Source organism: Rissa tridactyla, chromosome 8 (genome assembly GCF_028500815.1).
Source record: "Rissa tridactyla isolate bRisTri1 chromosome 8, bRisTri1.patW.cur.20221130, whole genome shotgun sequence".
Classification (NCBI taxonomy): Eukaryota; Metazoa; Chordata; class Aves; order Charadriiformes; family Laridae; genus Rissa; species Rissa tridactyla.
The window spans coordinates 27,324,724-27,568,119 of NC_071473.1; the positions used below are offsets into that span (position 1 = coordinate 27,324,724).

The window sequence follows — 243,396 nt, forward strand, 5'->3', positions numbered from 1 at the left end:
TTGTCTTCAACGAGGCTTGGGTAGAGGCGACAGCAACTTAGAGGTCAGCAACCTGCAAGGTTACGTTGGACCCCAGATCAAAAGTAATTAATAATCATCCACTCATTCAGTAATTTTTGTCGCTTTCTTGGAATCTGCCTACACTTAGCTGGAATGAATTATTTCTCTTGTAAACTGGGAACGGTGATAAATCACTTTTCAGGGCTGGGCGTTAGGGGGGCGGCGGTGCCCGGGGGTGTGAGCCCTGGTGTATTTCATGGGCTTGCCAGGTTCAAAGGACAGGATATGAAACACTTTGTACCATGCTTATAACTTTTGTAAAAACGCTTGTCGTGGAAATAAAAGCAGCTCTTCCCTTCCATGGCTGGGAAGCTGGGTTTTTGTGTCTGTGTGTGTGTGGGGGGGTTGTATTAAAACAGCGCGCTCCAGGCGGCTGCCGGAGGGTGCGCGGAGACACTGGCCTGGCGCTCTCCCCGGCCCCGGGCTGCCTTCAGGGGTCCCTTGGCCGCTGGGCTGCCGGCAGCCGCCGTTCCACCGCCCCTCTCCTTAGGGAGGGCGAACTACAGGCCCGGGCGTGCGCGGGAAGGGGCGGTGGGCGGCGCCCGGTGCATGCCGGGAGCTGTAGTCCGGCGGCGCCGCGCCTGCGCGCCGCGCCCCGCCCCGCCCCTCCTTTTGTCCACGTCGCCCTCTGGCCCGGCGTGCCGCCGGCGTCACGTGGCCCGCGCGCCCCGCCCGCCGCCCCCGCCTCGTTCCTATTGGCCCGGCGGGGCGGCGCGTGCGGGGGGACCCGGAAGTGGCGGTGCGAGGCGGTTTCCTTGGCTACGCCACAGGAAAGCGGAGGGCCGGTCCCTTCCGCCTGCGCGTCGGCGCTAGGAGCCGCGGCCGCCGCGCTGCGAGGGGCGGGCAGCGGGCGGGATGGGCCGGAGCCGGGCCTAGCGGCAGCGGGCAGGCGGCCGCGGCCATGAGCGGAGCTGCGGGCTGCCAGGGGGGCGGCGGCGACCGGGGGCCCCGCTGGAGGAGGCCGTGGAAGCTCCTGGCCCTTGGCCTGCTCTCCGCCTCCTCTGTGCTAGCGGCCGCCCCGGGCGCTGGGGCCATGAGCAAGGAGGAAAAGCGCCGGTTGGGGTGAGCGCCGCCGCGGCGGGACGGGCCGGGAGTGTGGGGGGAGGGAAACGGCGGCGGCGTCGGGTCGCCCTCGGGGCCGCCGGAGCTCTGTGGGGCCGGGGCGGAGGCTGGCGGGGCCCGCGCCGAGCCCACCACCCGCGGTGACTTCGCGGTGTGCCCGGCGTTCCCTCGCCGTGCTGAGGCGGGGGGATCTGCGCTGCTCCCAGGGCTTGGGTTGGGTTTGACGGATGCGGGTGCGCCCCTCGCCCGGCAGCGCTCCGGGAACGTCTTCCCTGTCCCTCCTTCCGCCCCCCACCCCGAGGCTGTAGGAGATGCGTGGCATCGGTTTCCCATCAGCGTTCGAGGCGTGTATGCCAGAGCCGGGCTGGTATTTGGGGTCGGGTCGCCACGGCTGTTTGGGGCAAGGCAGCCCCTCGTCGCCTCTGCTGTGTGTGGGGTCAAACCCTTTTGCCATATGCTTGGGAACTCCAGTCTTGACGATTGCAGCCAGTGGTTGTATGTCATTATGGGTAAAAGTGATCAAAGCTAAATCTAAATCCGTAGTCGGGCTAATTATGGCTATGCCTCTGGAACACGTGAGTTTTTAGGAGTCGTAAAAAAGGTAAACGTTTACGTGTTTTCTTGCCTAGTTCCTGTGTGTAAGGTAAAATACTTAGATCCCCCATGCATGTACTTCTAAGAAGCTGATTCTCTTTTAATATGGTTTTGAGTTGAAGGATAAAAATTACAATATAGGTGGTAATGTGTTGCACTGCACGGAGTAGGATTTTTTAGACAAACAGGTAAACGAGTGTATCATGATCTTAGTGTATTGCTGGGGCAGTTGCATCATCATCCTCTTCCCATCTACTGGTCAGCTCCACGGAATAGCGATGCAAAAAGTCTGCTGGAGAAACACCATAGAGACTTTTACAGTTATTAACCATTAGATATAAGTTGATATTTATCTCTCATGTTTGTGGTTACTGGGTTCTTTTGTCTTGGGTTCCCAGGGTACTTGCAGTATATAATGTTTTATATGTTTTCTTCATGTAACTACCTAAGGAGTTTAACCTTCATTCAGTGATGGCTTTAAAATTTTTGCATTCATAACCTGCACTCAGTGTATCATCTGATGCCCCAGGTTTGTATCTGGGGGCTCTGAGCTGGGTCATTTCTGAATAACGGCAGGTAATCTGTGTATTAATGACAAGATTGTGTCAGTTGCAGAAAATCTTTCAGGAAATGCACTGAAATGTAAGTTGCGTATGGAGAAATAAAAGTTTTAAGAAGCTTTCTGTATGCTACAGCATTGTACGCTTAGTTCAGCTGGACCTGGCACTTGTGTGCCGGACCCTGGGGTTCTGTCTGCTGCAACAAATCCCAGAACTGCAAACTGGATGTAGCCTGTGAAGTACCCGAAAAAAGCATCATACTCCGCTCCTTTGATGACTTAGTGCATTTGATGAGTTAAAACGACTTCTTAAATATTCAAGTCATTGAACTAAATCAGATATTTAGAGTATAATTGTGGTGTTCTCGTCTCTTTTATGTTCAGTCTTAGCAGAGATTGTGAATTATGTTGGTGGTAGCTTAGAAATTAGCATGCTTTTTTGCTTTGCAGGGCTCCTTGGTGGAATAAGTAAGAAACAATTGGAAATAGTGCTGTCTCTCTCTCTCAAAAAAAAAAAAAAGTACTATTTTATCTAGTAGCATTTTTCACCTTGACTGCTTTTCAAACATGTAAACTAATTGTAGGGTTTTCTGTAGTATTTGCTTGCTAAGACTTCTAATGCAAGGAGGAGGTGTACCTTGTAACTTACGGTCCTTTTCTGAATCATGGACAGGAATTTGTGCCGTGTCAGTTGGTTTTAATAGTGGTGATTACAAGCAGAACATAATTCTATTTGCTGGTTTTTGCTGAGCAAGGAATGTGTCCCATCTCTAGATGTTGGTGACATCTACAGCTATTTAAGAGGAAACACAGGAGGTTGAAAGAGATCCCCCAAATACTTAATTTTATGTTAGGTGATGGAATGGTCTTTCCTTTCTGCAGTGAACGAAAGTAGCCAAATTAGGAAAAATTATTGTGCTATATTTCGTTTACTTGAGTACGTTAGTAGAGGACCTGTTACTGGTATTTGGGTATTAAAGTATAATACGTCTTACTGGTCTAACGTAGTGTGTTAAAGGCCATTGTGAGGCAGACCACTAACGCTTTTTCTTTTTTTCTTTTTTAGAAACCAAGTGCTAGAAATGTTTGATCATGCATATAGCAATTACATGGTAAGTAAAATAGCTCTTTGTTTAATTTTTTCAGAATTGTTATTGCTGACCTGGGAGAGAAAGCAACCTACAGTACATGACATTCTAGAGAAATAGCAGGGAGATAGGGGCAAAAGCAAAGCTAAAATAAATAAGAACACTTGTATAGACTTTAAAAAGAAATTAATAAATCTTACTTTCAGGAAGAGCACTGTCAAGAGGGTTACTAATTTCAGAACAGTAGCTAGGAACTGCTAGCAGTAACTCCGTTAATCTGTGCCTGAGCTTTCCTCAAATCAAGCTATGAGCAGTTTTCATCTTTGGTAAACTATTTGGTTTGAAAATCCTGACTCCTAAAAATACTAGGAGAAGGAAGCTCAAGAAGAGCGGTCTGTGGTCATCAGATTCTGGAGAATACAACTTGATCTTATTTATTTTGTGAGTAAAAATTATGTGAAATGTCTCTTCTGCGGTAGGATACGTTAGATGCAGTTTGGTAGCTCTTTTACAAACAAGCAGTGTTCGTAGAACAAAGTCAAACGAAAAGGGGATCTGGTGTCATATCTACGCATCATAGCCTCTTCTAGCTATGTGACTGTCATATGACAGTGAGCCACGCTTGCTATGCTTTATTTTAATGTGACTTGTGATTTTCTGTGCAGGTGTCTTCATGGCTGGATATGTGAGCCATTCTGCACTCTCATCAACCTTGAAATAAGCTAGCTTAGTTTAGATATGTTTAAGAATAAAAAATTACTTAGAGTGGACTGACTTGCCTCAAGTAACAATTACTTTCAAATATACTCTAAGTAATACACTTCTGAGGAGAAACTGTAAATGTTAATAAGACAATGTTACAAATGATGTATTCTTCCTGAGTTTATGTTAACAATCTTGTTGTACATTCTTTGTGGCTGTTGCAGAAACCTTTTTCTTTAAGTTGCACCAGTTCCTGCAGGACAAACCACTGTCTCTTAACAGTATCTTGCCACATGTCCCAGTTTCTGTATTATGGTTTAACGCTTTAATATGTCATACAAGATTAAAAGCTTGTGAGTTACAAGTTTATACAGTACATGAGAGTTATAGAATTAATGGACAGAAAGGCAAGCAAGAGTATTTTCAAAATGGGTGTAGTCTTTCTTTTTAACATTAGTTCTTGCTATTGACATGACAAACATCGGGCTCTTTGGTGATAATTCGTAACTAGTTACTTGGGACCATGAAAAACACTTGGCTTGGGTTTCCCATGGCATTCTGAAGTAAAAACTGTTACATATTTGGCATAGTGGGATAAAAAGTTACATGCCAGTAGAAAGGATCTGTGCTCCTGCTATTCGCTGTGATGAATTTGAAACTGGTAGGTGTCTTGCTACGTCTGAAGCAAAAAAATTCTGGATGAAGGAGGAGAATGACTTCAGCTATCCTAGAAACTTTGAAGCCAAAAGGATATTTACTTGCCACGTATGCTGGAACACTAAACAAACAGAGAAATATGACTTGTTTGTTTAAAGTTGAAGAAAAGATTTGGATATCAGACTTGACTCTGACAGCAAGAGAAATAAGTATTTTTGCAGCTGCTTTTGAAACAGCCAGCTGAAAAGTTTTGATTTTCTGTTTCTATTAATACGCGTTTTAGACTTGCGTAGCTAGAAGACTGAAAATTCATGTTTGCTTGCAAGGGGGGAAACTCCCTTGTCTTTTTTTTTTTTTTTTTTTCCAGTTACTAACAGGAGCTTTGAGTAAAAAGCTGCTGATTTTTTTCAGTCCTTCAACAATATTTGTAATAATCAGGATTTTTTTTCTTCTTGACTGTCAGAAAGAATATGTGAAAATGTCAGTCACTTGAGGCTAGTAGGTATTTCCTGGTTTAAGCACTAGTAGCAATGCGTCTTATTTTTATTATTCAAGTACTGCCCTGGCCTGAATTTACAGTCCTGACATTAGGCAATATGATCATCTGTTTGGTCAGAATGTGTAGAAATTCCAGAATATCTGTTGAGTTTCACTTGTCTAATGTTTTCCAGAAGTATGTTTATTGTAACATTTGTGCCGTGTTTTATATTTAATGGCTCTTGCTACCTTCCTTTTTAGGTTACTTGAAAGGGGAGAACTTACAAGTTGGGAAATCACTCGAGACAGTAGTCTTTACTGCTCTAGACAGAGAATAAGTGAACTTTTATTTTTCAAAATGCTTCTAGTTCCTATTGATTTTGCAAGACTGAAAGTCCATTTTCTCCAGAATTTTTATCACCTTTTTTTTCCTCCATGATTTAAGCCAGAGATCTTGGTTTTGACATTGCTTTTTGTCATGTACTACTTTAGTCTGTTTTTCTGAATGCTTTGCACATATATTCAGAACCATCTGAGCCATATTAAAATGATCTAGATTCTGGCTTTTGTAATTGAACTTGAGGAGAACAAAGAGTCGTGCAAAGACCAAAATACTTGGGAGGGCGGTAGACAGGGAAACAAACCATCAGTTTCAAAAGAAGTTGCTGTAAGAGCTGTTTATTTATAGAAGAATGTTCCTTCTTTTCCTGTCTATTTCACATTTGAATGTAGATTATTTTTTGTACCATATATTTGGAGAGACTTTGAATGTGTTTACTTGCAGTTTCACGCAGTAATTGAACTTTTTCATCCTGCCATGTTAGTTCTCCACTAAAAGCACAATTGCAGAGCACAGTGCAGCAGACAGTTTCCTGATGAAATCAAGAGAGAGAAACTCCATCCCAAATCACTTGTACTGGGCAGTACTGGAGAGGCAATTTTATGCATGTTTGATGAAATTAAATATATTTAAAATTAATCTTTCTTAATGTCAGTGGCCACTATGAAAATTTTTCAGTAAACCTATCCTATTGCACATTGATGAATTTCAAATTTGCATCTATTTCATTTGATATCCCATTTTGGTGGTAGTTTAAACCTAAAAAACTTGCATTGACTTTAGAGGGAATAGGAACAGGCATTTTATTCAGTGTGCTTGACTTAGGCAATGGTGGCACTCCTGTTATTTCTGCCTGACTGGCGAGAAATAGAATTACAATACAGCTTGCTTTGCAGAGTGTTTTTTCTAGAAATATGGAAAATAACCATTGCTTTTCCAAAAAAAATCTTGTGATGTCTCTCTCTTTACAAATATAACCTTTATTTTTTTTAAAAAAAGGCTCAGTCTTGGTAAGCTTTTTTGTGAATGTTATCTTTTGTTATGCCTTGTGTAGTGATTTACTGGTTTATTATTTTACCTTCTAAGAGTTCTCTTATGTCAGTGATTGTGCCCCTGAGTCACTTATGTTCAGTTGGAAATGTTTCCAAGGTGACTTTGAAGTCTAATTCCCACTAATTTCTCCATAAGATATCAGCCACTTGATAATGCCTGCATTAGTTTTAGGTTTTAAACTCATCTTTGAGATGATAACTTCTGCCTAGGAAACATTATAGGAAGTGTCGTGTGCACCTTGTTGCAGAAAGCACACAATTAACCATTCAAGTTGACTGGTGGGGTTTTTTTTCAGCTGTGCTGTTAGTTGTTCCAGACTTCTCTGGGAGGTTAGAGAGTGAGTGGGAAGGAGAAAGAGGTCCTGTTGCTCTGTTCACAGCTTAATTGTTTCTAGCCACCCACCTGTAAAGCAGCTTTGCAGAAAAGGACCTGGGGGTCCTGGTGGACACCAAGTTGACAAGCCAGCAACGTGCCCTTGCGGCAGAGGTGGCTAATAGTATCCTGGGCTGCATTAGGCAAAACATTGCCAGCAGGTCCAGGGAGGTGACCCTTCCCCTCTATTCGTCACTGGTGAGGTCACACACCTGGAGTACTGTGTCCAGTGCTGGCCTCCCCAGTACAAGAGAGGCACAGATGTACCGGACAGAGCCCAACGAAGGGCCACAAAGATTGACAAAGAGACTGGAGCATCTTTCCTATGGGGAAAGACTGAGAGAGCTGGGGCTGTTCAGCCTAGAGAAGAGACGGCTCAGGGAGATCTTATCAATGTGGATAAATACCTGAAGAAAGGCTGTAAAGAAGACGGAGCCGGGCTCTTCTCAGTGGTACCCAGTGGCAGGACCAGAGGCAACAGGCACAAACTGAGATACGGGAGGTTACCCCTGAACATCAAGGAACACTTTTTTTTACTGTGAAGGTGGCTGAGCACTGGCACAGGCTGTCCAGAGAAGTTGTGGAGTCTCCTTCCTTGGAGATATTCAAAAGTTGTATGGACATGGTCCTGGGCGACTGGGTCTACGTGGCCCTGCTTGAGTAGAGGTGTTGGACAAGTTGACCTCTAAAGATCTCTCACCTCAAAGATTCTGTAATTCTGTGGTTGTCATGCAATTCTTCTGAAGTACAGGGTAATTGGGCTTCCTTTTAATGGGCTCTGAGGATTTGCAGAAATGGCTGTAATGGTTATAATTGCTCCCTTGTTTTGTTTCCCTACAGGAGCATGCGTATCCAGCTGATGAACTCATGCCTTTAACTTGTCGTGGACGAGTACGGGGTCAGGAACCAAGTCGAGGGGATGTGGATGATGCCTTGGGAAAGTTAGTGTTTGAAATGGTTACTATCTCGTGTAAACATCTGGGAATCTAAGTGCAATTTGCAGCCCATAAAACTGTTTCTTCAGTTGACATATCCAGAAACTTACATTTGTTGAAAAAGAGACTATGAGTGGAGACAAATCCATAATTTGTTTCATAAGTTCTCTTATGGGAGTGGAGGAGAAGCTACTGGAAAGAAAGCTCTAATTGTGAACTTCTTGCAAGTTGGGCAGAAATAGTTGCTTTTATTATTTCTTCCCATGACGTTAACTGATGTGAAATTGTACCTTAATCAGAAAAAGGGAATTGACCAGTGAGTGAGATCCAAAGACAGGGTTGTTTTTTTTTTTTTAAATCATTCTCCAAGTATTTTTCATAGGAAAGCCTTCCAAATGTGAGTTTTGTTTATGGTATTAGTAAATTTGACTACTAAGTAGGATTTATAAGGGTTAATTATCAGCTGCACAGACAGTAAACTCTTACCCATTATGCTGGCCTTAAGTGATATTTAAAATGCCTTTTTTTTTTTATTTAGTAGAAAGCTCTCTGAAAACATAATTAGTCAAATGATTATCATGTGTGTGGTAGCCAGAGGCCTTTACCAAAGTATAAAACATTATATCAGACATGGAAATTCTTTGTATTTTTTCCTTGTAGGATAGCTTATAATACAAAATACTGATCCTTTGGCCAGCAAAATGTAGATTTAAGGACTGTTTTTCTCTATCTTAAATCAAACAATCTAAGACAAAATTGAATTACTCTAAATGTGTTTATAATTTATATTTTTTTTCACAAGGAAAGTTGTCTGTATGTGGCTGTTTATGTTTATAGAGCAAATACTTAATAACAAATTGCTGATGCTTTTTTTTTTTAAATTGGTATCACTGCTTAGTATCCCTAAGCAGAATAGTGTTAATCAAAGCTGAAGTCCATGTCCTAAAGTGTATCAAACGTTGGGCACGCACTTAAATTCTTGATAGTTGTTCTTCAATGGGCAGTTGTAACTGTTTCCAAAGTTTTCAATTTTAATACCATCATATTCCGTAAATTTTATTATATGCTCGGTGTCTGTTTCTTAACGTATGAGCAATTTTGTCATGTTAGGCTAAAGGTCCTCTCAGCTTGGTATGCACTAGAACAGGCCTAGAGAAGAGCATACGAACAAGGCCAGCCTTACGATATTCCTGTTTCAAACAGTATGGATCTGACTTGGTGTTCACTTTTTACGGAATATGTAGTTATTTATTTTAAGCCTGCCACTTGTTAGTGCTGGATGGAATCAGGTGAAACTTACTGTGAGAAACAGTGAATAGAAGATTCTCATTCACTTTCTTCATGCCATATGCAATTTTAAAACCTTCATATAATGACACTTAAGCTTTTGCAGGCTGAAGAGCACTAGCCTGTTTGCTTATTCCTAGTGCAGAAGCTGCTACGTACCTTCAACCCAACCTTGCTGTCCTTTATTGTACCTTCTTCTCTTCTGTTGTAACCTACATAGAAGTTTCATAACAGAATAACAGCATTTCCTTTAGTCTTTCACCGCTGATTTTAACACCAGGTTTGATTGCAACAAATTGCAGCTTTTTCTGAAGTAGGTATTTGGAACAGTTCCTGGTAGGAGAAACTTATGTTGGACTGGTTTTTGATCTTCCTAAATCTTTTTGTTATTACACTTAAGTCAACATTCTTAATATTTTTAAAAAGAGAGAAAGAAAAAAAGAGGTTGGAAAAAGACACTGAACCGTTCTACTGGGTTTTTTAGTAGATTTGATTGGAGAATAGGAATAAAAATATAATTTGCTTACAAGAGGTTTGAAAGCTTTGCAGTAAACAAAGGTATCTTTATAATAATAGCTTGTTTCGGTCAGCTCCTAATCTGGTCACTAACAAAGCGAAGAAACTTGGTAGGGTGTTTTGATACTAAACATATTGTGTACAACTAATTCTTTTAGCAGCTAGTGGTCTGTGAGAACTTAGTTTTTAATGGTACTGGTTACTGTTGAAAGTATTTAATTTCTACACATACAGGTTTGTAGTAAATCTGTTTTAAAATTTGTTTCATAGGTTTTCGCTGACCTTGATTGATACCTTGGACACTCTTGTGGTAAGTTTAATCTATTGATAAACTTTGATAAAACAGAAGTCATCTGATGTTCAGACTTGGGTTTAGATTTCGATTTTGTTAATTTATATATAAAAAATACTAGTCTTTCTTTACCTTTGATCTCTAGCCACCTGTCTGAAGTGGCTGTTGCTTGCAAGAACTTCAAAGTCCTGCACTGATGGTGTTTGGATTGTGTTACAAAAAGAACGCTATAAAGTTCCTTCACATTTCATTGATGATTTCTTGTCTTGCTTTTCTTGGGCTCTAACTTAGCAAAAAATATGTGAGTTTGCTTCTCGTTATGTCTGAAACAACATGCTGACTTATGGGTGAACATCTCTTAATGCTTACTGAATTACTTTTGTTTTTAAATTCTGTGTACACATTTCATGAATGAATTTATATGCCCTTAAATATATTTTTAAAAAAAGCAATCAGGAATGTTGCCAAACGTGTGTTCCATCTCTTATTAAAAGACTCCCATCATTAATAAACTAATTGTTGTTAGATTTCAATCCCTTTGATGTATTTTTGTCATTATAAATTACAGTTTGGAAATTAGGAATTTTTGGCCATTCACATCTCCAGGTAAACAAATCTAAAAAGCTTTGAAAATCCTTACTGCGCTGATTTGGTGTGTGGATCATGTAATGCTACTTCTCCGACAGCCGCTCCCTTTTTGTGGTGTGCTGTGAGGTGACCCTTGGCTCTTTTGAACTGGGACCAGAAATGTTGAAAATGTGGAGTCTGGAACTCCCAGTCTCTATCAGACACTCCAGTGGATTATTGTGGTTCAGTTATTGTTTTCTAGTCTTAGAGCAGGATTAACACTTGTGAATGTAAAGGCACTTATGATAACGAATTGCATAAGTCACAAAGATTCTTAAAAGTTGATTGAACTAAAAGAGAGTCAGTGTGAAAGAAAATCTGTAGGATATGCCCAAGCTGTTCTTCAGACACAAGGAGAAAACTGTTGGCAGGAGGAAGGCTGCTAGGAATTCACCGAATTTAAGATGTGGCTCCTTAGTCTGTGGATAGGAGGCTTCTGTGAAATTGGAGGCACGAGAGCGGGCCAGTCTTTGCCCGCAGCCCACTGAGTCCTGTGGCACTGCAGTCATGGCGTGGGAGTGGGGGAAGGACCAAACATACATCCCTGGCTAATAGCTTAGGTATATTCCCAACATACATCCCTGGCTAATACTGTAGGTATATTCTCAGTGACCTTGTTCCTTGTGTACGGCTCTTATTCTTTTTCATCTGTCTCATGAGAAAAACAATAATCCTCACATCTTTTCGCACTGTATCAGAGTATGCCCCTGTGGGACCAGAATGTCAATTTAAGGCATGTTAAATGTTTTCTGTTTTAATTCATTGCACTTGTTCTTGCACACCTGAGGGTGACTGTGTTAGCTATGTTGGAACCTAAACACCTGGTTACATTTGTATTCCAGGTGTTAAATAAAACCAAAGAGTTTGAAGAGGCTGTAAAAAAAGTAATAAAGGATGTTAATTTAGATAACGACATAGTTGTATCAGTCTTTGAAACCAACATAAGAGTCCTTGGGTGAGTAACTTTAATGTTTTCAAAGCTCTTAAAAGCGTGGGTTTTAGCTAAATGTCCTTAAGGCATGCCTTTCTGTGCTATTTCACCTCATTTAAAACAGTTGTGCCTTTGTCAGTTAGTGTAGCTCAACATTTGCCCTAAGAAAGGTTTTAAAATGTTAGGCAGGAATTGATGCAGTGGTACTGAATCAAATTGGCCCCCATCTAACTGCTGCAGGTGTAGCTTTTTTGATTTAAAAAAAACTGTGCATGCTGAGGTAGGAGTGGTTTTTTTTGTAATCGAAGCCATCTTACAGATTACACTGTTCAACACGTGATTTAACAGATAGAATATTTCAATACTTCGGGTAATAGATTATTTCAGGTTGGAAGTGGCCTCTGGAGGTCTGTAGTCCAACTTGCTGCTCAAAGCAGGTTCAGAGCAGGTTAGTTTTTAAGCTATTGTATGCATATTATAACTATACTGATGAATCAGAGGTTCAACTATAGGTTAGGACTCAATCCTGAGCAATGAGAACCGCTTCCAAACTACTGACAGCTCACTTTGATTGTAATTGGAGTTGCTCAGCATTTCTGAAAATTAGGGCTGTGTGAACGTAGCACAGTTACTTACATAGTCATCTAAATCATAGAAATTGCCGCATTGCTGTTGAGATTAATGTACCCATTGAGATGTGGATAACTTTTCTTGTGTTTAGAGGTCTCCTAGGTGGGCATTCAGTGGCGATTATGCTGAAAGAAAAAGGTGAATATATGCAGTGGTACAACGGTGAACTTCTGCAGATGGCAAAGGAACTAGGCTACAAGCTTTTACCTGCTTTTAACACCACTAGTGGTCTCCCTTATCCAAGAGTAAGTTCTCTGGTGTCTGCAATTCAGAATGACTTCTGTAAGCAAAATTTTTGGTTTTATCTCTGTTTCTAAAATCACTTGTGTATTTATTAAGTGTACAGAAAATCTAAAGCTGATAAACCGCTCATTTATAATACATGCTACCTAGTATTTTAAAATACAGTTTTAGGCTCTCTGAATCCTTACATTTCCAGCTCTGAAAATTCTAGTATTGTTGTAGATAAATAGAAGCTGCAGAAATCTTGTCTAATCACTGTCTACTGGTTTCTTGCTCCCTGCTACTATGCCTTTGGCAAAAGCATAGATTATGTAGTTGCCCTACAGACCTATCATAGGAGTGTGAAGTCTTTCAGCTAGTAAAATGAAGATAATAATCTCTACATTTATCTAGGTTAACTTAAAATTTGGTGTAAGACATCCAGAAGCACGAACAGGAACAGAGACTGATACCTGTACAGCTTGTGCAGGTACCTTGATCCTTGAGTTTGCAGCTTTAAGCCGATTCACGGGAACATCTATATTTGAGGTTTGCTTTCCATGTTATCTTATTTTTTGGGATTTGGTATTCGTTAGTGTTCTGCTACATTTTGTAATTTTGGAAAAATAATTTTGAGTTTGTCAAATGGGTGCATACCTTAGCTGTTCTGCACAAAAAGTTTGCATGTGTTCAGATTTGTTGTGTTTGTGGGCTTTTTTCCTGGAAGTGTTGGCTGTTTAAAAACACAGGAAATAATTTTGTTTGAAAGTAGTTACAGTAAGACACAAGTAAACAAGATACATGTACTGAAGTCTAGCTAAAGCATAATACTTGCATAGTTTTTGGGTGCATAGTTTTTGGGTACATAGTTTTGGGGTCAGGACTAGAAAGAAGAAAAGTTAGATACTTGTTCCTTAAAGTGCAATTTAAAAAAAAAAAAAAAAGGCAAAAGAAAAAAAAAAAACCCCATATAGTTCCACTGAAGTTGTGCAAGACCTGTCTAAGCATATATTGCCAGCAGGAAGCTAAATGAAAACGTTTGCGAGTTTTTCTTTGATGTGATACCAAAACCAAAAGCACGCTTTTTCAGATTAGAATTTTTTTGAAATCTTTCAGCTTGGGCCTAGTATTTCATTGAGTTTCATGGAACCCGGTGGAAGCATAGCTGGGCCTGTCTTGAGTGTTTTGGTAAAACTTGCCCCCCTAAATTCCCATGTGTGTGTTTGGCAATTTAGAGCCATTTTTGTTGGGTAGGTTGCTACCTTCAAGTTACTTTTTCTGTATATAAAGCATATATATAACTTGTATACATAGTTAACAGAGGCTGCTGCTCCACATTGACATGTCTGAAAAGATGCAGCGATTTTGATTCTAAGGCTGTTAATTTCATGAGGTTTTTTTAATTAGATTACACTATCCTTTCTGTATGCACAATTTTTAGAGTAGGAAACTTGTGCAGAAGGATGCTTGACTTGCTTCAGACCATACAGCTTATTGGCAAATAGTTGTGTAGACAAGCACCATTCTTTCTAATCAGCAACAGAAAGACTATTTATATAAAACGTGGACTGAACGTCCTACTATTTAAGCATATGTAATATAATACTGAGTTTTATAATTGTTAGATATGAAACATCTTATTACTTCATAGCATCTTAATTTCAGTAGACAAAAGAATAACATTCTCTAGTGTCTGTGTTTCTCTATAATGTCCTTTACTGAGTGTTTTTTGTTGTTGCAGGAATATGCACGGAAAGCGCTTGATTTTATTTGGGAAAAGAGACAGCGCAGCAGCAATTTAGTGGGCGTTACTATCAACATTCACACTGGAGACTGGGTCCGCAAAGGTGCGTGGTATTCTGACTCGCAATCAGTGACCACAAGTGGTTTTGGGCAAGAAAAAAACCTTGACACCCCCCCCCCCCCAACACATTTATGTAGACTGTTTAAAAATGTTAATGGGATAGGCACGAGGAGTTTGTTGTTTTAATGCTGGAGAAACCCGCTGCAATGAAGCCTGGCTTTGCTCCGAAAGGGTGTTTTGGTAGAGAAACCAGTTCTATTCATTGCAAAGAAAGTGTTCTCTGATTCACTTTAATACTGAGAGGGGAATGCCCGGGATAAACTTTCCAAGATTCTACTATAAATACACAGGAAAAATATAAATAGGACTGCGGTTCTATACGGCAGCCAGTAGAAATATTTTCATGTGAGAAAAGTGAAACTGGCTTCAATGCTTGTCTGTTCATATTACTGTGTGCATTGATGCTGCGAAACCTTTAGCGTAGACATACAGTATTGTGTCTGTGCCTTAATGCCAGTGGTAGGAGGCTTTTCCCTCTACTGAAAGAGCCCTTAAAATCAAAATAAAACCATGTGAAAATATCTACATAGCTACTTAAAGTAAAACCACCTTTTCATTTTCTGCTGTTTCTAGACAGTGGAGTTGGAGCAGGAATAGATTCGTATTATGAATATTTATTAAAAGCCTATGTCTTGCTGGGAGATGACAGTTTCCTGGAAAGATTTAACACAGTAAGTTAACACCTTGCTCAGGTTTGTGACTTCTGTAAGACAAATTTACGACTAATTGTATTGTCACTCAGCTGTTAGCCTGAGAAGCCTATGAAAAGATCTTCAGTACAAATCCTGTGACTTTTGATGTGTCTAGTGCCAGCTCTTTTTAATAATGATTTTTTGCTAAGCTTGGGTGAACTGTTACCTGAGCAGCTATTTTAACCCCATTCAATGAAAATCTGAATCTTCAGGACCCTTTTCCGTGTTTCCGGTACCGGCGAAGCTGTATTTCAGGATCACCTTGGAGAGTGTAATACTGCAAATGTTTCTGTAAAACAATATAAGAGCCTCTTGTTACAAGCTATGGTACAATTTCTTTCTGTCCTGGAGCAGCAAAAAAGATCTGAAAATCAAAGTCTGGATCCTGCATTGCACTGCAGATCCTAAAGCCCAGTATACGTTTAAATATAAGCTGAAAAACAGACTTAGATTACTAAATTCATAAGATTGCTAGGCATTGTCAGCATCATTATTCCTTCATAAGAGCATTCTTTTGAAAATAGCAATGTCCAATAAAAACATTTTATATCATAAAATTATTTTATGTCATATAGAATGACTTTATATCCTAAGCAATATTAAAATGGTAATAAATCAGCAGCTAAAGGCCTGTTGCTTACACTTTAAGTGTAATGATTATTTCATATTCCTAACCTGCAGGCACCAGTATTATATTTTGCCTCAGTTATGTCTGTTAACTGTTTCCTATTGATTTGGCTCATGTGCTCGTGATTGTACCTTCTGTGCTTCAGAAAACAAGAAAGGCTGCTGTCTTAGGGACTATAGAATTGGGAGTCAGCAAGTTGACAAGCGAGCTGGTGGGTTTTAAAGTTGTTCTGAGCCATCAAGTCCAGATGCTTTGTTAGGGTTTTTTTTTTTATACCTCCTTTCCTTTCTTTATACCTCCTTTCTCCTGCTCTCCCCGAGATGTGTTTGCTTTAGAATTCTGTCATTCAGAGAAAGCAATTTCAGCCTTGTTTAGCACGTGCCTAAAGATTCAGCCGTAACAAATGTGCCTTAATTGTGATGGTTACTTGTTTATCACATGGCTGCCGAATGTACGTTTGTGTATGTGTGTTACTTGAAAGTGTGTGGCATGTGTAATACTATGGAGCTTTTCAGTAATTACTGCGCTGCTTTTTAGTTTGTAACACTAGAAACCACTGTGCATTGCCAAATGCAGTAATAACTGGGAACGTAGTACTGGTTCTTCCATTGAAATAAAATGCCGTAGTCTGGTGATCTGTATCTGTTTTAGAAAATGTATTGATAATATAAACTCATGATTTTTCTGATGTTTGTCAGCACTACGATGCCATAATGAGATACATTAGCCAACCGCCTCTTCTTCTTGATGTTCATATTCATAAACCAATGCTAAATGCTAGGACCTGGATGGATTCTTTGCTAGCTTTCTTCCCTGGATTGCAGGTAAGGTTTAAAACCTACGTGCACCTGATTTTAATAACAAGTAAATGATTAAATAGGCTGGATATATAATTGACAAGTCAAGCTTAGTAATTTGATTTTTCAAAAATACTGAATGAGGATTTCTGTACTCACTCCTCCTGTCACTTCAGTGCAAGCTAAGGCGTGTTTCTGGCCATCTTGAGTAATGAGAAAAGTATGTCCCTATGATTTATTCCCTTCGCTCCTAGTCGTGGAAACACGCAAATGAGGCTGCTCTTCTAGCAGTCTAGTGACAAATTTTCTGGTTTGTGTGCCATTTGCATTTTTAAGACAAACTAAATTTCCACGACAGTTCTCTGTAAATGATAAAGATCTTTTTTCTGCATAAGCGTTAGCCTTAATGAGCTCGCTGATTTTAAAAAAACTCTTATGGAATATCTATGACTTACACTGAAAGGGGGTAATATTTGCAGTATGTATCTGTTGGAAATACAGAAATTGGGCTGTAGTTTTACATGAACACAGTGAGTGTGCCTAACTTTTGAATATTATTCCTATGCATGGTGAATAGTGTTAATTTTATTATTGAATTTCAGGTGTTGAAGGGCGATATTAGACCTGCTATTGAAACCCATGAGATGTTGTATCAGGTTATAAAGAAGCATAACTTTCTTCCAGAGGTAAGGTGGTAATTTTTTGATCGTGTAGACTGATTCTTACCTCAATTTGAGCAGTCTCAGCTATCCATTCGAAAAAATAGTAGGTATATGTGTCATTAAAGCCAAAGGCTCATTTCCACAGCATTCTTGTGTGATTTACAGTTCTGCATGTATGACAGCTGTCTTTTGGATATGAAATATTTTTCCTTCAGTTATGCTGTAATTAACACAATAATAGGAGGCTGCTGCTATTAACAATTGCTTAGACTTCATATTTCAGCCTTTCAAAATTGACCTTGACTCGTTTCAGTATGCAAAACTTGTATAAGCACATGTAGTGGTAGCTGCTTAGTAATGTAATAATATTAATGCTAAAGATCACACTCATCTTTATCAACCCTTTATTAACATCTTTATTAACCCAAGGAGGGAAACAAAAGACTGAATTGTTCTGAGAGGAAGTTATGAAATATTGCATAATGTCCTTGAAAGCAGGTACACAAACTTCTCTGTAGTTATTGCAAGTGCAGTCTTTGAGCAAATTAATACTGCACAGAAAAGCTTTTTTACCTGCTGAAGTGCGAGTCTTTATTCTGTGATGACCCAGAATATATCAGATAGCTTCGGACTTCATTTGTAATTTTCACTTTCCTCTGGTGTAAGCTTATTTCTGCTAGTGAGCACTTTAATTAACATTACATTCACCTAATGTGGAAATTAGGACCAAAGAATGCTCTCTAAGCACTGGAATGTTTTTTTTGAGAGCTTTTAAAATGGTATGGTTTGGCTCCTTAAGAGGTTTTTTTTGTGTTATTTTTTCAGTGCTTTGTACTTACAAAGGAAACTTTGAAAGATCAGTTAGTTGTATTTAAGCCGATATGCCATCCCCTTTAGCAAAGATTTAGTTTAAACCCTGGTATGAACGAGATGTAAGGCTGCCACAGACGTGGCTTTGCCAGTGCGATTAAGAGTGAATACAAAGACCAGGAAATTTTTAGATAAGTGACTTCCAGTCTGTGGTGTTTCTTATGTTAGAAACAGCTGCTTGCAGTCTGTCAGCCTGAAATGACAGTTCAATGCACTGGTGGTGTCAGGTGGTAGGTAAGTTTGCAAAAATGGTATTTGTCGAAGCTGAGGTGGTCTGTGTGTGGCGGCCCTCCGGCAGCCGGCTTTGGCTGGATTGTGGCAGAGGCGCGCGCTGGTGCTGGTGGCAGCACCTGAAGGCTGCATGCTGCCGCCAGGGCCCGGAGCACAAGTTCCCATCCGGCACCTTTGCCAGAACTCCACTTGGTGGACACTCGTCAAGAGGCTGGGTGGTGTCCGTGCTCCTGCACAAACACAAGCGTACATCTCCCTCGCACTAAGTGGGCTCGAGCACTGGGTGAGGTTTTGGCCTCAAATGTACCAGCTGGACAGAGGTTCTTGTAGCCTGCCCAGGCTGATGTTGGGCCTTCAGTCCTCCACTGCTTCGTACTTCAGCTGTTGTAATAAAGTTAACGTAGGATTCAAAATAAACCTCTGTTTGGTTTTTATTCTTGCATTTATTTTTGTCTCTTCTATTTCTTCCTCAGGCATTCACAACAGACTTTAGAGTTCACTGGGCTCAGCATCCTTTAAGGCCTGAATTTGCGGAAAGCACTTACTTCTTGTATAAGGTGACTTTCATTCCTCTGACTTTTGGTCACTTCATCTAACACCTGGAATTTTATTGGTGTCTTATTTCAATATAGAATGAGTAGCCTATCTCCAGCTTATTTTATCTACTGGAGCCAGTTCTGTTTATGAACAAGATGAAAGTATCGGTTATCAAAAATTGTTCTAGGAATTTTGTTTTATACGGCTAGAATTAGAAAGAAAACTGTGAAGTGGCAAAGGCCTATATTTTTAAAGATATTCAGATGTTGCTGATCTCTCTTTAAGAGAGCTTAGAGACTAAGAGCAAAAGCCACTTGTACCGTGCAGAGAAGAGCTGTGCCTGAACGTCTTGCGTTTCTGTAGGCATTTCCATCTGCTTATCTGCATATCCTTAAAAGATAATGCAGTAGCGTCTCAGAAGTCTCTCTTGAGACTGTTTAGCACTACCAATAGGTTAGATTTTACTGGTGTCTGAGAAGGTATGGAATCAATAAATTAGCATTAGGAAAATGACAGCTGCTAATGGTACAGTAAGTCTAAGTGCACCTAGACGTTTGGGTTTCACACGTTTGTTTTTCTTTTACAGGCTACTGGGGACCCTTACTATCTAGAAGTAGGAAAAACACTCATTGAAAACTTGAACAAGTATGCAAGAGTACCTTGTGGGTTTGCCGCAATGAAGGATGTTCGTACAGGAAGTCATGAAGACAGGTAAAGGATTTTGCAGTGATTTTTTTCATAAAAAGATTATGGGGAAAAAAAAACAACTAGTTAGCCTGTTTATATAATTGAGTGAATTGACTTTTGAGTAGCTGTCTGCCTTCAGCTTGATAACCAGGTCTTAAATTATCCGTTTGTCATGGTCTATAAACTATTTCAAGAGTTTTATAGTTTGTTACGTGAGAATATCTTTAGTTAATAACGATTCATTTGTCTGAGCAATAGACAAATTGCATTCAAACAAAATATATTTCAAATCTAGAAGTTTGTAAAGAGGTTTATTTGTTTTTTCTATAATGCTGTTTTGTACTGAACATGCTGAATCATTTCCCTCCAAACATAGTTTCTTCCAAGTGGAAGGAATACTAATGGAAACAAGTTCAACAATAATAGTCATGAAGTCTTCAGAGAGAGATGGAGCAATATGAGTATTCGTTTTACTGATGTTTTAGAAAAATAGAGGGGATCTTCCTAAAGGACATAGATTTTTTTAATTTTTTTTTAAAATTTTATTTTTCTTTTTTTTTCCCTGTAGGATGGACTCTTTCTTTCTGGCCGAGATGTTTAAATATCTTTACCTGCTGTTTGCTGATAAGGAAGACATGATTTTTGACATTGAAGATTATATCTTCACTACAGAAGCTCATCTGTTACCACTCTGGCTTTCCACTACAAACCAAACCGTCTCTAAAAAAAATACAGTAAGTAACAGCTCACATTTAAATCAATTTTAGTGGCGCTTTGAAGCAGTTCCTTTTTTTTTTATGAGAGGAAATAGAAGAAAAATCAGGAAAAATCACAGTTTGAAGAAGCACACCAGAGTTAAAACACTTTGTTTAATATGAACTATTTCATCATATTAATGGTCACATGAGTATGAATAACGTTTCCATGACTGGATTCTGCACCACTGAATCTTGAGAAAAGAGCTGTGGAATACTAGCAATATTTAAAAAGAAAATTATTCCCCATCATTGTATAAATTTGAAAATAACACGCTATGGTATTTTTATGTTCATCTTTATTGTCTATTATTTTTTCTAATACATTTGCAACAACATGCCAAAGTTGTTGTTGCTTATTTTACTACACAAACAGTTGGCAAATTTTGAAAGGTTTTTTGAGACCGCTACAAAGTTAGTTTGACAAGATACAGCTGTAGCTTTTGGGATATTTAATTGTTTTAGAGGGAAATGCTGATGTTGTGTGTCAAGCCGTCGGTCCTGGAGAAATCATATAATTGAGCATAAAGGCCTGTGCTTTATGGACTCGAGCATTACAGAGTGGACAGTTTTTAGTTACTTGCTCTTAATGTCCGACTTTGGTAATACATTTAATGGGGGGTTGTTTTTTCGTGTTCCTTGATGGTGGGGATCCTGCACCCTCTCTGCGTGTTCTTTCCTTGAGCATTTACCATCTTTTATCTTTGAGTTTTGGAAACGGAGACTATGCTTTTTAAACTGTGCAAGAAGTTCCCTTCCCTCTGAAGGGTCTGAAGGAGCATTTTATGTAACTTTTGTTCCCAACGTGAGAAGTTGGTACTTCTGAGGCAGAGAGGATTCCCACAGCCGATGCTGTGTGAAGTGCTGGCCTGACACATGTACTTCTCTTGAGAACAGCAAAAGTTAATAAAAGGCCAGTAAAGAAGATAGAGTAAATTGTTCAAATGTAGTTTTCTTAAACTCTTTAAGTCAAAGCTGCTAATGTGCATAATACAAGTAAGAAAGATCCACTGGAAATGGTGTCAACAAAATGCATTAAACAGCTAAAAGGCTGTGAAGATGTGTTACTCTTTTATGGAATTTATCTGGTGGAGGAAAATATTGTTAAGAATAAATGGAATGTGTAAATTCTTTTTAATATACACAGCGTTAGTAAGCCGAAATGTCTGTGAAATAGTTGGTAGTAGCAACCCAACATCCTGTTTGTATTTATTCTTATAAACAGGAAAGGTCGTGTCCTACCACGCTGATGCTCGCACTAGTGCTTGCAAGACCCTATTTCTTGAGTGACGTGGCTAATATTTGTCACACTAAGAGCATAGGTACTTTAAAGTGTTTATTCCAGTAAACTAATAGCCTTTTAGGTCTTAGGTTTTAGGGAGCCTTTAAATATTTGATTTTTAATTAGCTAATACGTTGCAAACAGGCTTTTTTGCAAGTAGATAATTTTCTCACCTATAAAAAATTAATGTATTTAACTTGCCAGTTATCCAGCCAGTTATTTGCAAAACTAAAACCAGACTAAATATGGCTCCAAATCACTGTACATGTTCCACCTGGTTTCACGTGTTACAAAACGGCAATTTGTGTAAATGTTAACTCTGTCATCCTTTCTGAAAATAGAGGTTGTTTGAATTATATGTGGATTCATCCTTGCCCATTCAGACTTGCAAGTCTGTATGGCTCCTGAGGAGGGGAATCTTTTGTTTGTATCACAAGATGTGACATTCTTAGTAATACGAAGCAAGAATTGTCTAAGGCCTGCAGCTGGTCTGCTCAGCACAAAGGCAGTATCAAGTGAAATTGTGTCTACCTCCTTTACTCGTCCAGCACGTGAAAGTGCAGGGGCACCAGCTATGTCATGAGTGGGCTTGAGAAGTGCTGTTTGCCAGTAGAGGATTAGCTGTCTTTGCAAAAAAATTCTAGAAACTGTGGATGCAAGTTTGGTAAGTTACAAATTCGAGCTGGTATTGAATTTAGCTATTCCTAGAAAGGGGTTTGCCCTTTATTATTACAAGGTGCAGCATGGAAGAGTGATGTATTCTTTGTTCCCAGAACGTGTGTGCCTGTAGGACACTTATTGCATTCAACTGCTCTGTGTCCTGAGTACACAAATTACTTAAGGGTCGGTCTATTTGTTGATTTTCTTTGTATAAAAATGTAACCTGCATTTTTAATAGGTGACGTGTGTCTTTCATTTTAGACTACAGAATACACAGAGCTGGATGACAGCAACTTTGACTGGACTTGTCCGAACACCCAGATTCTTTTCCCAAATGACCCTATGTTTGCTCAGAGTATTCGTGAGCCTTTGAAAAACGTGGTGGATAAGAGCTGTCCTAGGGGAATTTCCAGAGCGTAAGATGAAATTTTTTTTGTCTTTTGTCAGCGTAGGAGTGAGCCGAATAGAGCCTGTTACACGTGGAAGGAGAAATATGAGGTGTTATTGGAGTTTGCTCTGCTTGAGTTGGGAGCCCTTTTGAAACGGGTAGCCTAGCTACAGGAAAAATCAGTTATGTTTTCTCTGGCATCACCAGCAAGACTTAGTTCATTTCCAGCAGGAATTAGTGCGTCTTTCAAAGCAAAAGGAGCTTAATGAGCCACAGGTTCAGAGTGGGAATTGTAGCCCAGGTATTACAGGGAATATGTCTCTTTGATTTGCAAAATTAATTTCTGTAGTCTCTTGAACAGTTCTGCAACTCTTCTTTGTAGTAAGCGAATCGTGGTACCATACATAACTTCACCTGTTTTGAAGAATTTAGGATGGTCTGTTAAAGCTGAGGAACTTTATCCTTCGAAATGCCTCTTTGGTATTTATACTTAATGAGTAAAATGGAGTAGCAGCTGTATGAGGAAGACTGGTTTTAGTCACTCTTACAATAATGCAGACTGTTTAGAAATGAGAGATAGCATATGGTAGTCTTGTTATCAACATGGTGCGTGCTTTTTTGCACTACAAAATTATTGATAATAGCGACAACTTTTAAAAAAGATAGTTTGACTGAGAAGTTGCATTCTAGTGAAATTTGTACTCAACATTATTCCAAAGAATTCTAATCTCGTGGTGGTAGGAATAATGCAAGAGTAATGTTTTTAGAATAATCTGTTTATTAAAGCTTTGATCTCTAATATCTTTTTGGCAGAGAAGAGAGTTTGGGAAGTGGACCAAAGCCACCACTGAGAGCCAGAGATTTCATGGCCAGTAATCCTGAACACTTGGAGATACTGAAGAAGATGGGAGTCAGTTTGATTCATCTGAAAGATGGAAGAGTACAATTAGTACAGCACGCAGTGCAAGTAAGACCTGACGGTACTTTTTCTGAAAACTTCTAGTAAAATCCTGCTGGCAATGGTACTTGACACTTAGAGGCTCAGGAGGGACGGCCGGTCTGTGGAAGGGGGCACATGAGCTGAATGTGCAACTATATTTAGCAAGTTGATGCTTGTTAATGTTTTGCCCCAGCAACGCTTTTAACCAATCTTCCATTAAATTAGATGGAGACTGTTCTTGTCGAAGTGATGCATTAATAGCATCTTATCTGCAAGTATGTGTTTTCAGTGTGAGATACTCCTGTTTGTTTAGGAGATCTCTATGGTTATATATTTTTAGCCTACAGTGTGGTGGAGACACTAAAAAGTTAAATTCCTCATTTGAAATGATGAATGAGTGCCAGTGAGCAACCACTCTGTATTTTAAAATCTTTGTAGCAGTGATCCAAGCAAACCTAACTTCAGTTTTTTGGGGTTTTTTTCGAAGTTTCTCAAACATTTAAGAGGAAACTGTTTATTGTTTCTTTACTACTCAGGCAGCAAGTTCCCTTGATGCTGAAGATGGCTTACGGTTCATGCAGGAAATGATTGAACTCTCCAGTCAGCAACAGAAAGAGCAACAGCTGCCTCCTCGTGCTGTTCAAATTGTTTCCCACCCGTTCTTTGGCAGGGTGGTCTTGACTGCCGGACCAGCACAATTTGGGATGGATTTATCCAAACACAAAGCAGGGGTATGTGAGATGTGTATGTCATGTGTTCCTAGCTTTCTGTTACTTGCCTTATTGTCTCAATTTTACAGCACTGGTACTATTTCAGGATGGCTGACTAGAGAGCGATCAATTAATTACAGTGGTTAACATGACAGAGCGCAGCGATGACAGAATGACAGCAATGACAGTCTTGATAAGCCAATGAGTGGCTTATCGGTCTGTGGCCCGTGCTCTGCTCCCGACTCATCAGTCATGATTTAGGATTTACATTGCATACATAGTATGATTTTTTTGAAACAAATGTATATAATCTGCAGTGCATCTCCTAAGAGATGTTAATCTAAGGGAAGTTTTTCCTACCATGTCAGCCATGAATTTGCAGAAGCCCTTTTAGTGTTAAAGTAGGCTGTTCTTACACAAGCTTTTATAAAAAGCTGTATCTTGATGGAAGAAGAAAATATCCCAGAGGCAATGGTTCCTATTGGAAGCAATAGGAAAACCCGATGACTTGGATTGGGCAAGATGCAGCTCGAAAGAGGAGTTCCAGACTAGCAGTTGACAGAAGAAATTTTTCCAGAGACAACAGTTCACAGGTACAGACAAAATATGCTGAATGTGAGAGTTTGGTTCTCACTTGGTCATTCTTGGCTTCTTAGAACTCCAGCTTCAGGGTAAAGATTGCCTGCGCTGACAGAAGACTAACTGAAGAAATGAAAATGCTTAGGAATCCTTTGCAAGTTTGAGCCTAGTGCTGTAATTCTCTCTTTCTGTTTGTTTTTGTTTTTCCAAACAGACAAGAGGATTTGTTGCAACCATTAAGCCATATAACGGATGCTCAGAGATCACTAATCCTGAGGCAGTGAAAGAGAAAATTGCTCTGATGCAGAGAGGCCAGTGTATGTTTGCTGAAAAGGCACGGAACATTCAAAAAGCTGGAGCGATAGGTGGCATTGTTATTGGTAAATAAAATCTTAAGTCCTTGAAATCTTAAGTTTGTGTAGATGTAACCTATATTTTACAGATTTGAAGATACTGGAAGCTGACAAGCAGCTGTTAAGCTCTCTGATGTGACAGTACTCCAACAAGGAAATTGCGATTTTTTGGAAGATGAAGAAATGTTTTGCTTTTGTTTAGTTCTGCACAGAAAGTACAGCTAAAGAAATTGGGATGGGTGATTGTCACTGCTTTCGCAGATGAAAAGTTGTTATTTTAAGGATCACTGAGTGTCGAAATAGTGCTGTCTGCTAGCTGCTGAAGGACACTTGAGATACAAATGACAAACGATAAGGAAAACAAGTACACAGTTGGATTTTTGCTTTTTACAACTGACGTACTATTTTCTGTCCGAGATCCTCTTAGGTGACTGGGCAGTAGAAAGCTGCTCAAAAACTCGGCTGAAGTTCGGAGTTGTAGGCCATTTATCTAACGGGAGGTTTCCTCCTTTTCCTTTTGTGTGCATCTGGCTAGATGACAACGAGGGAAGCAGTAGTGACACAGCTCCTCTCTTCCAAATGGCTGGTGATGGAAAGAATACAGATGATATCACGATTCCCATGCTCTTCCTCTTCAACAAGGAAGGAAACATCATACTGGATGCAATCCGGGAGTATGAGGCTGTGGAGGTGCTCCTTTCTGATAAAGCGAAAGACAGAGGTAAGATTAGAGGATATTTATACAAATTCGGCTTCCGTCTGTGCCACAGCGCAATGTGAAATGTACAGCAGTGATTTCTGTTGCCACCCAAAGGTGCAGATGCGTTATTTGGTAGCGGTAGTTCTGTTTGACACTGGTAATGGCTTTCTTAGGAAATAACTCATATCCGAGATGTGTCATTATCTGCCACCCCCCCAAGTTAACATTAACATCCAGAAATGCCGTTCGTAAGTTAAATGTCACTTTGACTAATGAGAAAATACATCCTTTTTGGATTCCTTTTGAACCCTTTTTGTCATAATCCGCTTTGAAGTGGTGTCAGGAATAGCATAAGCGTTTTCAGTGCCCTACATTGTAAATGCCTCTCTCTTATCAAGCTCCCCAGTGACGCGCTTCGTACCCAAAAGGAGAGACACAACTGTTACAACCATTTTGCTTATTTAAGAAGTTGTTACCATGAGAAATAAGGCTGCTGACCTCAGATGTTTTGCAGTTTTTCGTGTGTAATACAAAAAAATTGCAAGCTAATACATTTCCAGTTAAAATGTTTGCATACAGTAGAAAATTCTAGCCTTCTGTGGAGCACTGCTTTGTCCAAGCAGAGTATGTAAGAACAAGTATCTCTAGTAAACCATGACAGCCTTTATTTTGTGCACGTTTGCAAAGGTGATATGCTGAAAGCTACAGTGTTGTTTCTTCATAGCTGCTTACAGATTCCTCCTCTTTTATAACTATGGTTCAGCTGCTCTAGCAAAATACTAAACAGATAGCTCTGCATTTGAGAATTTGTAATGCCTGTCTGCTTCTTCCCCCCTCCTTCTGCTTCCGTTTGGAATCCCAGCAACAATCTTTAAAGGTAAAATGATTCCAAACTACATTATTGATAGCAGTAAGTATCCTGTGTTAAACATGGCATATTCAGTTAAATTCCCTAGAAGTTTTGAAATATTAGTGTCCTGTATACTAGGTGTAAAGATCTAACTCCAACTCTAACTGCATGGCTAAATTGGACAGCAGTTGTAGAGTTATGGGCTAAACTACTACTTGAAATATGTGTGTGAGTTGCTTTGAGTGGGGATGTGACGAGGGAGGCTTTGGCTTTGGCTCTCTTTAATTCCCAGTTCAGTAAAATTAAGAAACTCTGTCTTCCATTTGCTTAGAAGTGGGATCCTGGTGGGTCTGGGGGTGCTTTACAATCCAGCATTAACGTTCAGTGCAGGCAGTGGGTATTTGCTTAAGACTGAAGGATGGCCACTAGCACTGACCCAGAAGCCACTATTCCAGTTTGAGGAACCAATCTCACCATATTGGTTGCCCTTGTTTAAACGTCTTCCCTCACCTTCCTCTGTGAAATATGTTCCTTGATAACATTAAGTTTTCATATCAGTGGGAAGTCTAGGAATAAGGTCAAGGGAAGTGACCTTGCTTATGAAATAAATAAATAACAACATGCTGCCTTCCTAGGTGGGGTTGGTTTTTTTCAAAGCCTTTTTTTTTTTTTCCTCTCCCCTCTCAAAGACTTGGAAATGGAGAGTATGGACCAGAAATTATCTGAAAACGATTCACATAAACAGAATTCAGAAGAAGCTACTTCGGCATCTCAGGATGTTGGTGCAGTCAGTGAGGAGTCTGAAGAAGGAGAAAGCTCTGATGTTACTGACCCTGAGTCCTTATCTCCTGCTGACGCAGACAGTGACAGTATTTCCATTTCAAATCAGGATTCCTCTGTCCCTGGAACCAACGAGGCCAGTGCCCCGGAGCCAGCATGTACGCAAGGGGATCACCAGCCTCAGGAACAAAAGACCGAGACAGAGTCAAATTCCAAAGTTAACTGGGATAATAAAGTCCAACCCATGGAATCCATATTAGCAGACTGGAATGAAGATATAGAAGCATTTGAAATGATGGAAAAGGATGAGCTATGACTTGTAATAATAACTTATTTGTTAATAAACAAGTGGAGAACTCTTTGGGTAAAAGTGAGGCCCTGATACCTGAGAACTAGGAAACATATTCAGTATTGTGATGAGCAACCAGGTTTCACCTGGAAATTACCACAGAAATCCAGCACGGGCTCTTTGTATTGTTTTAATTTTTCCTGTTTAAAGATGGGAACGTGCAATCGAAGCATTTGTCTGGCTCCGCCGCATGGTGCTGTAACCCAGGAGTCTCCTTCAGGGAACCAGCCTGACTTCTGCCTTCCAGACTCCAAGAGGTCTCGCTCCTTTGGCCTCTGGAAGGCACAAGTTGAACACGGTGGGGTTAACGTGCCGGGTAACGGTTATCGGTGAGGGCACCGGAAGGCAGTAGGTAAGCCACTCCTCTGGCTCGAGCGAAGGTGCGGTTTCACTTATCATTACTGAGTTGAAAGGCTTCACTGATAGCAGCGGGTGAAATTACGTTTCCAGCTGTCTTGTCTTTAAGACACAGCTAGAAGCGGTTTGATTTCGTCCTGACACATCATGCCGAGACGTAGTAGTGTTGCTCATCACTCCTTCCATCTGTTACCATGAAGAACGACCATGAGGACATGCGAGTTCTCCCTTCTGCTCCACTTTCAACTGGAGAAACTGTATAAACCAAAGGCGATGTGTGCTTTGTAAACAGGTTCCATCAGGGAAGCTAAGGCAGCCTTGCTCGTTTGGGGTCTACCAGATACAGCTTCACGGTGCGTTGTGAACATTATGCTTGAGGTTAAGGTAAAGTGGACAAGGTAGATGTTTCTCTTGGCCTTCCAGGTTGAAAAACCGACCCTGAGATAAGGAATTTAAACTGGCAATATTCTCTGCAAGGACACTAAACAGAACTAGATCAGCATATAACAAAAAAAATCTTCCTTTTTCTACAAATTTGATTTCTAACAGCTTGACTGTGCTGTCATTCTTTTTATACGCAACTCCTATCTGTGTGATACTTCGGCAGCGAGGCCAGTACTAGTAGTGAGGCGCAAGTTTTGGCTTGTTGGGTCCATAGTTGGAAGTCCAGCGGCATGAGCTGCCAGGCTGACTGGTGTTGCTCGGGGTTCCAGGAGTTTGTTACAGGTAAGTGTGAGTCCTCGTTTGTTATCCCTATTACGAAAAACATTATTTAAATAAAAATGGGGATGTTTAAACAACCGAGAGACATTTTGACTGTGTCCAAAGAAACTGCCAAAAACTAATTAACTTGATTTATATAAACTGCTTTTAGTGAATTGTGGTTCAAAGAATTGTTTTATATTAAAGAGTAAATGAACACTGCCTATATGCTGCACCAGGCTAGAAATGGAGGTTTATATTCATCTTCACAGTGGAATAGAAAAAAGCCCCAATCTGAATTGCACCTTTCATTTAGCTGGTGAAGTTATGCGTGCTAAATATGCAACTGTTAATTAGTCCAGCCCTACTGTATGTATTTCTGTCTACTCCTGCACAGTACGAATGCCAGGCAGACGCTGCAGACGTGAACTCAATGCCACTTGCTGTCAAGAGTATCCAAATGCACGGGCACCTTTTGAGAGCACGACAGTCAATCAGACTATGATCCAGAAACTGATAACTTTAAATCACTAGAGTAGGAGGTAATTTTGAGGAGGAAGTGAAGTGTTAGTGGAATAGCGAATAAGTGTCCTTTTAAATAAATCAGCTTTTAAATGTAGTTATAATTCCTTTGCACAAATAACCGTATGGAGGTTTGGACTGAATGAGGGGGCTTGAAGCAGCCAGGGCTTTTCAGTTGAGATTTTTTTTTTTATTTATGTTTTTTTGTTATGTGAGTTTCTTCACGTAAGGAATTTGATCGTGGGAGCCTTTTAAGTGTCCTTTGTTACTTGGAGCACCGGTGCGTCCCCGGGGGATGCTGCGCTCCCCTGGCAGCACCCGGACTCGAAGCAGCGTGGCCAAGTGCGGTCAGCTGCAGCAGCAGGGCCGTGGGGTCAGCTCCCGGGGCCTCACTGGCAACTCGTTTCATCTGCCGGTGCGTGGTGCCACAAAAGGAGCATTTTTGTTCCCGTGCTCTTCAATATGGGCTACAGCTTCATCCCCCTTAGCTCTTTTGGTGGAAATAGGATTATTTTTATAGTTATAGAGGCCCTCTGGTCATTATGTTAAGACTGTCAATATTGCAACTAAAGGTTTTCTTTTTTTTTTTTTTTTCTTGCAGAAAATTTATGTGTAGATGCAAAATTTTATTAAAAGGTTAACTTTCCTTGCCACCACCAGCTCATTTTTAGTTAATTGCTTTTCCACATCTCTTGATAAAGCAGCAGACATTAGCTCTCCTTTTAAGGGATTTGCGAACGATCCCAGAACTCTGTACGGATTTGAAGCATCGTTTTGGTGGTGGCCTACCTCAGAGATGTAACTCTTGCCTCCTTCCTTTTGGGTAGGGCTTTGGGTTTGGGGTTTTTTTTGTTTGTTTCAGTTTGTTCTACTTTACCTTTGAAACTGTCACGAGAGCCATAGCTTTGTTTACAGAACTGAATGGGGTAGGGTTGACCTTTTGGGAGAGAGGACTAAATTGGGGGGGGCAGTTTTATTCAGGTTATTTTCAGTTTGTATTTCCTTATGAGGAAATAGGCATTAGTTTAACCTTTTCATATCATTCTGAAAAGAATTCCATTTTCTGTCACTGTCATCTTAAAAAGCAAGAAGAATGTATTAAAAAAAAAACAACAAACCCCTAACTTTTGGAGAGGGGAGTAAGGCTTCCCAAAATGTTAGAAGTCTGCTCCCTCCGTGTGGAGTATCGCCTGCACGTCATTCATCAGTCGTCTCCTCTTCCTTTGTACGGGGTATTTTACGGTTACTTATATGGTATTGAACACTGAAGAATTCAGGAATCGCAGCTGGAGCTAGCACTTATCCCATGCCATGTAATTCAGATCAGCCAATTAAGTTCTTATTTGATTTTACAGGAATATTCTCAATTGTTTACATTTATTGTATCTTAATGAAGTTTCAAAATGAGCCCAGCTTTGGTTCTTCTCCTGCTGCCAGCGCACCTGAAGGCACAGCGGTAGGCGTAAGTGTATGTTGAGAGGTTCAAAACGGGACATCTTATGCAAAAGGCATCAGTCAGAACATAGAAAAAAACAAAACAAAACATTCTGTGAATGAAATATTGTATGTTCAGATTTTATAAGATTTTTTTTTTTAGCCAGCCCAATTTACAGCCGTATATTTTCTTATGAAAGATGTCTAATAACAGGTGCTGTAACACTAATGTTGGGTTTTACTGTCTGGTGATAAGTGTATACAATATTTCTAAGGGCAACTATGTACTGTGATATAAAAGTCTGGGCTAAAATGTATATAATCTGTGTACATAATTGTGTACTTGATTATAATTGCTGATTGTAAAGATTTAATAAAATGTAAATATTCTGGTCAAGCTGTGCTAAATTGACATCAGTTTCTGAGTTGCCCTCCGAGCTGTGTTTGCCTTGATTTTTAGCAAGGCCTTTGGTAGTCACACGGGTGCTGTTCTGTGTCTTTATTAGCAACCTTAACGAGGGGACAGAGCAGACTCTCGGCGAGTTCCCAGCTGCCAGCCTCGGGGAAACCAGAGCCCCAGACTGGGCCCAGGAGGGTTCCAGCTGCTGCCCCTCCTGCTGCGGGGGGCTGTTGGACAGGGGCTCGGGAGGTGGCAGCAGAGCCACCAGCAGAAGCAAAGTTGTCTCTCTCCTCTCTGCTGGGGTAACTGGAGAGACCCTGGAGCAAAACCTCAGCAAAGTGCATTACTTTTTTTTTTTTTTTTTATTTCTTTTTAAATATAAAGAACTCTCTTAGAGAAACCAACATTCTCTCTTAGCAACACTCTCCCCCAGTCCTTGGAGCATCTGGGATTATCGTTGCATGTTCAACTCCACCACTTTGCCAGCTGCAATGCCCAGATCCCCTTTGAAATAACAAGGAGTGTCTCTCCCATTGCAGGTGGCCCAGGGGGGGCCCCATCCCTGCCCTTATTTATATTTCTTCTCTAACAAGAAATCAGGAATATTTAGTTCATTATTTCCCATCTGAACACATGCCCAATACCTCCGGTCCCCAGGAACAGTCAGCGCAGAGATGCGGGAAGGGCGAGGGTGGCATGATGGCACCAGTACATCACACCTCCTACTAAAACTATCCTTAATTACTTGCCATTGCTCAGTTTTCCCATTTCCACTTTCTAGTCAGGTCACCTGAAGCTGGAGGACTTCAGTGGCTCTGATAAAAATTCACCCTCAGCTGCTGCTTGTTCCAAGGCCCATCATTCACGTCAGCCCGGAGCTGCTGGTGGCAGGAGTCCAATTTTCTTCCTATGTGCTACATAAAAAGATAATGTTAATAAATGTTTCCAGCTGGGATGGTCTCTATAAACCACTGTTTGCCTGGGAAAGTTCACCCAAGCTATTAAACCCTGGCGTGGGCGAATTCATCTTTATTAATCCTTTGGCGGAGGGCACAGCGTGACGACATGCCACCAGGGCTGGTCCCACGGTGGAGGCATTTAATCCAAAATGGCTCAAAAAAAAAAAAAAGAGCGTGCAGGTATTGTGTAGTAGTGCACCTGCTTTCAGGGAGCACCGGGACCGCCTGTGATCACTCGGGCTTGCTGCCGGCTGCGACACCAGGACAGCCCTCATGGCAGCAGTGCAGGGCAGAGAATGAGAAGAAACACAGAAAACCAGCTTCACCCTGCCTTAAAATGCTCAACGCCGACCATTTCTCTGCCTTCATGCCCTTGGCCACCGCGACACTCCAGGCTGCCAGCACCGGGATGGGCAGGAGTCACTGGGTTTTGGGCAGGAGCCGAGGAGGATGCTTGGAGGTTTGCAGAGGGAAATATGGAGCCAGCGGAGCGGCAACATGGGCGAGAAGACATGGTGTGCAATTCAGAGCTGGATGTACTGAATTTGGCACGTTTTAGGTTTGTCTGTGGACCTCTTCTCGCAGGCGGCGGGGTGGTAATAGAGTTAAATGCTGATGGTTAGAAACAAGCGTGATCCTCCCCTCCACTTCCCCATCCCTCTGGCCTGATGCTCCTCACACTCTGCTTTAAGAAAATTAGAAAAGAAGGCTTAGAAAGGCCCAAGGGAAAAAAAAGGAAAAAGATGTGCAGGAAAGGGCATTTCCGCCACAGGCTGCTCTCACGGCTGTTTTATGTAACTGAGCACGTGGCTTTCCACGTTTATTTTAGGGCTTGACACGGGTTATCCGATTGCCAGGCAGGGAGCATCTCTGCTAAATGATGTCAATCTTCGCCGGACTGGCATTACAGCATCATAAAAAATTACATAGCTGCTATTTTGGGTAGCAGCACTCTCCGACTCAGTGAATAAATGCATCTCCATATGACTCACTCCGGGGGATTATTAATAGACACAAAAGCAGAATGCCAAAAACCTGAGAATATCACTCAGTTCCCACACGTAGCTTTCTAGTTTCTTGCAGCAATGGCACTCGAGAACTTTTTGTCTCAAAATTTAATTTTTTAAAGAAATATATATTATATACAGGAGGAACAAATTTTATATTCAACTCACACCTTGAAGCCTTGGAAGGAGGGGAAGGAAAGTCTGCAGCTGTGGAGGATGCTTGTTGCTCCAGGGTACCACGCTCGGGCCCTGCATCCCACGCATCCCATGCTAACACCCATTCAGGGCAACGCCTCCCGCCAATAGAGCCATTAAGGGGAGGCTGCCGCTATTAATTAGCAGAGCTTGAAATACAAGCTCAGGTCTCCTGATTTAAACAGAAACCATCCGGGATGGCAGAGCAGCAAGGAGGAAGCAAGTCGGTCCGATAGAGAAGAAATCACTCGCTTCTGTGTGTGACAGCTGGCGGATAAATCAGCGATCGGCAGCAACCATCGGATAAAGGTACGGACTCGAGCCTGGATCACCCCCCGCCCCAGGGCTGGCGTCTTCATTCAATCAGCTTTTCAGTAATCAGAGTGGAAGTCACTGGTGGGGTCCTCTGCACCGTCCTGGCCCCTGGCTGCCACATGAAACTGCTGCACTCCAATAGTGTCAGCTTTCATAATGTGGGCAACACTTTAAAAAAAGGACAATTTTTTTCCCTAAAACATTCCATTGGTGCTCACAACGCTGCCAAGATGTTGTTGTGGGCACAGGGAGTAGATGTCCACGAGGATGGTGTTATAGTTGGCTTTTATGAAGCAGGTTCATGGTCTCACACATCATGATGATGATGATGATGATGATGATGAGGGAGGAGATGATGGTGAAGGTGATGATGATGACTGTGCCATCTTCCAGCTCAAAGACAGCATTTATCTGGATGTCAAAGACAGACATGAACTCTTTTGAATTCCACCAACTTTCACATTTTGCAGTTCCCCGGAGTTGGGATTTGTTTCCCTTTGCCAAACACGACATCCACAACGGCACAAGAACTGAAATACAAATTTTTCACCCAGGGCTTACCCAACTTTTTGGATGTTCGGCGTCAGGGCTTCCTCCCCAACAGTAAAGCAAACAACCTGCCCCTCCAAACCCACCCCTGCATTCCTTGTCTCCTCTTCCCCAAACATCTCCAGGATGAAACTAAATAGAGACACATCTCAGCCTGGAAAAGGAGAACTTCCCAACGGTAGCAGGACCCAAAAGGCAGCAAGTCTCCATCCTGCTTGCCACTGGGTGGGGGTGTGTGTCTTGCTGGACACACGGTTGCATTCACTAAGCTTTACAGACGGTGCTGGCTTTGGAAAATGTTCTTTAACTTTTGTAGGGTTAGAAATTTAAGCTTACAGAGGTGATTATGCCGGTATGTGGAGCCTGATGCTCTTCACTGGTGGCAGGGAATGGGGGGGACGAGCTGTGCTGCTGCTCCCCGCAGGCTGAGGTGACGTGGAGGGGAGGGAGGTTCTCCCTTTGCTGCGGGGGGGTGTGTGCGTGTGTGAAGGCACCCGATGGGCCATCAGAGCTCGAGTTTGCCAGCTCTCAGTTTAGAAAACAAAGGGGAAATGGCCAAAGTGGCAAGACGTGTTGTAAAATGCGGCTATAAAACCTGCATCTTGGACATGAAGCTTATGTGGCACCATGGACTGTCACCTGTGAAGCAGCACTGCTAACCAAAGCTGTTAGTGGGACAGAAATGCCAGCAGCGATGGCAAATCACCCCCTTTTGTTTAAAGCTTGTGTTAAATTTGTTCCTCGTTATATGCAGACATTACCCAGCTGGAAGCCTCTCCTCTCCTGAAGGTCTGGTGTGTCAGCCGAGCCGAGCCGAGCCGGAGTTGAGTCATCACCAACTCCAAAATCGAAGTGACAGGTAATTATTGTTTTATAGACTTGATAAAACTGAAATAGCTGAGAACTGAATATTTATCTTCACTCTTAATTTTCATATGATGATGGCAATGTCTTTGGAGCTTAAACATGTCTCTCTGGTGCTTCATTTACCTATTCACTCTTGTATCCTAATTCAGATTTTTTAAAGTACTTGTGCTTCATGGGCAGGGCTCTCAGCCATGAAAAGGCACGCTGCAAAAAAATCATGCGATATTGTCGATCGCGGCCTCCTTTCTCCAACAGCAGTGTCTTGTGGCTCATGTCTGTGCCTTGTGGCAGCACCATGCACAACTCCTCCGGGTATTGAGAAGGTCAGAGCCTGCCCAAGTACGCGTGAGACGATGGGATGAGGGCGGTCGTGGGCTGAGGATTTTGCCTGTGCAGTCAGGATTCAGAAAGCATTGCTATTCCTGCTGTGCACAGAGGGACGGAGGGGTGCAGTAAGTCAACCTGGGGCCTGCATGGCTTGTCCACGGCCACAAAGGACTTGTGGCAGGGGAGGATGCAAAGCTGGGTCTTCTGGGTCCCAGGAGAGACACTTAATCCAAAACAAACCCCAGCTGTGACTGAAAGCAAAGGAAGAAATTAATGTGACGTTTTGGATGGTATAGTTTTGGGGCTGAAGTCCAGCATCAGAGAAAGCTTCATGGGAGTCGGGAAACCGCGGTATTAGTCAGGTAATTAACCAGCTGCTTTGATGATCCTCTTCAAGGGCATTTTGGCCAGGGTCTGCGGGCTGGTTTCTCTGCTATATCTACTTGCACATCCATCCTCGCCGTCTGTCCATGGACTTCCAGGCTGCTCATCCCCCGTGACACCACAAGGTCTATGTGCTGCCCAACGGCATGAGGCAGAGCACATACCTCCAACCATGAGACCTCCATGGGGAGCCACAGCAGGTCCTGCATCAACCAGCCCAGGTGTATTTTTAAAAGGTAAGTCCAAACAGAGATTAGGAGGAACAACCACAGGAAAAGGCTGAATATTGCCAGTGAGTCCAAGACAGCTTCCTAAAAGCCACCAGCAAAAGCCCAGAGAGCTTCTAATACCCTGCCCAGTTCTTCATGATAAAGTGCGAATCGCCACAAAATTCGAGAGAAGCCCAGAGTTTGCCAAGGTACGCTCTCTACCGGTTCCTACGGAGCCTAATTTATATGAATAACACGGAAAATCCTGCAGTAGGTCAGCAAGTCCATCTGACCATGCGAAGCCTTGCTCCCAAATGGGATGGACTGGAGCTTTGCTCAAGTCCTTCAGCGGTTCCTCAAAGTCCCAGGGCTGGAGGAAACCACCCCAGTCCCTTGTATCACATGCAGAGACTTGGCCCAGAAATGTCCCATCAGGAGTCCCAAGGGAAAAAAATACAGGTGTCAGCATTCGAATGATGTGAAATAATCCGCAGCCTTCCGAGAAGAAAAAAGTACCGATATGGTTTTGGGTTTCTTTAATCTAATTTAGGTGCAGCCTCCTGTGACTCAAGCCATGCTGTGTGTCAAATGCTGCTCTTGGTTCAAGGGTGATGATTTTGAGGCAAAGCACCACCTTGGTGTCAAGGGCTGGTGCTGGCTCCAGGAGCAGGATTTCCTTCACCCCTGAAAAAGCTCAGGAATACCAAATGCCAGCCTTCGAAATCGAGTAAGATGCAAGTGTCACGCAGAAGAGCCAGCTCCTCCTTGGTGCGGCATTAGAAAACCCATGAGTTAACCGAGTCTAACACACACAACCACATTTCAGGTAGGAGAGCAAAGCTCTTCCTGACTACCATGACTGGAGCTGCCTCCTTGGGAGCAGTGGAAGGGGTTGGGAGGGCGCATAGGTTAAGACACTCACAATTATTATATATTTAAAAAAAAAAAAAAAGAGGCATCATCTTTTTAGGTCAAAGCATATATGCTGCAATAGATACAATACGGAGACGGGAAGTGACTGAAGGAAGGCATTGCCAAAACCTCATGAAACTAGAATGAAGGCAAAATCATGGAATCACAGAATGGTTAGAGCTGGAGGGGACTTTAAAGATCATCTAGTTCCAAGCCCCTGCCCTGGGCAGGGACACAAAATGTGTCCCTATCCCTGGTTACTAGTGATGCAGTCAAAAATAACTGTCAAATAGCCAGTCTACAAACAGATTTTCTTTTCCAGGTGGCATTCTCCAGGTCAAACACATACTGTGAGCACCACATCAAACTGCGCCCAAATTGCCCCCAGAGCAGCAACGTTCAGCCTTCACAGCCCCCGTCTCGTTAGGTGAATGACGATGGTGACGCAGTGTGACTGTGCAGCTCTGGTGTGACAGCCTCCTAAAAAGAAGCTTGGCCTCAAATAGTTTTCTTGGCATTTCTTTTAAAAGAAACTTTGAAAAAAAACATTTACAGCTAAGCACAGCGTATCAGATAGAAGCCGTTTTCCTTCTCCTCCCATCCTCCTCTTTTTCACCCTGCTTGAATACATTAAGTGCAGAGGAAAGATGGGAATTGCTTTTCCTTGCTCACAAAGCTTCCACCAAAGCCCATGACTCTGGTGTCTTTGTCATCGGCAAGGAAAAAAGAAAAGAAAAAAAAATATATTACAACTAATAGGTGGCTGAAAGAAACTCCATGCAAAAGGAGGCTTGTGTTTTGATAGACCGTGCCGTGTAACATGGGATTTGTATGGGGAAATTTATACATGAGACGTTCGGCCTCTAGAAAACACGCCACGTTTCAAAAGGACGGACCCAATTCCATCACTCTTGTACTACTTGCAAAAGCTTTATAAAGCACTTGTGAGAGAAGGATTTGCGGGATCAAGCCCCGGGACTCTTTATTAATTGAAGTGTTTAAATAATTGAAATGTGCAGGCTCTTGACACTCCTTAGCATGGCTACCTGCTCGAGAGCTGACATAAATTATGGAAAAAATCATATGCACAAAGACAGCATTATCACCTTGAAGAACTGAGCAGATCAAATGCCTCCGTAGCACTGAGCGATGCCAATGGCCCTAAGAAGGACGATGTGCTGGGAGGAAGGCGGTGAAACCTCATCTCCAGGGAGGCTGGGATGCGACAACGCTAAAGGGCTTCGGGCTCAGTGCCCCACTCAAGTGTTGGCCACATCAGCAAACGATGCTATTAATGCAGTCTCATGGTCACACACATCAGCAATGAAATCAATACAATACAGAAATCTATGTCTTGACGAAGTTCCTCCATGGAATGCAATGCAAACCTGGCCCTCGAATGGTGTCAAAGCAAGAAGAAATGTTGGCACAGGTAACAATCTCTTTGAAAGAATAAATACAGAAGGTGTATTTTTTTCCTTTTTCTTTTGTTATTTTTTTTTTTTACTTATGACAGCATTTGTTAAAAATATTACATCTGCTTTTGAGAAGGCAATATCCTCTCCATAAAACATGGAAAAATAAACTCTACAGGACACGCAACAGATACCCCCAGTTGGCACAGCGCTGCTTCAAGAGATTAGACCTGGAGAGTCATCAACACGGAGGCCTGGCTTTGCCTTCCTTGTCCCCAGACTCTTAAAACATTGTGTTGTAGGAATGGTAAAAGACAAGAATACATAAAAACAGTAAAATGTTTATTTTCTTAGAAAAAAAGAGATTCAAAATGATTGTGATCACACTCCCATTCGTGCTCAGCAAAGCCAATACTGCAAGCTTAGTCCTTGATTAAGATACCTATTAAATGAAACTCTTTTTCCTCTTAAAATACAAATTCCTGCTCCTGCATCACTTCCAGTATTTCAGTGATAACATGCTTTTAATGGATCATAGTTTCTCAGCTTCTTCTCAGCAGAGAAACAAGGCCTGCCATGGCAAAAACACCCCATCTCCAAAGCTTGAAATCACCAGCACTAATAAGCACTCCAGCCCGACCGCGGACTGACAGACAGCTTAAGGGTGTTTCTTAGATGCTTGAATGTTCACTTATGGAAGCTTTGTATAACACTACCTCATCTGATAGAAAACAGGCCAGAAGCCTCAATAAAATCAACAACGTCTTTTGGATTAACTTTAAGGATTTGCTGCGTATCTGGACACAGAAAAAAGTGAGAAGTTGCAACAAGTTTTAACTAGCAGCAACAAAAAGAGTTCCTTACGAGTTCTTAGCAATATTCCTCATCTGTTCATTAAGAAACACTGTAACTGAATGGAGCATATAATGTGGAAATTATCTTCTTCTGTTATGTAGTGCTGTTCGCTCTAGAAGACTTCCAAAAGGTCTCGACTGGGTTGTAATCTATTTACACAGTAGTACTCCTGGTGTGAGTGGCAGAATTGGCACTATGTGACATCCTCCTCTTCTGAACAATAATCACGACCCTGCAAGGAAAAAAGCCGGACAGTTCGTAAATGACTATTTTAAGAGAGGAATACCATAAATCGAGTATGTACTATTGATATATTTCGTTTCTCTAAACTTAGGAGATTTAAGTTCAGAAACCTGAAAAATAGGGAATGGAGTCTGCACAACTGCTCCAACCACTTCTGGGAGATTTGCGTGAAATCAGTACAGGAGACCCTTCCCTTTCTGCCACTGTTAATCTCATCATTTTCATCCCCTATATCGAGTTCTGTGGGGAATCCAATAAACTGATTTACAAAACTGTTTTATGTACAGATACACCCTGATGGACACAACGCTATAGGTTCGTTGCGAAAACGTAATCTCTGAGGCAAAAGCAGCGAAGCACGTAATCCTATGAGCAAGGCAAGTCAGCTGCTGGGAAGAAGAATACTTCATCTGATAACCTCAGCAAGACTTTACCCTAAGGGCAAAAGATACCATTCATATTGAAATCGCACTTGCACAATGGGGGAAAACAGGCCGAGCTTCACAAAACACAGACCGGTTGTGTTATGCTTTCCATCTCATCCCAAACGCAAGACTTGCAGAACATCTATCTGTGTATTAACCTCGGGAAGGTCTGGAGAAGATACGTCCTGTCCCTCGCTGGCTGTTTCTTGCAAAGAGGACCTGACGGGACCCACTCTCCTCGTTTCTCTACGCAGAAACAGCCGCAGCTGAGCTCTTCAATACACAAGCCACCCGAGGTACAGTGCAAAAAACAAGCACCTCAAATGTCGTGTCAAATATCTGAACCTCGGGACTATTTCCCATGTGCTGGGTGGGTCACCTGGGTGCTTGCACGGAAAATCCCAGCGGCTGAGAAAAGGGCTGGCGAAGAAGAAGGAAAGGAAAAAAACACAATAGTCTCAGACCTGTAATAAAGTGTAAAAGCTCGACAACACCCTGTAAGCAGAGGAGACCAGTACTGCAGTGGTTAAATAGGTGAAACTTAACCAAAGGGGTACCCAGTTGCCCCACAAATCAAAACATGCCACTGTCGTGCCTGGGAAGAGGAGGGTGAAAGAAAAAAGTGAGGAAAGAAAAGGGAGAGATGATTCTTGATGCAGTGATCAGTTTATTTGGGATGCACAGCTGCGGTACATGTTGGGAACAAAGACTCCAAAATGCCTCTGACACACAAAATGTCCCACTGATGATGCTGGGACCGCAGAGCTCGCTTTGCTGGAGGGTCCACACCCAGGAATGTGCAGCGCTTTAGGAGCTCTCCATGGCCCAATACTATTAGTAAAAGGGCTTTCCTAGCCCGTTAAAAAAAAGCCCAAGAGATCACTCAGCCCTAATTTCAATTCAGTAATCACTGACCCAGAAAGAAAGAAAAAAATACATTTTTTGAAGTAAAAGATTTGACTCGGAAAGAAGGAATGCCGAAGTACTTTGCAGCAAAGCCCAAATCCGCTGGTTTGTACTTTTGGACAAAACCATGAGAGTAAGCCAGTGGCGACAAAGGCTTTGTCAAACATGCTTCAGAGCTGTGCAAGCCACCAGTAGTGACTGATCACTGAGGCTCAGAGCACTTCAGGAGATTCATTCACCTGGTGCCCAGCCTCCTGTTCAAGAGGGGCCCTGTGGCCCATCACTCTCCACCACGCTCTGCACCAGGGGCCATCAGTGCTATTAAAGGCTCAAACGGACCCAAAACACTGAAGAAAGCTGTCTTGCATTTTTTTCCCTCCCATTCCTCCTGCCGTTCTTCTGCTTCTGGATTTGCTCTGTGGCAACCAAGCACCTTGCCTCTCAAAGGGATGCTAAGAAACTGCTTAAAAAGTAATGTGCTGAAGAAGGCCTTCCCACAGTGTGCAAATACCACCTCTCAGCCACCGCCTGAAGGCCGCTGAGAGCCAGGTGCTTTATTTCCCTCTTTATGGAGACGTGTCCGTGCCTTGGAGGTGGCCTTCAAGGTTGTGGCCCTTGGTCCCCAGTGGGCAGGGAGCGGCCGCCATCCCAAGCTTCCCACTAGCCTGGTCCTTCCCCCACTGCACGTGGGCAGCAGCAGCACAGCCAAGAGGAGGAGGAGGGTGAGAACTGCCTGAAACGCCAGAAACACCTCCCACGCCTTCCTGCAGCGTGACAGGCAGCTCTTCCACCCACCGAGCCCGGCACACACCCGCAACCCCGACCCAACCAGCTCGTTTGACACCCAAATTGCGGTAACACCCAACGGCAAGATGAGGAGCCCCGCTGCAGCCCAAGGGTGCTGTATTTTTTGCAGGGAAATCCTTCAGAGCTGGGTTCCCAGCTGATGGGAAGGGTGAGGACACAGCAAGGGAGCTGAGGGGGACCAAAAAAGGCTCCCGCAGCCACTCGATGGCTGGCTGAAGTCTTCACCACTGCTGTCCCTCTCTGCAGGAGCACGCTGTGACGCAGGGCAAGGGACCCGTTCGTTACACGCCAAGAATAATGTCAGAACGACGGCACGGCAGGCTGGCAGCTTGCATGCAAAATCAGGGATTTTGCTTTCACTCGGGTTTTATAGCAAGCGAAGAGGATGCTGCTTTTCTTTCTTCAGGAGAAGGAAGGGCCATGTTTACCCTCCCAGTGGTGGGCTGCGATACAATCGGTGGGACCACCCTGCTCTGTCAGGAGCAGCTGATTTTGTGGAAGGGGGGGATCGGCTGTGACAGCAAACACCTTTTCCATGTTCTCCTGCACCCACCCTGGTATGCAAAGAAGTCCCACACCAACACATGCCCAGCCTTTAATTCCAGCATCAACACGAAGCATGAGGGGCTCAGCTCGGCAAGGTCTGAAGCGCCCTGGCACAGCTCAGCAGGGTTAAGCACACACTAGCCTTTAAGCACAAGGGAAACAGCATTTCAGCCCTGGAGTAGCTCATGAGCAGAAAGTTAAGCAGATGCTTTAGCATCTTCTTGAAGGAGGGCATGTGGTAAGTGAGGTCTTACTCAGCAATGGGTATTTAGTGTCTTAAAAAGAGCAGGAAGGGGAGAAACCATGCTACAAGGAAGCCAAAAAAATTACAACTCTTTTTTTTTTTTTTTTGACAAAAGCTTTTGTCTAAAGCTTATTCCCTAATTGAAATTTTATCAGTAATAACAAGGTCACTGTTCCTCAGGAAGATCAGAGAACGAATAAAGCTGCCTTCCCCGCTGCTTGTAAATCCAACAAGCAGGGGTTTCTCCTCCGTGGTCCTCGGGCAGAAAGGCAGGAGAGGTCTCCACCTCCTCGCCGGCAGAGGGGGAAGGCTGCTTTGGTCCTGGTAAGCACCACAGCCCCAGTCCAGCAAAATACTTTAAAATGTCAATTTTTGTCCCCCGTGGTTGTTTCAGAAGATCTTTGACAGATGCTGGAGGAGATGATAGCTGCAATCAGTGAGAGGCCTGCTGTGCTTGAGATGGGGAATCATACTGGTGGGGCTGGGCAAGACCCCACTTGAAACGGTGAGCTAACAGCTTGCACTGCTGCTAAGGTTTTCTGAAGAAAACACACCGAAATACCGACCCCGTGACGCGGCAGTCAGCAGATGAGCAGCACAACGTGAGCAGAGGAGCTGTGGTAGTATCCAAGTGCAGACCAAAGTGATGGTGAGGGTTTTTTTGGAAGCAGATGTGTGTCAGGAAGGAAAAGAAGAAAGCAGAGAAGGCGAACACCCTCCAAAATAGAGCAACGTCATGGCTGGAAAATGAGGGTGCAGGATTGCTGGCCAAACCCTGTCCTCTGCTGCCCAGGGGAGCAGGCTCCCATGTCCAGACAAGCCATAAGAACAGAGCAACAACTGGAACATATGGGCCATCCTTTAATAGCCCATAATAGCTTGGGCTATTAAGTTAAGTTTTAATGATTGAGAGTGTAAATGAACTACACTGATGAAGATGGAAGGGGAACATGTGCACCCAAGTCTAGGTAATTCCCAAGAAACCCCGTCTTCCTCCCCTGCAGTTTCAAAATCCTACTTTCAACTTCTGTAGATGCCCACAGAAACACCTTAACACAAGAGTGTGAATTTAAGGTAATCAAAAAAAAAAAAAAAAAGCCTCATGCTCCTCTCCTGCTGCTTGTACCCAGACCAGAAGGGCTCATTCCCCTGCTCTCTCCCCTCGTTGCATCTAGAAAGGGCATCTTGATGCCCCTATCAGGGCACGCATCACAGCTGGTGATATCCTTTTAGAGCAAAAAAAAATGAAAAAAAAAGAAAAAAAATCACAGGAAAAGCCCTTTCCCCCATTGTTGCGGGTGACAGGCCAATAAACAAGCCCCCACGCTGACCGAATGCAGAAGCCTTCCCGGCTCAATAGGCTTTTGTGGGGCCGGCGGCCTTGCCAAGGGAGAGGAGGCAGCTCAGGAGATGCTTCTTCCGCCCCAGCGCTGCAGCCTGGCACCGCGTCCTCTCGGTGTAGCCCTGGCCAGCAGAGGAGGAAGAGGAGGCCAGGCAGGCCAGGAGAGGGAAATGAGCTGCACCAAGCAGTCCTTTCTTCTGCCGCTGCTGAAAGGGCTCGCAGGACACAGGGGCCCCTTTCAGAGGAGACGGTGGGCGCTGGGAAACGTTAGCCTGGCTCTGCGGTGGGAACGCTTTTCATCAATCTGGTTTTGTTTACGGCACTCGCAGAAAGGACGGGAAGAAAATGCTGGGAGGCAGCACTAAATAATTGTATACTGTGCTAATTTTTGTCCATTTCTTATTTTGTTAGAGAAAAATCAATAGAGTCATTAAGAGCAATCAACTTTGCTAATGAGTTTTAGCCTAATAATTCTGCCCTTGCATACGTTTCGGTTAGCAACCCCCCCAATCTCTAACAGCACTCTTTAAATACGACACAAGAGGCTGCATTGTGCCTTCCCCCGACGTTTCATGCCCAGTATACTAACGAGGGGATGGAGCGAGTTGCCACTGGGCATCACTCCCATGGCATCCAACAGCAGAACAGTAGTCTCCAGCCTGGCTCCCTGCACCCAGGCGTGTGGATCAGTGGAGAAACCCCTGCAAACCCACCCTGACACCAGCGGTGAAGACACAGTTATCTTTTGACCCAAAGTGACATGCCCTGGGGCAGCAGAAACACGATGCCCCGGGCTCGGGGTATCCACTGGCCCCATGAGAGTTCACAGCAAGACATTTTCATGTGCCACGACATGTTTTAACCTCTTTTTTTTTGCCATGAGCATATTTGCATTGTCGTTATTTTTTATAAGCCACTGCTACATGTAGCCATGTAGGAAACAACTTACGATGACGGGACGGGTGATGATTTCCTCTGGAACAGCTTACCTGGATTGGCTGAGGGGTTTTTTGTTTGGTTTGCTTTTTTTTTTTTTTTTTAAAACCATAAAGCCAGAGATGCTTCTCTTCTCGGGGTACAATCCCCACATGTAATCCTAGAAACTGCTTGTCAACCGCTCAATTGTACCTCAGCCTTGGTATTTTTTCCTACAGTAAGACAGCTGCCTACACACTGTGCCACGGCCTGCAGTAATAATATATACTTAAAAGAGATAATTTCTGATGATCATTCTACTGCTCTGTCTGTGGGATTCAGATAAAGCAGTCATTTTTCAGACCATTTTCTGTGATAGCCATCATCAAGACATTTTCGCTAGCAGGTGCTAAATGGGGTAAATTTTCCACGTTCAACATTTTATACGTCACAGCTTTTGATTTTGCTTTTATTTCATATTTTCATGCAAGCCTGAAAGCCTGGTGGGACAGAGCTCCCTCAATTCTATGGACTTAAGCCTGCAAAGACTGTGCCCAGGATTAACTCTCTGCTCTGAGCTGTCCTGTTCAATTAATGGGGTTTCGTTTTAGGGGGTAAGGAAGTTTGCGTGTGGTCCTGCGCAATCAGGGTTCAAATGAGATGTAGGAAGAAAAAAATCCAAATCCAAAGGCTGGAGAATTTCACCCTTTGTGAGTCCATATACAGTATCTGACTAAATTAGCCTTTGCACTATTGGATTAGTGAGAACCCAGGTAACCAATTTATTTGCCTGAATATCAATACAAACGGCCTAGTTTTGTGACAGTTTCTCACTGCAGCCAGCAGAAGACAGCAGGTGTCACGCAGACAGGGATGCTGTTACCAGCACACATTTCTATCTTCTTAATCACAGATGGTATTTCAAAACCAGATTTATCACACCGTGATGAGTGCAGCGACTTTCCCCGTCCCAGCTTGGCTGGTGGGGCCCATTTCTCCTCTTGTAGGCACCAGAGAGCAGATCTCGGATTTATCCAGTGGCTGCTGCCTTCATTTTAGGATGGATGTGTCAGTCGCTCTCCGCTTCCTTCTTGGGTTTCCAAAGTCATATTTCTGCTTTGATTTCTCAGCTCAAGCAAATCACTCACACCTCTGACCCACATCTTTCTGATTTACTCTGTGGGGGGGTCTCTCCTCAAGCTTAATTGCTGCTATTACCTGTTGCTCATCCTCGGCTGAAATATATTTATATGGCTTCAGGCAAGCTCAATTTTCAAAAAAAGATGATAACGCTGTCACCAGGCGAGCTGCCTGTCTCTGCTCCATTTTCTTCCCAAACTCTTTGTATGTGTGTGCCTGTTTGCCTCCAAAAGTAAAGCCCATGACTCTACTCACAGTAACTTGTGGGAAGCCCCAAGAGGACTGGCTGCAGGGGCTGGCAGATGTCGGGAGCATTTCTGAGACAGGTTTTGCCACAGCTCTCGGGCCTCGTGCTGCTCACAGGTGACTTGGGCTTTCTTTTCCCTTTTCTCTCCCGGTGCAGTGCACATCCAGCCTTGGTGTAGTGCCGAAGCTGTGCTCACCCTCTGCCAGTACAGCAGCATCCCACCAGCTGAGGACCATCCTACAGCTGCACCGAGATCTGTTCAACCTTTTAATCGCCTGGTTCCTATCTGTCTGGATGCATGTTGCTATGCCATGGAAACACCATCACGAGAAGCACTCTGTGGTCTGTCATATATATGTATATGACATCTAGGTATGACATATAACTACTGTTTCTTGTGCTGTTGACTGCTTAACTCTACCCAGCTACTCCCAGCCTCCTACATAACTTTCTAACTCTGGCTTCTCATCAGGTTTTGGGGTTTTTTAAGCTCAAATTCTGGTGCCTCTGAAATGACTGGCTTGTCTCCAGCGGAACAAACATCTAACCCTACGTGCGGGGCTGACTTCTACACTCTCAGTGCTACCTCAGCATTCAGTGCTGAGCCTTCATTTCAGTATTTCTTCCTTCCAACAAACCCTCTGAATTGCATTACCATAATCACAGGCAGTGTCATACATGCAAGTTCAGCTCTAGCTCTGTGAGCAGGGACAGCCACTCACGCAGAGATCCGAACAGATGTCTCCCTCTGAATGCCTCACAGTGTTTTGACACTGAATTTTGGTAGACAGAAGCTCCATGCGTTGCGGCTGGCATTCTGGTTTTTACCTTTGGGTGGCATTTGCAGAACACAGTTCAGCCGCACTGTGCCCGCACAGGCAGCCAGCAGCGCGTGCTGGGTACTGACAGGAGGGAGACTTCTAGAGAAATTCTCCAGACCACTTCATTATGTCTTTTTTTTGATCTCCAGGATTCATAAATACTTCATATTTTCAGTTGCTAAAACATCAGCCAGTGTTCTTTCCATTTCACACTTTGATTGCACAAATGTTATTTTAGCTGACCTTCCTGTCCATTTAATCGTTTTCCTGAGTCCAAAATGCACATTTAATTTTCCTCTCTAATTCGCAGCACACACGTTAGAGCTGTTGTTACTCATTTGTATTAGATGACCCAACACCCCTTGGGATTTCAACACAAGTTGAGGGATGTTTTGCTTCTGACTGTAGACACAGCCCAGGGAGTCAGTGATGGACAAATCCAATGCTACTCACAGTCACCAAGTGACCATTCCAACATGTTTTGGGACCTCAACAACAATAGGCAATGTCCCACACTTCTGCAGGCTATTTCAAGCTGTGACTGGTGAGCTGCTCGGTGATGTAATTCTTTTAATTGTTCGACTGCTGTCCTTCATTTTCCTGGAGAAGGGACTCAAAATGCTATTTAGGGATCAAACAAAACCCCTCATATCTTCCGATCTTTTTGGCACTTGTGGCAGATAAACTTGTGGCGGAAAACCAACGTATTGTGGGCAAAGATTAATTAAAAACCCCAAAACTTCTCTTAGGAAGACTGTTTCCTCAGGCATAGGAGGTCCCCAGAGAAAGCAAATCCCATGCTCAGCTGCGCATTAACCCCTGCTAATCTCATCAACTGTCAGCAGCTTGAAATGCACGGGAGCTGTCTTTCTCTCTTTGACAGATAAAACTGTGTATTTCCTCTAAATAGGCAATCTCCTGATCTAGAAGATAAATTAGTACAAGAGCCGGGGAGAACACATGCAAGCATCTGAGAGCATGGTCCAAACAGTGAGGAGACACGGTCAACTGCATCTCAGTGTGGCAGCTGGTGAATGAGCGGTATTACTGTCCTGAAAACAGATCTCGAAAACAAAAACTAACCTCAATTCATAATTAGATACAGCCATCAGATGGTCTGCTCTGTAGATAAAATAGACCTTTGGAAAATCCATTTCACTGGAGATTCTGTGTTTGACATTACAGAAGGTGATGATGTCCAGAAAAGCATCTAAATATTTACAGAGTGAATGCATTTATTCAAAGGACGTGTAGATGTATTACGGATATGTAGAAATTCTACTTTTAAATGCATAGAGGTTAAGTAAAACCTTAACTGTCACCTGTGAAACGGTGGTATAGAAATACTCTTCTCAAGAATCTGCAAACTCCTGCTCACTTCTACTCTTCCGCTTTATCTAACGTTTTGCTTTCACCAAATGTTTTTTTGTTTGTTTTGTTGGGTTTTTTTAAGAGCAGTGTAGTAAATTTGTTGCTTAGGACAAATAAGAGATTAACCCACTGCAGCACTCCAACTCCTAAGACCAAGAGCGCTGGCAAAAATGGCAAATGTTCAGTCATCCACATAAAAATTTCCCTCCTAACTCTGCAACCCAAAACTACAACTTGGGAATACAAATTACTTTATTCCAATTGGGAAATCAAATAGTTAATACCAAGTATTAAATAAGATACCCCACTTCAAAATATGAAGTGTAAAGAGTACACTGGTGAGTGTAAGCAAAAGCTGAGATCTTGCTTTGGGCTTATGTTCTAGACTTGATCCAAAGCCACTTAATTCCTCAAGTCGCAGAATCCCATCTATGTTGTGGTACAATTATTCACTACTATCTCATAGAATCACAGAATGGTTAGAGTTGGAAGGGATCTTAAAGATCATCTAGTTTTAAGCCCCCTGCCATGGGCAGGGACACCTCCTGCTAGACCAGGTTGCTCAAAGCTGGGATTCTCATTTAAAAGACTTGTGAAACACTTGAAAGCTGCTATGAAGACAATGAGATATGCAATGAACCATTCACCCACTTCCTCTCCAGCATCATTATTTTACTCAGCGTAGGTCCTGAGGCAGGGTTATCCCTACATACAGCTACACAACCCATAACCTTTGGAGCTGGGAGCTATTTTGAAGAGATTCAGCAAGAAATAAGCAGGGTATCCCAGATACTACTGGCATTAAGATTCCTGTTGTCTCTCACCAAGATTAAATGAAAGATCAAATCACTAAGGGCAAAAATCCCCACTTTGCTCTTCTCCTTTATCCAACAGTCCATGTATATCCTGAACATTTGTGTTGAGTTAATTTGCCATTTATCCTAGACCGGTGATATTTCCACAAAACAAAGGTTTCTTTCCAATAACTCCTGCAACCTCTTTACCTTTCTGGTCACCTTTACGCTTGAACTATCTAACCCACAAGCGGTAAGGGGTACCTGGGACCAGAGTCTCTCCAAGTACTGGAGAATGTGGAGTGCTGCAACAGACAGGGTCCAGTTGTCCTCCCCAGGGAGCCCAGAAACCTGTGTGTCCAACCCCTGAGTGAAAACGTGTGTTTGCTGTATTGTTTCTTACCTTTTCAATTTTTTCATCAAGCATTCTGAAGAATTCTTGTTGGCTTTCAGAGATGTGCATGCTGAAAGGCAAAGGAAGAGTATCAGTACCGACAGGATTTCTTCCATTTTAAATACCAATACTGCAGTTCAGAGTCGCTGAGGGACCCAGCTGTAAGTTTTTACCACTGTGAAAAATAAATCACTTCATACAATGACTACAATGATAATTTTTTTAATAATTTTTTTTCTTTTTCTGTTTTGCCTACAGAAAAATTATTGCATTTGGTTCTGCATATGCATGCTACACTTGGGATGGTACCTAGGACCCACGTGCATCCAGAGGAGACTATTCCCTTTTCCAGGCAGGCTGCAGAAACTGAATAGCCTGCTACCTTTCCTTGGTACAGCGAGGGACCCAACAACACCCAGGCACGTCTACAAGCTCAGGCTGGTCCTTCCCCTCCCAGCCGGGTGGTCCTTACTGCTCCCTGAATGGATCCAGCAGACTATTCACTTCAGTTAACTCTGCAGCCCCAAGAGGCAGAGGAGTTAGTGATACGATTTTGCATTAGTGAAGAGGGCTGGAAAAGACTCTTACTTGTTGTCTGTAAGACGCTGATGGTGGCACAACATGCCCTTCCCCAAGGGGGATCTGCAAACTAAAAATCCAGGAAGGTGGGACACAAAGGAGAGGATGAGGAGACAAAGAGGAGGATGCATGGCAGACGGTACTTGGGGTGTGTCTGCTTTAGTTATGTCAGGGGGTGGTAAGAGCCTCCTTCCTGAAATAGTGATATCCCTCAGGGGAGGTAGAACTGGAGCATCCTCTGGACCCACAGCAGGAAGGAGTGCCTGGGCCCACTGGGGCTGGAGAAATGTGCCAGAAACTCAAAGCGGGACAAAAAAGGATGCGAAAAAGGAAGGATGGGAGACTGGTGCCAGCGTTAACAGCAATGCCAAACAGTTAGAAGGACACACAGCTCTTGGAGATTTTCTCCAACACTAAAAGCTGGTTCAGCTTGCTGAATTCCCACCCCAGGCTCCTCTTCCGCGCTGTGATCCCTTCAGCTGTAATGAGTTAATACTTTGCCCAAGTGTCCAACAACACACTGCACTTTCCTACAAAGCTTAGCATTCATACTTCACTTGCTATCAGGATGAACGTATACAATGATTTGCTTATGCTGGACATAAATGAAGGCTCAGTTCAGAAGAGAAGGTCTCAGAAATGCCATTAAAACCTAAAGCTGGTAAGTCAGGAAAGGGAACAATTCACCTTTCAGTGACTGTGGGTGTTTTTGTCCCCAGCTGTCTGCCTGTCCCTCAGGTTCCCACTTCCACCTGAGATGGAGAAAAAAAATGCTTCTTTGGGTCAGCGGACCCTGTCACATGCATATTCAGGTCTCTCGGGGTGGGGCTTTAAGGCAGTACAGCCCTTTCTGAGTAGAGAAGCACTAGAAACTTATTCTTGCCTTTGCAACATCATAGGTCCAGTTTCTAAATCCTCCTACAAAAGAGAAGCGCCCTCAATCTTACTTTTACAGCTGACATTTTAAAGCTCCCTTCAATGTACATGAACTTATAACTTGGAACATGGTCCATGTTTTGTTTTGAAGTAACACTTCTACAGGAACGGTCCTACAAGATGTGTCTAATGATTTATCTATTAATTTCTGCTCTTTTAGCCGAGTTGCCCTTTTCCACATAATGCCAACACCCCCTGCCTTGCAGTCAGAATTAGCAAGGTTTTCAGATGATAAACTTAAAAAAAAATTGCACATGGTAACAGATATGTGCTGACTTGGTGATTAGCAACTCAAACACATGCAGCCAATTCATAAACAGAAATCCAATGCTATGTTGGGTAAAGAGCAAGGGCTTGGGCAAACAGCAGAGGTTTCACCCAACAACCCAATGTTAGGTTCCTAACTCTCTGAAAATTTTCCTTATTTTTGCAGGACTGACAGAAACCTCTGCCAATGCAATGTCTTTAGGCTTTTTGGTGAATGAAGGTCAGTTCTGATTTCTGTGGGGACTTTTAAAATCAGAGTTTGATGAAAGAATGGACAGCCCAACCCCACGCACCAGAACAGATGAACACACTACAAGAGATGATCCGTCAAAAGAAATGACCCTTTTTTAGCCCAGGCTGATTAGCCTCCTGTTAGAGCATCTTAAATACATATCTGACCCGGCTGGGAAGGACCAAGCCATAATAATGAAGTACAGCTTTCCTGAAGGGTGATTTTAACCTCCACCTCCCTACTGTGAACTTTTTTGCAATTACATCTGAAGCACTCGATTTTTCCTTTTGAAAGGAGGATAAATTATACTGTCAGCTCATTAGGAAATTACTGAAGTTTCTAGGCTGGAAACTGTGTACGATGCACTTGGTATGCAGCAAGTTTAAGTTAATAAGTGCCCTGAAGTCACAGCATAAAGAACAGCAGGTCCACTATTGTTCAAAATCCAATAGCAAAGCTTTATCACTTTGTTACGAACCCAATATATAGCTCCATGTAATCTGTTATTTTCAATCTAATTAGTGATTAAAATATAACAGTGATTTAGGTAAGAAACGAGTTACTAATATCAATAACCAGCTCTGTCACAGGAGTGACGTATTTCATGGCCTATGTAACGCTGACTGATGTCAGCCAGGGCACAGCACAGAACTGCGAGCCAAGGATGGAGAAACTCTCAGCTACACGAAACCCTCGTTTTAAGAAACAAATTGACTGTTTTAAACGGACAAAGTTTACCATTCCTAATCTCAGGCAGTACAGCTGCTAAACTAAATCAAGAGCTAGCAAAAACCTTCCTGGGAACTTAACTAATAGCACTTAAGAACACTAGTGCATATCCAATGTTGTTTACGTGTAAATTGTATGGAAAGCTGAGAAATAACGCAGTGTGGTACTCCTATAAGGCACGGGAAGATACATCTCACACATTTTTAAGTCCTGCATTTTAGCTGTGCAAAGGACAGCATGCTGCAGGGATGCCAGCACAAGTGCTGCCCAGCTGTGTCACTGGTACCAGGACACAGGTGACCTTACCTATTTTATTTAAATTGGGTACTGTTTTAGGGTTGCTGGAAACACCAACTGGTTTTCTCTAGGCCATAATTGGGAATCTCACAGATACTGCTTAATCCTGTGTTTATTTTTATTACTATTAAAAAAAAATAATAAATTGAACTTACTTTGCTCTGGGTTGATGTACTAATCCTGGGATCTCTTTATTAGATTTAAGTCTTACATTTGAACTGGCACTTTTTTCCTGAAACACACAAAAAACACACAAAAGAGAGACCATCAGTATATATGAAACACACAAAGCGCGACAAGCATTTGTCATCATGGTGTCACACTCTGATGGCTTCAGGCTCTTCTACCTGCACAACCGAATGAGAAAAGTTCATCAAAAATGAAATTAAAGGCAACACAATTGATGCAATGACCCTGGGTGGGTATTCTTAAATGCCACGGACTCGGTGGCCTGGGGGATTGTCTCCAGGCCACTGGGTGAAATCCAGCCCTGGACGTGTAGTGATCAAACACCACACTGACTAGTAACTCTCAAGTGGTCCATGGAAAACGAGGTGTGCAGCTGCGGCTGGGCTCCTCAGAGTCCTATTGATGATAACATTAATTGGCACCTGTAACAAAGCAAGGCAAAGCACTGGGAAGGCAGAGCCCCAGAGTCACTCCAGACCTGTAGGCTTGCTCAGAACAGAGGTGAGCAACTTGAGCAACGTGAGCATCATGTTGAAAATTGTATGTGGGAGAAAGCATACATTAAACACACCAGTGTTTAATGGCAGACTTGACCTGCTCAGCCAGAAAATTGGACGCAAGGGGCCCAAAGAAGCAAACCCAGCTATGTTCACAGACAAGAACACAACCATGTCCTCCACAGAGGACCAGAGCCATTAAAAACATCTTAAAAAAGGCATGGGGAGGGAAATTGAGTTTAGTTGAGAGCCAGCACTTCAAGGTAACATCTTCTCCTCATGCCAAAAGTTTCCGTAAAGCAAAGCTTAGTGCACACATGTATCTATTGCCCACAAAAACCTGGAGAAGGATACGGCCCCTTCCAGATCCTCCCAGCGCTGCGTGTTGGAGAAAGCTGTTGGTGCAGATGGGAGAGAGCTGAGTCAAATCTTACAGCTCACCCACTCCACAAATCCATCTGAATTTCTTAGGCACGTCATGCCCGTGGCAATTTAAGAAATGTAAACCCAAGAATTAGTGCTTTTGTGGGTAATTTTGGTAGCTTTGTTTTGTCTTATTTAGCCTCTGAATGTCTGAATCACACAACATGATTTTTAAGAGGGCTAATAAATCATTGAATTTAAAAAAAAATAGGCTGTCTAGCAGTTAATATTTTAATGAATAATTCTACAAGGGCTGTAAACATCAACTGCCTCAGCATATTTAACACTGCTTAATGCGTATCTTCTAAGCCTTCTAAACAGAAAACTGTGTCTTGCATGAAAATAACCGTGAGAGAGAAACAAGCCTTTCTTCCAAGCCTTAAGAAACATCTCGGTATGTTTGTTACATCACACCAGCCGCTGCCTGCCCATGATGTCAAGCCAAAGCAGCAGCAGATGGAACCACTTGCTTTCAAAGCATCTTCTCATTTTAACAGTGTTAACTGGGGATGACTATGTACATGCATGTTGCGTGTGTGGTGAACATGCATGTACATAGTCATACAACTCCTATGAGCTGATGTACGACTCACACAACTGTCCAGCAAAATAAAAAGAGAGGGATAGGTCTCATGGAGAAGACACCCAAACCAGAAATCAGCTAAATCCCAACCTCATGCACCAGGTGAGCCTTTATCCTCAATCTGCTCTGCCAGTTTGTTTGCCAAAACACAGAGGCAGAAACAGGGAATGATCCCCACTACACATCTGGGATGGCACATCTGGATGGTCCAGCAGCAGGTACATTCTGCAGCGCAGCACCTCCTGCCCACCTACTGCAACACAAGGTGAATTTCAGGCTATCTTCTGTCTCTGCATACTGTCAACCCTGGAGGCACAGACCTTTCCCCACCAAAAGCCCTGCTGTGAATCCACTGCCTCAATTACAAGAGGAGGGGAGCTCTGATGTACAGCTCCTGCGTCGGAAGCTGTGATAAATCACAGCAGCACAAACCCAGCTTTCCACACCTCCACTTGTGGTTTGGCATCAGTGCAGCTCTATCAGTGGCTGGAATCAGCACAAACCCCAGCCTAAAGAAACTTCTGTCACTTAGGAACAAACAGAAACACACAAGGGAAATATCTGTTGCCTTCTCTCTGAGGGTCCCACAGCAATATTAGAATATTAACTGACTCACACAGGAAGACGGAAATAAAATTCCAGTTTACTTAACTTCAAGATCACAAAATTTACTCTTTCCCCTCCTATTGCTTCTGATAATTAACACACCTCAATTACCTATTACTTACAATTCTTCTATTTAATCAGAGTGTGCCACCTTCTCCATCTGTTGCTCAGCAGGAACAAACAGAAAAATTGGAGTTAAGAGAAAAATAAAACCCAACCAGGCCTTGAATTGGCTCGTTGCTCTGTTTATAGCTATTATTTTCAGCAGTGATATTTCATTACATTGACCAAAATACTGGCTTTGATAAAAATAGATATTAAAAGATAATTCTTCCAAATACAAATAGAATATTTGTCCCCCATCATTTTGAAGACAAACCGATTTATCAGAAATTAACAGTTTGGATCCTAACGTTGAGCTTACGAAGAAACCCGCGATGCTTTAGCACAGTCAGATTGCTCTTCCAGACTGGCTAGACTTTGGCCGAAGGGTCACTTCTGTCAGGCTAACCTCATTTGCTCCTTTATTTAACATTAAATAAGTTACCACGTCTCAAGAGAACTGCAACTGGTTTTAGTGTACTAATCTGTTGCAAACAGAAATTAAGATGCCAAAGTTGGGTTTTGGTCTAGCTCTGCTTATAAGGATTATTTAACAGAGATGCACTAAACGATGTCTCACTCCACATGCTTAAAAGCAAACCCTCTGGGATGCCGTACCTGGAGAGCGGCATTAGCTTGTCTATAGTAAAAAGGAGAACGGCGGACATTTTACTCCCCATTATTTTGCAGTTAATCATTATCAAGGTAAAACTGTCATCCAATCAAGGTGATTTCATTTGATAGACTCGTTAATTATTGTTAATTCCTCCATAAAGGATGCACTGTATCTGAGTTTCAGGGCACTAACAGATGGCGGTGACTCTGCTGCCAGATGCTATTAACACAGCAACAGCCACTACTGCCATTATAATTAAATATCTGTCAACATTTCCCTTGATGCTTCTCCTCTTACAAACCCTTTTCTAGAGACATATGAACTTAATTTGAAGTATTTTGCTTCTTTGTAAGATGGCCACAGATGGACTCAGGTACGTTGCTAATAGCGCTTCTTCTCAACTCTCTCAACACTCACGGCTTACTAGAGAAGGGATGATTTTTAAGAGCTGCTTCCCTAACTGCTAACTTACTTTATAAAAAGACTATACATTATTTTATGCATTTTTTAAAAAATTGATTAAATTGGCCAGGAAGAAATCAATTAAAAGATGATAGCAGCATTTTTTCTACCTAATCTAATGGCTAATTTTCATTAACTTACAGTCACATTTTGACCTTTAATTGTTTTTCCACTAAAGTTACAATCATTAAACAAATGCACAACCAAATGGGGACACACCCCCCCCAAGACAGTAAAAACTAGTGTGAGTAAAATGGGGTTCTTAGTTTAAAGGCTGTTTTTTGTTTAATTTGGAAAAGGCTGAAGTATCCAACTTGCAACAGTATCTTGGCGCCACCGATGTTTGAAAAGTGGCACATTCCCCCAAATTGGTATCATTTACAAGATTGTGGCTCTAGATTTGGTACTAAAATATATTTAAGTTGATAGAAACCATCAATGGTCTCTCCAGACAGTGATCACATTTTACTCAATATTGGTAGTTTATAGCTATTCAAACATTTATAAAATAATATTCCTGATTTATATCAAGATGACACTTTTCTTCAAAGGAGCCCACAGCGCCTTTCAAACTGCTTTCTGGAGCCACGTAATTGATCATTAAAATCATTTAGGGGAAAAATGAAGTACTTATTTTCTTTTTTATACCATAAACTACTCTTTAAAAAAATCATATTTGAAAGAAGGAAACCAAATGCATCAGCTCAAAATGGCATGAAAGATGAGATGTAAAATTCCAATATGCCAGCTCAGCACTCTTTACCTCCCCCAGTAATGGGGACCAGCCTCAGGTAGTAATATTTCTACATGGACTGTTTTGATGCATCAGGGTGAACAAGGGAGAAGTACTGACCTATGAGATTTTACTCAAGTTTCCTTGCTTTATACATACATGAGCATTTATTTTTTTGAATTATTATTTGGCAGGAAGAGAGCCTCTTTCTTCTTTCTCTAGCTACCTGGAAGCAAAACCACCTTAACTACCACCTAAACTACCTTATTTAGGGTAACTTTATAATGAAGGGGCAAATGGAGCATTGAAAAATCTCAGATGCTGGTCAAAGAAAACGAGTCTTGGATCCAGTTTCATCAGAAGAATCACGCTATCCCTGCCATAATGCGTATATGGGGTCTAGGGCACACTTGGTGATGAGGCAGGGCATGGTACGGAGTGTGAGCATTGGACAGTGGTAACACACAGAGCCCACCCTCCTCCTCCTCCTCCTCCTCTTGGGATCCTGTGCATGAGGCATGATGAAAATCACGGACTCATCTGATGGTGGAGGTGGGTGCCTGTGCGGGCTTGGGTTGCACACACCAATCACTGGACAGAGTGCTCTAGATGCACATCCGTGCCAAAATATACACCAGACCCTAAAGCCAGGGCTTAGTAATGACTTTAACCTTCATGGCATACATGCAAAGAGAGACAAAGAAATAGATGCTCATGGTAAGAAGACACCAAAGAAAGACGTTACCATCACAGTCATGAGAAGGACCTTCTACCTTTCCAAAATAAGTCATACATACATGCACGCATACACTATGCATCTTGCTCAGCAAGATCTGGCCTAAAGTCAGTAAGGGTCTTTCAACTGAGTACAAGGTAGCTTTGAGCCAGGCATTCAAAACACAAAAGAGAAATGCTTGTTGTGCCTGTACAGAGTAAATCCAACCATGGAGATCCTTCACCAGGCTTAGATAATCCACCAAAGAAGCCAACATAGAAATTCAGGGCAAGTGCGAGTGAGAATAACAAAATGATGCTACAGAAGAGTATGGATTACAAGGAACTGGATGAATTTGGAGACTGAGGAAAAAGAAAACAGGTACTAGCTGAGAACATGCTACAAACTCTAGAGCAGTTTAAATGGACCCTAATTTACCCCTCCAAGGGAGTAAGCAAACCACATCCTTGCAGTGTGGGGCACTGGCTGGAGCCAGGGGAACAAACTTGCCCTGTGCGTAGGTTTGGCCCCATTTCAGTTCTTGCCCCGCTGGCTCTCTGATATTGAGCTCCCCCTCCAAGGACATCTAATCTGAGGTCACCTGCTTCCTCCTATTCAGGTTGCCACTTGGCCTGCTTCTTTTTCTTGGATCAGCTGTTTGCATATTTGGCTGAAAGAAAGATGAACTGGTGCAATTACTGATTTCTAGTTGCTTTTTTAAATGCCTTTGAGATGTTAAAAACTGAGGGGGAGGCAGGGGAAGGATTATTAGAAGAACACCTAACGTGCCCACTACACTCAACTCAAGCTGTAGGATCTCAAAATATCTGAAAAATCTGAAAAAAATCCAACAGAAGCGTAAAGTTGGGGAAAAAAGAAACTAAAAAAAAAAAAAAAAAGGAAGAAGAAGGAAAAAGCTCCCTCTGGAGAGAGCCGCAGGACCTCTCTTGCAGTATCTAAATATAGTTCGCCCTCAGCCAAAGTCTTTGAGCTTCGATGAAGAATGCCATTAAAGAGCAGGGGAAAAAAAAAAAAAAAAAAAAAAGAGGGGAAATTCCCACCACTACCGCTAAAGGGTTTTCAAAGGGCATTAATATTTACTATATCTAGTATCTACAATTTTTTTTAACTTCCGCATCAGCTTTTCAGCTCCTTCTCCCTCCCAGTGAATATTAGAAAGTCTAGACTAATTGGTGACGGTAATTCCAATTAATTCTGTCAAGTAACCAAATACCAGGAAAGCTGTAGATGAACTGAAATCTAGACATCGGAGCAGCTGGCACAAAGATGGGATATTAAGGCAGGTAAACAGATGAAATTACAAACAAGGAACATAAATGATACATAAGTACAACCAATAAAACCTCTAGCGATAGAGGTCACCTGCACCTTGCTCACAGTTCTGCCGTTTTATCACCCCTCCACAGGGATCAGACATTTGAATCCTCTCCTCTCTATACACCTTGTCACACCAAGGTCCAGAAAAATGTTTATTTCTATCTCAAAGTTCTTTGTTGCAGATAGACTGCTAAACTTCAGGGTGTCCACTACAGAAAACAAGAAGTGGGATCCCTTGAAAAACGCCTCCATTCTGAAATACAAGGTTTATACTGCCCTAAACATCAGGGTTTTCCGGTTCCTTCAGCCTCTGTGGTACTCCAAAAGGTCAGCCAGGATAAGAAAATGAACATCACAGACGTAAATAAAGCCAAAACAACCGGCGCTGAACAAAATTTCACATTTGAAATGCAACTATCTTGCTCCTTCAGCAAAAGTCTTACTTATCCATGCAATGAAACCCTCTGCTTCCCATCCTGCTCGCGATCCCATTCCCTGTGAAACGCAGGGTTTGCAAGGTTTCCAGCAGGAAGTAATTTGCAAAATGAAGTCAAGGAACATCCTCTGTAAAAACAACTCTGCAAGAGGCTGAAAACTGTCCCTTACAGTCATATACACCAGAAACTAAGGTGACCTCGGATTGCTTGAGGGCATGAAGAATACTTGCTTACATTGAAAGATACCCAGAAATACTGCAAATAAAATGCCGTGGGCAGAAAGGAGACCTTCTCCCCAACTCTCATTAATATACCAGATCTTTAATGGCTTTGGTACATCAGAGTGGTTGAAAGTTTTACTGGCAAATAAAAAATAGATGGGTAGAAGTTAAAAACTGCATTATTGATAACTTACATGACTAGACTGACTCTTAAGACTCTTAAGTCAGAGGTTTTAGGGCACTTGGCAATAAAAAGCACAACAAACCTTTATCTTTTGCAGGTGTATCGCTCTCCTGGATTGTACAGCACCCTGGATAACAAAACCTGTCTCAAAAATTAACTTTCTTCTTAATAAAGCCTGTGTCATCAATTACTCACTCTCCACCAGGCTTTTACTGAAATATAATTATTTATAGTAAATGTATATATTACTCATGCTCTCAAGTTTTTCATGCGTGTCTCCTGAAGGCCGTTTTCCACCAAGTGTAATAACATGGAAAGTGCTGGCATTAAGCGTGAAACAACAGCACTGCATGAAGTCTGTAAAACATTTATAGCCAGGAATAAAGGGTGTAGACAGTCTGAAGAGTAACGTGGAGCATTACGCAGCCTGTGTGCAGCATGGCATGCATCCATTAGTTTTTGCTTCAAGACGGTACTTTGCTGGAACGGTGAGCATGTTATTTGCTACTACAGTTTCTGCAGAGCTTTTTCTTTGGATAGTTTTGAAGAGCTTTATGCCCTTCCGACATATACGAGAGAACACACCTAGAGAACGAGACGTGCCCTGTTTTGTGGCTTTTTAAATAGCTGGTCTTAAAATTTCAGCAAGTGTAGTGATTTTTGGAATGCTGGTTTTCTAAAGGTAAAACTGAACTTTTTCAGCTGGTTTGTGGAACGTGCTCTACACCTGTCCTTTGGAAAATCAGTTCCCCAAGAGATGCCTCCATATCAGGCACATGCAAGCAAAGCCTGAGATCTTCCTGCACCATCAAAACCAAGCAAGACTGATGACCAACACAGATCTGAATGTCCCCATGTGCACCGGCGCTACCTCAATGCCTTCATACTAAAATCCGGGTTACATTTTAGACTGGGACCATTAAAAAGATGGTGACCATCAAACAGCCGCTTGCAGGAGGTGATAAAAATAACACCTGGTTCCCTCCATCTGCAAAACAAGAGCACATTGATGGTGTCTCCTCTTGTAGAGTCTGCAGTTATACTGGTCGCTGGCTTTTATCTGCAAATTGCAAGTTTGAGTAGTCTATGTCTATTACACATTTCTTATTACAACCAAGCCGTTCCATAAAGTACACTGAGGTCCTCCCAGGTGTCAAGACAATGAGAGTGTCCCAATAACCCAGCCGTAACAGGGGATTTTGCAGGATACACACAAGATACTTTTTCCCTCTTGTTTGAACCTGAGATTTACAAAGGATGGAACAACAAATGAAAGCAGTGAAAGAAAAAGTCCTTCTGAGTTTGTTGTTTACAATTAAGAGAAGAGAAAAAACTGAAGTAATTAGAAAATATGGTGTAAATGAAAAGACACAGTTGAGCCAAATATAAGCAGAATAAAACGGTAGCAAGAAATTCTGAAGGAGGGAATCCTAAAAAGTGAGATGAGAGAAAACTGAGAGTGGCGCTACTCATCAATACAAGTGTATTTGCAATGGGAAGGTTTTGGGCATTAACAGCCTATAGGGATGAGTCTCACGTACAAAGCAACGGCGTAAATACAACTATCTCCTTGTGTCCCGCTCACAGACAGGCATTCTCACACCCGTTATTCCCACAATATGCCTCCAGTCCCCACAGGCTGCCATCATGGGGCACATCTCCAAGCGCGGGGAACGTCACAGGCCGCACATGGTGTGCTCGTGCAGAGGGACACCCCTGGCTAACTGCACTTCCCACTTGCGGAGCTGCACGGCTGATAAGGGAAAAAGCATACTAATGCATGCTCCAAACCAGCAAGAATTACTTACAATCAGCCCTCATTCTCCCAGAACTGTCCAAGGCTCAAATTTTTAGATTTTTGGTAGATTGCAATTATGTAAATGCCACTGCTGGAAGATATTTTCAATGTCTGTATTCTGCTTCTCTCAATGTCTGTTTTATTTGCATTAATTCTCAAATTTGCAGAAGGCGTAAGATTTAAGACCTGAGAGTATGAAGTTATAGTTCTTGCTACACGGCAAATTTCAGCGAGCGTGCGTAAAATGTACGTTTTAAAGAATATAATAGTTTGAATATTATTAAATATGATGTAAGTACTATAACACACATGAGAAAATTTATGGCTGCAGGAGGAACCTTGAATCTGATTTATGTATTTCATACTGTCTTTTCATTGTTTTGGTTAGCTGTTATTTTTGAATACTAGAAAAAATAACTATTGTTTCACAAAGAATACAGCAGCGTGCTCATTTACTGAGTTTCCAGTCCTCAGATATACAAGAATGGATTTTGTCTGGATTCTTCAAACAAATTTATTTGAGAGCAATACTGAGAATAGATATGATATACATCAGAATGAAAGACAATCATAAATGGTTTAAAAATTTCATGAGCCATTTAAATCAGTAATGGAAGGTAGGTTAAGTGTTTATCTCCTCTAAGTTTCCTTGGAAAAAGAGCAGAGAAATAAGCATGTCTCCTCAGTGATGGCAAAAAGGGGCACCAATAAGTAAATATATTCCATCAAGGATGTATAAAAATAGCTTTGGATGCTCAAGATGCTGCAGATTAGAGGGAGATATTCAAGCCAATACTGAGTGAAGAACTAGCTTAAAATCCAATCACAGGCTGGACATACTGCTGTCCGACATTTAAAATGTCCATATTTAAGAGTCCCAAAATGACTGTGTGCCTTATATGCCTTTTACTGTGTGCTCTGATTTTAATGCGGCCGTCATGTCACCTTCTACACCACCTCTTCCCCAAACCACCCCTCATAGGTGGAGAAGAGCTGGAAAAGACTCAAAAAGCGCTCTGCCTTCCTTTACCAGAAAACAGGAAACCTACAGGCAAATGCCAGCCCTGGCAGTGGCACGGCCATGAGACAGGCCACCATCGGGGTACGGCGTGTGCTCCCCTGGGAGGGACTGGCAGCAGGAGAGGAGGTCTCCTATGCTGTGGAAGATGAAGCCAGCCAGGGATGGATCCTTCACTCACCCACAAAATTTCAATGGCTCCTTGATCAGAATGTGAAATAGCACCGTGAAACCCTACAAGATTAGCCTTGGAAAGCATCACATGGTATCAACAGCCACTAAAGGAAGATATTTCAAAATATCACCTAATTGCATCACCTGAGGGCACGTATCCAAACCACTTCAACAGATTTCTGTCCAACCTGTTCTCCAAACTCCCACCCTGCAGGTTTTCTCAACAGCCTGTCTTTCATTTTGCCACTTCGCTAAAAGTTCAAACGTTTATCCTACTACCTGGCTTAAATTCTTGCCTGATGTCTTCTTGCATCTCTCAGTGGTCATGGAGAAAAACCGATTGTCATGCCTTTTAAAGTAACCTTTTATATAGTGGGTGACTTGCATTTCCTTCTGTATTTTTAGGCTAAACAAATCAATTCCTTCCATCTTCCATTACAGCTTACGTTTGCTAAACCTCCTATTCTTGTCACTCCCCTCTGGGCTCTTTCCCATCTGCCTACATCTTTCCTACAGAGCATGCTTCCAATTTTGGTTACAGTATTTAAAGCCTCGCTGAAGTCAGGATGTATCACATGAATTGCCATATTTAAGAGCAAAAGAAGCTCCTGTTTTTAATGTGGTACCTCAAACCAGCGAGATTAACCTACTGTACTCGTAGATGGCATCCCTCTGCCTGCAGCAGCCCTATCTGAGGCTGGCAAGCAAACAGACGCAGGCTGCATGGGGCTCTATCAAGTATTTTTACTCTTGAGGTTTCCCTAAAAAAAAAGGAAAGCACATTTATTTTGAAAAGCAGGTTAGATCACGTATTTGGGGATGAGAGCACCCAGCTCCTCCAAAACCAGAGGCAGCTCCATTTCAAATCTCTCTGAATGTACTCATTTTGTTACTGTAAATCACCGTTGGCCACTGAAATACCTTCATGTCTTATTAGCACATATACAGGGGACATCTGTACCCTGTGCATTCACACTTCAAAAAACCTGAGGCAAATAAATGCTGAAGGAGAAATAAGCTGAGCTCACCTTCTCTAATGGGCACATCAAATTTGTGGTACTACACTCAAAATCTCTCTCAAGCCAAAAAGCTGGTGGGGATGATCTCTCTTCCTGCCTCAGATCTTCGATTATTTAATAAAATAATTATTTGGTGCTAAGAGAATTATCAGAAAGTAAATTATACGCATGTTACATGACTCACAGTCCAACAAGTCTTCCTAAATTAATAAAAATCACATGCAACAAGCAAAACAGGCATTCTTAAGTCATTTCAATTTTGCCATTTCTAATCAAAACCAGCTTTCAAGTGTGCAAAATCATTTCCAGCCATTTGCAGATGCCAAGTTTTAACACACGCTCTATTTTCTTTTCAAGTCAGGTGAGTGCAAAGATAAGAAAAGCACCTCTAAAATTGAATAGGGTTGTCCCATTGTAGGAATGTTCAGAAGGCGACGGACCAGCATATAACTACCAAGAGATGAAGCATCGCCAACCACAAAAGCTTTCTGCCTGAGTCAGAAGCATACTCTGGTGCACGTTCATGGCATGGTACTTATGATGAGGAGAAAACTGGAGGTTAATATGGAAATACTGCCTCATTTTTCACTGCAATGTTACAATATTAGCATTCAATTACTTCCCTACATTTAATTAACTCCTTGTTTAATCTTAATGTGATAATGAGAACTTTAATTCAAACCATATACCACATCAATGATCCTAACAGCAAAAATAGATTTTACTAAAGTCACCAAAGCCCCATAATCCCTCTGCCTTTTTATAACACTATGAGCCACATAAAAGCACAGCAGCTGCAACGGGCCAATAATCTTCCCTGATTGCTACTGAGAACATTAACAAATAAAATCTATTCTGAAATAAAAATCAGAAAGCTGTGATTCATATTTCTCACTTGTTCAACTCTCTAGCAAAAGGAAGAGCAGCAGAGACATGGCGATCAGGGCTCTCTGCAGATCCTATACCTATGTTCAACCAAAGACCAGGTTAGGGCTTTTGTTCTGTCAAAACTTTCAACTTTTGAACAGCCCATAGCAGAGACCCATGATATCTGTTCCTTCCTTGGCCTGTCTCTAGCCTACATTTTGGAAGAACAGACTAAAGACCTAGCAAGACCCAAAACATCAAGACCTAGCAAGGAGCACACTTGACCTTCAAGCAGGCTTACCAGCTCTACCAGGAACACCAACAAATAGACTGTGTAACTTCTACAAAGACAACTGGAAAGACCGCTTGGTGCTTAGCAGACAAATCTGACAATGTTTACCCAAAACTTCTCAACCTGAAGGATTGTAAAAGCAGTCTTGAAACAAATTGAGGCATGAACCACATGTCAGGACCACTTTTTTCGCTGCCAGTGAAATGCAGAACTGCTCTTGTTCCCTGACTTTTCATGGAAAGCACAACCTCCCACATCACCGAGGCTACAGGATGGGACGTGATGTGCTTAAATTCATTGTTAACAGTTTTCCTGATGTAAACTTCAGCCAGGGCACACTTTGTTCCTGGATCTGTAAAGCACTTAAGGGCTCATTTCATCTCACAGAGGCCTAAATACCCCTTAGGTCAATGGTGCACATCCCCGTAACGCTGCGCTCCTGAATCATGGTCTGCACAACTCTTCCAGCAGACCATGCGTGCTGAAGACTAATTTTGCAGCTATTAAACATCATGATGACAACGAAAGACTTCATGCTGGAAGGACTCTTTGCAATACTGCTGTGTACGTTTTTAACAGCTGGGTAAGGCATGCAGGGAAAGAAAGCCGATGGAGAAGAAGGGCAAGCAACCAGCCACTGGAACAGCATGGAAGTAAAATCAAGAAGCCTGTGCCACATACAGGTAGAATGATAAAATAACCTCTACTGGAGAAAGGAAGGGCAAACAGCAGATGCGGAAAACATGGAACACCTCTCCTATGAGGACAGGCTGAGACAGTTGGGAGTTGTTTGGCCTGGAGAAGGCTCCGGGGAGATCTCACTGAGGCCTTTCAGTAAAGGGGGCTTGTAAGGAACACAGTGACAAATGTTTTAGCAAGGCCTGTTGTGACAGGACAAGGGATAATGGTTTTAAACAAAAAGATGGTAGATTCAGACTAGATAGAAGGAAGAAATTTTTTACAGTGAGGGTGGTGAGACACTGGCCCAGGTTGCCCACAGAGGTGGTAGATGCCCCATCCCTGGAAACATTCAAGGTCAGGCTGGATGCGGCTCTGAGCTACCTGGTCTAGTTGAAGATGTCCCAGCTCATTGCAGGGGGGGATTGGACTAGCTGACCTTTAAAGGTCCCTTCCAACCCAAACTATTCTATGATTCTATGATTTTATTATGTTTAAACCTCTCTTAAACCAGCAAACCAGCAGCGATCAACAGAGTGAAATGAGCAGAAGGAAATACACTCTTTACAGCCACGACTCCTCTACTCGTTTCTTCCAAACAGAACACAGGCAGTCACACATCGCCCTAAACTTGCAGCTATAAATACGCAGGTAGTAATGCTGCACCATCCTACTAATGCTCTAGGACCATTAAAGCCTTTCTGCTACTATGTATGGGGCTTGCTCCTTTGCCTCCGCAAACGCAACGGCCTGGCCGTGCACTGCTTACAGGTACCTGCATGAGACCTGTGCGCTCCTGCGCCCATGGTCTCTCTTCTCCAGCCCATCCACGTACTTTCCTGCTGCTCATACAGTGCCAAGTGAGCCACCTGTGAGTACACCAACCTCGGACCAGCTATCTGCCCTGCCTGCTCACTTCTGAAATGGCACATTAAGCAACTCGTTAACTGGCCAGCAGGCACAGAGAACACTCGGGATGTTACCAAGGCTTATGGGGGAAAGACAAACACTTCGATGATTAGGTAGGTGGTCTCCTCCTGATCCTCAAAATTCGGAGTTAAATATAAGCCCCAAATTCCTGGAGCTTAAAATCAGTTTCAATTAATATTAGCCACGCTGTTGCAAGCTTGCTGGGAGGGCGGCTTCTGGTCTCTCAGATCCCCCAAGGGACGCAGAGGAGCTGCACAGCCACCTTCATAGATATTCAGCACATGCTGTCCTGGTCTGATCAGAAACTCTGGTCAACTTTAATAACTCAATATATGTTCAGAGAATATTTGAAAGGTATTTATTTACCTCTTGGTAGGTCCCTCTCTCATTAAGAATGCAGTTTCACAGTCAATTTATGGGCCGTTTGTCTGAGGTCGGCCACTAAAACTGGCAGAGATCATTTGACTGAGGTCCTAGCCATACACTTTTGATATGCTCCCTCTGCCAGGACTAGGACTTGTCTGGCGCTGACAGGAGTCCTGTTAACTCACTGATCTGTCTGAAAATAAAACTTTAAGTCTTTTTTGCAAGGTCCATTAGCACCAATTGATTCAAATGGCTGTGCAGCCTGCCGAGTGCCAAAGCCAAAGCACCAGGGAGAAAACTTTCCCCCTCTCTTGGTTTCCACCTCAAAGCTCGCCTCTTTGGAAAGCTGTGCACCATGAGCTGTCCCCCTCTGTTCCTACTCTTCCCTTGTCAGACTTTATCTACTTACATACAAATGCTACAGCAAGCAGGAACAAAGATGTCTCTACTATAGTGGATTCACGGCTTTGCATTCACATGATAGCCTTCTCCTTGCCTTTTCTCCTACCCATGAGGTACCTTTGCAAAGACTTCAAACTATGCAACTTGTGTCTTTGTGTGATTATAGTGTCCATTGACATGGCTGCAAAGAAGATTCCAGGGGAGAAACCACAGATGAGTAAGTCCTACCTCCCAAATGTTCAATAAACTGGACTTCCCAAATGAATTATGAAAGAAAATTTCACAGCGTAATTATCTTGATGAAAGAGAAAAGGATCTTTCAGATGTTTTGTTTAAAATTATTTAACATCTAAGTATTGATTATAACATTTTAGAATGGCTCTTTATCACAAAATGCAGAATATAGTGAATAATTTCAAGACAAGAAAAATAATATAATAACAAGTAACATTTAATTCTACGCGCTGTACTTTGCCTCTTGTTATATTTGGTGTAAGCTCTCAGCCTACTGTAAAAGCCAGCCAAGAATTCTTCAAGCCCTGCCAGAGCTAGAAATACTGGCCAGAAATATTTGTCGTATCACAGCTCAGTTTCAAAAAAGTAAGATGCTGGACTTCCACAGCCAGGAAAATACAAGGTGCAAAGGACAATGAAAAATGGACTTATTTAATATTGTTGGAATGCACCAGATCAAATGAATCCAAGTGCTCTTAAGCCTGTAGGACTGCAGCATGACAAACACACTTCATTTAGATACTCAGTCTCCATGAGTCAAATCAGTCTGGAATATTCAGCCACACAACTGCTGGATGATATTCAATTAGCATGAGGCAATGATTTCCAGTCCTCAGCAACCGAGGCAGCCTTCTCCTTCAGGGTGCCAGACAGTTTTACCTTGGATTAAGTTTATCGATTTTTCCACTGTGTATAAATAACTGTGTCATCAGGCAACTTCAGATGAGTTCACCGACCACAGTATTAATGGATTTTGCTAATTTTTTCAAAGCACTCATAAAATACAAAACAATGGTGTCTTATAATTAGGTGTAACTGCAGAGGCAGCTTCTCCAATACATATATCTCCAAGAAAAGTGTGTTGACACAGGCATGCCCTTAAGACGTTTGGGCTTTATATTTACTTACTGTAGGGTACAATATCTTCAGCCACAGCTGGTCCTATTCATTCCAGCAAGCTTACCTGTTGCGGTAAGCCCTGCTCCCAGCAGAAGGTACCAGCAAGAATAAGTCTCTCTCAAAGAAACCATACCTCTTTGCTGTTTTAGTGAGGGCTCAGAGTTTCACTAGATCTAGTCAAGATAAGATCCCATGTACAAACTTAAGAAACTAGGAAAAAATTTGCAATAAACTCTACTCTTCATCTTGGATCAGTTGCAGGTGTGCAGGTGCCCAGACTCAAATCCAGGATAGCTGCCGTAAGATCCATGTTTTTCACCCACCTTACTTTCAAGAAGCAGCAATGCTCACCCATTCAAATAGAATATTTACCTATTTACAGTGAAAACAAGCCCTGAAAACTGTTTTTGATTGGAATCAGGAAGGTTCTTCAGGTGAGTTTAAGTGTAAATATATTGGAGGTACTGATTCTGAAAGAAATGAAAAGCGGCATTTTGTATTATTTTAAAGAAGATGAGGAGACCCTTTTTCAAGCTCATTTTGAAATCATATAAAGTTCACTACTGACCTGTCTGTGCTAATTGACCAGACTGACTGAATCTGAGCTCTGACTAATACTGAAGCATTGTATAACGAAGGCATTCAATGCTCTTCATTCTGCAGCAATAAAACTTGCTCCCAAAATTCACCTTTGGGCTTTAATTCAACCTATGCTTCAATTCAATTATGTTTAAATATCTAAGCTTGTCTTTTAAAGCAAATATCCATTCAGTAGTAAAAGTGTTTTTAGGGAAAATCTTTACATGGAAAAAATGTTGCAAACTAACAGTACTTACAGTTTATTTGTTAAAATGCAGGAACGTATCAAGTAAGATTTTGTTGGTATCTGTCCTGGAGCTGGATTTTCGTTAGGGACCGGGACGATGAGTAATACTGAATTGGAGACTACAACTGCTTTCCAAAACCCCAGAGAGCATCAAGCCAGAAAACACTGTACTTTGCGGGATTCAAAGTTATCCTGACAACTTGGAGAGATGGACTGAAAAAGAGAAATTATTCAAACAGGGCCCAAGTGCTGGCCATTACATTTAGGCCGGATATCAACTGGATATAGACAAAAATGATGTATGTAAAAGGTGTAACCATGATGACGCACACATCAACCATCACCGTGGAAGTCTGAATGACAATAATGTTAACTATTGCACTGCCAAACACTCTGATGGTGGTACTCAACTGAAGTCTTCGTTTTGCAATCCACATACACCTTCCCTTTCCTGACAGCTATTGATCCTGTTCCTAGTCCACTCCCATGACTTTGTTCTCAGGCAACTTCTTTATTCACATGAGGCAATGAGCTTGAAGCAAGAGCAGAATAATGATTTGGTATCTCCCACCCCAGTGTTAAGTTCCTCTAAACTCAATTAATCATGAAGAACCTCTGGCAGCTCACAATTTGCCAGCAAGATACACCAAAGTAATAAGCGATTTCACATTCTGCTTTTGAAGGCAAGCTATTAAATTCACATACTGTACTACTTTAATCAAGAATAGTTAATTAAGCTGTTCCCTTGATACGAATTTTTATCATTCTGCACCAGCCATACATCACTTTTACAGGACTCAGACTATGGCCATGATGCATGTTTGTAATCTGTCTTTCCAAATTAATCTGTCACCATTTGTAAACGCAAAATGGATCCAATACGTTCTGTCTCGCCGGCAACTGGGCCAAGTTTGGGGGCACTGAGGACTGGAGGGTGGGGTGAGTGATGCTGGAGCATCGCTTCCCAAAAGGGTTTCAGCAGAAAGCCGAATTACAAATCCCTTTGCGGTTTGCCACCCAACGTGACACAAAAGACTTTGTTACTATTTTAGTGCTTTGTGTTTGCATCGCTTTTATTTCCTTAAGTGAACTCAGCTTCATGCTCTATGCCACTGTCATAAAATCAATTCAATAACTTACATTCGCAAGTAATCCTCAGAATACATAATGCAGGAGTCATAAGTATAGACCATAAAACTAGGGAGATCTGTAGTGTCAGATTATTAAAAAAATTAACATATGATAAGAATCTAAGTCTAAATTTATTACAAGCAAAAATCCCCAACAATTTTCTATGACGTTACCTGCACTCAAGGACAGGCTATTGCAACACTTTTCTAGCAAAAAACCTTCAAACACAGCAGTCACAGGAACTAGATTTTAATCTCTTCTGTTTTAAAGCACTCACAGAAGTATGATGCAAAATAAAAATGACATCTTTATTTGGCTATGTGACTTAACAGTAAGAGAAGAGCTTTACAAAGTAAAAAAGTGAACAAAATGAAAACTTGGCCAAATTTTCCAAACTGGTGCAGGGATTCTTAACTGGGAACGCTCTCATATTATGCTGTGAGAATCTGCTAAAACTTACCCCCAGGAAACTAAGCAGAACAGAAAACAGAGAAGATGGAGAGAAGACATGACATCGCATCTAGCCTTTTGTGAATCTATACCATCAAGTCAAACCAAGCTTTCCATATACCCATTTGACCATTTTTACTTAGGTTCACCTTTTAGAAGTCTTGATGTGAACTGCCTGTTTTCACGCTCATCCAATTTTATTGAAACCAGCTCCACTTCCTTCTATTGTCTAAGGAAACGGAACCAAATCCAGATTCCCTTACCAGCTGTCCCAAAGCCCTGACATCTCTTTTGATTGCCCTTGGACTGTGCGTTGTGGATTCATTGCCACGCACACAGAAGAGCAGCAGTGGGTAGTAGTCTGAGGACCATACCAGGCTGGGAAGTTTCTTGTGATGTCCTGAACCCAGCCCCCAGGCAGGCAGCAGACTTCCCTAAGAGAAGGGTCTGGCCGGCATATCGGACCCTCTGTTCCCCTCAGAAGGGAGTCATCTACAACTATAACCTGTCTTTTCTTCCTCATGGAGGTGGTTGTGATACAAGGGGTAGGCATTTTTGACCTTGGCAGCACCTCTGGTGAAGACGGACTGTCATCCACATCATCATCCACTGTCTGTCATTTCACATCCAGAGCCTCCTACCTCTTGTACAGAGGCACCTGGGAAGGTGGTGGCATGGCATCAAAAATATTCAGATTTAGTAAGCACGCACCTCAAAGCTCAGGCTACGGGCTCAGAGGTGAGAGCCTGCCACAACAAACCATGCGGTGGTTTAACACGGGACCACTGGACCCCCATCTCCAGTAAGATGCCACAGAGCTGCCCTGAAAAAGCCCCTGGGTACAGAGACAAAAGGAGAAGTGTATAAGGGCACTTCATTAAGTCACTTATTTTTTAAATGAAAATAGGAAAATAATCCATGGTGAGTTTTTATTTAAGTGAAAAATCAAGCCCAGCCAGAAGAACAGCTTCCAAAACACAACCAAGCCCACAAGGAGTATGCAAGTCCACTCGATGAGCCCTTGAATTGGCTGGCAGCACTTGGGCTTTTCATGTGCTTTTTCCATTTAAGAGTTAGATTTGTTTAGATAAACTCATAAATATGTTTATTTACATAGCAAGATAGAATGGTGTATTTAGGGATTTTAAGCAGAAGAAAATTCTTTCATGCTAATCGTAAAATGAAAGCATGCCAAACTTTAACTAAAGAAACATGTTCTAACACCGAGAAACTTTTATAATTAATCCTTGCCTTAGATCATCTCAGAAAGAGTTATGAGTCTAATTAACATCAGTTGAGAAATTGCTCATGTTTCTGAAATCGCTGAAACTAGACACTGGGTAACTGACAATCTGTATCCTTTCTATCCCATGACCAATTTATGGCTAAGCCCTGACTCACCACATTAAGTGCGAAAATATTTCTCAGCATTAGTGATAGCTCATTGCAGGCAGAGGCAAAACAACGGGCACTCTCATGGGGGGGAAATTCCCTCCAAACTCCACCTCTTTACAACAGGGACGAAGACAATGCTTTGCTAAAAGCTTTTTTTTTTTTCTTTTTTTTTTGGAGGGCTTTTTTAAAAGAGCACCGGGGCTATTCTTAGAGTAGTTACATGGTGTGCAGGCTGCGGCTAGCAAAGGCTTGGCCAGTGGCCAGCCCCAGCTGGCTTTGCTGCAAGGCTGAGCAATGCCTTTAGCTTAGTAAAAGACTGATGCTTGCTTTTTTGTTGTTGGTTTTTTCTTTCTTTTTTTTTTTTTTTTTTTTAAAAAAAAAGAGGATGAAGAAAATTCAATACACAACCCGCTAAGAACAAGCTGTACTCTGGAAAGACACACCACCGTCTCCTCACATCTGCCGTCACCACTTCCACAGCACTGCTGAAGCCCTGTTTCACTGTTGAATGTTTTCCCTAGGAAGGAAATGAGTGTAAACATTGCTCCAGAAACAGCGTTCCCATACGGATGTTAATCTTTGGAAAAGCTGGGCAGGGCTGAGTGACTTAGAGAGCCGGGAGATCTCCAGAAGCAACAAATCGCACAAATATACAAGCTGCTAAACTCGTGCATCCAGCCAAGCCCTTATAAAAAAATAAAGCACGTTTTGACCTTGACTTACTCTCAGAGACTATGAAGCAACTTGAAGCTAGTTATTTCAGAGCCCCACCAGTCGTCACCTGAAAATGCTGAGGATTTCCTATGTTTAGATCAGGTTTGCTTGCTAAGGCAACGGTTCCCTACATGCTCTCCAAGTCTAAAAAGAGAGGGCGACCTAGCAAACCTGCAGCGTTTCACCAGCAGAACTACGACGTTACCAGCATCTCCCCAACCCTGAAAGCATCCCCTGGTTTCCACCACATCTGACAGTCGAACCTGTCCCTCCTTTCCCTCTCACAGCAGCTTCATTTCTCTGAATGGCTAAAGAAAAGAAGAAAAATGCTTGATGGCATGCTCCTTCCCACTCCCAGCCAAATCACCCCCTCACGCCGCGGAGTCCGACATCCAAACATTGGGAGAAGAGAACGACAGTACATCACGTTCTGCTGTGTACCATCCCTTTACCCTCTCCAGCATTTGCCTTTCATTGTAGACCTTGGGGTTTGGAAACTTAATCCCAGGTTGCTCCCCTGGAAATACATGGATTTTGGAATAAAAGTGCTGCTTTGTATGAAATTTATGGGAAGAATTGGTAATATACGAGCCCCTTTTTGCTGCGTCCACAGGCAGCTTCTCATTCCCAACTACTGCCTTCAGGTGCTGCTCTATATACAAACTACATTTACATATATATACACACACACCCCAATATAATATTAGTACTTTATTAAAAAGCATTGGTTTTGTGTTCCCATGCATAGACTACCCAGCAGCTTGTTTATTTTATTTAAACTGCCTGTCTTTGATGCTGTCCCACGGAAAGATTACACATTAGATAAAGAGGCAAGCAGAAGTACCCAGCCAGCACAGTTCGCGCAGATCGAGTGTGGGAGATGAAAGCGGAGCACCGGAGAGCTGCGTTTGAACTCAAGGTGTTTTTCTTGCGGGAGCAAGGAGCGAACAATTTAAAGCCAAAAAAAAAAAAAAAAGGTTTTCTTCCCAGGGAAAACAAATATGAGACTGTTCAGTAAGCTGCATATTATCTTAGTTGAGTGTTACTTTGCTATCTGTGTAAACTAGTGCTTCACATTAAAAATATTCATGTATACACGGATTGATTTTATAACATACCTACATGTAATTCCAAACTTCATCGTCCCCTGAATGCACAAGAGCCTCAACTATCTGCCCAGCTTTTACGAACATAAATTTATTTTCGCAGTTTTTTTCCCCTCCCTGACTTTTTTTTTCTTTTTACTTTAAAAGAAACGCCGAACCCTTGAGGGTTATAAACTTATATTGATTCCCCTTCTCCCAACCCAATTTTCTCCTCCTCTTTCCACCAGTTGAAATGCAGAAATCTCTTCCAACACACAGACTGGAGTCTCTCAGCTGCCTGCAGAGCAGCTGGTCTCGGCTATCCACAAAAGCGAAGAGGAGCAACTGAACCCGAAAAGTGAAATTGTAGTGAAAAAATAAATAAATAAAAAAAAATCAAGCTGAGTCCCTTTGAGACGAGGTTTAAGCACACATAGTACAGATGGAGAGATACACTCCTTGTTTTATCTTTAGAAGTAGCTGAAGCATTCGTAGTTCAGCTGGAGGCAGATATCTGATATAGGGAATTTCACATGGACTAGCCGGAGCTAGCGGCGACGCCAAAAGCATCAGGAGAGCACCACTGCTTGCTGGAAAGGGAGTTCACTGCTGCAGAGCTGATGCAGACCCCGAACGTTCACACAATCCCAGCTCCGGTCTCCAGCCCTCTATTTAAAATAGGAGTGTAAGCTGCCACCTTCAACTTTGTAAGATTAAAAATTAAAAAAAATTGTAAGATTAAAAATTAAAAAGATTGCTGACTTTATTTGGCAAGTGCCTAACTGATGCTCCAGGCATCTTATATAAATAAATAAATAATTGAAAATGCTTATCATTTAGAAAAAAATACCCTCCAATTTCACTTAATATCCAAATATATTTCAATATCCTGAAAACATTGCATTTAAATCCCTCCCCTTCCCCTTCAGAAGTCTATCACGCTTCTAGTTTCTTTTTTTGAGGAGGTTTGTATAGGGCACCAACAACATCTCAAGACCACCAGGAAGGTCGTTGGTCTCCCCTATCCACCTGCGTGGGTTACATGACCCTGCTTTTATCCACCACCAGGAATAAATCCCCTCCTCTTGGTTCACTCACCTCCTCCCTGCAATCACCCCACGGCTTCACACTGCTCGGGAGACTTCCGCAGCGGCGACCCCAACATCAGCAAACCCCCTTGGCAGGTGGACCAACGTAGGCTAAGGATTGTAGTCACCTTCCCAATGGTCCTGAAACGTGCAGCAGCAGGACAGCAAATAGGGGAGCATCTTTTAAGTTCACGCCAGGTCTTGGGAAGACCTGGATTTGCCAAGCCTGTCACCCTAAGCAAACAGTAATTAAGGCTAAAGAGCTCAACAAGCCCCTTAATACAGCTAATGACTTCCCCAACAGCCACCTCCAGTTGTCTTTCACTTTCTCTAGAGAAGAAAGACATCATTAAATCAGGATGTCTCCTGCCCACGTGTGGCCTTCACTGCAGCGCTGTCCCAGCAAGACTAAGCTGATAGAACGCCTGGGTAGCCCAGCCCCTGCAGAGACCCCTAATTTTCCTAAAAGTAGTTTAAAAAAATACCAAAAAAAATCCACTTAAAAATATCCCCTACAGTTTCAAATAGTTTCATGCAAAATACCATCATTTTCTCTACGGCACATTTTAAATATTTACCAACTTCATTCACATATTGTGATGAAACACAATCAAAATATCAAGCAAGAAAACTCCAAACAACTGCTGCAGCAGTAAAAGCATTCCTGCCCAATAACAATGTGAGCATACAATTGCTTAACAGGTGGAAAACCTAACACAAGCAGTGACTACTGAAACAGGAAAATAATATTTCATGCTCACTAGTACAACAGATATTCCCTTTTTGAAAATTAATTAAATAATCAGTGCTCTCCTGCTACAGCTTTTATTCCTGCAAGTGCGCCTTGCTCTGGGATCTTCTACTGTATGTTGCTTCTAAAAGTTTGGGGTTTTTTTGACTTTTCTTACTAAATAATCAAGAAGGGGGGAAAAAAACACACTAAAAATAATTTAGGTGGTGAAGAAAGTCTCATGGACTGGACAGTGTAAAAGCATTGCAGAGCTTAAGCGAAACAGGAAAAAATGCAAGCATTTCAAAACAATAATGGTGCAAAACGGATTGGGAGCTTCTGGTTTTCCAATCCTGTAACACAGGAGCAACAGGGTTTTTAACAGAAAATCAGCCAATTCAAGACTGAAAATGTTTTGAAAAAATAAGTTCACACCCTCTGTTTTTCAAAGAATGACAAATCTAGATTATGCAATGTGCTGCTTTCACCTGCTGTTAATGGCAAAAGTGCAGACCTGCCTGTTGAAAGGCTCCCCACCAGTCTGGCCAGTAAGACCATCCATAGGTACAGTGTGAGACACAGGACGTGACCCATCTCCTACAGGACAACGCTGTGTGTGACCACTGCAATCCCTGTGGGATTAAACTGAGATACAACATAAAAATCACCCAACCCCTCACAAAACACCTGGAAAGAAACCCCAAGAGTAAGCTCTCTACACCAGAAAGGCCCTCCCAAAATTGGGTTTACAGCTGAGGAGTGCCCTCAGCTACCACGATGTGGACTTAACTCTGAGTAAAAGGTTGGCTGGTGGTACGTTACCTTTGTTGAAGGAAACCTGGGTGTCTTCCTACGTGTCAGTAATGAGGTGTGTGCCTCATTAAGGTAGCCCACAGGGTGCCCCACCACTTAGGGGAAGGATGCCTCTCCTCAACTAAGGCAAGCTGAGAAGTTCAGGGTTGCAGACAGCCCTCACCTCTCCTTGCAGTGTTTCTGCACATTTCCCCCTTTTCTGCCCAGCTTTCGTGTTTTTCCTTTCCTCCTTTACCCCTCCAACCTCTTCCCACGATGGTCATTTAACTCCGTTTGCTTTCAGCAACCGTTAACGCAGATTCCTCTTTGGGGCTTTGGACTGTACTCACCCGAGCAGCTCTGCTGGCCACAGAAGATATCACCTTTCTTGCCTGTCACTCAAGAAGATACATTAAATTCCACCTGAGACAGACATCTAGTACAGATGTTAAGATCTGCTTTATAGAATCATAGAACTGCCTAGGTTGGAAGTGACCTTTCAGATCATGGAGTCCAACCATCAACCTAACACCAACAAAAACCATCACTAAGCTATATCTCTAAGCACTATGTCTACCCATCTTTTAAACACCTCCAGGGATGGTGCCTCAACCACATCCCTAGAGAGCTGTCAAGTGTCACCTGTTTCGCCGTGTTTGAGTTCAAACCACGTGTCACCAACCTCAGAAGACAGCAGAAGCAATCTCTTCCCTAAAAACATGAACAAATTCCATCCTTTCATAACGGTCAGTCCACGCCTTTAAATTTGATCCCTGAAGCCACTGTAATTCAGCATGAGCGAGCTGAGCTCCCAGATACTTGAAACCACTTTAAAGATGCCTTTCTCTATAAACAGACCACAGGATCAAAGTGTTGGTCAAAGAAACACAGGATAAAGGTAAAAGGAGGAAAAAAAAGAGAGAAGGAAGCATCTGTCACCGGACCCAGCCCCTGCAGCGCATTAAATCCCAAGAAGTGGGTGCTGGAGATCTTTCACATACAGCAGACAACAGTTCATTTGATCAACTTCAAGTTCACCTCTTTTAACTGGTCTTTTAAGGCATTAGTTAGGGAAGTTCAAGAAAGAAAACACTTTTTCCACTGAAAAAAACAAATAGGCACAGTATAAACAAGTTACAGCAAAAACGTACTGACTGTAAGAAGGATAGCCTGAAACCAACCCTGACTGTCCCACCCCTCTAAGGGCACCACCTCGGCTTCAGTACATCAAAATTAATAAATTCAGTATTGGTTTGGGATCTAAAACGGTACATCCCATCTCTCAGTACCTTGAAACTTTTTTCCAGGTGCAATATCTTATTCAAACTAAAACTGCGAGATCATTAAGGCTACACGGTTAAATATCTAATGAAATATCTTTGGATAAATTTGCTTGTTACGTCTGTGTACTTAAATAGTCTGAAAGTAGCACCTCACCAGATATCTAAATCCTGGGCCCTATGTTTTCTTCACAACTGTCTCAATTGAAGGAGTCCCATGCCTGAAAAGAAAGCTTGAGCAAACCCATATAATATTGTCTGTAATTAAATGTGAACAGATGGAAGGATGAACTTCTACGTCGCCGTTGTGAAAAGGAGGCAGGAGGAGAGGAGGCCACAGCTCACCAGTGCTCAGCGGTACTCCCACCCCAGGGCTCTGGGGCTAGCAGTCAGCACAGCTGCCTGGATTTGCCAGCTTTATTCTCCCACAGAGACTTTTGATGATTTTAGGCATTTCTGCATGTTCATTTTTGCCTGTATCTTGTCTTCTCCTCTGTTCCAAAACACCAGAATTAATAATTAACACCTACCAGGCAATCGCTGAAAAGCAAGTACCAAAACAGAGGATGCAGAGAGTTTCTACTGCTGACAGCTTTCAAAATTGTATTGCTCATCTTTCTTAAAGCTTCAGTTCCTCAAGTTTTGAGATAATAAGAGATAATAAAAAGAATAAGAAAGAATCTTAGCTCTAAAAAAAAAAAAAAAATTAATAAAAAGGGCTGGGAAGAACAGGTTCCCAGTCCTCACAATCATGGAAGAAACACTTAAATCAAAAGCTTCCAGAGCTTTACGTATAATGCTTTTAAATAACAAGTTTTATATATAATCTATATATTTTGATCAGCTGACTCATTTTCACGTGCCTGATGTTGGCAGCACTGCAGTGCAGGCTGGTTTACCGCAAAGTGCACAATAAATGGTTATAGGGAATGGTGTATGTTTCTGTACCTCCTCCTGGAGAGCTGCACTGAAACATGCCTGTCCAGAACATACACACAATGCCCGTGGCCTTGATAACTTCAAGGACGATGATAATGAGAGGATTTGAGGAATACCCACAAGCTCAAGGTTACTGGTGGGACACTTGGGTCTACAGGGAAATGTCAGCGTGCCCATTCGCCTGCCACTGCCAGAGCTCACGACAGCAGCATCCAGCTGGGGCTTCAGATGCTGGCACTTATAAACCCTTGGCTGATATTGTCTGGAGAAGTCCGACACCTTTCAGCCAACGAGCCGCGATGCTTTATGCTTTGCAGAGGACGATTTCAAAGCCAGCAGCATCGTTCACTCCCAACAAGCAACCTTGTCGTCCCTGCTGACGCCTGTTTCACCAACAGCTCCATGTCCCTCCTCCTTCTCAACAGCATCCGCCTCCCAGAGAGGGGAAAAAAAAAGCCCTGAGCAGAAACCCACCCATTAAACTGATACAGGCATGGAAAAACCACAACCCATACGGAAAATGAGCTGCTTCTACAAATGAGGTGAACATCTCCGCAGGTTTTGCCAGAACCCTTTACACCACCAACGCAGCTGGTCCTGGAAACTTGCTCCTGATGCCTGCCCAAGGCTCTTGGGCATTAGACAGACTTTCACTACTACTTTTTTTCCCTAGCAAACATTAGCAATACTGCAATTACATGTTGCTTCTGGACACTGTTATTCTAATACACTTAGAAAGAAATATCATTACATTTTTTTTAAGCTTTCCACTTTAAAATCACATCCATCAACAGCCTGATAAATGGTACAATTCTACCTCTCAATACAGTACTATGAAGATTTAACTCAACAGAGGGTGAACACAGACACAAGGTCTGGTCTGAAGAAATACACCTGGACACAATTACTTCTTATGTTATTTTCTGACTTGCTAAAAAAATCTGTTAATAGTATCCGCTTATTTTCTAGATTTTTAAAAATTAAATACTAGAGGAAAAATTAATACTTCTTCCACAAAACCCATTTTTAATGGAATCCAGAAGAAAAAGAATATTAATACCCAGGGCAATCATTTACTTTGATGTCTATATAATATGCAGTGACCCGTAAGTGGAATGAGCTAAAACTGTCATAAATTCATTATGAGAAACCACTCTTTGAAGAATATCACTGCAAGTTTGAAACGGAATGGGCAATATGGAAATAAGCTAATTGCATGGCATTTAAAATAACTGGCTCTAGTAAAAATATCCTTTCCATGCACTTCTATTTCAGCTTCAAATGCATTTCTTCCAAAAACACACTGGAGGGGACGGCTTATGGAAACTGAAATGTTGTAATTACTTAGTAGTGATAGCGATAGGGCAGAATTCATTTAGGATAGCAGACTTTGGAAAAAAAAAAAACAACACAACAAAAAACCCCAAAGATGATTTTATAATTTTTATTTCCTTGGGAATGGGAACCTGGGAGTAAGCGCAGCATAAAATATACCGATCCAGACCCGACTGATGAAGACTGGAGGAAAATACATCCAATAAAAGCCTACCTACTCCCAGGGGAATTTCTTAGGTATCATCTAATACAAGAAAGAAGCAAAACTCTTCAGCGAAGGGGGCATGTCGTTCACTTGGGGCGGTCTGTGGTGGCGCTCCTGAGCGTGGCTCTGCCCGGGGCAGGGAGGCTCCAGGCACCAGCCTGCCCAGAGATGCTGCCTCCTTCATCCCAACAAGAACCCTGCCACCTCCGGCAGAACGGAGATTAATATTAAACACTCATCACACTCCTGCATTTAGTTACTTTTAAATTTTAATCCCTATCTTCCATTTACTTATTCTGTTGCTGCATTTTGTTCTGTGGTTTATTGTTTTGAACTGGAGAGAGGAGCATCTCTGCGCTGCCCTGTGACGAGCCTGTGGGACCTGTTTGCGCAGACCTCCCCGGGGGCCCAGGCTTTGGCTGAGGCAGCATCTAGGCAAAGCGGATGCCTCTCCTTGTGGGAAAACATGCGGGGGAGTAGCCTTGCTCTGTAGCCCTCAACACCTCTGCTCTCTTTTCCAGCTCTCGGGACTACAGGAGATGCAGTGAGAGCAGGGCGCAGCCATCCCTGCACATTATGAAGTCTCTGTGCACAGCTGGCGACACTCACTTTGTCCTTTTATTATTCTCATGCCACAGGAACCAAAGAAAAAGGGCGCCTCACTTTCCCCTCCTTCCCCAAAATGACCCAAGCTGTATTTTTCAGTGTGTTTTTTTTTTGCTTTTCTCCCTGCCTGGATTCCAACACAAGAGCCAACAGCATCTTCAAGCATTTTGTTGAGCTGAGGCTTTATATGTGAAAACAGGAGAAGGGAAAATAGGGTGGCAAGAGGCAGAGAAATTAATAGCCTCTCCTTTCTATATATAAAGATATCTAGATATCCATCCTTGACTGTGGATAACGAACCAACATAATGCAATTGTCCCACCAACGCTCGTATTGGGAGACGACATGGTGCATCGGTGGGACAGGGTCTCCTGGATGATGCTGCATACAGCACCGAAAGCAAGCGAGGGGGCCAGCACACGATTTAACACCAAAACTCTTCAGGGTAGACAAACCCCAAGAAAACCTCTCCTTTCTAAGGGTCTGAGGGCTGTTGGTCTTGGGCATTCCTGATTTTTTTCCCCCCGCTTAATAAGCGGAGCACAAGCAAGTTCTACCTTGAATTGTGTGTTTTGAAACAAGCTACTGTTGCAAAATGGTTTAAAATAAATAATTAGGAACCGAGAGCCTGAAACATTAGTACTGTAGTATACACTAATAAGACACTAATTTTAATTTTACAAAGCTCATCACCAATGTACTACAACAGTGCTGTGATAAATATATAGCTACACATTTAAGAAACAGCATTTCAAAGCTTACCTAGCAATAGTAAGCAGCAGTGGCTTCAAACACTTTAAAGTACCAAATCAATTGTATTGCCATGCTTAAAATTTACACTGGTGGTATTTTGCATATGTAGAAAGGAAAACACCCTCTCCACCCCGCGCAGTTTAACCCCAGCGAGGGGTGGCTAGCTTATTTTCTTTTAGCTAGCTTATTTCTTCTGATTTCTTTTAGCACTTAGATTGGGCAACTTGGCAACAGAATTAAAAAGATATTTTCCAAAATCGATCTGGAATTCAGACATATGCCAATATTTGCATTACACATCACAAAATGTTTATGATTGATGGATCTATAGTACATATTTTGATACTTATTTAAATATTTATATTCTACACAGTATCTTCCCTTTCACAGATTACGTATTATATAGTTATTACAGTTGTTTCATTCCTCATTTTCTGCCAGGCTTTTAATTTCATACACTTAATCTATCAGATACTACTGTCTACTTTTAACATATCACTGCAGAAAATGGTAACTGTTGTTGAATACAGAACTACGGATACTGAGGTTTTGCAATACTAAGTATTAATGGAGCTGGAGCTGAATGATAAATGGAGAACAGCGGCTGGGCTGAGAAGCTCAAGACACACTTAGGAAATAACAGCACATGGAAGGCTGACAAAAATCACATTTGTAGGTAAGTGGAGTGGAAATTTATACTTATTGGAAAAAAAAAAAACCCCACCGAACCACAAAACATTGTTCATATTATTAAAGGTGGAGTGTGAGATAGCAAGAGCAACGGAGAGAGGCAATTTTCTTCCAACTCCAGCAGGAGTTCATCTCCAGCTCTAACGTGCCATTTCACTACGGAGCCTCATGACAAAACTGAGGATTATGCCCAGTTGTTTTAAGGGCTTGGGTAACAAGGCATAAAAAGCCCAATAAATGGCCTTTTGTGCCAATGCAGACCAGAAAAAGATTTCTATTAGGAAAAGTTACAAAAACATCCAAAAACAGAACTGCAATAAATATCGAGTTAACTACCTAACACACCAAAATGTAGCTTTAGGTATTTGATATTTTCAGAGGTACCTGTACTATTACAAACCACCTAAGGAAAACTAATACAGCTATTAAAGTTCGCCAAAACAACACTAAGCTGCACAAATACACCACACCTTCTCACTTTACCTTTTCTGGCAATAAAATTTTACAGTGGAAAGCCATTAGTGCTGCAAGAGTATGGAAATGAGGACAATTAAATTCAAGGAGGCCTTTGATTCTGCCAGAAGATGTCTTCGCATGGAGCATCTTCTGTTTCAGCTGGCATGCAGCCCCAGCACAGCCATTCCCGTTGTCAATACATCTTAGAGGAGTATTTCTGCTTTACCATGTCAGCCCCGCTCAAGTTTTGAGCCCTGCTTAAGCTTTGGGTTGAAGCTGGGAAGATGGTGATTCCCTGACACAGCCTCACCTCTCCCAGGACCACCCAAAATGACAATTTGCCTGCTGTCTGCCATGTCCTCCTATTCTCTTTTATCTCCTTGCATGACCTTTTTTTTTCCCCAACTCAGAAATGCTGCAACACCAAAGGCAGAGATGGCACCACATCAAAGAGCCAAAGTTGTAAGGGAAGCGGTTTTATTTTCACTTGAGATTTTTTTTTTTTTCAGCAAGACTTCAAAATACCTTAAAAAAGTAACAGTGATGATAATGGGACTGAAAAATTCCATGGCATCTGAATAACATAATTCAGGCACAGGTATCACAGGGTAAGACAACCCACGGCACAGCAGTTCCCAGGGAACCGACTCTAATGACATTCAGGTTATACATCTCATCTGGGCTGCATTTCTGAAGAAGATGAGAATTAGCAGCCCTGTGACAATAAAGAAACGTGGGATTAAGAAACGAAAGAGGAGGGTAAAGGGCCGGTCGGTTCTCCCACCGCCTTTTCTTGTTTCTAAGATTTCTGTTGCCTGGAAATGGCTGATGAGAAGACAGGATTCTGTAAGTGCTTGCCAACTTCTCTCACATTAGGAAAACTAAAGCCTGACTGATGGGTAGCTTAACCCATCTTCTAAGCAGTGAACTAAAACATGTTTACTAAGGAGAAGTCGAACAGTGAAACCCCTTTAAAAAAAAATCCAGGAGTGATGAGGACTTGACAATTCCCAGGATTAAAAAGCCGCATATATTACAGACAACATAATCTCCTTATAGTAAGATGAGGAAAAGGAAAATAAAGCCTTTTTGGTGTGCAAGATGGTTTTTGTTTTAAACTGTACATCTGGTCTGATTGAAGACTTCCTTGCGTTATTGGTTTGTTTGTTTGTTTTCTCCCTCTCCCAATAGCTAGGACAGAGAAGAGAGCTGTACCAGCCCTCCAACTCCATAGTAAGTTATATTTTCCAACAAACTCCCCGCTCCCATCAAACATGACCCATCGATAATAAAATAAGCAGCACCGTGCTGTAGAAATGTCTCTTCCTAAATTTAGTCTGGCTAACACTTAGGTGTTACAAGAAAGCCGGCACTAACTTAAGCACAAAATCTCTCTATCCAGTTTTGAATACAACTGCAGCGACTGTGTCACCTCAGCAGCCCTAAGCTTTCCTGAACTCTTCCTCGTTGTCATTCAAGTGGCATGTTGCCTTCTGCAAATAATCTGATCTAAATACAGCTGAAGGCTAGTTTAAAATTTAACCTTTTGCATTTTTTGTCAAAAAAACTGAGGACTATCCTCATTTTTCCTTTTTCTCTGTTTACCAACAAAGCACTGGGTTCTCTAAAATGAGTGAAAAATTCTTGCAGTCGTACTTCTTCCAGTTCAAACCAAACATCTTACACCGGCAATGATGCTGAATGAACTGCGGATGCTGCCAGAAAAGGTGAGATTCTCAGCAATGTTTCCGAAGTGCTAAAAAAAGCCCCAAAATTCCTGCTGCAAGCTGAAACTGCACCATCCACTGCAGCATCAACAATGCAAAACTGCAGGCGGCAAATACCCAATGTGGAGACCAAAGCAGAAATTGTGTGCGTGCTGCTCAACCACTCCTCGAGCAATGAGGTTAGAACAGTAGAATAAACTCCGCTATTTGCTACAGGAATTCACATGTAGTTGTGTAATGCAAACATGGGTGTCTAGGAGAGGGAAATACAGTATCCAGGTTGCCTGGAGCTCACTTACATCTTCATCAAGGACAAATTCCCAGGCAGTGGATTTTTGTCCAGCTGCCCAATGATGGCAAAAGGCAAATCCTCAGCTGGCGATAAAGGTTATGGTTCCACTGAAATCTGATGATGATGTTCCCCCTCTTTGGTCTTACTGATGGAGGGAAAAAAACCCAACCGATCCTACATGAAGAAAAGCTACAATGAATAAGTGAAATTTTGACGTGAAATTTTGCACCCAGCTATTATAATTGTGGGATGCCTTCAAAAATTTAAACCGGGCAAAGCCCCAGTCAGCCAATTACAACATCTACATTCCTTCAGCTTTAGAAGAGAAGAAACAACTTCTCAGAAATGCCAGAAGTGATTCAACTGTGATTTTTAAGCCACTTCAACAGTATCCTTGTTATTTAGAGTAGTACTAAGAGTTTACCTGTAATTTCCTTCCCCTAAGTGGAACTACAAGCCAGCAAGGTGCTCAAATCAGGGGAAAAAAACACACAAAATTATTCTTGTGACTGCAATATTATGAATATATTGCTTTTTCTATTCCAAACTGCCTTCCCTGTGACTTTTAAAACATGTAAAACCAGGAAGCATAGAGCAAATAATATCTACATAAGCAGGTCATTTCCTTAACAGCAGTGCACTGCTGTTTTACTACCAACTTGTTTGCAATATAGACACATACATTTCAAAGCACGTATATTCGGATCCGCAAAGGAGGTGAGCGAGTATAATCGTGGAAGCACTCACTCCAAGATGAAGCAGAGCCTAATTCAGAAAGACAAGCAGGAAAAAGTCATATTTTGCACCTTCTACGAGAGCTTTGCAGAGAGTTATGACATTTTCGAGAAAATCCTCTTGCCGTGTGTAAGCTGTAGTTTGCATGTGCTGCACGTTGCACATTTCATTACAAAAGCAGAGCCACGTTATGTCATTAGATAAGCGATAAGTTCAATCCTTACCAAGTTTTCTTGGTTCCTGGCTGCTATTTTCTGATCATCTTCTCCCCCATTTTTCATGTATTTGACCTCTTCCACTGGTTTGATCCTATACTCATCTGAGCACCAAGGGAAAACAAAAAAAAAAAGAAAAAAAAATTTGAACCAGTGTAGTTCAGCAGCTGGGAAAAAAAAACAAACTAAAACCAAAACAGCTGACTAGGAAAGACCCTAATTAGGCAAAGCAACTAAAAGTTACATGTATATAGTTTCAAAGGCTTAAATGTGACTGATATGAAGGAAGTTTTTCCTGACTGAAGCTTCAGTAAGAATTTCCAGTTCTGACTCCCAGAAATTGTACAGTAGCTCTCAGGTCTAGTATAGCCATGGCACCATGAGGAGGGGATACCTGGTGTGCACTCTCCCCAAACTCCTTAGTTTTCTGTACAATATGTTCAATACAAACAAGTTCTTTCCTCCTGCATACTCCCTGGATATTTATTATCAGTGGGCAAACAAGCGAGGTACAGTAGTTACTACACAGAGGAATCTGCTTATGGATGTTCCTTGCATTGAGAAAAGCTGTTCTGAAAAGGTAATGCTGATGGAGGCTATTTAAAATTTAAGTTAAAAGCTGAAAAAAGAAACCCCACACCAAAAACCACTGTAATTTTTTTTTTAAATTATCTTTTTCCCCTGCATTGTTTTAACTGAGCTAAAGCAAAAGTATACAATGCACAGTCACATAATGATCTCTGAAGCAAAGGCCCCTTGCTGACTATCTTCCTCTCCCCATTCCCCGCCCACCACCATTTTTCCTGCACAGGAACGCTACCCAGATAGAAACCCAGCATGAAAATAACTAACTTGAAAAGTAAGATTCCTTGTTTGCCATTAACATTTATCAGCTAGGTGTTTCAGCTCATCAAATAATAAATTCCCAGCTCCTGCGCCAGTATTGAAATATTATCTAATATAAATGTGCTATCCCACAGTAAACAGCCTCACCAAAACATGAATAAAGTTGTTTGGGTTTTTTTTTTCCCTTTGGTAGGAGAAGAAGGGATTTGGTGATTCTTTCTAGCCTGGGAGCACAGCGTATGCAGTATCGACACTGCCTTTTCCCAGCCCCTGTTCCAGCTTTTTGTTCTGGTCATCTTTGCAGCATGTGAGTCTATTGGAAAAACACCCAGAGTTTGCACCCACACTCCTCCGGCCAGGACACATAATGCAGGAGAGCAACTTTCCCCCATGGAAGTTGAAAATGTTAATATAAAATTAAATGAGGCACTGGGAAATAAAAGGCAAAACCTGGGCAAATTAAAAGAAACCGCTCAAACGTCATTCTTTTTCTTTGGGTTTTCAAGCAATTTATCATACTTGCTAAGGGAAAAACAAAACACAAATGGATTATTCTGGGTTACTGCATTGTTAAAAAAAAAATAATCAAAATTATTTATAAGGAAGCTTGTTTTTGGGAAACCGTTAACCACGGAGTGTGTAAGTTAAACAACCCTAACTTTGAAAAACAATCTTTTAAAAAAAAAAAACCAACATGATTTTGCATTTGGACTAGTCCATATGTATGTGGGTTTTTTCTTATAGAGCTAAATAAAACTGAATTTATTAAATAGCAGCATCTCAGATGCAGAGTCTCAAAACATATGGTAGAATTTAAGACAATGTTATTATTAGATTGGTAAATGTGAACAAGTTCTCTAAATTTTTTTCCCTTTTTAAATGGAATTTAGGTAGTCTGAAGGTGACAATTCATAAAACCAAAAAGGCTGAACACAATAAAGCTTGAGAATTAGAAGTATTTGATTGACTGCATTATCTAACTTACATTTTCCTTGCTCCTTCAATGATCTCTGTTGTGATTAGCAATAAAACCCACATGCAGAAAAGCATAAAACTCCCACAGTGGTATGTACAGATTTGAATAGGAAACCAGATGAGAAAGAGAAAATAGCACAAAGGAAGCTTGCACGACCCGCAGCTGGTCCACATTAACTAGAAGAGAGGCATGTTCAACCCAGCCTTGTAAAGAATGAATAAGGTACGGAGGTCCTGATGTTCAGTGGCAAAAATAACCTCTGAAACGTGTCCCCTGCTTATCCAAGAGATTAATTGTGATCGGACATTGGGCACAGCCTCGCGCAGCAGAACATCCCGTGCAGACCGCGTGTATGGGATGCTTCCTTGGCAGACATCATCTCTTGTAGCAAGTGGACCAGGGCAGTAATAGATTGATTAGCAGTATAATCAGATTTATATATGAATGTTTGATACAGTTTGATAGGATGGAGGCAAGACAGGAAAGGAAGGTTTCTGTTGGAAACTTAATTCTGTATTTCTTCTCTAACTGATTGTAAGAGTGCTGCCAGGCATCACGGTTCAGCTATCTGAGCTGAGGACTTGCTGCTACCTGGCTTCCTAATATTCTTCATCACCATCATGACAACACTCTTGTAATTATTGCAGCATTACTAACAAATTTGTGCTGCCTTTACAGGGTGAACAGAACAGAGTATTTCAGTTGGAAGGGACCTACAACCATCATCTAGTCCCACTACCTCACCACTTCAGGGCTGACCAGAAGTTAAAAAATGTTGCTAAGGGCATTGTCCAAATGCCTCTTAAGCACTGACAGGCTTGGGGCATCGACCATCTCACCAGGAAGCCTGTTCCAGTGTTTGACCACCCTCTGGGTAAAATAATGCGTCCTAATGTCCAGTCTAAACCTTCCCTGGCACAGCTTTGAACCATTCCCGGGTGTCTTATCACTGATCCCAGGGAGAAGAGCTCAGCACCTCCCTCTCCATGTGCCCTCCTTGGAAAGCTGTAGAGAGCAATGAGCTTGCCTCTCAGCCTCTTTTTCTCCAAACTAGACAAGGCCAAAGTTCTCAGCTGCTCCTCACAGGACGTGATTTCCAGCCCCGTCACCAGCTTTGTTGCCCTCCTCTGGATGCATTCAAGTACCTTCACATTCTTCTTAAATGGTGGGGCCCAGAACTGCACCCAGTGCCCAATGCTGAACATACTGGGATAATCCCCTCTCTTGACGGGCTGGTCACGCTGTGTTTGATGCACCCCAGGATGCGGTTTGCCTTCTCGGGGGGGCCCACTCAGCAGGGCCCACTGCTGGCTCCTATTGAGCCTGCTGTCGACCAGCACCTCCAGACCCTTTTCTGCAGGGCTGATCTCCAGCCACTCCTCTCCCAATTTATACTTGTGCCCAGCATTACCATCCTACGTGCAGAATGCAGCATATCAACTCATTAAATTTCATCCCATTAATCATAGCCCAGTGCTCCAATCTAGCTCAATCCCTCTGGAAGGCCTCTTGTCCATCATAAGAGTCAACAGTACCTCCCAGTCTGGTATCATCAGCAAACTTGCTAATGGCGTATTCAACTCCTTCATCCTGCGTCCAACTCTGGAGCTCTCAGCACAAGGAAAGACATCGACGTGTTGGAGAGGGTCCAGAGGAGGCCACAAAAATGACCAGAAGGCTGGAGCACGTCTCCTATGAGGACAGGCTGAGATAGTTGGGGTTGTTCAACCTGGGGAAGAGAAAGCTCCCAGGAGACCTTATAGCACGCTTCCAGTACTTAAAGGGGGCCCTTCTCCTGTGATTTCCTCAGATATTTACAACAGGGTTAGTAAATATGCTTTCCCCTGGACCTTACTTATGAATACAGTACTGTTCAATTATCTGTACAGCATAGCACCGTTGGCATTACTCTTCCCTCCATCCTACCAACTGCAGAAGAAGTGCAGATGCCTGGACAATTCACGCCTGAGACATGCAGCAGCAAGAAAGTTTCCAAAAATAAAACAGTCATTTTTCATTACATTTTCAGGACAAGTTGAATGCACCATGCCAACTAGAAAGTCTTACTTCAGAGAAATCTACCATCTCCTTAGGAGAATACAGATGAAAGAAATTCAGGAAGTCAAAGTAGAAGACACCTGCTTCTGTAGATGTTATTAGAGTTACTCTTTTAATAGAAACTGTCTTACAAAATTAATATTAATGTCATGGATCTATTATATGGTATGTGTTTGAGCATGAGAAATCTCAACTTGTATTTCAAAAAGCAATGTAAATTTGACACAATCTAAAGCTGAGGATCTGCTTGAAAGGCTAAGAGACTACCTCTTGGGTATGAGGCACATTAAGGAAGAAGTAGGCTGACTGGCCAACACTCTGGCTTCAGTGCCTAAATAAAAGATTAACAGACAGTAGTGCCAAGCAGCTAGCAACTCCATCAAACACACGTGTTTTGTGCAAGCGGAGCACATACCAGTATCAGACAAATACAGGCAAATACAGCACTGACCTGCGGAAAGCGAGCAAACAACCTAATTTGGTTAACGGGAGCAGAAGAAAGGACTAAGCCATGAATAACTGTTGTATCAAATACAGAGATGAAGGAAACTGATCAGCAATGTTAAGTTTGAAGCAATATTATTACTCATACACTCTCATAATTTCCTATCACAGGCAAAATATTTTCCTTAAAATAGAGAGCACAAATACAATACATTGTCAACATTAGCTCATATGGAGTAGTCACTTGCTGGAGGTAAGCATAAATAGATATGATTCCACTTTCAAAGGGCAGGGGGGGAAGCTAAGTAATTATACTGCCACAGAAAGAAAAAGGAGTATCCAGCTGACTACAAGCTCTAAAGCTTCCCAGGTACGACAAGGCATACCTGGAAATATCCACTTTCTGAACTAGCCAATGCACTGAGGAAAAACCCCACCTCTAACTAATTTCAGTAAGCATTGAACTAGTCTGCTTAAATTCGAGCAACTACCTGAATCATAGCTGAAATGTTGATATTTATACCTACAACCTTCCTGCTACCTGAGGAGAAACACTGAATTTTGCTCACAGGTCTCCCTCTGCCATTTATGGTACTCAATGACACAAATTTCACCCTTCACATTCATGTTGAACTCCCATTTTTTTTGCCCCTGGATCAAGCTAAGCTGTAAAATATCTTCATTTTTATGGGCCCGTCACAAGCCTGTTCAAGTAGAGACCTGACATGAGAAATGCAGAACCATTCCTGAAAGCAATGGGACGAAATCAATATTTAGCACATTCCCAGCCAAGACTCTTGACTGAAACAAGCAGTCAAGCAAAAGGGTAACCAAAGGGTGCAAAGGAGAAGGTGGTAGCCAGCAGCTTCTCTAGGGAAGACACTGCTAGTTGGTGCAGCGGAGAAGTGAGTCTGATGCACAACACCTTGCTCTTCACAGACAAGACAACATTCATGATTTCAAACACACTAAATATAGCAATTAAATTCAAATAAGTATTTAGAGAAGACAAGTCTTGCACTATTTTTTTTATTATTGGGAGGACACAACTACATATAGACTTTTTTGACTAGATGAAGATAAATGTTATCTTCTATAGCTAAAATATATATAAGATGAGGTGTTCAGAAACCATAACTTCTGAGCTATTTATGAGATTATTCTTGTTCTAAAGTTATTGTCAGGATGAAAGCACTGCAAATGCAAAAGAATGGATGTTTAAGCAACAGACATACCTTGAAGTGTGTCACAAGGTGCATGGTCATTAATGGCTTTAAACGAATACGAAAATTAGCTTAAAGACTGTTTGGAGGAATGAGCCTTTGATGCCTTCCCCAAAGGTAACACCTTCAGGTATTTGCAAAAACTGCTAACCAGGTTTTGCTTGATAAGGTAAGAGTGAAGCTGGAATTCAAGAAGTAAAGGATGCTAAATTGACCTTTTGATTTCTACTGAAGTAAACAGCATTTTGAGATATTTTGGTCTGAGTGATTAGAAACAAACCCAGAGAAATCCTGAAATGTTAATTAGGTCCTACTTGAGCTCAATCAAGCCTGCCAGTCAACAAGACCTATAAAATAAGCTCAGGATAAAGGGAACTATACAAAGTTCTATGCGTATTTACCTTGCTTTGTCTTGCTAAAGAGTAATGCCTTTTCTCTTTTTCCTAAATACAGTTTCACATCAAAACCAAACACAAGTGAAAGATCTTTATGCCTCTTTCATATGCAAAACCAAAAATTGCGTAGCGAATACGATAAAAATCTTAGGATGTTATCACTTAGATCGTGGTATATCATATATAAAGAGAAATATATCTTCATGCTTCTTTCATGGGTAGAAGTAAAAATCAAGCACTGTCTTTTGTTGTGTGGTATATTATATAAAAAGAGAAGACTTCCAATGACCCAAATGAGTGAGGATTGGGTTTATAGGATTGCCACAGCAAATACGGAGTTGAAGAAAAGCAGCCCAATTAAACTGAAAGAAAAACAACAGAAATGAACCACAAATAAAAGACAGAAATATTGTCGAGCATAACACCCACCACAAAATCCATCACAGGATATAAACCAGAAAGCGGTTAACGTCTCTAGCATGAAACTCTGGAAGGGCAATGGAGGAAGAATTTTTAAGTTGAATATGTTGCAAAAATTCTCAGTAGGCAAATCTTATGAATGAAGATCTCCATCTGGAAACAGATAATTCTACTCAAACATGTCACCCGGTTGCCATGGCAATGTGACAAAGAAAAACAGCACTCATTAATAACGATTTCAGTGATAAATGAGCATATCAACTTATAATATCGAAACAATTGTGTGGGGGGGGAACAACTGTGGTTGTCCCTATGAGGAAAATTTCTTCAGCACTTCCAGACATCGCTGTAAGTGCCATTACCACAGCAACGTCAGTAATGATGCTATTTCTCCCTCGGTTAAAAAGGAACAAACAAACGCCACAAAAAAGCATAACTCCTTCAAATATATCTGGACTCAGTGTGATTTTTGGAGAAATCTTTTGCTAAATATTAAGTACTAAAAAAAAAAAATAATAAAAAAGCTAATTTACATTGCATTCCCATTCCAGACACCTAAGGACAAACAGATTTGGCTCTGCTGTCGCCAGGGACAATGAGTGAGCCTCTCTTTTCTATTTTTAGTGATGTATCAAGTATCAAACAGGAGGTAAGTAGTATTTCGCTCACACCACTGAGAAGAAAAGTTTCTAACCACACCTTCATTTTCCTGTGCTTCAAATTTGTTCTTCAGTATCTCTTGCCTTTGTATTGAAGGACATGCCAAGATTTATCCTTCATCCGTAATAAAACACGCGTCTATTCTGTAAAATGGAAGCTTTGTGTCTAACAGATTTCTTGGTACCATACTTTTTTCTGCCAGGTGCAGAAACTACTCCTAGTGCTGTGATCATGAGAAATGCCAAGGATCAAAGATTCACGCACTCTCCCCTCTCAAAGACTTGAAAGCTAAAAGCTATATTTAGATAAAGGACTGAATTGCTCTTTCTAAAAATATTTGTTAAAAATCATAAGAGATTTTGATGCTACTTAACTGAACCATATAACAGCAGGCAAGCTACTTAGACGCTAAACACAAAACATCATCTACAGTACACTGAGCTCCACATCTACACTGGTAGGACATGAGCAGCGGTGGGCTTAACTCTAGAAACAGCCAGGCTAGACATCAGAAAAAAAAAAAAAAAAAATCATTAACTGCAAGGACAGTCAAGGAATAGAATTAGATTGCTTGGGTGGTTGTAGTTTCCATCATCAGAAGTCTTTAAAAAGTCGTCAGTCTTGAGTGCTGCAGGTTGAAGTCCATCCTGTTCTGGAGCCAAGAAGGATGAGATGAGCTCTTTAGACTATTCCATCTGTGTTACTATATGTGGGTATCAATTGCCTGGATACCAGCAGAAGCAATGACAAATATCCAAAAAAACGTCCACAGTTAGAGAAAGAAGTTGCAAAAATCCCATACATCAATGTTTCTCGAAATAACTACAGGTAATGGAGGGTATCTAAGTTATCTTCTTAGCTCCAGCTTCAAGCACTCTAAGAAAGCAGCATCTACATGGTTGTTTTCATTCAACAAGGTTATTTTGATTCTGACTTAATTGTTGAGATTCACAGCTGCGGGGGTGGATTTCTGATCCATGTGGATGTGGGCTGAGAGTGAAATTTCATTGGAGATCAACCAGCACTAGGTGAGGAGCCTGTCGTCTTCCTCTGTCGTCAACTCTCAGAGTTACCAGCTCCCAGGCAATTCTCGATCTTAGTGATCACATTGTTTTTACTAATATGAACTAAATAGAAAAAATATCTTAGGAAATAAGCCAACCTATTTTTCTCAAAGGACTATCTGAAAACATTCATTCAGACTTGACAAATGAAGTTGCCTCTACCTTAACCCGATGTAAAATACAGCCCCTGCTGGAAGCTGAGGCAGTGGACACCACCAGATATTAAGCCAAGTGTAGGTGCACAAACAACACAGCAATTCTGCTAGCAAAATAGAAATCATCCGACAGAAAAACTGTTTAAAAATCTGAATGTACTACACAGATTGCTGTGCATCTGTAAAGATCACCCTCAAGTATTTTTTATTGTTCCGACACAAGCCTAGCACATGTTAACTAGGAATGCTAACTACTGCTTCTGCACAAGGCAGATGTGACTGTTAGGGTTGGGGTTTCAGGGGAAAAAGGGAGACCGAGACATTCAATATAACAAACCCCAGACTCTACATGGAGGACTTCTGCAGTGTTGGAAGGGCATTTGCCCTAAAGCTAGGCAAGATAAGGGTAGCTCTTTTCTAAGCGGTTGAGCGGTTCCTACTACAGCCCCAGGTCACACCCAGTGCTTTACGAAAGCATTAACTCCCTCCAAGGGCGATACCTACTTGAAACTAAACTGGAAAAATTTAGCAAATTCCCTTCTGCAATACCAGGCTACCCCTTTCCAGGCCCAAATCATGGCAGCTTTCAACAGCACTCCTCAGAGACCGACAGATTTGACAGGAGCACAGCTCTACTAACTTTAATAGATGTCATCTTGATCTTTGTTGCTGCAGAAGCACATTTCATAAAGTTTCATATTGCCGTATTAACCCATCCTTCATAAATGCTGTCAGGCATTTCCAGTGCTGCAAACGGCTTGCAGCTCTTGATCCTTTGGGTATCTCTGTCCTCTCACACAAAAGGTCCAGCCTGACTTCTGCCTGAGGGACAAGGCACCGTTCCAATGCCTGCGATGACTGCTCATCACATGCCTTAGCTTATGTGTCTTGGATTTTCTGATTTTTTCCCCTGATCTAATGTAGTGGCAGATGATGGTGAAGCAGTGATTTAGCTCCCTTGTTTCTATAGGTTTAATTTTTGAATTTGGTACACAACTCGCAGGACACGAGTAGCTGAATCAAGGAAGTCATTACTTGGTTTCTTCTACCGCTTGGTGTCTTCTTGGCCAAAAAGTTCCTAAGGCTACTCTACATTTGGACTATCATACAGTCTAAGTACTGTGAAAACTATGGTTGTATGTATAATTTTCTGTAACATTATGTATAAAGGATCATGTTAACTAACCTTGCACCAGGGGCAGAGGCCCACTGCAGTGTACCTGCTAGGTCTACCTTTGTGGTAGGTAGGTCAGAGGAGTACTTTGGCAGGGGGAAAGAATACATACATATTGGTGTGCAACCAATAGAGTTGTTTTGTGGGAAGTGACATTTCCGTGAAGATTTCTGCTTCGTATGCAATCTTGTTATTAACATCATGGGGGGGGGGGGGGGGGGGGGCGGGGGAAGACAACTCACCACAGTTTGCACAAGTGGCTTCCTTGCATGCAGGTCTTCCACCCCCAGGTCTACAGACTAAGGGGAGAGGACAGTTCACCGGCCATGGTGTGACCTAAAGCTTTTCCTGCTCTAGCTCAGACTTCCTCCGTGCTCCTCGGGGTTAATTCTCTTTACAGGAAGAGAAGTATGGGAAAATGCATGAACAAGCAGAAGACAGCGAGTACTCAAAATGACCTGAAAAACAATCCTTAGAATCCTTAGGGAGAAGGGGCTCGGGCATGTGCATGCAGTGGCAGAGGGAGGATCAGAAATGCGAAGCCTCCCTGGAACCCGTGAAGGAAGACAATGCTCTGCTGCTGCTCTGCTCCATCATGGCTCCCTGACAAGAAGGTCAGGGACCCTCTGGCCAACTCCACCAACAAATCCCTCTGGTCAGATACCTGCTGCTAGCAGCTGGCTCAAGCATGGGTAAATGTACCACAACCTCATTGCATTACCTCAGAAAGCTTCTTAAAAATACCTCAATATCCCAAAATCCAGTTATTGCTAAAGACACAATTTCCACCTGGTACTGTCTTCAATTACACAATCTCCAGATATTTTAAACTCCTATTTGTATTTAAGATCTGAGGAAACTCCATATATAAGATGGCATTCAAAAAACTGCCACATGATCATAAAATAAAAAAGACTTTTCTGCACTCGTCTGTAATTAAGAAGCCAAAAAGGAGTGCTGGTGGTGTGCACTCAGATAACTGTCTTGCACCTACCCATATTTTTGCTTCCAAAACTATATAACTCATATATGTGTGTATATATACATATACACACACTCTTACTTTTTTCTTTTTCCCTTTTTTTTTTTCCCATTTAATTAACAAGTAACTTTGAGCCAGACACCAGGTTGTTCAAAGGAAACCATTTCTCAGGTGGAGGAGATTACAGCCATGGTGCTCGGCAGGAAGGATACTCAGTAAACACAATTATCTAGCCCACTAAAGAGATCAAATTGAGAAATGAAAGCAGGAGAGGAAACAAGCAGCAGAGAGATTAATTAAAGCAACAGACAGGAGGAAAACAAAGGGTCTGTGCCTTGAAAATACTGCTGTTCATATGAAACCACCAGGTAGGTTTTGGGATGGAAGTAGCCCCATCCTGCCCCAGCATCCCCACACCAGGGGAGCAGCTCAGGATCGACCCTGCAACAACCTTGCAGCAGCTCCAAGGAGTTGGAAGTTCAGCATTTCCAATTACTTGCTAAATTTAAACACCACAAATTTATTTTTAAACAAAATTGTGCGAGACTGCCCTGAAGAAAACACTCTGTGCTGCTCAGGAACTGCAAAACCCAAGCTTTAAAAATTGGCTTCATGGCATAGACCTTTTTGTTGTGGGAGAGAGAGACAAAAGAGAAGAGGAATGGCTGGGGAGCAAACCTGCAAATGTAACTGACTGCAACACAAGAAGGGCTAAAACTTCTCCTACAATCCAACAAAGTGGCAAAAACCTAGCAAGCTTGCAGGCAGTGGTGGTAGGACCTCCTCAGCTGTGGAGGAGAGGCGGGTGGCATCCTCTCGCCTCTCCATGCCGCACCCTGGAAGCTACCATGATACCAACCCAAAAATTGCTCCTTGAGCCACTCTAGATAGCACACTACAGCCAGGTCGGAAAGGCTACTTCAACTTCTTTTTACTGCTCCTTTTTTAAAATTCTCCCTTAGAAAGAAAAAAAAAAAAACAAAACCCACCACTAAGCACTAAATATTTAATTCTTTTCAGATTTTTCAACATCATTAACAAAACTCCCAGTATCTGCTGACTCTCCCCCAGCTTGCACCTGTTTACGTACTCCATTGCAAAAGATCCATCATTTTAGCACAGAACCTGTCAGGGACTATTCAGATTCCAGAAAAAAAAATAAATGGACCAAAAAGAAAAAAAATAAGAGAATTTGACCATTATTGTGAGCATCCCTTGAATAACAATGGAGGTGCTGCTCCTTACAGCCCCACTAACGTATTGACCAATTGCTCTAGTGTTCCCTGGAAAAACGAGTCATTACCACTCCACACCCCCAAAATTACACATTTCCTATTATTGCAAATACACGACGAGGTGTCTTCAGTATCCTTGTCAACAAAAAAGCCGACTCCTCTTTACTTAACAAGTAATGCCATTCTCAGTCAGTCAACTATTAAATGAGATTGTTGCCCCGCAACGTATGACTTGAAATGGATTTTCACATCCTTTCTGGCATAGTAGCTTTCTTCTGTTAGTATTAGTCTATCAAATTTTCACTGCCCATACACCTCAAAGAATATTTGTACATCAACAGCTATTTCATTTTTATTAATTGCATTATGAAAGGGACAGAACAATTATTCAGGAACAGTAACCTACTGGAGATTCATGGCCAGCACAAATGTCTCTTCATTGCTAGTATTTCCATAAATCAAGAGAGGAGGGGCGACTAATGAAAACTTAATTTATAAAATACAGCACACGTTTCCAGATGCAAAAGATACAAAAGTTAATTACATTACTTTATTTGCAGGCCAACCAAAGAGCTATAATATTAACCTATCGGAAAGATTACCATTTTACTCTGGTTACCATGTTCAGAGTTAATTTGTTCCCCCAGCAGCATCCATGTTGCAAAAGCTTTATCTAAAGCCCCGAAAGCAAACACCTACCACCCACATGGCTCCTACAGAGGTATATAGTTCAAGCCATCAACGGTAACGATGGGAACACCCTATGAAATTCCTGGAATCAGTGTGACACCCGGCAGCGAGGGGCTGCCTGGTCCTAAACCCCATCCAGACACAGGAGATGTCTGGTTTGACATCGCCATCTCACCAAGCCATTTGGCATTTGTATGCCAAGCCACAAATTAACTCCCAATCCTCTGCAGCATGTAGTCAGTGCTCTTCCATGCCGTCTCGTACCATTGACGATCTCCTCCCTTGTTCCTACTGTCATCCCGAACATAACCTCTCCATGTGACTAGAAGTACTCGTCCCCATTCTGTCCCTGCTGCCTTACAACCGCATGGAAGCCACTTTGTGCAAATAATACATGAACACGAATATTTAGGATCCGCTGGAAGTGTAAAGATGACTAGGTGGAAAAGAAAATAAAATTAAAAAAAACCTAGTGGTTTTCCACGTCTCCTCCCTTTTGGGCAACACTTCTTCAAAGAAAGCAAAATACCTATAGGTAAGAAAAGGCAGTTTTTAACAATAGCTTAAAGAAAAAAATCAAAATAAGAAATTTGTGCTTAGAGCACTTACATGAGATGCACACTTTCAGCCCACAAAGATCTTAAGATGCACCCAGTTCCTACAGTTAGAAATTTAATATATACTTGATGACAAAATACAGGAGGTAAAACGTATGTAATTTTAATACATATAATCATTAATACTATTTAGGAGACTTCCATGAAGTACACCTATGCCCCCTTCTTCCCCTTTGAATAGACCGAGACCATTCCTGAAAGCCTAAATCCTGAAACAAAGGTGACTTCATGCTGTTTCCCAGTGTTGCAGAACATGAAGTGCTTTGCACCTCTGTCGCCTGAACAGCCCCTTGCAGCACTCCCGCTACAAGAGCGGAAAGAAAATATATAATTTAAGAGCACCCTAAACGTGATGCTTTTTGCTAGAGCACACCCTCATACAGATAAGAAGAAAAGGCATGTGGCAGGGCACAATTACACCCACACAGCAGAACCCAGGCTTTGTTTTTTATAAGCCCATGAAGCAGCAATCTTAACTTTTCCAAATTTTCCGTTTTTTTTCCTTTTTTTTTTTTGGTGCAAGCTGAAGACAGAACACTGTAACTCTTTGGCCTTGGACCAAGACAACATGTGACCACTGAGTGATAGGATTTATTTAAAATACTCACAATGTCTGAGTATTTTTGAGAAGTACCTAAAGGAAAAATGCCTTCTATGTTAGCAAACAGATGTTTCGCTGCAGTCTGAGCACACAGGGCAATGAAGCATTTTGGCAGCTTTTTAGAAACCAAAGTTTCCCAGCAACTAACCTGTAATGGCATTTTTGGCTGTGTATGCAAGGGTACACAAATACTTACTGGGCAGGTATCTTTTCCTTGTCTTTAATAGGCATTTCTACCAGTAGATATTCCTACTACCAAATTACAGCCTTGTGTTGCTGAAATGAATACACACTCTTGCAGCTTCACAAGGCTTACCTGGGGAATTATCCCTCAGATGGAGGTTTTCCTGGACAAATTTCAGTCTTTGGGTTTTTTGTTGGGTTTGGCTTTGGTTTTTTTTTTGGTTGGTTGGGGTTTTTTTGTTTGTTTTTTTTTAAACTTTGTGGCCAAGTAATATAACACTTGGAAGATGACAAAAGGAACATTGCAGTAATTGAAAGTACATGGCATTTTTACCATTATTTTCCTTTGTTTGCACCTACAGGTGGGCAATGAATGCCAAGGATTCTGTCTTTAAAAGATCAAGTGAAAAAATAAGCTTGTCTGTACCATAAAATAAATGGATTTCTTCCAGCACCAAGGCTGCCAGAAAACACATCCTGGCTTCTTTCTAGCAAATACCCAAGGTGGATGGATGCCCCTATTTATAGTACACTAATGCAATTTTGAAATGCATACCCAGTGCACTTCAGTTGTATTCAACTTTGACTATACTCTTCACGGAGCTAAACAGCTTGTGGAAAGGGTCATTCCCAAGAATAAAACTACATTAACTCTCTCCGCTTATCACCTGCTTGCAGAGACTCGGAGGTGCCCTCAGAGCCCCCCATGCTCTGGTACCTCTCCTTTGTGTGCTGCAACACCCACAGGCAGATTGCGAAAGGCAAAAGCTTACAGTAAACTCAGAAGCTACAACCCGATTAATTTCTCCCTCCAAAATGGGGATAACAACAGTTTCTCCACCTTGGTTCACCTTCTCTCTTTATACTCGAAATCCCCACTAACGGTGCTGAGCCTGCTGGTGTGCGTATTGCGCCAAACCCAGGAGACACCAGAAACTGCAGACTGAAACCCAGACTGCACCAGTGGCTGTACCAGAGAAGGTGCATTTACACTAAGTAGAATGACATGGCAGAATAATTCCCTCATCAAACACCACAACAAGGGGTTGTAAACATTGCAAGACAATTAACTGCCAGAAGAAGGTAACTATAGACTCTGAAGGCTATCTAGTTAATTTATGGACACGCTGCTTTAAGTCCAACTCTTATTAAGGTGTCAAGCAATTTCAAAGTCACTCCTGTGCAAGAGAAAAATTTAGAAAATTATGTTTTCACAAAAAATAAAGTAGGAGTCACCCCCTCTTTTTTCAGTTTTCCTATTGCAAAATTATCCACACACATTTTCAACCATTCCAAAGCTAAGTTAAATGCTTAAGTTAAATGTTTGATGTCAAACCATATACTAAGCTTAAAGGGCTGCAAAGAGGAAGGATACTTAGTATCTTCTGGCTAGATAGCAAACATGGTCTATACTGCAGGGATTATTTTTTTAAACTAAGGGCCATACACTACTACATCAACTCAGTCATCTGATACAATAATCTCAAAAATCAGCAACAAAAATAAGAACTTGTTTTGTTAAATTTAGTCAATTGTTCTCTGCTTACAGGTAGGAAAAAATCAACATTTATATGGCAGAGATCTGCTATCCATTTGTGAAAGCAATCTCATTTAGGGTCTTTCTGATTTTTTTTCCGAAGGAAAGAACTGAAATAACAGGAGACAAAACTCCATATAAGCACCATTTTTCTTTATTGCTCGTTTTTTGCCTCCTGCCAGGAGAAGTCATGACTAAGAACAGGAAGGCTTTATCTGGTAAATCAGGCGCTGGGTTGATATAAATGCAGTGCCTCCCCAAAGCAGCGCTGCAACGCGGCTGAGGGCACAGCAATACAAAACCTCACCCTGCCAATGACTAAGAACACTCCTCCAGCACTTAAAAACACGCTATTTGTTTCTGTGCGTCTGCTCAGTCAGTCTGCTCCCTAGCACGGGCTTTCTCACCGGTGGTGGATGGGATCAGCTTCCGAGGGTCAGTGTTTTCTTTTGCTTTCTCTGTACTTTGACTTAAAATGAACAAAAAGCTTCTGTAGCTTTAAGGTCAATGGCGTGAAAGAGGTGGCAACTGCTGCATGAGATATGAAGATAGCAACAGGGAAGTATGACATGTTTTATCCACGTTCAGACAATTGCTAGCTCGGTCATGCCCAGTCCTGATAGAGTCCGAAGTGCTACTAAAACAGAAGTTATTCATCATAATGTATACAGGAGAGATGCTGAGCTGTTAAACCTTCTACAAAAGGCTCTTTTTATATTCTTTATACATCTGTCTATGTATTTACTTGCTGGAGCGGGATGAAGAGCTTGTTTTGGTACTGATCTCTGGGCAAACCCAGAGCCCAGAACAGCTTCTTGCTCATACTGCAAAAGCAGCACCTTCTCCAAGAGAGCTTTAAAGATGAGCCACTTCTGTTCACAAAAGGTGAAAATGCAGAGTTTTAATTCCTGTGGAAAACACTTCCTTTGCACACACTGATCACAAATACATGACTAGACAAAACCTGAGGGTTTGTTTTGGGTTTGTTTTTTTTGTTTGGTTGGGTTTTTTTATTGGTTTTTTTTTTGGTTGTGGTTTTTTTGTTTGTTTGGTTTTGTGTTTTTTTTTTTTTTTTTTTTTAAAAAAACCTGTTGCTCCTTTATGGGAATAAAATGGTAAATTATTGACTTACCAGGGGTGTTTTCAGAGTTACACAAATACATCATAAACCTAGATAACAAATGCAATTTTATTACACTTCCCACATGAACATAACACAAAGTGGTTTTTCGATCTATTCTTTTCTCTTACTTCCTGAAACATGTGTTTAGGACTGACCCATGTTTACTTAGACACGAAGCAGGCTATCACCAAATTGTGTTAGAACAGAGTGCATAAAAACAAAGATGTTGAACCGAAAAAAAATATCATTTCAACTGAATGAAAAAAAAAGTGAGGGAAAACAGAGTCCAGTATAATTCTGGAAGGGGCTCATGCACTGCAGCCCTACCTTGCAATGCACTCACCTGCTTTTCTTTAGCTTTCAAGCCCTGAAGCAAGATCTACTTTATAGCACGAGCTGCTGAAATCACAAAGAACGTGAAAGCTACCCTGTCAGGATCTCAGCTGGAATGTGAATTTAAGCAAAGAAAAAAATCCTTCTTCGAAACTCACTGTGATATTTAAAATTTTGCAGCCCTGAGACCAGGTTTTCAGAGAGTGGGTGCCTATGTGTCACTCACTTCCATGGAGTTCAGATTAAGCACTGCATGGAACGAGTGCCTGCGGTCGTACCAGAGCTGTTTGTTCATGTTTGAAAATGTCTTTAAAAAAGGCTGTTGTCTCAAAATATCCAGTATGGTACTAGGACACTGCATGGTGCTGCTCCCCTTATGCATAATCACTGCTGTCCCTAAAATGAGTAAGATCTGACATTGCAGAAGCATGTCAGGACAGTCAAATGAGCTGGAGCAATTACTGTTTGAGCGCTAACCAGCTGACCGACAGAATCAATAAAATAAACGCTGTCAGGCAAAGTGAGCTGTGTGTCTGTGGGAAGCCTAGTGCAGCAAGGCCTTCTGATCATGGCACGTGTTCATCGTCAACATGACAGAAGTTCTATTCCTTATGCTACAGGTTTCCAGAGAGTTTCCGTTCAGTGAGGGTGACCATGCTGTCTTTCAGAAGAATTTCTTGTTCTAAGTTTTAATGTTTTTTTTCTGACAGTTGAGGGAAAAGTAGAGGTAACAGGAAGGTGTTATTCACTGAAAAGGCTTCTAATATATTTTTCCCACTTTGAATTTTACCTGAGAACTTCCCAATTTCAGAACTTCAAATGGCCAGAAGATGATCTGCACGTTTTTGTGCATGGGAACAATGCAGGTTTAGGAAGTTATTTCATATTAATTAAGGACATCTGAACAGTCCTGCCAGGCCCATAAGTATTTTGAAGTGTCCTGAGCAACAACCCAAGACCAAAGTTTTAAATAAGATGATAGTTCTAGGCCTGCCTATTAAGGCAAGAGCCTTCAAAACAAACTAATCTCTACAAAGCTTTGGGCACAGTATTTTTGGAGATGACGATGCATATTTAGGAAAGGTAAGTCACAGCCACAAATTCCCCTGCTGTTCTCTTCCTCTATAGATTGGGCATGTTTTAAAAGTTTCAATTATTTTAGCATCTTTTGGCACTTACTTCAAATGCACACGGCATAGATCAAAATAAGTCAGCACTCTGCTGTCTTGGGCAACGGACTGAGATACCCACATGGATGAGACACAGCAGACACAAGGAAGGAGATAGTTGACTGTCAGAAGGCAGGGATTACCAGAAGTGAGACAAACCCATAAAATGCATACGAAGAAAGAAAACACCAACATGAGAAAACACATGACAAGTTGCTAAAGATTTTGTGTTTCAAATGGCAGTATTGGTGGACAAGAAGCCAAGTAAAGCTACCTTCCTTCCAGTTCAGCTACAGACACTACAGAGTGGTGTATTTGTTTTGGGTGCCTGAGCTGAACTCTTCGATTTGGTGAGAAAAAGGAGTCCTCCCTGTGAGACTGGTTGTTGCTTTCCCGACACCGCAGATTGACTGCCACCATGCAGGACAGGTCAATACTCGCCATAATTAAATACTCTAACTTTCCTGCTTGCATTTTGAACTATGGTAACTTCAAAAGATTTGCGGAAAAGTATGAACACAGGAGAAAATTGTTGAAAAAAAAAAAAAACAAGTGAGGAAGAGCAGAGCAGAGATAAGGGCAGGCACGTCTGCAAGTGATGTGATATCAGGTCCTCACATATCCGCTCCATGCTGTCCATCTCTAAAACAAAGGTGGGTCTTTGTGAAGTGGTGAAGATGAATATGCTACAGCTTGTGGAGCAATCAGATACTATGTGCATCAGTCAGGTTTCCAATCTCATTACAATACCTCGATGCTAAAGATTTCCTTTTCTAGCATTCTTCCAGCTGCTCTGAGACAAATTGGTTTACAAACTATTGTGCTCTGCACTCAGCTTTATTTAGACTGGTTTAGCAATTGGAGCTGCAGTGAATAACAAAAATCCCATCCGGCAATTGCAGCATGGATATACCCAATTTGCCAGAAGATTCTTACCTGCCATGTTTACTCTCACTTTCGCAAAGCACTCAAGAGCTCCATATAAACATCTGGATTAGCCTCTCAGATTAATAAACAGATTTTAAAAGTGGGTTTTTTTCCCCCACAACAAATCACATTACCAGTTATTTTCTTACACAAAAAATTACGTCAATAACCTCGTCCCCAAATGAACATGCCATGATTTTTTAAGAAGGCACAAGTAAAATCAGCATACAAGAGATGCTGCGTTATTAAAACATACACTGAAATCAACAACCCTCAAGGCTCTATCATGGCATTTTGTTCTTCATTGGTATTTACGTTATTATAGTTCTTATGTATTGCCCTGGAAATCAGCTTTGAAGTGGAATGATGAATAAATGAAGATTTATTATTACTATCCTTATTAGAGGGATTTTAAAGTCATTAGAGACCAACAAGACATAATAATCGTATTATATTCAATCTTCTCTAGAACATCTCCTTTGATAGGCCTACTAACTCAATTATTTAAATATATATTACAGCAAAAGGCAGCATGCCTTCTACAGTTTGGGATAAGATGGAAATTTTTATGTTTTGTTTTTAGTTAACCAGAATTTGTTCTTACAGAATTCATGGGCTTTTATGGTGGGTTTTTCAGTCTTAAACACTGGAGTTTCAAATTTACGGTGAATACCTGGCTCAATGTGTCTGTTCAATTGAAGAAAAGGTTAAAAGCTGGGGAGGAAATAAGGCACTGGAGTACAATCTTAACCTGCAGTGACTTTTAAAAGTAAAAAAAAAAAAAAAAAAAAAAAGAGCGATGATCTCTCAAATAGTCAATGGGCTTGGCTTCAACCAACCCCACCAAGGAAAGTAGTACTTCTCTTATAGACTGCCTTGTAGGGCCCTTTCCATTACGTTCTTGGTCCTCATGAACCATCCGATTTCCCTGCCACTCACCTTGATCTTGCTCTGCCTAGTCATTCTGCAGTTCATTTTCAGTCCCTGCAGGCTGCAGAGATACTCTGGCCACTGGCTGCATGAGACATTTCTGTCCCTTCCCAGAAATAAGGAAGGAAACAGTCAGCAGCTCTTGGCACCTGGAACTGGACAGGCAAACGCATGATGGAATTCCTGCAGTGCTCTTTAACCTGTGTTGACTCTGTGGATCCTCCTCTGTCTCTGGGAACTTATTCGGCTAAGATTTATCATCTTAGCTGATATCCTCTGTTCAAACCTAGCGTGACTACACCCTCTCCTTGCAGGGAGCTGATAATGACACCCTCTGATACAGCACTGACTTCCTCCTTCATGACTTAAGGAATAACTCTGCAGAATGTGTTACACAGAATTAATTTGGGACTAACGACATGAAAGTTTAATAGAAAATGGAAGTGGGCAGAATACTCTGAGCTTTCAGACCTAACTCTTAACAAACAATGCAATTGCCACTACAATTTCCAATATGGAAGGACGAGGAGCAGGAATAGTATTCAGGCGCCTATGAAAGAGCTCTAGACATTAGCAAGTCCAGGAGATTATTAAAGACAATAAATATGATGCTAAGGTGTAATTTTTTTTGCCTCTCTTTTTTATATTAAAAAATTGTGTTCAGGAACTATGCAAGGCACTAAGCACGTGGCTTCCTGCTTCTAGGCATCTAAGCATCCTGTTGATCATTTATGGGTCCCAAAAGGACAGCAGTAAAGCCAGATACACTCCAGCTCATCCTTTTCATACACCCAGTTCCTGATCTAGAGACTGTCCCTCAGCAGCAAGGGAAAAATGTGTCTTCTGTGCTCATTTTGGCTACCATTCAACAAGTCACAGACTCCAACTCTTTGGTAAAAAAGGATCAGTCGTGGAACTGGATCTTTAGCAAGAACAAACTGTGTACCTAAACTAAAGTATGTGCCAGAAAATGAGTAACAACAGGTAGTATTTCTGACATCGATAGGATTAACAGCCCCCAAATGGATCCTATAATAGCTAAATGATACCGTTGACAACAGTCCAGCTCTATAAAGTGGAAGCCCTTTAAAGTACCTTTGGTCGTCTTGATCCTCTGCCTGCCGAAGTTACTTTAGGCTTCTTGTCATTAAAGTTATAATCTTTGGCCCACAGCACGCAGTTAAAAAAAAAAGAAAAAAGAAAAAAACCACAAACAACAAAATGCTGAGGCACACATATTGCCAAAATTGCGCCCTCACTAAATACCAGCTAAAATATAAACTCAAATTCCTTTGAGAAACTAATAGAGCTTTTTGTTCATGAAAGCACTTAAAGCCTGTTTTAAGTAGACTGAACTCACAATTCCAAACCCAGCATCTCTCGGGTTAGGGAAGGAACACACACAGGAAAACCACCCCTCATCTACTCCTGAAGTCTGCTGAACAACTACTTTCTCTTCAGATTTCGCCTCTAGGTATTCTAACTTTGGGATCCACTGTGAAAGTAAGCCAGTCCTCAGCAAGGCAGAAAAAGGGAAATATCATTTTGAAGTAAAGGGAGATACTTTTTCTGCTAGATGTGTCACCCCCACTACTACACAAACAACTGCTACGAAAACCACCAGAGAAGAGAAATTTGGCATACTCGGTAGCAGTGCACCTATTTTAAGAATAACAGTACCAAGTTAGCCAAGTTATACTTCACAGCTGACTTAACTTTCAGATAGATATCTAAGCAGATCCAGAAATTTCATTTCTGAACTGTCTTCCAGATATTTCCTAACATTTTAAAAACTGAATTATGATTTAGATCATTATCTAAAAAACACTTAGCATATACTAACAGAGTAGGGGGTGGGGGGGACGGGAACGACATAATCATGAAGCTGACTATGAATTCTATCTCACCTCACCTTTCCTGACGCACACGTGTGTCTGTCAAGATCTGGATCATAGGCCAGTCTTCCCATACAGTGAAGCAGAATTTCTCCTCCCACATTCAGAGCTTCCCAGTACCACTGAATCCCTCACAAGTTATTTCTAGTTTCATTGTACCTTCAAACCATGATTGCTATAGGATTTCAGAACTAATGTTTTACAGGACAACAGTATTGAGGAATTATTTTTCTTACTAAATAGATTTTGAGGAAATGAGTCCATTATTTTGGTACCTAGTGACAAATATGTAACAGAGACACGCATATAAATATGAGGGGGTTGTGTAACTCGTTGATTTTGAACTATTCGAGGATGCACGGAGTTAAAAGACAATGCAGTACTTAGAATGTTAATTTTCCACTAAGGTAATGCACTCTGACCTCTGTTTCAGCTGTTATGGTACTGTTCTTTGGAGGGGCCAACTGCACTATCATCATGACTTATTTTAACATGCATTTTCCTTTTATTTTGTGAAAGGTTAAGGCTTCCAAACGTACTTTCCATGATGTTGGAGAAAGATGAAATCCTGTAACACTTACCACCAAACACATCTCCGTTCTGATAGTTTTTCCCCTTCTGAGTTTCCTCTTCGTTTTGAACAGTAGAAACATGCTTGGCGGAGGCACAGCCCATAGCTTCATTCAGACAGCTCCAGCTGGACCGAACCACAGATCATGTCTAGAGACGCACGCTCATTGTTTGAAAAATAATCCACCTTCCCTCCTGGCTGTCAAGACGCTTTCACCTAAAGATGGCAAAAGAGAGAGAAAAATATTGACAAAAGGTAACCTCTAAATTTAGAGCTTCAAGAAGATAAATAATAGGGTTTGTGAAGAGAAGTACAAGAGCACAGGCTGTCTCCATCACCTTAGCCTGTTAAAACCATATTCAATAAACATCTGATATAGGTAGATCATGATACAGGTAGACCAATCCTGCCCTGGGACAGGAACTCAAAGTCTCCTCCAGCCCTATTCTTAAATCCGTGGCTTGAAGAAAGCAACACTCACACAGATATGTTTCCCACCCACCCAACTGTTCCCACAGAACACAGGGGTTTTTTGGAAAGAAGATAAGAATCCAGCAGTATCTACTTCTCCTGTTCCTTTCTCCAATCTACCCATCAAGTCAGACTTCTTACAAAGCGTTTTAGTCATTAAGAGCTGCTAATTGCAACTGTTCAGACAAAATACGCCCCGTAATCAATTAAAGATCTTATGTTAATAGATGTGAAAGCTGATATCCAGCTGTATTATATTTTTTTCTACGTGATCATTACTCTACTGGATCCATAAAACCGCCACTGCTCAAAAAGGCAACTATCCCCATTTTAAGATGGAATAACACTCCCTGAACAATTCAGATGTCACATAAAACAAAAGGGGGAAGAAAAAGCTAATTTGTAGCTACAATATTTTATATTTTTAAAAAAACAGTTAAAACCACGAACTGTTTAATGACCACATCGTTCCACACTCAAACAAAACCAACTTCAAAGTTGGATGAGATGACCTGGCTTGCCTTTCCACCAGCCAAACCTTTGGGAAGTAGAGAAAGACCTAGAGGAAAATGAGAACCACCCCTTTTTGCTGAGTTGTTTAGTTCAGCTGTAGCAGAAGACCATACGCACAATTTCTTAACTCATTACTTCTGCGTATTTACTTAAAAGGATGTGGCTCATCTTACTCCATGCTGACTACAAGAACTTTATCTGTAACAGTAGATGGGCGCGCTTACCTAGGATATAGCAGCATTCATCCCATCAGAAATGTATAACCCCAAAGAAAGTCTTTGGGGTTTTATTTCCCTGTGTGCTCAGGACGAACAGCATGCCTGCCCCTGCCCAGGCAGCACTGTGACGCATCAGGACACCATTATGTGGCTCTGCAGCTGCCCTCGGAGGGATTTCCCTGCTCATCCCCAAAGTCACAGAAACGAGGATGCGGCCAGCCGGGCCAAGAGTGTTTCTACTTCTGGCAATGCAGCCACAGGTCCCCTGACAGGCAGCTTTTACCATGCAAGGGGAAGGACTCTGGATGCAACACCACCTCTCACATCTACTCACAGACCAACTTCCACCTTCCATCTTGCTCTGCACAGAGAAATGCTCTTCTCCACTAAATGAGCACATTCTGCTCAAAGCATACAACGTATATATGCTCAATGCCTGTTCTAAGCAGCCAACCCTCTCTCTCACACCTGTACGCACATTTTTCTTTATATTCAGTATATTCCCAACATAATTTCTCCTTTTTTCCTTCCTCCTGTATACACACACTTGAGCATAAATTTCAAATCACCCCATCCTTCTCTTCTTCCTTAGCCACAGCCAGCTACCCATCCGAAAATGCAGGAATTGAAACCAGGCATTCACACTGTTAGTGGCAGGGAGCGAGAAGATCCCCCTTGAAATATTTTTTTAACCCTATGTGGTTACATAAATTCATTTGCTTTTTTTAAGAAAACCTAGGTTTTGTAGCAAAAGTCAGTATTAAGCGAGGGAAGCTTTCTGCGTCCTCAAGCAATCATCAAGGCTATTCTTCAAACCGTTTCAATCCGTCTGCTTGTCAGATGTATAAACAAAGCTATAGCCCTGCTGAGAAACAAATCGCTCTCCAGATTCCTCCGTGCACATCCAAGCAGTCAGTGTCCAAAGCAGGCCATCCTAATTACACTGCCACGCACCGTAAATACCCATACACTCATTTTTTGTAAACTATATTAGTTGTTCTTAAGTTTTCACAATGCAGTGAAGGTCAAAGCTGACAATTCATCTTCATGTGAGTCCAAAGAGCGTGACATCTGGCACTTGGGTAACAGGTCTTCATCTCACTGTTGGGGTGGGAAATGAGGACCCATAAGGATTTCAAGCACCTGGTAGGCTGTGCTTGCTCAGGAGGTAGGCCAAGACACACAGAGGTGTGGGAGATCGAGGAGAAACAGCAGCTCCCCTTTCCAGTCTGCTAACTGGACTGGAAATTAAATGTGGACTAATTTTCTTAAAGGATGCAAACTTCCTTTAATACAATAGCTTTTAATAGACCAGCTTAAACAAACGAAGGAGTAAAAATGATCAAGATTTTCACCACAGAGTCCCTGTTTCAGATTTCAGATAAAAGCAGGAGCCCGGAGGTAAGTAGAGTCTGAAAACAGTAACTTTGATTTCTGATTTAAAATATAACTAGTTCTGTTATGCCAGGGAAAAGGATGTGGCCAGCTGTAGGGCACAGAGCACAGGAGACAGGATGGAAGCCCAGAGAAGAGGAGGAGGTGTGTAGGTAGGACAGCACACAGGCTGCACGCACACTGCAAACCCAGCATCTCTGTCACAGAACAGCCAAACTGCACTCACAGAAACACCTGGCAAATGAATTATGCCTTTGCCATATTCAACTATTTTTCCTCTTTCTTTTTCTGTCTCTCAGCAGGGACCATTTACAAAAGGGAAACAGATGCTTAGCGATAAAAAACAAACGTATTTTGTAACGTAGCAGTGGGTTGGGTTTTTGGGAGATGATTTTTTGTGAAGCCTTATACGTAACCAACATGCAGCAAAACAAATCGCAAAATACTTAATTGTAGATTAGCACCCAAGATGGTGATAGCCCTGTCACCCAGGACCAGTGTGCTGCAGAAGCAGTCAGGAGCAACGAGATGCACAACACGAATGCAGAAGGATAAAGCTTTGGGGAAGGAAGGGAAAAAATATCCACAGTCAAATCTCTCCCCACAGTACCTTGTTAGCACACACCAACCTTACTAAAAATATGGTCACGTTCGAAGACACACCGTGATTAAAGGCAACAAATGGGAATACAAGAACTGGAAGTTTTACCTTTTACATTAAAGAACAGTAATCACAGCAGTATCTGAAAAAATCTACACAACTAATACTTGGAATATGGAGGCAATTTCTCCTGGTGCCAATAAATCAGGCTGAGAAAGCTCCTCCAAAATGACCTCCAAGGTTAAGTCCAACACACATTTCCAGGCACATTTCTTGGACTACTGTAAACATAATGCAGTGAGACTGACAACACTGTGACATGGATAACTAACACAACCCAGAATTAGCAGAGAATTAAAAAAAAAAAAACACCATAAAAAACATGAGAGAGAAAAGCAGCATTAATTTTACAAGAGACGAAATCTGAGCTACACGACACTGTGATGCTCTCCAGCCTTACGCTGCCCCCAGCCTCGGGGAATCCTCTCCTGCCTGAGTACCAAAGCCCACAGTGAGGAGGTCTGGGTATCACTGAGAAGCGAGGTGCTGGTCCTCATTCACTGGGATGCCTGCAGAGGGTTTTCAGGATGTGAAACGCAGTACTTCAAATGGCAGCAGAATAAAGCATCCGCTCTGCACTTTTCCACAAATATAATTTTCCCTTTTGTCTTCCTGAGCATTTTGGGGGCATACAGATTTTTAGACGCCAAAGATAAAAAGAATAAGAAAACCTGAAACCATTTGCAGTTCATGTTCACCACCCACCACCATTAATTATCAAGATTTGAGAGGCAATTTACAAGCTCCCATCTGCAAAACGCTAGTGAGAAAAATCTCTCAGGCAGATCAAAAGTGTCTACACCACCCCCAAATTAAAATGCAGCAGGTTTAAGATTAACATCTTATGTGCAGGTCAGGAGAAGAATACAGACACCCTCAGATGCTGTACTTTGTACCCCAAGTTTCTTCTGAGCTAAAAAAAGGGGAGGTCAATTCTTAGAACAGAAGATTGATATTAGAAACCTTAAGCAATTCCTTTTTTTTTTTTTAATTGTTTTGAGGCATGCCTATATTGTGCTTTTTCTTTACCAGCTCTTTCAGCACTTCATTAATCCACTCGTCATCCCCTCACCTCTTATTTCTGATGGTCATGTACAAGGCTGCATCCTTGACAGAACACATTTTGCTTCCACAGCTGAAAACCAAACACTGAATAGGGAACGGAGGATCTCCAGTGTTTTACCACAAATGTATGTTAATTCTTCCACTACCACAGGTGTATTTGTTTTCATCTTTATTGCACTGAGATAACCAATCTTTCATCTTCTTCAACCTGCAGATACATCTAAAAGTTTTCTTCTGTGCTCACCACACACGAAATCAGGTTAAAATCTCACAAATCTCAAGAGATTAAAGCAATGAGCTTTGTGGAACCATGAAAAAACCCTAAACTACAAAGAAAAAATCATTCTGGCTTTACCTATAATACAACCTAGCCCAGGCAGAACCCAAGGATCTACCTTACTGATATTCATTACACTTATTTCCTATAAGAAATAGGCCTGTTTGATTTCCATTTGATTATTTTTTGCCCAAAAGAAGAAAGCAGCAATGTCTTCTGAATTTACCCTCCATGAGGATCACTGGAAGTTGGCACCTGGGAGCCCCCAACTGTGATATCCCTCTTCCTTAGCTACCCTCCTCCACCTCTGCCAGCAAAGATTGCTTTCACAGAATCGCAGAATCACTTAATACCAGGTCAGAAGGGACCTCAAGGATCATCTGGTCCAACCTTTCTTGGCAAAAGCCCAGTCTAGACAAGATGGCCCAGCACTCTGTCCAGCTGAATCTTTGAAGTGTCCAATGTTGGAGAATTCACCACTTCCCTGGGGAGATTATTCCAGTGGCTGATTCTTCCCATTGTGAAAAAATGTCCTCCTGTGTCCCCTGGAGTAACTTGTACCCATTAGTCCTCGTCTTTTCCATGTGACTCCTTGTAAAAAGGGAGTCTCCATCTTCTTCATAGCCACCCATTTAATACTGGCACGTGGTGATAAGGTCTCCCCTGAGCCTTGTTTTCTCAAGTCTGAACAAACCCGATTCTCTCAGCCTTTCCTCACATTGTAGGCTTCCCTGTCCTTGGATCATCTTGGTCCCTTCTCTGGACCCTCTCCAGCCTGTTCACATCTTTTTTTTGTAGAGCGCGATAATGATGGACCTACAATTTCCGGGATCCTCCTTTAAGCCCTTCTTGTAGATGGGGGTGACATTACACTTCTTCCAGTCTTCTGGGACATCCCCTGCTCTTCATGACTTCTCAAAGATTATGGAGATGGCCTTGCAATGGCATCAGCCAGCTCTCTTAACACCCTTGGGTGGATAGCATCAGGACCCATCAATTTGTAGGGCTCAAGCTCCTGTAATAGTTCGCATACCACCAACTCTTCCTTCACTACCAACTACTCCTTCACTTCCATCAAGCTGTTGGGTTTGGTTTTTTGGTTTTGGTTTTTTCAACTGCCAAAAGGCATTTTTGAGCCAAAAAGAGATAACTTTCACCTTTGAGGTGCAACAATGGCCTAAGGGAGGGGAGGGGAAAAAAAGATTTAAAAAAAAAAATATACATATTCTGTATCACATAGGCTTTCCTTCTCCTTCAAATTATTCAAACCAGCATAGCTGGTGAACAGCACAGTTATACTGAAAATTAGCCCACTGACTTGCTAAATGAAAAGGCCAAGACTACAGCAAGCAGGATGGGAATTACAAACACTCTGGAGTAACACCTTGTGGTGGCAGAAGGGGAAAAAGAAAAGTCAAAGTGAGTGGTGATGCTCTGTTCCTTTGAACCCATAGGCAGAACACGCTCCCCTCCGCCTGTTGATAGTAACAGCCATGAAATTAAGCATTTTCTCTCCTTCTATGAATTGTTTGTCTCCGTGATGCAAAATTTCTGTGTTTATTACCACATTTCAGCATGCTATTGGAAACACGCTGTTCCGGCCAGCTGGGTGAATGCAGCAGTAATCTCGGTGAAAGGGAAAAAGAATGAGTGCAGTGCTATAAAATCAATAACGCACAAGGAAACACAGAGAAAGTGCACCACGGTTTTACAGCATTTTACTCAAGCTGACTAAAAATACCTCCGACAAATTAAACTAGTGCAGTTACCCAGTCGGACAGTGGAACTGCCATTTGCATCAGCAGAAAGCATATTTTAAGCACTCACTTTTCGAAGAGCAAACAAGAATACTGCAATTTGACAGCTAAAGAGAGCTGACAGAAAAACCACAGAAGCTCATACACCTAGTTTTTCCCAGCAGGGAGGGCCCGGTTTGAATTAATATACAGTAATTCATATCATCAGGTCATTTGTTCTACTACAGGACAGACTTTGCCCCGCTGAGGCTTATCTTACCTTTTCTGCCAGCAAAATTAGCCTCTTCTTTTCTTTTGTTTGCAAGCTGCATTTCTGCTGATTCAATACATGTTTTTGATGTATTAAAGCAACAAGTGATTTCCAACAGAATAGCTCTCAACAGCAACACGATACTCCTAGGGAGCATTGTGTCCTTACTTGGTCTCAAAAGGAGAAACACCACCAGTGAGTCCCTGGGAAGAGATTTCACACGTCGCACAGTAAAACACAAATGGGGAAGTGAAGGGGAATCGCACTGCAATCTTCCTCTTCATTCGCACAGGGTGAAATTAAAGTAACCCTAGTGTGAAAGGCCCAGCAACCCAGGAGCACGATAGTTCAGTCACAGGACCTAACATTTTCGCTGTTTCGAAAGAAAGTTAACTAAATTCTGTGCTGTGGTGTTTTGGTTTTTTGGGGTTTTTTTTTTTGGGTTTTTTTTTTTTTTTTTTTCCCAAACTTCATCTACTTTAGGGGTAGGGATAGGAAGATTACCACCACCATTACAGAATGCAGTTCTAGCACCCAATTATTTTTTTTTCCCTATTTCTAGGAGAATGAGTAGACAAAACATTGAAAGCAGATGAGATTTTACAAGACTATGGGCTGGCAGTACTATAGGTTGTTTTTTGTCTTGCACACAGAGGAAAAACGCACTAGAGATGGTATATTTCTGGTGAGAAAGCAAAATTTTCATACAACACGTTTCACCTGCACAGCCTCTTTCAAACCAGTACTGGTGCCACGGTGGTACTACTCAACCAGAATATTCAACGAATCAGGACATTTATCCTATGTACTTTCCCATTGCACAAAACCCAATACTTTTCATTAAAAATAATATTACACAATAATAAGCTGAGACCACCTTAAATATTTCCTGCTTCTATATAGGGGGTCGTTATAGCTGTTACAAGGAACAAGGACATTAGAGAATTGCAGTAGAGATTTCCACAACACACACAAAATGTTCGGATGTGTGTTTGCTCTCAAATGCTTTTCAGAGCTGGTGGGTCACTACAGCATCTCAGTTTGTTGCCCAGTACTTCTCTTTTGGGTCACAGTTAGCACTAGATGATTGAAAAGCCAACAGAAACCAGCACAAGGGATCTGATTAACGGCAACAAGACCCTTTCCACTGACTTTAGGCAGCTTGAGGTCACTTCCTAAAACTCAGATTTCATGGAAGAAAGATTGTTTTATGATTTATTTCCAAAGGGATTTGGAAATGTAGTGCTGGCGATCACAGCTGGGCCAGGCACGCTGACGTGATGGGAGATACTATGCAGGACTACAGAAAAGCCAGGTTCAGTTCTCCTTAGTACATGACTTTCCTGTATATCTAAGCATAATCTCCAGCACTTACCGTAATGGGTACGGTGCCCGAGTACCTCTAAAGTATACAGAAAACCAACAATAAGCTCTCCTACTTAATTTTATTTCTGTCTTCATGGTTGAAGAGCAAGATATGGTTTACTGAGCAAGATACAGTAAAAGGCCCTGAGGTACAGGAACAGTGATTTATACAATGTTTTGTACACGTCTAAGTACGGCTCTGAGCATCAACTCCGTTTTGAGAACTCACTTCCCCTTGCTTTGCCTTCCTAAAAATAATTTAAAGATGCAACCATTATACCTAGCTGCCCAACCCCATCATGTAGAATTAGACTAAGATAAAATTACGTAGTAGCTGTAGCTGCGCCATCAACAAAACCTTTTGCTTTGTAGGAAAACCTTGAGAGATAATTACCACACTGTGAAAAAGCAGCTTCATCCTCCTAAATTCCTCCTGCCCTCCTCCCACCAGTGAAGAGGAATGCACCTCCAGATGTAAACATTGACTTTTGCCTAGAGCTGAACTCTTTATGACGGCCCCTCTCCCAAAAAAGCAGCAGCTCAACAAGTCTCTCCTAGGATGTGAAGCACGTACATCTTTATTTCAATAGTAAAAGCATCAAGTATCTAATACCACACATGGGTGGTATTAGATTTGGACTTTTTAGACTCGGAGGTCCAATTTTTATTCTTTGTTCTTCCACACTTTTATTTCCTTCACAAACTACTTCTTAGTCTTTCTCATGTGCCACCATGATGGTGAAAATAATCACACAGAGATGGGTCTGCTAGATGCCTCCAGCTGTGCGAGATGCAACCTCTCTACTCCATGTAGCGATGATTAGCATCTTTCAAAACTTAGTAAGAGCACCTTTTGCATCATCGTATCATCAATCTGGCACAGCTATGGTCCCCAGGAAAGGGACCTGTAGACTCCCTGAGAGCCAGGGTGCACGCAGGAGTCTCTGTCCCAGCTCTTCAGCCCATCCAACCTCGGTGCCATGCACCCCAGGTGATGGTGGCAGTGCAAAGTGATGCTGGAAGAGCAGAGATGAATTCTTCCTCTCCGACACCGGGGTACAGCATCTCCTGTTACAGCAAAACTCCTTTGAGACCTATAACTGAAAGCTCACTGAAAGCATCAGTGGCACACCACCTGGCTCCACTGGGCAGGAGAGAGGAAGAGAAGCATTGCTGACCTACCACCCGCTGCTGCAGTGAGGAGGCAGCAAAACGGCCCCATTGCAGGGAGGATTGGGGCAGGATGTACTGCAACAAGACTGGTCCATACAAGATGAAATGGTGGCACTGAGAGAGATGATTTAGTCTCCTATGACCAAGAACATTTAACCCCCACATGTATTTCCACTGTACCCCATACCTACAAATAACTGGGGCACCTATGGCCAAAACAACCCAAAGCTAAATGAAAATTCCAATCCAACTTGCACAACCCGAAAGTAACCATCTGACCGCCGATGTTTGTTTTGGGTGTCATGGAACATGCAGGGTCTCCTAGACACTGATATTTGGAAATGTCTCAATATGTTACCCAGTCAGCGAGACAAGTGATGCTGGATGGAAGCACTTATTATTGAATACGTGAGGTGCACAGCAACACGCAGGTGGCATGAAGGCCTTCCAAACAAGCTGGGCAAATGTCCATCAGTGCTGGAGCACCCTCTCAAATACATCATCAAACACATCTTGCCATTAATGGAAAATGGCAACTTTGATACTTCTATGCAGTCTTGTTTCAGACAAAGTGAAAAAATAGTTCCTGTGGACGTGTGTGAAGGTGTTTGTTTTGTTTGGTTTTTTTTTGTTGTTTTTTCTTTTTGTTTTGTTTTCTTTAAGCACAAGGATTCTTAATGCAATTATCTGTAATTGCACGTTTTCAGGGTCTCAGCCCCCTTTAGACCCACTGATCTATCCTAACAGCTCTACAATAAAAAGCCTCCCAATCAATTGACTGGGTGTTTCCTAGAAAATCCTTAAAAACGTACAAAAATGAGATCACAGAATCCATCATCTCCCCCCATCTCCAGCTGCATCAATGAATGATGACCACAAATCCAGCAACAATTAATCTATGATCGCCTCCAAACATACAGCACGGGATTATCCCACCTCACCTTGGGAAACTACTTTCAGTCCCTCTAGCCTGCCTCAAACATATGCTTTCCAGTTACGCTGTATGCTTCCAGGAGACCTTTCCTGGACACCTCTCCTTGCTGCCCGGTAAACCTGGCCAAGCATCAGGTTTGGCGAAATTCATCACAGCAGAGGAAGAAGGGAACAGCTGCAAGCAGCAAGGGGGCTGCTGGATGTCTGTGCAGCAATAGAGAGCCCAGGATCTGCCCCCCGGGTTGCTTCCAAGACATTTTTCATCCAAAGAGCTGTGGCAGGAGCTACTTCGCGAGCCACTTAGGTTGAAATTAAAACAAAACAACTCGGCTATGCAGAAGCCAAGGGGGTGAGATGCTGGGGACCTGCTGCTAATGTGTCAGCAAGGAGCATTTGCCATATGCACCTCTGCTGTTTCTGTGCAATTAAAGCACGAAACAATTTAAAGGGGCCTCCTTTTTTTAGGGACAAGCTAGAGAAAGAAGAAATCGTTCTTCACTAACCCAGTAATGCTTAAAATGACAGAATAAAGGCTGAGATGCTGCTCAAAACTTCAGGAGGTGGCCCATCCAGGCCGGTGAGGAGTAACCCCAGCACAGGCACCCATTCCCATGCACAGCTGCCTCCTCTATGGCTGAAACAACAGCTACAATCTAGCTAAAAATCACCAGTTTAAAATCAATGATAAAAGATAACAAAGGGGCTCATTTCAGTCTTAGCTTTTCTGAACAATTGTACAGGGTTCAGAATTTCTACTGGGGATTTCTTCCACGCAGTCAGGACATTTCCCAGCCGTAGTCCTACGTAGATGGCACAAATAGGAATGAAAGGGATGCACACTGCTACCTGCCTTCCCAAAATTTCACTACTGACTGCTCCATTCTGCTTAGCAGGGTTACTCCTCAGGATCAAGGAGAAAACAAGATTTTTTTGTTGCTGAAGGCCACAGTACCCAAACATTTGATTGGTATATTTTGATGCGACAGCCCTACGTAATCTCCTATGGAACAGGTGATCCCCCGAAAACCAGAGCTGGGAGGGCAGCTGAGGAAGCAGGCTCTGCTCAAGGCAGGAGAGCTTCAGAAACTGCTGGCCAAGAACAGGCAGCTGAAAAAACACAGGCAAGAGAAGAGCTGGTCTATGAGGAGGAAAAGCAATGTGTCACCGCTTCTGTAATACCTGTTGTGATCCATCCCCTTCTTTGATCCATCTCCCCATCCAGCGCTTCAGCACAGGCACTTCTGGACATCACCATCGCTGACCCACCATCAGAGCATCTGTTACCTGCTTCAACGCAAAGGTCAGCCAGCTGAGCAAGAGCTCCCACTCCTGGTCCATGTCTGCAGAGGTTAATGCTCCCACCTGCCTGTGTTGTCCCCTCTTTAAGGGACACTTGCTCCCAGTACAGTGAGAGAACTTCTGCCACTCCAGCCAGGACATCAAGGTCATGTCAGTCTGTGTCCTCTTTGCAAGTGGCTGAATCCAAAGCTATTTGCAGTTGATTCAAACAAGACTGAAGAGCGACTGACCCAGCTGCTGTCCCAAAATGCAGCCATGCAGATGGGTGCATTTGGATTCACCCGGTTCATCCAAAGCTGGTTTGAAAGCACGTTTGCAGACCAAGTGTTGCAGCTCTCCAGGGCAGCAGATCTTTAGTGCAGCGCCAATGCATGCAGATGCCATGCCAGTGACTCTTGCACGCACAGCGTGCACTCTGTGGTTGCAGAAAGCATTAAAAAATATTAAGTTGTGTTTGCAAAGTGTGTATGTGCCTTCATGTCTCTTGAGGAACAGTGGAGATTATAAACTGATCAGTGCTGCTCACCACCAAAAACTCAAACTGGAACTGACTCGAGGATCAGGAACCATTCAAAAATATTCCAAGTACTGCTCTCAACTCCCTCCATGCAGCACATGGAACATAACTCATCCAGGGAAAATCAAGGGGGCATACACCAGTCTAGCTGCTGGATCATAAAGTTTCTAAAGTCAGGGAGATGAATTGCTGGCTTGAGGTCCTGCAGTTATGAAACGTGTATAACTGAGCCCGAACAAGCTGGAGGAAGTAACCCTGAAAGAAAACAGCACATGAAGTGTTCTCCCACGCCCCCTCACAGCCGCCTGGCCACACGCTTGAGCTCTCACTGTGATTTTTCTGCCAAACCTATACGTGAATAGAAGAACCAACTGAAAACATTACAGCCTCACAGGAGTCAAAGCAAAGAGAGAAACCCATACAGAGCAGGGGAAAAAAAAGTAAAAATAATCCTGACATCCTGCTCAACTGCAGGAGCAGAGATGAAATGTGTAATAAATAATGGAAAAACAGTTCCAAATACCACTGAATACCATAAATAGGAACTGAAACATAATAGAAACTTTTTTAAGAATTGTGCCGCCAGAACAATACAAATGGCTACAGGATTGTAAGCCTTGTGGATAACCCATGACAAAATATGCCAGCGCAGACATCCAAAAATGCTAAAGCTCTGCAGATGCTCAGCCAGGAAGAGAGAACTGATGGGAAGAAAACTTAATGCAACACTGTTCGATTTGCAAGAGTGGAACAAAGTAATTTGGGTCCCCTGAAGAAAAGAGAAATATGGATTACAAAAGATTGAGAAGACTTATAAATGCAAGAAGGACACGAGTATATATGCTGTTTGGCTGGCTTTGAGGGGGGGCTGAGCAGGTAATGGCTCTGACGATGTGAATGCATCACCCAGGCTGGCTCTCCGCTGGTCGACACTGGGCCTCTCATTCATATCCAAGGGCAGAGGACAACATTCACAGACGTGGAAATTTCACCCACTGCACGATTTTCATCAATCATCTTGAGACCAGAAGGATAAACCTGATTGAAGAGTATTTTCCAATTTCTTCTGCTACACTCCGAGCGGGTCTCCTTTCTCACGGGGGTGAATTGAGCTGGCCCTCCAGGAGCTATTTTTGTAGAATCATAGAATGGTTTGGGTTGGAAGGGACCTTAAAGAAAATTTTTAAGTAACACACACAAGTCCCATCCAGCTCAATAATCTTGGCTTTCCCTTTTGCAATGCTAAAAAAATAAGCAAAATAAAAGCTTTTTTTTTTTTTTTGTTAAACAATGTGATCGCACCATAGGGCAGTGCAGCTGTCTGGTCCCAAGTATAAGGCAGTGCCGTAGAAGGTGTGCACAGATTGTGCACCTCCCTCTCAAGCCCATGAATGTGGATGGTGAAGGCTGAGCAAGGAGCCTGTAACTGGAAGTTGGTTCCATGTTATTTGTACGAAAAAACGTATAACCAAGCGCAGTTCCCTAGAACAGCATTTAACTCAAAACAGCGTAACTGTAAATGCTGGCTTCATTTACAGTACCTGTAAATCACACATTGCCAGACAACTGATAAACAGTCTCAGGAAAGTCAGCTTCCAGAGCCACATGCACCAAAACACTATAAATCCTTCAGGCAGTATTACTGTATTTTTCCATCCCCATGTTATATGCAAATTCTGCGCAACTGAATTACGATACTGTAGCTGAGCACTTACGAATTATATTTTAAACAGACTATTTAAAGGTGCCTACATCCCACTGCAAAAAACGTCATTAGGATAGAGAGTGTGGAAAAGCATTAACCTCAGAAGCTAAGAACAGGATTCATCTTCTTTTTACCTTGTTTCTCTTTGATCACTTTTTTTATAATTAAAAAAAATTACATGACAAATAGCCACTGTTTTGTCATTTACAGTGAATCATTTAATACATATGTCAGTGCTCGTAAATAAACTGTACTGCATCGAGGTGAAGTTTGGATCTTCAAAACTCTGAAGACTAAATCCAGAACACCAATGTGAGAGCCTGAAGCTAAAAAAGAGCAAGGACAGAGACAGTATTTCTAGTTTGTCAAGGCTTTGTGTGGAACAACATGGAGAGAAGAGCCATTCTGCGTGAAAGGCATCACCAGCTGCAGCATGATAAAGTACCAGCACCAACATGGAGAATCCTCTTAGTGACCCACAGCTGTTCAGAAGAGCGACAAGTTTTAAAATGTGCTGAAATAAAAACTAAAAATTGCCAGGTTTTCTTTTTTTTTTCTTCCCCTCCTCTTGCTAAAAGTCTAAGTGCTTATATTTCAAAATATGCTGTAAAGCGTAAAACCAAAACATATTAAAAAATAATAATAATTTTAAAAAATCAGGATATTCTGCCTGGAAATCATTTCCCTTTCCTTTCTGGTAAATAGCTTGCCACAACATAACCCTCCCTCATCATGTTATTTTGCTGTGCCATAAAACCTGAGCGTTCCCTATTGATGACACTGCCGTGGAAGTGTCATAAATAGGAAGACAGCCCTGGAAGATGTTTTTCGATACACCGGGTCCCCGCAGTGCTGCGGTGCAGGGACCAAAACCAAACACACTTTAACTGCAGCTGGAGAGGAAAGCATGGTTTGAAACCTGCTTGGTTTGAAGCCTGACGTACAAGCTCACAAGGAGAGCAGACAGCCCAAGCGGCGATTTTGATAAGGAACTAGGGGAAATCAGCTTTGTGTTACCAATTCCATCCTGCCTCCTCGCAGCAGTATTATGGGAATTGTCGACTGCTTGCAGGGATGGAAGAGCCCCTCTCAAGTCCCCAAAAACACCAGGGAAGGAAAGAAATGGCTTGGCAATAAGGGGAGAAGGGAAGAAGTTGCTTAGCAGCGCTCATTCTGACAGGCCAGTTGGGTGAAAGAAATTAAAAGTATAAGGGTGAAGGAAACAAGCAGTGAAACTGTGTTTTCTACAAGGTCCTCAGCTAATGTGAATCACATCGCCCGGATGACTTTTGTAGGGCTAAGTCAGCCTGTGACAGCTGTGGATGTAGGGCAAAAATAACAGGTATCAACAGCTACCCAACAAAGAAATAAAGAAGCAAAAAAACCTCCATCACCTTCAGGCTCTATACTGAAGGCATACAAAGCAGCCACTTGCATTTCATCACCCAAATGCCAACAACTTCCCCCAAGCATCCCAAAAAGAGAGTTTCTGAGAAAGCACCAGAGACCAAACTTTAAATACAGCAAAATCAGATGCAAAAGCAGGAAGAGCAATTCCTCAGGCACTTGCCAGCCAGCACGCACAGACGGTACAAGCTGGAATGGAAGCTATAACCCTTTCAGCTTGCTTTCTCCTCTCTTTTTCAACAATAAAAAGATCTTATACAGTGCTCTGAATTCGAAGGACAAATGATAAGGTTAAGCTAAAATGTGAACACTCACACAGATTGGGGTTTAAAGCTGGGCTTACCAATGGCTTCACTCTGGCCAATGCACTGCCCTGATGCGCACAGAGCCCCAAAGACAGACTCAATAAAACAAGGTACTGACTTGAAGCGTTTTTGTAGACATACTGGTTTTAGAAAAAAAATAAAATCAGTTTTTGCTATTATTTGACACAGAAGATCAATCTGCACGTAACCAGTGCATTTCAGCCTATAACGTAACTGATAAATGTGTAATGGAACTTTAATCTTCATTTAAGGCTGCTTAAGTGCCTTATTAGGAAAAAAGAAAAAAAAAAGATCTGATTTTATGGGATCTGATTTTATGTAAGCTAAAGTACAGACTCAGAGGAGGACATTAATGGTCTCTTATTTGTGTATAACAACCAGGCCTGGTATTCCAGAGCACAGCAGACTTTCTCAGAAGGAGGGGAGCAGGTAATCTGATTTTTACATTATAAAATCCACTGCTTTTGTATTTTCAACGTGGCACTCAGCTTTCCTCAGTATTTGGCAATCTCCTCCCGCCACCAAACCCCAAGGATTTCCCCCCTGCAAGTGGCCAGGCACCCTGGCAGAATACCAATGACATGGGACGGCACAGCTGGGAACCAAAAAAGTGGCTCCAAAGCAGCCCAGCAGATTGCATACAAGAACCTCACTTTCATCAGGAACAAATTCTGTTTATTTTAGCAAATCGAATGGAATACATAAACACACTGCCCCGATCGCTCTTCACCCACTGCACAGCTGGTAGCTAACAGGTATATTACAGGCAGTGCTTGAGGTGTGTAGCATGCCCATGACATTTTCCCTACTCCCTCGTTTGCAAGAACACCAAATGTTTGATTTACTCAAAACATTCCATTTTTCCATCCAAGCCTACTAGAGGGAGGAGTGAGAAATGCTCTGGAATGATCTTGAAAATTACAGATTGATCGGTTTTGCAAGTTGTTTGAAATCAGAATTAACGATAGTGTTCTTAAAAACAACTAGAGAAACACGTTAAATCAAAAAATTTTAACCTGGCTTCGGTCACAGAAGTCAGCGTGCTCGCTTTCTTTGGATAAAGAAAATGTCACTGTCCTTTGAATGTTCAAAGGCCAGTGATGGCATCTTGGAGGGACTTTACTGCAGAACCCTGATAAGCGGTTAGAAACTTAGAAAGAACCTTAGAAAGTCCCCTGCTCTGCCACAGAGAGAAGAAGAGGGAATGGAAGAAGAAGGGGACCTTCCCAAGGGCAAGTTTACCCGCAAAAGGCTTCCCCGAATGTCAGCACAAGGAAACAACTCCTCCAGGATCACTCCAGAGCAAGAGCCCAACTCAGGAGAGCTGAGTGGTCCTAAGCCTGCCTGCCTTCACTTAGTCCTCATTAATTCCCCTCCAGTCATGTAGTAACAAACTTCAATACTGAAAAAAAGCCCCAAAACAAGAAACTAAACCCCCACATCAGCATTCTTCATTAAAAACAGAAATGGGCTAAACCACCTCTCCAGAAAAGAGTGGCCAGGGAAGAGCTATACATGATGGGCGGCACTAAATTGTGCAAATTAATCAAGACCAGTGAAAACTGCAGAATCCCAAAGGGCCAGAGAAAAGCCAGACAATTAAGCTGCCTGAGAGCGGAATAAACTTATCTTGACAAGCACAAGGTAACACAGATTAGAAGGAATAATGTACAACTGTGATGTGGGCTTTACTGTAGACGGCTCAAATGACAACGTATCGTTAGGATTCTGAAACCACTGTGAAAACATGACAGAAAATAACACGTAAAGGTACGTCAGCACCATACTGTTTTATTTCTTACCTTCATTTCATTATTTACCATAGGAAGTTCTGCATACTGAATTAAACAAACAAACATACATTAAATCAAAACAACAAAAAAATCCATTTGCATTGATTTATATAGCAAGATGAGATATAACAGATACTCAATTTTTCTTTTGGTAGGATTGTATCTCACAATCATCCTCACACACACTTTGTTTATACATGTGAACAGTCAACTGGCCTCACTACCAGAAGGCTTCACCCTGATACACTGTAATTCCGTAGATCTCTCTCAATTTTTAAAAAACCCTCTTGAAGGCATAGCACCATTTCATAGCAAGTCTTAGTCAGTGGAAAACACTTGGCCAAGCTGTCATTATGTGGCATAATAATATGCAAGACAGTTCTCGCATATGATGCCTGTCTCTCATACAATCTCTGATGAAAAACCCATGAGCGCCGTGCTGCTGCACGCTCTGAGTAGACCCTTGAGCTGCAACTCCTCTTCCCCAATTTCTACAGACCAGGGTATCTTGCTTACCGAGATTAATCTTTTATGCTTAGCATGAGAGACTCCATATGCACATTCAGACGTAAGAGGAAAGAATTTGTATTCTTCAACAACAATGCAGTCAGTGTATGCTACCAGACAGCTCCTTGCTAACACCCCTTCATTAAGTCTTCAACTCAACGCTAAGTTTCCCATTCCACGAGTTGCCCTGTCGATAGACATTTCCCCTGTAAATAGGCATCATATTTTGGATGAGGAAGCTCAATCGAAATAACAGAGCAAGACAAACTGAAAAACAATCCCGACTCTTATGCGTTTACTCCCATTTCCCTAGACTGAAGCCAACATACTCTTCCTGCCTTGGATTACCTTTGGTTGCTCCCACACACCTAGCCCACACATTTTCACTTATCTCACGGTAAGAGTTAATTGAATTTCCTATTTTCAAGGAGTATTTTGGACTGGCTTTTTAGCCTAGAAAAACTCTGGAGCAAAACTCTAGACCAGCTTCCTTCCCCCCCACCTTAGGCATTTTATGAAAGTTCACTTGATAAGTTTCCTAAGAAGTACTGGCTGCTAGAGGTAACAGCACAGCCACCTTCAGCTTCCCTAGACACCTCCATGCTTGGTTCAGAGAGAAAAATTTCTATCTTCCAACTCCCCAGGGAAAACTAGGGAAATGCCGTACAAGCTACGGAGGAGCGACTGAGCAGAAGCTGTGCTAGAGACTACCACCCTCCACAGCACGAGCTGCAACACCACGGCTCCTGCGCTGTCTTGTCAGGCATCTCTGAATACCTGTGTGTGTCCTCCTCTATACCCTTCCCTTCGACATGAAAATGTTACAAAAGTGTGTGTGTGCATGTATGTATGTGTGTATATATTATATGTATTATATACGCGTGTACAGACACACACATGTATCCATCTCCTATAGAACCAAACAAAATATTTAGAAGGCACAAATACATAAATCTTTGTATTTCAAAAACAAGACTCCTAAAAACGCCCATCCTTACCTCATTTCCTCCTTCTGTGGTGCCAGACTCTCTCAGCTCAAACAGATTTAACAACACTGTGCCACAGCTTCTGCTGGCTGGTTTCGAGGACAGAAACCATCTCTCATCCTCTTGAACACCGAAATTGCTTTCCAGAGTTGTTGTAACGCAAGCTTTAAAACCATTTTTCTGTTAATTATCCTAACACTGTTTTTTAAAATAATTTTCAAAATTGTTGCAAATACTATGATTATAAAAGCTACATTTATTTATTGCCTGTAACTTAAATCTCCAGTGACCTTGATTAATATTAATCCAAATGAGAGCTCCCTCCCTAAATAATAATATTGTATGGCACTTCTAAATTAGAATAAGTAGGATATTCTGTTATTCTGCAGCTTGCTTCCAAGCAGACATGAAGAAATGCTTGCAGGATAGGAGAGACAGGGAGGGGTGAAGAGCCCATCACCCTTGCAACATGTGCATGTCAAGCTCCCCAAGCCAGGGGACTTGCAACAACTTGAGATGAATTTTCAGTAAACCTGGGAAACTTCATTTTCGACAGAAACAACCCAAGCCTTCAGATTTATGTAATTCCTTGTTGATGCCAAGCAACAGCCAGCAGCCTCTGCCCAGTTTTGTTCTGATGTTTCCCATTAAGAAAAAGCCATGAAATCACAGCAAAATTCCAGATACACTGTGCCAAACAAAGAAATAGTTCCACCCTATTAGGGTGTTTGCCGTGCTGTTTTCAAACACCAGATTAAAAATATAAAGTATCGTTAATGTATTTAATGGACTGGCTGAGCATCAGATTCAAGTGTCAAGACATGTCTTGCAACAGAGCAAATATCTCTGGTTGCAACTAATAATATGGGTTTTAATAAAAGCCAAAGTTATCCAGGAGCATCAGTTTGGTATTTGCTATGAAGAGGGCTACTTCTAGTACTCTACCGATTGGAAGGTGTTTGTTTGGGTTTTTTTAACAACTAAGCATTTGTTACACACTGACAATATCCTTATTATGCAAAGCAAAACTCTTCACGCTGTACACTACCAAAGATTTTAAAGCAGCAGACAAACACGAAGTACCCACGCTGAGAAACCTACAGTTAAGAACTATTTTACAGAGAGTTTCAGATACTACTACTATCCTTACCTAGTAGTAGGCTTCCACTGTTAGACCTTCACATTACACCAGATGGAAAAAAACATAAATGAAAAAATAAAATAAATTTTAATAACTGCTTATGCCATCGTAAATACCATCTATCCTATTCCTTGCAGAAAATAACAGCAAAACAACAACCTCTAGCAAAACGGTGGGAGACTAGTTCAACTTGAAATCATAAAAAAGGTATTACAGATTTTGTTTTGTTTGCATTTTTTACCACCGCTTTAAGTTTTGCTCTCATTTGCTGAGCAGAATCTTGTTTTCTTGCTTTAGATAACAAAAGAACACATGGAGTTTGATGGAAGTTCTCGCACGACTTCCCTCTGCCCCTTAAGATACTTGTCTCCGAGCGCACATATTTTACAATCTTGAATTTTGTTGCTTTAGTCCCTACCAACAGCCCTTCCGAAAGATGAAGAAATATTCACCAAGGACCTCCTCGATTCTTACCTGCAGATGGAGAGCTGCAGCTGCTCTGACTGTAATGGCCTATTGGAAGTAGATTTATTTACACAATTGGGTTTTAACAGCCACAAATATCAAAGTAGCTAGTCTCATTTCATTGGGTGCAGTCCCGATGAATTTCTAACAAAGGATGCTGCTGTGGGGACATACAATAAAGACAAAGAGCAACCGTAACACTGACTGAGATCCACTTGAAACACTGCCCTCCCGCACTAAGATAATCTACCCCGGCTCGTGTCCCACACGGTCGCCTGAGGACAACAGAGGCCAGGCTGGGACGACAGCTCTGCGCCAGCCCATCGCATCCATGCTGCTTCTGAAGCTCTTGAAGGATACATGAAAACAGCCAGTTGACATTTTTGTTAATCCTTTGAGACAGTTCCTACTCTTTATTTGAGCATTTCTTTTGCCTGATGCTATTTTATCATTTGGGTTTAAAGTTAAAATAACCGTGGCCTGAAAGAAAGCTTCTCCAAATGCCACAGCTCACTGGACAGACAAACCCCAACTCTGTTCAACATGATTCTTGCATTGCTCAAGATCATCACCAGAAGAGATGCTACAAGCACGTTATGGTATTTATACTGTAAACACCAATTTGAGTTGTGTAAACGGCTGATACAAATCCGTCCTCTTACATACAGATGTTGTTGGCTTACAAAACATCTCTCTTCCACTCTTCTAAATACCACTAATGTCATATCTCTTCTTATTTCACATTTTATTTTTCTCCTTGCACCTGAAAATCCCCTTCCTGGATGTCTCTGCAGCCTATTCTCACTGTAACTTTCACGACGATCAAACCATCCTCCTAGAAGCATCCTCACAGGTATGTGACGAGAGACCAACCACACTTATCACAACGTGGATTATAACATGGTAGACTTTCTGTAAATGTTTGTGTACCTTATAAAAATTGCCCTCTTCTAACACAACATTGGCAAGAGAATAATTCCACTAGGACTTAGGGATTCCCCTTGCAGCCAATTGTATTATATTACCTAAAAATATCTTAAATGTGCACTGAAGGTGAAGAAAAACCTTGCCTTCATCAGAGAGCCTCTGAGCCAACCCTGTGACATGAGATACAGTCCCTTGCGATGCCACCTGAATGTGTTTGACTATCACTGACCCCTATCAACGGCTGCATAGTAAATCCTTGGCGTTAATAAAGTTGCTTCAACACTTCACTGGATTTGCAGGTGACAGCCTGGCTCTTCAAATAGGTGGACTTTTATCTTCTTGAGCAATGAAGCAACGCAAGGGTTCTCCTCTGAGCTGGAGAGCAATGTTCAAACCCATTGAAAACGGCCTGTACAAACCAGTGGGGAGGACCGCACATGCGGAGCAGGACTGGGAGCAATACTGCTCCTACATCACACTTCTCCCATGAAAACACGCTTCCTCTGTGCATCCTTAACAGCCCAAAAATTTGCCATGCAAAAGTGGAAATCTCTGCTAATCCCTTGGATCAAAGAGAAGCTTAAAGCTTTAGGGATTTGGCTATCCTAGGGAAGATGTTCTTACAGAATTGGATACATTTTAGACCCGTTCACTTATGAGGTTTTTTTTAAATGGTGGTTTTAAAAAAAACAGTACACTAGGTTTTATCCTTTAAAATGGCAATATGCTGCATTTGAAGTCTGATGTTTTTATACAAATTATATAATTAGTACTTAGACAAAGAGATCAAGAAAAACACGTAGCTTTTTCATTGTATAAGTGCAGATATAATTTTTAAGAAAAAGCTGGATTTCTGCCAAGAAAAAAAAGCTTGTATTAAAAATTATTTGGGGGAAAAGTATCACGTCCTGCTCAGGTTGTAAAATCCCAAGTGTTCATAAAGGTGAACGAAGAGCTGTGGAGCATCCATTAAACGTGTCAATCCTATTACAATGCAAACAGTAAACCATAATAAAAGTAAATATTAGCAGACTAAGTAAAACTTATTTTAACATAGTACCTTAAAAAATGGTATCTACCAGTTATCATGATAGCACGGCTTATTCATTATGCTTTATAAACAATCTCTCACGAGCCAAAAAGTATGACATTATACAGTCAACAATTACCAAGAATACAATGACCAAGTCGGTTACCACTGCTGACATGTAAGGGGCATGACCTTTTAATGCAATAAGAAAGCACTTCTACTGGAAATAACAATGATTTCCGAGCTGATATAGTAAGCTGTGATTCTGCAGAGATCACTAGTCTGCCCTATATACAGATAATGGCATATGAGATATACAAGAATTTTTCAGCACATTATCCACTTTGTACAATAATTTGTATTTCAGAAAAAAAGCCGAAATGAAGACAACAAAAGCAACTCCCCTCCCTCACAGAACAGCCATATCTTCAACTGCGGAGCCAGAGGCACTTCAGTTGTGAAAAGTAAACATGTAGCAGGAAGGCAGACCAGAGAATAAAAGCTCCGCACAGACAATGATAAATTGAAATTGCAAATTAAAAGCCTTCTCAAATTCCTGAAGCTACCTCAAAAGCTGGGATACCAGCCCATTCAGGAACTGCGATGGTGGCATTTGGATTCTAGGCACAAGCAAGAAGGGTTTGCTGCCAGCAGTAATGGGGTTTGGTGAACAAAAGGAGGAGGAGGAAAATACTACTAATTTTCTAACTTTAAAAAGAAAGCAAGCAACCAACAAACATTAGGGGGTTCCATATTTCCTTTAGAAGCACAAGCCTCAGGTTCAGCTGCCTTGAAGTACCCAAGGTTATCAAATTCAGAAAACAGGATAGTAATACAGCATATTAATCTATTTAATAGCTTCTTAAATGCTTATTTGGCAAAGGAAACAGTAAGAAATACACAGAATTACCTTCAATTTTCACAAACTTCAAAGAAAAAAAAAAAAGAGTATGGTCTAGACTACATAAATACCCATTACTGTATTTTTATTCACCTGATTAAGGATCATCTTAGTTTTCTGCCTCATCCAAAACCTTACTATTACAGCAAATCCATATCCAAAAAATTCAAATACTCACACACACTTTTCAACATCCCCGCTCGACATGACATCCTATAGAGCTTCCTTTCCCATCGCCCTGTTTTCATTCTTACGAGTCATCCAGTCTGCTCACTGAAGTGGCCCTCCCTCAGGAAAACATTCAAATGAGCTCTTCTATTAAATTAAAAAAAAAAAAAATATATCTGCCTGTAGTTGTTTAACATGCACTTGAGTTTCTTTTACAACAGGTCAATCCTTCAGTATTTAGAGGGAGCATGTTCCCATACCGCTCAATTATTTTCTTGCTAGAGAAGTTAACAGACCTCTGAAATGAAGGTTAACTATTTTTGACATACCAAATCAGTGTCTGAAAATATTTAGGACATCACTTCTATCATTAATTACAACATTGCATTTATACACATTCTACAAGTGTGGAATTTTGTGAAGAAAAATGACTTTGGGCTGAAACAGCATGTTTAAAAATGGATAGTATTATAATTCAGCAACATTAAAATTCAAGTGAGGAGAAAACCCCACCAACCTTAGCACTATGATCTGCCTTTTACGAACTTAAAAACTACAAAAGCATTTTATTGCAGGGTACTACTGTTAAAAAGGACGATCTGGAACAGAGGAAGGTTTGTGCAACCTTCGCAGGACTCACAAGCCCATGCTGGTTCTCCCTTTTCCTCTAGAAACAGTTTTGGCCAAGACTTTTCAAAGCCTATGAGGATGCCAGCACTGGAGAGAGGTGGGGAGATCTCCTCTTAGATCCCTTACCACTTCCTCAGCCCCTTATGTATATTTTTTTAAACCAAAGAGTTTAGTTTTGTGAGCTGTGACTCCAGATGAAGATGCCCAGAGATGTGCTTCCAGGTCACGACAACACATTTATCAGCCTACACTGGGAAATCCTAATACCAGGCTAGTCGGGATCATGGATTTATGCTCCGAGCATCATGTCCCTCTTACAACCAAGAATGGTTACCATGACCTAGCTGTACCACACAGCTGGAATTGGGACCATCAAAAACACAGTATAGCAGCACCAAGGAATAAGAGATCAGGAAAAATGCTTCCAAGGCTGTGACAGAAACAGGTAGCAAAGGACAGGGAAAACACCCAGCGACAGAGAAACCTGCTCTTCCATGGGTCGGGAAGAGAAAGGCAGTGCAATTGTCACAGAGCACAATCTGAACACAATCACAGAAAAGAAAAAAAAAGAAAAAATATTGTTTCTAATCAGAGGGGAAAAAAAAGTCAATAAAGCCAATTATCACTGCTTTGGTAGGCTTCCAGTCCGAAAAAGCAAATAAAATCTTCCCCTTTCATGTGCATGTGTTTTGTTTATAAGTAAAGGAAGGAAGATACATCCTTCAAAAACACCAACCAAACAAAAATATGTAAGTTCTTACTGTCAGCCTTACTCTCAGCCACTCATGAAAAGCAGCATCTTGTGCAATTCAAATGCCCTGGCAATAAGAGATTTCATTTCAATACTGCAGCTGGCAGCCTGAAAAGCATCGCCAGGCGGGTCAACGATATCTGAAATTCAACAAGCCCCTACACAAGCCTCTACGCGGATGTGCAGGACAGCCCGCTACCTTTCGCAGTGCTCTGGCGCAGAAGGACAGACATTTGTGCAATTATTAAGAAACCGATTAAGAACTGTGTGTCGCTGTTCAGCGTTTGAATGCTGGGGAGGCCACGTTCACAAACGGCGGCAGAAACAAGATCTCCAGTGTTTGCTTAATTCTTGTACTTGAAAGGAAGAGTTTCAGATGACAGCAGAAGAAAAGGGACCGATAATGCAAAGCAAGAATTTGTTGGTGAATAATTAAAATGTGAAACTGATAATTAAATATGCAAAGTACTTCCAGAAGCAGCGACGGATAGACAAAACCCAAATGTTGCATCTTCTGTAAACAAGTGTGAACACACAGAATAAATACATCCACCTTCCAAACCGGGATTTGACTTTCTAATCTCTTGTCTACAGATTTTGGATTCGCCTCTTTCTTAAACACACGTTCTGTGAAGGGTGCCTCTGCAAGATTAAGACAAGAAGTAAATATTTCAGCATTTAAAAAAAGAATAGAGGAAAACTTTTTGTTGCCCAAGTTTTCTTGAAGTCCTCAGAACACAGAAAACAGCTTCTGCTCCTGTTTAATATAGAGGATTTACCGGTTTGTAAGTAAACAGTGTTTCTTGTTACTAAACAGACAGCAGAGAGCTCTGACAAGCTCAAAACAATTCTAGGCACAATTTGTAGGGTTTCAGATAAAACAGGTGAAAGCAGGATTTGAATGGTTTAAAGCAGTTTGTGTGGGAGAGGAGAGAGCACTGCACACAATTTCATTATTACTTAAATATCTGTAGTACATAGGAGTAGCATGGGAAAGAATCCCATTGTGCTGGCCACTGTGTAAACAAGGAGCAAGAGCAATCTCCTCCAAAAAGCCCATCATTAAAGTATAAAATAGAAGATAAACAAATACTAGCACAAGGTCAAACAGAAGACAATTTACAATACCTATCAAAACTAATTTTACTTCTGTTGAACCCACCAGAAAACTCAAACCAAAGGTTTAAAGATAAACACTATAACTACTATCTTCCAGTCCTTATAAAACGCTGCTTGCTTCAGGCATCAGGAGTGGTTTTCAGAAGATGGAGGGTACCATAATCCCCATTTTTCCATACAGGCAAACAGACAACTAAACATAATTGCAGCAGGTTCCAGATTAAAATAGATCAGCCTTCAGCCCCTCAACACAATGAATCACCCTCAGCTTGAAAGATGGTTTTATAAAAGCAGACCCAGGCGGCTGGGGTCTATGCAGCAAGTCTATAGCATCGGCAAAATGCAGCGTGCTCACAGAGAAGACAAGTCCTCAGACACAGCAGGGCTCCTGGCACCTTTTGGGGGAGTTTTAGGGGAAAGAGGGAGACACAGACAGATCAGGATGAATCTTATATATACAAACTGACAAGGAGAGACACGCTGTGATTGATGCTGTATGTAATAAACACAATTGGTAAGAGTCTAGACAGGCTTTCAGTGCGTAAATATCAAATTATACGAAACATGCTGGAGGGGACTTACAGTAACCTCTAATTTTAAGATTCTACCTGAAGTTTAAAAGAAAGACAGTGATACCCTCCCTGGCTCATTCCCCAAACAGATTCTGCTGATTTGCCTAACCAGACAAATCAGATAAACCCTGCGGTTTATAAATACCTTTCAAGTTTATTCTCAATAAGTGAACTGAGAAAAGCCATGGGTTTGGGGTTTTCCTCCCCACCCCCCCCCGCCCCCCTACCCCCCCACCCCCACACCGAGGAAAAAGTGGGTGAGGGAGGAGAGGGTCCCTTTCCCCATGTAACCGTATTCATCCTTCTTACTCATAGCAAGCTACGAAACCGAGTCGTGCCCAGCACCGTCACTGTGCTGCCCTGTGGATGGCTGTTTTCTCCCTTGAGAACAACATAAAAATAGCTTCCCACTGCATTGTTCCCAAACATTTTTGCCTAAACAATTAAAACACAAAGTTAACTGCCCCAGCCACAATGCTCTGTAAACTCAGAGCCCCAGGTTAGGACCCTAACCTGGCCTCTGTATGCCCCAGCTCTGTAAACTCTTCACAAAAAGCGCATCTGAAACATCAATCCTTTATCGCTAATTTCAGAAATATTTTGCAATGATCAGTACCACAGTTAAACTCCTCATGTGCTTTGGTGAGGGATAACAAAACCAGAAGGCAAACACGATACAAACTGTTGATGAAAGTTAACCAAAAGATCTGGGGGTCTGAAACGGGGGTTTGATCTTTCACTCAACGAAGCGACCCACAACACAGGGAGAACTGCAGAGGGATGACTAGAATCGCATCAAGAAAACTCAAGTTGTAAGAATGAGAGATGCTTCCTCTCAAATCATTCATCTCAGGCGTGAAGATAAATCACCGTGGTTTTTTCGCTTGACACAAAGCCATCAGGTGTAACTCACCTGCCTCACAACAAGCTACCTCTTCCTGCCTGCATGTCTGTGATGCTCCAGCCATGGAAGGAAGTCAAGAATGTGGAAGAAATTAAATACTTCCCTGCGCAGCCTGCTCTTTGGGTTGATTCATTCCAAAAATTTGCTTCTCTCCACACCCCCCACCCCACCCCCCTCCCAGCCCCTTTCCTTTCTCTCCTTCTAAAGGCAAAACTTGGACAATGGAGGTGTTAGCAGACCCATCTGGAAATGCTGGAATTGCTTTGGGAGGTTCCCTGACGGAGAAATACCAGCACAACAGTGAGATTTGAACAATGGGAAACAGCATACCTGAATAGTTAGTATTTAAAGCAACTTAATACTTTCAAATCTCCTTATCAGAATAGTACTGATTTTCTTTTCAGCCAAAGCACTTAAAACACACACGCTTCAACCACAACCAGCTTGAGGGCACAAAGTTACATGCGTGCCAAAAGGTTCTGGTGAAAAACTACCAAAAACACCAGCAAAGGCTTGTGGACCAGCAGCAAAACGGCCAGCTTTGCTATGAGCACTTCCATGGAGCCTATTCACCACGTTGGGCCAAAAGCAGCACTGTGTGTTTATTTTATTAACAGCAAGTTCATTTATCTTAAGTATGTCTGACATCGTCATCATTCAACATCAGATGCCATTCTCCAGCTCTGGTCTCCTCCCCTCCTTTGGGCTTCCAGTAAAATTAGACCTTGAATTAAACTTCCAGTAAAATAATTACAGTTGGCAGGTATTTTTCAACACTGATTTGGAAGCCAAGAAACCAAAGTAAAACAAAACAAAACCAAATTAAGCATTACTCAACTTTTCTCAGAAACATCTTGTTCTGCAGATCACGGATTTTCACTGGTGGATGGTTTTGCTCTACCACTATTTCACATGCTCTATGAACTTCACAAAATCATTGGCTGGACAGCTTACTAAACCCGAGATAAAACAGGGGGAAAAGTATCTTAAGTCCTTCAAAACAACAACAACAAAAAATGACAACCAAGAGAAAAAGACCTGCTCAAAAAAATGGATTTTTTTTGTAGAGAAAACAATGAAAAGAAAGAGGAGAGCAAAAAGTAACGATGACCTAATCCTTTTCCAAAGCACATCTTTCACTGGCTGCTGTGGCTGGCTTCAGAGGCTTTCTTCATATCCACAGTTTGCGGAAAAAAAAAGGCACTTGGTCTCAGTCTCCTAGCCAAGAGATGGACACCTGGGGCTGGACAGGAAAATACTGAATTTACCTCCAACCTACTCAATCTTCTCCACAGCTGATAAGGACACAGCACAAATTGTTACTCACAGTTTCTGCACAAAGTAGGACACACTTATTTAAATTCAAGTAATGTAAATTCTCAGTGAGGCAACCCAAATCTTCTCCATTTATACTGGCAGCTCTCTTTTTAAAGAAAGCTCCCTTGTAATCGGTTGGTAACCATTAAATCATGTTGATCTGCATGTAAATATAGCTTTCTCTTGCTAAAAACGGAACTTCTCTTTGCAAACCCAGAGGATACACTGTTTCTAATAAATAATTTCAAAGCTTCCCATACATTTACCATAATTCCCAATGGTTCATTTCTTTTTTGTTAGAAAATGTTTCTTATTTAGGACATACTACATTATTTTGATACATGTCAAACTGCAGTCGAATACAACACTTCACCCCGATTTCTGCCACGCTGCTTCTAAAACAAGCCCTGCCTGGAAGACTTTGGACTGTGCAGATCTTTAGGAAATCTTCTGCACAGGACAAGACCAACATCAAAAGACAGAAAGGACATATGTTGAGTGGTTTTACTTCCAAGTCTTTTGGCTAAATACCCTCCTTTCTCACATACTACCCTTGAGATCTCACTCCTCGTTACTCCATCACGAGCTCTGAGGGCTGAGAGATACAGGTGCCCACATCCCATCATTCAGCTCTTCCTTGCTTGGAGACGAGCATGTAAAACTACTGTGCTCACAGTGAACAAGCCTGGAGCAGGACCCCTGGATAGCATTTTCCTTTAGGAAGGAATTGCCATAGTACTGTTTCTTCTCATCCAGACAATCCTTTCCAAAAGTTTTAGAGTTTTGCGCTCAAGGGTTCTTTTTTTTCCAGTTGAAATGTGAAACCAGAGAACAGCAAAAAAATTAGATGGTAGCCCTGTCTCAGTTTCCTCAGATGCCTGACCAAGGCTGACACTGTTCTCAGCACTGGGAAGACACCCTCCTCCCGCCAAACCTTCACGGTGGACTCATTAACTGTGGTGCTCTTGATTTACGGGTTGACTCATTTGAGCGTCAAAGGGCACTGCTCGTTCTTGGCATTATGCTGCTCTTGAAGAGGGGTATGTTAGTGCTACGTGGAAGAGCCAAAAGTGCATCTGCATTGACCACCTGGCACCTACACGAAAGGAGCACGCGAAACATCTGATGAATCAAGAGAGTCTCCCCAAACCTTTGGGACAGGCTCTGCGGCTCTGGAAGGGCAGTAAAGTGGTAACAGCCTTTCACATCCCGTATTACATTTTGCCATATAATACAGCTCTATTTTTCCAGCAATTCCATGGGGGAATATGATGAAAAAAAAAAAAATCACTCCATTAATTTGAACAATATGTGGGGAATGATACAAGGATAAAAAAAATAAGGCTGAAGGAAAAAGCAGCAGCTTTCACGTGCAGAAGCACAGCACACAGGAGCCAGAGTCCTTCACTTGATTCCTAAGAAGCCTCTATTACCATCATCACTGTCTTTTGCACGCAAATGATATGATAACACACCCTTTAGATAATTTAGTCCATATATACTATGTAGGTGCTTGCTACAAGACTAGTGCCAGTACCCAGCCAATACAATGGGCATTCTTTCTACTTTATTGCATTCAAAAATTGTAAAAAGAAGTCACAGAAAAATTTGACAAGAGAGAGAACTCCACTTTCAGAAGTATTTTAGTCGTTCATCTCCGGTTGATTTTTCGCCAGAAGCAAGGCCACCATCAGAAAGCTGTTTGCTTCTGGCATTGCTAACTCAGCACTCACTTTATTCCTACACTTTATAATTCCCCTTTCCTGTTTTTGTACTCGTTGCTGCCTTCGGAGGATGATGAGTAGGGGCAGGAGGAAAATCAAGACAGGAGCCCTCAGCTTTCTGAACAGCCACCTCAGGAAACAGAGCGTGTAACAAATGCACTGAAATGCTGATCTTTAATTTTTAGGTCAGTTAGCCAAAAATGTGATGTATAGAAAGGAAAAAGTGACATCCTAACAACCCCTGAAGTTTCAAAAACAACAATCCTAACCATCCAGAAAAAGAAAATCACACCTACCACTTCTCCTGTCCATGCCTAGCATTTCTTTCTCGTCCCACACTCTTTTAAAAATACAGGATCTTTAACAAAAGCTGAAAAAGATTTGACTGCAAACATCTTTTGCCAGCACAACTCTCAAAATTACCTAAGGGCTTAAGATACTCAGATGCTTTAACTAATAATTGAACAGGACACTGCATTTTGTAGGTGTCTGAGACCTTTGTTAGGTTTATTTTTTTCCCCACATATACATAGTGAAGTGGATGGATCATTCAGGAGATGAGTCACTACTGAAACAACAGAATAAATTCCCATGAAATGTTGTGGGGTTTGTGTTTAAAATTCTCCAGCTCCTTTTTTGGAGTATTTGGCAAGGCTCTGGCAAATGCTCCTCCCACAGAAATCAAATGGTGATTTTATTTGTCAGTGAAATAAATCTAGAAGTGCTTAAATATTCATTTCAGCCTCCACTTACCTTCTGCTTCAAGTCTGCTCCCTCCCAAAGCTGACAAAGGAGAAAGGAAAGCCACCAAGAGCAGGGCAACTGCTGATACCGAAAACACAACCAAGATGGGTTTCCAAAGCTCCAAACCACAGAGATGTTCAAGCAGATTCACTGCTGTAGCTGCTTCACGCTTCTGAAGCTCACACCAGACAAAGTGCTTGAATATATACAATGCTTGAATGTTCAGATTGGCTTTCACTTCTAAAGGGTTCGGCAGCAACATCTTTTAGCTAAAGGCCAATTAACACGTTTAGAGGAGGAAGGGGGAAAGCGAAAGTTAAGGGTAAGCGAGTCCTTGGTGCACAGGGCAAAGCAAAAGGAGCCAGCAGAAAGCAAACCTAAGCCCTAATGCTTAGTGCTGCCATGGTCTATCCATGCTACACCCACCTGCTTCTCCAAAAATCTTTACATACCTATACATGCTTCCTTAAGCCCAGACACCACAATAATTACCGTGATCCAATTCAATTTGCACATAAATCACTAATTAACTCAGAACACAGAATCACAGAATGGACTGGGTTGGAAGGGACTTTAAAGATCATCTCATTCCATCCCCCTGCCCTGAGCAGGGACACCTCCCACCAGACCAGGTTGCTCCAAGCCCTGTCCAACCTGGCCTTGAACACCTCCAGGGACGGGGCAGCCACAGCTTCTCTGGGCAACCTGGGCCAGGGGCTCACCACTCTCAGCATAAAAAATTTCTTCCTAATAGCTAATCTAAATCTCCCCTCTTTGAGCTTAAAACCATTACCCCTTGTCCTACGGCTTCCCAGCTTTCCTGGAGCCCCTTTAGGGACTGGAAGGGGCTCTAAGGTCTCCCCAGAGCCTTCTCTTCTGCAGGCTGAACCCCCCAAGTCTCTCAGCCTGTCCTCACAGCAGAGGGGCTCCAGCCCTCGCAGCATCTCCATGGCCTCCTCTGGCCCTGCTCCAACAGGTCCATGGCCTTCTTGTGCTGAGTAAAAGGTACCAGAACTGGAATTGCATGTAGTGTCTGTCTGCCACCAACACTAGCCTCAGGGGCATCGGGGGACACTGGATACTTATCTGGGCAGCTGGCCTGTGCTGCAGTCTGCCCTACTGTATCTTCATACACACTGTTACTTTTTAAAAGCTGCAATATATTAATGTTATAAATATACTTTCAATTATCACTTACACCTTATGCTAAGGACACTTGCGCCTTTGATCAGACTCACTTTTCAGAAGCATGTGCATTTATATCATTGCTGCTCTCACATCTGCACAGAGTATATAATTTCTTTTGCATCAGCAGATACCGTGACTAAGTAGCAGTAAGAGTGAAATGGGTATGGTGGCAATCAGTGTTTTGTGCAAGTCACCTTACCCACAGGGTTTCGCACAGTCCCGTGGTGATGGGTGAGCAGGAGAAACAGGTGGGGAGCTGCAGATGGGTATCTGCGGCCACAAACCCACATCCAACAGATGCGCAGCAGATGGCCATCCACCACCGACTCCAATACCCAGTCAAACACCATTTTGTGTCACTAACAAGTGGTTTCTGTGATGAAAAAATGTATGTGTATGGACACACAAATAATCAGTGGCTTCCATTCACTTAAAATAGAATTCACTTAAGGAGAACCTTTATACAGGTATTTTCTTATAAGTTTGCATTTCTCTTTTGTTTTGTATTTTTGCTTCTGTTCACATCAAATGAGTAAAATTATATTCTACTTGGCCTACAAACCATTCACTTATTAAAAAAAAAAAGCTGATGTGAACTTGTTTGAAGGACAGAAACACAGAAAAGAAACAGCAGAGCTCTAACCATTCACTAGAGTCACTCCCAGCACAGAGGCATGACTGAAACCGCAGATCCTACTATTTTTGTCATATAAACTGAAAGCAAACCTCAGCCAGGTCTAGTGGTAATTAAAACCAAGTACGGGGCTTTGAAGGAGGGCATGCAGTCACAGGCTGCAGGACTGTCACTCATCTTAAAGAACAGAAGCATTTCAGGTGGCTGGATATTTCAAATGCTTTATGCTCATAGAGGTGCTGGTTAATCACTTCTGTCATTATATGCTGTCCTCCGCTAAGGGAAGAATCTGATGGAGAACAGAATACATTGTTAATTTACTATAAAAGTTAAATTTGGATTAAAAGAAGTGGTACTCTGATTGGCTGTGCGTAAGGCGAGGAGGGAGGAAACATGAGAAAAAATGCTACTTGCAGACTTTGGGGAAAAGAGTGCAATCTTAAAAAAAAGTTACCAACTCTAAATGTAAGTTAATTTCTCTACTGGCTTAAGAGAGACTAAAAATAAGGGGTTTTACCAAAACAAATCATTAAGTATATAAACATGAAAATGAGTTTTCACACTAGCAAGCATTTTGTACACCACAGTCACTGAGTAATAACATGCTATGGCAAGTACACTCACATAGTGCTCAAAATTCACTATTTCAATTAGGCAGTGAGTGCCTTAACAGACGATAATCCATCATTCCTTGGAGACTGCAAAAATACTAGCACTTCTTTTAGCACTCATCTGAGAAGACGAGAAAACACTGTAAAAGAAATGAAAGACAGGCAACCCCCCCTTACAACCCAACAGAATAGTTGCTTCTTTTTATGAATGGGGGAAACACTACAGTTTCACTGAGCGCTGTGTTTGTCCCCGTGTGCTGCATAGAACTGGCTTACATTTTATACCATTTCACACACAGGAAACCAAAGGACAAGTAGCACAGCACCAGCAAAAGAAGGCTCCACCTCTCCAGCCCTATGCTCTTATATGTGTGGCAGAAATAGGCTTTTTTTTTTTTTTTTTTTTTTTTTTACAGCAAATTTTCATTATATTCTCTGCCTTCCAGAACTGTTGTTATCCAGTAAGTTCAGCGGGGGATGTATAGAAACAAATAAAGAGGCAACTTCTCCAGGAAGCCTGCAGCGGAACCTCACGGTCCCCCAAGACATTCTATGCAGACCCCACCAGCCCACACAAGACTTTAAAGATGAGCTGACAACGCAGAATTATTCTCAACAACTACATCGGGTTGGACTAAAGGTCCATTTCATCCCGCACCCAACAGAAACCAAAAGCAGCACCTGAGAAAGGGTGCAGGAATACAGATCAAGTGAACAGCGAAACACCACGTAGTGCTCTCTCGTACCCCAACCCAAGTACAGGGACAACCTTCTTTTCAATTCAAGGTGTAACTACATTTGTACTAAACGCAACATAGCAAGTCAACATAGACTGATCATCATGGCACAGTGTTGCCTCTCAGGCTGTCCTGGCCATTTCCATGTTTCCCACTCACCCTTGGTTGCTCCTCTCCACCTTGTGAGCTTTGGGAAGCCAACCTCCTTGCCGGAAGTCATGACTGTGCTTTCCAGAACGACACCTGTTCGCGTCTGGAGCTTCCTTGCACCAACATAACACAGTTACTAATGTGACAAGGGGGAAAGTTAAGAAAAGCAAACCAAAACAGGAAACTGTGTTAGTGCTGGCAAAAGGAAGCTCCACAATAAAATAATTTTGACTTACAAATGAAGTCAACCAAGCTTTTTTAAGTTTAAGCTTTTAGCATTTTATATATTTAGAAACTCTTTAAAAATGTAAAACCAATAAAGAAAACATCCATGAAGCAACTTTATGTTGCCTAGGACTTTGCAGATACTACACACACAAACTTCCCCACTCAAAACCAGCAATAAAGCACTTAGTCTTGGATACGAGGCCCTGCTGCAGCAGGCACACTGCCTTACCTCCATTACATCTGCTGGTCTACAAGATAGCTCCTGTTCTTTGGTGTCCTGCCAGTACTTCTCCTGTCAAATATACTGTGTGCCAACCCAAGTGGCAACATGAAACGCCGAGAAAATTCATGCTGGTTTGGGTTTTGCAGGTCTGCTGAGCAACACAAGACGGTAAGGGAGGTGGACATAAAACAAATACAAAAGCCTGGATCCTATAAAGCAGGCACATCAGCAGGACTATTAACAGTAAAAGCTACTGAAATCACGAGAGTCAACGTACTCCCACAGCCAGTGTTTGCAGGGTCAGCCACTGCCCCCTCTTTCTCAACAGCACATCAGCACCACGATGAGCATATGGTTTCTTCATCAAGCCCCATCCCAGGTTCAACAAGCAATGGCTCACCCATAAAACTTCATCTTTGCCCTTAGTTCTCCCCTAGAGACATACTCCCGCTTAGCTATAGATAAGGTACCATGTTGAAATGGATTTTAATCAAATATAATTTTTTTTTTCTTGTTGCTGTTGCTTTGCCATTTACGCACTTGTCTATTGGTCTGTCTTGCAATTTCAAATACCAGAGTACAAATCTGCATTGCTGAGAATCAGGGAACTAACACAAGTGGTGATTATTTTGCCATAACATCAGTTATCTAAGTGGTTTGTGGTAGCAAGAGAGAAGGTTTGGGCAACAAACAATGGGTGCATACAGACGTTAGAAGAAATACTGCTCCTAAATGGAATATTAACATTTCCAGCTGGAAATGACAACAGGAAGAATCAGCGAAGTGCATTACGTAAAATCACTCCAGTTGTGAACTGGAATATTTACAGCGTTTTTGACTGATTTAATGTTTCAGAGTTGTAGAAAAACCCTAACTGCCAAGCAAATTCCTTCCTTCCTCTTCTCCCTTGCCCATAGCTAGTGAGATTGCTCCGCAGGATTCAACTGGTGAATCTCCTGGGTGAATCCAGCCCAACTGTACCTCACCCATTAAGAGAGAAGGGTGCACAAAGACCCAGGCACTACTCAGTGCCTCCCACAAGAGCCTGGAGCATCACTGGCATTGGGGGGTGACCAGCCCAAGACCCAGCTTTAGGATGTGGCACCCCTGGTTAGAGCCCACAACCAGGGAGCAGGCTCCTTGTTTTAACAGGCTCATTTCTTACATTGCTGCCTCTAAAAGGAAAACCAATATGAAGCCCAGCATCCTGCATCACAGGCTATGGAAAACGGCTCTGGCTCTGACCCTCTGGCTCAGAAAGCTTTCATTCATAATACACACCACATGAAGAACAGGAGAAGGAAGCATTTAATCACTTCTGCCCCCTTGACCACACACCTTGAGATAGTAATGCAAAGTACACGTGAGCCCTTACGCAATTTCCTTTTCAACAGCTAGTGCCTTTTGGTTTCATTAGTCCATGTCTCATTTTATCCTCCTCACATTTCCAGCCTCGTGCCATCAGCTGTTTAGCTCTTCACATTTCATCTCCAGCCCTCTACCTTGCCACCTCCTTGTTTAATACATTTACGAACAGACATAGTATTCTTTCTCTCCATACCATTTCTCTGCGTATTGATACCAGCTCTTGATGGCAATGACCCAGAAACAACACGCCCAGGCTCTGCTCCTACCCCAAACTGAAAAGAGCTGGCCAACCTCACCTGCACAGAAAGTGCTATGAGACAGCCCATGCAACATCTCCTTGCTGGCCATCATGGTGGCCAACCATTACTCTGAACTACTTTAATTTTTGGTCCATGTTAAACCTGAGGTGCCTGTAGCCTCCAGTCTGTCTGAGGTAGGTAGAGGCTGTGGGAAGGGATGGGGGGTGGTGGGGAGTTGAGGCTGGGGGACAACTGAAAGCCAGTTGTCCAGGGTAGCTGTACACCTTCTAAAGAGGGCAACTGGAAAGCCAGAAAGACATGTTTTCAGCTTACTTTGTCCTTTCACACATCTGTGATTATGGCTTTAATGGTAACATAAAGCCAAAAGAATCCTTCTTCTACAGCATTTAACAGTATTCAAGAGCACTGTGCCTCTAAACATTCAGAAGCCAAATCCTAGACTTACTAAATAAGCTCAACAGCAAAATTCTCTGTGACTTCAGCAATACCCAGTTTTGGCCCCAGGGTACTGAATGCAAGCACACAGGAGGGCTAAAACTAATCTGCACTGATATTTACATAATTTTCCTATATGTAAACAAATTAACACAGACGCAATATTTGATTGTACTTCTGTCTTCCATGACCAATGAGTCAGAATTGCTTGTTTATAGTTATTAGCAATATAAACCTGCAATCAATCAGCACTGTCTTCACCCTGCAGAAGCAGGGAGAGCATAGCTACAAAAGCCATCAGGAAATAGCAATGGACTCCCCAGCACCAGGACTGAAGTGGGAGCATTAGTACTTGTCATAGACAGCAACAGGAAATGCTCCTCTTCATAACTATGAACTTAAAAAGAGCATTTGAAAAGCAAATCTGTTATGAGAACAGAATTAAGCTACTGAGGTTCAAGTTGATCAAGGGATTTAGAAAAATAATCCAGATTTCACTCTATTAAAAAACAAACAAACAAACAAACAAAAACCAAAACCCAAACAAACCAAAAAACCATTTCAAAGCTGAGAAAAGGGACCTGTTTTTATTTTTCTGATAACAAGGCACAGAACAAGATCAGAGTCCTACCACACTGCATGCCGCAAAGATAGCATGGCAGCTGCAGAGAGTCTGAACGGGCAGCTCAGTCCCAGCAGCTCCACAGCCATTTGGGGAAAAGAGCTGTGGTCTCCCAGCTCCCACCCTGCTGCACCATTCATTACACCATGCCATTTTTCTCCTATTCCAGCAATATCTGGAAGTATATACATTTTTTTCCTCCTTACTGCATGCTTTGAAGCTGATTTTCTGGTGCATGCTTGTCCTCCTTTATACTTCTTCCCAGTATTCCCTAAAACTTTCCTTGCGGGCACTCATTTCATCTAAGTCTTTCTGGTATAGATGTATAACAAAGCAGCAAACAGGATAAAAACCAGAGGCATTGCTAAAGGCAGCCGCATACAGACCAAGGGCATACTCCTAAATTTCCAGTTAAGTACAAGGAACACAGCACCTTAGACTGCTGTAATTTCCATCAGTTTTAAACTTTGTCTTAGAGTACCTCTGGTGACTAACCAAACGCTCGAACCTACTAGACGTGCTGGCTAATGACCAGGTAGGAATGATGAACTGGGACTGGTACACCAGCTTGCAATCTGTACCACCAAGAGGCATATGTTACCTTAAGGGCGAAAGTCACTCCTGCCTTCTGTTTTCCATCTCTTCTTTGACAATCAAATAGAGATGCAAAACCAGACACACAGTCTGATGATACGGAAAGGTCCCTGCATCTCTTCCAACACAGTTTCTTTTTTTTCCCCTCAACACCGAGACCAGATCAGCATTCCCATAGACAGCACCCCAGCTCATCTCAGTTTCCACGTGGAACAGACCTTATGGATACCGAGCCTAACTCATGGAGTTTGACTTTATTGGCACAGAAACAGCAGACTGTGAAGCTCACACACTACTTTTTTTTTTTTTTTTCCTCCCCACACCCAACCACACTCAGTATTTTCAAAGCAATAAAGCCATTTCAACACAAAACACAATTCAGGCATGTTCATGAGATGTCGCAGGAGCCAAGCAGCACGTAAAGAAAAAGAATGGAAAATTATAGGTAGGGAAGACAGGAATGGGAAATTCAACACCTGAAAAAGCACAAAGGTCACCAATTTACTCATTAAGAGAATTCATCAGCAAACAGGACAGCAAACAGTGCGATTCACCAGGCAGGAACCATCAAAGCAAAACCAAGAAGTCTTCAGGGCCACCTCCAGTCTTACTTGTGGCTTTTACTCCTGAGGATATTCAGTCATGGCCAAGATCAAAAGTGGAGCTGATCTCACACACTCAGAAAATCCACAGCAGATTTTTTGGGGCTAGTTTCCTTGGCGTGGTTAATTCACCTGGGATCTTTCATCCCACCTCTGCCTCTAACAAGCACTGCATTAAAACCTACCTCCTGCTTGCAAGGGACCATGTCTTGGGAAGCAGCTAACACTGATTATGGCCAAAACCAGCCTGTTCTGTGCCTTTTCAAAGCATAAGCCAATGCAAAAAATGCCCCAGAAAAGATAACTACAAAGATAAGGGTTGTGGTGGCAACAAATTAGAATGGAACTAGATGATCTTTAAGGTCCCTTCCAACCCAAACCATGCTATGATCCTATGAAACAGCAAGCGGGTTCTTCATGTGCTTTCCCAGGATAGGGATAGCAGTAGCTCTTGGGAGAGCAGGGTGGAAGAGAAGGGAGGAGGTATTGCCATTAGGATTCTCCATCACAATCCTTTTACATCAGTAGGGTTATTCCTATACCTGAAATAAAGTGCTTTATTTCCAAATCAGGTGTTCAGAGGACAGGTGTTTTGCACCTTGGGATTTCTTTTGGAGACCAGGCAGGAGGGAAAAGCCAGCAGTAAAACAACTACTTGCCTTACTCTCATTAATCATAACAGGAGCAAAGAAATTCCTCCTTGTGTACTGCAAGCCAACATAAACCCCAGAAAAACAAGAGTCCTCGACCTGTTGTGCTAAATGAACATTCTCGGACCTTCTTCTTTAGTCCCATGCTGCTGCCCAACCTGTTCTGCCTACAAAGGAAGGCCAGGGCAGGACCTGGAACGGTTTGGACCAATTTTTCACCCAGCAGCAACAGCACTATGTGCTGATTCTGCCACATTTACTATTTCTTCAACCTCAGCGCCCTCAGAAGACCAAACCCCGCAGGCTTCGCGCAGCCAATCTTCCCTGACTCGACAGGAACGCCATCCAAATCTCCACGCTGGCGTGCAGCGCGCGTCTATCCGCAAGAGCGGGATCTCTGCTGGCAGCCGCCCTGGCCAGCGGTCAGAAGCACAGGGAGGGGAGAGAAAGGCTATGTGTTTGTGAACACCCTCCGCAGCCGATGAGTGGGAAGGGAGCTGGGAGGGACTGCGTAGGCAAGGCTGGGGCATACATCCTTAACTACCAGTGTCACAGTGGCTGAATCAGCGCTGGGTGGATGGCTATTTACTGCTGACACAGACCGGCAATAAATCACTACCTTTCTGGAGCAATGAGGAAGTTGCAGGGGTGACTGAGTCATCCTCCATCCTGACGCCATTCCAGGAGTGGAGCCTTGTACATCCCCTGGCTTTTGGGCTGTGCCTGTGGCCCAAAAACAGCTTTTAAGCCAAATCCTGCAGTCATCATTCAAAGCTGAAATGCTTTATTTACACTCAGCAACAATTCATGTATGTTTTTGACACTGCTAAGAGTAACCAGCGCTTAAATTATTTGCTTAACAAAGGAGTCTATTTAACTACAAGAGTTACACCAGTATGCAATGTTTTCTGACCCACATAGAAGCTAATAATTTGCATTTTATGGAACCACTTTGCATAGACAACCCATCTTAATGGCCAACAACGCGCTGTACAAAAATTAATAATGGAAAAGCAGTCATCAGCATGTTATTGGTGTTACAGGTAACTCACAAACCTCTTTAGATTGTAGTATTAAATTTCTAACGACCTTCTGGAAAGCTGTTTGCTTTGAGAGCCTTTTTTTAAGGCATGAGCTCACAGAACACCAAGCCATTGCGGGGGAAGTACATGACAGCTACCCAGAGTCTGTGGGAGAGGCCAGGCAAAAACCCCCGTCACAGAGATGTCAGCCTGATCCCCCTCTGGCTGAAAAAGGGACTTTGACTTCATGAACCTCCCCTCTCTCCAGGCAGTCGCTTGACTGGGCTCCTCTCACAAATTTCTGCCCTAATGCCAGATTAATCCTACTTCATCCAGTCTCCACGCATCTAAGAAGCTCCAGCTTTTTTTTCCCCCCTCTCAAATCATTGGCTTTTAAACTATTTCTGTGTCAGCACCCAAGCATTTGCTGTGGATGAAAAAAGACTCAGAGACTAGCACAGAAGTATAAAGGCAAACAAAAACTACACCACGAAGACTGGGATTTTCATAGTCTTAGGGAAATTGGGTCCCCTGAATCCCACTGAAACTCAGTGAAGCGTCAAGTGCGTAATTTTCCATTACGTTTGTAAAAATCCCCAAATAAATGTACAACTAAACGTAGCTTCACAAGGCTGAGCATTTACTATTCTCCTAAATGCTGTTACTAAGCCTGAGGCCTCTTATTCCATTATTATTTTTTTTTTTAGGAAATAGCCTTACTCTTGCCAAAATGTCAAAGATGCAGAATGCTTGTTATAGGAAAATCCACCTCAGTCAGCTCCTGTTGTTGGGGAAGAACAACAAACAAACCCTATATTCTGAGCTGACAATCATCATGATCTGCCCATTAGTGTTGCGTCACTCTTCACCGCTCTGTCACACTGATGGAGTCTGTCTGTTTGTGTCGGGGATGACAGTCGTTCCTCGCTGCTGACGTCTTTGCTCAGGGCTGTGCCGCGGTCCCTGGTACACAATCTGCTCCAGAACATGCAGACTGGCTGTTGCCATTTCAAAAAGCTCTCCTAGCATATTTCTGCAGACTGAAACAGGAAGATTTTGGGCATCCCGGGGCTGATTTATCTCTATGTGAACGCCTGCGGGTGTAATTTGCACAGATCTTCCAAACAAAACATTTTCACTGTGATAGCAAAGGCAAACTCCCCCAAACTCAATTTGTTTGGTGATTAATTAGTACCCTCCACTGCAACGTTTGAGACAAAAGAAAGAAGCACTCCCCTCCTCCCACAGGCATCAAGAGTTTTTAATCTCAAAGATATACGTTATCTGACATGACCAAAGCAGAACGGATACAGCTTCCTCTTATTTTTCTTTAAACACAGGAAAAACAACAGAAATTATCTCAGAAGCTTGTTCAATGGGAGGTTTTGATTTTCATTTCAGCAGTACTGGACAGACACTTTTAAATGATAGGTTCCAACACCTGAAAACTAGCTAGTAATTTAAAATCAAATCATAAGGAAAAAACCCAACTACGTCTATAAGAACTTTGAGTGGTAAGAACAACAGAAAATAGAAAACCCTGGTTGCCTTTTCTTTCACCTGCTAATAAAACAAGTCCCTAAAATAGTCATACGAGTTCCTCCTCCACACATTTCTATGGGGAGTGAAGGGGAGAGCATCCAGATCTGCTCCCCTGGATTCAGTCTGGCCTATTCAGTAGCTTTGGTTCTGCTATTTCAGATTCCTGTAAAAATAAAGGCTCAGAAGAGAAAGCTGAGCCCCTGGGCATCCACCAGACCGTAGCCACTGTGCACACGTAACAAGCACAACTGCCCTGGAATAAAAGGAACGGTACCCTGTCCTTCAGCATCACATGGCTGCCCACCATCAGCAGCCCAAACCACATCTTTAAACGCCCTACTTCAGACGATGCTGAAGGCGGCTTTGTAGTGACGGAGTGCTGTGTAAATCCATCTGCAATAAAAGACCAAACTCCTGCATGTTTTGTCGGTACATTTATTGCACAACGGCTGCATTCCCTTTAAGATGCAGCTGAGATGAGCAGGCCTGTAGACAAAATTAAGCAGAAGGATCCAAACTGGGTATTGCCAGAAGAGAGAAACATCTTAGTCATCCCTTAAAGCTGAAATGGGCTTACTGCCCGTTAACAGCCCTCAAAAAGACAGAATTTGTTTTGTTTACCAGATGATTATTCCCTCAGACTGTTTTCTAGTGGAGATGCGCAAACATCCTGTATTCAGAACTTTGGAAAATTCATTTTAAATTACTCTTCAATAAACAGAAAGGCGAACTTAAATAAGACAAATTTCCTAGGAATGGCACACCAACATCAGCTCGTCCTCTAGAAACGTGCGAAGTTCAAAGAAAATGCTACTGCCACCATAAGAAAGGCAGGGAAAGCAATGTGTTCCTTCCTCCGTGTCTTCCTGCTAAAACAATCTCCCTGCTCAATATCCTAAATTGCACAGGCTCCACAAATCTAATTAGCCATAAGTCTAAACAGCAGAGTCTGTCAAACATGCATAATCACATTAAAGTTGTTTTGCTTGTATTAATAAAAACTTGGGATGGGATGAGATAAAAACCCTAAGGAGAAAAGTCTAAAAGGAAGTCCCTCCCCCTCACTGAATAAAGAAATGTCTTTGTGTGGATAAACTCTTCTACTGGGCAACCTGAATAAACTTTTCCTTGTTTATTATAAAAGCACAAGTTCACCAAGGTCCTTTTATGTCCCGATGTATGAAATGCTTCCAGCTACGACGTATCATTTCACGGCATCAAAGGGGCGAGGCTATGGTATTTATAGATACATATTCAGGGCTAGAATTTTGGTTAGCAACAACATAGTTACGGCCTCAACACCTAACATACACTTTTGGGAAAATGCCCACCTGTATATATAGATCCTGGAATTTTTTTCCTATCAAATACATATTTCAAATGAACTTGCTTTTTATCTTTTTCCAAACTGATGCATAAAGTCTATTACTTTCTGTGAGAGATACAAAGACAGAAGAAAAACAAACTGAGGCCACTTCCATAGTAAGAGGAAAGACCCTGATGCTTTCAGACATGTTCACTGGGTTTGGGGTTTTTTTTATTAGTAATAGCACTCAATTCTCAAAAATAGGGCCTCAGTTTTACCAAGCACATGCCACACATTGAGATGAATCTGTAAATAACTCAAAACACAGACAGACAGTACTCAACAAAAGAGAAAGAATGGGTTTTTTTGATTCAGATAACAAATTAAGAGCTCATAATGGTTTAAAAATCTATTTCTCCAAACTGCTAATCTAGAACCCTGCCTAAAGGCCATTCAGAACTGGACCAATACTCCAGTCAAATCACCTGGCATTGGCATCTCTTCAGAATTACCTTCCTTTGAAGCAAGCAACAGCAGACATGCAGGCAAGGGATGCTGTTGGATTAACTCTTGTTGCAGAGATCTTATCCATATGCATGTATCGTTGTTGTGTATAGCATCATTACGTAACTGCCTCTATTTCTAAAACAAACAGAAAACGTTTGTCTGGTCACTCTCTACCATTATCCCACCCATATAAACCAGTAAACTGAAATTCCACCCACTTTAAACATAAGTTTTACAGGCTTAAGGGTGAACTAACAGTAGAAATTACAAGATGAAAATTTTCTGTTTCCTTCACCCATTTTTTAATCAATAGGATTTCAGAAGCTGCCATAATAACAAATAAATTACCAACCTTCAGAGGGCTTCTTTTAATACACCAAAGGCAACTGCTGTTACCATCCTACAGTCTAGTACAACAAACTCTGTAACCCAGGTGGCCCCTGTAGCCCACACAGACTCCTGGACCATCAGTACAAAAGCAAATACTGAAGGTCAATTCACACTCAAAAGATCCTGCTTCCCCGACACATAAAGGAAAAGTGGAATTTAAAACACAGCTTTTTAACGCCAGCCTATTCCTGAAATGGTCCGTGATGGAAAGCTAAGCTAAAGAACGATTCAGGGACCGAGTCATTGTTTTTACTGCATGATGCTGCCCTTATTGGAATATGTATTTCTTAACTTCAAGCTTTTTAATACAATTTTTCAATTCTGTTCCCCACATCCTCAAAAATGTTGCACCAGATACCTTGCAAAGATTTACTTTGGCAAGAACTTCAGACAACACTGCTGAAGTCACTCTTTGGCATACAGCAATTCTTTTGTAGTCTGAGTTGTTCTGAATCAAGACTTACTGCAATCTATGTACAGGATGTATAGCTGCAGAAATCGCATCACTTCTTGTATTTAAACTTTTTTTTTTGCATACAATCACCTAAGTGCCACAGTCGTAACAGTACATATCTATGAAAGGCGACGGTAAACGGGGCTGGGAGCATACCTTACTACAAACACGTAGCAGTTATCTTTATATACATTCTAAGACCTGTTAACATCCCCATACACAGTACTTTTCTGTGTAAAAATCTAAAAATGAAGATATTCTTCCAGAATTCAGACAAAATCACAGGGCAAGCACTTCAAATGGCAAGATGTAAAGCAAACAAAATAAAATCCTTTCCAGAGTGCACAATTATACCAGAAGTTCACAGACACTGGATGTTGTGAACACTAGTGCCGTAAAGTTTTTCAAAACAAATGAGACATTTTTCAGAGAAGATAATCCATCATCAGCTATTAAACACAACCACCTCAATGGAACTGCCAGCCCAGAGATTTCCTAGAGCAATGACTGCTGGAAGGATTTACCAGGAGGAGGATAACCCTGTAGTTAGAGTTTTCCTAGGCACCTGTAAGTGGCCCCACCAGAAAAAAAAAAAATACTGAGCTAAACAGATCTCTAGTCTGACCAAGAATAACTGCTCTTACTCAGTTCACAAAATTGAAGATGACAAGATACCACACTATTAATAAGCTGGAGCTGAAGCAGACTAGTACCAGTTAAAAGAAATAGTCTGAAAATTACTGATTGCATATTACATTCCACACCACCTACAATAATATGGCCTTGACAATATTACCTATTTCCAAAAGTACCTCTTCAGATTCCAGTATACCGAAAATGTGCTTGTGTACATTTAGTCACAAATGTGTTATACAGAACAAACATCAGCCAGTAGCATAGTGATATATATTCATAAGCGCCTGTGAAATCCCTTTGCAATTAGATGCCTGCTTATATAGAATGGAACACAGTCAGCAAGGAACTAAGTAATAATAATTAAAAGAAAAAAACCTTTCTGGAGTATTTTTGAATGTGTATCCAAAATGTACTCCTGTTCCGTCATCTTCTGCTAAAGGACAGAAGAGCAGCATCCTCGAGGGTACCTCACCTTTCCCAGAACGAGAGGAAGACTGGGTATTAGGAAAAATTTAGACTGGATATTAGGAAAAACTTTTACACCGAAAGGCTTATTAAGCATTGGAACAGTCTGCCCAGGGAAGTGGTTGAGGCACCATCCCTGGACGTATTTAAAAGACAGGCAGACATAGTGCTTAAAGATATAGTTTAGATTAGTGATGATTTTTGTCAAGTGTTGGGTTGATGGTTGGACTGGATGATCTGAAAGGTCCCTTCCAACCTAGGTAATTCTATGATTCTATGAAGGTTGGAAGGGCTCAGGCTCCACACCAACATGAAGGCCTCTGGAAAACTGACTGCCAGGAGTCCGTTATTCCTCCTTTCCCCCAAACACTTGATGCCACTGCATACTATAATAACAGTGAGCATATTTCACGCTATGGTATTTTTAGAGCGAGGTCCACTTCCCAAGCACCAGAGCCCAGGCAAGATGACTGCACTGGAGATGCTGTCAGGGGTCCGTGCAAGGCCCTGCGAACACAGACACAGGAGAGGTCCCTGCCATAATGCTTTTATTTGAAAAGCTTCCCGTTAAGCACTGGTCATCTTCCTAGACCCAGTGCCTGCGCTGCAATTAGCGGGGAGCCTGCACAGCACCCCAGGCACTACTGGGCTGGGCACAAAGACGTTTGCCCAGGCCTTTGCTTGTCAACTAAATGAAGCTGAAAGTAAGTTCGTCCACGCATGCGGGCAGCACCTACCGCACCAAAGAAGCTCCCAGAGTACAGACAATCAATAGTAAGTACATTATAATCCTGAGAAGTTCACCAAAAATTTATTTACTACGTTACTGTATCCACTCACTGTGTCCAATATTTGCAATACGCTCACTGCAAGCACACCTCTCCGATATAAACAGTCACCCTAATCCATGTTGTTATATATATATCTCATTTGTTTACCCAAAGTTGAATGATCATTTCAACCTTTGTTAATCTGATTGCATAACAAACTACAGCAGCTTTAAATAACCAAGCTGCTCTCTCCAGCGCAGATTAGCTGAAATCACTCATTTCAGCACCCTGCTTCTTTTAAAGAACAAAATGAAACAGGTAATGGAGAAAGAAGAAAATAAAAGCACCTGGTCACTGCTTTCATGGCCAACTACCGTACAAGTCACATCGCAGCATGCAGATGCAATGTGGTAACTTCACACCTGGTGCAGGCTGCAAGCACAAGGTAAAGCGAAATGTTTTCAACTGCTGAACAATATTGCGCAATTAAAGCACATTCTGCTAGATCATATTCACAGCTCCAGCACAGACTATTAAGCAAACTATACAGCATGGATTTTCAAAACAAGTAATTGCACGTATATAAACAAAGGCCATAATTTACATGGCAGATCTCATAAAAGCTTATCTACCGCACAACATCACACCCATAAATTACAACTTAAAGTACCAGTGACAAACTGCTCCTGCCCTCCCACCCCAAAACGAACACCATTAATAGCAAACACTGCTCATCCATGCCTGCGTAATATATAATATAAATAAACACACATGAAGTACCTCCCAAGGCAGAGTAGTATTTAAAGATTCTTCAGACAATGAGAAGATTTATAATTATTATTGTATTGCATCATCACAAAGTCTTAAACAAATCAAGCTGCCTCATTATACAACGCTTAAGATAATATAAGGTTAAACAACATCAAGCAGTATCAGTGCACTTCACTTGTACCAAAGGGTAAACATCCCCAGCCCCATACACGGGAGATCTTCAGAAAAACGAAGCCTTACGGCTAGTATCAAACAGCAAGTTAGAAAAGCAAAATCAACACACATGTATTTCTCTGAACAGACTCAGGACCAGAATTTTTCCATTGAAATCCAACCAACCAGAGCACAGGGAAAGCGAAGGGCAGGCAAACAGGAAACAGAATAAGGTGAGGAACATGTTTCAGCATCTCTTCATTTTAGCTCACCAGTCCCTGATCAGCTCCTGAGAAATCAAGAGGCAGTATTGGGGGCTAATACTAAACCACCTATTGATCGCAGCTGGCTTCCTACAGCATGCAACAAAATTCATCCTCTTGACTGATACCCGCAGTGGCAGCCTCATCGCAGAAGTTACAGATGAGAGAGGCATCAGCAAATGACTCTCTAACCAACACGTATCGGAATACCTTTGTAATGGAAAGCAAGCTAAGTATCTCTGCTCCAGGCACAAATATCTGCTCCTCTGAGTCCATAGTCACCCACGAATCTGCAACAATTATCCCAGTGCCCATAGGATGTGCCTGCACCAGGGGATACCTACACAGCAGGCCCTGCACCAGGGAAGAAAGAAGCTCCACCGAATCTGTCCACACCAGCTGGGTCTGTGCCGTCTCCATCACACTCAGCCCGCACCGAATTCACCATTTCTGCCTGTTATTACGAATCTGACATCACATCGGTGCAAGCACAGTCTGACATCTACAGTTAACTCGGTGATGGTGTAAGCGCTGCCTGGCTTACAGGCATTTGGTGTTGCAATACGCTTGCTGCTTAACCCTTGAAAGAGAAGATAGATAGATAGATACACACACACATACAAAATCTGCTACAGAAAGCCTCGCAGTGACTGGCTGCTTCTCCATGAAGCCAGCAAACCTGCAGCCAGCGGAGGGAAATGCAGCAGGAGACACCCCCCCGTGTCGTCCCCCCCCTCCGCCTCACTCCACTCTTGAGCCGCGGCCACGCCAGCAGCCTCCCAGGCAAACAGATGCCGCTCAGCCCCGGGCTTGCCTGCCCGGATGGGAAAAAACCTTGCCCACCCTGCTGCCATTTCGCCTCCAAGCCGCGACCGACCTCCCCCAGCCGCGGGGCGGGGGGGTGAGAGGGGTCTGGCAGCACTTGGCGAACTGCGGAGGAAGGCGCCCGCTCCCCGTACAAAGCCCGTCAGGGTCATGAATAAAACATCGCCCAGAGGAGGCGGGGGGGATACGGAGAAATAGGGAATAAAAAGGCCAGGGGACGCGGCGGCGGAGGGGGCTCCCCCCGACCACGGCCCCGAGCAGGAGCCCCGGCCCACCGGCCCAGGCCCGGGCCTTCGCTGGGGAAGCGGCGCCCCCCGTCCCCCCGCCCGCGGCTGCCCGCCCCCGCCAGCACCCGGGGGACACTCACCTCAGGAGCCGCCGCTGGGAGCGGCTCCCCCGCCGCGGAGAGCCGCCGGCAAGCGCCGGGCGCGGCTCGAGCCCCGGGATGGAGAGGACGGGGAAGCGCGGGGAACCGGGCGGCTCCAACTAAGTGTGCGAGCGCGGCGGCAGCAGCGGCGGCGGCAGCCGGGCGCGGAGCAGCCTCTCCGGGCAGCTGGGGCGGGCCGAGGCGGGGAAGGGGCGGTGCGGAGCGGGGGGCGCGTCTGGCCGTTAGGGCGGGGAGAGGCCGCGGAGGAGGAGCCTCCCGCGCTCCGCCCGCCCCGGCCCGCCTTGGGGGCTGCGGGGGCCGGGGGGCCTCTCCGTCTCTAGCTCCTCCCGGGTGAGGCGCCGAGCGGCGCCCCGAGGCCGCCCTGGGCGACGGCGCCGCGGCCTGCGCGGCGACGGCGTCCGCTGCCCGCCGGCGGCCCCGCTCCGGCCCTGCCTGCCGGGCTGCGAGGGGCCGCGGCGGCGTTACCTCAGGCGGCGGCGCTACCTCAGGCGGCGGCCGGCACTGGGGTCCCCTTCCCGCCCTCGCCTCGCGCCGGCCCGCGCGCCCTTCCCGCCTGGAGGGGCTGAGAGACCCCCTGTCACCCGGGGCCGGGGGGCCGGGGACGGAGGCCCCTTTTGACAGGGCAGGTGCAACATTGATTTGGGTACCGAATAAGACGTTTAAAGATAAGAGCATGCCCTTATTTTAAAGCACGGGTCTCATAACTGCCCATGAAACGGTTGTAAATCAGTATGAAAAATGTGCTCTTTCGGACGCTTTGTTTCAAACATAGGTGACACGCAAGGATAACATTGTGTCATCTTTATATAGCCGTTTTGGAAATCCTGGGAAAAAAATTCTCACTAGCCAATTTGTCCTTTTCCGTTGACTGTTAGGAATGAAGTCGCTGTGATTATCAGCGCTGGGATTTTTAATTACTTCACCAAAATCTTGTTTGCGCACGGGGGTGAAAGACGTGCAGGGGTAGGACTTTTTCAGGCCAAGCTGTCATTAATATGCTCTCTTGTTTTATGTGCAGTGTTTGTGCAAGCAGCTTGGTACCCTGAAAGGGCGACCACGAGCACAAGGACATTCCCATTCCCTAAAAGCCTGTACCCACCTTGGTGGGTGGACTGTCTTCTTAGGGAGAAGGAAGGCGCAGCACCCACCAGAAAGCCCCTCAAGCATCCACGGCCCATGGTATCTCAGGGCAGGAGTCTGAGTACATTGAGGTGGGGGAACACCAGGCATCTAGGTAAGGTCAGAGATGCAAAAATACAGACCCCTGTGGCCCTGGTGTTCTCCTCGCATTCAGCAATGGGACAAGCACAGTGGTTCTCCACCTTATGGAGGGTTTTTTCCCAAGAACACAATGTATTATCAGCCTTATTGCAGCGTGTGCCCAAATTTTCACAGGCAAAACTGTGGAGGTCGAGTTGAAGCTTCTTCGAAGATCCGGTTATAAAAGCTTTCTCAGATTGTTTCTGCCAGGAAGTGCTACCATGTGAACTAGAAAGACTCCAGTGAGCCTGCATTCTTTTCATCACGTACAGTTTTAGTGTCTTTCAATAATCCAGGCAAATACATTTTCATCTAAGGACATTTTTCCTTCACCATTATGAAAACGTGAAAATAAATAACAGTTTGTTTGCCAAATCCTTGGCAAGATCCCATTTGCAGTCATTTCTACCTTTGTCTTTCTAGCAATCTAATTATTTTTCTCTACATTGGAAATCACTAAGGTGGACATAAACAACATCAAGAGATTCCAAAAGGGAACATTTTCAACTCTAGGTTGACAACTTTGAAGTCGGCCAACTTTGATTTTCACCTTGCTCACTGCAGAGAGCTGGATGCTGTTTCCAAAGACGCATGGAGCTTTTACAGTGAAAAATATATGATTACTATGCCGCTATAAACTGTCCTTCCAATAAAAATGACCATATAAGAACAGCATAAAGCAAACGTATTTTGTTTAGCCTTCACAAACCAACCTCCCTGACATTTTCCTTGTGATATATGCAGCTAGTTAACATTCATAATATAATTATTTACATGTAAATCCGTCTCCTAGTGCACAAATTTGTTGATTAAGTCTTTGTCTACCACTCTCAAGTAGTCAAGATATGTCTAAAAGCAGAAAATAGTTATTTCCCTGATTTCTCATGTTTGTTTTACTCATTTTTGAGAAGAGACATCGCATACTGGAGAGTTATTTTTAGAAGCTGGAAAATGATAAATAGTGTAAACAATTTCTGATACCCAGAATGTATTTCGTACCAGATCAACTGAGCCTGGTGCTCTGTTCCTGCCTAGTGATGCCCAAGCCAGTTATTAGTTCATTACCCCGAGAATAAATTATGGGTTTAATATTAAAACCAAGGGCTGGGGGTTGTTTCTGCAAGAAGACTACAACTTTCATCCTGACTTTTTTGTACTGTACAAAAGAAATCAGCTTTCACAATTCACTTCTGCTGCTGCTACAGCAATCAATTGACTTGGATCTGGGGGAGCCATGGACTAAAGAGTACCCAGAGGCAAATATTTGCAAAGATAAAATTATAAGAAAAAGAAAAAACACACAGGCCCCTCAAAACTCCTGGCAAGGAGAAGGATGAGGATAGAAATGAGTATGGAGGGAGTCTGGCTCCAGAGATTACACCTGGTTGTCTTCTTTTGAAAGAAGCTCCACCCCTGAGCCAAATTCTGCCACAGTAAATTTTGGGACCCTTTCTTCTCTAAGGCAATAGCTGTGTGCCACTGAAACCCATAGCTTATCCTCAGGGAGCCCTCTCCATGCAGGGATACCTCTGTCATCAATGGGAGGTTCCTTCATGTTGACCCCAGCACAGCAACGCTCTAGACGGAGCAGAGAGAGTGATGTGCCCAATTAACTTCCAACGATGCCAGCAGGCTTTAAAGCTCGTGAGTCAGTGTCTCAAAGTCTGAAATTTTGCACTACGAGAGGTTATTTGTTGGCTTATCTACGCATTATTTCTATTCTGATGAATCCATTTGATTTTTACCCAGGCTGATGTATATTATTTCCAATGTGGATGCCATCATAGCAGGAATGTGGACTTGTTTTCTCACGCTTATACTCACGTTACACTGTCATAGCACACTTACACGCACAGAAGAGCATTTTCAGTGCAATAACACTTCATACGGAGAGTTAAAAGTGTTACAGCTGGTGGATGTGTAGAACGAGCCTTGAAGATGGCTCTTTCTTGAGGAAAGGGTGAAATGGAAAAGGGTGCGCTGGAAACAGCTAGCCTCTTAAGAGAGCAGTTAAAACAGTGCTGTGGAAATATCAATTTGGCCTGTTTATGCAAAAAAAAAAAAAAGTTATTTGGCTTTCAGCAGTGAAATCAGCATGTGTGTGCATGTGCCACAAATGCTGCCTAAGTTATATCAATACAGCGATGCTTGTAGGGATCTAGCTGCCTTCTTTTCTCCTAAAAAGGGGAATACACTTCACTCGTCTATACCAAAGGTACACGTTATACCTGTGTCCTACTTGTTACTGGTAAAAAATAAACTGTTACTTTAATCAGGTAGTTGTTATCAGCACAATAACTGTCTGTGTTCCAAGCTGAAAAACTGTTGCAAATGCCTAAATTATCCTGTTTGATTTTCTGAAAGGTACTGGTGATTTCCTGATACTTTAATGAAGCTCTAAATGGGAGAAATTAGAGAAGTCATGACTCAGCTTACAGACAAATAGGTGAAATTGCCACACATTTTTCCCAATTAACATGAGTTCAGAAGAAAAAGATAAAACTGCTGCCAGGAACAGTCTGAAGATTCTGATTAATTGGTATTGTCTAGACCCTGCCTGTGAGATGCTAACGTAAACTCCACAATGACAAATTTGTTTTCCCTGTAAGAATAATAGTCCCAAAACATTGAACTATTTCCTAAACGTGCTGATATTCAAAGGTCTTTGTAAAGATAATCTCTGGGGTTGGAAAATCCAGTAACTGTGAAAAGACTCTGAGAGCCGGGGTGATGAAGCCGTTCCTCCATCCCCGAGACTGGGGAGAATGTGAGTCAGGCTGCCACAGACCAGGTAGCTGCTGCTGCTGGATGATGAAGAGAGGGCACAGAAAGGCACAGGCTCCAGGGATTCAGTTTCCTCCCATGGATTTTCCATGTCCCATAAAATATGAAGGCGTCATGTACCAAAAATTTTTACAAGATGGCAAACTTGCTGAGGTGGGTTTGATGCTGAAAATCAAGAAGCTGCTCTTTGAGCTGTTCTGCTGCTTGACAAGTGATACAGGAACAGACGCGTGAACTTCCCAGCTCCTTTTTAATGGTGCATTAACATCAAAGTCTAGCTTTACATATTTAAATGATTACAAATTAGTGGATGTTTGTTTCGCACAGTCTGGGCCTGCTCGTTGCATTCACTATCATTATTAAAATGGAAATGCTGTCAATCTGTAATAAAGAAAAAAATGGATCGCAAATTCTCAGCGTGTTAGAGAATGCATTTTAACCAATAAATAATTATCTTAGAATAAATAATGCCCTTGGAAACATGAGCTGCTGTCATTCACCTCGCTGAGCAGTACACCTGTTCAGAGCGCAAAAAGGGAGTCTGAGATATTTAAAAAGAGTCAAAGGTTAATCTGCCTTACTTAAAGCCGCATAATTCTCCTGAATTTTCTTTTTTACATTTTGGTCATCATAGAATAGGGCCTACATGAAAGCCCTGGGACAGAAAGCCTGCCCAGCTGTGGGAGAAACCTATAGATCCCCCTGGGAATTTTCAGACAATCTTTACTGATCCCAGTTCTACATGCAATGTTTGTTTATTTACTCTTTGGATTCAATTATTTTCCTTATACCTGGGCTCGCAATTAGGCGAGATAAGACAAAATAGCTAGATAAGCCCTCAGATAAGCCACGCACATTTTGGATGCTGTATAAACAAGAATAAAAGATTCTTGTCAGAGCATCCAATTCTGAGGTCCTAATTCCAGATTAATGACTTAGCAAAGCTGTCTACCAATATCAGGCAAAGGCAGAGAGAGTCAAGAAGGAGCAGGAACTTCAGTTTTCAATCGTTCAACATTTGAATGCAGCACAGGTACTGCTAAAGTTAATACATTGAGTTTCTTAGCCTAAAATATGTTTTGCGCTGGGACTGGAGTTGTAGGCCATGTGCCTGTACTATAATAAGATAAACCAACCCCGATTAACTTGATTTGCGTGCCTGGAGTCACAGTTTGTCAGAAATCCCCGCCATTTGCTATGCTACTTCTCCAACAAGGCAATCTACGGCCTGAGAACACAGGAAATTAGTGACAAACGAGGACTGGGTACTACGGTCCTGTTTGGGTCACCAGCAAAAGATGCCTTTGACTTTCATGGTGCAGAACTGGATCCAAAGCACATGCTGAGTTACAGTCATTAGTGAGTTAGCATCAAAAAGCCAAGAATATTTTCTTCTAGTCTACGCTTGTGTCTCAGTACCAGTTAGGCTAGCGTGACTTCCTGTTTAAACCCCTCTAAACTTTAACACATCTCATTTTGATGCTAAATTATATAGAGAGCATTAACGTGAGCAGCTCTACCTTCTCCTCTGGAAAGGTGACCACCTACCCATTGTGGGCATTGGGGGACACTGCCCACCAGTGATTTCTTCTTCTGGCACAGGTGTTTGCTAAGCACAGATCCACTCCCACTCCTCACTCCATCAGAAACATATGCAGTTTTAAGTCAGAGCCCAGTTTTCAGTTAGAGTTTTGAGTTAAGTTAGAAAAAGGGAAATTGTCCCACACAGAGACCCCTCCCATACACCAATACTGTGGGGTCTGCACTACCAGCTCATACAGGCTCCTGATGACTACAGGGTTTGGACGTGCTACTGTGGAAAACGCCTCAAAGGAGGCTGCCAAGACCTTGGCTTAAATGGGAAGGGTTATTGGGAAGCCATCCTTCATGCAGGGTACTTTATGTTGCATTTTGCTGTCTGGGTATTTGGGAAAGGGTTGGGTTGGTGTGATGGGAGATAAGAGCTGCTATGGAATGGTTCCTTGGCAGGATGGCCGTGGCACAGTAATAGCAGTTTTCTTGTTACCATAAGATCTTAACTGCCGATGTTGAATATTGAGACTACTACATTAGGAGATAAGCATTGTTAAATTTTAAGTAAATCAGTCTTTCAGGGGCCCATAAAAACACCGTTTGCGAGAACATAAAGCAAAAACTGGTGGCTATAACAATAATGAAGAATTAGGGGATTTTTCAGGTATTTTAATGCACCAGAAAGAAAAACATTCCAAGTTCATAACTGCTTGAAGGATTGCTTCGAACAGTAAAAGCTGTCATGGGTGGAGTCATGATTTGTGTTCTACCCAAGCCATTCATTGGCATTGCAGCAAGGGACTGTGCACCACGTGCAAAGGTAGACCTGAACGCAACTTGTATTGTGAGATCAAGGTCTCAGGTCTCAACATCTCTTTTACAGATGAGACGCCGGGAGCACACAATGATTTGGTAAAGTAGCCTAAAGCACGGAGTGGGCCTGAGAAGCAAAGCTACAGGCCACGACTAAGGGGCCGTGTTTCAACTGCTAGCACAACTTCCCTCTTTTCATGCACTGGCAGTGGGCATTAAAAACAAATATATAAATGGATTTGTCTGCATCACTTTTCATACCAGAAAGGAGAATAGACTGACTTGAGAACACTGCTGTCCATATGGGATAGCAGGTCTATTTCATTGTGCAGCATTGTGTGCTATTCTCTTTCAGTTTCCAAGCTGAGGACATAAAGAAAAAATATTCTTTGTCATTACTCTGCTATTATGGCAGAGAATTTAATTGCATTCAAATCAAGGCAAAGTTATGATTCCCTTAGAAATTGTAACTTGGTCCAAAACACTGAGCTCTTTTGGAGCAATTGCTGCTATGCACCTTTACAGAAAACATTAAACTGACAGAAAGCGTGTATTATAGTTGATAAGGGAACTATTACACTGAATTTCACAACTTGTATGGATATGTGATTAATCACAAATGCATTTTTATTGTAATTTTTATATATAGGTTATGATACGGAGCTGTAGGGTAGGATTTGTCTGCCTTATCCTAGGCATCTCCAAGTTAGATGTCAATGCTACAGCTAGTCATCCATGGCTCCTTTTAAAGTCAGTGGAGAGAAATAAAAAGCTCCAAAGGCTGGTTTATCTTGAGACTAAATGAATGACCTCCCAGAGGCTTGTATTTGCTGGGATAACAAGCACAGGCACCTAACTTCTGATGTCTAAACCCTGTGAGGTGAATCCATCCTCAAGAGTTAATTCAATGGTCTTTAGGAAGGCAATCATTCCATCATCATTTTTGGGAGCTTTCCCTCAATAAGCATGTAAAAAGTTTCACCTTTCTTGCTTGCCTACAGTGTTAGCGTCTGTTAGTCTGTCCTCCTCCAGAACTGTCATTGTTCAACCTGGAGATATGTGCATATGCAGCCACTTCAGCGGTAATTACTCAAAAAAGTGTTTTCCGTTCATTATCAAAACAAACTGGCTTACTCCCTAGGCTGCTCAAAAGTTTCTCTCTTGGAGGAAGAAGAAGAAAATTTAGTAGAAAGAATAGTGTTCCTTCCAAAAAAGGCAGGGAGGATATTGCTAGCAGTCTTGTCTTAATCATCTCTGTAACTTAGAGGTAGAGGGAGGAATTGGGATAGCAACAGGAGGAATCAAAAGGCAGGTGTCTGAGCCTACACTTTGAAAAAATCTACAAGAAAATGGTAATAGACACTCATGGTGATTAAGAATTGAAAATAGCTCAGGAGTTCATTCTAGGTAAGTTTAGTTTGGTTTGAGGCCAAATCAGAATTAGTTTCCATTGAACTGTGTTAAAATATGACACATAGTTTAGGTGTTATTTACGCCTGTTTAAGCAGAATGAAGAAATGGGCGTTCCATCATTTTGAGCTAATGGCCAAACAATGGGGATTACTTTGGATCTAGAAGTTCAGATTCAATGTCCAGCTCAAAAATTTTTACATCCCAGTGAGAGGCCATGGCGGGGCTTATCTTTGATTAAAATGGTGTGAAAGCATTCTGGCCACTCTCAAACCAGTGAAGGGCAGTACCAAAAAATAGATCTGTGTTATTTGTTTTCAAAAAATTCAATTATATTCCTTTTTTTCGAAGTCCAGAGATCTCTGTGAAGCACAGGAGGGGGGTGCCCAGTCTTCTCACCAGCGTCTTCTGTTGCTGAACAACAAGGACAGGTCAGGAGAAAGTCAAGGTAGGTCCACAGGCTGATGTGGGGAAGGTTGAACATCTTTCCCAGTCTTCCCTGACTCTATTTTGGTATAATCTGTCACTGAAGGACTACGCAGAAAACCTACTGGTGTCCCTCATTCTTGTTCGGGATGCCAAATGTATTGAGTAGGGTGCTCATCTGCCCTCCCCCATCACAAAAAAAGTCCAAATTTAGACCTCTGTAAGGAGGAGAGATGCCAGTCTGCATGTGGGCGAACTTGTGCTTTTCACGGCAAAAGGACAATGTATAGCCAGAAGAATGTCTGTCACCAGTGGCCACGGGGAATGGAAGGGAATCTGACCTCAGGGAAAAAAAGAGATAGGCATTTCTTCCACAGTCAAAGCTTGTGACAGTCCATCTTATTGTAGTTTTGCAAAACCAGCTGAGGGTCACTAACAGCTTCCTTAAACTGCTGAGCCACAGCGGATGCAGGAGTCAGGCACATGACTGTGTGAAGCATGTAGTATTAATACCCACCCAGGTGATCAAGCTAAATATAGAGATAATGCAGCCTTTTCTGGGCAGAGGGTAAGAGATGAAAGTCTCACAGACAGCGATACAGGAGAAGAAAGGAAAGCTGCAACCTTTCTGCATCAGCTCCAACAACATCTGCAGCCTGCTGCTGGTGGGATGGGGTGCTCCAGGCTTCAAAAAATATGGAGGCATCTCCCTTAAAGTGAGTACTGCCCTGGGAGTCTGCAGAAACTATAAGCCAAACTAAATATTAACCTACCTCCGAGCAATGTAGCAGTGTATTTTTTTACGATGTGCTATGCCTGAGATGGTGCAAACATCTGTTATGGGGCTTGTTGTTTGTTTTGTGTCTGTGTGTGTATGTGCTCCTCGGAGAAGGGAGGGGGAAAGAACTGCCAGTCTCTGAAGTTCGCTGTGACTCAGAGGTCCAGTTGTGATGCTAAAGAAAAGCTGGGTTGAGCCAGATTGAAAGAAAATGCTTTAAAGATAGTTAAACAATCCTCCATTAATGTTCAGAGGTGGAGCGCTTCATCTGGAGTTTAAAAAACCTTGCTTTTCATTGTCTGTGCAACGGTAAAGGGAGATTTCCCAACTTTGCACAGCTACGATAAAGAAATACGAAGTGTTATTTCCTTCCTCGGTTACCGTGGGGCTGTGCTCTCCACCATGAGCTACTGTCGGCTGTTCTAAGGTGTGGAGCAAACCTGAACCTCCATCCTGCGATATTTGTGACTTCTGTTAACCAAAAAGGGGAAGGCAGTTCTCGGTACCTGATGTCCATCCAGCAAAGCCTTTCAAAAGGAAAGAACGTTGTGCCATCAGCGCTGTTCAAAACCTTTCTCACTGTCCCCACACATCTCCATAACTCCTTTCCCCAAATATGTTTGAGTGGTCTGAAAAATCTGATTAAATCCGGAATTCAAGGATTGGCTGAAAAAGGCATGTGTGAAGGTGTCTGTCAGCAGCAGGCCTCAATGGTTGCTCGGCCATGGTGTTGTGTGGTCTGAATGGATGTCGCCCTGTCTTCAAATGTCTTCTTCATGCTGATCTACTCTGTGGCAGGCTTTGAGGTGTCTGGATGAGCAGGAGCAGATATTTTATTAGCTTGTTTAATGCGATGAAGATGGAGGAAAAAGGCTGACCTATTTGTACTCTTTAGCAGACACCAACATTTGTGACTGTAGCTGCAGGTGGAGCAGTTAAGTGAACAAAAAAACAGAGTAACTAAGAGACTGAGCAGATCCCAATTATCAAGAAGCAGAGGATGAGTGTTTTTCTATTTCAATGAGGATAAAATCAGGCTCCTAAATGTCCAATAACTGGGGAACGAGACTACTCAGCTCATCTCCACAGCCACCTGTGCTCCTGTAATTCCTTTCAGAAAATAGCTACCTCCATTAATCTTATTCCATTTAACTGGATTAAGTGTTATCTAAGTGTTATCTATATTTTCTATACTGTGACCAGAAGAGAGACTGAACGCCATACATAAGCTTGTTATATATTTGTATAACTAAATATATATTTGTATATATAATATATTGTTATATATTTGTACAACTAAAGAAGTACTGGAGAAGGTTCACCCTCGCCCAGCTCTGTGGTGTTGGATGGGGAGAAATTTAGCCCAATAACTTCTGAGACAGCCTGGGAACATCCCCTCCCCTGCCGTGCACTGAAGGTTGTGTATCTGTGGTTCAAAATAGGATTAGGGCTTCTTCGAATGCGACTAACCATTTGCAAAATCCAAGGAGCCTTGTCCCTGCTTGGCGTGGTTGGCCCTGTGAGGTGAGGATCAGCTTTGGGGTCCCACCTGGGCTGTGCGCCGGGCTTGTTTGGGCACAGCGTTAGCTTTGGTTTCTCAATCCTTGGTGAAACAGGAATAAATACTTCTTGGTTCCTCACCCAAATGGTGAGCAAAAGTTTTATTTTGCTGTATTTGAACAGCACTTTGAAGACACAAATCCCTAGCGTTATGATTTGTCTCAACATGCATGTCCTGCTAGTAAAGCACCATGTGAAAGCCCAGCTCTCGTCTCAGCCACAATGGTATTAAGAGTAATGCAAATGATTCAGAAATGTGAGTGGTTCAGAGCTCATAAAAGGTACCAGATGTAAGCGAAGCCAACAAAAAAAAGTCTGTGCACTACAAAGCAGCATGACAAAAGACTCTCATAATAATACATGCAGAATATTATTTGTATGGTAGGAGAAGCGTTCAGTATCCTCTCCGGCAGAAAATCGTATGTAAATCACAAAATCTTGTCCAAGATGTTCTATAAATACATAAACCTTGCAGGCTAGGAGAGGAGTCGGAGACTGTTACCCAATCTGCCCTGGAGCAGGCCAGGAAAGTAGATCTGCTGCTGAAAGGGAAAGCAATTTTCCAAGATTTATAGACTGTAAATATTTTATTTACCCTCCAAAGAAGGAGTCCATACTCGCTGCAAAGAATGTGTATAAAGTCTGTGTAGGGTTTGATCCTCTTTGGTTTTGCATGACTGTGAAAATAATTTAAAGCATCCTTGGAAGCCAAGAGAGTTCAGGTGTCTTTGGGTCCCATATGATTCATCGCAGAGAGCTACCGTGAGGTTTCTCAGGCACATCTGTCCCAGGAGCACTGCGGTGTTCTCACACGCCTGTGACTGCGTGGAGAGCTTTTCAGACCTTAATTCTCAGCTGAGAAAATACAGATGAAACATGAATACAGCGCATTTCGATATAGTTTTCAATTCATAAGCTACTGCCCAGCAAGCTGTTTCTGCTTTTACCTTTTGTATAATTAGGTCTACTCTAGCTGAGATATGGCACATCATCTCCAAACGCTTTGTACGCTCTGAGCAATGCATAAGGGTAATGAACAGGGGTTTTTTAGTATGTGCATTCTCCAAGTCTCATTAGAGGTAGCACTAATATTTACTTGTTTGCATTTCAAATGAAAGGAAGTCTATTTAATAACATCAAGGATTTGGTCAATATTGGCACAGTCCAAGTGCCAAGTGGAGAGGTGGATGACGTTTTCATTAACCTCAGCGCTCTCTATAGTGCTGTGGTTTTTCTTGTGAGACTGTGTTTTCTGTCACTGTAGTGTGAGCAGGGCTGTGGAGGAAGCACAGTTAGTAGGGCTGTCTGATAAAATTTCAGGTTGGTTCTTGAATGAAGTGCTAAAAGTGCCTCCAAGCTTTACTCTTCTTCACCATTGCCTCTGTCCCAGAAACCAGCTTACCTGTGCTTGGTCCATTACACATCTTCCCTTCTCTCTTCTAAGGCTGAGCCCCATAAATCCTCATCTCCATGTAGGAGACCTCGATTTTTGCCCCTTACCTGCCACACCAGCCCTGTCTGTGGAGCTCGTGGATACTTCTTCATCAGCATCTGCTTGGTGTGACTATGACTTCCTGTTCCTAAGCTGTGGTTAGCAGAGCAGCTAACCTCAACTAGCTGTTAGTTAGCTGAGAAGTTAGTTGTGGAAGCTGAGAAGAGAAACGTATTACATTTATTCGTTCATTGATACCCTTGCGAAAGCACATTATGGGTTGTGTTGCTTACATAGTTTTCTGTGGCAGTCATCACAGTATTCTGCAGATATAAGTGGGTTTGTTCTTAAAAGAGCTCCAAGGAAGGGAAGTGTACTGATTCCCATGTTAGAGAGAGAAAAGCTGAGGCAGGGAAGCAAGATGACTCGCTCAAGGAGTCTGTGGAGGAAGAGTGGGAGGGGAAATCCCATCTGCCAAAGAAGGAATTCATCCAGTCTACAGGAAGCATGGGAAGTGACTCAGTTGCAGATGATAAGAAGGTTGGAAGGCAAGTGAAAGCTGGTCTGAAATCTGGATGAATGCAAGAGAGAGAGAGGAACTATATTTTCTGAAATTACTCACAAGAAAGTACCTGTACCTATGCAGCCAAAAGGAAAACCGGTACCTGGGTCAGGCTAGGACTTCCCTGTCAGAAAATAAGGAGACTGTGAGTTACAAGGTCATCTCTACTTGGCCTGAGCGCACCGCTGGGCAGTGTGCTCGGAGCAGAGCTGCCTGCTTACAGGGAGTCTGAATTCAAGCCTCTGAGCAAAACATCCTCTCTTGGATCAATAATTCTGTTCACAGCAGAGGTTGCAAGACGGGGTCACAAGAAAGAAGTCATTATTTTGCTACCGAAAATTCTCAGTTTCTAGCTAGTAACCATTGCTGCTTTCTGCCTGTTGTATGTTATTGTGCTTAAGGTTGTGTCACTTTACATATTTTAGTATTTTTTATGTTTAAAAGTGATGGCAAAATAGTCCTCCAGCATGCTCCTAAGTTTTTATCACTCGGTTTTTTTGCATAGTGTTATGATGGCAGAGATTTAGGTGCTGAGAACAACAGAAGAAATTAGACTATTCATATGAATTTAGTAAAGTTAATCTGCACTGAAACAAGTTGATAATTCATCTAAGGTAATTTTTCACTTGTCCAGTAATTCCCAAGTAAATAATTCCCAAGATGATATCAACTCTTAACTCCAAACTTTGTATTCTACCACCAAAACACCTTTCTACCTCTGCATCATCTCATGGTCTCAATCAGGTCGTAAAAAACTGTGTCTAAACCCAAGAATAAAGTGTGTCTTAGTGAAAGGACAAAAATTCCCTGTCAGCAACCGTTATCTCACTGGGATCAGGATTTCACAGTGCTCTTAATAAAGAAATATTGCACCGTGCGAGTAAAACTCCAGGCTGGTATCTTCCAACATTGGAGGAAGTTACCCGTGACTTCCTTTTAGCTGCTGACGGAGCCAATACGTTGTTGCAGAGAAGTACCCAAAGGTACACTGACTCCCCAGGAATGAGTAAAGCCCAGTGAAGTGTGAGCCAGTATATTTTCCCTGGGGACATTTCAGTAGGCTCCTATTTCTATGTGGGCTACAGATTGTGAGCAGAGATAGATAGTTTCACAGTAGCTTCTCTGAATCACAGAGGGCAAAGCAGAAGGCAAGTATAAATCACCAGGACGAGGGAACTCAGCCATCTGAGCTTGGAAAGCATCCATGGCTCATTTTTAGGTCGAGGTTTGCAGGGAAGGTTGGTTGATTGACTTGAAGAACTTCCTTGTCAACCTCGCAATAGATCTAAACTGGGTTATTTTTGTATCCGTAAGGTGGCTGCCTGTGTTTCTAGAACTCGTAGTTGTATTTATCTTGGTGCTGCAGTGTGCGGCTGTTACTTTATCTTCAGCTAGGAGTAAAAAGGAGGAACTCTCGCCTCCCTTGTCTTCATGATGCTGCACCTCTTCTGGGCCAGCCCGGACCTTTCCTGAGTGCTCTGTTATTGTACCCCGTGTGCCCTGGCATCTCTCCTGACCGCTGCCTAGAGTCTGGATTGAAATGTGCTGTCTGAATAAACAGTATTTCTACTGTCCTTCCTGGTATTCATAGCTTCCTGACAGTGGCATTTACTGATTTCATTAACAAAAATAACCCTCTCCTGTTGGAGTCAGTTTTAATTTGCCTCAGCCCTGCCATGAAATTTCCTTTGGATGCCAGTGGGAGGTGAAAGAAACTCCTAGAAATAAAGACCCAATAAAATATAGGTAAAACGTAGCTCTGAAGGATGTAATATTTTAGATGAAAGGCTTCCTTCAAAGCAGTCTGGTGTATAGCCAACATGATGCCTTCGAAACTGGCAAGTGCCCAAACCAGCCTCAGCATTTAGATAACTGAATATCCCTCTTTGAAACCTGATGGTGGGAGAAATTGATGGAAAGATAAAAAATGTTATTTGCAAAGGAGAGATGGACTGGCAGGCACATGCATTGTGAGACCCGAAGAAAGAATCTCTTCATAAAATTACATATTGAATTAGCTTTATTGCTTCAGCATGCCTTGAATGATGTTATAAATGTCCCAAAATGTATTTGCTGTCCCGCACTAAACTACCTGTTGGGTTAATTACAAGTCTATCACCAAAATTAAAGGTTTTAATACAGTTTAGTTTTATTCCTTAGGGCCGCAATGCCACTTTCATCCTGAGGCGTTGTTAGCAGCACCCTGCCCTTGGTTTACAAGCAGTTAATATAAAATTTTGACCTGAGCATGACAAAATCCTGCGCTTTCCTACATGCAGGCGAGCTGTAATTCCCACCTCTTTGCCATGACCTTTATGTCAAAGCCAAACGGCAAACTTGGGATGAGCGCTGGGCAGGTGATGGACATTCATTAGAGTGATGGTGCAGGCAGTAATCTTATTGCCTAATTTAAATGTCTGCATTAGAAAGCTGGTTTGCCTTGGCTCTGCTTACAGTCAGTGGAGCCTGATGGATATGTGGTTTGGTCCGGCCAAGCTATGCTCTCTGTCGAAGACTTATTTTTATTTAGCATCTCCTAAGGCACCAAAGCTGGATGCATGAAACCAGGCAGCATGAATAACCTCCCTGAAGGAGATGGGTGCCTTCCATCAAGAAAAAAGCTTATGACACCAGCCTCCCATGAAAGGACAGGGGACAGGAGCACTGCTTCTCAGATGGGTACAGTCCCACAGGAGCGAGGCATGAGAAGACGGAGAAGTCAGCGAAAACAGAGGAGGAGGTTTCAGAAGGCAACGCGTGTGCAGGAATGGGGTAAGGGAGCTGAGAACTAGCTTAGTAACTGGGAATTTATTAGTTTTCAAAATAAAAAGTCCTGCGGATTCACTCCTCAGCCCACACTGAGTGTCCCACTGTACATCCACACAGGACCAAGAGTTTCTCTCAGGAGGGGCTGGAGGAGCCCGTACGGTACCACACAAGTGCGGTGAGGTGGGCTCCAAACTAACCTGCCAGCTACTACCTTTTAACCCAATGCTGCAGCAATTCCCTACTAGGAAAAAGAGAAAGTAGGTGAGGGAAAACGCCCTTTTCCTGGTAATTTTATGTTCTGAAGCTCAGCTTATGGGTAGAAGGATCATCTGGGGGTAGAAGAGAAAATGGAACTGGTAGTTTGACCTTTTATTGAATGTAGTGGAGCAGTGAAATGGGATGTGGTATTTTAGAAGAGCGAAACAACTCTTTAGGCACCAAAGAAGATAGCACTGGAACTGCCTCTGATACAGCCAGGATGCAACTCTGGGTGAGTTTAATGCACAGATGGGGAAGAAAGAGTTGCAGCCTTCTTTGGGGAGAGGCACCTTGAAATCCCAGGTGCGATTTTTGCTTTCTGAGAGCAAAAGCACAGCGGAGTTATGACCTCATAGGAAGTCAAGTGAAAACAGACCCGCTTATCAGCAAGAAAATCAGGTCTGGGAAGGAAGCGTGGTGAAGGTCAAAGGTGAAGGACGCTAGATAAATTCAAAATACACATAGTCTAACTATAAAGGTGTAAAGGAGGAAACTCCCTTGGGGCAAATGAGAGGATATTTATAAGTCTTCTCTCGATACACAGAAAAGAACCGGTATATTAGGAAGAATGTATTTGAAGAAGCTTAATGGTACTTAAGGATGAGCCAGCTTAATCATATTCCTTACCAACTCTTTGTAACAGGCAGAGTCACAGAGAACCAGGGAAGAGACCAGATTTTATGCTCAGCCCTGAAAAAAAAAAAGGAAAGAATAATAAAAACACAGTGCAAAGAGAAGGAACGATTTGCCACTTTGGACATAAGCAGACCCTTGTGCCAGGGAGGCAGGACCTTCATCTTTGGTCTGGTGTTTGTGTATTTCATTGTTTCATTTTCAAACTTCCTATCTGATAATGTGTAAAGGAATGTGTATTCTGGACAACTACCTCATTAGAGTGCAGATTTGTTTCGTAGAAAGCCGGATGTTTTTGATGACATGTAAGAATGCTGGAGCTAAAGAGCATTAAAATAGCTACATCTTGCTGTGCATGCTAACGCAGAGCGAGCCTGCAGGAGTTCTCTCTGCAAATAGCTGCGCTTCCTTCCAGTGGGCTGGAAATTATTGCCTGGTTTTCCTTGTTAAATGAAAAATGTGCTACGCTAAAGATACGATTTTGAATCTTACACGACTTTATTTCACCCCCTGGAAAAAAGATGGAGAAGAAACTCCTACATTTTCAATAATGCTTTCAGGTTTTCCAAAATCTGAATCCTCCTCATTGCCCTCCCTCCGTATCGCTTCAGAAGTTGCCTGTTGGCGCTTTGGGCAGCAAAGAGATCAGTCAAAGCTCTCCCACAGTGTCATGATTAATTTTAAAAACTTCTTTTTAAAATCTCACAGAAGTAATAGGTATTTCTGATTTAACTCCCGAATTTGAAATTACTGTTGATTTACCCACTTCTGAGTGCCTCCCACTGCAGAAATGTGGGCTCTTATGAGATAACGAGCAGCAGCTCTTTAACATCATGGACCAACATTTCAGAAGTGTTTGATTTTGTTAGAGGAGGAATCTTTCAAATTTTAGGTGCCAAAGATAGCAATTTTCTGATTTATACTGTATAGATAGATATGTATCACTCAAGTATGAGAAGAGGGAAGAGCTCAAGCGTCCCCTGTGTAAGGCAAAGATATAAGTAGCTTGAATTATTTTCTGTTCCCTAAGGGTATTGACGAAGAGGATATTGTGGGAAGGAGCGGTTCATTGAACGCCTGTGACAATCAGGAGCTTGCCAAAAGCCTCTCAGAGACATGTTTAGTATTAATTCCTGTGATCACATCAAGTTATTCAGCTTTTATCAATTCAGATGGCTCTCCTTCTGGGGACAGCCCCTCTCTCAGCTGACATTTGATGTGTGCCCTGTTAGCATTGCTGAGTCTCCGGCAAGGAAGGAAGGGTACAGCAGATCAGATGAAGCATCAGAAGGATGTTGCTGCAGCATCACTTGTCAGCAGTGAGGACCACTCTAGTGACCACAATTGAGAAAAAAAATCAAAGATTTGGGAGAAAGAGAGCCGCAAGCCGGGAGCATTGGTCTGAGCCATAGCTCCCGCTGGCACGTGGTCCTGCAGTGCAGTGCTGGCGTGTTGCGCCAGCAAGACCCCCGGTCCCTTTAAAAACTGTCCCCAGGTTACAGATATGTGGATGATGAAATATGCTGCGACGTGAGGAGTGTTCTCTGTTGCTCCTAGCTTGCAGGGGCATTAACTGAACTCATTTCCTCCTCCCTGTCGCAGGACATTGGCAAAAGGGAAATGGCAGCGACTCGCTGGAGCCAGGGGGAGGATGCCCCCCGGTAGGACAGTGCTTTCTGGGGTGGGCAGAGGTCCTGCTGGGGATGTTCTGTTTACATCCTGTGCATCAACTTACCTGGCTTTCTTGCTACACACACTGACCCTTGAAAAGACAGCCCTGCTGATGGCAACTGCTCTTGTGGCAGACATTTCACTCTTCCGTATGGAACCTGGAGAAGCTGCCTGGAAGTCTTCTCTAACTATATCATTTCCTGTAACTGTTTTTTTTTAAAATATACTGGCCTTCCATACAGTGACTGCAGGCCTTTGAGCAAAGCCATCAAGAAATTAAAATGAGACATAGCTTTGGCAGTTTCCAGGACACAAGTAAGGTATATATACAATTGAGTAGATTAGAGAGATATGTAGTTTTGTTTGCAGTGGAAAAAAGCTAAGGAGGAAGGAGAAATTTTGAGGGCTGAGCAAACCGTGCCAGAAACGACTGTAGATTCTAGATCCAGCTAGGGCTGGGTTATTTTCCTTTGGATTGTACATGTCTTTCAGATAAAAATCCCAACTCTATAAAAGAAAAGAAGTTTCTGCAGTGAGGAAGTTTCTGCAGTGAGAGAGATACTGGCATGGGTTGCCCTGAGAGGTTGTAAAACCTCTGTCTTTGGGCATATCCAAAACTTGACTAGACGTGGTCCCAGGCAACCTGCTGTAACTGGCCCTGCCTTGATGAGGAGGTTGGAGTAGAGGACCTCCAGAGGCCCCTTCCATGATTCTATGCCAACAGTAATGTGTGTTTTCATTTCTGTATCAAACACTAGTAGAGGTGGATCTGCACAATGTTGGGTGACATTATGTGCTAATATAACAATTTAAAAGGTCTCAGCAAGATCCCTTTCTGTATTATTTTTAATATAGTCTTAAAATAAGGGAAACTAGCGCTATTCTGGTTCAACAGCAGGTAGGTAAGTAAATACGCATATGCCCTAGCTGGAAACACCAGTTGCAGGTACAGCCACAGCCCAAGGAGCAGCAACTGGAGCAGTAACAGCGACTCTGATTTCAGCCCCCAGTTGAATTCTGAAAAGCAGACCTGCCAGGAGATGACACTAATTTGTTTAGGGGGATGTCATTATATCACACGGAGCAAACACATGGACACGCCATGCCAGAGGGGCCCTGTAGGGCATGGTGGGTGGCGTGTACCTACGGCATGTGGATGGCTTCACGCTGGAGGAAGGGAGAGTGAGGAGCATTTAACCCCACTCAGCATTGCCATGCAGGACAGGATGTGAAGAAGGATATGTTCTTCGCTCAAAACAATGCGAAGCTTTTCTTTTTTTTTTTATCTAGTCAAAATATAGTAATAGAGAGTGGAATTTGGCTGCAAAACCTGGGCTAGCCTGTCTACAAAGGTGAAGTGAGCCAAGTTATTGAACCTTGGTCCTTGGAAGTGTCTTTGGGTTTTTACGCTGTGAGATTCTGAGGCTGTCCAGTCTCTTTTTGAAGGGTGCCTTTATGATTAAGCTGAAAAGTTATGCGAATTTTTTAAAACTTTATCGACTTATGCTTACATTCCTGTTAAGCCTGAAGTCAAACTGCTTCTATGGCAGTGACAGCTCAGATGTGAGTGAAGGGCCAGATGAAAATTATGTAGAGATCTCATTTGACAAGGCCACTTCAGACAAAAGAAATGTTAAACAAATAGCCTTACACAATGGGAAATGGTGAACTTCTGCTGAACCTTGCTGGTGGCTGGGTGCCAAAGGAAAGTTTGAAGCTACCCGCATGTTCCCTTTTGGAAATCTCTCTGGTTTTAACGTCTGGCGCTTGTATACCATTTTAAATGGAAAATGCAGAGCGTTTAATTATCTTTCCAGGCTATGAGAGCTGACTGATAGAAATTAAAATGTCTGCCCAGAACTCCTGTTCTTCACATCCTACATACCAGTAATTACTCAGACGATACAAACCTAGGCTGTATTAAGCTGTAAACAAATAGGTGAGACTAGGTGATTTTGCAACATAACGATAGTATCACAGAAAATGAAAACACGGAGGTGTATCACCCTGGGTAAGCGTTGCTTTTGGACCGCAATCTGCTGCCACAAGCAGGAAAAGCGGTCACAGTCTGCGTAACTTTTCAGAATTGCCTACTCGGCGAGGCAATGCAAGGCAAGGGCTGTGGGTACAAACAATGTCTTTTCTTAGGACTGGTGGAGTTAGAAGAAGCTTTCGGGACCGTTTGTCCTTAAAATTTTAAAATAAAACAGCAATTTCTTTGCCTAATACAAACCAAATCCTGGCAAGGAATATGAACTCTGCCTGTCGGGAAAAGGCTCCAACAACCAACCACCTTGTCATTGCCTTCTGATATTCCAGACTTAATTTTTTTTGGCCATTACGGAAAAGCTGCAGTCTAATATTTTAAACATTCTGATCATTGCTATCTGCAGTAACTGCAAAGAACAAATTACTAAAGGGATCGATCTCATAAAGTAAAATTAACTATTTGAAATGGAAAGCTGCCATCACAGTCTGATGACAGCAATTAAAGTTGCAGAAAACGCAGCGCTCTGTTTGAGGCAGAAGAAAGACAGGGCCTGGGCCAGGTTGTTTTAAGGTGTGTGCTGGTCATTATCCTTTTAACTCAAGATGGGCCTGAGCTTTAAATCTGAGGTTCAAAGACGAGAGTCCTGAAAGGCTGGAAGGTGCTTAGGTGCAGGTTTGCATCCCACCCCAGCCCCCATTTTTATTAAGAACATTTCATTCTCCAGATAGAAGAAGGAGGGGTACCTCAAAAAGCTCAGAGCTCTGAGTCAAAGAGGCTTCTAGCCTGTCGTGGTTTGGCCTCAGACGGCAACAAAGAGCCACGTCCCGCTCGCTCGGGCCTTCCCGATACAGGAAGAATCAGAAGAAAAGGCAAGACTCTTGGGTTGAGACAAAGGCAGTTTAACAGAACAGCAAAGGGAACAGGCAAACAACAACAACACCACGGATAGAGGCATACACAAACACGATTACGGAACCGCCGCTCCCGCCGCTCACCCACCGGACCCGGGACGCCCCCGCCCGCTCCAAGCGGCGACTTCCTGCCCCCTCCCCTGGCAGCGCAGGGTGGGCATGGCTCACATGGCATGGGATACCAGGGAAAATTAACCCTATCCCCGCCGGAACCAGGACATAGCCGTAGTTGGCTGGAGAAGGTCACAGATTTGATGGAATTTCAACCTGTTTTTTCCCATTCCTCTTCTATGATGCCTACAAAATGCTTGGCCATAATTAGAGCTCAGGAGCCCTCAAAATCATGGCATAGCGTGCTAATGAAGACGGACTACCTCTACCTGCATGCTTCCCAGTCCACCCAGGCTTCAGAGTGAGTTTTCTGGTTGGGGTCCTGAGGAGCTGCCACAAAGCCAGCTACAGGTAACAATGTCCCTGGTGAGCTCGCTGGGTTTGACCTGCTCTGCTCAGAGAAACGTGTCTGCTCTCCTCACCTGGCACAGGTGCCTGAGGGGAAGAAGGTGGCTGGTGACCTGGTTGCACCAGTGGCTTTAGGGGATGCCGTTAGATCGTGGGTCATGCGTAGTCAGGGTACGCATGTGCCAGTGCAAACCTTTCTATGTGAAATGCCTTTGAAATCCCCGGGGGGTGCAATGAAATACCAATTATACAAAATAGGCCTGACCAGTAGTTTGTCATGGAGGAGGTGCTGGTTAAAATTTCATCACGAAATAGCGCGCGGCGCAGGATGGGTCAGTCCTGCTCATTAAATCCTCCTTTGTGGAGATGATTTGACCCCAAGGAGTTGTAAAAATAAAGCTCAAAGCAGCTCAGCCTTTCACATGGGCCAGGCTGCAGCCAGTGGCGGGTATTTTAATACAAGGTGTACCTGAATCCACAGAACCCTTGCAAGGTAATTGCCCACCTCCCATACTTCAGCTGACACCAGCTGGACACTTTCCAGTGAAATGACATCCTCAGGGCTGTTTTCAGGAACAAATTGTAAACATTTCTAGCTACAGGCTAAATACAACTTGGTTTGCCAAGTGCAGTCGAATGTGAGATGTATTTATGCTGAAGCAGGAAGACCCATGAACAACTCGCCCGCCTTTCTGTCCCTTTTCTCTGCAAAAATACTAGTCCACGACACAAAAATTACTGCAGGAGCGAAGCTAAAAACACTATTTTTCCGCATGAGAGCCTGTTACTTAAGTGCTGTCCTGCCCTTATTAGCAAGCATGGGCTCTTCCACTCCCTGTTCTCTCTGCCACTTACGGCACTAAACATACTCAGCTAAAAGTGGAAAGCTTTGGTGCTGTTTTCTAGCTGCTAGCTTTAGTCAATTTACTGCTTCTCAGGGACCCTCTCTGTTATAAAGACTGTATCTGCCACGTCAGTCTTACCTGCTCCAGCCCAATAGATTCGGCGCTCTTGAGAAGGTTCAGGGTAGAAGGAAATCCAGCTTGATGACTCCTGGCTGCCAACTGGTGCTGCTGAGTGTGCTGGGACAAGAAGGGAAAGCCATGAGAGTCTCTGTTCTCTTCAAGCAGAAAACAACCCCAAATTCAGGCGGGTCACATTGGCTGAAGGAGAAGGCGGCCACTGAAGAAACTGCACTGACAGCCAGGGCCAGATATGGCTCTTCCCCACACCGTGGGCACAGCGAAGTCATCAAAGGAACAGATCAGTACTGAACCCAACACACCCGGACCATCGGTTGCAACTGAGGTTGTGACAGAAGCATGGGAGGAGCAGTGCTGGCTCTGAAGCTTCAGTAAAGTCGTATTTGCCATCACTGTCCAAAGGTTTCAACTGCGCCCCTGAATGAGCAAGTGAGCAACATTTGCCATGCAGAAATGTTTGTAGCAAAGCTGAGTTCTAGCGTGTCCCTCCCCACAAACAAAATGTTTTCTGAAGTATAGACTGTACTGGCAAGTAGCATACTAGGAACTATACCAGTGTAGTATGTAGGAACTATAGTAGTATGCCAGACTGTACTAGGAAGTAGTTTTTTCTGCTTTGGAATATGTTGCATAGGGGAAAAAAAAATCTGTTATCATGCCTGAAATGGATTTTCTACCTGGACTTCTGTCACTGTTTCTTGATAGCTTTGCACAGCACGGTTTCAGGCGGCAGTGTGGGAACTGGGGCAGTGCGGGGATGCAGTTTGTCCCTTGGTGTCAGCAGGCTCCTTCCCTGGCTTCAGGATGGTCCGACGCTCTGTGTGAAGCGGACAAGAAATCTCTGAGCATGGCTAATAACCAGAGAGCCCAAAATTATATCAGAGTCACTGGTTGGCAGCCAGCCAATTTTCTAATCCTCTCCCAAAATGGGAGGAAAAAGAAAAAAAAAAAACCAGCTTAAAATTAAAAGAACAAATATTATGAATTGCTGCCAAAAACCCCCACCAAAACCCAAGCTGTTTCATGAAGCCTGGTTTCCTGCGGTGCCTTACATTGCTGCCCCTCTTGCGCTGCCGTAGCCCATGGTCCAGCAAAGCTCTTGGGGTGCGTGGTCACGGGGCCTCCAGATGCTCAGCTCTCTGCCAAAGAGCTTCAGCTTTCCTCTCCTCATCTCCTGGACTTTTCCTGCCAGCAGTTCCTCTCCGATGTCACCTGTGGCCCCCACAGCAATAGCGTGTCTCGTCTCCTCTGTCAGTGTCACCAGGCAGGAGGCAGCACAAGCTGTTCCCTGGAGCTCCGTTGCCGTGGATCAGTTGGTGAGTACATCCATGGCTGGCAGCACAGGCAGCAAGTTCTCCCTGCCTTTCCCTCTGCAGCAGCATCAATAACATCACTTTCTTCTATGTACTTCTCTGTTCTTATGAAATTTAGAGGACTTTTAATTCTTTTAACGTTTTTACTGCACCTTGCTAGCTAGCTTGGATTAAAGCCAATCACAGTCTGATCCTAACAGCCTCATTTCCACAGGAAACCAGGCTAAAAGACTGCTCCTCGCCTGCACGTGGAGGCTGCTAGTTTGACAAGCTGCCAGAGCCTGCCTGACAAAAGCAGACCTCTCTGCGCTACCTCCTGCCATGACTCTTCCATGGAGCCCAAGAGTGAACTGCCAGGCCACGGATCTCACTGCAAACAAGGTGTTGGCAGTGGTGGCAGGAGACCTCCGTGGGGATGAAGTGTCTGGAAATGACACGCGCTGGCTGCTCGTAACATTGATCTAGTGCTAACTGGTCCCTGAACGGAGAGCCGTCACCAAAAGTGAGCCATAGGCCGTTTGACTTGTTTTCATTAGTAGCTCTGAAAAAGTCACCCGCTCAAAAGTTAGACAAGGCATATCACAACTTCATCTCGGCTTCAGCTCCCTTGCAAGTTCCTCCAGCTTTTGAACAGAACCCTTGCTGTAATCTTCAGAGGAGCACATAATGCCAAGTCAACACAATAGTCTGCTTCTTCCTTCTTGTTAGTGACCGATCCCGTTTCTCATTTTTGGGCACAGGATTGCGAGGCTGATGTGAGACAGAGCCGTTCATCCCTCTACATTCTGGCGAGTGCCGTGGCTCAGTCTGCTGCCTCGTGCCGCGCCAGCATGAGCCTCACCACCCCCGCCAGCCTGGGGACTGGCGCCGTGACCGTCCTGGGAACAAGGAACTAAAGATCCTGAAGGCAAAGGCCCAGCCCTCTGTTGGGTTTGAATGTCCACCTGCCTAGGCTCCGGCTCTCCAGAGAGACCCTACACCCCGGCAGTGGCAGTGACAGAGCTGTCAGTGACCCAAGCTGTAGCTGTGAACGACGAGCATTTCTGTGAATCAGACGGGCAGGATCTCAAGCCAGTCAGCAGAAATCCGGGGAACCATCAGCCAGCAGCTGCCTCTGAGAAACGTGTTGTATGAAACCCAAGTAACAGTGGCAGTGGTGGCAGCCGTGGACTTCCCATCACCTGGACCAGAGGGTCACTACTGGCCTTCCTGCGGGCTCTGTCTCACTCTACGGCAAAGAGGAAGGGGTCCCATGGGACAGTTTCCATCCTCACACAGACCTTTTTACCCCCAGGCTGATGCAGAGCAGATCCATTCCACGCACCACACAAAATGCCACATGTGAGGGCAAAGCCATTCATTTTTAAACCAGGTAATGTCCATAATTGAGTTGACAGCCTGGCCCCACGAAGAGTTGTCCTGGCACCACCTGGGAACAAGAACCTGGGGCACCGAGGAAGTCCTTGACTACCTGGTGATAGCAGGATTTGGGACCATCACCCACTTTTGCAGCTGGAGCCAGTGTCGTGTCAAACCACATATTAACCACACGTTCCTGAGGGGAATTAATTTTAACTGTCCATACACAAGCACGGTTCCTCTGGTGTGTTGAGACTTTCAACTTTATCATCTACTGATACCCTCTTCTTCAAAAAAAACCTTGACAAATTAGTTGCCAAAGGTCTCATCGTACCATAACGCGGGTATTGCTAGTCGCCGAAGTCTGCGTGTGCAAAAATGCTTTGCAATTCACATCCTATGTTTTCCTGCTTCACTAGTTTTTGAGTCTGTTCAGGGAGGACAAATTACATGGTCAAAAATTACGCTTGGTGGGTTTCATGGCTTAGCCAGAAAAGTCTGCGCTCAAAACATGGCACTTAGTCCATCTGGCTGTCCCAGTAAGCAGTAATCATAAAAAAGCTCTGGGGGAAGCAGCTGGCTTGATTTTTATCTTGGTTTTCTAAATTATGCATCTAAGTCATGTTTCTAAGTTTACCCTCCATGCAGAAAGGCAGAAGTTTAACTGGCTTTTCCCTCTCTGACTGCTTCAGCCACAAAAGTTTCCACTGGCAGAACAAATTCCTTCCAAATGCCAGTGAGCAGCCTTGAACTCCACAGCCTCGTCTGCAGCCCCACGGGGGAACCTGGCCCCACAGCGGGACCTCCTGCTGCTGCGTTTCAGCCCCGTGGTACTCGGGGGAAGGAGCGTTTATTTCCCCTCTTCCTCTGGGAGATTCAGAGCCGTCACCGCTGTTTACGGGCTGATGAAGCTTGGCACGGTGCGGGTACATACCTCTTGGTTCTTTCCACTTGCTCTGGGTGCCTGAGGCACTGTGGTTATGTCCTACATCTGCCCAGCACAGCAAGTGCTTCTTCATGACGAAAAAAAAAAGAAGAGGGGGAGGGGGGGAAGAAGTCTCCTCAAATGTCTCCTCAAATTTTGTAGTCCTTTGGACAGATGTGACTCCGTGACTGTAACTTTAGTGATTAAAATTGTGCCATGAGAGTTAGACTGGAGATGATCAAAGAGTATAGTTGATGTTTCTTGTTCCTTAGATAACACGAAGCCTTTTGCTGGATGAAAACTGGAAATGAAGCCCGGCTATCCCTAGGGATGATGGCCAACAGCTGGGTGCAGGAGGTGTTGGTCAGCAGAGGCACTTGCTGGACTCAGCTGGAGAAGGTGGATGGGGCACCCTCAGTCTTCTCACTTGCCCCTTCAGCAATGCTGCTGGGCTTAGCCAGGCGAGAAGACCTGACCGCTCACTTACTGCCAGGTTTTCCAGCCCGCACAAGCATGGACACCGGCAGGAGCAGGATGTCCATGGGCTCCAGGGGGACAGACTAACTAGGGGTGCTTCTGAAAACCCCACTGTGCTGCTTGCCAGCCAGGGATAGAAGCCAGTGTCCCTGCTGCTCCCTGGCTCCTCTCAGGAACGAGACCGTCAAAGTTACTACTTTCCATTTTTGCTTTCACTTGTGTTTGTTACTGGTGTCAAAGACCCCTCAGTCTGTATCACTGCTATCTCTTTCCTTGGCTGTTGCCAGTGACAGTCACGATCTGCTGCTTCGGGTTTACAACTGAAGTCGTCTTCAGCCAAGGTTTATAAGTGGAGAAGGATGATCACACCAAAACCAGGTTTACCAAACCAGGATCCGCTTCCTAATTTCATCGTCAGTTGTTCTAGCTTTGGAGACAGTAATTGTCCAAGCAGCATGTCCGATCAGAGAGACGAAAAGTCGCCTTTTATGGAGCGTTGGCTTGGGGTGGCACCTGAGCCATACTTGTCCTCCAGCTGATGCACCCTCGGCTCAGCATCCCTTCGTTTCAGTAGGCTTTGTTCGGGTTTCCCGACAGCAGTGGGCCAGCCTCTGCCTGGCTAGAGCCACGCAGGGTCGGGGGGGGAGCAAAGGAGAGCCAGGGGCACCACAACAGCTCAAGGGCCTGGTTTCCTTTCGGCACAAAGGCGGCTCCATCATGGCTAATCACAGCCATCGCGCCTGCAAGGAGGGGTCAGGACGGGCCCCGCCGCAGGTGAAAGGCTGAAGCGATTGCTCGACCCTTTGCCAGCAGCAGCTCCTTGGATCGGTGGAATATCTGGACGTGCGACAAGTGCCATTTTCTAGGAGAGCCTCTGAGTGACTCCCAGATTTCACATCTCCATTCCCCAGGGCTTCTGGAAACAAATGGCAAGTGTTTTTCTCCTGATGTTTCTGGTGTTCACATGCCAGGAACTGACAGGAAAGACTGAGCATGCCTTTTTTTTTTTTTTTTTTTTAATTAGTTTTTTTTAAATCTCATGGAGAGTTCGTCTATAGCTGGGCGATGACTCAGGCCAGGAGAGGAGGATCGTTTTCCAGCCTGCTGGATGCAGCGTATCAGAGCTCGGGGCTCAGCGTTTGATGGTGGTGGCTGGAGCCTCGGATGCGGCCAGGCTCCCCCAGCCCTGCCAGCACCGCTTGTCATCCTGACCTTATGTTCCAATTCGAGGGCAAAAGGGCCTATTTTTTCCTTTCTGTTAATTTTAAAGAGATAAATATAGCCAGTGGAGTGACCTCCTACTCCCATGGAAAGCTTTAAGTTTAAAGCTGAAAACGTGAAATTTAGCAGTAGCTCTTTTTTTCTTATTTATAGGCTGCTCATTGTTCTGCTTAGCACGAGGCTGTGTTGTGTGCCTTTGAACGCAGTTAATTAGCACAAGGTCAGCTGGCTTCGCAAAACAATGTCACAAGCCTTTTTTTTTGCTAAACAATGGTTTTCTAAAAATAAACAAATAATTAAATTTTTACCAGCAGTAAATAGAGTGTTCAATGTTGAAACGTGATTGAGTATAGTTTTGAATAAGGTTTCCCAAATATACACAGACATCTAGGTAATTCTGGCCCAGTTGAACTCACTGGGGCTTGGCTATGGATTTCACCTGATATAACTCTGATATGTCTCTGATGTAACTCCCACCAGGGGAGAATCAGGCCTCCACTTCCACCACGCAGGACATGAGCCGCAGGCAAGAAGAGATGGTCGTCTAGAAGGAAAAAAAGAGGTTTCCTGTAACCACAGCTCTGAGGAGGACCCGAATGAGCAGCACTGACCAAAATCAGGCTGTGGTAGAAAATTGGCTTGAAATTGAGAGCCTTCCTAGCACTGTCCAAAGCTTTTTATTTTTGCTGTGGTGACTGCGGGATCGCTAGAAGACGTGTTCGTTAGTCTGCAGGAGGTTATTGCAATGAATGATAAATGGATGTGACAGAACCCCGAGGTAACTCAGTGACTCTGGAACTGCTTCCCAGTTCCCCCATGTTTGGCTTTAGTCCTCTCTGATTTCTGCCTCCTGACACACACAGAAGAATGACAATAAAAGATGACTGGGACATTTCATTAAAAAAAAAAAAAAAGAAAACTAAGCTATAAACTAGACTGCTGTTTAGGAAAGCCTTTGCTTAAGGGTCAGGCGAAGGAGCAGGGTCACGGTGCCTCCTTGGAGAGACAAGCTTTTTCCCAAACCTTGACCTGTGAAGGCATGTCCTCGTGCTACAGAAACATGTTGGCAGCTCCTTTCAAGAAAGTTACAATGATGTTTTTGGGTGAAATGAAACTACTAAAGATCACCAGATCACAGAATAGTTAAGATTGGAGATATCTCATGGTGGCTCTGGAGGTGTCTAATCCAACCCTCCTGCTCGAAGCAGGACCAGCTGGACCAGGCTGCCCAGCACTAGGTCCAGACAGCACTTGAATTTCTCCAAGGTTGGAGACTCCACCACCTCTCCCTTGTTCACCCATGTTCACAGCAAGCAAGTTTTTCTTATGTTTAGGCGGAATTTTGTACATTTCAGTTTGTGCCTGTTGCCTCTTGTCCTGGTGCTGAGAAAAGCCTGACTCCTTTTTTACCCCTTTCCATCTATTTTTAGGTCGGACGGAGACAGGTGAAGTATCCTCACTGAAGATGAACCTGAAGGTTGGAGCTGAGGAGGATTTACGAGCTAAAATTTAGTTTTCTAAAATGGAAACTGTATCTGTCCTTTGGTTGCGCTGAAGCGCATGGCTTTTGCTTTTGGTGTGCAGCTGCTGCTGGCGCGTCTAAGTGAAGAGGCAGCTTTGCTGCCGAGGAGCTGCGTGCTGCCCCCCTGGGCCACTCCTGCAGCTCATGCCGGAGGCTCCTCAGGCTGCACCTCGAAGCCACTGCTGCCGGAGAGCAGAGCGGTGTCCTGGAGCTTCACATCTCATCTGTGACTCCACTGATGGCCATCTTTTACATCCCAGGGAAGCACAAAAGCGTGTTTGCCGGATCATCTGAAATAATGGTACCAGCGAGCCCAAACCTGCTCCTGTTTCCCCTGGAAAAAGCCAGAGCAGCTTTACCTGAGTTTGGATTCAGCCCAAAGCTGCTGCAGATGGAGGCAATCCCAGGCTGTGGCTGGAGACAGGAGGTCCCTGGCTCCCCTCCAAGGGCTGGTGCCTCCCATTTCCCTCTTCAGAAAGAAAAAGGCGATTTTGGGGGGCGGGCGCCCTGGGCAGCGCAGGGAGCTGTCGGCACAGCCTCCTCGGGGAGGTGCAGAGACGTGCGAGGGGGGACGGCAGGAACCAGAGCCACACAGGGACTCCTGCCAGAGATTGATGAAAGCAACTGGGCCTGCTGCCTCTTCCCAGCCTGAGCCTGTGGAGGGACCGCGCGGCTTGATGAATCCCTGCAGAGGCACTGCCAAGCGTGGGCAGCAATGCAGGAGGGCAACGAGAGCCTTTTTGAGGGTACCATATAGAGCACTGGTGCTAGGCCACACATATCTGGTCATGCAAAGCTCAAAGCAAACGCCTGCTTGCATACAGTGTCCTGCTACCTCCAGAGAGGGACAGTGTCTCCATCCACCACGTTCTGAGATGTGGCCGTGCAGGATGAAGGGATGTTCCTGGTGAAGGAAGTTGGACCAGCTGGGTAGTGCTTACTTGGCTTTGGTGCTTTCACACAGGGCACTTGGGTGAGAAAGAGGAAAGGGACCCAGGGAGCTCAGTTTGTATGAATCTTGCATGGATCCCCATGTTCAGGGTAGCAGTCCTATTTATTCTGGGCTTTCATTTCTCTAAGAAGAAAAACATTTGGCTCTGAGATAGTTTTGAGTAGTACTTTATCTCCTGGGTGGTTGTTTTTCCTTTGACACGGGAGGCAGCTCTGTACTCGTAAGTGACACGCCTTGTTATAAACAGAGATTGAAGTTACATATGTTACGGAAAACGTTCCCTCAGCTGCGATACACAGAGAGCGTGGTACGCAGTTGATGCTAGACCACTAGCAGAAATGCTCATCTGAGTTATCACAACATCAAGCTTTGAGCAAAGGCTGGAGGGTTTGGTTCCGAAGCTGAAGCACTGGGACTCTGTCTGCCAGCTAGGTGTAATGGGGTATGCCTTCCCAGATGAGCAGTCTTGTGTCTTGCAGATCCAGCTTCTTGGTAGGTTTATCTTTGAAAGCTATCCACAATGAACCATCATTACTAAACAAAGAAAACATGAAGAGATGGACACTCGTGGTGAAACAGGGTGTAAGACAGTCGATATGACGCAGCTCTTCCAGAAGGGCTCTTTGAGAAGTTCAAAGCCATCATCACCTTGGAGGTCATTCTCCCTGTGAAGTTAAGGACTGAGCCAAGTGCCAACTGAAATCCTCTCTGTAGGTAGTTGTGCTCTGCTTACCCTGACGAGATGGGCCCTAGATGAATGCTGGCTAAAGCACAACTCGAGCTCGGGTACTTGGTTGCAACTGCCTGGCTTTGGATTCTGTTTTTGTGGGATCACTGAGTGCCATAAGTATGAGCAAACTGCTTACAGCCCAGGGATTAAATGGAGTCAGATTATCACTTTGATTTCCATGAAGGGAAAAGATTTTGGGGCTGCACCCAATTTTACGTGGTTTTTGAACCTTTGATGAAAAAAACCAAAAACAATTCCAAGCATGGAGTTGAGCTTCTTCAGTTTTTTCGTTTGAATCAAATTCCAGGTCAATCGTACTCTTGAAAAGTCTTTTCCCTCCATCTACATTAAAGGCTGAATGTACAAATCATTTCAAAAAATACTTGGTATTTTCAAATAAATTAATTTTTTAACTTTTGCACTAACAGTAAAAACCCATTGAGCAGCACCATTGTCTGCTACAACCATCCATGCCCCTCAGTTTGAATCTGTTGACTCTAGATGGATACCACAAGTCCTTTTAAGATACACAGCACACTACGACGTCCTAAAGGTTCAGATAGGTTTGAAATCACTGTTCGTGTCCTTTGGAGACAGAAACTAAGCACAAAGTGTACCAGCTTGGGATGTACCAAAGTGGATGCGTACCAGAAAAATGTTACTTGCTTCTATGACAACATTGGAGACATACAAGAAATAAGACACTGTGCATCCCACACATTAAAGATATGAAACTGCCTGCTACCCTGAAGCGACTATAAAGCTTTCTTATCAAGTCCGGTACTTAAAGGCTTAATGTTCCTTATTCACATGTTTGCCTGACTAAGATGTCTAGGTGCAGAGCACCGTTGAGTTTGCTGTAACTTCTGCAGACTGACATTTCCCACCATGACCCCCGACAAGGAGTCTTGGGTTGATTGCAGCTGTGGTGCCTCCAATCTAAATTTTAAGAGCCTCGAGCATAGAGGGGCTGGGAGGAATGACCTGACGGCTGAGGAAGGCTGGCAGCCTTCTGCTGTCCTAGTTATATGAGGAATAAGACAACCTTCCGCTCTGCAAGCAAGAATATCATCCATCAGTGGCCTGCTACTCCAAAGTTTAAATACTATCTCTGCCAAACATGGCCCTAAAAGCAAGGTCGAACTGCTTGGCTTCCCCAGCTGGAATACAGGGTCAAGAGTTTTGGGGTTTTTCTTTTTGCCTCATCAGGGTGCTTTGAAGATAAACTGGCTTGCTTGAGCCTTGCCTACTGTAAAAACAGCATAAAGATGAGAAGAATATGGGGTAGGAGTTCTGTGCCCATGGAAAGCTTTAATTTGAGTCTGGCTTTGTGCAAAAACTGCCTGCATTTTTTCTGACCTCAACAGGTGATCCCAGTGTCAGGTCAGGGAGGAAAACCGCAATTTTTGCCTTAGCAGCACAGACACCGGGACTCCCAGATCCACCAGCCAGCTTGGGGGTTGCCACCACGATGGCTTTGTAGAAGACACAACTAGCTGAAACGGCAGGAGATGAGATTCCCCTGGCATGAGCCAGGAGCTGAGGATACTCACCTGTACCCAAGCAAGGTGACAGGGCCGGGTGACCACAGCAACAGATTCCCAGCAGCCCAATGATCATGCAAAGCAGAAGGTCCAGGCCGAGGTCAATGCAGGAAGGACAGGCAGGAAGGACAAGTCAGGAGAGCAGGGACAGGCACAACCCATAGCGTGGCATGGCGTGGCGTGGCGTGGCATGGGGACTGCTGGGCAGACAGCTGCATACCCAGGTGAGAGCAGTCAAGGCTCATTTAATGTCCTCAGTGCCACCTGTGGAGGAGGGTGGTGCCACTCCAGGTGTTACTCTAGGTGTAATTGGACCCCTGACCTACACACCCCCACGCAGAAAGTGTCAGTAGGAAAGAAAGATGGACTCCCACGAGTAAGAAACACTGTGCTTTCCTGGCGGGGACCTGTCTCATTAGTTCAAAGGACTAAAAGCTGTCTGCTGCCTCGAAGGTGACTGCAAGCGAGTGGCTTGCTCGGGTTGACTTCTCATTATCCTCTGCTGCAGCCCTCCAGGAGCTCTCGAGATGGGGAAGTTTGAAGGTAATGTGCTTAATCAGTTTTCTGCTTAGTCGGTGTAGTGCAGTGGAGGGTTGGTTTGCTGCTGCTGTGTGCCTTCTCCTTAGTTCTCTGCTTCCAATCCTGCTTGAGCCAGCGGGGGCGGTGGGAGAAGCTTCCTTATTAATGGCAGATCGTAATTGTGAGTTTGGCATCTGGTGGATCAGAGGAGATGAAATCATTTGTGTTCCTGTCTGCACAAGGCTAGAAGTGGTGCAGAGGAGGCAGCTTTAATTAAAACCAGCCGCCATAGATCATAAAGCAGCTTTATCAACTTGCATGCGCAGCACGCCGTGCTCTGGAGAGGGCCGGGCTGTGGGAAACAGGGATGGCCTACAGCATGAATCGTAATAACAAAGGGGAGGCAAGGGCCGGTGATACCAACTGCAGGCCAAGCGTATCGACCCTGCTTCTCGCTTCCTCTCCTGAGAGACAGAGCCCCAAACGCAGCCTGCTACATGGTGTGGCTGCCAGCACTGTGCGGCACGCACAAGTCCCTGCTCCTGGGACCACACTGCTAGGCTCGTCTCTTCGTCCTGTGACCATTGTGCATGGCTTTGGGTGTCAGAAGTCCTGGAGGCTCAACCACCCCCATCCCGGGGTACACGTAGGTCTGAAACTCCTCTAGGCTCCTGTTGCCGAAGCGCTGCACAACCTTGGGTGCAGCAGCGGTACGTACAAAAATACTAGGCTATGATTGTGCTGAAAGATCGTATCCAATAGTGTAAGCCAATATATATAAATCACCCTTTTAAAAAGTGAAGTAGCACATTTAAAGCAAAGCTTTTTGGCTCTCTGGGTGGTTCAGGCCAAGCCAGGCTGAAGGTGCACACTCTGCTCCTGACCGTGGGTTTGCACCGCTGGGGTCTGGCCTGCTGCTCAGCGGAGCTCAGACTGGGAATGTGCCTTGGCTTTTCATTAGAGATTTGAATTTGCTGAAGACAGGGAGATGCATTATTCATGAGTATCTCCTGTAGGAGTCACAGAGCAGCTTTTCCTGGACTGTATTCAATGAAACAGATTTCCATGTAGCACGGCTATGGGGTTGAAAGGCTTGTGTGAAACTTCTGTTAGCTATGCGCAAAGAAACTCATGAAAGTCCCAATCCACAAGAGACTACAGAATTACTAAGTCTGCTACCTCCAGGAATTTGAAAATCATGAGTCAGGCCTCAGTCATAACTTCTTTTTTTTTCCTTCTTTTTTTTTTTTTCTTTAAATACAAAGAAACCTCAGGGTCTTTATTTGCTTACTGGCTTGTGAACATTGAGTTCTTGTTCTCAAACACTCAGGCCCTCATAGTTGGGGAAATAAATCTATTTCTAAATGAAAACCCAGATTCTCTTGCAATAGCAGCCCTAGAGAAGCTGATCCTTAACTGCAAGTTTCGTAACATTTCGGGTAAAATGGAATAAAAGACTCTTACAGTCTAATGCTACCACCTAGGATGGACCTTCTCTGTATGGACTTGTGCGTAGTGCAGGTTATCACCAGTGAGGTTAGGAACTGGTGCCTGGTTTTAAAAATCCTGCCAAACGGAGCTTTCCAAAGCAGGTCAGAGGGAATAGCTGCGTGGATGACTCTGAATGACAGCTGTGACAAGGGATGCTCAGGAGGGGCCAGACCTGGGGCAGCCTGTGCCAGCAGCAGGGCAGGGGGGCTGGCAAAGCAGAGAGGTGCCTCCGCTCTTGCCTTGGGATGGCACAAAGCAGTTATTTTAATCCTAGGTCTGAGCTGCTGCCAAGCTTTATTTAAAAAAAAAAATAAAAATATATATATAAAGGAAGGCAAGCATGCAAGTCATGGGAAACTTCCGGGTACGTTTTAGCTGTGTGAATAATGCTGTGTGTGTTTCCATTTACCCTTCACTCCTCTGGTCCCTAAACCTGACACTTTGGACTGATGTCTTCGCTCTGCCAGAAGCACGGTGGCGAGCACATTGAGTGCGAATGCCTGGGAACTCCAAACTTCTAATGTAGTAAAGTTTCTAACTGGAAAACGACAGCTACCTGGCTTGTGTCCTTCCCTTCACCCTGGAAGACAACATAAGCAAAAGAAGTTTTTCAACATTCATCTGTTTCTGTGAAACGCTGCCCCTAAGGGTCCTTAATTGTGGAAAATTTGGGGTTGCAAAGTGCCTTCTGGAGAAGGTGGGTTGCACTTGTCTAGGTTTTGGATCAAGTTCATCTGCTGCCACGGCAGCATTTAACCAGCCAGCACTTCGCGTGTTCTAAAGTGCATCTCACTTGCTATTAAGTGTTTCGTTTCAAAGCTGATCTCTGGGACTCGCGTCCCTGTTTGCGAGGAAGTGGTACATCTGTAAAGCACCATGAGCTGTGCTCCCCCTGCGCTCACCTGGGTTTGGAGGTCAGTCCCCGAGTCTCAGGTTTCACCAAAAACATTCAGCACAGCTCTGCTGACAACCTTTTCACCTTAGCAGTTAATCTCTCCTGCTGGCAGCCTTTACTGTTTATCCCTCCAAATTGAATGTCCCTTCCTGGAGTGTGTCCCTGCCAGGAGAATCTACTGGGATGGGGATGGCTGACTCTGAAAAACGGAGTTAGAGCTAAATCTCTGCACCAAAGGCTCATCAGGCTTAGCCATCCAATGCGGCAGTCGTGTTGTTAAAGATCAGGAGCTGCATTTATCTTCTCCCAGAAGTAAAGCCCCCCAGCATTCTGCTTGAGCGTTCCTCGGTGCTAAAATAGCTTTAGGAGGAGGGTGATGGCGTGAGGATCAGGAGTGCCGCCTCTTCCAGAGCTGGCCTGGATGTTGCTGCTCAGGGCTTGTACAACCCATCATGGAGGTGGGTTGGCTGTTCTGAAATGTTTGTGCAGCTTTTCGGGAAGGATTAAGTAAAGGTGGTGCGTGACCACAGCAGCACTGCTCGGCTGTGGGGTTGTGAGCAGCTGGGCCAAGAGGCGCAGGATTAGTGCCTGCGGGAAGCTTTCATCTGGAAAACCAAGCGCTGACTCAAGCAGCCACGATGACTTTGTGCACTGACCTCCTGTTGTCGCTGACAGCGGGCGTTCAGCGTGGCTGGAGATGCTCCTTCAGACGGGAGATGTTCCCTTCCGGCTCAGAGCGAGCATGAGAAGAGATGGAGAAAGGACAAGGAGAGCAGGAAAAAAGAATGGATGCTCTGTTAGCCCATCCTGAAGTGCTAAAAAGTTTAAAATAAAATTGTATGAGCTTCATGAGGACTCAGGAGACTCAGGTAGGGCACAGCGTCTGGGGTGAAAGCTCTCCCAGCTCTCATTTGGTGCAGAGGAGGTGATACTCTTGGGTATCCAGAGCTTTTGAGCCTCTGTAGTATGACAGCAGCCTGAAGGGCCGTAAAATGGGTCTATGTTTATAAGAGCGCTGAGCTGATGTGGAGACACCTGGCTGGGGTTTATTACTTTTTTTTTTTTTTTTTTTTTTTTTTTTTTAAGGGACCTTCATCAAGTTGCTTAGTTTCTTTTGACCTTCCGTTCCTCCTTGGCTTAAACACTTGGTGAACTTGAAAAAATGTGCGGTAAGAGACTCAATAGTACTGTAAATTGTGAATGAAAAATGGGAATTACTTAGTGATAATAGATTATTAGCATAGTGGGAATGTCTCCTGGAAACTTAATGCAGGATATCAAATGTACAGTATATTTAAAATGTACATAAAATTGGTTTTTTATTCTTGCAGAACTTTTAAATGACTCCTAAGATTAATAAATGCTGGCTGGCTGCATATGGGGGGTCATGGAGACTTGCCTGGAATTTCTTTCAGTTTCCTTGGAGACTGTGTGACATTCATGAGGCACAAAATCCTGAATCAAATATTTCTAGTGACAAACAGCATGTTTGTCTCCGTGCATTTGTGACCAATGCAATCATGCTATTCTTCTGCTCAAGATAAATCCGGAGTAGGGGAAAGCAATGATATCATACTCCCATTAAGGACCTGGATAACAGGCTGAGAAGGGCAGAGGACAGCCTGTTCCGCTGAGCAGGACTTGTTGTGTCCCTGCTCTTGGACAGGGATTACACAGCCTGGTCACACGGGTTATAAATGTCCGCAACAGGTCTGCCTGGGCTGGTGGGTTTGCTGGTTGTAAACAAGTCCCCAAATTCACGTGACGCAAGTTTGTATATCCCTTAAGCGGTTCTTTCAAATTGGGGAAATGCTGTGTTTAAGGTGTGATGGTGTCCTCGCCTCGGCTTGCAGGGGGATGCTGAAGCATCCTGGGGACAAGGGCTGCCAGTCCTGATGTGGGCTGTCTAAAGCTAGATTTTAAGAGAAAATAGCAAGGGTTTTCAGATCCTGTAGCAAAAATTCCCGTGTTTGCTCTGGACAGTGCTAGGAGGATGCTCTCAGGTGCTGAGTGTTCGTTACTGGAGCTTTGCTTTGCTGGCACAGAAATTAGAGATGCCTGAGCACAATCTCAGCTTTATTTCTGCCTGCTGGGCACAGCTTATTTCAGAAAGAGCTCGGACACGTGTTTGTGTAATGGAACGCCATCCTGCCCTCGTTTGGTGTGAAAGCCACACTGGATGTCCCAGCTGCACAGCCCGGGACACTGTGCTGTCCTGGGGGGGCTGCGAAGCATGAGCCATGTACTAACTCACCCTCCGAAATGCAGGCTGAAGAGATGGTTGCATGGGTTAAAGATGCCGATTAGGCCTCCAAAAATTGTCTTAGGCAGATGGTGAACACCACCACTAATTACTAATACATGGAAAGCTGGATGGGTGTCAATATAGACTTCAAAGAGCAATTTGAGGCTTTTATTCCTGGCGGACTTGTTTTCCCCTGTGGACGTTTGGTGTAAGGACTTGGCTTATTCAGAGACTCCCAGTGAGGTTTTTAATGTCAATATTGATTAAGGACATAGGAGGTGTATTTGACGTACACGTGAAGAGGTGCTCTCCTTGTGACACCCTCTTTAGAGTCAAACAATTATTTCCTGTCTGTGGTCAAACAAAACATTAGAGCAACACAATACTAAAATCTTAGTATGACCCTAGTGCTTGATTACATTTTCTTCAAACAGACCCTAATTTACAAAGACCTCTACCCTTTCATGTACTGGAAGTTATAATTCTTGCATTATTTTATTATAACTTATCTATATCTGCCTTGCGGTCTGTCACTTTGTGTGCAAAAACGATCCCCTCTGGTGCAAAATTCTCTCTTGTAAGCAAATAAATGAAAGGACCATTAACAGCAAACAGGCCTACAGGCATTAGTTAAAGAACATTTCCAATATTCAACTAAAACAGTGAATGGGTTGGAAAATCCTCTGAAAACTGGATGACTTTATCTTTACTGGAGTCAGTCAGCTCTTGAGTTAATAAATCAAACTCTTGCCAGCTAAAGTATCTCATCAGAAGTGTCGGTAGCTGAGGTACGAGGTTGTTCTTTGTCAGAGGCTTGATGTATGGGCGTGGTGGGAATGAACTGATGACTTTGGACTTGTTAGGCATCAGAAGTCCCCTCTGGAGAGGCAGATCCATCCGTTTTCCCATCTCTGCCCCATTTCTGTGCTTGGTTACGTGACTTCCCCTTGAGAACATTTCCTCTGAATATTGTTAATAAATATTTCCAAGAAACCAACAAACTATTGTTTGGCTTCTGTCTGTTTTTTTGTTGTTGTTTTTTTTTTTTTTTTTTCTGCTCAGTTTTTCAGCAGGGAACATTATCGCTGTTGGTCTTTTCAGCAGGTTGGGGGGGAGGGGGTTATTGTTTCTGGGTCTGGGCAGTTTGTTTGGATGGCTGATGGCTTTGTTGTTGTTGTCTTTCCCCTCCATTTTTGGCAGTCTGGGGAAGTGGGTGGCCTCCTGTTTTGTTTTTTTGACCATTTGTGAATTATTTATACAGACAGGCTTTTGTGGGGGTGAGGTTTCTTTGGGTTTTGGTGTTTGTTTGTAGGATTTGTTGTATCTCGGGGCATTATTTGTTTTTTTTTTTTTTTTTTTTGTTCAGCTTCTGTTATTCTGAGGTTCAGATTACTCTTGGTAGCTTCCAAGTGGCTTCTGCGGCTGGTAGCTTCTGTAGCTGTCTCTTGACAGTCTGATTTACAACTGAAAAGGGCTTTGCCCCTTGGTCCCAGGCTGCCCACTGCTCAGGGAGAACAGGGCTCAGGCTCGATTTATTCCTTGGATGAATCATGGATGAAAATGCAAGTCCTTTTGGAGCACGTATCTGGGCACCAGAAGGATAAGGTGGTGAATGGGAGTAGCCAGCCTGGACTTGCAAAGGGTTAATTATGTGTGACCAACCTGATTGTCTTCTGAGCAGAGATGGCTGAACCTGTGGATGTCGCTTACCTTGACTTTTGCCAGGCATTCGAGGCAATCTTCCCCCAGCTTTCTTGTGTCCAAGTTGGGATGTGGTGGTCCGGATGGGTGGGCTACTAGATGTGTGGCAAAACTGGCTGGATCATTGGATCAAAGCATAGTGGTTAATGGCTTGGACTTTACCTGGAGGCTGGTTACAGGTGAGGTGCCTCAGGAAGCCCTCCTGGAACCTGTCCTGCTCCTGCTTTGGGAAGGAGGTTTACTAGAGACCTCCCAAAGGTCCTTTTTGACCCGAATAATTGTTATTCGAACAAGCTGGTGTTAAGTAGGTGTCAATGTCAAGACCACACAGTGCAGACTGCCTGCTACAGGCAATTATTTTGCATGGATGTCTAATTACTTTTCAGCTGAAGGGATGGGGATAGACGTTGATTTGTTAGCTAGATCTGTGGTTGCAAGGAGGGCCGTGGTGATGGAAGGTGCACTGATGGACCATTTGTGTACTAGCAGCCTCATTCATTCCTAAAATAAATTCAGTGCGCACAAGGTTCACAGCACTTTTTGACTGAACCACCTAGAACCCGAGCAGGAGAAACAACCAGGAGTACACAGCCCCCTCTACAGATTTCTTACCCTTTTTCACAATTGAAAACAGAGGAGCTTCTGCTTCGGTATCCACAGGAGGGATGAAGGCAAAGCAGCCTTCAGATGGTTTGTAAGCGCTCATGGCCCATTGAGAAAAGCATGGGGAGAATTTGGATCATCTCTGAAGCTGAATTGCTGCTTTGAAGCAAAAGGTTTGGAAGGGCTGAGGAGTGAGACCACAGCCAAGTCATCTGAGGCTTGCATTAGCACTATTCCTTGATTTTTAGGCTCTACATAATTTTTTGCATGGCTCCATGATATCCAAATCGTGCCTCTGAGGCTTATTTCGTGAAGTGCTGATCCTATAAGGCATTAAAAAACCAAGCCAAGCCAAAACAAAAAAAGCCCAGACACATTTCTCCATTTGCTCTACGTCGCTACAGATACCTGGTGGCCATGTTGGATATTTTGTCCACCTGCCTTAGCCAATTGCCAAAAAAGGCCACCCCCAGAAAGTGTTTTTATCCCTAAAGCAACCCTTTAAATATGCTTCTTCCTTTTTTCTCCCCCTGCCCCCCGAATGTATTGGGGGTCTCCAGTCTAATAAGTCAACTTAAAAAGATTGAACAAAGTTTACAACTGGTTGAAAAAATGGTGAAAATTTGAGTTTTCTGGATTTTGTTGAAACAAATTTAAATTTGGAAGCTAAATTATTAGGGTAGGGGGTTTTCCTCATTCCTTTTCATTCCTCCCTTGTTTACTAATGGTTACAAGAGGCAGGATGCTTCCACCTGCCTTACTTTCTTCCCCCTCCATCCCAAATCCACCTTGAGGATTAGGTGAAGATCTGGAAGATGAAGACATGGACTAAGAGAGTTCGGCTCCTGCAAGTCTAAAAGAAGCAGTACCACCTCTCTAGCCGCACCTTCATCCTTGAACTTCCAAGTACAGGAAAACTTGTCTTCTCAACAAAAACCCAGACCTGGCAGTACCAGGGGTATTCAAACCCAAGCTGCTCCAAAGCTGGTTTAGCAGCTCTGTCAAAGGCCACAGTTCCCTCTTGAACTCTCCTTCTAGGTGGAGCCTGGGTTGAGTTTCCCAGCGGCTCTCTAAGCATAGACTCCTAAAGTCGACATTACAGCTGGTCACAGGCTCTAACAGGATCCTTCTGGGCAATAAAGGATTTTATTATTTTTTTTTCTGCAGCAGTGATACCTTAGTTGATAAAAATACTTTTATCCATGTTTATCAGTCATGAAATGGATAAACGTGAAATGGTCTGACGGGTTTAGGTAAATCAAGGTTTCGGTCTATCAGTGCTTCAGTTTTTAACTCGCTTAAACTTGCCCTACATGGTTTATCTTCTGACTGCTTAATTTAAGGTGTCTGAAGGCTGATGTGTCAATGTCTGATGTCCCCGTTTGGGTTCTTTGCCTTGGCAGTGGGGAGAATTTAAACCTTAGCATCTGCCTTCGTTCTTCATCTGAACGAAGCCTTCTCCACTTCGAGCCCGCAGGAGATGGTGAAGCTTTCTGTAACGGCAGCCTACTGAAACTGCCAGTGAAAGATAATGAGCGACAGAAAGTGCTTATGCTCAGGGTTTGGGTTTTTTTCACTATTGAAATGGCTTTTTTGGTTATAAATGGTGAAAATAAAGGAATACTGTTTCATTCATATCCTTGTGGACTGATTACTGGAGTGAACCAAGAGTGCCTTTCCATCCCAAGCAGCAGCTCTTACTGGGGGCACTGTTACCTTAAAGCTGTTTTTTTTTCTTGTATTCTGTAGATGTAGAAGGGTTTACAGCACACTGGGTTTAATGTAGCGCTTTGCAGATGCATTGTATGTAACATTAATAAAAACAAATATGAGGCCAGTGACTGGGGAGAGTCCCCAGGACTTGGACCAAATCAGGGTTTGAAAATAAATTTATCAGGGATTGAAACCAAGCGAGTGTGGGCTCTGGTGGGTTAGGACCTCGAGCCCCGTTCCTTCCTCGCGGGGTGGGCTCCCTCCCATGCCCACGCCGAGATCTCCCACCCACGTGGACCCTTCAGTTCTCTCGTATTGATCGAGTCCTTTTTTTTTTTTTTTTTTTTTTGTTGCTGCCTGAACACATTTTTTAAAAAGTAAAAATGAGCAGGCAGTTCCTTTGACACCTCCATGAAAAGATGTAGAAATATTACAATCTCATCTCACTCCTGTCTCCTTAAAGGGAAATAGTCTGTGATATAAATATGCAATTAAAAAATAGCAGCAATTAGAGAGTCTCAAGAAGCAAAATAGGAGTTTGCTGTGAGGTAGAGCTGGTTTCCCTTTTGTCTGTGCTTCTAACTTGGAACTCTTTGACGCTGGGATCTAATCTTAATAGTTGGTGCTCCACTTCTGGCTTGTCATGTAAGTGAAGCGTCATGGGCCAGACTCTGGTGTAAGCTGCCCAGGTTTCACTGACTATCAGAAATACACGTAGTCCCTGGCCTCAAATCTGCTTCAGACCTTCGCTGCACGTTTGTAGTGGAAGAACATCCCTGTTTGTAAATCCCTGTATGCACGGAGCGGTGAATGCTTTTGCATGGATTGCTTCATTTGTTCATGAGTGAAGGAGAAAGATGCCCATAGGCGCCCGCACACATGCAAAGATGAGGTGTCAGCAAGATTAGGAAGGTGCTTTCAAGCCCGCCTGTTCCAGTTACACACATTTTGGTATCACAGGACACGGTGGAGGGTCTGAACATCCCTCTGCCCGAATCCATCCCCCTTGCAACTCAGTGCAAGCCAGCAGATCGACGGCAGCGCCCTTCTGCGGTGTGAGAGGATGGGTTGGCAGATGCCCCTTGCAACTCTCGGGAGAGCAAATCACACATGGGGGGACCACAGCTTTGACACTCATCTTGGCTCTGCCCATCTCCAGCTCAGCAACAAGCCGCTGGGCTCATGCGGGAGCGTGCGGTTGCCTTTTCCTGCAGTGGCGGAGCTTGGGACAGTTTGCACAAAAGTGTAAAAATGAGTACTGTCTTACGTAGCCACAATGGCTCCTTTTGAAAGTGGAGACAAGTGCTGGGAAGTAGGGAATTTTCTCCTGTATTGGCTGGAGCTGGTGCTAAGCTGTGTGTCGGCCAAGCCTGACCTACTCAGCGGTGCGCCCGCAGAAACCCTTTCTCCAGCCTTTTGGGGGGATCTGCAGTTTCTCCGGCTACAGTCCTGAACACAGTGGTCTTGTGCTGGCTGCACCTGGGGGACTACGCTTTCCTTCCCTGCTCCATTTCATGCCTTTCTCATCAAAAACAGGGAATCTTTGTTCCTGCTGCCTCCTGGGGTGAGCCCAGGGCTCGCGCTCTCCCAGTGACTAGGTGCTGTTTGGAAGCATGAGATTTGGAGCAAGCTGAGACCTCACCATCACTGGAGATCAAACAGCCCCTGCCGTGGCCCTATTTCATTAGAGCTATTTGGTCTAGTACAGACCAATAGTGCAGCTCCGGTTCTGCAGTGTCCTTGAGGCTGTTTTAAGCAATAAGGCACTTCAGTGAATACAAATACTTTTAAGTATATGTGCTGTAAATGCACTCCCCAATCCAGATGCCCACCTGCAGCCCAGCAGCTCAGTTTTGTCACTTGTGTCTGACCCGGTGTTTGCCCACCAGTGCGTCTATATCACGCTTTTCCAGCTGCTGTTTCCGAGCATGTCAATGCAGAGGTCACCACAAAGTATATATTCCCATTAATTCTTCACGTGCTGTGCTCTTGGTGCCAGCTGCTGCTTCCGCACCAGTCCATGCCCCGAGGTGCAGCTGTTTGGGACGGGCAGAAGGAGCAGCAAATGAAGGTTTTGAACCCCTCGAGTAGCTCAGCAGACAGCCAACTCCTGGTGCCCACAGCCGGCTTCAGTCAAAAACTGGAGTGCTTTAAAAACAGTGCATTTTCTCTCCGCTCTCCATTATTTTTGACATATCCTAGACATATTTCCAGTCTATTTTTGACATATTGTTAGTAAAACCAGAAGGTTAAGGCCTGGCTAGAGAGGCGGCAGCAGCCAGGCTGTGTTTTGAGGAATGCTTTCTGTTTGGGGATCAAAGCTCGCTGCAAACCATGAAGGTGCCCAGACGTTTTAAGCACTCTCCCACCTGCAGTAGGCAATTATACTGGGCACAAAGCAGGGTCTTGTGCCCCTGGCACAACGCTTCCCCTCTGTGGCAGAGTTTTGAGCATGACTAAAGAACTGCTGTTGTCAGACTTGTGTCTAGACACTATTGGCTTTTCTGCACTAGTCGTCATACACTCAGATCCTTTCTAACAATAATAACATTCAGTGTGTGCTTCAGGTGTTGTCTGTATATGGATGACCCCGGACGTGTGTATGACTTTGCACACAAGTGGTTGGATGAATACGAACAGGACAGCCTGGATCCCTCTTTACCTGGGAAAACCCTGCATGAATCTTACTACCTCTGAGCAGTGCAAATTAAGTTGTGTTTAAAAGGGATCCGGCATTGGAGTGCAGTTGGCCTCTCAAACAGCTATTTCAGCCTACCCATCCCTTACACTGCAGGCAAATGAGCGCTAACTCATCCCTCTGAGCAACCCATGCGTCTGTGCCTGTTATCATCATCATCATCTTTTCTTAACCTTTGCTGTAACATCTGTGCTTGTCCCCTGATGAGATGGCAATCTCCTTGGGGCAGGGAGCGCAATTCACCCAGAAGAGTTTAATTACCCCAAACTTCATTGGTCTCAAAGGGATTTTAGCTTCCATGGCTCATGTTGGATGAAGCTGTGGCTCAGGGGAATGGCTCTACCAACAGATATCATGTCTCTGGGTTGAAGACAGCACCTGCAGCAGGGCCAAGCTCTGGTGCGGCTCCTCACTGGTGATAGGACTGCAGATACTGCCCTGCATCCTCTCGGAAGGAAGAGGAGGGTCAGCGGTGCTATGGTGGATGGAGAGGGTACAGCAGAGCAAGTCAATGGCAAACAGGTCACTGCAATGCTCCTGGCTGCCAAGGTGGGCTGCCAACACTCTGGTCTGCAAGTCTTGTTGAGTATTGACAGTGCAACGTTGAAGTTTCTTCTGTGCACGCAGAGTAGACGTGGGAACAAAGCAACCTTACGTGCTCCTGTTTTCTCTGGTTGTCCTGATTTCTACTTGTAGGGTGGCCGGTCTTTGCAAACAAACGTAGGAGGCAGGCCCCCCAAGCTAGGTCATGCACACTGACCCCAAGCACGGGTAATGACCCTGCGAAGAGACGGCTGTCCTCAGCTTCTGCCAGGATCTGGGAACAAGCGCATTCCCAGGGCTGGAGCCTGGGTGGGGGCGACAGAAGGCAGCGTGAGCCCTCTGCCCCGAGCAAACCCCAAGGCAGCGCGCTGACTAATCTTGCTGGCGCGCTGGGACAGACCCAGTTAAACCAGGACATCTGGGCACGTCAGTGATTCTTCCAGTCACGCTGTGCTTGAGCCCTCTCCCTTCTCCAGTGCTCCTGGGGACTTTGCTCACAGCCTTGGAGGAATTACAATCTGGGCTCTTGTTTAGAAGCTTAGAAGAAGTGTATATATCTCCTGTTGTCTAGTTCTCTACAGGGTTGTGTTTAGCTGCCCATGCAGTGGGTTAGAAAGCTTGGGAGGTTTTTCCTACTCTAGGTCAGAGGCAATTGAGAAGAACTGGATTTTTGTTTAAAGCAGTGACCTGCCTCTCTGTGCTACGGTCTGAGGCACGAGAGATGTCCAGGAAGGGGGGGCTCAATCCTTGACACTACCACTCGTCTGCTTTTTTCTAAAGGCCTCCTGCATCTCCATTCCGCAGCCTGTAAAGTGCAGAACCGCCCCAAACGCTGCTTTTGCCCATACTCACACACTCTCTAACGCTGCTCCCTCCAAGCCACTTACTTTTTCCCTAACTCTTTGCAATTCCCATGCTCCATGAGCATCCCCTCCAGGCCTTTAGCTGAAAGCACAGCAACATCTCCTGGAACCGGGTGGCTATTGCAAGTTCAGTTGTCAAAGTGCAGTCCTTAAATCCCAATCAATTCACTCAGTTGGAGAGACTCCGGATTCGTTCCGGCTGTGCCAGTACTGGGGATGGTGCAGGGGTAGCGGCGGTGAGGAGGAGGAAGGGACCAGCGTTTGGAAACTGCCTGTTCATTATTCAGCTGTCCCTCAGGAAAGTTTATCACACCTAATGAGGCAGACCTCCATGTTAGGTGATGCATTTACAGGGAAACCAGGGAGAGAGAGCTGAACTGCTCATACAACACCAAAGGAGTCAGGAGGGATTCACCCTACCATCAAGTGCGTGAGCTGCCGAATGTCTGGATTTAATTACCAAGGAGCTCGTCTCCTGTAAAGAAAAGCAACTGAGGATGTGGACCATAGGTATCCTTGAAATTGGAACAAGAAGACACTAAAAGAGGTTCTCTGCTCAGAAATAAGGCAGACTGTTGTCCTTTGTAAGAGCAGACAGCACTGGAGAAAGCAGCAAATGCAGAAGGGCAACGATTGCCACCTCTGAGGAGATGTAAGAGACGGCAGCAGCAAGGTTGGGTAGGATTTGTCTCTCAGCTGCATCCTCCCTGTTTCCAGAGGCTGCACGTCACGGTGCACCACCTCAGTGCACGCAAGCTGCTGGGGCAGAGCCAAGTTGGGCAGCAGCACAAGCCCTCCTGCAGGCTCCCTCCTCCTTCTTACAGAAAAAGGCGGAAAATACCGGAAGGGAACTGTTGCTCACATGGATTAGAGGAAACTGGAAGTCCTGGTTGTCCTGAGACCCACATATTAAAGTAGAGGACCGTGGGTGAGGAAAGTGGAGCACTCTGAGGAGGACTCTGGCTTAGGAAGAAGGATTTTTCCACTTGTGTAGTGCATCTGTCGTTTTGCAATGTCTCCTGTTGTCATGGAAAGCATCTTTTTTCCCTGGCATGGCTGATCAGTGCCAGACACGAGCTAAAGGCTTTGTTTGTTTGCTTCATGGTATGGCTTCACCCATTGTACATTGGTCACTGGCGATTTTATGTGCAGTAAATCGTCCAACTAACCCTCTGACCATCCCCGCTTTTTCCCCAGCCTGACCTTATCAGAGAAGCTGTGTTGGCCCTGACAGCCCGTGTCGAAGATTTATATATTAAAAAAAATATCTCACCAGACACTGAAGATTTCCCCCACTGAATTAGACCAGCACTCCTCCTGCTCTAACATCCTTTCTGCTGCAATAATTAGGACAAGCTATCTCCAAAATAAAGGTGTCCAGTGGCAGCATCTGTGGGCAACACGTACAGAAGTTCCCACTAACCCCCAATTAATCGGGGGATAAGCAAATTCCTGAAGCAGGAGGTGCCAAATCTTTACCATTTAGGGTTTTGTTGAACAAGTTGTTGGCCTCAGACAACCTAGGCATAAAAGGTGGCCTTTTGTAAGACCACAGGCTGCGGTGGGTCAGGTGGCCAATCCGACAGGGGTTTTTTGTGAACTGGTGTTGAAGTTGGTGTTCAGGCTGTGATGGTCTGATGATGGGGTTCATCATGCTGTGAACGGGCAAATCTCTCTTCCTTTGTTGCGTCCAAAGGGTGGGGAAAACCATCATTGCTTTCTACCTTTCACGGTCTTAATTTCTTTTTCTCCTTCAAATGGAAAGAGAGGCAACAAAACCAAAATGGTATTAATGGAAACTTTTATTTTGCTTTTCTGCTGAAATTCCAAGAGGTATGTGTCATCATAAAGGCATCGACCCAGCACAGGTTGGGCAGCTCAAAGTTCCTCGACCACGATTTCACAGCTTGAGTTTCTCACCGTTTATGTGCCCGCTGGGCCCCGGACGGGGGAAAGGAAAGGCAACATCTTATTTAAGCATAGCTGTGCTTTTTTGGAGAGAGACGTCTTTCCCCTTGTTCTAACCATTAACCAACAGGATCGCGTTGCAGAAAAAGACGAGAACTGGGAAAGGGAGTGCAAGGATGGACATGAATGTAGATTTCTTGTCTGGTGCCATACAAAGGCGCTGCTTGTACTACAGCAAGCCCAGCAGCACTAGCAGCCAAATTATTTGTTTAATTTTAACGGCTGTCCTCGTTGCATCTTGACTTGCTAATTAGTATTTTAAGTGCCTGTAAAATAGTTTGGATGTATTCCTTCAGCTTTCACGCATGTCTCTATCTCTATTGCTATTCCTTCCTCCTGCCCTTGTGCCATCACCTAAGTAACGTCGGTTCTGCTTCCAGATGGGCTGAATTCTCTAAAGCAGGAGGAAAACACAATCTTCTTTGCTTATTCATGCACAGAGCGCTCTCATTTGCATGAGAAGAGATCAGGCTGTGGAGCTGCACTCCCCAAAGGCTGGGGAGAAGGGAACCTACACTCGCAGGCGGAGAATAATGAGGCACAAATGTAGATAAGCTGAATTTTTTTTGTTCTGCAGCTACCCTGGGTTTTTATACCCTGTTTGCAGCATTCAAAATGCTCTGCACAGCTGATAGGTGGAAATTGCGGGCTGGGAACGCCGCTGGCAATCTTGGTTGGGTTTCAGTGGGCAAGTGCCTCAGTGACGTGTGCCACGATGGGCACGATGCAGGGGAGGACGTCCCAAGTGACGGGATGCAAAAAATAGGCATGGATTTCTGAATGAAGACAGGGAATGGTGTGTTGTCATGTGGCAGGCTGCTAAATCCGGTACAGCAGTAACGCTGGCAATTAATGGACAAAGGCACAGCAAGGGGGGGACCTGTTGGACCTGAGCGCTAGCAGAGGAATTTGTTGAATTGCCCCCGCAAGCAGGTGAACTCTGAGTTACACTGACAACGAACCTTAAACGACACTTTTTTTGCAAGTAGTATCTGGCGGTTGTACAAAGAACAAAAAACCACCCCTTATTTCACAGATCTTCTTTTAGTTTTTTTAATGTGCCATTCTGTGATTATGCAGATAGTAACCACCAAAAAACGTTTTCAGTGACATTTTTCAAGGCACGCAGTCCCCCCGGTTGCTATTTATGAATGATGTTTGGGAGGTTTTGCAAATGGAAGACTAGATACATTTTTGTAGGTGCAAAATTCTGGATATTTAGTACACAGAGGCAGTGCCCAAACGTTTTGTGAGAACAAAAAGCCCTTTCCTTGGCTGTTTACAGATGACTTGCAGAGAATAAGTGAGAAGTTCGAGCGTGGCTGAACCGAGCAGCTGCCAGGAATTCAAATAAATGGTCTCAAACCCTGATTTTTCCACAAGCTCCGCTTTGGAAGATGCAGAGAGGAGACATGTCACAGGCTAATGCTGTCCATCAAAGCAGCGGTGAACAGGAAACCTTGTCTCATTTCCATTCTCCATACTTGCTCTTTGGAAGTTGATTCTTTAAGCGTTATCGTTGCTGAAATCTTTTTAGTGTTTAGGTTCCAGCTGTGATCTCAGGGGTTTGATGAGCTTTTTTGAGCTGAAAGGAGCTCGTGCGAACAATGAAATGAAGGTGATCGCTTGCATCTGTATGCCGCGTGCACTGGGATGTGTCAGTCCATATGACGAATAATGCACGTATCAGCACCTTTGATTTTCCCAGTGCTGGTTTTCATCTTTTGCGTATCTTCAGTGGGGCAAAGTCTGACTTTCCAAATTTTCAAGGCTCTCCACATCTGTCTTCTGTAGTGGTAAAGTGCTGTGATGAAGAACACAGGCTTTCTTCCTAAGCCTGGCTGGCCCCAAATCCTTGCGTTGCCAATGTCTGCATAAAAGAGCCTGTAAGGTGTCCTGTGCATCCCCCGTCATCAGAGCTAATAACATGACGCGCCCATTAGGCCATTCCAGGCCATAGAAAGAGGTTTTAAATCACAGAAATTTTACACTTCAATATAAGTAGTGGGGTTTTGTAAGCTTGTTTTACTTTTCCTTGTTTGTTCGCGAATTGGGAATGTCTCACGTCCTATTCAGAAGCTGTCTGGGACATTTCTTTCTTTGCAGGTGGGGTTACTGGGCCTACAGGAACACTTGTCTCAGACTTGACAGCAGGCAAACTGAATACTCAAATGCCATTTAAAACAAAACAAAATCAAAGTAAAAATGCACCCTTCTTAGGGAGGTGTTTCTCCACAGCTGCTGTAGCATATGTAGAAGCCCCCAGTGATGCTACAAAGCTTTTACAGGGCTCATCAGACTTGACCTACTTCTCTCTTGTGTTTTCAACCTGTGGAGAGAAGCTCCTTCAAACCCATGCTAACGCTGGCGCGGCAGAGCTGTCTTCCCTCTTCTGAAACGTAGTTTTGGCCTGCTTCAGGCTTCAGCTTTGCTATACTGGCAATGGCATCCTGAAGGGAAGGTGAATCAATGGTGACTGCTTTATCTAACACGTAGGTGTGCATCAATCTCCAACGTAAAATAAATATCTTCACTGCCAGATGTCAGATGACATTTAATTTTTTCACTGTAGCTTGCTCTGGGGTGTCAGAGTTCCCACTGAAATACCCACTAGAGAAAAAAGACAGGACAAGTGGTTGTTGTATACTCTACTGCCATGACATAACAAGGGAGTGGAATAACAAAAATCTTAAATTTGTGTCCTTACTGTAAGAGGTATTTTTTAAACCAACTTGATTCACTCTACATCAGCTCTTAGCTTCACCCATTAATGTCTTAAGATACAGAATTTGACTAGATTTGGTCCAGCCTGTCACTGGGGTGGGAATGGGTGCCACATCGTTCTGTCCCCTGCAGAGAAAAGGGAGATTTAGGGGTGTTGCTCTGCCTTTTGTGGAAACTTTAGGGATGTGTCTCTTCTCTTGGTCCCCAGGCACAGTAAATAATCAAGAAGTAGGTTGCGATGAAAACCCTCTGAAGCAAAGGAATACAGGAGCTTGAGATAAAGTAAGCACCTTTCTAGACTGAAAGGTCAAGCGGCGGTGAAATAACCTTGGGGACAGGCTCATGAGGCCAACTTCAGCCTGGTCGTGGGTAGAATTAACTGGGCTGTGGGTAGACAAAACTGTGTCATTGGTTGCATTTAAGTTTGTGGACTTTTCTGTAATTCGGTACCAGCAAAAGGAGGATTTCTGACCTGAAAACCCGCTAGGGCTCCTCTCCATTGTCCTACTGCCTCCAGGGAGTCTGTGCTCCCATGCACAACAGTTTGTGCCTACTGCCCATAGTCACCACTGGAATCAGACTTCTGCAAGAAGGTGTGCACACATTCAGTGTGTGATTTCTGAGCTGGCAGAGGATGGCTGGGCTAGACTGAACTGAAACCTGCTCACATCGTGTCAGCTCATGTCATACGCTCTTTGGATCAAAAGACTGATTGCAAAAGTGCATAAAAATGAATTAATAGAGACCTAAGGGGACTCGGAAGTCAACAGTTTGACAGCAGCGGTCTGCTTGCCCGTTTTTCTGACAGTTTCCTTGTCAGGCCTTATTACGTAGTCACTTCCAAGTCTGAAGGATGACAAAATGGATTAGCATATCCAAGCTAGACGACATTGAAAACAAACATCTTTCATCTGCTAAGTATCCCCTTTTGGAGCCATTCCCGTCCTGGTGGCTGCAGGGGCCTGTTGGAGGCCACAGGCTTTCTGCCGCTTCCTTCTGTGGAAGGACCAACATCCAGTAATGGCATCCCAGAGCTGAGACAGGTACGTGCCAGTTTGAGCTCTTATCCCGGGATTGCCATCTCCACTGGGTTTCTGCTTACGACCTTGCAGCCCACAGGCTGTACAGCTGGAGATAAGCAGCTTGGAAATGCTCTAGGGCTCATGTGTTCCCAACCATGAAGACATGAATAACTCATAATGCACTACAGTGCATTAATCAGCAAAGGACGTAGAGGCTGTTGGAGTCGGAGGGAAGGTGTTCTATGGGCTTGAAATACTGTCGGATTGCATCTATGCTCCCTCCGAAGTCAATAAGAGCCAGCTTGTTATACTATTAGATTTTTCTTATATTTGTCTCAGATGAACTCTAAAAAGACCTGGTTTTAGATATCCATGCTCAGACCATTGATTATGACATGTGAAAATTTAGTCTTGGAAAATAGTCATGTTCAGTGGCAGCCCTGTGTCGGATCAGAACAGACCCGCTGTATGTGTCAGTGGTGCCTCCCAGCCCTGCCATTTTTAGGAATTTTGGGGTGAAACCTTGCAAGGCACCACAGAGGCAGCCAGGCTTAAGGAGAACAATATTGAGGAGTATCGGTAATTGTATATTCACTATGAATATCAAGGAATTCCCATCTTGCGCAGCTGTGCAAGCCTGCCTGGCCGACCTAGCCAGTTTTGCTAGGCCAAAGTCTCACCTCCTCCCCCCCAACAGCACCAGATACACCAATACCGTGTTGTAAAGACAAAGTCATCCAGACGATATCTAACACTTGCCTGTGATAATGCTGCTCGATGCTGCTATCCACATCACCTCAGCTGGGATCGAACATCGCGGAAGACGCATTTCAACCCACTTGAACAACCGGGCATGTTCCAGCACTGACAGTAATAGTCATTTTTCTCGACAGAATTGACATTATAAATGAGTTGTGGGTTAATTTGCTGCTGTCTTAACATCATTGATCCTATGGCTACATCTTTAAGCAGCAGTGCCTGAATATAAACTACCGAGCAGTAAAATTATAACTCCGTTTGCATGCAGAGCACAGCCGCCTTATTGCCAGACTTTCAATCCCATCAAGAGTTTCAGGGTTACTCATGCAAAAATAGCTTGTCTGCTTGAGTGAGAGTACGAGGGCTGTTCATCAGCGTCACACATGGAATCGTAAGCGCTCGCCGCCATGAGCCGGGGAGCAGGTTAGGAAAATCTGTCATTTCAGAGCCATAAAAACCCATCCCACAGGGAGCTCCTCCCGGATCTCAGAGCGATGCGAGTGGGCTGAAGCGTTAGCCCCATCTCATGTCGGCAGGGCTGGCTCGGCTTCGTCAGGCCCTCACTCTGTTCTAACGAAACAGAGCCAAAAGACATCCAGATCTGCTGATTTTGATAAAGTCATCCAGCAAATTTATGACTAGCTTAGCATTTTGAGGAGGACATTAAAATAATGCAAGTTTTAATGCGTGTGGTAGCAGGACCAGGCAGGTGAGCCAGGAAGATGCCGATCTTCAGCTCAGTGGGTTTCAGTCACTCTTTAGAAGTCTCTCCTCCAAAATTTGGGTGGTTATATTTGGTTCTACCCGCTGCCTTTCCCATCCCAGCCTTGTGGAAAGACAGCCTGTCCATACACAGGCATTGTAGGCAGCTACTCTTGGAAATGCTTCTGGGCAAAAAAATTAAGGAAAATGGGCAAGAAGTGCAGGAATATGCCTTGCAGGGGGAGCAGCCATGCAAAAACCAGGGAGCATGAACAGTAAAACTGCACGGTGAGAAACAAGCCATGAGCCCGTGGGATGAAGCTGCTGAAGCAGAGAGCAGAGCTGTAACGTAGCGGGGGGACCTTTTCTCACCTTGCTGCGCCAAGTTTCAAATGGAGATTAAGAAGGAGGTTATTAAATTTAGCCATTCATGTCCACTTGAGAAATAAAAAAACCCTTTAAAACCAAATTCCTTGATTTAAGGAGGACAGTCCAACCTTCACTCTTTCCTGGGGGCTTGGCTAAATAAATGCTTTTCCCTAGGTGAAAAAAATAACCTTTACAGTAAATTCTGTGAGACAGAAATCACTTCCAGTGGGCAAGGCACTGAGCGGTCGTAACAAAATATCCTCAAATACTCGGGTACACTTTTTTTTTTTTTGCTTATTAAAAGTCTGCTTTTGATATAAATAACCCCCTCTCTCATCTATATCTGTGTGGTTTCATGCACACCCACACACAGATAGATATATATATATAGATATATATATATACATGAATACAGGGCTATTTATTCCTGAAACGTAAAGCTTTTAAATCACATGCTGAGTTGTAAATACTCATCTCCCAGGCTCATACCCATGGCTGAGCTATCAGCTCTGCTCCCACTGGCATGTACCCGAATACCAAAATGTGGCTGGCTTGGAGCTGGCCCTGGACCTCTCAGATGGCGAGCGAGGGATGTAGAGATCTCGGTCCTATCTGTTTCCAAGTCACCCCAGGTAAGTCATGCTTCCCTGGGAGCTGAGAAATGGCAGAATGAGATTTCTACTCCGAAGGTACGTGCCCAGAGCACCAGGCCTTTAATTATGCAAAGAACTGGAGCCAGCTTCTTCCTGCCTTTTCAGATAAGTGGTTTCACCCAGAGATTACAGCGAGCAAAATTTGGCACCTGGCTCCCTTGGCACGAAGGAGTTGGGTTTTTTTGCCCACGCAGACTCCTGCCATGGAAATTTGTGCTTATCCGAGGATCCACCCAAGTGGATCCAGTTGCCGTGTCAGCAGATCAGCGCCTACAAAAGACCAGCAACCCTGGGCAGAAATTTAGCATCTCCCAAAGCCTGCGAGCCGAGTCATAAGGATGCTTATCTGTCCTCTTCATCCCACGTGGGAAAAGTTGGCTCAAGCCGCATTTTGCTCCAGTCTCTCTGGCTTTGGAAGCTGGAAAGGCAGCGAGAAACCCCTCCTCTTTCTCTCCTCTTCCTCTGCTCCTCCTCCTCCTTCTCCCCCCAAGCCGGGTGTTGCTGGAGGCTGTTTTGCTGAAGAACAAACTGGTTCTGTGTGTATGAGTGATACCTGGGCCGTGGCAAATTGCGGAAACCATCAGAAATTCAGCGGGTTCTCTAATAGGGACTTGGCAGCCTCAGAACAGCTTTCACTGTCTGATAATTAGACAAAAATACAGCCTTGTTTTCCTCCTTTGTGATCTTGTAGTGACTGGCTGTAGCAGGGCAGCTGGTAACCACGGCAAGGGGACCTTTCCCGGGGAGAAGCAGGACGGGGCTGCCTCCAGACACAGGCAGCTCCTGCTCTTGAACAGTTTCGTGTCCAGAGGGCTGAATTTAGCTGAAATCAGATCTATTACAAGTGTCTTTTAAGTTCCTGTGGATACAGTGAATTGCTGCACTCGCATGAAATGCGCAGAATACGTCTTTGGAGACTTTGGGAGAAGGAAAACCTAGTAGTAGAAACTTGGGTGGAGGCCTTGGAAATTGCCTGGGTGTTGGGTTAATGCTGCTAATTGAAGTGAACGCTAAAGCTAACGCAGACTTCAAGGGGAGCGGTTACCCCAAGGGTAAGTCTCGAAAATAACTAGGATACTTTCTCTGTATTTCAGCGTTTACACAGAGGAAAGGCTTCATAGCTGCATATTTACTGTGACTGTATGGGAGGGAGGGTGACATCTGAAGAAACATATGCAGTCTTTCTTCTCCAAAGAGAAAATTGGATCGAGACAAAAATGACCTAAATAAACATTGGGAGATCATAGGAAACTATTCCTTGGAGGCAGAGAGGAGGAATATATACATGCAGATAAGGGTTGTGTGCGAAAGTTGAGTATTGTTCTTGGGGGAATTTCAGTGCATCAAAGGAGCCTGGTATCAGTCCTGGAATAACATCAGAAGCGTTGTCTGAGGAGAAGAAGTAGAGGGGGTGAAAGAAATCTATCTGTGCCGGGGAAGGTACAACGGACTCTCCAGTGTTAAATACTGAGGTGGTGTCTGGCTTTTCCATGTTTTGGTCACTGGGCTCACGAGGGCACGACTTCTCTCTGCTCAGATGCTCGTGAGTGATGGAGAGACGGACGAGTAGACTTTGTGGTGGGCCCAGGAAGTTTCACAATAGTTTATTGGGTCCATATGGGCTCAGATTTCTATTACAAGCACAGACTAAGGCAATTACTCTTGTATCTGCTATATCCCTGTTTTGGAACTGTCTGCTGCCATCAGCACGCTGTGTCGCCTCTCAGTGGTGATGACAGACCCCTTTGCACAAAAACCCAGCACTGGGGAGAAATGAGGGTATCATGGGGCTTCTCCAGCTGGCACGACCTGCTAATTCCCTGGAGAAGAGGTGCAGGAGTGGGAAAGCGAATGAGAACTTGTTGCGAAGCTCTGGGCTGGAAACGCACGTTGCAGATCGGCACATGTTCCACCTTTCTGCACCCAGGAGCGCCTATGGTCTATTTTAAGTTTCTAAATTAATATTTTAGCTGCTTTGCATCCTTAACCACTAAGGTACCAGGTGGTATCTTGCAGGCTCTGCATGGTTTGCTTGAGACCCTGGGTGGGAGGGCCCAGACATCCCGAATGGAGCTGCAATGGATGGGGGAGTCGGTTGTCTTCCATGTGCCAGCTGGTTGTGGGGATACTGGAAAACACTGGACCCACGGGGTGTTCGCCCTATGGTCGGCCTATTTATGTACCCTGGGCCCTGCAAGGAATAGGAGATGACAGAAATGTTTATAAACCCAAAGGCATTTAGGAAGGATAAAGCCACTGAAGCAAATGGGTGATGGAATTTAGGAATACTGAAAGAGTATGTACGCCACGGAGCAGCGATCTCATAGTGTAATTGAAATGGGTATTGTAATACAGCAGTTTGGGGGCAGAATTCAGGGTTTATTGCAAAAAAAAAAAAAAAAGAAAGAAAAATCCAGGGTGGAATTTGCTTGCTCCTCCCCGCCTCCGTGTTCTACCACAGGTTAGCCAGATGGCAAGAGGGAACGTGCAGCTTCTGAAATTATTGCAAGCCATCAATGAAATTATTGCAAACCATCCATCCACTTATGGCTGAGTTGCGACAGGAAGAGGATGGCATCCTGGGCAAACTGCCGGTCCTCATGAGCACGTTCCCGTGTGAAACTTGTGTAAGAATTAAATACACCTTCAAGACAGTGCTGGGTTAAATATGTCATGTTCAGAGGCACCAGCCTGCTTTCTACGTGGATGAATTTACGCTGCGAGTTTACAAAGAGCGAATTAGCTTTTAGAAATAGACTGTTGCGCCTCAATTCAGCTCGGCTGCTGCTTCCCTTTGGCTCGGCTGGATGCTAATGGCGTGTCAGGTGGTGGCTTGTTGGTGTGTGCCGGCCCCATGGGCCCAAGAGGGCTCGGGGTAATCGCTGAGCTGTATTTTTAGCTTCAGGTTCCTCCAGTTCTGGTGCCGGAGCCTGGCAGCGCCGCTGCAGGTGAGTCACTGGGCTGCACAGGCTGACTTGCCCCGCTGTAGGCCAGCAGTTTGGCTTCAAAAAAAAAAAATGGAGGCAGGAAGCAAAATTTGCCCTGCATGGAATTTTCTTTCTTTGTGGCAATAAATTCCTCCCCCCCCTGAATTCTGTTCCCAGGCTGATACGCTGTGATGTCCCGTTCAATCACAGCCTGGGGGCAGCGCTCGCTGGCACACATCCTCCTAATTCAGGAAAAATATCTCCAGCCCAAAGCGTTTGGATGGCCCTTTTTTGTGCAACTGTGGGTCCTGCTTGGCCAACCAGAGTCACTGGGCATCGCTCTAAAAATCTCCACCTCTGTCTTCAATTCCATCTCTTGTGCTGGCATAGATAATATTTAGGCATACTTAGGAATACTTCTGACAGTGGGAGAAAGCTGTCCCAGCCTGGAAGACCAGGTTCAGCCCTGGGATGCTCTTTGGGGTAGCTGCTGCCTGTTGAACACCGAGAAAGGGAAAAACAGGATCACCTTGAGCGCAAAGTACTAATGAGCGGCTTTCCAGGATACTCTGCTTATCCGGCCAGAATCTGTTGACCACAAGTTCAAAGAGATAGGAGGCTTTTCTCAGGGCAAGGAGATGCTGCACTATAGAGAAACCCAGACAGGACCAGGTCAGACCCCAGAGGTGTGTTGGTTTTTTAAGTGTCACTTTTCTCGTTTTCCCCTCTTGGCTTTGTTTGCTGAAGCTGCTTGCAGGAGTCCCAAAGGGTCTGGGTCTTCCAGGCCATTCCCCGATACCTCTCACAGCAGAGCTTTTGGGAGGCTTTGCACGGAAGACATGGAAAGAAATGGGAGACTGAGATAGCTTTTACAGCCTGAAAAACCAGCCGAGCTTTTTGCGATGCTCTGCATTTCACGGCTGTCTTAGGCCGGCACATCGTGCGGCCGTAGAAGGGCTCTTCATGCTAAAGGAAACAGTAGAAGTCTGTTGCTGGAGCTGCTGCCTGGGGAGAAACCTGCAAAACTGCCTCCGCCACGAGGTGGGAAGGTGCCTGGGGTGACGGGGGTGCCCCCGTGCTTCCCTGGGGAAAATTGTCCTGATCCCTCTTGATCCCATGCTGATGGTCCCAGGGCCGTGGTAACCAGCCATTGTCTTTCCACTGGACACTGCTGCCAGCAGATGGGCTTTAGGGCGTCTAAGAAATAACCCTGTGCAGGCTAAAAGTCTTGGTCTGCCAAGAAAAATCTCAAACAGCCGTGTGAATGATTTTTGTACGGATATTCTCATGCTGGATTTATTTGCAGCTGTTTCCCCATTGCCTTATTGTGCTTTTTACATACTATCTCTGTTTATGTGCTACCTCCCTGCAACCCCACATGGGCAGAAAGCGACTGCTGCGATGGAGTGCCACCCAGCCCCGAGCCCTGCAGTGCCCTGGCCTGGGCAGCCGGAGCAGGGACGGCATCGGGGAGGATGCCCAGGAGGAGGAAAACCTTTCTATGAGCAATTGCAAGGGGGAAATCTAGGCAAGGAGGAGGAAACCCTTTCCAGGTGCTATAGGGGAAGGGGCAATAGCCATGGGATGCGCTGGAGTCGGGGGACGGGCTGTACACCCCACTGGCAGAGCCGCGGGCACTGGCCGGACCAGCGCTGGCACCGCCGCGGGTGCGACCATCCACATGCACCATGAAAACACAGCTCCTGCCTCCCGCGGATGGGAGGCGGCCTGGCCTCTTTCCCGGGAAACGGCATTTACAAAAATAGAAAGCTGGAAATGCCACCACACGGCAGCGGCTAAATATAAAGCCTCGCTGACAGTGGAGCCGCGGCGCTGGCGCCAAAAGCAAAGGCAGCAAAAGGGGACGGGGAGCCCCTCCCTGCCGCGGCCGTGTGGGACAGGGGGAGAAGTGGCGGAGGCTTTGCCGGGAGGACACCAGCGGGAGCACGGGATGCAGGAGCAGGGGAGCTGCTCGGAAATGAAACCCTGGCTCAGTGTGAAAAAATGAACTACGAGATGTCCCAGCTTTCCAGTAAAATCATGTTTTCTTTCCTGATGCTTATACGATGTGATTGGAAGCGCTAGGGTTTTTCTCCCCAAGACCGACATCTGTAGTAAAATCGGAACCTTTCGCTGAGTTAAGCTATTTTATTTTTCTGCCAGCCCTGATGTGGGGCAGCAAAGCCGCAACCTGCAGGAAGGGTTTCTGTGGCTTCACACTGTGACTGCTGGTTGCTGCTGGTGTCTGGGACCACGCCAGAATTTTCCGGGGCCGGGATGCTGCCACGGCCAGCTCTGCTGACCAGGAAAATGGGACAACGCGCGGCTGGGCTGCTTTGCTATCGGGGGGCTGATAATTTTGCCAACCTTGGAGATTCTTGGCATTCCCACCCCCCCAAAAATAACAAACCAAACTTAATTACAGTTGTATGTTTGCCAATGCTGATTTTGGGGGCTAACTCCCCAAAGGCACGGCAGCAGAGGAGAGTGGGTGTGCTGTGACCCCCCAGAGACAGCGGTGGTGGAGCTGGGGCTGCGGCTCACCACGTCTGCTGGCCACCAGCTGCAAGAGCAGCGACGTCTCCTCCAGCAAGGTCCGCCTTAGTGTTGGTATCGCAGCACAAGAGGGAATTTGGGGCTGTTTTATGAAGTTTTAGGGCTGCAAAGTCCGGCACTAGGAGATCACAGAATTCAGGCTGCCTCTGCATCCTAGACTTGATCTTCTTGTCGTCTTGGACTTGATCTTCTTGTCGTCTTGGGCTTGATCTTCTTGTGGATAAGTGTTAAAACAGTCCTTTATTGTAGGTTTCCATACTATTTTTTTCCATTCAGTAAATGGGGAGTCACTCAATAGTCCTTCTTATCCCTCTCATCAGCATGCTACTTTATACGTTATTAATCAAAGGGCGTCTGGACACGGCACTGAGTACAGAAGTCCTGCCTTTGGGGTGTTTCACCAAAACGTCAAAATGATGCACAAACATTAGCAAGCCATAAGCATTGTAATCCTATTTAATTAGATGAGGAAATTAGACAGGGGTGATGCTGCTCCCTTTTGCAGCTAGAGATCTGAGGAACAGAGATTAAGGCCATAAGTGTCTATTAATTTCCAATGCTCAGTTTCAGATAATGAGAGCTTAACTTTTTAATTTAATCTAATTTAATTGCTCATGCCTAGCAATTCAACTGCAATTGACTGGTTCAACCTGCTGTGGAAGCAATAGCTAAACCTAAACCTCTCCACACCTTGAAGTAAAGCTCATTTCAGGGAGCAGAACTGGGATCTAACGAGGAGAAGGGACCTGTTCACAACTCACATGTGCTCCCACCGCTTTGGGACGCAGAGCGGTTCTTCTCCTGAAGGCTCGGGAGTCATTACATTCCCCATTAAATAAGTTAATCACACCAGTAAAGCCCATCACTACCTTGTTTTATTTTTTTTTCATCTCGGAGACAAATCATGTGCATTAAGCAATTAAAGTTAGCTGCAGGTCAAGGTCTCCTGGCCTTGACACAGCTCCCTGACGCTTGGTGTTGTGGGATGGGGAGCTGGGCTCTGGCTGGGCATTGCCTCTCTCAGCACTTGGCACCTCAGCACAGCAAACTGGCAAAAACATCTATTTTTTTTTTTCCATAGGATTGTTTTTCTGCCAATATATTCAAATCTTTTTGGGTTTTTCAACGCCTTTCCAGCTGCTCTGCTGGTTTTCTGTTAGATTTCCTGTACTTTTCTCAGATGGTGGGGGCTCCGCGATTCGTGCCTGATTCTGTTTGGGTCTGTTACTGCTTCTGGTCCAAAAGATTCCCCCCTTGATGCTAAATCGCCTTATAATGTCCCAGTGGGGTAAATGCCACTTGCTTTCCCCTTTCCTTTCACCAGATTTGCCCAGTATAACGCGGAGGGGAGGGCACGGGGCAGGGGCACCACGCGAGGCGAGCAGGGAGTGGCTCTTTGCAATAAGCTGGGGCAGAAGTAAAACAAAACATCCCAAACCCCGGCCTCCGTCCAAATAATCCATAACTTCAGGACGTCTCTGATTGGATTCGACTTCTGAGCCTTGGACTCACCTCTGCTGGTGATGCGCGTTGCTTTGATACACGTCTTTATACATGTATCCGTGTATATATAAACCCTGTTCTTTAATACCTCCTACAGCAGCAAGCTGTTCCTCTTTTCCCACAGGCTCCAGATGGTGCTGAAATCTTCAGAGCTTTGGGGGTTTATTTGTTTGTTTATTTTTAGATAACTTCCCACACTTGGGCCCTAATCAGGATGCCTCAGTCTTTCCATTTACCAAACAATCTCGCTTTTAGCTCAGTTTTTGTCCGTGCCGCCAGCCCCCTTCCCCAGTGGGTCTGCAACGAATCGTCATGGTTTATTATTAGTGTTGGTGCTGAAGTTCATTTTCTAAATCTCTGTTGTTCTTCCCCTTCCCAAAATAATCTGCAATTTCCTCTTTGCTGCAATCTCAGTTATTTGCTTACCTCCACGCTGGATGGAGACCAAGTTTTCCAAGGATGCTTGGCTATTAAAAAATAAGAGAGAGAACCACTGATCTCACGTGCTGCTGGAAGAATGCTGCATGAACGCATATATTTCTCATTCTTTTTAGGCTCCTTCTTTTTGGTTTGTTTGTTTGTGTATTTTCTAAAGCAAAACCCCATTTTTGAATCTCATTTTGGGTCTCCAGAAATATAGTTGATCCCACCTCTGCACTTGGGGCGAGCTGGGGTGGTTTTGAGCCCCGACCCTGATCCCAGCTGCCTCCAAATGCAGCCGAGAAAGAGTTTTCCTCAAAACTTCCTTCTAGATCAGATGCCCTTTGGGTTTGCAGTGGGTCTTCCTTTTTCTTACTGAGTTGTTAAAAAGGGGTGAGAAATCAAGACCCTTTTGGGTTTTAAGGATATCTTTTAGTATTCTGATTTGTCTTCCCAATTTTTTCACATGCCCCTTTAAATTTTTTGCCGTGCTTTCAGTTACATCCCCTCCATTGGGACAGAGCAATAATAATATATAACAATAAATACCTTTGCGGCATGTCATCCCCCAAATTTTCTAGAAGGTTTTTTCTGCAGAGGCAGCCTAATAACCAGTTCCTCCTGTTAGCCTTGTTTTGCCTTGCACAATTTCTGGCTCGCGAGCTGACCTTCTGCTTATACTGCTCCTGTTTTAATTTTATTCCTACTGATGCTGCTGATTTGAGGGGAGGGCGGCCACCTGCAAACACTAAGCTGATTTTTCCCTCACAGTTTGCAACACTCACAGTTCATGTCCCAACCACTGCACCATGCTGATGAGAACTGGATGACGATGGAACGTCTGTCGCCTCCGGGAGGTCTCCAAGGATGAAAAGCGGCGCTTCAAGGCTGCTCGGATGCTCGGGCTCCTTGGGGCAGCCAGAGGACCCTGGCTGTGGGCTGGGTGGCGGTGGCTGACCGAGGACAGCCCAGCTGTGCCACAGGCTGCCCAGCGAGGTTGTGCCATCACCATTCTTGCAGGTTTTCCAGACCCAACGTGTTCAAGCCCTGAGCAACCTGGTCTGACCCCAGAGCTGACCTCCTCTGTGCAGGAGGTTGGACCTCCCGAAGCGTCCCCCAGCCTGACCAGTTGTGTTATGGCCAGTCTGGCAGGTGACAGACAGAATTTAAAGCCCTCACATTGAAAGAACTGAGAGAAAGTTTGATTTTTACTGCTCATGGGATGGCTCCCACAGAAGAGCTGCAGACATCCCTGCCACCCCCAGCGGCCCTCTCCTGAGCGAGCAGCAGCCCCTAGCTGTCCTCAGTGCTGCCTTTCTACCAGCCGAGACAAAAACCCGTGGAGTTAGTGAATTTTTTCCCCCAGTTTTTGTTCTTTAATCAGCGTCCCTGGAGAGAGAACTGGGTGGGAGCTGCAGGTGAAGAGGGGCAGCAGCAGCAAAGGACTCCATGCACGGCTCTGCTCTGCTTTTCTGGTGGATTTGTTCCAAGTTTCAGGTCTTCTCCCCAGTGCTTTTCCTAGGCTGCCCAAGATGCCCTACATTAGCACCAGGATTTTGCTCTCATATTCCCAAAAGACTGTGATTTTGTGGAACGGGAGAGAAATCTTTCTTCGACACGTGCCAAGAAAATTCATCCTCCTGAAGGCAGCAGGAGAAGCTGCAACGCCTGCACATGCAACACCCTTCCTCCATCTCAGTTCTCCCTTCCATCACCCCACTAGAACAAAATGATTTAACCAAATAGTAAATGTTGGAAAGGCCAGTCCCTGCAGACTCACAACAAAGGCGAGAAAAATGCAATGCTAATTATTATCTTCCTTTCCTTGCGCAAGCCTTTCTGTGAGGCTCTAGCAATTAAAGGCAATGCTGGGGAACAAGCTAGATGGGAATTAGTCTGACTTGGGGAAATTACCACCCAGAGGTTTTTTGTGCCGCTGTGTAAATTCGCTTTGCTCAGCTTAAACTCTTTTAACAGAATGCATTACTTTGACAACACATTTTAATAGCTGGTTTTTTTAAAAAATACACTTTTAATGTGTTTCCAGCTAGCTCTGATCCTAGCCTCTATTTCTCCTGGTGGTTTTGAAACCAAACTCCTGAAAGCGGATGCTCTCCTGGCCCTCTTTCTCAGCTCCTCCAGCAAACCTCCCTTGCTGGTCGCATGGAGCCCCAACCGAGACGTACAAGCCAGGAGGACTAATCGCCTGCCGGGTCATTCGTACACTCCAGTCGTTTCCCTTCCTGTGGAAAACAAACCCATAACCCCAACATAATGTGCTGTATGAAGCAACCTGCACACAGGAACTGTTTTCTTTTGCTCCTGCCATGGTGAAGAAGGTCTGTGTGTTGTCCTCCAAGCATCCATCTCCTCCTCCAGCAGCAGGAGGGACAAGCTGAGCCTTGGCCGACGTGACATTCCTTGCTACGGTGTTACCCAACGCCCCTGCTTTGATTTCTACAAGAATTGGTTTTGATTAGATGGTGAAGAAGACTTTGAGCATGTTCAGCTCTCTTCTGGGAGGTAATGGTTACCCAGCTGGGCTAATGGGACCTGGATGCCAAACATCGCACCGGGTGTCCTAGGGACAGGGCAGGTGCCTTCTTCAGTGCTGGTGCCTGCTGGATTACACACCTCTGCAGGAAATATTTTGCCTGAGAGGTCCTAGAGATTTGTCTTTTCCTGGCCATGCAAGCGGCATGTCACTAAGAGTGGCTGGTATGTTCAGAGCCGGGTTTCCATCACTCCTAACCGGCAAGTTAAAACTTACAGCGCAAAACTTGTACCTCCATGTGCAACACGGCAGGCTGGGCAGAGGTTTTCCCCCGGCTCTCAGTGTCATTGGCACCTCCTCACATGATACTTTTTGCTGCCTTGACACTTAATTAACTTTCTGCTTATGTTTAGTCTGACACCATCAATTACAACAGTGAACAATAATAGCCCAAAGATCAACCCTTGAACAAATCCCTGAGTGACCTCCTTCCACCCTGATACTTCCCTTGATACGTGCAACTCATGATGTCTTTCCTAAACAGTTTCTCATCTATCATACTACCTCATCTCCAAACCCATTTTACCAGTGACTACGGTCACTCTCTTTTGGTAATTTTGCTTTAGCAATAGCTCGGCCAGAGCACCAGCTGAGCCCATCCTTCTTAGGACAGTGATGATTATAAATGCCTAACTAGTAGCAACCTGCTCCTCAGGAAAATAAGCAATATGTTGTAATGTTCAAGTGATTTAAATCTTTCCTTCTACATTCCATTTTGGTTTTTCAGTAAATTAAATTTTCATGGGAGAACCACCACTTTCTCTTTCGCTCTACTATTTTCTGCAGAAGGTACCACATTTTTAAGCGCAGCAAGTATTTCCAGTCTCTCTCGGACACTTCTTTTGGATGATTCTATATTATTTATGTCATCTTATATTCTTTTATATTAAATATGATCTTTTATGGCTGGGTTCAAGCTGGATTTTCCCTTCTAGATATTTATTCTAAGCTTTCAAAAAAATGCATGCATGAATGTAGAAGTTAAGGCTACAAGGTTTTGTGGGCAGCTGGGGTCACCATCACACTGGGGTCAACCTCCAAACACAGGGGATATAATTTTATATCTTATAAGGGGGAATTAAATGGGAAAGAGTGAGGGCTGGGGCAGGTTTTGAGAAAGCCCGCTGTGCTGGCTGTTTGGTTAGAGGCTACCACGGTATCTAAAATATGCGGGGAGCAGAGGTGAAGCGCGCTGGCCAGCTAAAAGGCTCTTTTGTGGTGTTCTGCCATAAGGCTTGGCAGGGCCACCCTCGCTTCACACCCTGCCTGCCCTGCTGAGGCACCGGGGCGGGAAAACCAGCCGCGGAGCACCCAGACAGCAGGCAGGGATTTAAACAACCCCGTGCCTTGTTCTTGTGTTTTCTAATAGATGGAGAAGCGGGCAACAATCGCTGTCCTGAACCCTCTACCAGTCAGCCTAATTAAGTCATGTAATGCTATTAACAAGCAGGGAGGCTTAGTTGAGCCTTTGGGGAATGCCAAAATCATATTGTCTTTCACTCCATTATTTAAAAGTCTGTAGCGACGAAAAAACTTGCCCACCAACTTACCAGTGATATTGTAAAACGGTGATATCAGAGCAGGTTGCAGAAGAGATGCTTGCCTGTCACGAAGGAGGGGACAACCAGAGCAAGTGTCTCCTGAGCTGCGTCCTTCCGAGGCTGGGCTGGAAGCGCCTCAGCAGGGGAGGACGGGGGGCACGGGGGGGCTGGGGTCCGCAGAAGGCTTTGGTACCCCCTGCCTGTGGAGATAGGTGGCATGGGTGCATTTATTGACCCTGATTTTCAATGCGTCTATCTGTGGGAATACAAAATTACTACAGGAAAGTCACTTGCAGAGCTGTAAATTAACGAGAAAAAGGCGTTACTGTGGCTCAGGGAACGGAATTTCTTCTGGTGAGACGGCATCGCACTGGGGAAGGGATATGGTCCCCCACCAAGGACACTGTTTGTGTGTGTGTGTGTGTGTGTATCCCAGGCAGGAGGGTTCCGGCCCCCGCAGCCCTTTGGCCGGTTGTTGTAGGAGATCTAGAAGTGAACTGCCAGCATCCGCGAGCCAAACTCTGGTTTTAAGCCTGAACCGCCGTTTCTTGAGCCTCAACCCAGGCTGGCATTTTTGCCGTATCATTTCAGCATTCGGGAAAGGAGGACTACCATCGCAGGGGCTGCTGCTTACAGGGGTTTTTTTCCCTGCTTGTCTTTTTGAGCAGCGGGCAGCGGCGGGCGAGGGCAGCTTCGCGAACTCCGGCTTCCCCAGCGGCGAGCGCTCCCGCTCGCAGGGCGGGCTGTCAGCGCCCTCTGCTGCGAACGCCGCTGCCAGCCAGCTCTGCCCCGCAGATGGACTCAGCGAACGTGGCCACGGGTGCTAATTTGGGTGTTTTGGGTGATGGAAAGGGCGGGTGACAGCCACCTCCTCCCCAGGAGAGAGAGGAGCCCTCCTCTGCAGGTCGGACGTGGGCACGGCACTCCTGAGACGCTGCTTCAGATCCTACCCACGTCTTTTGGTGGTAAAGGGGATTGGTCTGGTGGAATTGGGACGCGCGGTTGGTACCTGGACGAAGACAGAAAAAGGCACAGATGGCTCTTTGGAGACCATCTAGGCACCTCAGCAGAAGACAGGGGGTAGCGGGAAGGTTGGTAAGAAAGGGGAGCTCCCAAATGGGCCAGATGGCATGAAGAGATAAATTTGAGGGTAATTAAAGCATGGGGTGCTATGTATGAAACATGGGTCAGGAGAGCAGCAAACAACAGCAAAAAAAAAATTGCCAGCAAGATGACTACAGCAGTGAGAAAGGGGAAAAAAGCCACGAAAAAGATGAGAAGAGCCATTCATTTGGCAAGCTGAGCTTGAAGAAACTTGGGGAGGAGCTAGGTGGGGATGCAAAGAATGATTAATGAGATGATAAACCATCAGGGCAATAAATTATGTCAGTTAGGTGCAGAGAACACAAGATAGAGCATGTAGGTAATCAGGTGTTGGAGCACTCATTAATTCACCCAAGCGAGTGGGCTGTCAGCCGGCTCTGATGAAGGTAGCGGCGGAGTCTGGGGTTCCACGGGCTCACAGTGCTACCGGAGTGGGAGCATGTGGAAGGAGGGAAAAGAAAAAGGAAAAGAGATCGACCCCTGGGACACTCTGGGTGCAGCTGCAGCTATTTCTGAAGCGTTAGGAAACCCTCATCGCTCATAGTTATCTTCATCCCTGCACAGAGGTTACTTGCCAGCACGGCTCTTTGCTGGTGGTTGATAGGGGCTGAGATCCCTTGCAATCCCGGCTGGTGTTGCTCCGCTGGCTGGGTACCTGCTGTGGCTGGGGCTGCCAAGGCAGGATCCACACCAGGGATGCGCCAAATCCCTGCCGGTCCAGCAAAATCGGGGTGATGCAGACATATAAAAGGCAGAAGAAAACCACTGAAAAAGCAAAACGGGAGGGAGATGAAGAAAAGCATACATCTCTTAACGGAAGGGATTGAAGGGGCTGAAGAGTTCAAAGCTATTGCTTTAGCCTTGCAAAGTTGATGGGACGATTAAAATGAAAGTAGAACAGGAATAAGGGACATAGAGGTGAAAGGCTATTTGGTTTGAGAACGTTCAGTTAGTAGGGCCTGAATTTATCTTGGTTTGTTTGCTTTGGCTAATGACTTAAGGAAGTTTTAAACTACCGGGTTTCAATCGAGGGCTGAGACTTCCCTGGAGGACGAGAGGCGATTAACAGTAAGCCTATTTATGTAAAGCAGGACTTATGGGCCAATTGATGGAGTTTAGATTCCTGAAAACTACTGGGACAACCTATTGAACATCTAATTCCTACAAACCTGCACTACTAGTGGGATGATTGATAAATTCATACAGAGTGTTTATTAGAAAATAAATTGTTTAAAATGAAACAAAAAAGCTTCGCTGGCTTGCTGACCCAGAAAAGAGATAGATTAAGATCGTTTGGCTTTAGTAATATTATTGATATTTCAATGTTGTGTCTAAGCAAGAGATCCTGTGGAAAACCTTGCCCAGCTTGAGAATGGGTCACCAGAGGAGACCGAGTCTTTCTCCGAGTGATTTCTGAAAACCAGAACTGTCTTGTAGAGATGCTGAGGGCTGGGGATGGGATCCTGCGTTGGGGGCGGTGCGGAAGCAACACACCTTGACCTGGTGACCGCTGGCTGGGCGGTGGTGGCCGGGTCCGCACGTCCTTCTGCTAGTTCAGCGCGGGGAAGGGGAGAGTTGCAGTAGTAATCGCTCGCGTTTGGGCAGCTGCCTGCGGCAGCCTCCGTTCCTTGGCCACTTCTTGCAACCACAGCTCTTCCTTGTGCGTCTGACAGAGCTTCCTGCTTCTTGAGCCGTGTTTTTAGCATCAAATGTTCTGTGCGCATTGCAAGCGGCCAGGCTGAACAGACGACGGTCCGGGCGCAGGTGCCAGCAGTGCCCCAGGGAAACTGCGTTTGCACAAACCAGAGCGGACGCTCGGTTACGTAACTGGGCACCCAGTCTCGCTGCCAAATCCACACTAAAAACATCACTTTGCTTTTCTATCATTCTTTACACAGTGGGGAAGTTTCGAGGCAAATATCTCTCCAGAGAGAGAAAAGACTTGAAACAATAATCTACCAGAAAATGATATTCTTTTAAGATTTTAAAACATACCTTCTGTTGGTTGAGGGTGATCAGTAAGACAAATCAAGCTGTGCACGGCAAATAAAACTCAAAAATAATTTAAAAGATGGCAAGATGTAGCCTGCAAAATCTTCTGGCCTGAAATAAGAGATGGATTTGCAAAGGTGTGAAGGCCAGATGTCACGGCTGGTGCTCCCACAGATGTCTGACAAGCACTTACAGCAGAGGGATGTGTGAATACTTTGGGCACAGCACCAAGACACTACGGGTTTAGCAATGCTAATGCTCGGAACTGATATGCTTCTAAGGGAAGTCTCTTCCCATCTTTATTCACCGCCCGGAACACCAGAGGCTCCGGTCTGGGCGCTGTTGACTTGACACAGAAATACTTCAGTGGAACGTAAAGGAATAGCACAGCTGGCTCTCAACTTACTGAACATCCCCTTGTTTACACTGCAATACATACGGGACAAACAGTGCAGGAATAATTATTTATTCTTCTTTCCCCCCCCCCAAGAAATAAAGAAGCAGCCCAATGAAGGGAGGCTGGAAAAAGGATGGTATAATCATTTCTCAGGGGGACACACGGCAGAAACCAAAGCCTCCGGACACAGTTTCTCCGACTCAGCTTCTGAAGCCTGGGTAAGCAGCTTTCAGTAGACAGACGGGGAGGCTCAAGTTATGCTCCTCTTTCTGTGAGGAGAAATAATAAAATGAAGGGTAAAGCCAAGCACTAGTCATGCAGCAAACTGCAGAACGGCAGTATTTCCCAGAAACGGAAGCAAATGCAGAAGAATTTGCTTTTGGGGTTAAGTGTGTGTCGTTTAAATATAAATTCTGTGATGCATAGCATTTGTTATGGCCTTCTTCACACAAACCCAGCTCTTTTCCAGCACATATGCTGGGGGTGAAGGTATTTAACAGCTTATAACAAGGACAATTTACCTGGTGGTATGCAGCCTAGCAACGTGTAAGATTTACTTTATGGAATAAGTGGTAGAGCACATGAAATATCGACATTAAGGTCAAATACAGCATGTTAGGAGCCAGCACACAGGTACCCTTTTAAGGCAGTGTGGCATCGGACCAAAATAAAATTGCATTTTTCCTCCATGAAGGGAGCAAGCCTGAGAGAGTTTTCCTTTGCCTTTCTCCATGACCAGCGCCTGCAAACCCACGGTCTCCCCTTGCTGTACGGGGGAAAACCCAACCATTTTGTCTCTGCCCCTATCAGTACATAATCAGCTTGTCCAATTACTCTAACAGCCCAGGGTACACATCCATCAGCTGTCACCCATCCAACCTCAGCCTATGCAGGAGCAGGTTAATTAATAGCTGAAAACAAAAACTGCCAGAAGTAAAACCTTTCTGAGCTGGTACTGGCTGACAAAGCTCCCACCTTGGTGAACCGCAGCTTGTGTGTGAGGAGCTAGTTCTAAGAAACGGTATCGTTGTGAGAAAAACTACCAATCAAAAGATGAAAAAAATAGCAGTAGCGCAAGGGACACTATCAGAGAGTTGCTTACATGCTCTGAGTAGCTCCCTGGATCCGTGAGACAAGGATGGGCTGAGCAACATACTGGGGCATGCACTGCAGCCTGTTCATCAGCTTCTTGATGCTGGGACACTATTGGATTTCCAAGAAACTCAAAGTTTAACCTGAAGATTTCTATGTGAAAGACATGGAAAATTCCCATAAAAGAAACTAAAGTCAGGTTTTGTTCCCTCTTACCTTACTCCTAGCTGAAGTACCTCTTGGGCAGCCAGTTTGACTAGCAGAAGCTATGTAAAAAAAAATAAATATCCTAGAAATCACAATGGCTTTACAAACCTGCTTGCTGAATGAAGCAGATAACAGCTAGTGTCTGCTCATAGCATAGAAGGTGACACACTTTGGTGACAGATAAAAATATGGCCCATTGTCATGCTCCTCTTCAGAGAGCTTTAAACACTAGCATCACGTTGAAGCTATTTCAGACAGGGAACACAAGGAGTGGGGAGGTCACCGTTTAGACTTCATCGCACTGGGATGCAAACACAAGGTACCTTCGGTTCTTAGACCGTCGTCCCAACACTGTATGTGGAACAAGAGCCTGGTGGTGTTTCTGGATCGTGACCTGCGTTCAGCTATGTGGGTAACACTACCCTGATCCAGGCATAACCCATCCCCATGTGGAGGGCTGGCCTCCGCTCGGAGGTTCCTCAGGCAGATCCAGACCCCTCTTTGCTAGTCTACGCTTTGTTCTAGTAGCCTCTGATATTGCTAGAGTCAGTTTTCCCTCTGCAGAGAAAAATATAAAATAAGGTATTTCAGGGGAAAGAAGGTAAATGTTCAGAAATGTAACCTGGGAAGTAGCGTGAGCACTTCTCACAGTGTCAAGACAAAGACACTGTGTAAACAACAAAGCCCTTAACTTCCTATCAGTACTTCTGCCAGAAACCCCTAAGGTTTACCTCCAATCAATATTTACAATACGGGTAAGGATGTGTTTATTCCGTGATGTACCTGAAGAGCCATAAAGGAGAGACTAGCTTTGGAAACATCTCACAAGTATGTTTATTAGTCAGGAGCACTCTGTCTCAAAAGCATGACCCATTTCATCCTTTAAATGGCATTTCATTACAGTGCAGCTGCACAAGCCTCCATTCTCCCTGAACAGATGCTTGATATGCAGAAGGCAGGCTTTCTTATTTACATACATAAGTTCCTGGATTTGTTTAGGTTTGAGGACAGTAGTTCAAGAAAAGTCTGTTTGTCTTCATCATTTGAAAAGGTTCTTTCTTTTCTTTCTCCACTGTTTATTGTCCACATCCTCGGTACCGTCGGGCGGATCTGGCATTACAAAGCCATCAGTCATTTTATAGTAGACTACAGTGGAATCTGACTCAACTATGGCCAAGGTAACTGACAGTGGGGTGTCAGGATCCTCTTGTGGGAGAGATGCTTTCTTCAAGATTTCTCTTATCCTAGAAGAGGAAACAATCCATTAGAAAGGAGTCCACAACCGCCCAACGATGGCACAACAGTAGAAGCGCACCTCTGCTGTTTTTATTCTGCCTGGTTTTATTCTGCAAATTTTTCTTCACTAAAGAAAGTATAATATCTGTTCTAATAAAAATCCAAAGTCATATAATCAAGCAACAAAATCAAATAACAAAGAATCTTATAAAAACATACTCAGTTACATACATCTCTGCTGGAAACAGCTTGACACATGCTTCTAAGCTGTGCTTGGGTGTACTACTGTGCACGTGTCTCAACCATCCTTCAACTACCACAATCATAGCATGGCAATCTCTAATGGCCTTGTTTTCATAGATTAAAAAGAAAAAAAAAAAACCTATCTAATTGAATAACACATGGTGTTTAATTAGAGAACAAAATAATTAAGACTTGCTCCATTTGTAGAGATAAGCCTTCCAGTCTCTGTGCTACAGTTCTCTGCCAGACCACGGAAGACGCAGGAGCTGAAGCCAGGTTTCTCTACCTCCCCGTCTAGACTAGAAGCCACAAGACTAATGTTCTTCTTCAAGACAGTCTGCATAAATAATGTCTTCCTTAAAAATTCAAGACAAAGTTATGCAATTTTTCCTGCTCAGCTTATTTTAAGAATAACATGCCAGTTACTTTTCAGCTCAGAGCTGAGGACGGCACCGATTCCTGGAGTCCTTGTATTACTGTTCCGACTGGGGAGCACGTACCCCAGGGCAGAACAGTAACACTCCCCATAGCAAGCACGGCCACAGGGAGCTTTCTCCTTCACCTAAATGTTGGGTGCAAGAGGGCTCATCTGGGATTGCCAGGACAGGTTACGCTCCGGGGAGAGGTCAGTGGGAAAAAAATCACCCCTCACTTCATGTGCCCCCCGAGATCTCCTTCACCAGAAAATGGGCATTTCTGAAGCTGGGCACTGTAGTTGAAAATAAGGCTCTTTCTAAATGCATCAGCTTTCAAACTTTAATCATCATCTTCCTTCCAAACCTCTTTGATCCCTTAATAAAAGCCAAATGGAAAGCGGCAGAGAATATGCAGCAGCCTGGAAAAGCCTATGCTATTAAGCTCGTGACCCTCTTAAGTATCCATCTGTGTTCTGAACCGTTCATAATTCAACGTGGCTAAACTCAGTACTGCCTTTTCTTTTGCTTTCACTAACGGCCCATATATCACGCAAGGCAAGGCAGTACAATATAGTTAGCGAGTCATTTCATGCAACAGAGATACTAAGGCTGTGAAAAGCCATATTCTGGTCCTCCTACCATCAGCACAATTCGTAACAAGAGAACAAATAAGCAGAGAGATCTATATTGGCCACTGGCAGAAGAGAGACACCTGCAAAAGACTCCTATTTCAAGCAACGTGACATTAACTTCTCCGCTCCCTGCCACCTTGGCACTGCTTTGTCTGCACGTTTGTAGACAATTCATGGACGGAGGTGCTCTGCAACAAGAAAGAAATGCATCCCTCTATGAGCAATGCCTCAAATACGGCAAGGCCTTCCAGTAAAAGCACTACCTAGTGAGAGGGGTCACTGCCTGCTGCAGCTGCACCAGTAAGTACCATGCGACTCGCAGGTGCACAAGCGGGGACCGGGACTGCAGCGAGCAAGGACAAATGAACTGGATGTGCCTCTGTGCTGACGCTGGGCACCTTCCGCTCTTCTCACTTCCAGCCCCTCTTTAGGGGTACCTCCAGCCCCACAACGTCTTGCCATAGCTCTGGAGGGTGACAAGGGCCTGGGGAAGGATTCCAGATGTCCTTCCAGACATGCTACACATGCACAGAGCAGGAATCCACTTGTCACACCTTGGCAGCTCACGTCTGGAGAAGCTCTGAACAAGTTATCAATGATGCAGCCAGGCTATTTACTGGCAGAGACCCAGTGAGGAAAGAACCATCCATGGCTTTTTATGAAGCATATAATACCCACTATTAATCTCTCTCTTTCTCCTGGGAATGTGAAATAGAAATAATAATAAAAAACCAAATACAGGCACAGCTACCCGGCAGAGACATTTTGGGACCCAAAGAAACCAAACGCACGTTGAGTGTGGACAGTCCCATATCTGGAAGCAGACTCAGGCAGTGGCTTGTATTCACCTCAGCCAGGGCAGAAGCTCCTTCATATTTTCTTTAGTAACTGTCACCGTTTCTCTTCCTAGTCTATTAGGGGGATGGATGTAACAGCGAGGCCCTAGATCTAGATATCCCATTACTCATGATTTCTTCTTATACTGTCAAGCAGAGCCATCTGAACCTCTGTTTCCCCCATTTAGCACTTAGACTTAGAAGATGCACCATGATCCCAAAAGAGGCCAGATCCTGACAACAGACTGATGAAGCTTCTTTGCATCCTGACTTACTTTTCAGCAGACTGAGTTTCTGTCTTTATGTAAAGAGCACAAAGGCATGCCATCGCCCCATGATGATCTGCTAACACTGCTGTCCACAGAGCCCAGTGCCTTCCACTGCACATGGGCAATCTGCCTCTATCGCTGTAAAGAATTAAAACTCCAAAGGCAGGATGCTCCTCTTCCCCCTTTTCTCAACACAGGCAGCTCCAAAACAAGAGCTCTCGTTCATGCATACCACAACTTGCCATAATGCAATGCAGCACATCTGCAGATTAGTGAGAGGGTATCTTTTAAAAGAATAAGCTCTGGAATTCAGGAAGTCTGTATCAGGCGCCTGCGTTTCCTCCCCTCCCCTGAAGGCATCACTGTTAGCCTCTGCATCCAGCATGTTCATAAAGCTTCTCTGCAGCACGGACATTTCAAAGAAGGAGTCACAGAACATCTGGGTTTGTGCTGATTTCACTGCACTTGCTAACTGCCACGAACACAAAGATGAAATATTGCAGGAAAGGTATAGCTCTTTTCATCCTTTTGATGTATCTAACACTGTCTATGAAAATAAAAGAAAAAGGCAAGAAGTGTTCTTGGCCTTCTGAAATTCAAAGGAATGAATGTTTGACCTCCTAAACAAGGCTAGAAGCCTTTATTTCAAGAGACGCAGCCCTCTAGGCTGCCCATCTCACACGATGACTGCATTCAATGACTAAAATGAAGTCTTAAACAAGAAGCCCATACGTAACACCTCCCCCCAATAGAGCTAGCTGACTTCATTTAATAAGTAAATGGTTACAGATAAGCTCCTTAATAACCAGTACATCTGCTACACCATACAAGTCATGTCAGTTATAAAAGATCGCTTTTGCTTAAGTAAAAGTGGACGTAACTTTTCTGCAAGTGTCAAATATTAGAAGCCTCTGGAACAGCGAAATTCAATACATCCAGTACTTTGGCATGCTCCACCAACAGCCTTTATAACCTCCATTCTCCAGCGTCCTGACCAGCCTTTTCCTCGTGAGTCACAACTGTTTTAGGACACATTCCGCAAACATTGTTCCCAGTGATGCCAAGGGGTCCACAATGACTCTGGTTTTGGCTCCCCAGCCATGCTGCAACAGCATGAGCCCCACAGAAGCCCTGGTGTCAAGCATTTGTCATGGACTGGCTCCAGCTGGTTCCTCCTTTTCAACGGGCATTCAGGTATGCCCACTCCACTGGCAAGACATCAAGTTTGAAGCAGAACCTAGAGACTTAACATGAGAAAAGGTGCAGCTGAGAAACAGTTCATACTGTCCTGTAGTATCTGAATGAAAGCTCAGCATGTTTTCAATACCATCTCAAGTAAAGCCTGTGTTGGAAGAATGCACCATTCCACTCTGTTGTCTCCTGAAGGACACTGTACAGCACAATACTCAATCACCTGAGTACATGTCCACCCACAGGCTCAGCCTCGTTCATCGCCTCAGCCTGGCTAGGAAGCCTGGGGACGGTCAACCCCATACAAAAGAAGAGGGATATTTTTCACCTTTACCCCATCTTAATTTTTTGTTACAAAACACTTTTGTACTAGGTACACACATCAGAAATCTGTACCGTGTTTCCTAGTGATCTCCTTCTAATAAAACAAACATCGCCCTTTTCACTCCAGAGAAGGAAATAGACATACGACTGGTGAATTTCAGGCAATTGTAACTTGAGGTTTTAACTGACTGTCCAAAAACTAAAAGAGAATGGAATCATAATGGAAATATAACATGGGCAGAAATTTTTATGACAAACAAAAGAGTATTTCAGCCATATAGCCCATGCAAGTACCTCCAAGAAGCTGCAGAAACTCTGGAAGCTCAGAGCAGTTTTATGGAGGTTGCATAGTGCTCCATTGAGCTGAAATGGAACTACCGCCTTCCATACCACAAAAGCCAAAGACTTTCAATCTGCCCTTTATACTCGGATGAATAATTCATTGCAGGCTTGGCCAGCCCAAACAGCTCCCTCCCCTCCATGCAAGGCAGGGCTGAAGAGTCAACACAAGTTGGTCTCTGTACCGCCGCAGAGACCATTACTCTGTGCAGTGGAGTGCACCATTGTACCAGACCCGTTCAGACAGGCACCATGACAAGAGAACCAAGGCAGAGGAAACCCCCCCAAAAGCACAATACCTTGAATTTAGCCAGCACTACAAACACAGCACAGCATGGCTCACCAGGACGCTGGTCCTCATCTAGATACAGGGCAGGCAGCAATATTAACTTAGTGCCTCAAAATATATGGGAAGAAGCACATGGTGGTGGGAGACGGTGTAAATGGATGCCACTACTCCTTGGGATTTGTTTCCAAACTAAAGGAACATGGGATGCCAGAAGAAACTCAGGTTTTTGTAATGGAAAAAAAAATAACACCAAAGAAAACATCATGTGCCTCACTGATCAGGAAAAGGAATTGAAACCCCAAAGAACATAAAACCCTTTTTTCCATGGAAGTTGAAAAAGAAAACAAGACAAATCATTCAAAAGGGAGGAATCAGAATTCAGTGAAGTTGTATAAGATACACCAACCGTAGGACATTCAATCATAGTACTGCACAACCAACCCAGCTGTATGAGTCACATCAATCACTTTTATACTACTGAGTTTGCATTTAGAAGCCATTAATTACATTTTCAATGTGTGATTTACTGTATGAATAAACTCAAATAATGCTTATATCAGAAGAGCTACTGACAAAACTGTGAAGAGGATACAAGATAAGGAGCGCGTCACACTTCCAACGCATTTAAAATAACAGGGCTTCTTACAAGCAAAACCACTTCAGATTAGAGGAAGATCTATTTCACAAACTACTGATTTAGAAGAGGATAAATTGCTTCCAGTCCTTGCATTCACTTGTACTCATACCTCTTCCTCTACCTTTAGCAGGTTAACACAAAAAGCCAAAGCATTGCTTTGAACACAAGGCAAAGCAGCGTAGTACAAAAGCTTCCCTGTCTACATATAGCTTGGGAAGTCAAATGAGAAATTATTATTTAAGACATCAGATACCCAACACGCCTCCTGCTGTCAATAATCACAACAACAAAATATTCATCGCTGTCAGAACAAAGAGGCAGTAGCAGTATAACGCTGTTTCCAACTCCTTCTGCAGGATACCTTTTAATGGCCTCCCTCCGCGCTACGTAACTCTGAGCTACAGATATTGTCTATATCCCCTGGTTTTTGCCTACGATTCCAGCAAAGGAGCTGAGGAGCTGAAGCTGTCCTTCCTCTACGAAGCCAGACCAGGCCCCTCTGAACAGTGGTGACTCCCTAATGAAATGCCAAGCATGCACACGCACATTCAATAACACAAACACAAGCATATATAATCTTCCTGCCTGATGACACCTATGGGTATTGAACACATACAGGCTTTAACGGACTCACCTGGCATTACAGCCCAGTATTCAGCTCATTTTCGTGACAATACACTCTGTGTAGTTACTCTGTAGTGAAACCTAGTCACAAACTGTATTTTTAATCAATGTGATGCATTCACTCTTTGCTTCTCTAACACACATCCTTCCAGTAATGGATTCCATCCGCACTGGTGCCAGAAGCAGAGCAAACAGTATCACCACAGTACAAACAAGTTCAGAAGCTCCAAGTGAAAAGCTCCAATGAAACAGTAAAAGATAGGACATACAAGCAGTGCAATATCTCACTGTCATTAAAAGCCAATTAGAACACACTTGCTGGCAATGATCCAATACCAGGAATCAAAGTTTCCAACCTAAGTGGAAATGCACTACATTAAAACAAGCACAACTCAGCACGTAGGTGTAATTTCTCAAAGATCACATATCCTAATTTGCTGCCTTCTTTTCCCACCTAAAATCTATTTTGAACTGTGAGTAGCAGCGTGTCCCTTTCACACACATATAGCGACCTGCTTCTTGCTGAGAGGCTGAATGACACTCAAGCATTTCATCCCGCAAGACCTCTCACCAGCTTTCCTCTGTTGTGGAGATCACACCACATTTCTCTGTAAGGCCAAGCCCACGAGAGAGACTGACCACTATTTGCAAATGGAAGATTTTTTCAGCATGTGGATAGTATTCAAATCCATCAATATCTATTAAGTACATTTTCTCCCCCCTCACAAACATGCTCTTAGGAAAACACACAACAGAATTAAGATGGAAGTCTGTTTGCAAGAGACCGATCGGTCACTTCTGAAACCTCAAAAAGAAGCAATAACCATAGCATGTCTAAAACATCAATCCTAGAGTGCACACACATACATGTCTGCTAAGTGCGACTCATTAACTACCTACTACTGTGTCAGGCTGCTGCCCAGAGAGCAAATGGAAACAGCAAACACTAGCAAGATCTGTAAAGCCAGCCCTGTGCATATGCTCCTAGCAAGAGTAGGAACAGAAGAAACTGAAATATGTACTACCATATGATGCAGCTGAAATAGTTCAGGTCTTCAGAGACGTCACAGGAAAGAATGGCAAATACCAGCAAGAGAAGGCAACCATTATCAGCGAGTAAATCAGACTGTGGGTCTGAGGCTGCTCTAAGGGCCAGTTAAAATACGCTGTAAAATTACTGAAGGGGAATTTCTCTAGGCTGCAAATATCTGTAATATCACAAAGTCACAGCCATGCTGTCCTCCGCTTGAAAATTACTTGGTCTTGCACATGTAAGGAGAGTAAGTAAAAAAATCACAGCTCAAGGGACAGTTACACATTAGACTCCGGATAAGTAAGAGGAATTTCCGGTTGAAAGTAGCCAAATTATACTTTCAAAACAAAAAGCAAACCCAGCCAAACACACCAGGCTTATCCATAAATTTGACAATAATAATAAAAAAAAAAGTTTATTCTTAAACAGGTCTGAGGGGATTTCTTTCCTTTTGGGTACTTTAAAGCCCAGTGACACAAGAAGTATTGCTAGATTTCCCACACTACAAAAAAGCAGCACAAGAATGTTCAAAACATAAACTGTGAAGGTCTTGTATTCTGACCTTGTCTCTCAAAGACATACTTTGATATCTATTGTTATCTCCTAGAACAAATGCAACTTCTGAACAATATGAAGTCTTTATCAGCAGGAGTCTGTTGCTGTGGGAAGCTGACATCAAAGGCACACCACTTGCAGAGAGGGAGAAGCAGAGATTGATGCAGCTTAGAAAATTAACGAAATCTCAACTTTGCATGTATGTTTGCAGCACCCAAAATAACTCTGCTTACAGGCTGAGATACTGCTTTCCTCTGATGCTGCTTTGTATCCTCCCCCTTCCCCTCCTGACCAAGTCATCAGTAGCCTGTTAAATATATCTGTTCTTCATTTTGTCTTATTGGTAACGCGAGCCAAACACTGACCACATCCTCACCTCTCGTGGCTTAACGATATGTGCACAGGTACCGGCACCATCACTTGGAGACTGTCCTGTTCCTTTTCACGTGCGTGTAAGCATACAAGCTGCAGTTCTGCTACTCCGACATGCTTCACTTCATGCCAGTTTCTCCCTAGAAAGGTTCATCATCGATGAGAAGGACCAGAACACAAACACATGAATTTTAATAATTCAAATATAAAATTTGATATTTAAGTTAACATCTAAGGTTCTGCTTTCCCTCCTTCTCCTCACAGGACATTTCCCATGAGAGACAACAACCCCATTCAACTGTGAAATTCCCCTTCTGAGAAACAATCCTGCTAAAGAAACCCACGGGAGCAGTACTAGTCTGCTGACTCCAGAGTTACACTGATTGATGGTGAAAAGGGATCTGTCTGACAAAGCTTTGTTTCAAAAAGGCAAAAAGAAGATAAAAACCACGCAGCTTTTGTCATCTAGAGCATAAAACTGTATCCAAATTTGGACTTTATCAGTACCCTAAACTGTGAAGCATGTCAACTAAAAGCACGATTAATGATAGTACACAGTTCTTCCCTTCCATTTGAAGGGATAAAGCTAAAAGTTTTTGCTGCAAAACTACAGGAGCCTTCTCTTAAAGCCTATTAGGGCATTTTCTTCAGAGGTGTAACAATAACAGACACAGTGCTTTCTGGCCTGTAAAATCCCTCCCTTCCCTGACCTTTAGAACCACCAGCCTCCAAGAGAAACTGAAATATTTTTATTAGCCTGGCTGCCTGCCTACCTATAGTTGCTTTTCAATACAGCCAACTTGGAAGAATCACAGGCAGAAGTTTACATATCACATAAATCTCTTACAAGACAGCACAAGACTACACTGCATTGGTCATAATTATTGCCACCAGACTTCCAAATTATCTTCTTTCCTATAGGAATCCTTGCCCTTTCCAGAGAACAGCATCCTAATCAGGCCAGCACACATCAGCCATTTGCTAAACGGTAACCTTAGTGAAACACTGTGATTTAGTAACTTTGACATTAATCTACAAATGAGGACACTCTTACCAGCACAACCCCTGAACTTGTAACTTCACCTTTCTATTTTTCCTTCCCCTACTCCTCTCTTTTTTCCCCATGCTGAGTGCCTTTGCCCTGGAACGCCTGCACCCGTAACTGCTGGACAAAATGGGTCCTCATCTTCAAAATGGGCTTTTGAAGCCCAAAATGGGCTCCAGGTAGGCACAGGATAGAAATCTTCAGCACCAAAATACCGTCTGTTTCTTAAATAACCACCACTGCATTACGTTTCAAAAACAACGCCAAGGACTTTGTAGGAAAGGTCCTGATAGTGCAAAAATTTCAATAGCACCTAAGACAAACACATTTGTTGAGATGTCTATCCAGTCGCTTCATCAAATTACCTTCCAGGAGGTCCAGGTATACCACAAACGCAGCATAGATCTGAGCGCTGTCGGATATATCGAGAGACATCATTTCTGTGAACTGAAACCCAAAAAGTAACGCTGGTGAAGGAGAGCAGAAGTTATATTAAGAATGCACAGACCAAATCCAGAACGTGTACGGCCATCTAAGCCACTGAAATCAGTTTTAAGGACCAACAGGCAACTAAAAAGCAGTACTTGTTTTCTGACAGTATCTTAAGAGCTCTTTTCTCCACATTCCCCCTATTTCAGCGCTTAAGAAAGCACGCCAGATAAACAAATACATGGGGAATCGCAACTATTTCTGGAACAGATCTGGCTTTGTGGAGAAAGCTTATGAATTTTACCTATTTTTGCTGCAGTACATCAACATAAGGTGACAGCCAAATTAAATACCTCCATGTTTTCAGTGCACTAAAAATTAAGATGGAGTCAAAGCTTAGGACGCTTGCGCTTTCCAGCTGCAATTTAAAAAAAAACAAAAACCAAAAAACGTTTCAAGCATCTAAAACCTCGTCCCCTCGGAAAAGCGGCAACCCCCCCAACAACCCCATTTGGCGCTCCTCACGGGCCGGGGGGCGAGCCCCCTCAACAGGCCCGATATCGCCAAACACGTTTTGTTAACATCTCCTCCTCCAGCAACTCTTCGCGGGGGGGGACGGGACACACACGACACAACGACCCCCTTCACCGGCCCCGCGGCCTCGGGGTGCCCATGATCACCGACAGGAGCCCTCCCGCCTTGAGATGCTCCTCAAAGCCATGGGGAAGGGGGAATCCTGTCAGGGGCCTGGACAACGGGCACGGGCAGGAAAGAGGGACCTCCCCCCGCCTCAGCCGGCTGGGCCCCAACGGCGCCCCCCCGCCGCCCCTCAGCGCCCGGGCCGCCGCCCCGCGCCCGGGCCTACCGTGGGGTGAGTCGCCATCCAGTTGCCGCCAGCATCCCCCGCCCAGCCCCCCTGGCCCCCCGCCGGGCCGCAGCCCCCGTCCGCCGGGCCGGCCGCCGGCTCCATGCGCTCCCCGGTGTAACGCGACTTCGCTCCGGGCGGCGCCGCGCACCCAGCGCTCCCCGGACACGGCGGCGGCGCCGCTCCGTTCCGCCCCCGTCCCGTTCCGCCCCCCCCCCCCCCCCGCCGGACACGAGGCTCTGTCCTCACCCTGTTTACGGCCAGGACGATGTGTGTATATATTTATATATGTACACCTTAACACAGTGGGTCCTTTTGCGGTCCCTTTTTCTAATCGCAGCGTTGTGCGGTGAACACGCTGAAGGGAAGGGATGCCATCCAGGGGGACCTGGACAGGCTGGAGAGGTGGGGCCTGTGTCAGCCTCATGAAGTTCAACCAGACCAAGTGCAAGGTCCTGCACCTGGGCCATGGCAACCCCAGGCACAAATCCAGGCTGGGTGGAGAATGGATGGAGAGCAGCCCTGAGGAGAAGGACTTGGGGGCGTTGGTGGACGAGAAGCTCAACATGAACCAGCAGTGTGCATTCACAGTACAGAAAGCCAACCACATCCTGGGCTGCACCAAAAGAAGCATGGCCAGCAGGGTGAGGGGGGTATTCTGCCCCTCTGCTCTGCTCTGGTGAAACCCCACCTGGAGTATTGCATCCAGCTCTGGGGCCAGCAACATCAGAAGGACACAGAGCTGTTGGAGCAGGGCCAGAGGAGGCTACAGAGATGCTGGGAGGGCTGGAGCCCCTCTGCTGTGAGAACAAGCTGAGAGAGCTGGGGGGGGTTCAGCCTGGAGAAGAGAAGGCTCCGGGGAGACCTTAGAGCCCCTTCCAGTACGTAAGGGGTCCTGCAGGAAAGCTGGGGAAGGACTCTTGGTCAGGGAGTGTAGTGATGGGACGAGGGGTAACAGTTTAAAACTGAAAGAAGGTAGATTTAGATTAGATATTAGGAAGAAATTGTTCACTGTGAGGGTGGTGAGACACTGGCCCAGGTTGCCTAGAGAAGCTGTGGCTGCCCCATCCCTGATGGTGTCCAAGGCCAGGTTGGATGGCGCCTTGAGCAGCCTGGTCTGGTGGGAGGTGTCCATGGCAGGGGGGATGGAACGAGATGTTCTTTAAGGTCCCTTCCAACTCTAACCATTCTGTGATTTTGCAAGGAGGCTTGGGTATTTCAAATAACTACCTGCAATAGCAGCAGCAGCAGGAGGAGGTAGTCCAAAAAGCAGGGCCAGAAGCTGCCCGGTCCAGTGTGGACACCTGGCAGGAAAGAGGAGGCCACGAAAGAGATGTGGAGCTCAGAGAAGTTTTAGGGGAATGAGGCAGGGTTTATAACCCAGGCACAAAATTTCAGCCTGTTTGGGTTTAGAATATTTTCTATGGGGAGCACTTCAGAAATACTTCATGTTACAGGTTTCTGTAGACCACCTCCATGCTAATTTTTTCTCTTTATCTCTCACAGGTGCCATACAGATGGCAAAGGACTGTCCACAGTTCCCTCGAGCACTAGTTCCCTGGGTGCAGAGGCGATGCCATCCCTACCACAGGGTCAGCAGAGCATCCATTGAGGCCGTCCTGAGAAAGGTAGACCTGTGGAGGCCTGAGGTGGGAGGGAAACCTGGGGAGCTGGGGAAAATGGGCGAGAGGTAGGCACCAGGGGAGAGCAGCAGTGTCCATATCATTGCAGGGCATCTGTGTAAAAGATGGACGGTTTTAATCTTGGAGGGGAAAGAAGGGAAGATAATTGTGGGGAGAATCAACTGCAGACGAAGTAACAAAACCAAATCTGAGTGAAAGTCCCCTTGGAAAGAGAGAGAAAAAGTATGACGGTATGACGGGAGAAGAACAGTAAAACAGAAACAAAAGCAAAAAATATGTGATTATGGTATGGTGTCCAAAGCTTTTATAGACTGGTTAAGAGATTTAGATTCAAGGTATTGTTATTAAAAGCATCTTGGACTGCTTTACTTTGAAATATCTCTGACCTCCCGTGTGAATATGGTTTGCCTAATGCAAAGTGTCCCAGGTCTGGCTTACCAGCTCCATCTGTCTTGGCACCTCTTTTGATAAATTTCAAACACTGACTTAAATGAAGCCAGGCCTGTCTCTTACGGCATTTTGAATAGCTTCAAGCTGGTGTCCATGCAGAAGAAAAGCTGTGTGCTGTTTCTAACAGGTATATAGAGCATATTGTAACATCAGATGAGGGACTGCGAAGCCCTTGCTCGTACACTGTGCTTGTTCTTGATCAGGCTACACCAAAAATCTGGCTGATGCTGGAAACTGCCAAGCGGCTACACTGATTAGAGGGAACACCAAGTATGATCTTGAGATGATGAGATTGATGCAGGGCCTAGTGAAAAATGAACAGTGTTGTCTTTAACCCTTCTTGTTACATAATAATCATTAAACCTATAAACAAAGCATCCGTGGAAATTAATCTATATGTGTTAAGTATATGAATTGGTGTGTGGTTTGTAGCCAAAGGAAGTCATATTGGGACTGATCTTACTCAAGCAATTTTGAGGAGGTTGGCCTGTTTAAAAAGTGACGTTTTGGGCAGCATTTTAATTCCCTGGGCACAAAATAAAAAAAAGAAAATAATCTCTGGGGCTTTCATGGGAGAGCTGGCAACAGGGGTTCACTTGGCTGCTGGGAAAAGAATGGGATGGATTTAAGACCTCAGACGTGAAGAAGCATATGAAAGAATGCTTTCCATATCTATGATACACTTTATCAGAAGGATAGATCCTCTGTTCTCTACTGGGTGGGAAACAAAGTCTAAATTAGAAGGGAGCTGCCTCTGAGACAGTTTGCTACCTGCCAACGTGAGGGAGTGTGCCACTGCCAGAGCCGATCTCACAGATGGACTCTTCTTGTTTGGTGTGGATATGGAGGCTGAAACAAATGGCCTAAATTTATTTCTGTGGGACTTAACTCTACAAAAAGCTGTTTCTTCCCCAGAGCTAGAATATTTCACCACAGGGTGGTTAATTGTCCTGTCACAGTCGGGTTGGGTCTTGGTTTAAAAAAAATACAGGATATAATTTTGGCCACTTACAAAGAAGTAAAAAATGTATACACATTTCTTTGTATATGCACAAAAAGATACGTGCATTTATAGAGGTAAGAATGATATGAACTGTAAGGGTAACTGTTGACCGGAACTTTACAAGCTTTCAACTGTGCTGTTGGCTGGGAGTAAGAAATAAAGCTGAGCTGACTCCTTTCTCTTATGCATGAAGAAACATCTCATGTTTCAGGCATCTACTGTCCTCTCTCCAGGGTAAGGGCAGATTTTTTCTTTCGTGTACCACTACGAGGAAGCCAGAAAAGTGAGTTGTGTGAGTGAGAGGAAAGTCATTTTGAAGAGAAAATTACCATTTGTGGGATGCTGCCGGAGGCGTTGCATTTGCCCCCAGGAAATTGTTATGGTTGCGATGCCGTTCACGAAACAAAAAGAAGGGAGTAGTGTGAAAAGAGCTAACAGGCTTGAGATTTCACTGAAGACATCAAGAGCTGCAGAGGCTAAAAAGCACACCCAACCTTCTGCAAACGTGCTGACGGCAGTAACACAGAACAGGGTCGCACCTTCACGCTTTGCGTTGCATGTAGGAGAAAGCCATGGCTTTGCAGTCTCTGCCTCCTAGGTCTTCCTTTGTTTTTTGGGGGAAATAATCCCTGCTTGGCCCTGACCCTGTGCTAACTCAGCCATGCTGGCTGTGGGTTATGGAGAAAGGCTGCCCCGCCCCTGCATTCCCTCACGTGAGCAAGGGTACAGAGCACTGTGTTGGGGCACCACATCCACAGAGGAGGCATGGCAAAGAGGAGTTACAGGAGGGGCATGTTTCTCCTGCCACAGAGCCGCCTAAAAGGGGGATTGTGACCCAGCTTGATTATCCAGTGGATGGAAAAAGCCAGCTGCCAGCCCTCCACGTCAACTTCAGTAGCATTAGTCCCCATCCTCCAAAGGCGAGTGCTCCTGTGGATGACAGCAGCATGTGGACTCGTCTGGCTCCTGCAAAACCCTAATCACTTCATACAGACTACAAAGCTGTTCCTTCTATTTGGTTAATGAATCCAAGCATAAAAGCAACATGTGGCAAGCTAACCATGAAAGAAAAGCCTCACTAACGTATCATTCTAGAAGGACAATTATAAAGGTGTCACGAAGGGCAAACAGGAGGAATATATTTTCATTAATTGTTCAGGAAGATGCTTACAAATTGCAGAAGCTTCTCAAATTTTAGTGCAGATGGTTTGACCTTTGGAGATTCTTTATTGAAATTTACTGTTTTCCTAGGATGTTCCTTTTTGCATTAGTTTTTTGGGGAGTCATCTGATCAGGAAACTGAGACAGTATAATTTGGTGTGGGTGATAAATTACATTCTATAAATGAAGAACACTGCAGACATGAACTTTCTCTCTCTATATATATGTGCTACCTTGGCTGCAAACAATCCACAATGAGATTATGGATAATTTAAAAATAATTATTCGGTTGCTAAATGTTTCTTCCTACTTGAGTTTGCAAGCACACAGGCAACAACGCTGCCTGCTAAAGTGCATCTGTTCACGTTGCAGGAACTACCTGCCCACAGTAAAAACCAGATACGCTGTGATGGGGCCCTTAGAGTTAATTAGAGATTTCATCTTGAAAAGGTTTAACATGCCCAAATCCTATTAACTTCTAAGAGCTGTGATTACTATGCCCCTTTTAAGATCATGACCCAATAATTTTAATTGCTGTTAACATGTTTGGGTTTTTTTTGCTAAATTGTCATTGGTCCATTCACGGGAATGTTTCTGTGTAGGGTGAGTCAATGAAACATAGGGAATATCTTCATTTTCCAGCCATGTTCCAATGGAGCAGCTGCACTCTGCTGCACGGGATGGGTACTGTGTGCGAGGCTGCTTCGTGCTGGCATCCCGGTGACGCTTGCAAAATACTTTTTGGCATAGAATTGCAAAGTAACCTTCCTTCTCTAATGGGCGGGAAGGATGAGAGCAAGATCTTAGAATCATAGAATCACCTAGGTTGGAAGGGACCTTTCAGATCGTTGAGTCCCACAATAAGCCCAACTCTGACAAAAACCGCCACCAAACCATGTCCCTCAGCACCACGTCTACCCGTCTTTTAAATATCTCCAGGGATGGTGCCTCAACCCCTTCCCTGGGCAGCCTGTTCCAAAGCTTGATAACCCTTACGTAGGGTTACATCTTCACATAGGCAGCAAAATGAGAGCTCTCTGCCTTAGCATCAGCTCTCGGAGGGTAGGCTGTTAACAGGAGCTGCCAAACGGCTCTTTCAAACCTCAGACTCGGTTGATAAATGCGCGTTTTGCCACTCAGGCCCAAGCAGGTGCGTGCAGGCTGT

At 43.7% G+C, this 243,396-nt stretch overlaps 3 protein-coding genes across 6 annotated transcripts; 1 reads left to right on the top strand and 2 right to left on the bottom strand.

Annotated features, from left to right (window-relative positions):
- The first annotated feature begins 804 nt into the window (after positions 1-804).
- Positions 805-30,416, top strand: EDEM3 (ER degradation enhancing alpha-mannosidase like protein 3). Of its 4 annotated transcripts, none has more exons than XR_008468016.1 (21): positions 805-1,122; positions 3,342-3,387; positions 7,805-7,905; positions 9,973-10,012; positions 11,464-11,576; positions 12,274-12,427; positions 12,819-12,953; positions 14,146-14,251; positions 14,842-14,939; positions 16,287-16,412; positions 16,988-17,071; positions 18,622-18,705; positions 19,272-19,396; positions 19,941-20,106; positions 22,331-22,485; positions 23,271-23,424; positions 23,934-24,128; positions 24,901-25,066; positions 25,575-25,760; positions 27,279-28,801; positions 29,175-30,416. XR_008468016.1 is itself a non-coding variant. In XM_054211537.1 (21 exons), exons 4-21 carry the CDS (start codon positions 7,832-7,834, stop codon positions 27,683-27,685), a joined length of 2,568 nt encoding a protein of 855 aa, XP_054067512.1. In that variant the 5' UTR covers positions 1,098-1,122; positions 3,342-3,387; positions 4,029-7,716; positions 7,805-7,831; the 3' UTR covers positions 27,686-30,416. The 4 variants fall into 4 exon arrangements, 3 of the variants coding, with proteins under 3 accessions (XP_054067511.1, XP_054067512.1, XP_054067513.1); XM_054211537.1 differs by adding an exon at positions 4,029-7,716 and having other exon boundaries at positions 1,098-1,122; positions 27,279-30,416; XM_054211536.1 differs by having other exon boundaries at positions 27,279-30,416.
- Positions 30,417-38,593: 8,177 nt separating this feature from the next.
- C8H1orf21 (chromosome 8 C1orf21 homolog) lies at positions 38,594-156,779 on the bottom strand. Its single transcript, XM_054211608.1, has 6 exons — positions 156,583-156,779; positions 107,809-108,014; positions 85,600-85,694; positions 52,518-52,594; positions 49,332-49,392; positions 38,594-39,359 (listed from the first exon to the last, which is right to left on the bottom strand). Exons 2-6 carry the CDS (start codon positions 107,900-107,902, stop codon positions 39,321-39,323), a joined length of 366 nt encoding a protein of 121 aa, XP_054067583.1. The 5' UTR covers positions 107,903-108,014; positions 156,583-156,779; the 3' UTR covers positions 38,594-39,320.
- A 70,670-nt stretch (positions 156,780-227,449) lies between these two features.
- Positions 227,450-238,034, bottom strand: TSEN15 (tRNA splicing endonuclease subunit 15). Its single transcript, XM_054213154.1, has 4 exons — positions 237,975-238,034; positions 237,046-237,127; positions 235,640-235,775; positions 227,450-227,883 (listed from the first exon to the last, which is right to left on the bottom strand). The coding sequence occupies exons 1-4, from the start codon at positions 237,990-237,992 to the stop codon at positions 227,679-227,681; spliced, it is 441 nt and encodes a 146-aa protein (XP_054069129.1). The 5' UTR covers positions 237,993-238,034; the 3' UTR covers positions 227,450-227,678.
- Between the last annotated feature and the right edge of the window lie 5,362 nt (positions 238,035-243,396).

Coding starts and splice junctions, on each gene's coding strand:
- TSEN15 (XM_054213154.1), bottom strand. Junction 235,776..237,045: donor ATACCTGGACCTCCTGGAAG/GTAATTTGATGA, acceptor GAACCTTTCTAG/GGAGAAACTGGCATGAAGTG. Junction 227,884..235,639: donor ATATCGTTAAGCCACGAGAG/GTGAGGATGTGG, acceptor TTCCTCTTCTAG/GATAAGAGAAATCTTGAAGA.
- C8H1orf21 (XM_054211608.1), bottom strand. CDS start 107,902: ATGGGCTGTGCCTCCGCCAAGCATGTTTCTACTGTTCAAAACGAAGAG. Junction 85,695..107,808: donor GAACGGAGATGTGTTTGGTG/GTAAGTGTTACA, acceptor CTTGGTGCTCAG/ATGAGTATAGGATCAAACCA. Junction 52,595..85,599: donor CCAGGAACCAAGAAAACTTG/GTAAGGATTGAA, acceptor TGTGTGTTTCAG/GAAAAAAGTGCCAGTTCAAA.
- EDEM3 (XM_054211536.1), top strand. CDS start 962: ATGAGCGGAGCTGCGGGCTGCCAGGGGGGCGGCGGCGACCGGGGGCCC. Junction 14,940..16,286: donor TCCTGGAAAGATTTAACACA/GTAAGTTAACAC, acceptor GATGTTTGTCAG/CACTACGATGCCATAATGAG. Junction 17,072..18,621: donor AGCATAACTTTCTTCCAGAG/GTAAGGTGGTAA, acceptor TTTCTTCCTCAG/GCATTCACAACAGACTTTAG.